The sequence below is a fragment of the Panthera tigris genome, chromosome D1 (assembly GCF_018350195.1).
Source record: "Panthera tigris isolate Pti1 chromosome D1, P.tigris_Pti1_mat1.1, whole genome shotgun sequence".
Taxonomy (NCBI): domain Eukaryota; kingdom Metazoa; phylum Chordata; class Mammalia; order Carnivora; family Felidae; genus Panthera; species Panthera tigris.
In genome coordinates this window covers 18,203,333-18,491,690 of record NC_056669.1, presented here as the reverse complement: position 1 = coordinate 18,491,690, position 288,358 = coordinate 18,203,333, and the positions used below count along the sequence as shown (strand labels likewise).

The 288,358-nt window shown below is 42.9% G+C and overlaps 2 protein-coding genes, 2 long non-coding RNA genes and 2 pseudogenes across 9 annotated transcripts in view; 2 read left to right on the top strand and 4 right to left on the bottom strand.

Annotated features, from left to right (window-relative positions):
* Positions 1-5,029: 5,029 nt before the first annotated feature.
* On the bottom strand, positions 5,030-5,616 carry LOC102956873 (annotated as a pseudogene).
* A 55,134-nt stretch (positions 5,617-60,750) lies between these two features.
* LOC102958854 (tubulin-specific chaperone cofactor E-like protein) lies at positions 60,751-221,793 on the bottom strand. 3 transcript variants are annotated; one of them, XM_042957902.1, is made up of 31 exons: positions 221,591-221,793; positions 205,165-205,272; positions 193,603-193,752; positions 191,767-191,906; positions 185,419-185,600; positions 183,862-184,118; positions 181,134-181,260; positions 178,783-178,899; positions 131,018-131,082; positions 127,472-127,605; positions 124,464-124,751; positions 120,621-120,758; positions 120,111-120,276; positions 115,797-116,209; positions 109,559-110,129; positions 106,742-107,334; positions 104,854-105,427; positions 99,537-100,138; positions 92,242-92,803; positions 83,307-83,506; positions 78,616-78,999; positions 76,395-76,681; positions 74,327-74,607; positions 71,455-71,565; positions 70,052-70,254; positions 68,223-68,386; positions 67,536-67,784; positions 63,772-63,934; positions 62,546-62,633; positions 62,135-62,251; positions 60,751-61,537 (listed from the first exon to the last, which is right to left on the bottom strand). In XM_042957902.1, exons 3-31 carry the CDS (start codon positions 193,733-193,735, stop codon positions 61,437-61,439), a joined length of 7,410 nt encoding a protein of 2,469 aa, XP_042813836.1. In that variant the 5' UTR covers positions 193,736-193,752; positions 205,165-205,272; positions 221,591-221,793; the 3' UTR covers positions 60,751-61,436. The 3 variants fall into 3 exon arrangements, with proteins under 3 accessions (XP_042813836.1, XP_042813837.1, XP_042813838.1); XM_042957903.1 differs by lacking the exons at positions 178,783-178,899; positions 181,134-181,260; positions 183,862-184,118; ... (3 more) ...; positions 205,165-205,272; positions 221,591-221,793 and having other exon boundaries at positions 74,327-74,622; positions 131,018-131,081; XM_042957904.1 differs by lacking the exons at positions 60,751-61,537; positions 62,135-62,251; positions 62,546-62,633; ... (18 more) ...; positions 127,472-127,605; positions 131,018-131,082 and adding an exon at positions 145,124-149,198 and having other exon boundaries at positions 221,591-221,760.
* On the top strand, positions 112,478-145,300 carry LOC122231042. Its single transcript, XR_006208151.1, has 3 exons — positions 112,478-112,588; positions 133,015-133,097; positions 145,225-145,300. It is a non-coding gene; the product is annotated as an uncharacterized LOC122231042 (long non-coding RNA).
* Positions 221,794-221,862: 69 nt separating the features above from the next.
* Positions 221,863-262,431, top strand: LOC122231041. Of its 2 annotated transcripts, XR_006208150.1 has the most exons (4): positions 221,863-222,021; positions 223,092-223,187; positions 260,986-261,074; positions 262,132-262,431. It is a non-coding gene; the product is annotated as an uncharacterized LOC122231041 (long non-coding RNA). The 2 variants fall into 2 exon arrangements; XR_006208149.1 differs by lacking the exons at positions 260,986-261,074; positions 262,132-262,431 and adding an exon at positions 251,722-251,979 and having other exon boundaries at positions 221,867-222,021; positions 223,092-223,235.
* Positions 232,410-233,660, bottom strand: LOC102949342 (annotated as a pseudogene).
* A 1,615-nt stretch (positions 262,432-264,046) lies between the features above and the next one.
* Positions 264,047-288,358, bottom strand: part of GRIK4 (glutamate ionotropic receptor kainate type subunit 4) — a 352,218-nt gene continuing 327,906 nt past the window's right edge. For 2 of the 3 annotated variants that reach the window (XM_042957687.1, XM_007072913.2), the window contains 4 exons: positions 287,231-287,456; positions 283,207-283,335; positions 269,194-269,312; positions 264,419-265,215 (listed from right to left, as the gene is read on the bottom strand). In XM_042957687.1, coding sequence (XP_042813621.1) covers positions 264,859-265,215; positions 269,194-269,312; positions 283,207-283,335; positions 287,231-287,456 — 831 coding nt within the window. In that variant the 3' untranslated portion in view covers positions 264,419-264,858. Of the gene's footprint in view, positions 264,183-264,418; positions 265,216-269,193; positions 269,313-283,206; positions 283,336-287,230; positions 287,457-288,358 lie in introns of those variants that run through there. The other variant, XM_042957686.1, reaches the window with a different exon arrangement.

The window sequence follows — 288,358 nt, the reverse complement described above, 5'->3', positions numbered from 1 at the left end:
CTGTTTCTTGGTTTGTGTCTCTTTTTTTTCTTTGCTCATTTGTTTTGTTTCTTCAATTCCACACGTGAGTGAAATCATATGGTATTTGCCTTTCTCTGACTTATTTCACTTAGCATTAAATTCCCTAGCTCCATCCATGTGGTTGCAGATGGCAAGATTTCATTCTTTTTTATGGCCAAGTAATATTCCATTGTATATATATACCACATCTTCTTTATCCATTCATGCATTGATGGAGAGTTGGCTGCTTCCATAGTTTGGCTATTGTAAATAGTGCTACAACAAACATAAGTGTGCATGTATTCCTTTGAATTAGTGTTTTTGTATTTGTTGGGTAAATACCCACTAGTACAATTCCTGGATCATAGGCTAGTTCTATTGTAAGTTTTTTGAGGAGCTTCCGTAATGTCTTCCACAGTGGCTGCACCAGTTTGCATTTCCACCAACAGTGCCAGAGGGTTCCTTTTTCTCCATATCCTTGCCAACACTTGTTGTTTCCTGTGTTTTTTGTTTTTGTTTTTGATTTTTACCGTTAGCCATTCTTACAGGTATGAGGCGATATCTCATTGTAGTTTTCATTTACGTTTCCCTGATTATGAGTGATGTGGAGCATCCTTTCATGTGTCTTTTGACCATCTGTACGTCGTCTTTGGAGAAATGTCTGTCCGTGCCTTCTGCTCATCCTGCCCATCTTTTAATTGGTTTATTTACTTGGGGGGTATTTAGTTGTATCAGTTATTTATATATTTTGGATACTAACCCTTTGTTGAATGTCATTTGCAAATATCTTCTCCTATTCAGTAGGTTGCCTTCGTGCAGAGCTTTTTAGTTTGATGTATTCCCGTTTACTGGTTTGTTGTTGCTGTTGCTTGTATTTTTGGTGTCCTGTTGAAAAAGTCTTGTCAAGACCAATATCAAGATTTTTCTCTATGTTTTCCTCTAGGATTTTTATAGTTTCAGGATTACATTTCAAAGTTTAGGATTGTTTTTCTATTTCTATAAAAATACCTTTGGGTTTTGCTTTGGAAATTATGAACACTTTAACAATATTAATGTGTCCAATCCATGAATTGAAATGTCTTTTCACTTATTTGTGTCTTCTTCAGTTGCTGTGATCAGTGTTTCCATAGTTTTCACTTCTTTGGTCAAGTTTATTCCTAAGTATTTCATTCTTTTTGATATTATTATAAATGGGATTGTTTTCTTTCTTTTTCAGATAGTTTGTTGTTAGTGTACAGCAATGCATTTGACTTCTGCACTTTGATTTTTTATCCTGCAACTTTATTGAACTAATTTTTTCATTGTAACAGTATTTTTGGTGAGGTTTTTAGGATTTTCTATTTACAAGATCATGTCATCAGCAAACAGAGACCATTTTACTTCTTTTCTGATGACGCCTTTTATTTGTTTTTCTTGCCTAACTACTCTGTTAGGACTTCCGATACTATGTTAAATAGGAGTCTTATCTTGTTCCTGATCTTAGAGGGAAAGCTTTTAGCCTTTCACTGTTTTTTTAAAAATTTTTTTTAACATTTATTCATTTTTGAGAGAGACAGAGTGCGAGTAGGGGAGGGGCAGAGAGAGAGAGAGAGACACAGAATCTGAAGCAGGCTCCAGGCTCTGAGCTGTCAGCACAGGGCCCAACGCGGGGCTCGAACCCATGAACTGTGAGATGATGACCTGAGCCGAAGTCGGACACTTAACCGATTGAGCCACCCTGGCGCCCCAGCTTTTCACTGTTGAGTGTGATATTAGCTGTGGGCTTGTATATATGGCCTTTATTATGTTGAGGTACGTTCCTTCTGTATTCACTTTATTGAGAATTTTTATCATGAATGAATGTTGAATTTTGTCAAATGATTTTTCTGTAGATGATGATCTGCATAATCTGTGCATCATTTTTAAGATGACCTTATGATTTTTATATTCTATTCTATTGTGGTATATCACGTTTATTTATTTATAGGATAAATAAGCCATCCTTGCATCCCAGGGATAAATCCCACCTGACATGATGCATAATCCTTATAATGTGCTGTTGAATTCAGTTTGCTAGTATTTTGTTGAGAATTTTGCATCCGTATTCATTGGGGATTTGGGCCTGTAGTTCTCTTGTCATGTCCTTGTCTGGTCTTGGTATCAAGGTAATGCTGGCCTTCTCAAATGAATTTGGAAGTGTTCCCACCTCATCAAATTTTTGGAAGAGTTTGATAGGGATTGATGTTAATTCTTCTTTAAATGTTTGGTAGAATTTATCCATGAAGGCATCTGGTCATGGGCTTTTCTTTGATGGGAGGTTTCTGATTACTATTTCAACCTCCTTGCTCAGGATTGGTGTATTCAGATGTTCTGTTTCTTCTGATTCAGTCTTGGTGGGTTGTATGTTTCTAGGAATTTATTCATTTCTTTGAGGTTGTCCAGTTTGTTGGCATAATTGTTCCTAATTGTCTCTTATGATCCTTTATCTTTCTGTATATCAGTTGTAATGTCCCTTCTTTCATTTATAGTATTATTTATTTGAGTCTTCTTTTTCCTTGGTAAGTCTAGCTGAAGGTTTATGGATTTTATTTATCGTTTCATAACACCAGCCCCTAATTTTGGTGATCTTTTTTTATTTTTCTATTTTTTATTTCTGCTCAGATATTTGCTATTTCCTTCTTTCTGTTAATTTTGAACTGTGGGCTTAGTTTGTTCTATTTCTGGTTCCTTGAGGGTAAAGTTAGGTTGCTTATTTGAGATCTCTTTTTTTTCTTAATTTAGGCATTTATCAGTAAGCTTTCCTCTTAGAACTGTTTTTGCTACATCCCAGTAAGTTGTGTTGCTTCTGTTTTTGTTTGTTTGAAGATATTTTTTTTATTTCCCTTTTGATTTCTTCTTTGACCCATTGCTTATTTAGAAGCGTGTTGTTTAATTTCCACACTTGTGAATTTCCTAGTTTAACTTTTAAAAAAAATTGGTTTCTAGTTTCATACCACTGAAGTTGGAAAAGCTACTTGGTAGATTTTCAATATTTTTTAAATTGCTAAGACTTGTTTTGTGGTCTAGCGTATGATCTATCCTGGAGAATGTTCCACGTGCACTTGAGAAGAATCTGTATTCTGCTGCTCTTGGATAGGATGTTTTATATATTTCTGTTAGAAACATTTGTTTTGAAATATAGTTCAAGTCCAGTGTTTCCTTATTAATTTTCTGTCTGGATGCTCTGTGCATTGTTGAAAATGGGGTATTGAGTTCCCTACCTTCGCTGTATTTCTGTCTGTTTCTCCCTTTATATCTATTGATATATGATTAATACACTTACGTATATAACTTTATATATCACTATATACATATATATATAACTCTGTGTATGTGTGTATATATATATAATATATATGTATATATATATAATTTATTATGTTCCTTTGGTGGTGGCATGTTTCCCTGATTCTTCACCATCCCTCTAGCCTTATACAGATATCTGCACATTGGAAGGCACAGTCACCTCTTCCAGACTTTACGGACTGTCTTTGGTTAGGAAAGACCTCTACCCCTGTGGGTGGGGACAAGCTAAGCATGTGGAACCTGGCTCTAGCAGCACAGAGCACCACGTGTAGGGCCTTGTCCAGGTCCAGCGGTTGTGATGTCTCATCTCAGCCTGCTGGGGTCCATGACGATAACTACATGATTCTAGACAAGGACTGCAGAGGGATGGCATGGCTACAAGGCCTGTTGGAGTCCTCGGCGGTGCCTTCAGGTCCAGTGGCCAGGGACCAGAGTGGGCCTCGGTGGCGACCAGAGCTGGTGATGCACAGGTACTCAGTTGTGGGGACCAGCTACAAACGCCCTGTAGTGGCAGCGGTTGGATCAGACGTGGTGGTGGTGGCCAGGGCCAGCAGCAAGGTACCGTGGCCAAGTGCGAGTACACTCGCAGCTGCAGGGGCTCTGGCTGTCAGCATGCACTCCGTAGCTGCAGCGTCTCCCTGTGGGCACAGCAGAGCAGTATATAAGCCAGTGATGGGAGTTAGCCTGGAGGCACACACACGCGTCCTTAGAGGGGCTAGCTGCGGGGGAGCCCCCTGGTGCAGGCCAGTGCCGGGCGACGGGGCTGGACCCAGGCCCATCAGCAGCCGTCGGGGCCCTGGCTGTTGGTGTTCACTCTAGTGACCGAAAGATCTCTCCGTGGGTGCCAGCATGTGCTGGCAGAGGCTGGCGGTGGAAATCAGGCCGGCAGCATGGAGGTGCACAGCTGGAGGGGCTAGCTAGCTCCAAATGTGCACACAGCGGCGAGGGGTCAGCCTCCAGCACCTAGGCTGTGTCGTGTACTCGCACAGCCACAGAGGCCAGGGCTGGCTGCCAGCATGGATAGCAGTTCCGGAAGGGAGTGGGACTGGGGACAGAGTTACGGGGGCTTCAGGTAGCTGGCATCCGTGATTAGGAAAACCTTCCGGGGAAACCCTCAGTGGTGCAATCTGTAGGGGTCCGCGGTGGCTGTGTCGGTCATTGGTTTCTTCCGTGGCAAAAGCTACTGCTGTCCTCTGCGGAGCAGGTCACTGGGAACCACAGTCACTCCTGCTGTGTGGCTACTGCAGGCAGCTCTGCTCTTTTTTGTTCCTAGCTACCTCCATTATGTCTCAGCCTTTTCAGTCTCTGGGTGGGATGAGACCAAAGTGGGTTCTTTGTGCAGTGCCCCAAAAGACTGGGGGAGCTGGTCGCTCTCCCTGCTCTCCCTTTGCCTTTGAGGGAACTCTCAGTGCTGTGCAGTATTGGCCTGGGGGATGGGATGATGCAGGCAAAGCAGTCCTATTCTTTCTTTTTTGTGTGGCTGTTCTCAGGTTTTGTTCCACTGTGTAGCTTGCTGAAGTTCAAGTGGACCCTGAACTTGATCAGAGCCATTTTTGTTTGTGGATAGCCAGCTGTTGATCTTTATGGGTGGATGGAGGGTGGGGTCTCCTACTCTGCCGTGGTGGGGATGACACTCAGCTTAGTTTTTTATTTTCTTTTTAAAACAAGCTCTGGCTAGTTTTATTAATGAAAAATTTTGCACGATTTACTTTTCACCAGTCTGTTCTGGCATGTTTCCAGTGCTATCAGAATCACCTGGATCAATGGTAGCCAGTGTGCATATTGACAGTATTTCCCACATGCTGTGCCCAGTCCAGTATGATTGCCACTGTAGTGATGGACACCAGTGTTGGCCAACATGGCAGAGTGTTCTATTTCAGATCTCCTCAAAGCTGGGCAGTTGCTGGTGAGGATGACCAGAGTTTCGCTTTGCCATGTCTGATCATTTTCAGACTCTGCTTGTACCCCAGCATGTACTTTCCACTTTTTTTTTTTTAATTTTTTTTTCACGTTTATTTACTTTTGAGACAGAGAGAGACAGAGCATGAACGGGGGAGGGTCAGAGAGAGAGAGGGAGACACAGAATCTGAAACAGGCTCCAGGCTCTGAGCTGTCAGCCCAGAGCCCGACGCGGGGCTCGAACCCACGGACCGCGAGATCATGACCTGAGCTGAAGTCGGCCGCTTAACCGACTGAGCCACCCAGGCGCCCCTACTTTCCACCTTTCATAATGATCTGGAGCCTAGAATTTATGGACTCCAGTGACATTTTTGTCTTCTTTGTGGCCACCATATTCCTGCCTTAGGTGTGGGGTGGCCCCAATCTAGAACATACAGAGGGCAGGATAGGAAGTTTAGGATTGAAGCTCCAAGTGGCAACTTTCTGGGCTCCCCACGCTGCCTAAACTGCAGCCCCACAGACTCAAGCCCAGATTAATTATTCTTAACAGTAACTTGGCACCTCTTCTAAAAATGAGTCATTTGTTTTCTAGCATGCTTTTAAAAGCATCTCATTATAGAATTAACACAGACTAATTAGAAAAAAAAATGGAATGTATTGAAAAGCAAAAGGAAGAAAATGAAGCTGTCTGCAATCTAACATTTGGGAATAGCTACTGTTAAACATGTGGTACATTTTTCTTTTATTCTTTGTAAGTGCTCCTGTTAAAATATAAATTTTATGTAGCTCATACAGATCTTGTTTCCCAGATGAAACATAATGTGGATTTTTAAAAGGGGCAAAATATCCTTCACAACTCTATTAAAAACATTTTTTAATGTTTATCTATTTTTGGGAGAGAGATGGAGACAGAGCACGAGCAGGGGAAGGGCAGAGAGAGGAGGAGACACAGAATCCAAAGGAGACTCCAGGCTGTGAGCTGTCAGCATAGAGCCCAGCACGGGGCTTGAACCCACAAACTGTGAGATCATAATCTGAGCTGAAGTCAGACGCTCAACTGAGCCACCCAGGCGCCTCCACAAACTCCATTTTAACGACCGTGTGGTTATTTATTTACACAACCATTAAATACTTCTTACACATCTTATGTCAGTTTCTAATTGCTCGCAGGTTTAGGTACAAACTTGGCATGGCTTCCAGGACTATTCTTAAACTTTGCCTTGCCTCACATCATGCTTTTTTTTTTTTTAATTTTTATTTAATTTTTTTTTTAATTTAAATCCAAGTTAGCATATAGTACAACAGTGATTTCAGGAGTAGATTCCTTAATGCCCCTTACCATTTAGCACATCCTCACTCCCACAACCCCTCCAGCAACCTTCTGTTTGTTCTCTTATGTTTTTGTCCCCCTCCTTGTTTTTACATTACTTTTCCTTCCCTTCCCTTCCCTTATGTTAATTCTTTTGTATCTTAATGTCCTCATATGAGTGAAATCATATGATATTTGTCTTTCTTTGACTAATTTCACTTAGCATAATACCCTCTAGTTCTATCCACATAGTTGTGAATGGCAAGATTTCATTCTTTTTGATTGCCAAGTAATACTCCATTGTGTGTGTGTGTGTGTGTGTGTGTGTGTGTGTGTGTGTGCGTGTGTGCGTGCGCACACACACACACCACATCTTCTTTATCCATTCATCCATTGGTGGACATTTGGGCTCTTTCCATACTTTGGCTGTTGTTGATGTGCTGCTATAAACATTGGGGTCCATGTGTCCCTTCGAAACAGCACACCTGTATCCCTTGGATAAATACCTAGTAGTGCAATTGCTGGGTCGTAGGGTAGTTCTATTTTTAATTTTTTGAGGCACCTCCATTCTGTTTTCCAGAGTGGCTGCACCAGTCTGCATTCCCACCAGCAATGCAAAAGAGATCCTCTTTCTCCACATCCTGGCCAATGACTTTTGTTGCCTGAGTTGTTAATGTTAGCCATTCTGACAGGTGTGAGGTGGTATCTCATTGTGGTTTTGATTTGTATTTCCCTGATGATGAGTGATGTGGAGCATTTTTTCATGTGTCGGTTGGCCATCTGGATGTTGTCTTTGGAGAAGTGTCTATTCATGTCTTTCGCCCATTTCTTCACTGGATTATTTGTTTTTTGGGTGTTGAGTTTGATAAGTTCTTTATAGATTTTGGGTACTAACCCTTTATCTGATATGTTTTTTGCAAATATCTTCTCCCATTCCATCGGTTGCCTTTTTGTTTTGCTGATTGTTCCCTTTGCTGTGCAGAAGCTTTTTATTTTGATGAGGTCCCAATAGTTCATTTTTGCTTTTGTTTCCCTTGCCTCTGGAGATGTGTTGCGTAAGAAGTTGCTGTGGCCGTGGTCAAAGAGGCTTTTGCCTGCTTTCTCCTCGAGGATTTTGATGGCTTCCTGTCTTTCATCCATTTTGAGTTTATTTTTGTGTATGGTGTAAGAAGAATGGTCCAGGTTCATTTTTCTGCATGTCACTGTCCAGTTTTCCCAGCACCACTTGCTGAAAAGACTGTCTTTATTCCATTGGATATTCTTTCCTGCTCTTCAAAGATTGTTGGCCATACATGTGTGGGTCCATTTCTGGGTTCTCTATTCTGTTCCATTGATCTGAGTGTCTGTTCTTGTGCCAGAACCATACTGTCTTGATGATTACAGCTTTGTAATACAGCTTGAAGTCCGACCTCATGCTTTTCTCCTTCACATTTTAGACTTCAGCTATACGTACTTTCCATGCATCATATTCTCTCATCTCCTGGGCTCTGCCCCTGCTCATCATTCTAACACATTTTTATTCTTTTTCTTCTCCATTCCCTCTCTCCACTTCTCCTACTCTTTTTTTCTAATTAACACCTATTAATCTTTGATGAAGGGAGGGTGTGTAGATAGAAAAATAGAGGGAGGCCTAGGATGAAGTCCTGGATACCTCATTTATAAAAGCAGAAAACCAGGAGAAGGATGTTTAAAAAAAAAATGAGAACTGGCCAAAGAGGAAACCCAGGAGAATATAGCATCACAGAAAGTAAGCAAGGAAATGTCAAAATTTAGAGACCAACAGAACAGAGTCCATAAATAGACCCATGCATATACTGTCAATTGATTTTGACAAAAGAAATAAGGTAACTGAAGGAAAAAAAAAAAAAAACTCTTTTCAACAAAGGGGGCTGGAACAACCACATATCCATTAGAAAGGAAGAACTTTAACTTTGACCTCACACCACATATAAATATTAAAATAAATCGTGGACCAAAATGTAAGCATTAAACTACAAAACTTCTAGATGAAAACAAGGAATATAATCTTTTGAGATTCTGGAGTGGGCAAATAATTCTTAGGACACAAAAGCATGAATCATAAGAAAACATTTCATAAAATGAGCTTCATCAAAATTAAAACTTCTTGAACTCCATTAAGAAAATGAAAAGACAGTGGGGCACCTGGGTAGCTCAGTCTGTTAAGCATCTGATTTCAGCTCAGATCATGATCTCATGGTTTGTGAGTTCGAGCCCCACATTGGGCTCTGTGCTGCCAGCTTGGAGCCTGGAGCCTGCTTTGGATTCTGTGTCTCCCTTTCTCTCTGCCCCTTCCTCCCTCTCTCTCTCTCTCTCTCTCTCTCTCTCTCTCTGTCTCTCTCTGTCTCTCTCTGTCTCTCTCTCTCAAAAATAAACAAATATTTTAAAAATTAAAAAAAAAAGAAAATGAAAACACAAGCCCACATAAAGTGGGGAAAAAAAACATATGATACATATATGCAACCCAGGATTTATCTGGAATGTAGAGAACACTTGCATCTCAATAAGACAACCAGCCCATAAAAAATAAGCAAAAGATTTGAACACTTTATTAAAAAGATATGCAGTTTGTTAATGAGAACACAAGATATTCAGTATCATTAGTCATCAGGGAAATGCAAGCTATAACCACAAGATGTCAGAAAACATCTATTAGACTAAAATTAAAAAGACTGACAATGACAAGCATGGGTGAGGTGTGGACTAACTAGAACTCTCATCATTGCTACTAAGAATGTAAAATGGTACATCCACTTTGGAAACAGGTTGATATTTCTTATAAATTTAAACATATACTTTATGATCCAGCAGTTCCATTCTAAGCATCGATCTAAGTGAAACGAAAACATATGTCCACACCAAGATGAATGTTTATAGCAGCTTTATTTGTAAAAGCTCCAGACCAGAAACATCCCACATGTCTATCAACAGGTAGATGGATAAACAAATTGTAGCTTGTCTATACAATTTCCATACTACTCACTAATAAAAAGGAATGAATCACTGATAGATGCAATAACAGATAAATCTCAAAAACTGCCAAGCAGAATAAGTCAAAAGAAGAATACATCATATATGATTCCATTAATCTGAAACTCTAAGTAAAATCTAAATATATAGTAACAGCATGTCCGTTGTTGTCTAGGGTCAGGATGATTGTGGGGTTAGATTGGAAGGGGAATAAAGGTACCTTTTGGGGTGATGGAGAGGTTCTAGATGTTGTGGTAGTGATGGGTACAGAGATGTATATCAGATTATACACTTAATATGTGTACATTTTGGAAATTATACATCAGCAAACTTGATTTTCAAAAATTGTTTCAACTGCTACTGAGACTTTAGGTAAGTCAAGAACAGAGAAGGGACTTTGGAAATGGCAATATTAGAAGTCATGGGTGACTGCATTAAGAATACTTTCAATTATGGAGGGGTGAAGACCAAAACCTGATTGAAATGGATTTATTTTAATATTGTTTCTTTTTATTAAGCTTTTAAGTATAGTTAACATACAGTGTTATATTGGTTTCAGGTGTACAATATAGTCATTCAACAACTGTACATTTCTCAGTGCTCCTCATGATAAATGTACTATTTAATCCCATCACCTAGTTCACCCATCCCCCCCCCCCCCCCCCCCCCCAGTAACCATCAGTTCTCTATAGTTAAGTCTGTTTCTTGGTTTGTCTCTTCTTTCTCCTTTGCTTGTTTTTGTTTCTTACATTCCACATATGCATGAAATCATATGGTATTTGTCTTTCCTGATTGACTTATTTCACTTAACATTATACTCTCCAGGTCCATGTTGTTCCAAATGGCAAAATTTCATTCTTTTTTATGACTGAGTAATATTCCATTGTATATATGTACCACATCTTCTTTATCCATTCATCTGTCAATGGACACTTGGACTGCTGCCATAATTCAGCTATTCTAAATAATGCTGCCAAAAACATAGAGGTGCACGTATCCCTTTGAAATAGTTTTTTGGTATTCTTTGGGTAAATATGCAGTAGTGCAATTACTAGATTGTAGGGTAGTTCTGTTTTTAACTTTTTGAGGAAACTCCATACAGTTTTCTAGAGTGGCCGCACCAGTTTGAATTACAACCAACAATGCACAAGAGTTCCTTTTTCTCCACATCCTTACCAGCACTTATTTCTTGTGTTTATATTGCCATTCTGACAGGTGTGAGGTGATATCTCATTGTACTTTCTTTTTTTAATGTTTATTTTGAGAGAGAGCACACGCAAGTGGGGAGGGGCAGAGGTTGGTACAGAGGATCCAAAGCAGGCTCTGTGCTGACAGCAGTGAGCCCAATGTGGGGCTCAAACTCAACAACCGCAAGACCATGACCTGAGCTGAAGTTGTATGCTCAACCAGTTGAGCCACCCAGGTGCCCTGATCTCATTGTACTTTTGATTTTAAATTCCCTGATAGTTGAGCATCTTTTAATGTGTCTGTTGGCCATCTGTAGGTCTTCTTTGGAGAAATGTCTGTTCATGTCTTCTGACCATTTTTAATTGGATTATTTGTTTTTTGAGTGTTGCATAAATTCCCGATATATTTTGGATACTAAGCCTTTATCGGACATGTCATTGGCAAATATCTTCTCCCTTTCGTTAGGTTGCCTTTCAGTTTTGTTTCCTTTGCTGTGCAGAAGCTTTTTACTTTGATGTAGTCCCAATAGTTTGTTTTTGCTTTTATTTTTCTTGCCTCAGAGACATACATAGAAAAATGTTGCTAAAGCTGATGGCAGAGAAATTACTGCTTATGTTCTTTTCCAGGATTTTTGTAGTTTCAGGTTTCACATTAATCCATTTTGAGCTTATTTTGGGGTTTGGTGTAAGAAAGTGGTCCAGTTTCATTCCTTTGCATGTCGCTGTCCAGTTTTCCCAGCACCATTTGCTGAAGAGACTTTTTCACATTGCATATTCTTGCCTCCTTTGTTGTAGATTAATTGACCACATAATTGTGGGTTTATTTCTGGTCTTTCTGTTCTGTTCTATTGATCTAGGTGTCTATTTTTATGCCAGTACCATACTGTTTTGATTACAACAGCTTTGTAATATAATTTGAAGTCTGGGATTGTGATACCTCCAATTTGTTTTTAATTTTTCAAGATTGCTTTGACTATTCAAGGTCTTTTGTGGTTCCATACAAATTTTAGGATTATTTGTTCCAGTTCTGTGAAAAATGCTGTTGGTATTTTGATAGAGATTGCATTAATCCTGTAGATTACTTTGGGTAGTATGGGCATTTTAACAGTGTTTTTTCTCTCAACCATGAGCACGGAATATCTTTCCATTTTTTTGTGTTGTCTCAATTTCTTTCATCTTTATAGTTGTCAGAGTACAGGTCTTTCACCTCTTAAGCTTAGTCCTAAGTATTTTACTGCTTTTGGAACAATTGCAAATGGGATTGTTTTCTTAATTTCACTTTCCCCTGCTTCATTATTAGTTACAGGAAACCAGTAGATTTCTATACATTGATTTTGTATCTTGCAACTTTACTAGAACTGACAAGTAAATTCAATAGTTTTTTGGTGGAGTCTTTAGGGTTTTTTATATATGGTATCGTGTGAAAGTTTTACTTCTTCCTTATCAACTTGGATGCCTTTTCTCTCTTTTTGTTGTCTTATTGTAGTGGCTAGCACTTCCAGCACTATGTTGAATAAAAGCAGGGAGAGTGCACATCCCTGTCTTGTTCCTAACCTTAGAGGAAAAGCTCTCAGTTTTTCCCCATGGTTAGATGTGAGTTTTTCATTTAAGGCCTTTATTATGTTGAGGTATGTTCCCTCTAGACCTACTTTGTTGAGGGTTTTTATCATGAATGGATGTTGTATTTTGTCAGATCCTTTTTCTACAACTACCAAAAGGATCATATGGTTTTTATCCTTTCTCTTATTGATGTGATGTAGGACGTTGATGGATTTGTGAATATTGAACCACCCTTGCATGCTGGAAATAAATCCCACTTGATTGTGGTGAGTGACTTTTTTAAATGTATTGTCGGATTCAGTTTTTTAGTATTTTGTTGAGGGTTTTTGCATCTGTGTCCATCAGAGATATTGGCTTGTAGTTGTCTTTGTGGGTGTGAGTGTGGTGTCTTTATCTGGTTTTGGTAGCAGGGTATTGGCCTCATAGAATGTATTTGGAAGTGTTTTTTTCCTCTTCTACTTTTTGGAATAGTTTGAGAAGAATAGATGTTGATTCTTCTTTAAATATTTGGTAGAATTTGCCTATGAAGCCACCTGGTCCTGGACTTTTGTTTGTTGGGAGTTTTTTGATTACTGATTCCATTTTATTGCTTGTACTTGGTCAGTTCAAATTTTCTATTTCTTCTTGTTTTAGTAGGCTGTGTTCTAGGAGTTTACCCGTTTCTTCTAGGTTGTCCAGTTTGTTGGCATATAGTTTTTTATAATATTCTCTTACGATTGTTTGTATTTCTTTATTAATTATTACTTTTCTCATTTGTGATATTATTTGGGTCTTTTTTATTTTGATGCATCTGGCTAGAGATTTATCCATTTTGTTGATCTTTTCAAAGAACCAGCTCCTGGTTTCATGGATCTGTTGTATTTTTATTTTCTATATCCTTTATTTCAGCTCTAATCTTTTATTATTTCCTTCCTTCTACTGGTTTTGGGCTTTGTTATTTTTCTACCTCCTTTTGGTGTAAGGTTAGGTTATTGGAGATTTTTCTTCTTGAGGTAGACCTATGTTACTATAAAATTCCTATAGAACAGCTTTTTCTACATCCCAGAGATTTTGGACTATTGTCTTTTCATTTGTCTCTCTATATTTTTTGATTCCACTCTGATTTCTCAGTTGGCCCATTCATTGTTTAGTAGCATATTATTTAACATACATGTATTTGTGCTCTTTGCAGATTTTTTCTTGTGGTTGATTTCTAGTTTTATACCATTGTGATCAGAAAAGATGCATGGTATGACTTCAGTCTTTTCAAATTTGTGGAGACTTGTTTTGTGGTCTGACCTGTGAGCTCTTCTGGAGAGTGTGGGTTGGGCTTTTTTTTTTTTAATGTTTATTTTTGAGAGAGCCAGTGCACAGGAGGGGCAGAGAGAGAAGGAGACAGAATCCCAAGCAGGCCCCACGCTGCCAGTGCAGAGCCTGGTGCAAGGCTCAAACCCACAAAGTCATGAGCTCATGACCTGAGCTGAAACCAAGAGTGGGATGCTTACCTGACTGAGCCACACAGGTGCCCCTAAATTTTTATAATGTCTATTTTTGAGAGGGAGAGAGAGTGTGCGTGTGTGTTGTGAAAGGGCAGAGAGAGAGGGAGACAGAGGATCTGAAGTGGACTCTGTGCTAATAGCAGAGAGCCCAACGTGGGGGCCATGAGATCATGGCCTGAGCCAAAGTGGGACCCTTAACCAACTGAGCCACCCAGGTGCCCCCATCCCTTCACTCTCAACCTGCCTGTGTCTTTAGGTCTGAAATTATAGATGGGTCTTGCTTTTTTATCCATCCCATCATCATATGTCTTGATTAGAGCATTTAGTCCATTTACAGAAAAATGGGCATTTTAAATAACATAATGTTGCGATTCTGGAAAGCAGATTCTCTTCACAGGATTTGTTGTTGCTCTTTGTCTAGGGTTTTTCTGAACTCAATGTGTGGTCTGTAGTGTCTTGTGTGGCTGAAGTCTCTGCTTGATTAGCTTAGTGGTGAGCCAATGATTGGACACAGATTTTCTTAGATGTCTAGAATCATTAAGTCTTCCAGTCTTTGCAAAAGGGCCGTGTGTGTGTATTGGCCATGCCTTCAACATTCAGCCAGGCATTTACAACTCTGTTTTCCCTTTAACCTTGAGGCTCTACTCAAACAGAATGTAGCCAGAAGGGAGGACTTAGGACCTTTTTAGCTCTTTCCTGAGCACGTGAATGGCACTGGCCTTGCATACAACCTTATGCATCTGCATGGACTTCTACATTCCCAGGAATAAGTCAAAGCATGTCAAAGCTCCATAGAGATATCTTATTCCTCAGTTTTTTCTTTTAACCCAGAGCTTTTTGGTTATCCTATTGTGTTTTGTTGTTTTTTTTGTTTTTGTTTTTTTTTTTTTAACAACCGGCTCCTTTCTGCTACTTCCAGTGGTTGCCAGGCTACTTGATTGTAGCTATGATTGTGGGCTGTTGGTTTTCATGGCCAGCATAGGTGTTGGATGGGAATAGGGCAAGTTAAAATGTCAAAAGTCTCATTGTTCTTGCCATTTCCTCTTGAAATGTTTCCGAATTGCTTAAATCTTTGATTGTTTTTCAGAGTTGATGACAAGTTTTGCCAGTGTCCTCATTGCTTTTATAGAGAGTTTTCAGAGGTCCTTACTCTGTCATTTTCACTGATATCACCCATATCTTCTTAAACTTAGATTTTTAAACTGAAAATGTATTGTCAAGTGCATTTTAAGAGGCCTATTTATAAACAACATTGATGTAGATCTTCTAATAGCCAAATATTTTATTGTGTAATGAGATGTTGAGAAAAGAAAGGCAATGAGGGAATGATGAATTTAATTTATATCCTAATTCTATAAGTGCTCTGACTAGGAGGTGTGTGTAAATATCAGCTTGGAAGAGGCTAATGTATTAAATAAAGTAGAAATAAATAGCCATATTCTTCACGATTCATTAAGAAAAAATTGGGAATGTTATTAGGAATTAAGGTGGCCTCTGGCTATGTTAAACATAGAAGAATATGTTGCTCTGGAAAATTCAACCTCCCTAGCTTCCTTTTATTTTCCAACAAATCACTTCACAATTTAGAACAAAAGCTCTCATACATTGTCTCTTTAACATTAAATTCCCAAAAGCGTAGTCTTGAAAAAATGTGTACTGGGTCATACCATCATCTGGCTAGTAGACAATGAAACGCAGAACTGCAATGTCTACCCTCTAAAGCAACAATCAGTTCTGAGCCTTTGGCTGCCATGACATGCTTGATAAATGATTCTCTCAGGTGGGAAACACTCTGAAGGGCACATTCATATTTTGACAAACATCTCCCAAATTTGGAAGTCATGCGCTGTGATAATTTGTAATCATCAGAACAGTTTAACTGCCCATCTGTAATGGTGGCTCTTTGTGATACATTGCAGAGATGAACTTGGGCTGTAGGGCAGGACAGTTCTCAGCATTCTGGCTATAATGCCATTCTGTTAATGTCCCAGAATTCATAGCTATGTATATATTTATAATTTCAGCATATTGGGCTCAGAAACTTCAAGAAGACATCTACTGAAAAACACACTCTCACCTAGAAGACAATCTGGAAATATTTGGTAGGTTTTAGCTTATTTAGATATATGAAAGCCACAGCAAATATAGTTTTGTTATTGAGACTAAAATTTGGTTTTGTATTTACTATTCAAGAACTAAGACAAGTTTCTGGTGAAGCATGACCCTTAGTATAAGCAGATGTGGAAGGGGGAATTCTTGTTTTCCATGCTTGAGCAGCAAGAACAGTAATAGAAGTTCCTGTCGATGGTTTTCATTTCTGTTCCTTTTAAAGTGTAATTAGAATGACTGGTATATCATGTAGGTTACAGTATTTGCTAGTAAACAACTTATTCATATGTTCCTTCTGAAATGATAAGAGTGATGAAAATGCATGAGACTTTTCTGGAATGAATCATTCAAGCATCATTTTTGATGATGAGAACTGAATTAGAAAAGTGAATACTTATACAAGTTAAATACATTTAAATGAAAGGACGTATTTCCCTATTGGGGGATGATGTCCTACTATTATCATCCATGGATGAGAATTACTGCTGCAAATGAGTGGTCCCCAAATTCACTGGGGGTGGGCAGAAAATGTTAAACTTGTATTTATATTAATATTTTTAGCTAACAAGGGAAACAAGTTAGACTTTACTAATAAGGAAAATTAGGTAACACTGATACTCCTACTTGATTTGTAAGTCAAACACTTACCTGTGATATATTGAAGCTGAGTATTTTGAGGAAAGAAAATTATATATGCCATAATTGATATGGAACAGCAAATGCCAAAGGATAGCCAAGACATTCTGATAGAAGCTATCAGGGAACAAGAAGTCCTGTCCCCTTGACGGTCCTAGGTGGACTAAGAATCAAACTGACAAAAAAAAAAAAAAAAAAAAGATTAACCAGAGAAAATCTAATTTAATAGCAACACATGGGGAACCTACCCAGACCTGGAAATTCCAGAGACAGGCAAAGTGAGGTATATAGGTCATCCTGAACTAAGGAGAAAAGGGTAGGGGTCTGGGATTTCAGAGGAAAGGATTGCACTTCACAAGATAGAGCAGTTTGGTAATTAGATATTTGCCCTGCCATATAGATGGCTCACTCAGATAAAATTCATCTCTGCTAATCACCCTTGTTCTGGAGAAGACTGCCAATTTAGACTCATGTAGTCAAGGGAGGAGCAAAGATTTCTCTTGAGCCCACAGGGTCTTGATTGGCCTGAAAGGTTATTCTGAGGGAAAGGCAAAGTGGTTCATCTCCGGACAGCCTGCCTCAGGCCTGTTACCTCCTCTGAAACTTCCCTGAAGTTTCACACTTTAAAATTTGAGCTGGTAGCAGATACACCTAGGGAAAAGCCACATCAGTGTAACCAACCCAGAAAATCATAAAGAGGCTACACTGAAAATGGTAGAAAGGGTGGAGGTGCGGGAACCAAACCAGTCTGCGAGACTGACCACAAATGGAAGGGACACCACGAGCATGGGGCAGACCCCACACCAGGCACCGCAGCCACAGGGGTACCTGCACTGGAAAGACAAGTCCTCCCTTGGCTATAAAAACCAGAGGGACTTAACTTCATGAATGTTTAACATAAGTGGGGCTTAATATCAGGAACTTTAAAAAATCAATGGGCTCGACTCAGAGAGCTGGAGAGCAATAGGAAACTGAGTCTCCACCCTTAGAGAGACTGCGTAATAACCCTGCCCAAGTACTGCACAGAAGCAGCAGTTTGAAAGGAGCCTGAGGCATATGAGACGGAGGTATATTCACTGATCTCAGAACTTGTGGTGGAAGTGGGGGGATCTTTAGGAGACTTCTTCAAGAACAAAAGAGCTGACAGGGTCTTTTCTCTCCCCTGCCCCCCAGTCTAGATACATTGACACCTACGGGAACCAGTGCGGAATGCTCAGCACCTACCTTGCTAACAACTTGCCTTGCCCCTGCATTCTGCTGTACTGCCTCCCTCCACAGGAGTTCCTCCAAAGTGGATCCACAAGGGTCTCATTGCACAAACAGCCTCAACAGGGGCCAATACCACTCCAAAGTGACTCTTGCCCTGGGGAAAGGAGAAGATAACCACACACAGCAGTTCAAGGACAGCCCCAGCAGGGTGCTGTGGGCAGACATCCAATCTGACTGCCCCACCAACCAACAGAAACCTCATAGGGGCAGCACAAAGAGCGTCCAGCAGTTCAGGGTCACTGCAGCCCCAGCAGAAGGCTGGAGTAGACATCTCTCACTGCTGACCCTGCCCACCAACGAAATCCTCTTGGGGACAACATAGGGAGAGCCCTGTGGTTCAGCATAACCACGGTTCCAGCAAATGGGCTAAGGCGAGGATCCAGCTGACCCAACTCAAGCCCAGACTGGCTCCTTAACAGCACAGGGACCAAACCCTGATGACCATGGGCAAAGAGGGCCATTGCAGCCAACTGGACTGAAGGCACATGTGGCTCAACCGCAGCAGTGGGGCACAGGCAACACACGTAGGAGACCCCTCTGAAGCACCAGGTTCTAGTGAAGAGAAAACCAAAAACCCAGAGAGAAGAATCTTGAAATTAAAAATACACTAGAGTAAATAAATAGTAGACTGGAGGAAGCAGAAGAACAGAGAAGCAAGCTAGAAGACAGTAATGGAGAGCAACCAACCTGAACAGGAAAAAGAAAGAAAAAATGAGAATAGGCCAAGAGAACTCAGCAACACCATCAAGTGTAACAACATTCACATTTAGGGATCCCAGAAGGAGAAGAGAGAAAAAAGGGGGCAATAACTTTCAATAAGTATCTGAAAACTTCCCTAATCTGGGGAAGGAATTGGAAATCTAGATTCAGGAGGCACAGAGAGCCACCAAATACCAACCCAAGGAGATCCTCCTCAAGACAATTAAAATGGCAAAAAAGTAGTGATAATTTTAAAAGCAGCAAGAGAAAAAACAATTACATACAAGGGAAATATCGGGGTACCTGCGTGGCTCAGTTGGTGGAGCATCCGACTCTTCATCTCAGGGTTGTTAGTTCAAGCCCCTCATTGAGCATGGAGCCAGAGCCTACTTACACACACACACAGGAAACTCCATAAAGCTGTCAGATTTTTCAGCAGAAACTTTGCAGGTCAGAAGGGAGTGGCAGGATATATTCAAAGTGCTGAAAGAAAAAAACCTGCAGCCAAGAATACTCTAGCTAGCAAGACTATCATTCAGAATAGAAGGAGAGATAAAGAGTTTCTCAAGTAAAAGCTAAAAGGAGTTCTTGACTGCTAAATCAGCCCTACAGGAAACACTAAAGGGAATTCTTTGAGTGGAAAGGCAGGCCATAATCCTTTTCTTAGGAAAGGAAAAGATTTCTCAGGTACATGCAAACATAATAGAAGTAGATCAGTCCCTTATAAAACCAGTACAGGGGTTAAAGCACAAAAACAGTAAAATCAATTAGATCTATTTAAAAAGTCAATAAAGGGATTCACAAAGAATGTAAAGTATGACATACATAAAGCATGCAGGGGATAAGGGGAGTAAAAACGTAGTGCTTTTAGAATGGGTTCAAACTTAAACAACCATCAACCTAACAAGCATAGGATGTTATATACAAACCTAATGGTAACCACAGTTCAAAAACCTATAATAGATGTGCTTGGATTCTTTTGTTTTTTTGCAGATCAGAGGCATCAAAGAAAGGCATCAAACCACCGCCAGATAGCAAGAGGAGGAAAGAACAGAGAAGAACTGCAAAACAACCATAAAACAACAAAATGGCAATAAGTACATACCCATCAATGATTACTTTGACTGTAAATGGGCTAATTAATCAAAAGACATAGGGTGACTGAATGGATAAAAAAGGCCCATCTATATGCTGTCTATGAGACTCCTTTCAGATCTAAACACACAGATTAAAAGAGATGGAAAAGAATTTATGATGCAGATGGAAGTGAAAAGAAAACTGGGGTAGCAATACTTAGACAAAATAGACTTTAAAACAAAGACTGTAACAAGAGACAAAGAAGGACACTATATAATAAGAGGAACAATCCAACAAGAAAATGTAACAATTGTAAATATTTATGCACCCAACATGAGAGTACCCAAATACATAAGGCAACTATTAACAAAATAGTAATACAATAATATTAGAGGACTCTAACACCCTACTTACATCAATGGACAGATCATCCAGACAGGAAAATCAACAAGGAATCAGTAGCTCTTAATGATTGGACCAGGTGGATCTAACAGATATATTCAGAACATTCCTAAAACAGTGGAATACACATTCTTTTCAAGCGCACATGGGACATTCTCCAGAATAGATCACATGTTAGGCCATAAGTCTCCCCAAATTTAAGAAGACTAAAGTCATACAGTGCGTCTTTTCCAGCTACAGTGATATCAAACCAGCAATCATCACAAGAGAAAACCTGGAAAGAACACAAATATATGGAGGTTAAATAACATGTTACTAAGAAATCAAAAATGCATGGAGACAAGTGAAAATGAAAACACAACAGTCCAAAATCTTTGGGATGCAGCAGAAAGAGGGAAGATTATAGCAATTCAGGCCTACCCTCAAGAAGCAAGAAAAATCTCAAGCAACCTAACCTCAGACCTAAAAGGAGCTAGAAGAACAAAGTCTAAGGCCAGTGGAAAGAAGGAAATAAAGATTAGAGCAGAAATGAAGTAGACTTAAACAATAGAACAGATCAACAAAACCAGGAACTTTTTCTTTGAAAAGATCAACAAAATTGATAAACCTTTAGACAGTTTCATTAAAAAAAAAAAACCAAAAAGGACTCATATTCAGAAATGAAAGAACTATCAACACCACAGAAATACAAAGGATTTTAGTTATTATGAAAAAGTGTATGCCAAATTGGACAACCTAGAAGAAATGGATAAATTCCTAGAAACATAGCCTCTCAAAACTAAATCAGGCATAGGAAATTTACTAGTTACTGACAATGATCGAATCAGTAAACAAAAAGCTCCCAAAAGTTTGGCACCATATATCTTCTCAGGTGAATTCTACCAAACATTTAAAGAAGAGTTAATACCTATTCTTCTTAAACTATTCCAAAAAATAGAAGAGGAAGGATAACTTCTAAATTCATTCTATAAGGCCAGCATTATTCTGATACCAAAACCAGATAAAGACACCACAAGAAAAGAACTATAGGCCAATATCTCTGATGAACATAGATACAAAAACTCTCAACCAACTATTAGCAAACCAAATCCCACAGCAAAAAACTAAACCACGATCAAGTGGGATTTAAAAAATTCACCACGATCAAGTGGGATTTATTCCAGAGATGGAATGTGGTCCATTATTCACAATTCAATGTGATATATCACATCAACAAGAGAAAAGATAAAAGCCATGTGATTGTTTCAATATATGTAGAAGAAGCATTTGACAAAGTACAACATCCATTAAAAAATTCAAAGGTTTAGGGGCGCCTGGGTGGCGCAGTCGGTTAAGCGTCCGACTTCAGCCAGGTCACGATCTCACGGTCCGTGAGTTCGAGCCCCGCGTCAGGCTCTGGGCTGATGGCTCGGAGCCTGGAGCCTGTTTCCGATTCTGTGTCTCCTCTCTCTCTGACCCTCCCCCGTTCATGCTCTGTCTCTCTCTGTCCCAAAAATAAATAAAAAACGTTGAAAAAAAAAAAAATTAAAAAAAAAAAAAAATTCAAAGGTTTAGAGGGAATATACCTCAACATAATAAAGGCCATCTGTGGAAAACCCAAAGCTAGCATCCTACTCACTAGTGTGAGTTTTCCCCCTAAGAAAGAAGGATGTCCATTCACCACTTTTATTCAACATAGTACTGGAAGTCCTAGCCACAGGAATCAGACAAGAGAATAAAAGGAATCAAAATCAGTATAGAAGTAAAACTTTCACTAGTTGCAGAAGACATTATACTATATATAGAAAATTCTAAAGAATCCAACAACAACCTGCTAGAACTGATAATTCGGTCAGGTCACAGGATACAAAAATCAATATACAGAAATCTGTTGCATTTCTGTACACTAATAAGCAGAAGAAAAATTAAAATGGTCCTATTTACTGTTGCACCAAAAGTAGAATACATAGTAAACTTAACCAAAGAGGTGAAAGACCTGTACTCTGAAAACTATAAAATATTTATGAAACAAATTGAAGACAATACAAACAAAAGGAAATACGTTCAGTGCTCATGAATGAGAATCTTGTTTAAATGTCCATGATACCCATAGCAATGTACAGATTTAATACAATCCCTATCAAAATACCAAAAGCATTTTCCATAGAACTAGAACAAATAATCCTAAAATTTGTACAGAACCACAAAAGACCCTGAATAGCCAAAGCAATCTTGAAAAAGAGAAACAAAACTGGAGGTATCACAATTCCAAATTTCAAGATACACTACAAAGCTACAGTACTCCAAACAGTATGGTACTTACACAAAAATAGATACATAGATCAATGGAACAGAATAGCCCCTAAACCCACAATTATATGGTCAATTAATCTACAACAAAGACAAGAATGTATAATGGGAAAAGTCTCTTCAACAAATGATATTGGGAAAACTGGACAGCTACATATGGAAGAATGGAACTGGACCTCTTTATTATAACCATACACAAAAACCCAAGATGAATTAAGGATCGAAATGTGAGACCTGAAACCATAAATATCCTAGAAGAGAGCATAGGCAGTAATTTTTCTGCTGTAGTCTATAACAACATTTTTCTAGATAGGTCTCCTGAGGCAAGGGAAACCAAAGCAAAAATAAATTATTGGGATTACATTAAAAAAAAAAGAACAAAAAAAACCACTTCTGCACAGCAAAGGAAATAATCAACAAAACTAAAAGGCAACCCATTGAAAGGCAGAAGATACTTGCAAGTGACATATCCCTTAAAGAGTTGGTATCCAAAATATATAAAAGAGCTGATACAACCCAACACCCAAAAAACAACTAATCCAATTCAAAAATGTCAAAAATGGGCAGAAGACATGAAGAGACATTTCTCCAAAGAAGACATCCAGATGCCCACAGACATATGAAAAGATGCTCAAAATCAATCATCAGGGAAATACAAATCAAAACCACAATGAGATATCACCTCCCACCTGTAAAAATGGCTAAAATCAACAATACAAGAAACACCAAGTGTTGGCAAGGATATGGAGAAAAAATAACCCTCTTGTACTATTGGTGGGAATACAACTGGTGCAGCCACTGTGGATAACAGGATGAAGATTATTCAAAACAATTAAAAATAGTAGCAGAATTACTGGATTATATGATAATTCTGAGTACCCACAGAAAACTAAAACACTAAATTGAAAAGATGTATGCCTCCCTATGTTTAATGCAACATTATTTACAAGAGCCAAGATATAGAAGCAATCCAAGGGTCCATCCATAGATGAGTGGATAAAGAAGATGTGGTATATATACAGTGGAATATTACTCTGCCATAAAAAAGAATGAGACCTTGCCATTTGCAACATGGATGGATCTAGAGGGTATAATTCTAAGTGAAGTCAGAGAAAGATCCTATGATTTCACTGATATGTGGAATTTCAGAAACAGAAGGGAAAAAACAAAAAACGAAAAGCATACTCTTAACTGTGGAGAACAAATGGATGGTTACCAGAGGGGAGATGAGGGAGTGAAATAGGTGATAGGGATTAAGAGTACACTTCTCATGACGAGCACTGAGTAATGTATAGAATTTTTGAATCGTATTGTACACTTGAAATATTATGTTAATTACATTTAGATTAAAAAAGATACAACTTAAAAAAATGAGCTGGTAAGTGGTTTCATCTCATTGAGTTAGTCTCTTGGTCCTGACAATAAGCCAAACCCATTTCATGAGGCAGTAAAGCAAGTATATTCTGGTTCAAGTAATTAGGTATTAAATACAAGGCATTTCTATTTTCTATATATGAGGTACTGTGGTGATTTCTCTGAAGTTTGCATCAAGTCCTTTATACTTCATTCACAGGGCTTCAGGACAAAGGGCGGCTTTAGTTCTCAAATGATTTGAAGTCAGGTGGGAGAAAAAAATGGTAACTTGGAGAGTTGTAGCCAGACATTGGAGGATATTAGAATAAATCAGGATCTAGTCCAGTTTACAATGAGTAGCATTAAAATCTAATATCTACAAAGATGTGTTATTGAAGTATTTATTTTCTCTAACTGCCCCCTCCCTTTTCTTTTACACAAAAGATAGCCAAGTTAACACTAGTTTGTTTGCAAAATAAGTTTGGTTTAAAACAAACAAACAAGGGCACTTGGCTCAGTCAGTAGACACAGTGACTTTTTTTTTTCTTTTTTTTTGGTAAGTGTATTTATTTGAGGGGCAGGGAGAGGAAGAGGGAGAATCCCAAGCAGGCTCCATGCTTGGTACAGAGCCTGATGCGGCAGCTGATCTCACTACTGCAAGATCATGACCTGAGCCAGTATCAAGAGTCAGATGCTTAACTGACTGAGCCATCCAGACACCCTGAGCGTATGACTCTTGATCTCAAGGTTATGTGTTTCTATGCCCAATATGGGGCTCAGATTTCTTAAAAATAAAATCTTAACAATAACAACCTTGGTCTGAATGTCAACGTAAACGTAGCAAGAATAGTGGTTGGCCATACAGACTTTTTAAACCTGCTTTGGAAATTTTCATAAGGAATCTCTAGACTGAACTTTTAAAAGCATCTCATTGCTAGAAACCAAGCCAAATACTTCCCATCAGAATTTGCCTACAGTACCTGTGGATTTGGGTGAATTCATGTCTTAGAGGTCCCTCAAATATCTTGAGGTTTTTGCACCTGCCAGGAGGGGACCTTTATTCAACCAGTTAAACTGCTAGAGACTCTGTAACGAAAGGTGCCAGGCTAATATGTCCAAGGGGCCCATTGGCTCCATAAATCTTAGTTTTTTAAAGCTGTCTGGTGATATATAAATCTATGCATGTCTCTCTTAAATATGATATGCCAGTCAAAGCCTTCTTTCCAACAATGTCCTGTCATAAGAAGAATATACTCTTACTGAATTTATGCAGATAAATATATTGCTATAAAAATATAGGAGTACTTACTTGAGAGTCTGAAGTTTTGAGAGTTCAGTTAGGGAGAAAAGATGTTTCTCTTTGAACACTCTTTGAAAAGAGTGTTCAAAGGTGTTTACCAGTTATAAGTCAGCAGATAGCTTAAGAGAAACAGTTCACTTAAATCTGGAGAAAAAGATTGCTGGGAAGATGGCAGAGTAGGAGGACCTGAAGCTCACCTTGTTCCATGGATACAAGTACATAACACCCACATTAGTGTATATAACGCAGAAAATGACATGAATACTAGGAGAACAAACTCCACCACTAAATATAGAGACACCATATTTAAGCAGGAACAAAGGGCAGAGTCATGGTAGAAAGCTAAAAGGACCATGGGCCATCTATGGGAGGGAGGGACTCATGGGTGCAGAGAGTGGAGAGAAACTGTTACACTGGGGGAGCCCACAATGAGAAGACAAGTTGCCATAACATTTGGCTTTTGAAAACCAGAGAGGCTGAATTTCCTCAATTCTTACAACCAACATGACTTAAGACCTGAGATTTTAAAAATAAGCAGGGTGTTCTGGAAGAGCCCAGAGGGTGATAGGAACCTGAGTCCCCACCCTTGAAAAGATAATACAACAAACAAGCTTGGAGATATAGCATAGAAGCAGTTTTGAAAATGCCTGGGATATTCAGGGGGGAGTGCACTCATTTTGGAGCATGTCCCAGAGGAGCAGAGATTCCTGAGAGAATTCACCAGGAACAAAGGAGCTGGTAGACTCTCTCCCTTGACCACCAGCATAAACATGCTGCCAACTATGGGAACCAGAGCAGTGTTGACAGTTACTATACCTAAGTTGCTTACACCAAGGCCTGCACCCTGCAATTTGGCAGATCTGCCCTTTCCAGTCACATTTGCCTCAGTTCCAGCACTGTGGGTCCCCTCCCCCAGGACACTGGTACAATCCTTGCCAACACCCCATGCATTGTGTGGGGCCTCGATCCTGACCTGACAGCAGGCCCTGCAGAAGTTGGAGGTATACCTTGTGAAAATTGCATGCCACACCCATGCACGCTTTGTAGATTTGCCCAGGCTGGCCCTAGCCCTGGCTGTGGTAATAGGCCTCATTTCACAAGCAGGACTGGCACACACCTTGATAAAATTATATACTACACCCTGGCTGGGAACCAACCATAGCCCACAACAGGCAAAGAGCACTTCTGCAAATTAGCAGACTGAAGGGAAAAGGCCAGGACATAACAGCAGGGCACAAACACAAATAGCAGACAACCTCTGAAGTGCCAGATTCTCAGGAACAGGGGCACTGCACTGCAGGGCACTGCAGGACCTCTTCTTCATAAAGCCTTTATTTCAAGAGCAGGAAAAGTAGCAGGCTTTCCTAAGAGAAACAGACACAGAGACAAGAGGAGGAGACAGAGGACTATGTCCCAAATGAAAGAACACGACCAAATCACCAGAGGCAAAATGGACATAAGTAATAGGCCTGATAGGGAATTTAAAGTAATGATCATAACGATACTCACTGGACTTGAGAATTTAAGATATCAGGAACTCTTAAAAGAGATTTAAAAAAAAAAAAAAAAAAAGTACCGGGGAGCCTTGTCGGCTCAGTCACTTAAGTGTCTGACTTCTGCTCGGGTCATGATCTTGCAGTTTATGACTTTGAGCCCTGAGTTGGGCTACGTGCTGACAGAGCCTAGAGTCTGCTTCATATTCGGTGTCTCCCTCTCTCTCTGCCCCTCCCGTTTGTCCTCTCTCTCTCTCAAAAATAAACATTAAAAAAATTTTTTTAAATCAGAGGTGAACACAATAAATTAAAACACAATAGATTGAATAAATAGCAGGGTAGAGGAAGCAGGGGAATGAATTAGCACCCTGGAGGACAGAGTAATGGAAAGTAATAAAGCTGAGCAGGTGAGAGGGGAAAAATTATGCAAATTGAGAACAGACTTAGGGAACTCTGTGACTCCATCAAGTGTAATGACATTCACATCATAGGGATCCCAGAAGGAGGAGAGAGAAAAGGGAAAGGGGTCAGAAAATTTAATTGAAATGATAGCTGAAATCTTCCTTAATCCAGGGAAGCAAACGAGATCCAAGAGGCACAGAGATCGCCCAACAAAATCAACCTAAAGAGGTCTACACCAACACACATAGTAATTAAAATGGCAAAAAGTAGTGATAGAGATAATTAAAACAAATTTTTTTAATGTTTATGTTTGAGAGAAACAGTACAAGTGGGGGAGGGGCAGAGAGAAAGAGACACAGAATATGAAGTAGGCTCCAGGCTCTGAGCTGTCAGCAGCACAGAGCCTGATGCAGGTCTGGAACTCACGAACTGTAAGATCATGACTTGAGCCAAATTTGGACACTTGACTGACTGAGCCACCCCAGCTCCCTGATATAAAGAGAGAATCTTGAAAGCAGCAAGAGAAAAGATGACTGTTACATATAAGGGGAAGCCCCTAAGGCTGTGAGCAGACTTTTCAGCAGAACATTTGCAGGCCAGAAGGGAGTGGCATGATATATTCAAATTGTTGAAATAAAAAACAAAACAAAAAACAAACCTTTAGACAAGAATACCCAATAACGCTATCATTCAGAATGGAGGGAGAAATAAAGAGTTACTCAAATAAAAATAAAGGAGTTCATGATCACTAAACCAGCCCTACAAGAAAGGTTAAAGGGGACTCGTGGAATGGACAGGAAAGACCACAAATGAACACAAGAAAAGTAGGAAACACAAAAGCAGTAAAAATAAGTATATGTATAGAAATCAGTCAAGGGACTCACAAAATAAAAGGATGTAAAGTATGGTACCATATACCTAAAATGTGGGGTTGGCAGTGGAGAGAAAGAATGGATTCAGACTTAAGCAACCAACTAAATATAGACTGCTATATGCAGATGTTACAGACAAGCCTAATGGTGGCCAAAAAAATCAAAAACCAATAATAGATATGTCAAGAATAAAGACAAAGATTTCCAAATACATCACTAAGGACAGCCAACACACCATGAGAGAGGAGAGCAAGAAAAGAAAGGATCGTAGGAAAACTATAGAAACCACAAAACAAGAAAATGGCAATACATACATACATATTATATATGTAATATATGTATGTATGGGCATATATAATTACCGTGAATATAAATCCACTAAATGCATCAAAAGACATCCAGTGATGGAATGGATTAAAAAAACAAGTTCCATATATATTCTGCCACCAAGAGACTCATTTCAGACTGAAGACCCCTGGAGACTGAAAGTGAGGGGATAGAGAAACATTTAGCATGCAAATGAATGTCAAAAGAAAGCTGAGGCAGCAATACTTGTATTGAACAAAATAGACTAACACCAAGACTGTAACAAGAGATAAAGAAGGACACTATGTAATAATAAAGGGGACAATTGAACCAGATCTAACAGTTGTAAATATTTATTCACCCAGACTTGGAAGCACCCAAATACATAAACCAGTAACATAAAGGAACTAATCAATAGTAACATGATAATGGAAGGGAACTTGAACACCCCATGTACAGATATCCAAGCAGAAAAATCAACAAGGAAACAGAGGCTTTGAATGACACACTGGATCAGATGGACTTAATGGGTACATTCAGAATTTTCATACTAAAAGAGTGGCATACACATTCTTCTCAAGAACACACGGAATATTCTCCAGAATTGAACACATGTTAGGCCACAAAACAAGTCTCAACAAATTCAAGAACACTGAAGTCCTGCCATGCAACTTTTCCAACCACAGTGGTATGAAACTAGAAATCAACCACAAGAAAAAATCTGGAAAGAGCACAAATACAGGGAAGTTAAGTAACATGTTGTGAAACAATGAATGGGTCAACCAAGAAATCAAAGAAGAAATAAAAAATTACATGCAAATGAAAATGAAAACGAAACACAATAGTCCAAAATCTTTGGGATGCTGCAAAGGTGGTTCTAAGAAGGACATTTATAGTAATATAGGCCTACCTCAAGTGTTACAGCAAAAACTCGGTGCCCAGGAAAGACAAGCCACAAGCACTCAGGGAATCAGAAAAGACTGTTTATTGTGCGCTGGTGCTGGCCCAGCAGAGTCACCTCCAAAGGCTGAACACCAAACTGTGGCATCAGCTTCCTTTTATGGCTGGGATGGTAGGGAGTTGAGAGACAAAAGAAAAAGGGGAGGGGGCCCTTATCAGTGGCACTCTGGGCAGTTGGTGGATGCAGGAGGCAAACAAGTTTACCGAAGCCAAAAGTATGCAAGGGGAGTATCCAGCCTCAGGGCATCTGGCTGGCCCCTTTTATCTTGTTTCTATTAGCTTTTCTTCTCACAAGAAGCAAGAAAAATCTCAAACCACCTAACCTTACATCTAAAGGAGCTAGAAAAAGAACAAACAAAACCCAAGACCAGCAGAAGGAAGGAAATAATAAAGATTGGAGCAGAAATAAATGATATAGAAGCTAAAAAAAAAACAATAACAACAGATTAATGAAACCAGGATTAACACCACAGAAATAAAAACAATTATTAGAGAATATTATGAAAATTATATGCCAACAAACTGGACAACCTAGAAGAAATGGATAAATTCCTAGAAATATACAACCTACCAAAACTGAATCAGAAATAGAAAATTTGACCAGACTGATTATCAGCAATGAAGCTGAATCTGTAAAAAACAAAAAACAAACAAATAAACAAAAAACAACAACTCTCAACAAACAAAAGTCTAGGACCAGATGGTTTCACAGGCAAATTCAACCCAACATTAAAGAAGAGTTCATACTTATTCTCAAACTATTCCAAAAAAAAAAAAAAAAATAGAAGGGGAAGGAACACTTCCAAATTCATTCTATCAGTCCAGTAACACCCTGATACCAAAACCAGATACCAAAACCAACACCACACCTATACCCACACACTAAGACAGCTACAGGCCAATATCTCTGATGAACATAGATGCAAAAATCCTCAACACAATACTAGCAAACTGAATCCAAGAATACATTAAAAAAAAAAAAAATCACCACAATCACATGGGATTTTATTTCCTGTATGTAAGAGTGGTTCAATATTTACAAGTCAATCAATATATATCACGTCAATAAGAGAAAGGATAAAAACCATACGATCCTTTTAGTAGATGTAGAAAATCATTTGACAAAGAACAGCATTCATTCATGAAAAATACCCTCAACAAAGTAGGCCTAGAAGCAACGTACTTCAACATAATAAAGGCCTTATATGAAAGACCCGTAACAAGCATCATACTCAATGAGGAAAAACTGATAGCTTTTCCTCTAAGGTTAGGAACAAGACAGGGATGTCCACTCTCCCTACTTTTATTCAGCATGGTACTGGAAGTCCTAGCCATAGCAACGACACAACAAAAAACAAAGGCATTCAAATTGGTAAGGAAGGAAGAAGTAAAACTTTCACTACTTGCTGATGATATGATACTATATATATAGAAAACCCTAAGACCCCATAAAAACTATTAGAATTGATAAATGAATTCAATAAAGTTGCAGGATACAAAACTCAATGTATAGAGAAATGTGTTGCATTCCTATACACTAATAATGAAGCAGCCAAAATTAAGAAAACAGTCCCATTTGCAGTTGTTCCCAAAACAATGAAATACCTAGGAATAAACTTAAAGAGGTGAAAGACCTGTACTCTGAAAAATATAAACATTTATGAAACAAATTGAAGACAATACAGACAAATGGAAACAGATCCCATGCTCATGAATTGGGAAAACAAATATTGTTAAGGTGTCTGTACTAGTCAAAGCGATCTACAGACTTGGTGCAATTCCTGTCAAAATACCAACACCATTTTTCACAGACCTGGAACAAATAATCACAGACCTGGAACAAATAATCCTAAAACTTATATGGAGCCAGAAAAGACCTGAATAGTCAAAGTGATCTTGAAAAATTAAAACAAAACTGGAGGTATCACCATTCAAGACTTCAAGCTATATTACAAAGTTGTAGTAATCAAAACAGTATGGTGTTGGCACAAAAATATAGAACAGAATAGAAAGCCCAGAAATAAACTCATTATATAGTCAGTCTTCAACCAAAGAGGTAAGAATATGCAATGGGAAAAAGTCTCTTCAGCATATGGTGTTGGAAAAACTGGACAGCAACATGCAAAGGAATGAAACTGGACCACTTTCTTACACCATACACAAACTAAACAAAATGGATTAAGGACCTCAATGTTAGACCTGAAAAAATGAAAGCCCTAGAAGAGAGTACAGGCAGTAATTTCTCTGATATTGGTCTTAGCAACACTTTCCTAGATATGTTTCCTGAGGCAAAGGAAACAAGAGCAAAAATAAACTATCGGGACTACATCAAAGTAAACACCTTCTGCACAGCAAAGAGAACAAAACTGAAAGGCAACCTACTGAATGGGAGAAGATATTTGCAATAACATATCTGATAAAGGCTTAGTATCCAAAATATATAGGGAATTCATTCATACAACACCCAAAAAACAAATATCCAATTAAAAATGGGCAGAAGACACAGACATTTTTCCAAAGATGACCTACAGATGGCCTACAGACATACGAAAAGATGCTCAATATCACTCATCAACAGGGAAATGCAAATCAGAAGTACAATGATCTATCACCTCACACCTGTAAGAATGGCAAAATAAACACAAGAAACAAGTATTGGTAAGGATGTGGTGAAAAAAGGAACTCTTGTGCATCGTTGGTGGTAATGCAAACTGGTGCAGCCACTGTGGAAAACAGTAGGATGGTGCCTCAAAAAGTTAAAAATAGAGCTACCTTATGATCCAGTACATTGCATTACTGGATATTTACCCAAAGAATACAAAAACACTAATTCCAAGGGATATGTGCACCTTTATGTGTATTGCAACTTTGCAATAGCCCAGTTATGGAAGCAGCCCTGGTGTCCATCAATAGCTGAATGGATAAAGAAGATGTGGAATATATAAACAATGGAATATTATTCAGCCAGAAGAATGAAATCCTGCCACTTGCATGGATGGATCTGGAGAGTATCTAAAGCAAAATAAGCAAATAGGTCAAAATAAGTAAATAACCAAAATAAGCAAATAAGTAAAATAAGTCAGAGAAAGAGAAATACCGTATGATCACTCATATGTGGAATTTGACAAACGAGTGAACAAATGGGAAAAAAACACAAACCAAAAAACCTAAAAAAAAATATATATATATATATTAGGGGCACCTGGGTGTCTCAGTAGGTTAAGTGTCCAACTTTGGCTCAGGTCATGATCTCGCAGTTCGTGAGTTCGAGCCCCACATTGGGCTCTGTGCTGACAGCTCAGAGCCTGGAGCCTGCTTCGGATTCTGTGTCTCCTTTTCTTTCTGCCCCTCCCTGCTTATGCTCTATTTCTCTCTCAATAATAAATAGACATTAAAAAATAACTAAAATATTACATTTTTTTAAAATTTAAATTTATTAACATACAACATAGTATTGTTCTCAGGAGTAGAACCCAATGATTCATCACTTACATAGAACACCCAGTGCTCATCCCAGCAAGTGCCCTCCAATGCCCATTACCCATCTAGCCCATTATCGCACCCACCTCCCCGCTAGCAACCCCCAGTTTGTTTTTTGTATTTATCTCATATGGTTTCCCTCCCTGATTTTATCTTACTTTTCCTTTTCTTCCCCTATGTTCATCTGTTTTGTTTCTTAAATTCCACATGAGTGAAATCATATGATATTGGTCTTTCTCTGACGGACTTATTTTGCTTGGCATAAGACACTCTAGTTCCATCCTTGTTGCAAATAGCAAGATTTCGTTCTTTTTGACTGCCGAATAGTATTCCATTGTATATATATGCCACGTCTTCCGTATCTATTCATCAGTCAATATGGAAAGATTTGGGCTCTTTCTGTAATTTGGCGATTGTTGATAGCGCTGCCCCTTTGAATCAGCATCTTTGTATCTTTGGATAAATACCCACTACTGCAATTGCTGGGTCATAGGGTAGTTCTATTTTTAATTTTTTGAGGAACCTCCATACTGTTTTCCAGAGAAGCTGCACTAGTTTGCATTCCCACCAACAGTGCAAAATGTTTCCTCTTCCTCCAAATCCTCACCAACATCTGTTGTTTCCTGAGTTGTTAATTTTAGCCATTCTGACAGGTGTGAGGTATTTCATTGTAGTTTTAAAAAATTTTTTTAATGTTTATTTTTCAGAGACAGAGTGTGAGCGGGGGAGGAGCGGTGGGGGGACACAGAATCTGAAGCAGGCTCTGGGCTCTAAGCTGTCAGCACAGAGCCCGATGCAGGGCTCGAACCCACAAACTGCAAGATCATGACCTGAGCCCAAGTCGGACACTTAACTGACTGAGCGACCCAGTCATTGTGGTTTTGACTTGCATTTCCCTGATGAGGAGTGATGTCTTTTCATGTGTTTGTTAGCCATCAGGATGTCTTCTTTGGAGAAATGTCTCTTCTAAAATTTTAGATTTTAGATGCTAACCCTTTATCCAATATAAGATAAGTGTATAAGTGTATAAGACACAGGGAGACAGAGAATCTGAAGCAGGCTCAAACCTGTGAACCGTGAGATTATAACCTGAACCAAAGTCTGACGTTCAACCAACTGAGCCAACCAGGGACCCCTAGCTATTTTACTCTTAAGACTCAGTTTTCTTATGTAATCAAAGTTCTGATAAATATAGCAAATTATTATGGCAAACAGAATCATTGTCTTTTAGGCAGATAAAAAGGTAAAGAAAAACTTGTTTATGGTTTCTTAAGAGCAGACAGACAGTAATTCAAGAAAACTTTGTATTTTAACAAAGGGAAAACCAAAACTTTGTGTCAGTGTGCTTTAGATATTAAAATACATTTACTTAAATTTACTCTAATCTTAGCCGATACTGACCACACACAAAATTTCTTCCCAAACATTCATGCTATATAAATCATTTCAATTTTTTTTTAATATTCAGATTTTGTCCTAAATTTTCCCTCTTTCAATAACCAGTCTCCCTTTAGGACAAAATTTTCTTTTCCTAACAAATACATATTTTTATTCTTCAGACTTGCTCTCAAAAAGCAAACAAAGAACATCTTACTTTCCAGAATTGTTTCCCTTATTATTTGTAGTAGTCTCAGTTACATTTTTTAGAATTCATTTTTTTAATGTTTATTTATTAATTTTTGAGAGAGCGAGTACGAGCTGTGGAAGGGCAGAGAGAGAGAGAGGGAAACAGAATTAGAAGCAGGCTCCAGGCTCTGAGCTCTCAGCACAGAGCCCGATGTGGGGCTCGAACTCACAAATGGTGAGATCATGACCTGAGCTGAAGTTGGACACTTGACTAAGCCACCCAGGCACCCCAATTTTTTTAGAATTCTTAATGCTTAGAAACTTTAATCTCTAGTGGAAACTAAATAGTAAGCAATTGTGAATGGTTACACCAGAACTCTTTACACTGGCAAATTTATGAATATATTTCACAGTTTTTTGAAATATTTTTTTCATCTTTCAGTAAAGTGTATGTTTACTAACAGACCCAATTTAGATCCTCTATAGCTTTAGATTCTCTATAGTAAGAGAAAAGTAGATACAATAATGCAACGTTAAGTACTGAACATGATACCTTACTTAGAAAGGACCTCCAATGATCTATGAAATTTACTCATCATTTAACTTAGCAAAACTTTAAAATCTAAGGTTACCAAAGGCTATCTAAAAGTTTATACAAAGCTTTTTATTTGATTTACATCTATTTAATTCTCTTGGTTTTTTAAATTTTTTAAAATTGAAGTTAGTTAACATAGAGTGTTGTCTTGGCTTCAGGAATAAGGGGTCATATGTAAGAAATGAATCACTGGGTTCTACTCCTGAAGTTTTTAGCTTTAATACCAAATATTTTCCCAAATCACATAAAACTGAGAAACATTTGGGTTAGTTTCTATCCTTCGGGGTTTTAGAATGCGCAATCCTTACAAGTGCTTGCCTTTAAACCAACTAAATAAAGCTCGTTTACAAATTTTAGCAATACCATCTGGAGGTAGAGAAAATCTCATCTATAACATCCATGGACACACAAAAATACAAGATGCAAACAAAACCTCAATTTTGTTTTTACTGATATTTATGAAGAGGACATTACAGGTGCAATTTTTAAATACTTCCCTCTTTTTCTTCAGCCTCAGGAGACTGTGGGCTGTGTTTACATTCCAAAGACATAAGATTTATCATTTCAATGGACAAAGAAGGTAAAAAAAAAAAAAAAAAAAAAAAGAATTTCTAGAGTTTCAGGGTAATTGTTATTTGAAATTTACTTTTCAGAAGTAATTTTCAAAAGCCATAGTGTAATGGTTAGCACTTTGGACTCTGAAATTTACTTTTAAGTACAATTTTGTTCCCATATCCTGATGTTTTACAACATTTATAAACATTCTGAGAGGAATATTCAAGGTTTGGAGGTTGGTAGGGATCGATGGGCTCTAACTTGTTTCTAGAGCTGTAGTTCTAGTTTTATAGATATTTGTAAAATAAAGACAGCTGTTCCTAACTCCCCAGTGACTGGCTTATAGCCTGAATATGAAAGGATTGGTCCATCTTTTAAACTAAACTTGCCTCTTTTATTATCGGGAAGAAATTTAAAATAGGAGCCAAGTGATTTATGCCTTTATGAAGTCTGTATAAAGCATTTTAACAAAAGCCTTTTTTTTTCTGGGTACATAACTTAATTTTGGCTTCTATTAGCTGCTGAATATTGGTCTTTTGCACATCATCTATAGGAGGGCTTCAGAGGAATTTTGGTCATTTGTTTCCTCTGCAAAGGGAAGGTTGTAAATATAATCAAATACTTTTTCTAGTTACTCTCTAAATTCGGTAGGATCTTTTGAAAGTAGAGGCTTTATAGAATTTAAAAGCTCTGCTGCTGTCTAGGGATGCAAATTCTTTTGCAGTGTGTGGGGGTGGGATGAGGTGGGTAGGATACATTCCTACCCATTCTTTAAGGAATGTTGTCTAGAAATGCCTAAGGTTGACAGAGCCTGATAACAGAGCCCTGGAAGGTCCAGCACTTTTCTTAACTTCATTTCCTGGCTTTCAGCAGTTAACACGTGCAACCTAGTACTTTGAACCTAGATATTAGGCCAGAGTGACCTCCGTTAATCTAGTAGGGAAAGGGAAGTTAAAACAGGCAGAGGAGACCAGATTTTAAGGGGAATTTACATTGGATGGAGACGTTTCTTTCTGTCTTAGATCTAATTTGTTCTTTTATCTGGCCAAGGGAGTCCCCAAGGCTAGCTGTTACACTAAGACAATGGAGAACTCTTTATTTTATTTAAAAAAAAAAAATTTTGGGGGCCCCTGGGTGGCTCAGTCGGTTAAACATCTGACTTTGGCTCAGGTCATGATCTCGCGGTCCGTGAGTTCGAGCCCCGCGTCGGGCTCTGTGCTGACAGCTCAGAGCCTGGAGCCTGCCTCAGATTCTGTGTGTTTCCCTCTCTCTCTGACCCCCCCCCCCCGTTTTTTTTAAACGTTTATTTATTTTTGAGACAGAGAGAGACAGAGCATGAACGGGGGAGGGTCAGAGAGAGAGGGAGACACAGAATCCGAAACAGGCTCCAGGCTCTGAGCTGTCAGCACAGAGCCCGACGCGGGGCTCGAACTCACGGACCGCGAGATCATGACCTGAGCCAAAGTCAGATGCTTAACCGACTGAGCCACCCAGGGGCCCCATGAGAACTCTTTATTTTAAATATAGCCAGTTTAGGGGTGCCTGGGTGGCTCAGTCAGTTGAGCATCAACTCTTGATTTTAGCTCAGGTCATGATCCCAGGGTCGTGGGATCAAGCCCCATATCCAGCTCCATACTGAACATGGAGCCTGTTTAAGATTCTCTCTCTCTCTCACCCTTTTCGTGCACTCTCACTCTCTAAAATAAAAAATAAAGCCAAATTAAAGGATTCATCATCTGATCATTGATAAGTAGGATCTGTTAATAGCAACTCAAGCCAATAAGCCTTTTAATGGCTTAACCAAAGAAGCAAGAGGCATCCAGACAAGGCATAAATGATGCAGCCCTGTGATCCAAAAGTTTACTCCTGAAATTAGCCTAAGAAAGCCAAGAACTTTGTTGCACCGGCTATAAGGATGACGTAGTAAAAATGAGGTCTCTGGTCTCCCTTGAAAACGTAAGACACCTCCAGTCACAGACTGGAGGGTATTCAGTTTTATTCAGACCCACTAACTTGTGACACAGGCAGATGCTTCTGCAGTGGAAGTTTCCTTGCACTAACAAGCAATGAAGGCTGAGATGACAAAGGTTCCTATAGGCTGACACCTCTCATGGTAAACATCCCTGAGAGTTGGCACAACCAGACAGGGAGACAGACTCTGATCCATAGTCTATATGAGCACCAAGGTGCTCCCCAGTAATTGCAGTGGTGGAGACCAAAGAGAATATTGTCATTGTCAAAAAGCCAAGCTCTCAGGTCATAGATCTTTTGCTTTCATCTTGTTCTAACAGCTTTATTTAAACCGTCGGGCTCTCGGAGCCACAGCAGGGATGTGCAGCAGGGTTGAGGACTGTGTGTTCTTTCACAATGTATCCCATTGCACACATGTTTTTTTCATGTTGGCAGGTGACCTAGAGTCACTCTAACCCCTTTTGTGACCAACCTTCTCCATCACTGGGGTCTTCTTGAGGTGGTGAGCACTCTTACAGTTGTTAAGTGTTTGACCCGTGCCTACCAAGATGTCCCCTTAGCAACAGATGCAAACAACCTGAGACACAGAGGAAACAAGACCATCTCCAGGAAGAAATAAATCGGTAACCAAAGGGCACTCTACCAAATTTAACCAAAGAGTTACTAAGCCCAAGGAACTAGTTCCACAAATATTTTCTCCTGCTAATCTAAATATGGAAAGAGAAAAAGGACTCTCAACACTCGTGCTCTATCAGACTCTGCAGACAGAGATGGTGGGAGGATAACGTGGTAAAAAAAAAAAAAAAAAAAACCTTAGCTTCTGCTGGCTGTGGGTCCAATTTCCCAAGGACCTCTCAGCTGCAACAGTGTTGGGTGAGTGGCATCCAGCAAGTTCAAGTGTTCTGCTGACTATGCCAGCTGTCAGGGGCCAAGAATTCCTGCCTCCCTCAGAGGGCCTTCTAGCTGGACTAAGCAATTGACACGAAACAGATTCACAGGGGAAAGCCAAAGTAAATAGCATACATATGGTGAATTCACACAGACATGAAAATTCCAAAGACAGTCAAGCAAAGTTAGGTCATCCTGAACTAAAGAGGAGGAGGTAGGGGCATGGGACCTCAGGGGAAAGGAATCTAATTCTCAGGGTGTTAAAAAGAGCCACTGCTCTGCCATTCAGATGGGTCACTCAGATAAAATTTATCTCTGCTAATAACACTTATTTAGAGAAAACCTGCCAATTTAGATTCTTCTGTGTGGTTAAAGGCAAAAGTTTCTCTTGAGCCTAGAAGGTCTCAATTGCCTACAGCTCGAAATAACCTTATTGCCAAAGTGGTTCCTCTTGGGGTGGCCTGCCTTCAGCCCCTACAAAATAGAAGAAGCTTTCCTTCTAAGTATCAAGATTATAAAGCCACAGTAATTAAGACTATGTGGTTTTAAGGCAGGGATAAAGAAATAGACCAATAGATCAAATGGAGCTCATAGAAAGCAAACATCACCAAAAAATTGTTTTAGAAGGTGGAGGTGGGTCAGTGAAGTATCCCCCAACCTGAGAAGTCACCTTAAGACTGAAAAACCAAGCAAGCTACTCCATACCACTTACAGAGTTTTATTCAGGGTAAGTTACTGACAGGTGGGTTCAGGCAGATGGACAATCCAGGCGGTACGCAAATATTCTCTGCCCAGCCCAGACCTGAATCCCCAGCATTCATGGAGTGCGGGGCACGGTGGTCTGTGCACCAGTCAGCTCTACCAGTTACCAAAAGTGAAGCCTTCTGTGCGCCACTTTAGGGAAGATCAGAACAAGCCTTCTCCCATTCTGATTACAGCATTCACGAACCTCCACGGGGCCTGGAACACGTAACCCCAAGGGAAATTCTCTCATTGGCATGAACAAGATGGAGGGCCAACGATGGGGTCGGTGTTATCGGCACTCCCACACCCCACTCATGACATCTTTATGGCCATGCAATCTTTTGCGTACCGTCCTTCCATGAGCCAAATACTGGGAGGTCACTCGCATCCTTATGCCACAGCAGCAATAGAAACAGCAACAGATTAACCAGTAGCACCCCTGGGTTTTCACCATTCATCATTCTTGAGAAGTAAGGGCAACGTTCACTCTAGCTACTTCTTGCTAAAAAGGGACGTAGATCAGCATTTGAGGAATGAAACTGCCTTGTATCCCATTACAGATAGTCCCTAGTGCAAAGTTGAGACCCCATCCTTCGTAGACCCATTATTTTGGCACTCCCATGTATAGTCTTAGCGTCTTATTCCACATTTCATCATGAGCTTGATTAGGTCGTTTCAGTTAAACAGTGGCCTCGTTTCAGGAGGTGGTCCTGCCAGTGAGCTGTCAAAGTCAGGCCTATTGTGTGCAAGCAATCAGGTAAAAAGTTAGCTAGCTATGCAAGGAAACCAGAAGAACTCAGGATCCAGCCTGGTTTTATGGGTAAACAATAAACATACAAGGATAATTACTCAGATTTAGAATCTAACTATAAAAGTGTGTTACTGAAATAATTTTTTCACTCTATAATCACCCTCACTTCTAGTTGTAAAACAAGTCCAGTTTTAACTTACTTGGCCTATGTATATAAGGGCAGCAAGAACATTGACTGGTGGTTCAGGTTCTTCTAAATCTCATAAGAAATTTGGGAAATACAAAGCAAAGCCACACCGAGATACCACCTCACGCCGGTCAGAGTGGCTAAAATGAACAAATCAGGAGACTATAGATGCTGGAGAGGATGTGGAGAAACGGGAACCCTCTTGCACTGCTGGTGGGAATGCAAACTGGTGCAGCCACTCTGGAAAACAGTGTGGAGGTTCCTCAAAAAACTAAAAATAGATCTACCCTATGACCCAGCAATAGCACTGCTAGGAATTTACCCAAGGGATACGGGAGTGCTGATGCATAGGGGCACTTGTACCCAATGTTTATAGCAGCACTTTCAACAATAGCCACATTATGGAAAAAGCCTAAATGTCCACCAAGTGATGAATGGATAAAGAAGATGTGGTTTATATATACAATGGAATACTACTTGGCAATGAGACAGAATGAAATCCTGCCATTTGCAGCAAGGCGGATGGAACTGGAGGGTATTATGCTAAATGGAATAAGTCAGAGAAAGACAGTTATCATATGTTTTCACTCATATGTGGATCTTGAGAAACTTAACAGAAGACCATGGGGGAAGGAAAGAGAAAAAAGAAAAGTTACAAACCGAGAGGGAGGGAGGCAAACCATAAGAGACTCTTAAATACAGAGAACAAACTGAGGGTTGATGGGGGGTGGGGGACAGGGGAAAGTGGGTGATGAACATTAAGGAGGGCACTTGTTGGGATGAGCACTGGGTGTTGTATGGAAGCCAATTTGACAATAAATTATATTTAAAAAATTCGTAAGAAATTTCAAATCGAGCCTCTGACAGCCTTTCAAGGCCAAGAGCCAAGCCAAACACCTGCCATCAGACATGCCTTCAATACCTATAGATACGGGTTACTTCCTCTCCCTAAAATATTCTGAGGTCCCTGAGCCTGCCAGGACCTGGCCTTCCTTACTTATCTGGAAAGGCTCCTGGGAACTCTGTAAACAAGGGACTAGGGTGATTTTTTTTTCCCAAGGGGCTTCATTGCCTCCGTAAAAATCAACCTTAGTTCCTTCAAGCCATCTGGTCATATCTGAGCTGATGCATCTCTCTCAAATAGGACATTCCAGTCAAACCTGGGTAATATACCCAATGTTTCCAATGGTGTCCTATTATAAGAACATGTTCTTATTGAACTTATGCAAATAACCAGAATTTATTTCCCATTTAGCCATTGCCACAAACCCCAGCCAAACCCTCCTGGATATGAACTTATATCCAGTTCACAACTCCTATCTGGCATTAATACCCCCAAGGCCTATGCTTGATTTACTACCATTTTGTCTTTAAGAGAGCTTCTTTCTGGCTAGCACCCCAATCCCATTGGCTTCCTTTCTTAACCAAGTTTTTTTTTTTTTTAATGTTTATTCATTTGAGAGAGAAAGAGAATCCGAAGTAGGCTCTGCATCACCAACACAGAGCCTGATGTGGGGCTCGAATTCACAATCTGCAAGATTATAACCTGAGCTGAAACCAAGAGTGGGATGCTTAACTGACTGAGCCACCCAGGCACCCCTCTTAACCAAGATTTATAAAGGTCTTGCCGTCTGTGCTAGGTGGTGAATAAAAGGTCTCCAGTAGCCCAATAAACAAAAGCTTGTAAATCCTTTGCCATTTTAGGGATTGGGAAGGCTTATATTTTATCAGTGACTGCCCCTGGCATCACTTTTATCTTACCCACCCATATGACACCCAGGATCTTTACCTATTGACCCAATCCTTGGACAGTGTTGTATATACCTCCCATCCTCATGGCTAAGCACACCTGTAATGATACAGCTGCTTGAGACAGGGAGGAGAAGTTACAAGTTAACATAACATCACCTATACCATCCTGTGACAAATTGTGGGACTATGGAGATACCATGGGGCAGAGCCTGGAAGGTCCATTTTTTCCCATTCCACATAAAGGTGAATTGGTCTTGGGATTCAAGTCCTAATGGAATGCTGAAAAAGGCATTACATAGATAGATCCAGTACAAAATGACCCAGTCTTAGTGGATGCTGTGGTGTTTTTCTAACAATAAGGCCATATTAGTTGGCTTGGACGGGTGGAGTAAACTTGTGGCATTTCCTATAATCTGTTGTCATTCACGAGGCCCCAGCAGATTTCTTTATAGAATGAACCAGACTACTGAAGAGCTTTCAACAGGCCCGATTACCCCTGCCTTTTCTAATTCTCTCATGGTGGTAATCTTGTTATGCGTGCCAATCTGTAGGTAGAGGCTAGTTGGTCTGACCTTGATAGTTTGTCCCCCTATACCGACAATAGCCTTTGTTTCTCCCTGAAATGTTGAGTGGTCTCCATAGATAAGTGCACGTTCAGCTCTGGGGCCTAATAGAGCCAGTACAGTTCATTTGTTATTGTGAGACCAATAAATGTTTAATTCCACATAGAGCCTCAGGAGGCCCCTTATTGAACACCCTAGAGGGCAAAGTTGGCCTAATCCCTAGCTTCTAGGGGTAGGGGTATCCACCCCCGAAATCCTCTGTTAGAGGAGGGGCACTCAATGACACACCAGGCTTTTTTGAGCCTTCTTTCAATAGAGAAAAAGGTTTTCCTTTGGACAAGGTCTTCCAGTCTTAGCAAGGCTGAACTGGGTTGTTGGTCTAGATTTTCCTTGGGGCCCCAGAGGACATTAAGGCTTGCCACAATGCTTACATGACACCTTGATGGGCCCCCTTTCCACCATTTTATTGTTGGCAGGATTCTTTCTTTTTCCCTGTTCTCCAACCTATTTCCCTTATGATGGATTCTTTCAGTTCCACTTAGGCCAGCCACCATAGGGGCCACTGTACCAACGGGCCAGTTAGCCATGGGGGCAAGGCCAGATACTCAAGTCCTGAACCATGCCCCCAGGGCTGACTGAGATTGGGTCTTTCCTACCAGAGGAAAACAATTCTTTGTCTGGGCTTGTACAATGTTGGGTGTAAATGGCAGGTTTCATCCCCGGTTCATGCACAATATTGTGTAGTTCTTCCACAGACGTCCAGCATAATGGAGGGGAGGGAACATCCCTTCCTTGGGTCAGGTTATCTTCATGCCAGCATTTATCTAATCAATCAAATTAGCTAAGCACCAGTGATTCTCACCCGTGCCTGCATCACACTGTCTCCACCACAAGGCAGGTAGAATAGCGACTGAGGCCATCCCCGACATCCCAAACCTATCCAACACAATCCCATCTCCCCCAGTCTCAACAACCAAGCTGCCACCCCCACCTGGGCCCCCACCCCCACTTAAAGCAGCTGGTTAGCTTCACCAACTCGCGGCAGAACATTCTCTTTGTTGTCTAAAGGCAACGCTTCCCTCGTCTGTCCAAGTGCTCTCCTTACAACTCCCAGGCTGCGGGGACTCACAACACACAGATCAAGGCCAGACTACACCCGGGAGAGCTTGTTCAGTCCCCTTCTCCATTTCCTTTCCCCTACTCTTTAGGAGAAAGTAACAGTCCCCCGGGTGTCCTAGATGTTCCGGGGGCATCCTCTACTTACACCCTGGTTTCAAACACTCCAGGGACCTGGCTGTCTCCCCACGTAGCGGTGGCCAGCCAGCGTGGGACTCAAGCAGACTGTGGCCTCTCCCCCAGTTGGCCCCTCTACCTGTGCTTGTTCCCATTTGACTCTCTTTCCTGACCCACCAACTTCTAGAAGGTGGAAGAGGACCAGGAAAGTATCCTCTAGCTTGAGAAGGCACTTTAAGACCGAAGAACGGAGCAAGCAACTCCATACCACTTCTGCAGTATTATGCAGGGCAACTTACTGTCAGGGGAGTCAGAAGGGCAATGACCCAGATGATAGGCAGCCATCCTCCACAGCTCTCCTCTGCCCTGACCTTCCTTAATCCCAGCTTTACGGCGCAGGCGAATGGTGGTGAGGTCACAGGGTGGTTATCCAAATGGGCACCACCTGTGCACCAGAGGGTCTATGCTCTGTGGGGCCTTCTGTGTGCCACGGCAGGGAAGGTCAGAACAAGCCTTCTCCCATTCCAGTCAGGGCACTCATTCACCTCCTTGGGGCCTGGGACATGTAGTCTCGAGGGGGGGTCATCTCAGGGACGTGAACAAGATGGAGGGCCAAGGATGGAGTGTTGTCAGCCCCCCCTATAGTTGGAGAAAGGATAATTCTATAAATGGTGCTCGGGCTATTTGTCACCAAATGGAAAGAAAAAAGTGAACTTCTCCCAATCTCACACAAAAAATAAACCCTAGTAGATTAAATCCTTAAATATACAACTTGAAATTTTGAAACTTTTAGAAGAGCTTTATGAAATGGAGGTAAGAAAGATTTACTTTAAAGTTTATTTATTTTGAGAGTGGGGGGAGGGGGAGGAGGGGCAGAGAGAGTGAGAGAGAGAACCCCAAGCAGGCTTTGTGCTGTTAGCTGATGCCACCAACTGTGAGATCATGGCCTGAGCCAAAATCAAGAGTAGGGCACTTAACTGCCTGAGCCACTCAGGTGCCCCAAATACAGATTTCTTAAAATACAGATGCCTCTAACCATTGATTGACAAATGAATTATATTAAAATTAACAATGTATATTCCCTGCAAAAATACGTCAAGTAAATATAGGGTAAAAACAGTTCACAAACTGGGAGAAGATACTTTCAACCTATGTAATCATAAAGATTACAGTCCAGAGTATAAAAGAAATGTATGAATTAATAAAATGACAATGTGTCGGAAAAATGAGCAAAAGACACCAACAGATGGCACAGAAGAAGAAACACAACTGAGTCATAAACTTATGTGAAGATACTTAACCTTAACAGTAATCGAGAAAATTTAAATTAAAGACACAAGACATTGTTTCACACTCAACAGATTGGCAAAATTAAAGAAGGCTTTACAAGACCTCCTGGGCGAGGAGTCCAATCAATGGCAACTCCAGCGCGTTGTCATTAAGGGAACAGGCGGATACAATCCCTGTGGGAAACTGTTGGCATCACGTTATAAAGCTGAACATCCCCTATGAGCCGGCATATCCACTCCCGGATACACACCTTGAGAAACAAAAAACTACATGGTAGCACCGTTTGTAGTGGTAGTAATAGTAATCATAACCATAATAGCAATAATAGAAACCTGAATGCCATGAAATTGTCCTTTTATAATAGGTACGTGAGTTGTGGGTTATTCCTCTAATGAACGCTGTGCAGAAGAACGAACAGGAGTGACACCTGTTAGCATGGACTGTTCTCACAATGATGATGTTGAGGGAAAAGGCAAGTCAGTAAACACGTACAGTTTGATCCATTGTATACATACCGTGAACTCAAGAAAAAGGAAGTACTACGCTATTTGGGGATACAAACCACCACTACGTAGTGGTAAAAGTATAAGGATGGGAGAATGAATGATTAAAAAGATAATAGTTAATGCAGAGGAGGGTTAAGTGCATAGGTTTACACTTACTTATTTTTGAGAAACAGAGACAAAGCGTAAGTGGGGGAGGGGCAGAGAGAGAAGGAGACACCGAATCTGAAGTAGCCTCCAGGCTCTGAGCAAGCGGTCAGCACGGAGCCTGATGCGGGGCTCGAACCCACAAACTGAGATCATGACCTGAGCTGAAGTCGGAAGCTCAACCGACTGAGCCACCCAGGAGCCCCTATTATAACTCTTTATCTTTATTCACTCATATATATATATATATATATATATGAATAATCTTTATCTTTATTCACTCATATATATATATATGAATAATCTTTATCTTTATTCACTCATATATATATTTATTCACTCATACATATATATATTATGAATAATCTTTATTCACTCATATATATATATTTATTCACTCATATATATATAATATATATATTATATATATATTCACTCATATATATATTTATTCACTCATATATATATTTTTTTCACTCATATATATATATGATGAGATATATGATATATATCACATATATCATGATATATATCATATATAATAATATATGATTATTATACATATTATATATATATTTCACAACAAATATATATACAATATATTTCACAACAAAAAATTTAAACATTTACAATTCTGCAAAGTGCATATTTGGGCATTATTTACAAACATGCATCTCAAAGCTTTTTCATAAATCAGAAGCCACCTTCAAAAGCAAGAATAACATTAACTGTAGAGAATCTTCTTCATTTGCTGGTATTTGCCTGATGATTCTAGAATTCCTGGATAAGTACCTAAAATTTTCAAAAATAATGAAGATTATTCTATCACTTCGCTTCTAGTCAGATATTACTACGTAATAATTATTTAAAGCCTCATCCTTTAAACATTTATGTGTGCTTTATAGTATGTGTACGCGTAAACTAGCACTGAGATCTCATTTGTCCACCAAAACAATACTAAATTGAGGAGGCATGCCCCCCAAACGCCTCACTGGTTGGGCAATTAAAACATTTAGAGACCACGGCTCAGGAAACAGGCAGTGTTTCTCTCACTGGAGGCAGCTAAGGGTCTCCTGTGCACCTGTTTCAAATGCCACCTCCTGGACATAACCTCCGGGATTCTGATTCAGTTAGTATGAAGAGAGACCCCGGAACATGTAGTTTGAATCCGCACTGCGGGCTTTTCTAATGGAAGCGGCTCGCCCGCCACAATTTTGCTGTACGTTGACACAACAGGCAAGCCACATCTTTAGAGAGCTGTGTCCCCAGACTGTGCAGAACTGCTTTTACCGAACTGAACCTCGGCGTGATGCCACTGACTTGCACGGAGGGGCTCCGTAAGCAAGAAATGGCCCCTTTCACCTCGTGCCAGTACCTGGAATGAAGCTGTAATTGACGGGATAAGGCGTGTAGAGGGAGATCGCGGAGCCTAGTACAGAGTGTGTTTTCAATAAATGGTGGCTGCTGCTTGTTATAATTCTGTTTTATGTATTAATTCTTCTGATGAGAGCACTTAGGGGCAAGTTCTTTTAGTCTAGAAGAATTGCGCTATTCTTTATAGCACAGCAATTTGGCAGTGTGGTTCTTAGTTCAATTTATTTTGATACTCGGTTTAAATGGCTGTCAGAGCTGACAAAATGTACCTCCCGCAGATATGTAGATCTCAACAGAGGAAGTGAATCATTGGTTGGACTTAATGATTATACCTATTTTTTCTGCCTCATTTACCAGTTATTCTAAGCAGTTTGGTTTTTCTTTTTTTAAAATAGACACTCAATTAAGTGACTTTTGCATTGTTTTCTAGGGAGCTTGGAACCAAATTAGTGACTCGTATCACCTAGGTAGACTTTCATCGTGTGCAAAAAAGCATCTCATTTTTCATACTGTTTTATATTCTAACCCTTTTTTTCTCACCCACTTCTTTTTTTAAAGTTTACTTATTTTCAGAGAGAGAGAGCGAGAGAGCGTGTGAGCATGAGCAGGGGAGGGGCAGAGAGAGAGGGAGAAAGAGAGGATCCCAAGCAGGCTCCACACTGTCACCACAGAGCCCAACTCGGGACTTGAACCCATGAGCAGCGAGATTATGACCTGAGCCGAAGCTGGATGCTCGATCTACTGAGCCACCCAGATGCCCCTCACCAACTTCTAAATAATGCTACTTTTGGGTTATTTCGTTGGAAGAGGAAGAGAGGAAAGAGAGCGTGAGGGGGAACGTGGCTGAGAGCAGACATGAGCAGACAGGAGGGACCGAAGTGTCTCAGTCAAACTCCAGCTCGTACATGCCCCTGTTGCGATAATCAGAAATCGGGGTCAGATATCCCATCCCTGTTATAGTCCCCCATGGGTGTTTCACTCTCTGATGGATATTTATCCGCAAATTCTCTATTCATCACATAAATGTTACCAAATTAATAACCACTGTTGTGGAGAATTACCTGTTATTTTTGCTTATAAAGTGGTCTCCATTGCTTCGTAAAAGCTTTCGAGACGCATCTTTTCAATTGGGGAAAGTGTCCAAGTGTTCAAAGAGGAGCAGTCCTTACCCCATTTCTCTTGGGTTCTTCTTGCGAACTTAGAAAAACTAATTTTAATTAATCTTTAAATTTTCACTGCTTGAATTATTGTAGGCTAAACTAATTGTTATCATTCCAACTAGTCTTAGAACTTGGTGGATCACGGTTTTAAAAAGAAGTTTCTATTTTTACTTGCTAGTTCAGAGCACATTGTCATCTTCCATTTCTACCTGCTGGTAACATTTAGCCAAAAATATCCAAGAACAGTAATAATGGGTCTGAAATGACTGTGTTTACCTAATTTTTAATAAATGAAAGCTACCCATTTTCTTTTTATCAATGCTTCACTGTTTTTAATGGCTTTTAATTTCTCACGCTTTTTTGGAAAGCTTGCATGCTTAATCATTTTCCTTTTTAAAAATTTTTTTTTTTTTAATTTTAGAGAGAGCGTGCCTGTGAGTGGAGCAGGGGCACAGGGTGAGAGAATCCCAAGCAGGCTTCATGCTCCCCACAGAACCCATCACGGGGGCTCGATCCCATGACCCTGGGACCATGACCGGAACCAAAATCAAGAGTCAGACCCCCAACTGATTGAGTCACCCAGGCGCCCCAATCATTTTCCTTTTTAAATAGTACTTCAGCATTCAGAAACACCAGCAAGCTTTTTGGGAGAATATTCCCCAAAGAGATATCTGTATGAGTGCTTTTACAGTAAGTGGCCTAGTATTTCTAAGATGTTAACAACTTCACTGATTTGGTCTCCCCTCAGGTTGCAGTTAAAATTAGCCGGGGGAAAAAATGACTCATACACTTTACAGGGCAGACGAGTAGTATTGGAGAATGGTGGACGAGTAAAACGGGTTTTGAGGTAATTAATGGTATGAGCCGTCCCTGACAATGAAAAGGAGTGTTATGCTACAAGAAGAAATGTATTCTTATACCCTCTTAATAATCGGTAAGGTCAGGAAGGAAAGAGAACTAGTAAAAGCCAGTTTTACTGGCGTTCACATAAAGGCAATTCTCTACCAGCTTCTCTCAGGCACGTCCACCATACAAGGTTAATTGATGACCTTGATGGTAAAGATCAGAAAAAACCCTACTGTGTGCTCACTGTATACAAAGCCGCACGTGAAGTGACTCAGACTGGTCACTTCACTAAACACTCTGAACAACCACAGGGGATAATTGTATTATCCCTATTTTCTAGAATCTATAGGTTCTCAGAAAGATTAAATGAGTTGCCTAAGATCTTCTCGTACTCGACACAGCTGGCCACTCGGTCCCACTTCAAATACCCTCTTTCCTGGCTACAGTCATACTTCCTCTTGACTTTTCCTCGGCGTCTTCTGGGCTATTCCTCAGTTTCCTCTGGTAATTTCCTCCCTCCCTTCCTCCCCTCGAAATGTTGATCCTGTAGATTCTCAGGCCCCTTGAGATTGAGGCTCTTTTATTCTCTCTCCATTCTGTCTGAAATTTAAAATGCCATCTAAATGTATATGATTCCTATATCTGTTTCATCACCACCCCAGACTAGTCCGACGAGTTCCTGTCATAGATCTTACTGCCTACTCGACACCTTTACTTGGATCTCTTACAGACAGCTCACGCGCATCATGTACAAAACTCAACACTTGATTTCTCCCTGAGACTATTTCTCACGAGGTTTTTCCGTCTCGGTGAATGACATCATCATCCACCCAGCTGTACACACCAGAAGCCTTTTTTTATTTCTATCTTCCTCCCGCCTTCAAATCCAACAATATGACCTCGTGTCATGGCCTGTGCCTCTAAAATGGAGCTCAACGCCCTCCATTTCTTTTCACATCCTTGGTCCTTAGGCTTTTGCCAACACTCCAGCCCCGCACTAATACTCTTATGTGTCCTGCTCCCTCCTCTCTCCAAATCCATTCTCCATATAGTATTTGGAATTTTTTTTAAGGCAGGGAGGGGCACAGGGAGAGAGAGAGAGAGAGAGAGAGAGAGAATCTCAAGCAGGCTCCACACCCAACGCCAAGACTGATGCAGGCTTACGACTGTGAGACTAAGCCAAAATCAAGAGTCGAACACTCGACCGAGCCACCCAGGCATGGTCTTTGGAATTATTTTTAAAATGTAAAGGGGGGGAAGTGGTGATAAATAGGCAGAGCCCGGAGGATTTTTAGGATTAGAGGATTTTCTATACGATACTCTAGCGGTGGGTACATGCTTCAAATCTGCCCCTTGTCAAAGCCCATCGGATGTACAGCACCAAGATCGAGCCCTAATGTGAACTATGGATTCCGGGTGACGTGTTACCGTAGGGTCATGGATTGTAACAAACGAACCACTCTGGTGGGGGGCACTGATAGTGGGGAGGCTGGGCAAGTGTGTGGGCAGGGGGTATTTGGGAAATCTGTGCACCTGCCACTCAGTTTTGCTGTGAACCTAAAACCGCTCTAAAAATATTATTTAAAGGATAAATTGGATGATACCACTCTCCCTGCTTACAATCTTCTAGTGGCTTACAACTTGCCTCCGAAATAAAATCCAGATGCCTTTTTGTGGCTGCCAAGACCCCTACCTTTCTCTCCAACCCCAGCTATGCCAGCCTCGAACCTTCCACCCACGCTGGCGTCTCCTCTCTGTGAACAAACCCCTCTCGTGTCTTGGAGTTTGCCTTTCCTCCAGCCTCTCTCTGCAATGCCTCTTGGGACATCCCCTCCTTCATCCTTCCTTGTTTCCTCCTTTTTTCTCAAATCTCAACTGAAGATTGATGCTGTCTCAGAGGGCTTTCCTGACCCCTGTATCGAAATGAGAGCTCCGCCCCCATGTTTTCTTGTAACCTCCTATCCGTTTTCTTCACAGGACTTTCTTCCATTGCAAATTCTATCTTCATCCGTTTGCCTGTTTATTATTGCTCTGTCCCACTGAACTGTAAATTCCATTGAGGGCAGGGACTGGATCTGTTTTCAGTTACCACCGTAGACCTGAGGTCTTGTACGAAGTAGGCAAGCGGTAAATGTTTGACGAACGAACGAACGCGTGAATGTACATCTGGCTAGTAAGCGGTGCAGGCAGGATTCAAACCCAGAATCTGACTCTGGAATCTGTGTTGTGACCTCTAATGCTATGAGTAAAAGTAATTCGTCTTTGGTGGAATTGTAGTGTGAAGTTAATTTTAGTATAAAATCTAAAGTTCTTTTAAAATGCAATAATCCATATGCTAACCCTTCCGTGACAAGAGAGTCATGCTTGATTGGCCTGTGCCCTGCAAATAAACAGTGAGGCTGGATAACATCAAGGCCATATTTGGCGTTTTGCTTATTACTGAGATGCCCAGACAAGGTCCCCTGCAATGATTCTATCAACTCTATTAAGTTTTCTGTGAAAGCACATCAAATGACTTTGGGAAATTTACTTAACCGGTTTCGACCGTTAGTTCTTCACCTACAAGATGGGGAAAGAGCTACTTCACGGGATCATTTAGGTGGACTGAAGGAAATCAGAGATGAAAAGTCCTCACGGTGGGGTTAGTCTACGGCGGGCAGGTAGTAAATGTAGGTCTCTCTCTCTTTTTTAAAATCTTAATTCTTCAGTTGACTGAAAAACTCTAATCATTAGGGCTAACTAACCAGGGATCCTTTTTAAAACTATTTCTAAGTTCCGACATGGTTCAGAGTTGCTGGAGTAACATGCCAAGTCCTCAGAAGCTAATGATACAGGGAGAGGTAGGAAGGAGGCTTGCCCACGCAGGGGACCTTTGATATCTGCAGGCAGGTTCCGGGTCCGGACAGACCGCATTCTAAATCCATACTGAGTTCAGAATCTATGTCACCGGCAGCTCCAGCCCCAGTTTGAAGTCCGTACCATTCCAAGAATTTGTGTTTGGTTCCTGAGTTTACATTTCCCCGCCATGTACATTTCCCAAGGCACAGCTTTGAGGAATGTACGAGAAAAATAGGGAAACTTACCTGTTCTTTTCTCAGTTAACTTTTCAAGAGAAGTTTGATTCGGCTCATTGATTCTGCCTTGAACAACACCACCACAAAGTGAGACAAACACTGGTATTTAGGGATGGGAAATTTTCCTTCTTTCTTTTTTTTCTATTGTCTCACAGGACTTTGCTCTCCAGGATTTGCCAAGTCCTCTATTTCATGTGCTTAATGAAAGTCTTGGGTCCCACTTCTCTTGAGATCGATTTGAGAGGATCATAATGCTTTCCTAACAAAAAATGTCAGAATTTCTTTTCTGCCTCTCAGGCTTTGGATGTTATCGTGACAAAACTGGACAAGCTGGCGGAGGAAGCCACAGAATTTTTAGAGAATCTGGAAATGTTAAAAAATGGAATTGAATGGATTTAAAAATTTTTAATTTGTAATTGAAGTATAGTTGACATGTACTATTAAATCAGTTTCGGGTGTAAAACGTAGTGACTCAACAATTCTACATCTCATGAAATGCTCCCTACAGGTAGTGCATTACAGTATCATTGGCTACATTCCCTATGCTGTACTTTTCATCCTCGCAACGTATTTATTTTATAACTGCAAGTTTGTACCTCTTAACCCCCTTCACCTATTTTGCCCATCCCCCCGCCCCCTCCCCCGCCTTGGCAACCACCAGTTTGTTCTCTACACTTATGAGTCTGTTTCTCTGTTGTTGTAGTTGTTGCTGTTTGGTCCTGCGTTTTGCTTTTCAGATTCCACACACCAGGGAGATCGGATGATACCTGTCTTTTTCTGCCTGACTGATTTCACTTAGCATAATATCCTCTAGGTCCATCCAGGTTGTTGCAAATGGCAGGGTCTCGTTCTTTTAATGGCTGAGTAACATTCCACCACATATATATCACTCTTCCTTATCCATTCATCTATGGATGGACACTTGGGCTGCCTCCATATCTTGGCTGTTGTAAATAATGCTGCCATACAGATAGGGGTGCGACATATCTTTCCAAATTGGTGCTTCCGTTTTCCTCAGGGACATACCTAGAACTGAAATGACCTAATCGTATGGTACTTCTATTTGTAGTTTTCTTGAGGACATTTTATACTGCTTTCCACGGTGGCACAATAGATTCCTAGTGCCTTTTGACTCCAGGACAATTAAATAGACCACTTGCTAAATACTCTTTTTGGAGGAGAAAAACTTAGAGCTAAGTACCACAGATTTTAAGATTTATCATAAAGGTATTATTTCCTTACAAGTCACTCTGAGGCTTTAGCCTGCTGGACATACACGCCCACTGTAAAATTAATGAAGCCTCACCTGCCTTTGTTGACTGGAACTTGGTCAAAGGGAATGGCCAGGGAAATAGTTTTATAACATCCTAGGGCAAAATTATTGGTGCTTCTGATGTCTCTTCTGGATTGGCTTTACGATTTGTTTACTTACCGTTCAAGATAATCAGTTCCATTTTTTAATTTCTAAAATCAGGTAAGTTTATTCCAAGGATAATTGTATCGAGACACTTTGTACTTTTCTTCACATCAGTTTAGTGTCCGCGAGGAACATTTTATTACAGTCAAACTCTCTTCTTCAGGGCAATCCTGTCTTTTACATTTCATTTTTTGGTTCTGGGCTCCATTCGATTTTTACTCACAGAATTAAATCTGAGGGAGTCATCGTTCTGCTTTTTATAGTGTTTCTAAGTATCTCAGAAAGACAAGATCATTCTCTCCTACCTTTTAATAAAATCTACTGAGGGGTTTTAGTAAAGGTGAACGTTCCTTTTTTGACATTTTTGGAAAGGGAAGAAATACTTTCGATGCCACCTGCTCAGTCTGGCTCCCAGGAGAAGTCAGGGCCAGCCCCGGCCCCCATGTGCTCACTGCCTCCTTCACTGGTGCTTTGTTAACGCACCAGAAGGAAACGTTTCCTGTCTTGACTTCACAAGGCTGAAAGGTTCTGCTAGTCTCGTTTTTCCAACCTGGGTGCCTGTACATCCTTCTGGTGAGAGGGAAAACCCCAGAATGGGATTGGAATAGACAATGCAGGGACCGGTGAAAATGCATCCATTGACAATTGCACCGATAAAACAGCCCCAGGAGGACTTTGTCAGTGATCAGTGACTCCGGTTCAGGTTTTGGGGTGGCATTTAAAGAACCCACTTCTAAGATTAGCCTCGAAGAGAAGGAATTTTGTTGTTTTTGTTGTTTCTGTAACAGAGCACCGCAGAATGATACTTTTTGGTAGAAGACTTAGAATTTGCACCCACACATCTTGTGACATTTTATTATAAAATTAAAAAAAATCACCATCCAATTTTAAGCTCGATAGTTGCATCCTCCCATCAAAATATAGAAAACTCAAAAGCAGAGGAAATAGAAATAGCACTGATATGGCTGTGACACACTGATGTAGCTGTGAGGTCCTTCGGTTTCTATGAGTCGTGGGTGCCTCTTTGGAGGGCTACCAGGAGAGTTGAGTTTTGATGAATCTGTGTTTCTCGAGTATAATGCCTAGAAATACAACGAGGTCTTCACATGTTATGACTGTTGGAAACTGCTTTTCCTAAAATAAAAAGTATTTAGGCTAAAATTAACCAACTCAGGAAACAAGAGATGTTGGCAGGGATGCAGAGAAAAAGGATCCCTTTTGCACTGCTGGTGGGAATGCAAACTGGTGCAGCTACTCTGGAAAACAGTATGGAGGTTCCTCAAAAAATTAAAAATAGAACTACCCTACGATCCAGCAATTGCACTACTAGGTGTTTATCCAAAAGATACAAGAGTGCTGATTCGAAGGGGCACGTGCACTCCAATGTTTATAGCACTACCAACAATAGCCAAACTATGGAAAGAGCCCAAATCTTTCCATATCAACTGATGAATGGATAAAGAAGATGTGGTGTGTATATACACACACATACACACACACACACACAGTGGAATATTGGCGATCAAAAAGAATGAAAACTTGCCATTTGTAACAATGTGGATGGAACTAGAATGTATTATGCTAAGCGAACTAAGTCAATCAGAGAAAAATAAATATCATGTGATTTCAGTCACATGTGGAATTTAAGAAACAAAACAGATGAACATAGGAGAAAGGAAGGAAAAATAAGACAAAAACAGAGAGGGAGGCAAAACTATAAGAGACTCTTAAATACAGAGAACAAACTGAGGGTTGCCAGCAGGGCGCTGGGTGAGGGGGATGGGCTGAATGGGTGATGGGCATTAAGGAGGGCACTTGTTGGGATGAACACTGGGTGTTCTACGTAAGTGATGAATCACGGAATTCTACTTCTGAAACAATTATTACACTACATGTTAACTAACTTGGATTTAAATAAAGTTAAAAAAATATTAAAAACAAAACAGAAATATTTAGACTTGTATGATGATGTGTTTCCCTATGATTTAGGCAGGCTGGGCTTTCCGGACAATTTGCTTAAATAGCGTGCATTTAAACTGATCACAATCGTTGAGTAAATGGTTCACTGTGGTCCACAGGTAGGATTCCCCTCCCTCTGTCGACTCGGTTCTTGGATTCCACTTAACTACTGAAATTAATTGCTTATGAGGAGGACCCGGATAAAAGTGCGATTTGAAAATGCTAACACGTGGGAGATGTGAACAAATTCCCAGTGGCCGAACATCTCTAGACTCTGCTAATCTTGAATTACTATTCAGAATACTCTTATAGCTCTTCTCTGCTTCATTTTATGCCTTGAATATTCTGATACAACACCTAGGTGCTTTCACATTATGTGTTCAATCATTTGGTCCTTGTCGAATTAGTTTGCCAAATTGCTTTCTGATCGGGACTCTTCAGGAGAGCAGACTCCCTCTTTGGTGTGCACGCAGGTATTCCTTAATAGCATTTTGCTCTCATCAATACGGAGACGCATGGAGAAGATGATTGAATATCCACTTGTAACGCCTTGATTTGAATGGTCCACGTAGATATGAACCAGGTCAGCCAGTTGCAGTAAGCATGTTATGGCAGGTAAGACAAAAATACTGGGAACCATGCATTTTCTGCCTTTGGTTAACATATAATTAATAGCATATTTCTATGTGAGTATAGTCTTTCCATCAAAAACTTCCACAAGTTCTGGACAGATCCAATGGAAAGATTTTTTTTCAAGGCCTTGAGTAAAGAAATATGGTCTCCTTTTTGATAAAAACAGATATCTGCCCAACTGGAATAGGGTACTATCTGTGGAATTTTGTACCCTAAACTATCCCATGAAGAAATTCAAGAGTTAGAGGGGAAATTTCAAGACTTCTGTGTCCAGGTTCTTTGTTTCTAAAGGGCTTCAAAGACATAAAAGGTTGCTATCATTCTAATCGTCTCATTACAAGTTGGAAATGATGAGCTAAACCTACAGGCATGAGAACACATGTGTGGGTGGGTAGGGTTTTTTCTTCAGTTAGTACTTTAGGCTGATAATTTGTGCCATACAACTTCGAGTTAACGCTCTTCCTCCGATTTCTCTGTCAAAACACAGCATGATTTAGGACCGAACGCTATTAAATATACGTAGGAAAGCATCGAAAGGTATGGAAGATGCTGTATGAGCGTAAGGTACTGAGATTTCATCTGATGGGAGAATATCTTAGTTTCAAAACTCTTTCGCAGTCAATGCAATACAACAGTAGATAAAACAGTAGCTAACCCAGAGGCTACACACAAACAGAAACAACAAAATGTACAGTGAACGTTCTTCCTTCATTTGCTTCCTTAGCAAATAGAATTTGATTGCCAAGTTCTTCACAGAACGATGAGTCTTTTGTGTTTTATTTCTATCTATAGACACAGAGATCTGTCCCTCTGCCATGGAGATGTTGTCTTACAGGAGGATCGTATTTCAGCAAACATAATTAAACCATCACAAACAGAGCCTTCCATTAGTCAGACCAGAGTTATTGCTGTTGTGCCTCAGACGCATATGAAAGTATTTCACATTCCGCTGGGGGAAAAGAAAGACCACTAAATATTTCATGGGTTTTTCCTGATCAGATTGTTTATTTCTCAACATTTTAAAGAGATACTTAATTTTTCCCGACAGCTATTTTCGTCAACGCGTTAGAGAAATAGATATTAAGGGCAAAATTTGCATGGGATGACAAAAGCTGGTATTTTCCTGGAATGATGCTTACTGTGTGCATTAAAATAAATCTCACACTGTTCTCCAGAAAATGTCCTTGGCATTTGGTGTGTTCTCTAAAGCTATATTCTGGTAATGTTCTGCATCTAAGGTTCCGGGCAGGGGGAGAAATCATGTTTCGATTGGTGTGGTTCAATATACATTTGGGTTTCATGCAAAAAATAAAAAGACACTAGAGGGCGCTATTTGATTTTCTTTTTCACTGTGTTGTGCCGCACTGCCAGTGCATCGGGGCGCTGAAAAATGCCCTGTTCTCCTAACCAGGGCCAAATTGCAATGAAGTATAGGGTAAAGAAGTAGCTGAGTTCCAGGAGAGAGGCTAGGAGCTTCACAATGGGGTAGAGGCTAAATTCAGAATTGGTAAATAAGTAATTATTACCTCAAACCTACATGATTATCCCCTTTTGATAATTCCTTTGGTCAAAAGAAATTTTATTAGGGGGCACCTGGGTAGCTCAGTCGGTTAAGCGTCCGACTTCGGCTCAGGTCATGATCTCACAGCTCGTGAGTTCGAGCCCCGCGTCGGGCTCTGTGCTGACAGCTCGCAGACCGGAGCCTGCTTCGGGTTCTGTGTCTCCCTCTCTCTCTGCCCCTCCCCTGCTCGCGTGCTCTCTCATAATGAATAAATGTTAAAAAAAATTTTTTTTAAAAAGAAATTTTATTAGATTTCAAGCTCTCACTAAATGTCAAATGGTTCTAAAAATAGAATATTAGACAATGTAAAACAATTAATGCTCTCGAGTTTTGCCACCAGGATTTTGAGTAGTGCACACATCTACTACTGGTTAAGAAACTAATTATAGAATTCCCAATTGTCAGAAATGCCAGACCCCACGATGTTGTTCTTTTTGATATCAGACAAATACCAGGTTAATAAGATTCCCAATTAACTTCCTTTTTAACCTTTGCTAAGCAAGTGCTCTTTTTTCCTCCCCTTCCTTGAGGCAAATCTTTTTGAGTGGCAGGAAAAGGCAATGTTCTGGAGTCAATCTAAATATATACTGCCGTATGATTTACATTTGTATGGTGTCATTTTCTAACACAAGAATATTTGAAAAGAAGCTTCATATTCTCCTTTTACAGAGAGGAAAGTTGAGGCATCACCCTGTCGAATGATTCGTTTCAAGCGGAGAATTAGTAGAAGCATCAGGATCACCGTCCAGTTCTGCCTTCCTGACGGTCTTGGGTTTTAGTTCTGTAAAACTATTTCCCTTTAACACAGACAGGAATGATTGACTCAAAGATAACATGACAGCTGTCACCCTGGATTTCCAGTTCTTCTGTCCTCCAGGCTCACCGGAAGCCCATCCTTCCCTGCTCTCAGTTAGTTTCCAGCCATGCAACACGCTGGACATTTCACCGCGGACGACGAAATGGGAACAGAAGTGATCTGGTGTCCTTTCCAGGGTGTGAGTCTCCACATTCTCCCCCCCACTTGCCTCGGTGAACCCCAAAGCTTTGTGTTGATAATGAAAACAAAAGCATCAACAGATAACGAAATCTCAAGAGACAACAAGTGTTGGCGAGAACGTGGAGAAAAGAAAGCCTTGGTGGGAATGAGATCAGGGCAGCCACCGTGGAAAACAGTATGGCGGTTCCTCAAAAAAGCGAATACTAGAACGAGCATACAATCCAGCAATGCCACTTCTGGGTACTTACGCAGAGGAAACAGCAACACCAGTTGGGAAAGATATCTGCACCCCTATGTTCATCGCAGCATTCCTCACAATAGCCAACATATGGAAAAAACTTGAGTCTATCAGTGGACAGATGGATAAAGAATGAGTGATACACACACACACACACACACACACACACACACACAGTATTTTTTAGCCACAAAATAAAGAGGGAAATCCTGTCATTTGCAACAACATGGATGGACCTGGAGGGCATTATGCTAAGTGAAATAAATCAAAGTCAAATACCGCATAATCTTACTTATACATAGATTCATTATTTTGAGAGAGAGAGAGAGCACGCACATGTGAGTTGGGGAGGGGCAGAGAGAGAGGGAGACAGAGAATCCCAAGCAGGCTCCAGGCTCTGAGCTGTCAGCACAGAGCCGGACACGGGGCTTGAACCCACAAACTGTGAGACCATGACCCGAGCCAAAGTCAAGAGTCAGACAACCAACTGGACCACCTAGAATTTAAAAAAAAAAAAAAAAAAAACAGCAAAGAAAGAAAGAAAAAAGAGCTCACAGATACACAGAATTGCCAGAGGTGGTGGGGGGGGGGGTCAGTGGCAAAATGAGTGAAGGTGGTCAGAATGTACAAATGTCCAGTTATCAAATAAGTCCTGGGCATGTAATGGACAGCATAGTGACCATAGTTCATAATACTGTGTTGTATATTTGAAAGTCAGTAAGAGTTACTTACAAGAACTTAAAAGGTCTCATCACAAGAAAAAATATTGGTAACTGTGGGAGGTAATAGACGTTAACGAGTCTTCCTGTGGTGATCATTTCACAGTATATACAAATAGCAACGCCTACTGTATACCTGAAACTCATATAATGTTATGTGTCAATTATATCCCCCAATTTTTTGAAGTGTGGTTCTGAAGCAGGAACAGAAAAATAAATCAATGGAAGAAAATCAAGAGCTCATAAACAGAACCACAGAGACTGAAACTTGCTATACAGTAAAGGCAGTACCACAGTTCTATGGGGAAAGGATAAATTGTTCAATAGCTTCTGTTGAGGAAAAAAAAAGAAATAGTGAAGTCTCCATCAACCTGTCCCAGGGTGAGAGTGAGGACTAGAGCCCACAGGCACAGGCCAGGCAAGAAAGAAACCTTGGTGTGTAAGCCACTGAGATTCTGGGGTGTTCTGCGATGGTACCACGACCTAACTTATCCTAATGATGAGACAAGCTAAGGACGTCAACCAAGTGAGAAAACCAAAGGCCAGAATAAAAGTGTAGGAAGAACAGGTTTAAAGAACTAAAAAGAAACCTAAACAAACAAACAAAAAAAAACAACCCAAACCCAACAAACTATAGTCTTCAATTTGGACATTTGGAAATTTCTCATGACTCTCATAAGAAAATCAATAAAGGGAAGTTATTAAATATTGAAACACTTCCTCTTTTTTGTGTTTTTTTTTTTTTGGTTAAGATTTACCTCAGGAAATCAAGTAAAAGAATGAATGAGACATTCTTGCGTTCAACTTGGGATCTGATTGTGAACATCCAAACCTTCAACTGTGTAAATGACAAGGTTTTTCATGTGAAGACAGAACACGCATGTAACATCAGTTTCTCTCTTGGTGAGGAAGGGGCATTGTGTCTCACTTACGATAGGCGGCTGGGTCCCTTAACCCACCTCGACGCTCAGCGTCTTCCCGGAAGATCTCAAGACGTCCAAGTCGAAGCAGGTGCACATTTTCCCCCAGCAATACCAGCTGTCCTCTTAGCCACATGGCATGTGTAACTGGCAAGACAAGCTAGAATTTGTGGACCCTCCCAGAGGGCTGGGAGGTCAAAGCACCTCAGCACAGACTGCGTCTACACCCCAGCTTCCTCAGCCCAGGGACAGTTGCCTGTTGCATGCAAGACAACGCTAATCATATCCACACCCATGGTCAAGGACACTAGGATTTATGCTCAGCTTTTCAGAGTTCCCAGAAAAATATAAAAATACCATCAGCTTCAATCCAAAACAACTTCAAAATAAACTTGAAGTGGGTTTTACTTTGTTTTTAACCTTAAAAAAGAGAGGCGGCCCACGGATATATTTAGCAGTCCCCCATTTGGCAGTTAATTACAGCAAATGCGAGTTTGTGTACCACATACAAGAGGACACTACCTGCTTCTCTTCCACGCTGCCCGGTAACGTCCTGCTCTGTAAGTCCACACGAATGGCCACGTAACAAAATCCCATTAAAGCTCTAGCCAGCAGTTATCTACCCGGTCCAATCGCTGCTGATTTTTGAAATCAGAGCGTGCTATTTGGTGTGCAAAGCCTAATATCAGCAAAAATTCCTTCAGTCACTAAGTAATGAGAATACTTGAACACAAAGTTTATTTAAGCATAAAATACATTAAAAATTATTTGGTTGATTTGTAAAAGAGAAGGGTCCGGGTGGGGGATGGAGACAGGGTTCCCCGGGTCTGCAAACAATCTGCCGAGCTGCCATGGCAAGATTGAGGGACACGGGGGGAGGGAAGGAGGAGCTCATCATAAACAGAAGTGAGCAACACGTACGTATCAGAGATCAGACACTTCCAAACATCAGAAAGATTCCTTAGACCCAAACCTTCCAGTCATTGTTTCTCAATATTGTTCCAACAGGCCCTTTCTCTGTGAAAAACTATGATCCAGAAATAGCACTGGCTTGACAGATTTCTCTGGTTAGATTTCTGGTCAGACTTCTCTAACCAGGATTTTTTTTTTTTTCCTTTACTGGTTTTTCACGTGAACCGAAGTTTCTAGTGACAACTGTTTGGAAATTTTAGGCAAGTTACGTGCTCTTTCCACAACTGGCTTTTAGAAGCCCTGTTGTGGGCTTTGCAAGTGGAGCTTGGAATTTCACTCATTTCTGGGACTCACACTGTTCGAGGCAGGTGGTTACACTTTGAGAATTGCTGGACATTTTCAAATAGGTTTTGACTTAAGGGTACACACCTTTTATCCTACAGGGAGTTGAAGTAAATTACAGTACGTTATATAGCGACCTTGAGTTAATTATGAGGTCATGCCTGATTTATAGACAAAATGCCATAGTGAAATCTGGGTCATGATGAGAAGCAGCGTCCAAACTTGAAGTTCAGTGGAAGAATTGGATGCTGTGAACAGAGAGGAACATAGTAAGTCCTGTGAAGGAAAATACCTGTTGGACAGGAATCAGAAACACTTTGTGGTACTCAACCAAATAAATGAGCCCACTTTCTTCATGGCCAAGGACTCACTTTATCCAAATGGTGCTGACTGAGGCAGGAAAGCAGCAGAATTAACTCAACCTTTAGAAGAGTCCTGCTAACCTCAGGGAGACCATGGCCTAAGGTTTGTTGGATCAAACATCCCAGTCCCAACCACAGCCCAGGTACACTTGGTGACCTGATTGAGCACCAATATTTGGTCCTTAAACAGTTGGATGTCTTATTTTTAAAAAAATCACCTTCATCTTTTAGATGAAAGAACAAGGCTCAAAGGTTAAATCAATCTCAATCTCTCTATCTCTATCTCTATCTCTATCTCTATCTCTATCTCTATCTGTCTCCAAGATGCTGCTACAATTCCTTGGTGCTGTCTCCATCTTCCCATCTTAATTTCTGGAATTTAGGTCACTTGCTGGGGGGACCTCACAGATGAATGTCTCCTACTCAGGGGAAAGAGCTCCCCGTGCTCCCAGCCACCTGCCCTGAACGGGAGGCTGCATTTACCTCGGCAGCTCTTGCCGTCCTCCTGAAGGGTTCCCGTCACACAGCTGCACAGAGGCCCGTCTACCCGGCTCGTGCAAATCTGCTCACACCCTCCATTGTCCTCGCACCAGTCCAGCCCTGAAAAAGAGCAGCGGGTTAAGTCAACTTCAGACAGGTCAAGTCTGGAACTCCTATCTCAGGGTGAGACTTTAGACAGAGGAGAGGAAGAAGAAAAGCCCAATGCTGTCGTGGCATTTTAGGAGTCCGTGAGAAGACTTCATTACGGAAGCGGCCCATCTTCTCCACCTGGTGTCCTCAACTTCCTCATTCGCCAGATTCACATTGCAGTTGAAACACACCCCAGAGTTGGGCCGGGCCTTCAAATCCCATTGTTTTAATCATTTATAATGTGTTTTGAGGGGACATACATACTTTTTCTCCTAATAGGTCCCACTGAAATGATCTGCTCTTTACGTTCCTTGGTATAATCTGTGGCAATCCTGGAATTTTGGGGGCAATTCTGAAAGACAGAACACCAGAGGGAAAATTTCACACAATTAAGCTGATAACTTATTCTTCACCATGTTTCCACCTCCGAAAGAGGCAGTGGTCCCAGCCTCGAGCACTATCGCTGCTCAGATTAATTAGAACGAATGCATTCTTGATCATGGAGCCCACTGGGACTCTGGGCTTTATGTTGAGCAGAATTAAATATATTCCTCGCACAAGAATTAGATTCAAAGATGCTCCCTTCCCAGGAACGGGGATTGTTAGATCACATGGGGCAATAAGGTATGCAGCAGCATCTGTAAGTAGCTCTGACCATAATTCATGGTGTGATTCTGCAAACATCGGGGAGAAGCTGGAATATTAAAGGTTAGGGAGCTGATACCAGTGCAATAAAATCTCAGGTGCGGATGTAAGCCTGACATGGGAGAGATGACTGGTCTGTCACCACCTTCCAACAGCCTCTCCAGAAGCCTCTCCAGAGCCACCGGCTGGCGTGGATCTGGATGAATTGCAGGAAAGTCACCGTCTGAAGAACGTCTGGCAGAAAATTCCTGAACCCAGGGGTCTGCCTCTACAGTGTAGTGGAGCTGGGTCCCACTGTTCCTGTCAGATTCAGGTGGCCTGGCTCCTTGAGAGTCTGGTGTGGTGGCTCTTGAACAGGGCCAATTTTGCCCCCTCCTTCCCCCAGGGGATGTTTGGCAGTGTTGGGGGGCATTTTTGGGGTGTGGCAGCTGGGGAGGAGGTGCTATTTGCCTCTAGTGGGCAGAGGCCAGGGGTGCTGCTGAACATCCTACGGTGCACAGAACCGTCCCTACGACCAAGAACAATTTGGTCCAAAAGGTCAATAATGCCGAGGTCTGAGAAACCCTGGTCTTGTGCTCTATGCCCACGACAGAGATTTCAGACACAGAGAAGGAGAGTAAATGGACAGCATTCTACCGCATCCTCTCTCTTACGGTCTCACCAAAGACGAGCCATTGGGGAGGCTTCCCATCTGGGGACGCTTCCAATTCAGCCACTTCCAGGTGCTGTGAGTCCCAAAGAACTCTCAGGAGCCACACAGATCCTGGCGTCCACGATCCCCACGTTGGGAAAAGCGGGGCAGCGAGAAATAGGGCCAGGCAGTTCATTTTCACGCTCTCACTTACTATCTTACAGGAGTACTTTTCTGAATCGCACAGTGACACTGCACAGTGAAGGTGAACTTCATCATAATCCCCGATGAACTTGAAGACGGTGACGTGAAAGCGACAGGTTAGGGAGACACCGTTCTCCTCGATGCCGATGGTGTTATCTTTAATGTTCTGACACCTGTTCAGAGGAAAATGGGATCTTCGCTTCACACGTTTGCTTCTATTTCATATAAAACCATCTTAATAGGTAAAAACGTCTTTGCCTTTGACAGTGACCTCTGGACTGTGTGGGTGTCACATTTACTCCCACTTTATTTTCACGGTTTGCTTTAAAGGCATCAGATAACACCTCAAACTAGTATCCTAAGCGCATAAAAGCAAAATGACTGCAGGAACTGCCCCCGACTTTCCTATACCTCAGTTTCTATTCTGCCCCTCATAGTGTCATGCTTTACTGCCCGACCGACAGAGTGTCGTGATATCAACTCAACACATGCACACGATTAGTCCTTGCTACAGCTGTACTTTCTCTGGTTATCCATCTGGGGAGGGTCCCCTGATCAAAACCCTCTTGGGTCATCTTCCCACATATTCAAATCGGTGGGAGCTGGAGAAGAGGGAAGACCAGTCCAGGATGACCTAAAGCTCCCTTGGCTGCAGGTGCGCCTCTTCTCTCCCTCTGCCTCCACCCCTTGTGGTATTGGGCCACCGGCCTCCCTCAGGCACACAGACCTGCCTCCGCTACCTAAGAGCTCCCCAAATGCATCACAGCCTCTTAGGGCCCACGGTCTTTCCACGTGAAGTCTCCCCAGTCGGGGAGTCTTCCCATGCCTACTCCCGCTCTTTCCCCAACACCAGTCTATAGCTCCCCCCTTCTCTACAAATAACCCCTCGCACTGCCCTGACCGGGCAAGAACAGGTGGCTTTTCCTGGGTTCCTGGAGCGCAAAAAATCAGGTTGTGATCCTCACTGTGTCTCTAACACACTGCAGGGCACGTGGGAAGTATCTAAACATCTCTGTAAAGGAACAAACGAGGGAATGAATGGATTGTGCCTCCATCACTAATGCTGGCCTCTAGGAGCCAAGAAGTTATCTAAAAATGATAAAGATAAAAAGGGTGACTTTTTTTTTAATCGCTCCTTCCCCGAGCCCACAGGATTAAACAGCTTAGTGATAAGGAAAATGAAAAACTGAAGTTATCCTTCAGCACCCCCACACCTATTAGGTTTTATAATTAGTCTTCAAGGCAATAATCTCTTAAATGCTTTGAAATGAAAACTTACTTGCCATACTTTTCCTTGTCACTGTTATTCATTTGAATAATCTAAATTGGTTCAAAGTTTCTAAAATGTTCACAGCACTCCAACCTTCACCCAGGCCTTCCGTCTTAGCCAGACCTGGGACTCGTGAGTCACTGGGGGTGCCATTGCCACCCTCTGCAGAGCCACGGAGGAAGAGCTGACCCCCCAAAATTCTGAAGTGAACCCATTTTGCTGCTCATGCTTTTGCCCAGATGAGTTCACTGGAAAAACAATTAACCACATCCGTCCAAGAAAGGTCAGAAGGACTCATGAGTTAAAATTCCCTCATATGACAAAATCAAACAACAGTTTCATCTGAAGGCCCTTGCTCAGACCCTGGGGCAGGCCCAGTTTTATGAACATGCTCACTCGCTCATTCTCTCTCCTCTCTGGGTCAAGTGTATTAAACACTATCTTAAAACTGCCAAACACTGGGGTGCCTGGGTGGCTCGGTTGGTCAAGTGTTGGATTTTGGCTCAGATCACGATCTCATAGTTCATGAGTTCCAGCTCCTCGTTGAGCCCTGTGCTGATGGTGCAGAGCCTACTTGGGATTCTCTCTCTCCCCCTCTCTCTCTGCCCATCCCCCAACTCATGCTGTCTGAAAATAAATTTTAAAAACTTAAAAAATAAAATAAAATAAAACTGCCAACCACTGTGTCCTTCAAAGGAGGCACAGACCCTACAACCAGGCTTGCAACACTACAGGACTGAGCTCTTTCCCTTAGGGAAACGACTATGACGGGAAGGAGAGAAATCCACGCTGTGAGTTACCCAGTAGTCACCAAGGCCCTCCCTTTGCCTCCAAGGAGGCTAAGAACCAGCTCAGGAAGACAAATCCCTCAGTGACCCCTGCCACAAGCCCCATCTGACCACTTAGGGTGGTGGTGTGTCCTGATACTTGGAAGGATTCTTCTTCTGCCCCTGGTAAGTTGAGTGGCCTTGGGTGAGCTGTGTACCTAACATCTCTGAACCTGTTTGATCTGCAAAAATAGTGGTTATTCATGGTTTGCCCAGAACCACACCTTCTTTTGGGAAAACTATTCCTTTTCAACCCTAAAACTAATTATAGTATCTATAATGCTCCCTGACCACGCCAGGGTAGGTGTAGGCCCAGGCTGGGGATAGGATTCAGGACATGCTACCCCTCAAATCTGGCACCTTGGCATACTTAATATTTTAAGGTGAAGGAGTTTGAGAAAAGCAGAAGCAGAAAGGTCACTCTGACCTTTCCCTGACTCTTTGCCCCTGAAACAGGTCACAGAGCCCTCATGTGAGAGGTGCCCCCCCAACACCTGCAGGAAAGGAACATCCTTATCTCCAAAGACAGAGGGACAGCAAGAAGAATCCTAACAGGCTTTGCTAAGCTCCTCCCGTTTACCACACTGACCTCATACCCTTTGACCTCTCATACTTGTCCGTGACCGTCTACTCTTCACCTAACCTAGCAAAAAATACTCAGGTTCAACCACTTCTTGAGATCCTCATTTCCTCATGAAGGCTTTCAGTATCACAGAAAACTGGTATTAAATACATCTGTATGCTTTTCTCCTGTTAGTCTTTGCCTGATTTTCATACCCAGCTAGAATTACCGTTGCTTGACATAACCCGTATGTGTTTTTAAAAAAGAAAAATTGGGGTGCCTGGGTGGCTCAGTTGGTTAAATGTCCTACTTCGGCTCAGGTCATGATCTCTCAGTTCGTGGGTCGGAGTCCCATGTCAGGCCCTGTGCTGACAGCTCGGAGCCTGGAGCCTGCTTCGGATTCTGTGTCTCCCTCTCTCTCTGCCCCCCCCCCCACCACTGTTTTCACTGTCTTTCTCTTTCCCTCTCAAAAATAAAATATAAAAAAAAATTTTAATGAATAAATAAAAAGGAAAAATAACTATTATTGGTCTGTAGTCTTTTCTTCTTCTTTATTCATTCAATAAATTTTGTTCCATATGTGTCAGGGCACACAGTAGGTGCTGGGCATATAGCAGTGAATAAAACGAAAGTCATCGATTTTATAAACGATTCTAGTGTATTCTGTGCTTCTGTTTCTTCTCTTCTATGGTTCTAGCTCTTTTTATATTCTGATGGATGTCCTGTTCGCCAGACTGTAGTTATGGCATTCCTTCTTTGGCAGGTGATCCCCATTTCTCTCAGACTGCAATTCAAATAGGCAGGACAGGATCCCCTCTCTGATCACCGTGAGAATAAAGCATTCTGTAGTGACTGCCACGGGCCTTGGGGACCCACCACTACGTTGCTGTGTGACTTGAAGCAAGTGGCTTGGTCTCCCGAAGCCTCAGCCTGCTAGGGTAGAAAGTGAGGCTTACGATGTCTACCTCACAGGTTTGTTCAGAGAATTAGAGTTCCTGGATGCACAGCACAAATACCCCTTCCCATTCTCTTCTCTAAAACCTTCTCTACAAACTGGTACTGGCGAATATTACCCTAAAAGCTCTCGGACGGTCCTCTGAGAGGAGGCCACTCACCCCCCTTCAATGATGAAGTAGCGGAGTTTGTCATTGCTGTCTCGGGACGGGGTGGCATAGCACTTGTTCAGCGTCAGGATCAAATGTGTGGCGTCAGCGCCGACCACAAAGACCCCGACGTACAGCACATCTCGAGTTGTCAACACCACTTCACCCTGGCGGTAAGGATGTTTGTAGGAGGCATTTTTGTAGAGCGCCATCTTGGTGGTGAAGCTGCCTTCTTGGGTTGGAACTGTGAGGTTAATGACACTGAAAGGGAAATAAGCATGCAGTGAGGAGGAATGCCAAACAATCATATTTATGCAGTTACTACCAGTTGCAAGCTGAAAATGCAGAGGGAAGGCAAAGCAGACGACAGACAAGTCTAAGTCCAAAATGGTACCCGGAAGCCACGTGTGGCAATTAAAATAAAATTAAATTAAAAATTCAATTCCTCAGCACCCCTAGCCACATTTCAATTGCTCAATTTCCATATACAGCTATTTTATTGGATAGTACAGATACAGTACATTTCCATCACTGTAGAAAGTTCTGTTACACAGTGCTGGTCCAAGGCATTTAGGTGAAGAAAATAGGAGCTATTTCTTCCCCAGTGCTTCAAAGACAAATGCTAGCAATTTTGGTTATGCTAACCTCAACTGTCAAGGAAAAGACAGAGCAATGTGCACAGCCCGTGAGATTCTTTACCTTAGCATAGGCTTTACAACAGAATCTAAAGAGATCTTGATATCCAGCTCGTAAGCACACGAAAATTCCACATTGATCGTCCGGTCCCTAGTGATGATGTTGCCAGTGTTGTTGGCACTTTCGATCCAGATTGTGTTTTTATACATGATATGAGTGCCATTGGACTGCAAAGGAAGGTCAGAAATCATTAAAGAGGGGAGTGAATAAGTGGCTTGCATTTCAAATCCACAGCCCCGAAAGTAGAGAAATGGCTTCATTCCATACATAATCCAGAGGCTGGTATAAGTCAGCATTGAGCTAGCTTCAGCATTTACTAACAACAACAACAACAAAAAAGGTCGCATTAGATGTCAACGGCACCCTTCAGGCTGATAACCTTGAGTGTCCACAGAGGGTGAATTCATGTACCCTGAATTCTAACTACAACCGGCCCCAGTTATCTGTGGGAACCCAAGCTGGGGACAGCATGAAGTATTGCTATCCCAGGGTCATATAAATCTTCTTCAAGTCCTAATTCAAAATCTCTCCTCCACCGGATCTTCTACTGGACCTTCCCACAAGGACCAAGAGGAACAAATGCAAGTTTCACCTGCTCACTCCTTTTGAGTTAATGAATGCAGATATATATATATATATATATATATATATATATATATATATATATTTTTTTTTTTTTTTTTTTAAAGACAGCAGGAAGGAACAGGAGGAAGAGAATCAAGATGGTTTGCCAAATATAAGTAGGACAATCTGACACTGAAAGGTGGGACTTTGCTGTATTTCTGCAGCCAGCTGTTTTTTTTTTAAATATATGAAATTTATTGTCAAATTGGTTTCCATACAACGCCCAGTGCTCATCCCAAAAGATGCCCTCTTCAATACCCATCTCCCACCCCCCATCAGCCCTCAGTTTGTTCTCATTTTTTAAGAGTCTCTTATGCTTTGGCTCTCTCCCACTCTAACCTCTTTTTTTTTTTTCCTTTCCCTCCCCCATGGGTTCCTGTTAAGTTTCTCAGGATCCACATAAGAGTGAAAACATATGGTATTTGTCTTTCTCTGTATGGCTTATTTCACTTAGCATCACACTCTCCAGTTCCGTCCACGTTGCTACAAAGGGCCATATTTCGTTCTTTCTCATTGCCATGTAGTACTCCATTGTGTATATAAACCACAATTTCTTTATCCATTCATCCGTTGATGGACATTTAGGCTCTTTCCGTCATTTGGCTATTGTTGAGAGTGTGCAGCCAATTGTTAAATGATGTCTGGGACACTCTTACCCCCAAAACAGCTGAATCCAGCTGTATTTACCCAGAAGAACAAGAGAAGCAGGAGCGAGGTAACAAAAATTTGTCAATATGCTAGGCAAAGGACAACAGCAGATAGTGTAAATCAAGGACAGGAGTCTGTCACTTATGATCTTTCAGTTCAACGAACTACTTAGCACCAATTATTCTCCTTGATGTCTTTTTTTTTCAATTTTTTAATGTTTATTTATTTATTTTGAGAGAGAGAGAGAGAGAGGGAGGGAGAGAGACTCTCAAGCAGGCTCCCTACTGTGAGCGCAGATCCCGACGTGGGGCTCGAACTCACAAACCACAAGATCACAGCTTGAGCTGAAACCAAGAATCGGTGCTTGACTGACGGAGCCACCCGGGTGCCCCTATTCTCCTTGATGTCTTTCATTTCACATATGCCTTGTGCTGTTTTCCGGGGAGGATCTTCCTAAGCAGACCCCCCCGGGAGGTTGGCTTTGAGGACAACCCACGTGCAAAACACCCAGAGCTGTCCCCACCTCGGCCCGATGTTCTTTCCGGCCCCGGGTTTCTCACCTGTACAATGTTGCCACAGTTCCCTTTGGTGTTGTTGATCTGAAAGGAGATAAAGTCTTCCCCCTCGATGTGGGAGCACCGTCTGTCATTGATCCTCACACCCTCCCTCTCAAAGCCGAGCTGGAAGAGTTTGCACTTAGATATGGACACTTCCATCTGGGCCGCCTTGCAGGTTACCTCTGCATCAATAATGTCATGTGAGTCTGTGGGGACAGTTATCACGAAAGGCCAGTCAGTGGGGGCCGGTGGCGCTGCAGGGTGGGGGCGAGGCGTCCCATCACCGTTTGCTTTGGAAGAGGCTAATATCCTCACGCAAACGCTGGGGCACTTCTAATTAAGCTTTGATCCAACCAAATGCACGTTTGCATGCATTCAAGGCAAAAACCGGGGCGTTGTTAAGCTTTTATTTTATTTTATTTTATTTTATTTTATTTTATTTTTTTAAAGATGGAAACGCTAACAGATTGTGTTTTGTCTTTTCTTCCCAGACCCAGGGCTCCGCCCCACTCTGGCGGGAGCTACTTTCCCCGGGGAGCTCGCTGTGGAGCCCGGCTAACGGGCGCACCCCCAGGTGGGAGCAGCCCTGGGCAGCCCACCCCGAGGCCCCCCGCGGGTTCCCAGGCGAGTGTCAGGAGCTCTTGCTTTCTGACACGATAATGCACCAACTGACATTTTCTCCGAGTACATAAACACGGGCTAATGAGCACTATAGAAACACAGGGACACGTTTGATCTGCTCGGGTGAAGCCCTTGAACGGCACCCTCCGAGGGAGTCTTCTGGTCAATGACGATGTTACGGTCAGCGCGTGCCTCCCGAGTGACCCGGTTCGGGCCGGGGCGGGGAGCCGGGGGTGCAACGCAGCCCCCCTTCAGGCCGACCTCACGGGTGCGCCCGGCGGGGACAAGGCCTTTCCTACCTTCCGGGGGACTGCGGCTCGGAGCAGGGCCTGGGGTCCTGGTTACGTACTGTTGGCATCAGAGACCGCCCTTGTGTCTTCAGAACCAATTAATCTGCCTTTAGGGCCCCTGGCGCTCTCGCTCTGAGGCTCACATGTTTCGCCAAACTACGCTACTTTCCCGCGAGTCTAGAGGATTAATTCGGATCTCTGTGATGTTGAACACGGCCACAGTGGAAGTGGCTGATTCTATTCATGTACACATCTGGGCGTTACCATTTATCGAAGAAAAGGATGTCGCTATGAGGAGATGAACATTAGCCTGCTTTGAAGATGTCAGATGGCTTCCTCGTCCTGCTTCGATCGATGCTCCTTGTGAAACCTCCGCTATGTGGGTCTCTAGCTAGCACGGGACGCGTGGGCTCCACCCCACCTGCCCTGCGGTGCAGCCACCAGGCCTCCTCTGTGGGGGTCTGTCCGCACGGGGAGGGGGCAGGTGTCACTCACTGTTTCCATAGGGGGGCGGCTCGATGCAGCCACACAGCTCTCCTCCGTTTTCCAGCTCACAGGTCCGGTTGGGACAGTCTGCCCCCACACAGGGATCTTCAACCACTCCTGCTAAAAAGGAAAACAAACAGAAACACGCACGACTTGATTTTCACACCCACGCTTGCTAGCATGTGGCTATACTCTGGACTTGCCATTGTCAGGGAATTGGTGGTGGTCAGAGGGCAGCTGGGGATCAACAGACAGAGCCACCTTCCAGAAAACGATGACAACAGCTAGCGGCGGGGCCCCTGCTCTGGGCTCTGCACCGGGCTTCACGCTTTGGTTGCATTATCTCCTCCAACCCTCACACATGCTCTGCGACCTGAGTAGCCCTCGTTTCGCAGCTGAAACTTGCCCAAGGTCCGCACACTGGAAGGTAAGTGGCGAGGATGGAGGGCAGAGACACTGAGAACTGCCAAGATACGGCACGATTAATGTTCTCACCACACTGTTCTACCATTACACGCATTTGTCTCTTTGTACTTAAACAGAGTAGGGTCCAATCATTTATCTCCATATTCCCCGCACCCAGACGCCTCACAGTTGAGTGTTCAATAAATATCTGTCAGGAATGAAAATTTTAGGGGTGCCTGGGTGGCTCAGTTGGGTGAGCGTCCGACTTTGGCTCAGGTCATGGGTTCGAGCCCTGTGTCGGGCTCCGTGCCGACGGCTTGGAGCCTGGAGCCTGCTTCGGATTCTGTCTCCCTCGCTCTCTGCCCCTCCCCCGCTCATGCTCTCTCTCTCTCTCTCTCTCTCTCTCTCTCTGTCTCTCTCTCTCTCTCTGTCAAATATAAATAAACATTTAAAAAAAAAGAAAGAACGAAAATCTTAGGGCCAGTAAAATCCCAGAGAGGTCCTTCAGATAGGACTTCCTGGTCTGTTCTGATTCACGTTCTCCTTTTCCCATAAATGTCTATGTACTTAATTTTATAAAAATAGACAAACCGAAACCTACATACAACTCGCCAGCAATGACTTAGATTAATTCTACTATTTTGCCAACAACAGTAAAACTGTAAGGAAAAAACAAACGTATGTGGAGTGCCATCATCATCATATTGTAAATAATTAGTTCCATAGCCGATGAGTCCACAGACCACCTGTAAGACCGTCAACTCCTCAGTTTGAGAAACACTAATTGAGAGCATCTTCTTTTGGACGCTCATTTCTTTATTTCAAGAAGCTCTCCCCCTGTCAGATATAGAAATCCTCCTATTCGTCATGGCACGGAAAGGTGAGTGCTTCAAGAAACAACTGTTCAATCCCAGCGTGAGCCAAGTTAGCTTCAAGAATTTAAAAGCAAAGCAAAGCCCCCGTGTGTCTCGGATGCCTCCCCTGACCCAGCTGACGTTCACCTCTGCTAATGGCTTAGTATCACCCTGTCTTAATCCCCAGAAGCATAACTAAAGGGGAACCGTCAGCATAATGTAAATACATTTCTTTTTTAATGGCTTCCTTTTATAAAGATCCCTTTATGTGATGAGTGCGTGGACCTAGACAGGGCTAAGTCCACAGCAGCCGGTCAACAAATGTAATTAACACAACTTGAAAACAACCCCAGAGAATAATGGAAAGTGTGGAGGTGATAGCCTACAAATACGGTGGCCCTTATACCAGCTGGCAAATAAGACACGCCCTTACACAGAGGGAAGTTTTTAAAGTTTTAAAACAGTTCATTTCATTTAAAGTGTGGCTTATTAACAGGGCAAAATATTAAAGTCATCAAAAACAACTTATGTTGGTTTCCAACAGAGACTAGTAGTTTGCCTGTTAAGGGTTTCTCAAGTCACCGGATACATATTTGAATCTACCTCATTGTGCTTAGGTTCTGAATTAAGCGCATCCCTACACTGGGTCGGGCGTCGTCTGCAAATTTACTGAAACTCGCGCAGTCTTGCGATGTGCCCGTTTTCACGGTGGTACCGGGTTAATGGTGCGTGTCAAGGAACATGCACACATCCTGTTGGCCACAATATCGTCTTGCATTAATGGGACAGGTGACCATTTATGTATATGGACACATACACGTATATGACACATTTATAGGTATTTATATACAGATTTGCTCCATCTCTTTGATTCACATAGTAAGAAGATGGACAAACAGTATAATGGACGTAAATCTCAAAGTAGTTTTCTTACTACAGAAAAAACACAAGAATCTATAGAATCTTCATTTTGGGGCACCCGGGTGGCTCAGTCGGTGAAGTGTTCGACTTCGGTCTTAGGTCATGATCTCATGGCTGGTGGATTCGAGCCCCACATAGGGCTTGGGATCCTCTGTCTCCTCTCTCTCTTCCCCTCCTGCATATACTCCCTCTCAAAAATAAACATTAAAACAATTGTATAGATCTTCTTTTATCACCTAATTTAATATATGTACAATCCTTTCATAAATCCAACCGCAGCTTCCTTTCAAGCCAGGCACAGTCAACTCGATCCCAACTCAGCTCACCGCTTGCCACAAGCCTTCCCTTTCTGAGCTAGGCTCTGACCCGTGGTAAAGGAGCCGGGGAAGAGCTGAATTTGAGGTCTGACGTCAATCAAGATGCCACCCTGTGTCCCTGTACCTCATAAGTCACTAAACCGGTGCTCCTCCAACCCAGAGAACCTCATCCGCCCAAGCCGGTGTCCCAAATTCCAGAGCTGGACAGGAACCGCAGGCGGGTGAGGCTCCCCCCAAATGCCCCCCATACAATCTCTGCAGTAGCTCTCAACTCCTCGACCCTGGGGGCAGGCCTGTGGCTAAAGGTGGGGCCGGCGGTGTCGGCCAGCAAAGCTGTGCTTTTAACTCAGAAAAGAATCCGCAGGAATAAAATAATTCTCTTACAGCAATTCTCCTTCTCAATCCACTCAGTGCTGAGGATCCCGAAGGAGCGACAGGACTCCCCGTAGGCGGCCAGGGAGCCACACAGCTGGAACTTCTTGTGGTTGTAGCAGCCGTCCAGGTAGCAGGACTCGTAGAAGGGGAGGGGGTCGAGGAGCCCGTAGCACGGCTGGAAGAAGCCCTTCATGTCCGTGAGCTTCAGGCAGTAGCCGTCGCCCTGCATCATCTGGATGTGCACGTTGTCACACATGGCCGCGTACTGCGAGAACTGCAGCTCATTACAGCTGGGGGCGACAAGTCTGGTCAGATAACGGGATGCCAAAACCACCGCCCGAGATCCCCGGTGGAAGGGAGGACCCCATCTGTTACCTCTTCTGCTAACCCAGAAGTGAGGCAAGCGCACGGATTCCAATGCTAATTGGCTATGTAATCTCACCTAAGTCAGGTAGGACTGGTCTCAGTCTCTCCAGCCCAGAAAACGACACAGTAGTTTCTACTGTTTTGGTTTTTTTTTTTTTTTTTTGAGAGAGAGAGAGAAACAGATTATGAATGGGAGAGGGGCAGAGAGAGAGGGAGACACAGAATCTGAAGCAGATTCCAGGCTCTGAGCTGTCAGCACAGAGCCCGACATGAGGCTCGAACTCACGGACTGCGAGAGAATGATCTGAACCGAAGTCGGATGCTTAACCGACTGAGCCACCCGGGTGCCCCAGTAGTTTCTCCTGTTGGTATCACTGGCAGAAGTGAGAGTAAACTAAAATAGTGGGTGGGTGAGCCAGAGTGTCAGTCGAAAGGCAGATACTCATATAACTGTTAACCTTTGATACAACTGATACAATAACTGTGAACAGGCATTGATAAAATAACCACTTATAACTATAATAAGAATGAGAGTTACCATTATTATTAATCAATAATAATAATGATAGTTGGTAGAACAGTTGTCTAGAAGCCTTGGAGACCACTTCCAGTATAGCTAGCAGAGACCAAAAGCAAACCTTCACAAGAAAATTGGTATCCAGCTGAAATACTTTATAAAGGAAGAAGAGAAAGGAAGGGAGGGAGGGAGGGAGGAAGGAAGGAAGGAAGGAAGGAAGGAAGAAAAGGAAGGAAGGAAGGAAGGAAGGAAGGAAGGAAGGAAGGAAGGAAGAAAAGGAAGGAAGGAAGGAAGGGGGTGAGGGAGGGAGGAGCTCAAACAGAATCAGTTCCTCAGGAGGAGATTCTGGACTTCGCCACTTACAGGGCCCCTCACATAACTTATTCTGCTCTAGCTTCCATTTCGCCTAGAAAAGGAGGAGATTGGACTAGGTATCCCTGAGGTTTTCTTCCAGCTCCCGGTCCCATAATTCAGGATAGTCTTATTTATGAGGTAGTATCGAGTTTACATCTGCATCATTTCCCCATCTTGGTATTTAGCTGATGTTCGGTAGGTTGAAGTATAAGACATTGAGCCATTATACAAGGAAAGAAATACCATGAAAAAGAAGCCTATCTATAGATCCAGCAATGTATTAACATGACGCAGCAGCTCAGAGGTGACCTGAATTACGCACCTTTGGAATAGCTTTAGTTCATTCTGTCTCAGCTGGCAAGAGAGGCGTCTCATAAGAACCTTGGCGACTTCTGTTTTTAAAAAGGCTTTCCTGATCCCCACCAACCTCTACCTGCACTACCTCAACCCAGCCTTCCGGTGAGAATCACAGGTACACAATTAGGCCCAGCCCTGGGGAGCAAGGGGTAGGTGGCCCTTCTTCTGGCCCAATTCCCAGCAGGTGGGCGCTGGCCAAGGCCTCAGTGTTCTAATCCTGGGCACTCTCTTCTCTTTGGCCAGGGGCTGGATGCCATGCCAATTCAGAATCAGATCATGCAAGCCCAATTCCTTCCTCTGCTGTTCAAGAAATGACCGAGGCCTCTGATGTACCTATTTGTCTTCTGGAAACTCCAAAGACCTGGGGGGCTCGACCCTTTGCAGGAGGGGAGTGGTGATGCTATGGACAGTGCATTCCTCATCAATACCTGTCACGGGTGCGGGAGGATTTGGGCCACTGAGCCTAGCAACGAGAACTCTCACCTCTTCTGCATGCCATTGGTTTTCCAGCTCTGGGCCAGCACCACGCTGCTCACCACTGGCTTCCCCCTCAAGGTCACATAATCGTCGGTTAAGTCCCCGTTGAAGTTGCCACAGAGGCCACAGACTTTGTTCTGCAGCCTGTCGCTGATGCTGATTTTTATGACATTGAAACCATTGTAGTAGATCCGGATGTCGGGGCTGGTGTCAATCACCAGGAACCCCTCGCTGCTGTAGATTTTGGTTGCCAGTCCAGTTACAAATGGAACATTCACTTGTGTGCCATTCACCTATTGGGGGGGAAAAGAAAGAGATTACCTTTACAGCAGGGGTTGGCAAACTGTTACTATAAAGGGCCACTGCAAAAATGTTTCAGGCTTTGTGGGCTGTAGGATTTCTACTGCTTCTCGACTCTGCCCTCACGGCATGAAAACAGCCACAGATGATATATAATTAAATGAATGAGGCTATGTTCCAGTAACGCTTTATTTAAAAAAACAACAATAGGCAGCAAGTGGATTTGGTCGAATTCTGTAGTTTGCTGACCACTGCCCTAGAGTGTAAGTGCATTTGCTTATCTTACTGTCCACAGTTCCCCCCAAAGAAGCAAAATCCAGAGGCAGAAAGATGAAAAAACATTAGAAGGGTATAGTTCTCTGCAAATGGCTGGATTTTGTATAAAACTTTCCCCGGCATAAACCAATTACTGAAATGAAATCCCAATCCTGTGCTAAGGGGTGTCTAAAATGGTTAAAAATGAATTTGGGGATCACTGCCATGTTTCTTATTTTCTTGTGTATAACGTCCAGACTGGAGGTCCCCCTCCCTCCCCAAAGGTCCTATAGGCAAGATATTTTCTGCATTCATCATTTTCCTACTTTCTAACAGTTTCTTTTCTTAGCCCTTAGGACAGAACATAATATGCTTTTCCTGTACTTACAAAATCAATCGAGTTTTTTTTTCCCCCCAGGTTATTAGTACCTTTCGTTTCTTAAAAAAAAAAAAAAAGTTTCAAAAATATGATTCTTTACTATTTTGGCCAGCTTGGAGTATTTTATTCAGCAATAATGTCAGTTCTGCTCTCTCAGGTGGTCACTTTTACTTTCTAGCTCCCGTATTCCGGAGCAATGCAGTTGTGTCTACGTGGGCCAATTTGCAAGAGGAATTGGGAGTGTCAAAAACAGTAGCAGCTTTCACTGAAGTCAAAACCCACGATTAAAATCCAGACTCTTCCTTTTAAGCTTGCAAAAATACCGCCCGTCTTTTGCCTAATGCTGGACACCAAGCTATTTGATGACTCTTCAAATAAAGACACACTCAATGCACGATTACCAGAGCCAACGGCAGAAAGCAGCATACATACAACAACACTCGATTCTGAAAAATGGTAATGTGCACGTCCTGGCTTTCCACCTGCCCCTCTCTAGCTGGAATCACAGCACTGGGGACTGGTTCCGTCTTTCAGGTCTGCCTGCTGGTAACCAGCCTGGTTTAGCTGAGAGACTGGGGGTCGCTGTCAATCGTTCATCAGAGTAGATTATTTCTGAAATGGAAGGGGCAGGAGGAATCCAGGCCCAGAAGCCATATCAGTTATGGGGGTGGGTGCTTTGTTTATATGCAAGCCTAAGATTCACTCGAAACCGGCCAGCCAGGCTAAGAGAAACCCCCCATACCCAGCCTCCCGTTTTCTTTCACTTTGCTTTGTCACCATGGAGCCCGCTGATAGAGGGGGATGCTCCATCAGGTTTCTAGTGCGACAGGTATTTTTACAGGAAAATGCTCGCCTTCTCCAGTCTTATAGAAAGGATAGCAGAGTTGAAAGAGCTTGTCTTGGTATAGTTGATCAGAGCCAAGAACACTTTTAAAGGCTCTTGAAAACAAACGAGATGCTTTTTTGGGAAATTAATCCAGAGTAAGAGCAGACTTATCTACCATTTTGTCACCTGAGCCTCTATTAGCACCCACGCTGTCATTACTGCCCTGAGACCTTGTCCATTTTCTGCGAGGCCCTCGGAATGGTGAGCAAAGGGCTAAACCAGGCCCGTTCTTAGTGCCTGCAGAATCTTTCTACTTTCATTCCTTAAAATCTGGCCATCTGTGTATGGCACCTAGGGGGCAACAACCCATGATCTCCAAACTTGGTTATCTGGGAAAACCGGCAGGTCCCTTAGCCACGGCCTTGTTCCGGGGCACGTTTCTCAAGAACCAACGTCAGGCTCGTCACCTTGACAGTGTTCCGGTCGTTGATGAGAATCTGCTCTTCGTTGATGTAGAAGTAGACGGGCGAGATGATGGTGAGGTTGGGCGCCGACCACTTGTCGAAGTTGATGATGAGCTGGAAGGAGATGTCGGGCAGCTTCTGGCAGATGGTGGAGAGCACGAAGGCGCAGTTGGCGGGGAAGCGCAGGAAGGCGCCGTCGAAGGTGCGGAAGACGCCGCCTCCGGCCGCCAGGCAGTAGGACGTCTTGGTGCTGAAGCAGCCGCGCACGCCGTTGCGCAGGGCGCACTCCTCGTCCGACTTGCACTGGCGCGGGTCGCACTGGATCAGGTTGCGCCGGAAGCAGCGGCAGCGCCGCGTGCAGTCGCTGTTCCAGAACAGCTGCTTGGGCTGGAAGAGAGGAGCCGCGGGCATTAATCCCGGCCGCGGGCAGGGCTGGGGACCCCAAGGCCTCTCCGTCCGGACCCTTTTTCCGGGCGGGGCTAGCCTACCTCTAACGGGGCTGGCATTCCCAGGAGGGAGCAGGCGGCGGGCTGTTGCCGTGCAAATACGACATCAGTTCCACGGAACTCAGATGCCAGACAATAGGCAATCGGGTTTTTATTGGTTTCGATCAGGAACTCGGGAATCTTTACGGCTGGATTGTAGTGTTAATCACAGCCAACCTGGGAGTGTGCAGTAGGTGAAGAGGAAGGATATTTGGTAGAAAATTATCCCGGCGAGTACCGGCTCCACTTTGAGGATGAAATTTAAAAATTTGCTCAAGAATGATAAAACCGGCCTTTCATATCTTAAATAGGTTAAAAGAAAGTTATAACCAATTCCTAGGATGAATCATTTCAATATTTCGCTGAAGTCACCGCTCCAAACTTTTTCCTGATACTACCTACTTCTAAATTACTTCTGTTTGCAACTACCTCCATTCCTACGTGCCCCCGAAGTGAGAGATGTAGAGAACAGAGGTGTCTGGTTTCCATCCCAGCCCTGCCACCCTACAGGGGCCACCCTGAGGAGCATTACCAACCTCCCAGAGGGTCCCTTTGCTCAGCTTTAAATTGGAGATAATAAAGTCTTGCAGGGCAGCTGTGAAGATTAAATTAAATAAGACGTGTAAAGCACGTTTCCTGGCATAGAGTAGGCACTGTTAATAAATAGTAGCCGCTGTTATTCCTGGAAAAGAGTCACTCATTCTCTTTTGAGAAGGTGAGAAATTATATAGTTATAGCAAATACCTCTAACAAAGTACATCCTCAGTGGTGGTGGCTATTCTTTCCTATTTTTCCCCAAACAAGCAATAATCTGTAGACACAATTCCACTCGGAGCCTGTGCTCTTGAACATGCACTTGCTCTAGATTGAGAACTCCAAGGAGTTCGGTTGGAAATTTGGTCATGATTGTCCAGGTGGGGCGTAGTCTCAACAAGCAGACTGTGTCATCCAGATGGAAGCACCGATTCAATTTACCATAACAGAACAGTGCTTTCCGGAAACGCTGTTTTAATGGCACAAGAAGGCCTCTGCTCCCGTCTGGTCACCGCTTTCCGCTTTATCTATAGACTTATCAAAATCCCGGCTGTCCCATGCAGATATGACTCCGATTCAAAGGCAAACGGAGAACAAGATCTTGCAGGACAAGCTTCCTCAGTGCAGTGCACTTCAAGATGCCATTGCCGATTCTTTCATTCTCAAAGTGAAGTCATTCCCGGAACCAACTCTTTCCTCCTCCCAGACCTGTAAAATATTCTGGGTGCCAGCAGCCTTGCAAATTGGCTTCATTCCTCTTATCAGATTTGCAGAATAATTGAGTGGATGGTCTGGCCTCTCTCTGATAAGAAGTCAGACGTTACATGGGTGGAAAGAGAAAAATAACCTGGCATCTGTGGATATGATAAAGGGTAAATAACTCATCCCACAGGAGAACTTGATCACGAAACTAGCTTCCCGTGAAGTCACTGGGCCCCTCGAGGCTTTCTTTACTTTAATTAGACCTGGCAATGACAGCTGGGTGATTACTCTACATGCTAATGGCTAGATGTGTTATCCCTTTATTTCCAAAGAAATTTGTTGTATACACAAGCCCCCGAGCTTGTCTGAATCGTGGCAAGTAGATGTGGGTTATTTGTTCGGTGAGTTTGCTGCTTCCCAGATATAAGCAGTTGTCAAAACCCACTGACTGTCTGATGAAAATCAGATAATAATGTTTATGGTACTAATAGCTGCTGAGAGCCGTACCTGCCTTTCCTGAGAGTTCCAAGGGCTTTTATATGCATCATTTCATTAACACGCCTGGATTTTTTTATTTACAAAATGCTACTTGAGGGAATAAAAACAACAAAAACAACAGCAGCTACCAATTACTGAACTACTAGGTGCCAGACACTAGGCGAGGCGTGTGGTGTAGATGGTTTATACAACAAGCTAGTGAGCTGGTGTTATTAGCCACGTTTCATAGACAGGGCTCCTGACGCTCAGGGAAATGACGCAGTTTCTCAGGGGTGGCTCGGCGAGGCTCAAACCCAGGTCCCGTTCCATAGTGCCACAGACCCTCGGGATCCCTGCTGAGGAGCACCTGATGCCCCTGGTGGATGGAAACATTTCAGTAAGTCTCTGGATCCGGGAGCAGAGACTGTAAGGGTGCTTTTTCACCTTTGAGCCTGGTTATCGCTCCTCTGAGACTGTCAGGAAAATGAATGTTCTGTTACTTTCGTCTCATGTGTTCTGCCTTTTCCTCTCAAATAATTGGTGTTTCTAAACCCACCTCCCCCGAGAAGTCTTCTTGGATTCGTTCTAATCCTCTACTCCACTTCTGTCTTCCGACTAGAACAGCGAAGCAGACTTCCCACCCAACGCAGAACTGAAGTAACTTCCGCATTCATTCTCTTTTATTGACTCTCAAAATAAAATCAGCTTGGTTGTTCTCGAACAAGCCACTGCATTTTTACAAAAAGGGAGGCTTTCTTTGTTTTTTGCCTAATTTATTTCCAGTCCAGACATTTCAATTAGATTTTTTTCTAATGCTGCGATTCTTTTTCATTTAAAATTGATTAGTTCTGTAGGGTATTATTTTTCACTTGTTGATAGTTATTCTGTAACTGTTCTCGTGTTCTTTTCCTTTTTCTTTTTTAATTATTTTTTTTAACGTTTATTTATTTTTGAGAGACAGAGCGCGAGCGGGGGAGGGTCAGAGAGAGAGGGAGACACAGAATCCGAAGTGGGCTCCAACTCATGGATTATGAGATCGTGACCTGAGCTGAAGTCAGATGCTTAACCGACTGAGCCACCCAGGTGCCCCTAAAAAAATGTATTTTATTCTTAGAAAAAGAGAGAGACAGAGCATGTGGGGGAGAGCAGCAGAGGGGGGAGAGAGAATCTTTTTTTTTTTAATTTTTTTTTTAACGTTTATTTATTTTTGAGACAGAGAGAGAGCATGAATGGGGGAGGGGCAGAGAGAGAGGGAGACACAAAAGCGGAAGCAGGCTCCAGGCTCTGAGCCATCGGCCCAGAGCCCGACGCGGGGCTCGAACTCACGGACTGTGAGATCGTGACCTGAGCTAAAGTCGGACGCTTAACCGACTGAGCCACCCAGGCGCCCCGGGGGGAGAGAGAATCTTAAGCAGGTTCCACGCTCCGTGTGGAGCCTGACGAAGGGCTTGATCCCACGACCCTTCATGACCTGACCTGAAATCAAGTCAGATGCTTCAATGACTGAGCCACCCAAGCGCCTCTTTTTTTTTAAAGCGCATGTTTTTCTCTCCTTAAAAGACTCTTAAGATCCGTAAGGCAGGGAACATGCTTTCTCACCCCCAGCAGCACCTCCAGAACAATGATCTCCAAATAGCAGATACTCGACACTTGCACTTGTCCCCTGTCAACTCACCAATACAAGATGTTCGTGTTGTTTACAGAGACTGGGCTTGAGACTGGGCTGAGGAACCACAGACCAAATACCTTCCCCAGGAAGGGCCTTTTCTAGCTTTGTATCGTGGCACATAAAGAAGCATTGGAAAGCACAAAAAGAAAGCGATTCAGTGATCTATCGTATAATGTTTTACTGAGCGGCCTCTACAAAGGGCATCTTCATCGGCTCTATGCGGAAGCCCCCACGGAGAGGGGCGCAGAGGGCAGCATGTGGGGGGCAGAGCATTAAGCAGTCCAGACAGAACTCTCCGGAGAGGGCACCGACTGACGAGTGGCACACGAGGAGATGGTAGCCTTCGGGCGCTTTCACGGAGCTTCAAGAGCCCGGAGAAGGAAGGCCGTTCCTCTTGGCCTCCAGCGCCATATTTTCCAGTTAAAAATGTCCTCAGCCAAGACAGCTACAAATGTCAGATTCATAGCCACCGTATTTCCAAACCATAGGCGCGTCAGAAGCTCTCAAACCGAGATTTACAGGAGAGGCGATCAGAAGAGCCTCACGACAGGCAAGGTGGGGAGAGAGCCGCCCAGGCTAGCGAAGGGCGTGGGTGAGCAGCGCGGGAGGCCTTGCCGATGCCAAGGACGGAGGCCGGAAGGGGGTGAGGCCCAGATGGGCGTTTCCTCATCAGGTTCTCAGCCTCGCCTGACCCCTCCTCGACCCCTCTGCCCTGCCCCGCCTCCCCCTCCCCGTAACGAAGTGGGGACGCTGGGCAACCGGGCGTCGCCGGGCGGCCTGACAGCGGGGCCCGGGGCCCCAGGCCCGCGCAGGGCGGGGCCGCCTACCTCGTAGTACTTGCCGTCCGCGTAGCAGCCGCAGCTGTGGGGCAGGATGCAGCTCTTGCCGTTGAGGACGTAGCCGGCGTCGCACTGGCAGCCCTCCACGCAGTAGTGGTTGCAGTCGCTCTTGAGGCGGATGGCGGCGCAGCGCGGCTGGCAGACGCTCACGCAGCTCTCGTAATGGCTGTTGGGGGGGCAGGTGACGGCTGGAACGGAAGACGCGCGTCAGGCCTCGCACGCCCACGGGGACGGTGCTCCGGGAAGTTTCCTTCCGGCCCGCCCTTTAGGCCCTCAGGGAGGCGGAGGCCTGGCCCGGAGGGAGCCCTGCCGCGAACCCCCCTCTGCTTCTGGAAAGCCCCCCTCTGACTCCTCGCGGCTTCCTTCCGTCATGGACCGCAGGGCAGGTGAGGCTACTGGGGTTTCCTCACATCTTTGTCCCCTGCTCGGCCTGGCTTCTTGAGGGCCGCCGTAACCCTGCCACCTTAACCCCGCCTCCCATCGTGCACCTCGACTTCAGTCGGGCACCCCTGCCGGCCCCCCGGGGCACCTGGCACTCATGCCTGCTTTTAGACCTCGCTCCTGTTGGGCTGCCGTATTCGTGCCCTCCTCCTCAGCCTCTTGGCCTACCCCAACCCCCCACTCTTCCAGCCCTCCGTGGAGCCCCCTCTTACTGGTAAAGCCAATGGCAACCCGCCTGCACCCCAGAACTTCCACAGAATCTTTTCTAAGCCTGGAGTGCGTAAACGGCGGCCCTCCCCGGACCCCCCCCCCCCCCGGATTTCTGAGGAGGCAAGTGTGTGCACATGCGTGGGTGTGTCAACTCCCCCCGGATTTCTGAGGAGGCAAGTGTGTGCACATGCGTGGGTGTGTCAACTATGTTCTACCATTTTCAAATGCATATGGCTGCTCTTATGGAAGACGGTCAGGGTCCTGGTGACCAGTGGGACTCCGGAGCCAGCCGTAGGAGACCGGAGCCAGTCACATAGCCTCTCTGGGCCCCAGCTCCTTACCTGTAAAATGCAGGTACCTACAGCACCTACTTCATGGCTGGGTGGGAGCAATTATGTGGGTCTGTGTGCCTGGAACAGTGCTGAGCACGGACGTGTTCGATGTTAGCCGATCAATCAAGATAGGTTCGCTTAAAAGTTTTGTAGAGGCTATTGTTTTAATCAATGCATATGAAAAGCACAAGGACTATTATGTCAGAACTTCTTCTCTATACCATATACAGTATATCTTTAGGGCACATTTTGTTTTTTAAATTGTCTGACGGTAAAGGGGCACCTGGGTGGCTCAGTCGGTTGAGCATCCGACTCTGGATTTCGGCCCACGTCATGATCCCAGGATTGTGGGATTGAGGCCCGCGCTGGGCTCCATGCTGAGCATGGAGTCTGCTTAAGATTCTTTCTTTCTCTCTCTGCCCTTCTCTCTCCCTCTCTCTCAAAAATAAAAAAAAAAAACAATTTTAAATTATCAAATGGTAAAAATAGACTTTTTGGTGCACGGTTCTATGGATTTTAACAGATGTATACTTCATGTGTCCAAAACCACTATCTACTGTGGTTTTAAAAACATTAAATTTAGGGGCGTCTGGGTGGCTCAGTTGGTTAAGTGTCCGACTTCGGCTCAGGTCTTGATCTCACAGCTCGTGGGTTCAAGCCCCGCATCAGGCTCTGTGCTGATGCCTCGGAGTCTGCAGCCTGCTTCAGATTCTGTGTCTCCTTCTCTCTCTCTGCCCCCCCACCCCCCGCTCATGCTCTGTCTCTCTCAAAAATAAATATTAAAAACAATTTTTTAAATAAAAACATTAAATTTAAAAGATAGTACCTACATGTGGTAGACAATGCAAGCCATACATGTAAAAGTGCAACAGAAAAGCAACCTCTGGTAACAAATTGCAGCTGAATCTTCCAGAAATCTTCTAAGCATGTACAAACACACGTGTGTGCGTGTGTGTGTGTGCACGCACGTGCATGCGTGTATTCCATCTCCACTGTCTTCACACGAATGGGAGCATAGTATCCATATTTTCCTGCTCATTGCTTTTTCATGGCGACTTTCCTTCCATTACCCTTGAATTATTGGTTTTGCCCTGCTACATGGTGTGTATTTTCCGTTTATGATGATGCTGCAGTGAACATCCTTGGACATTTATCTTTGACCTCCTGAGTAAATGAATCTGTACAGTAAATTCCTGGAAGCGGAATTACTGGGTCAAAGGGTATGTACATTTAAATTTTTGATAGATGCATTCGAATTGCCCTCTAAAGAGCCTGTGCCGATTTGCCCTGCTACCGAGGCTATACGAGGGGGTTTATTTTCTCACAACCTCACTGATTGTTTAGCACCAAGCCTTCTGATCCTTGGAAATACCAAAGGTTAAATGTCATATATAAATATGATATATACATATTTCCATCCCATGTATAAATGGAATTACTGACCGGAATATGTGGAGAACTCTTAAAACTCAACACAACAACAACAAAAACCCAATTCAAAAATGGACGAAGGGCTTGAATAGACATTTTTCCAAAGAGGATGACATATGAGTGGCCAATATACGCTCAACATCACTAATCACCAGGGAAATAAATACTAAAACTACAGTGAAAGGTATACCTACCATCTCACACCCATTAGGGATGACTACTATTTTAAAAACCCCAGAAAACCCATTGTTGGCAAAGATGTGAAAAGATAACACGTGCAATTTGGCAGGAATGTAAAATGGTACAGCTGCCGTGGGAAACAATATGCCGTGGGAAACAAAAAGAATTATCATATGACCCAGCAATGCCACTTCTAGACACATGCTCACAAATTATGAAAGAAGATTCTCCAAGAGCTCTTTATACACGTATGTTCCCAGCGGCATTTTTCACAATAGCTAAAACACGCCAGTAATCCCAGAGTACCTGGTTGGATTAATGGATAAGCAAAATGTGGTGTATGCACGCAATGGGATATTATTCACCCTTGAAAAGGAAGGAAACTCTGCAGTATACCACAACATGAATGAGTCCTGAGGACATTATGCTAAGGGAAAGAAGCCGCCCACAAGAAGGCAGATGCTGTATGATTCCACTTACAGGAGCTATCCAAGGTCTTCAAGTTCATAGTGACAGAAAACAGAACAGTTGGTTGCCAGGGGCTGGGGTGGGTGGGGAACTGGAGAGTTAGTGTTTCATGGGTATAAAGGTTCAGTTTTGCGAGATAAAAAGAGTTCTGGAGAGGGATGGTGGTGGTGGTTTCACAGTAATGTGAATACAACAATGTGAGTACTTAATGCCATTGAACTGTATGCTTAAAGATGGTTAGCATAGTAAATTTTATGTTCTGTGTATTCTATAGCAGTAAAAACTTGAAAAAAAATGACTATGCCCTTACTTAGTTTGCATTCTTTATGAGGCTGATTATCTTTACATTTGCTTATAATCCTTTCGTATGTCTTCTTCTGTGAACTGCCTTTTCGTGTCTTCTGCACATTTTGTGTTGTTGAACTTTTTTTTCTTATTAAATTGTAAAAGCTTTTTAAAAATTAAAAATATGGGCATGCAAGCTGGTGCAGCCACTCTGGAAAACAGTATGAGGCTCCTCAAAAAACTAAAAATTGAACTACCCTATGACCCAGCAATTGCACTACTAGGCATTTCTTCACGGGATACAGGTGTGCTGTTTCGAAGGGACACGTGCACCCCCATGTTTATAGCAGCACTATCGACAACAGCCAAAGTATGGAAAGAGCCCAAATGTCCATCGATGGATGAATGGATAAAGAAGATGTGGGATATATACACAATGGAGTATTACTCGGCAATCCAAAAGAATGAACTCTTGCCATTTGCAACTACGTGGATGGAACTGGAGGGTATTATGCGAAGTGAAATTAGTCAGAGAAAGACAAAAATCCTATGACTTCACTCATATGAGGACTTTACGAGACAAAACAGATGAACATAAGGAAAGGGAAACAAAAATAATATAAAAACAGGGAGGGGGACAAAACAGAAGAGGCTCATAAATATGGAGAACAAACTGAGGGTTACCAGAGGGGTTGTGGGAGGGGAGATGGGCTAAATGGGTTAAGGGCAGTAAGGAATCTACTCCTGAAATCACTGTTGCACTATATGCTATCTAATTTGGATATAAATTTTAAAAAATAAAAAAATGAAATGAAAATGAAATAAATAGCTAAAAACCAAGAGGGAGACAAGAGGTTGTAACATATCCTGAGGTCACTATGCCTACATACGTAATGCCCTTAAAGTCTAAGGCAATGAACACAATCAAAAATAAAATCTGAAAAAAAAAATTAAAAATAGACTTTTGTCTGTCATGTGTTACAAAATGTTTACCGTTTGTCTTTTAAATTGCTTCTTCTTCTTCTTTTTCTTTTTTTCTTTTTGGACCTGTATTTGATTATGCTCTTTGCCATAGAGAAATTTAAAATTTTAAAGTTGTCAAATCTACGAGGTTTTTCTTACGGCTTTGAGTGTTTTGCTGAGGAAGGCCCTCTCTACTGCAAGATTAACAAAAACAAAAACGAAAACGCCTTTGTCTTCTCCGAGTACGTTTATAACTTACGTTTTTATGTTTGATCTTGGTTCTGTCTGGATCTTATTTTGGAGTGAGGAGTGAAAGGAGGCTTTCGCTATTTCCCCTCTTCTATTTTGTCCTTTGTCCTTTTCCTGTCTATTGAAGAATAAATACATTCCCCCCTCCCCCCCCCCGCCCAGTAATTTGAAATGCCAGTTTTACTGAACGTTAATTTCTCTTTAGAGTTTGAGCCTATTTCTGGATTTTCTCATCTTCCCACTGGTTGATCTGGCTGTTCATGCGCCAGTGTTAACTTGGTTTTGTTACCGAAGCTCTACAATACATTTTAATATCCGAGAAGATCCACTACTGATTTAGCCTACTGTTGTTCCAAGGATGCTGATCCTATTTTCCCGACTAGACTCTGAACTATTTTGTCCTTCTGAGTCTTCCATGAGGTCCAAAACAGTGCTGAGATCAGGGTAGGTGGTTAATAAAACATTTGATTCTTGAAAGCAACCTTTAAAAGTTCCTCATGTGGATCGTCTCCACCCAAACGACGTACCGAGAGCTGTGGGGGATGATGTCTCTGCCCCTGGATTTCTACTGTGGTCATGAACGTGACTCTTGTTGTGGGCAGGGCACTGATTTATTTAGCCTTTGTGTCCCAGGTGGGCAGGATATATGGATCCCCCGTAAAAGCAATGTAGTAGAATACAGTGGACAAGGGCGGGGGGATTAGACTGACTGGTTTGAGCCCCGGTTCTGGCACTAACTAGCAGGGTCACCTGGGCAGGTTACCTACGCTCTCTAAACCTCTGTTTCCTCCTCTGTAAAAATGCAGATAGCATTCCCTCATCAACTAGTTGTTAAGATAAAACGCGTAATTTACAAAGCTCCTAGTTCAGTGCCTGGTACATCGGTGACAGCTTCTGCTATTAATTGAATAACAGTTGAATAAATTCAACAAGAATTTATTGGATCTGCAGAAAAATGTGGGAGAGAACCCTTCATTACCAGACTTTGGACCCAGGACTCTGAATAAAAGGGAAAATGAAAATGACACTCAGCTTGACTGAGCGTTCACCAGGTGTCAAGCAGGGGGTGGCACACGGATCACAAGACATCATCACACTTAATTCTCAGCGGCCCCCGCAGACCTGATCCTGTACAGAGGTCCTCCTGTACACCTGCTGCAGCACCAGGGGGGGCTCCAGTCCCTGGGGCCCCTGGCCTGCCCAGGGTTGGAGGGGCGGCACTGCCCAGAGGAAAGACCACTACCTGCAACCACTTTCCTTGGGAAAGTTCCTGCGTTTCTCTGAGCTTCACTTTCCTCCTCCAGAAAATGGGACTATTAATAGCACCTGCTTTACAGGGTTGCTGGGAGGAGAATATGAGTGAGGACTCATATGGCACCTAGAATAGTGCCTGGCACCCAGTCAGAGACAAGTCACTGTTATGCATATAATTTTCTTCTCCTCCTGCTTACTGTAGACTCACCAACTACACAGCTAATTTAAGTCTCCCATTAAGGGGCTGAAGGAATGATGGACTCAGCTGAGTGAATGTTAAGGAGGGGTTAGTAATTAAGACAACTGACCTCCCTCTCCCCCCTCTAAACCTATTTGTTCAACTTGCGTGAAGTTTTCCACTTCATTTACAGATGTGGTAATTGAGTAATAAATTATCCCATTGATAGGGATAGCCAAAATCATTGAAAAACAACAGCATTCTACCTTGTCACCAACAAGGGGTAAGTTTAACAGACAACTCCGGTTTAACCCTTTTTCCCCCGAAAACACGAGTTCTCATATCTCAACATGCGGGTGTTGAATTGGATTAATTCTTGGGGGTGGGGGACAGGGGACTGTGAACCCTGCCCTCACTGCTCAGAGGTTAACATCAAGTCAGATATGGTTACTAACAACCCTATTCACGACAGGCTTTCTGTGTTCACCAATCTCAGATTGAATGGCTGAGTTAAGACTCTGTCTCCTGCAGCTTTTCTCTGCTTCTGAAATTCAAAATGGAAAACTCAGCTGCCTCCAACTGTGCCCGCCCCCCCATCCCCACCCACATACCTCCTTTAAAGCATGATTTTTTTCTCTTATTTTAGCATTTCTTTTTCCTAGTCGCTACCACCATCCATCTTAACAGAAGCTGTCTTTCGGATCTTTGCCCCTGTCCTGAAGTGCCAAGGTAGGGGAAAGTCAAACCCTCTTAATGAGGGTTGGCCATAATGTATCCAGCCTAAGCCCTGCTGGCAGGCAACTGGTCTGGGCAGGGATGGGGCCCAAGGACAGGGGTGAAGCAGGACAGACTCTGCTCTGAGTGCCTTGGATAGAGCTCCCCATTATTATATATGAAGGAGGCAATCAAAGTCTATGCAGAACTTTGAGGAGGGGAGAGGAAAGGGTTGCTGGTGGAGAGGGAGAAGAACAAGAAGAAATGGTCTTTATATCCTAAAGAGGCTACCTTTTCAAAACCATTTCCCCATCCTACATCCTGCACATTTTTAGCCCTATGGGTTCAAGCTTGATAGACATGGGGTCACAGGTGGGGGGCGGGGGGAGGGTACTTTCTTCCTCATGGATAAGGAAAGGGCTTACTAACTCAATTCCTTTTCCTTCCCATGGAGGAAATCGAGACCCGTAATTTAAGGTGAGAGTCCCTGACATTAGCCTCCTCCAAAAACAGTTCTTGCCTATGATTTCCCTGCATATTGCAGCCAGAAGCAATGCTTTGTGGCAAATACTATGCCCTGGACGCCCGTCCCAGCCACCCTAGTGAGTGGTACGGTCACCATGGCATGGCCACAGGAAAAGGGGAAACTCCCTATAGCAGGTCTCAAGAGGAAGCAGGCAGTCTCTTTCCCAAAGGAGTTTCCTGATCCTACACCATTTCTAGGCCCCTGAGGCCAAAGCCTGGTTTTCTGATTTAGGTGAGGGCAAGCTCTCGAGCTCCCCCATGCTGACCCCAATGAATCCAGGGCAGCTCTGGGGACTTATCCAGACCCTGACTTTTTTATAGGCGCATTTATTTCACTGAAGTCACCAGAGGCCAATTAGCCTGGACAGTCACTCCTGCTGACATCCTCCCCACAATCTCTCTCTCAGGGACTGAGCCTGGATGAAATGGTACTGGCATCTTTTCCCTCCCTCTCCCTACTTCCTCCCTTCCTTCCCCCAAGTTCAACATCCAATCCTGGGGAATATAAACTAGCCATGTGAGCATCACACTACAGCACTGCTTCTGGGTTTTCATCCAACTCTCCCCTTTTTCAGGATGGAAAGGGGGTTTATTCTCTGGGACCCCCACTGGATCACTTATTTAGAGAGCTGAGCGTTCGGTATCCATTTGTAGCCTTTTCATACGGTCAGGCCTAAAAGAAATTTGCTAGAGCTAATGGGATAGAGATGGGAAAATGAACCAAGGCAGACTAGCCAACCCCCTAGCGGTCTCTCCTCCCAATCTTTTCCTATTATGATGTGCTAAATGCGGGCAAATTATTCCGGTACATAGCACACCAGCCTCGTGGATATGAGTTGAGAGCAAGAGCTTTGGTGTTAGAAGGTCGAATCCTGACTTTGCCACGCAGACCATATGACCTGAGGCAAGTTATCTAACTCCTCTGAGTCTCTGTTTCTCCCTGACTAATTGGGTTATTGAGGAGAATAAACGAGATAATGTTGATAAAGTGTTTAGCACTGGGCTTGGCTCAGAGCAAGCCATTAGTGTAACACCACCACCACTTGGCATGCATGAAGTGTGTTATGCTTACAATTACCTAATTTGATCCTCTGGATATTTCTGTAGCATAAAGGGTATAGGCAGCAGGCGTTATCACAGCATTATCAGGGGGACACTAAGAACCGGGGAGGAAAAGCAACTTGCTCCAAGGTCACACCAACCCTTGAGGAAAGAGCAAGGGGCTCTAATTCTTTTTCTCGCGCTTTTAACCTTCTGCTGTTTCATGAACGCAAAGACTGATAGGTGACATATATGAGCCAAACTGAATGGCACAGAGAAAGCATGTAAATTACCAGCACAGGGAGGGGCCTCTGAGGTCCTAGGACAAACTTACCTACTAACTCTTCCCCCACGGTCCTTTCTTAAAATTTCACTGTGCCCTCGCTGAGCCCAAAGGCCATACGTGGTGCTCTGCGCTCTACGTACGTGATCTTAGTCCAACCTCAGAGCCACGCATGAAATAGGTGGTATTGTCCCCATTTTATGGATAAGGAAATGGAGGCTCTGGGAGGTTACATATCTCGTTTCAGATGTCAAACTCAGTTCCACGTGCCTCTCCTTAGACTGCTCAGTGGATTTCTACGGGGGCTGGGATCCCGGCCTGCCCACATGCCACCGAGACGCAAGGGGAGAGGGAGAGGGAAGGACTCACAGCAGGACGTGTAATTCCGCCAGCCGGTCACGGCGATCCCCTGCGTCTGGCAGGTGCTGGCGTAGTTCTGCAGCCAGCTGCAGGCCGTCTGTACCGCGCCGCCATCGATGCAGGAGTCAAACAGGCAGTTCTTATAGAAGAAGGTGGGGTTGACTTTGCTGTGACACTTGGTGAAGCCGGCGTTCTGGTTGGGGATCAGGCTGCAGAGCTGTTGCACCTTGGAGAACGCTTCCACTTTGGCACACGAAGGGCAGCGGTCCCCGCAGCCAACCTGGCAGAAAGTGTCCCGCTTCACCCAGCTCTGCCCAAACTCGTTGACACTGGAAGCAAGCAGACCCATGGGCATCTCCAGATCGTCGTCGGGGTTGCTGTTATAGCGGCCGCACAGGCCGTACGTGGCGTTCTGCATGGTCCGGGGGACCGTGACGGACAGGAAGGTCTTCCAGTCATATACCACCTTCAGGCCAAACTCGGTTTCCACCACCACGTGGAAGCCAAAGGAAAAGATATTTATTTTCCCTTGTCCCAGCTTCAGGGGCAGATATAAGCGTTCATTGTTGACCTACAGGAGAGAGAGGGTGGCAGTGGAGAAATACAGTCGGCCCCGGGAACACCCACCTCTCCTAACGATCAGTCTTTAGAGCGGCAGCCCCAGAGGGGGGTCTGAGCCGGGTGAATGCAATCTTGGCGTGCAGTGTCGTTTGTATCAGTCAACTATTATTATTAGGATTTGAACAGACTTAAATGACTATCCTTTGTACACTAATACACCTATTTATTTCGGTGCCTTCTGTTTACATAGCATTATTTCCCCCAGGAGTTCAAACTGTTTTCTCAAGGTAATGAGAGGGTAATAAGAATTCAATTAAAGTTTAGACGAAAACACCAAAATCTAGAACGCCAGTGTCTCTATTTCCAGCTCTGCTGTGAATTTGTTTTAGGTAAGCCCCAGTTTATTAATCCCTTTGAGATTTTTTTTTTTCCCCTGAAGAATGACTTGACTTTGCTGGTCTCTCTACCTAGGATGCCATTCTTCACCCGTCAGCCTCCCTCTCTCCTCCCAGACCCTGCTCAGATGTCGCCTGTTCTATAAAGCAAGGCTGTCTGAGCCTGTGGCGAGAATTAATCACTCTCTCATCTGGGCAACCAGAAGGTTATTTATATTCGTATTCTTCTTCACCTTTGGCCAGGATCAAGCACATGTATGCTGCTGTTGGGGCAGCACACATCACAGTCGGCCTTATATTCTGGTTAGTTGTCTACGTTCCCGTCTCGCCTACAAGATCATGAGCAACTTGAGGGCAGGAACCACACTTTATTGATCTTTATATCCATCTTCCCCTCGTTACCTGCCGGGTGCCCCGCGCAATGCCTCATGCTGAGAGGGCCCTTGACACATGTTTCCTCCCTTATATTTTTAATTCGCAAAAGGAAATCCCTTAACATACACTGCACTGCCTTTGCACTGCCCCTTTCTGGATTCAGATGAGCTGAATCCTGTAGCCCTTGGCTGGCTGGGTGCGTGATGAAAAATAGAGATTACTGTGAGGGCCGAGAGGAGAGCTGGTCTTCTTCTTGAGAGACGCAGGTGGCCATTCCTCTGGGAGTGTTTTAAGATGGCTCTCTGACCAGATTCTGACCTTAATCTCTCCCCTATCTGACACTCCCCCATTCCCATTGCTACTGCTTTGGTTCAGACCCTCACCACCTTCACCTTGACTACTGAATACTCCCCTTACTGGTCCCCCTGCTCTGGTATTGCCCCTTTCCTCCATTCACTCATTACTGCCACACTCCACCATTTTTTTTAATGGCGTCAAAAGCCATTAATCCAACACTTCAAACCCTTTCCATGGCTTGAGTAAAATGTCGAATACACTCAACACGTCCACCTCAGACCACGTCCTTGCTGAGCTCTCTTCCCCTGGTGCTTACCTCACTTTCCTAAGAATCCCCATGTCAGACTCTGCCTCTAAGGAACCTGACCCAGCCCAGAAATGACATCCTTCCTCTTGTCCTCCCTCTCTGTGGGGCAGTGTTCACCCTTCACCTTGTAACCCAACTGTCTCCTCTTCTACGAATATTTGTCCAGGCAGAATTCATTCATTCATTTGTCACTGCTGTGTTTCAGGCACTGTGCTAGATGCTGGAATAAAGCCCAGGGCCCTTCCCCTGGTTGCTCACAGGCACGTGGCAGAGATAAGTACCTAAACAGATACTAATAACATCATCCAATAAAAGCAATGATAAAGATAAATAGATGCACAGGCACCAGACTCAGCCTGGGGACAGAATCGGGCATGCCTGCGGAAGACGATGATGTGCACACCCGGTCCTAAAGGAGGACAGTCAGGGAGGAATGAGATGAATACCAGGTGTGGTGGGAAATGAAGACAGGGAGGTGGGGGTGCTGGGCCTGGATCATGGAAGGCCTTGGGTGCAATGTCACACATGGCAGAGGCCATGAGATCACGCCTGACAAAGACCCATTCATTTTGCAGGAGAGAAGTCATTCTGTCTTCTCTTCCCATTCAGTGACCCTAATAAGAGACCTTCAGCAGAACGAGGAGGCCAGAAGTCAGAAGGCACAGTTCAACAGCAAATGGGAGATCTGGAAGCAGAGGTGGCTCTCTCCAGGAAACTGGAGAGGGAGGGAGGAGAGAGACTGAGTAGAAGCTGGGGGTGATCCGGGTCAAGGTTTGCTCTAGAATGAACATGTTTATGGGTTGAAGAGAAGGACCTAGCGCAGGAGGGGGAGGTGATGACAGACAGGTAGACCCCTGAGAGGGCAAGACAGAGAGGGACAGGGGGAGGGGGAGGGGAGAGGATGCCTCCTTCTCTGAACCTGGAAGAGAGGGGGTGAATAGCATGGCACGACAGGTCATTTCAGAGGCCGAGTGCAGGAGGGAGTGGTGCCTGGGGAACACAACTGTCTGAAACAGGAGGCCCAGAGGTGGTGATGTGGGCTCGGTGTAAACACAGAACACAGGTGTGGAAGGTCACTGAGGGAAGCGGAGGCCAATGGGACTCCCACGTGCCTTGAAGACCCACACTGGTAAACAAAGCTGTGCCCCCCCCAAAGGCTCACCTGTGCCCACTTGCTTTCCCTCCTGAGTTTCCTTGCGTTCTGTATTCTTGGCCACAGGGTGCCAAGCAGGAGGCGATACTTTGGGGGAGGCAATGTAATCGGATTCAAACCATAGGGCTTGCAAATTCCGTCACTGCCCAGGAGCACCCAGAGAAAGGAACCCCCTTCAACTCAGCCGGGCAGGCACGGATTCTGTCTGCCTCCGAAGCCCCATGAATGCCACCCCCATTGCCAACTTCACTGTCCCCTCTCTCTCTCTGGGTGACTAATGGAGGGAGAGAGGAAGCAGACGGAGAGGAGAGAGACACAGGAAGGGAGAGGTTGGGATGGAAGCAGAGCCTGATGGGTGGGCAGGGAGCCGCAGAGGAAAAAGAGAACAGGGCTTGGGGGTGAGGTCAGGACATGTGTTTCAAACAGTCAAGCATCAGGAATAAGACCACATACCAGATCTTTGGCAGAGAACTTTCTTTTACACAACTGGCCCCAATTTGTTTCTATGGCCTCTTCGGCTGTCCTGAGGTCCCCTCCTACTGCGCACTTTGCTACCCCTCGGATCTTCACTGATGTTTTCCTTTCCTAGAATACTTCTATCTCATTCTCAGCCTGGTTAACATACTCCTTCAAGGCTCAGCTCTGGGTTACCTCTTCCAGAAAGCCTTCCCTGAAGCCTCCCAGGCTGGCGTAGGCAACCCGTGTGCTCACGACTCTCCACACAACACATTTTTGGAGCACTTCACCTTACCTCGACATAACCTGCTAGTGCATCTTTCTTTGCTACTAGACTCTGAGTTCTCTTGGGACAGAACTCAGAATTTGATTCATTCTCTACCCCTAGAGTTTGGCACAGAATAGGCATCGATAAAAGTCCACCAAACTAAACTGAGCCAGGGGGATGCTCAAAACCTCACCCTTCACTGGTGGCCACAGGATTGCCAGTAAGAGATAAAGACACTGGCTGTGAGGGTCCTTGTCCTGGACCATGAAGAACCTGGCTGTGCTGAAGCCTGGGGGCACACGGCAGGGGAGAGGCCGTCTCTGTTGAGCTCTAGCTGTGGATGGCTGAGACGTGGGCTGCTGTATTGTCCCCAGGAGTGGCTCACCTTCTGTTGCCCACCCCCATAACCCCAGCTGGGATACAGATAGCATATTTATTTCTAGCGTCTCTTATCTTAGTGGATTTCCCTGCATCCTTTGATACCGTTTTTTGCAAGGAAATGTCAGAGTCATAGAGGGACCCTGTGTCCCAAGGAATCACTTCCATGTCACCTCCATCTCTGAGAGCACCAGCAGTGACCCGGGGCTCTATGCTGTGTTTTGCCCAACACTTCACTGCACACTGTCATTGTGATGGCCATTATTCTTTTCTCAGGGAGAGATGGTGACTAATAATAACATCATGGGAAAAACAAATGCAAATCATTGAACAAGCAGATCCCGTAATGCATATTAATAATTCAAAGTAAATACTAAATCTATCCCTCAGGCCCCCAAAGAAAAGAACCTTCAAGCATCCTGAACTTGATCTTCATGTCAGAGATGTGAAAGCTACATACTCTGAGTTCATAGCTTGGACATTCGGGGTATCTGGGTGACTTAGAAAGACGGGCCCTGCTGGGCTCCTCCTACCCTGCCCCTCCACCCCTTTAATCGATTCCTCCTTGATGCCCATTACTAATTACCCCTGGTTGTGGGCTGAATTGTGTCCCCCCTCCCCCCCACCTCCCCCTTCAAAAGATAGGCTGAAGTCTTAATCCCCGGTACCTGTGAATGTGACCTTATTTGGAAATAGGGTCTTTGCAGATGTAATCATGTCAAGATGCGGTTGTACTAGATCAGGGTGGGATCTAAACCCAATGAGTGGTGTCCTCAAAGGGGGAGAGAGACTTGGCACAAAGAAACAAGGTGCAGAGAGAGAAGGCCACGTGAAGACGAGGCAGAGAGGGTAGTTATGGTGCCACAGGCCAAGGATCGCCTATAACTGCCAGTAGCTAGGAGCTGATTTTGGATTCTTAGCCTCCAAAACTGTGAGAGGATAACTTTCTGTTGCTTAGAGCCACCTAGTCTGTGATACTTTGTGATGGCAGCCCCAGGAAATGAATATTCCCTTCCCTCTCTATCTCTTTATGGGGGAAGAAACGAGCTGTGTGGTTCCCATGGCTCTTGCCTTTAGCCATGACCATATCCCATGAGACCAGAGCAGGACATGGGCCTGGAAGGTGAGCTGCCCCATTAGGGCCTTGGTTCTAGAGCAGGAAGCAAGGGAGAGAGACTCCCAGTGAGAGCAAGGAATCAGCTACCATGAACAAGAGAAGGGGCGGCACACACACAAAAAAAGAGTAAGTGTTCATGAGGCTCCAATGGTGTACGTGTGAAAATAACTGGGTCAGAAAACAGCATGCAAGTCTCAGGAGTCCATATACCTAAATGCTGAAGAGCATGTGACACAAGGCAGAAAAATGCAATTTCATAATACACTGGTTGGGACAACCTACGAGCAAGTTCTATTTTAAAAGAAGAAAATAACCCTACGAGGTAGAACGGTAGAAGAATGTCGAACGTCAAGGAGATAAGGAACCGCCTGAAAATGTTCAAATCTAAGGGTAGAAGTTGATCAGATGAGGAGAAAAGGACAACTAGGATGCAAACCGCATGGACAGAATGACTGATAGGCTTGTTTTGACACATAGGATGACGACACGGAGGAGAGGGCTATTACTGCACCGGATGGCTTCATCTACCCGGACCTCCGCTGGAAACCTCACGTGGCTAAAGGTGAGGCATCTGATGTATTCCTACCTCACTTCCGTGGCCATTTAATCTCACAGATTGATGAAGAAGTGACCGGCAGCAAAATAAAAGTCCTAGGATCCTTAGAAGAGAAGGGTGACGCCATCTCGTTCATCCACTTGACGAACGTGTGGAGTCGTGACTGGGTGCTGTGTGCTCATTTAACATAAAGACGGATTCGGCAGGGCTCCTGCCCTCCGAGAAGGGCCCACGACTAGTACTGAGCGAGTTAGACATGAACATCCCCCCAAATCACAATATGATTCATGCCATCATGGATACAGGAGCCAACTGTTCTGGGAAGCACAGAGGAAAGCAATCGGGGGTTTGGGTATAATATCCAAGGAAGGCAAGAAACATGGGCGCAGTGAGACCCCTGCCTTAGAGGCTAAGAAGGCACATTTTCAGATAAATGTGAAAGGGCAGGCAATTAGGAAGCTCAGAAGCCTCTCTTCGTCAGAGAAGGAGGTTAGGGCGATTCTAAGGAAGGAACGAGATCTGGAACGTTGCTCAGGGAACTCTCCAGTAACAGCTCAGAATTTTAGAAGAGAATGTATACAAGATGGAAAGGAGTCCCCTTAGAGATAAATGATGCCACAGATCAGCGAGGATGATGGTAAAAGGTGCACACCCCATACCAGCTCCTCCGAAACGCTGAAGTGACGCTGCCGCTGGCTTGTTAGTGCTCCCAGTTGTGCCCAGAGCAGGAGCTGGGAGGAGGAGTGGCTGGGTGTGTCGCCGGGTGGTGTCCTCAGGCTGGGTGATGAGCACTCGGAGCTCCTCAACCCCCACCTGCCCCGTCCTCATCAAGGGAGTGGAGGGCAGAGAGAGGGAACGGACACCCAAGTGAACAGGGAGATTGTAGGAGAGCCCCTGATGGGCTCCGACCGTGTGCAAGACTCCTGAATTCCCGGATCCTATGGGGGTCGGGGGGGGGGGGCAGGCAACAGGGAGACTGGAAGAGGTGGAAGGAGGCCAGAGCAGGGAAATATCATCCTGATCTCAACAAAGGGGAGGAGGTGGATTGGGCAGGCGTAGCACTTACAGACGCCTAACCTGTGCTAGGCATGTGTCCTCCTTTGCAGATGGAGTGACTGCCCAAGGACACACAGCCCTAGCCAAGCTGGGATTCGAATCGAGGTCTGTGCTGTCTCCAGTACACTGTGCTACATTATGAAGGATACCATTTCTGTTCCTAACTTGGTGCCCGTGACTTGGGCAGAATATTTTTCGCTCTGAGGCTCAGTGCCCTCATCTGCAAGATAAAACGACAGAAAATCTCCAGGGCCCCTCTCTGCTCGGACATCCTATGCTTCTCGGATTCTAGGCCAGCCTGATTTCAGCCGCGCGGCCTGGCCCACGGACCCAGGATCCCCATTCTCACATCCCCTTTCCTGGTGTCCGGCCTGTGACTACTCACCAGCACAGTGTGCTTGTAGGCCCTGTGAATCACAATGCTGTAGCCAAACACAGTCACGTCCACCTGCTTGACCCACAGGGCCAGCGACGGGTCCCGGTCCTCGTTCTTGGCTGTGACGACGAACGTGGGGAAGGCGTCTGAGCTCGGCCTGTTTCCCGTGGTGCACAGGATGAGTGGGCAGCTGGTCTGGAAGTCAAAGGGGTAGCCGTCGAAGGTCAAGTAGTGGCCGTAGCCCGAGACGATGCAGGAGGCGTCGGTGCGGGGCTGGCAGTAGTACAGGCCACCCTCCTCCATGCAGAACTCATCATCCCTGCATGGGACGCTCTCACAGTGGACGCTGTTGTCCGAGCCGTTGCAATAGCAGAAGATCTGGCAGTCCAGGTCCACCCAGAAGGTCTCGTTGGTGGCAAGCTGGTGCCCCTCAAAGTTGCAGCCGCACTCGCTCCGGGTGACGCACCGGCTGCCTCGCAGGGCGTAGCCCTCGTCACACTGACACGCCTCAGAGCAGGTGTCCACACAGATGGGGCCCAGCGCCAGGGTCTCACACGTCTCTGTACATGTCACGCACTCCTCGAAATGGCTGTTCTCCGGGCATTCCAGAGCTGAGGGTGGCCAAGGAGGAGACAGGAAAGGGACAGAGGTCAGGGAGAGTGTGTGCGCGCTCACTGGATGCATGTGAGTGTGTGCACGCTGCACGTGCACTCTTACTTGCACGGCACAGTGAGCTCGATGAGTGCCGTGTGCTCTGGACTACTGTCATCCTCATCTGGGGTGACCAAAGGCTCAGTGAACGCCTCGTGCTCCTGTGCTCCCGGTGCGCTCAGCGCTCCACGTAGAAGATTCTGAGACGTTGAGCCTCAGCGAGCAGTCACTACATGCCAGGCACCGTTGTCGACTGTCTGGTGTGACTTTGCTCGACAACCTGGGAGGGTAAGCAAAGCCTCATCATCCCTATCTTACAGACAACAAACTCAAGTTCAGTGACTTAACTTAATCCAGCCCGTAAGTACCAGAGAGATTCGAATCCAGATCTCCCAATGCCACGTCCCCTGACTCAAGGACTCTGGAGACTCAGAGACGGCGTCCTGGAAAGAATCAGCACTTTGGGGACCATAGAGACCTGTGGATACCATCTCTGAGGACAATACTTACCTAGTACAGTCATTCTGAGGATTAATGACCTAATATATGAAGTCTATAGTACAGTCTCATTAAATAGTATGCCCTTCCCCTCTTCACCCTTCCTTCTATTAGGATACACTTTATGTAGGCATTTTTACTCTACAGATTGACTCTGTCTTTGTCGTTTCTCTGCTCCTCATGCCCTCTGGCCTCTTCTACCTCCTCTGCCCTTGGTCACCCCGTCTTTTGCTCACATTCTCTCCCCTGCCTGGATGGACCTCACAAAGCCAAATCCTACCCATCTGTCAAGATTCGTTTCAAACCGCACCTCTGTCCGGAAGCCTTCCCTGATAGATCAAGTCTCTGAGTCACAAAGTACAGCACACAAAATGCTAACTGCACATGCTGCTTACCATCATGGAGTTCTGGGCAACCTTTCCATGTCTTTTTATTATTTTAGTCTGTCAGAATTCGACCTGGCCCGGGCATGGATGAATCCAGAGCCAGAAGAAATCTACCTACACGTCTGTGTAGTCTAAAGGTCTGTGGAGGTCCCCATCACCACCTGGAAGAATAGGATCTTGCCTTTTTAAAACGTTCTTTAGCTTTTATGCATGCTATCCCTCCTTAATCGTGTTTTACAATCCAAGGACAGAGGGGACACGACAGAGAAATAAATTGCACGGCAATGAAATCTCTGCCGACAAGTACCAACTCCACAGTTCTGCACTATGTACTGAAAGCCAATCCTTTTCCTCTGGGCTAAAGGACCATCTCCACTCCCGTTGACTACAATACCATACGGTTTTGGAGTTGAAGGCTAGTTCAGCACCGATTAAATATGTCTATACGGAGGGATTTTCACATTTGTCTCTAAATTATGAATGTTATAACATTGACTGCAGGTTTATGGTGATAGCAAATAACATGACTTATTTAAATGGCTCTCACTTTATGACTTATTGTGTTGTCTGAATTTGTCTGAAAGTCTGGAACATACAGACGTGAAGTAATAAAACTTCCCCTGGCCCCTGAAATGCCTCTGTGAAATTATTTAATTGGGCAGCCTGGCTCCGCCGACAAGAAGGCTGGTTAAAAATATCTGAACACAGAAGCGGTGGTTGTCTCTTCCTAGGTCCAAAGAAGATCGTGTTCCTGATTTGCAGCTGTTGCCTGGTCCGATCCCCAGGATTAATGACCCTACGAGATCCTGACCAGATTAACCCCTTAGTACCCAAGTCTTCGTTAATCAAACGTGCATACTCCCATCCTTCTTGCCAGACCCACGTACGCAAGGTCTGGCTGAGGCACGCTGGGGGATGTCTCAAGCATGAGCCCTGACCCTCCACCCGAGGAAAGCATGTTCTCCTGGGCTGCTTCTGTCCACATGTCTCTCTCTAAAAAAGGCATTTAAAAGAACTTCCTCCAGCTCGGCAGAAAGTAAGAACGTGACAGAGGCGTGCCAAAAGGACATAGGAGGCAACTCGAAGGGCTCCCACAGCCCAAACCTGGAATAATTTTAACACCAAGATCATTAACGAGTGTAATAGGAAATATAAATAATTGAAAAAATAGGAATCTATGTGTCCATACTGATAAGATAGATAATTGACATTTAGGCTGCTATGTGTCCATCCATAGCTGAATGGATAAAGAAGTGGTGTGTATATATCTATATCAGTATCTACATCTATATCTATATCTACATCTCTTTCGATATATATCTGTATATATATAAGGATAGATAGATAGATAGATACACACAATGGAATATTATTCAACCATAAAAAATAATGAAATCTTGCCATTTGCAATGACATGGATGGGTTTACAGGGTGTAATACTGAGTGAAATAAGTCAGTCAGAGAAAAGCAAATACCATATGATCTCACTCATTTGTAGAGTTTAAGAAACAAAACAAATACGGGCACCTGGGTAGTTCAGTTGGCTAAGTGTCTGACTCTTGCTTTTGGCTCAGGTCATGATCTTACAGTTCATGAGTTCGAGCCCTGCATCAAGCTCCAGGCTAACAGTGTGGAGCCTTCTTGGGATTCTCTCTTTCTCCCTCTGTCTGCCTTTCCCCCATTTGCTCTCTCTCTCTCTCTCTCTCTCTCTCTCAAAATAAATAAATAAAAACTTAAAAAAAGAAACAAAACAAATGAACAAAGAAAAAAAGACAAACCAAAAAGAAACAGACTATTGAATATAGAGAACAACTTGGTGGTTGCCAAAGGATGGGTGGAGGGAGGGGTGAAATAGATCAAGGGAATTAGAAGTATTCTTATAGTGATGAGCACTGAGAATTGTATAGAGTTGTTGAATCGTACTGTACACCTGAAACTAGTATAAGAGTGAATGTTAGTTATACTTTGATTAAAAAAAAGGTGACTGAGATAGATAAGTGAATGGATGGATGGATGGATATAAATAGATGGCAGGCAGACACACAGAAGAGACGGAAGACTGTTACTTATAGTAGACTGACATCTATTGTTTGGTCAAAGTGGACAGAGTGCTGGAGCTGGAAACCATCAGCTTGTAATCGTCATGCTAAAGACTGATACAAGCAAAGGTCATCAATGGGCACTAAATGGAGGAAGGGGATTTTGATATCAGTCTACAGTTAGCATTTTGCCCCATTTGCTTTATCAATCTCTCACGCTCATTCTCTCTCTCTCTCTCTCTCTCTCTCTCTGCAGGATGTTTGCACCGTCTTATTAAAGTATCTTCCCATGGGTTGCTCATTATTTGCAAGAGAAAAAAACACTGTGCCTGCAGAGTGGAGACATTTGACACCTGACCAGGGGACCAATGTGCCCATCGCCACTGAGAGGAGGCTGGATGGACACGGCCCCTACATGTGATGTGATACCGTGAGAAAAACACACATCACCTCTGCCAGAGTGTGAGAGGGGACGCACAGCAGAACCTAATCATGAGGAAACATCAGACCCAAACGGAGAGCCATTCTATTTTCAAAGGTGGGAGGTTGTCGTCTTTAAAAATGACAATAAAAGAGAAAAAGTCAAGGAACTGTTCCAGATTGAGGGTAACCAAAGAGACGTGACAGCTCTAAACACAACATGTATCCTAGCCTAGATCCATATTGGGGGGAGGGGGATGCCATAAAGGACATTATGAGTCAATTGACAAAATTGAAATATAGATATTAAATGATTATATCAGTGTTGAATGTCCTAAGGGCAGTGAGTATACTGTGGTTCTGTAAATGACAGTCATTATTCTAAGGAAACACACACTGAAGTATTTAGGGGGGCCAAGGGGTATGATGTATGTAACTTACTTGCAAATGCAGAGAGAGCGTGTGAGAGAGAATGATAAGGCAATGGGGCAAAATGCTAACTGTAGGTTAATCTGGGTAATGGGCACACAGATATTCTTGTAACTTTCCTGCAACTGTGAAATTATTTCAAAACAAAAAGTTTTGAGAAATAAACAAACTTAGAAAGAGATATAGTGGAAATGGGAGAAACAGATGTAGACGATGGAATCTTAATGGTGGCATCGGTTTGGGTTTAGGGCTGATCTTTTTGGTGGGAAAGGCATGGATGCTGAAGTCTAGGTGGGGTTAGTTGTTGGTCCAGGCATGGGTCCTGCCCTCTCAGCCACTCCTTCTCCTGCCTTTCTACATCACTGTTCCCACCGGCCTCCCCCATCGCCTAAGGGGCTATACGTCAGGTCTTCTCAGCAATTATTCTAATTACTGCTAATACTGGCACTGCCCTGCTGAGAGGGGTCAGATATTCTGGGCACAAAGTGAAAAAACCAACGTGGGACTCTTCATGGCCATTGTCAGGCTTGCCCCAGGGAGCGGTGCTTAATCTCTGCTCCGCGAAAGGCACCCTGACCGATCACTTTCTGTTGAAAGAACGGAGCCCTCCTTTGCCAAGAAAGAAGACACCGATGGAGCCATCACAAAGACTCCCAGTCTTTGATATGACGTGTATCCTCCACTAGATAAAACCAGGAGTCAACGGGATGGCTAATACTTCTACAGTGAAGAGATATTATGTGATTAGAAACAGAAATAAAGGTGAGGAACAGTTTGGTTGGGGGTGATGGGCCTTCCAAAGGACACATCAGATGAGGAGGCTACACACCAGAGTCAGACTGCCCCGGAGCTCAATTCCCCCACCTCCCCGGGGGCCTCCCGCATCAGGTGGCCCCGACTTACGGCAGAAGTCATAGGTCCGCCAGGGGCCCACTTCCACGTCAGCGTTCTTGCACGCGCTTGCGTACCGGGCCACGGAGTCACAGAGCTCCGACTCATTGCCTCCGCTCTGGCACAGACGGAAGAGGCAGGTGCGGTAGTAGGCGGTGACGTTGACCACTCCATGGCACTCGAGGAAGGAGCTGTTGGAGGGGTCATTGATAATGCCACACCTGGAGCGGCTCCGATAAAATTTGAGCAGCTCCGAATCATTGTTGCAGGCCTTCAGCAGGTCCCCACACTCCCCGTTGCAGATCTCCTCGAAGGTCGTCCAGCTTTCCAGGAACACCGCCAGGTTGTCCGTGCACTTGCCGTTGGGGAGACAGAACTCATCGCTGGCGTTTGCGTTGAAGAAGCCACACAACCCGCCGGTGCAATTGAAGTAGGTGGTGGAGAGCCGGATGTACAGCAGTCCGATGTCTGTGTATTGGACCGTCACAACACCCCTCGACTCTACTGTCGTGCTGTTTTTGTTGCGATAAATTTCCAGCTTCCCCGAAGGATGGAAAAATGGTAATTCTACCTCCTGGCCATTCAGCTGAAAAAAAAATCAAATCACTCTCATCACTTCCAGATGCGCTCAGAGTACCCACTGTTTCCTAGGCTATGAAATAGAGACACGGTTCTGCCCGGCGACTCACCCTTTGAGAAAATGTCAAGAAGCTGACAGTCTATGGGCACCACACAGACAGACGCAAACTGTTTTCTCATGGGCACCTCTGTTTCTTTCTTTCTACTCCTCCGATTCAACACATTTGCTGTTTCTCTGCGTATACATGCGACCCTAGGCTAGCCCCAAACAACAGTGAAATGTGAGTAGACGTGGTCTTGATATACATGTGGCTTTCTCCTTCTGCGTGATGGCTCCTTTTCACTGGTGGCGCCCCTTCTTCCCCACCGTTCTGGCCCCTTCCTTTCCTTCAGATTTGTTCCTGTGCCCTAGCCCCTCGGAGGCATATAGTTATCTAGCTGTCCATCCACCTTATCTACCTTTTACTATTCTTTTAATAAATTAATCTCTGCCAGTGTGTCAATGGGAATGAAAACAGCTTTTTCGGTCTGCGGAGGTGTGTTTCCTCTTCTTGCACAGCACAGCACCACGCTGACTTCTGTCTTCCAAATTAGACTTCATGTTGGGCTAGGAGCAGGGAGGCCTGCCCTCCCGTCATGCCAGCTCTGCCACCACTCAGCTGTGAGCTCCCCATCCCTCGCTTAGCCCCTGGGGTCTTCATGTGCAAACAAACAGTTGTACTAGATGATTCCTAACGGTCTTTCTTCAACTAATGATGTGGATGCCTAACGACGAATATTTTAGACCGGGTCAGAGGGGCAGGAGGTGCGATGGCAGGTACCCTTTGCCTGACCTCAATGGGTTCCCATCTACAGGGAGGAGAGTCGGTATAGTACAAGGTAAAAAGCACAGACTTTGAAGCCAGCCTGCCTGGGCTCACATATCACTCTATGGCTGTGTGTCCCTGAGGAAGTTACTTAACCTCTCTGCGCCTCGTTTTTCTCATATGTAAAAGGTAAATGAGGATGAAAACATATCCCCCATAGGTTAGGTGTGACAACTGCTTAGACTAGCGCTTGGCACACGGTAAGCGTCCGGTAAGCATCGGCTGTTACGGAGACCTAGTCCTGCTTTAGCTGTATCTAATTTGAGAGACTCCAGCCTCACTCCATTTCACCCCCGGGGAGGCTGATTCGGTGCCGAACGTTAGGCAGCGCTCCCACTTCGGAGCCGTTGCCTTCCTGGAATCCACTCATGGTCAGAGCCAGAAAGGCATACCCGAAGAGTTCCTTCGCTTGGTGAGACGCATCAGAAAAGCCCCAAGGGCAGCCGGAGTCTTACCTTGACTTCCGAAGCCCCAACTCCTCCGATCTTGACCTCCTGGTCAGCCACCAGGATGCGAACGCCTCGCAGCCAAGCAGGCCCCGCATCGGGCTTCTTCTTGTTGATGTCAATTTCCAGATACTCGGGCCGCTCGGGGCAGGTCTTGAGGAGGGTGTAGGAGAATTCGGTGGGGAAGGCGTAGGCCGCGCCGTCGAAGGTGTGCAGCACCTGGCTCTGGCCGAGCAGGCACACGGTCTCGCGCTTGGGGAAGCAGCCCTGGTAGCCGTCCTCCACGGCGCACACCTCCTCGCTGCGGCACGTCTTGTTGAAGCAGTAGACGTCCCCGCCCTCCTCGCACAGGCACTGCACCGTGCAGTTGGCCGTGGCCCAGAAGAACTCCCCCATGGTGTAGTAGTGACCGTCGAAGTCGCAGCCGCACTTGTGCAGCGGGACGCACTGGCTGGTGCTGAGGACAAAGCCTTCGTTGCACTCGCAGCCCTCGGTGCAGGGCGTGGCGCAGTTCTGGGAGGCCGTCAGGTCAGAGCAGGTGTCCGGGCAGCTGCTGGTGCACACGGAGTAGTGGCTGAAGCTCGGGCACCGCACCGTGGACACTGACGTAGGGGAGAGGAGAGAGCGTGACAACAGATGAAGGCCCCGGGATGGTGACCGTGGGGAGCCACCACACACGGGAGCCCCACGGGGAAGGGCGCTCATCGGGCGAGAGACTTTGCGACTGCACCCGCAGAAATCAGCTTGCTGCTTTGTGACAGCTACGGGGCAACGTGATCGGATCGTGAACTTTCGACTTTTCGAATCGCGATCATCTTGACTGAATTACACTTCAAGTGGCGATCCTAACTGGACTACACTGATTACTCAACATCGATTTATTTTTTTTATTTATTTTTTTTATTTTTTTAGTTTTTATTTTTTCAACGTTTTTTATTTATTTTTGGGACAGAGAGAGACAGAGCATGAACGGGGGAGGGTCAGAGAGAGAGGGAGACACAGAATCGGAAACAGGCTCCAGGCTCCGAGCCATCAGCCCAGAGCCTGATGCGGGGCTCGAACTCACGGACCGCGAGATCGTGACCTGGCTGAAGTCAGACGCTTAACCGACTGCGCCACCCAGGCGCCCCTCAACAGCGATTTATTACTGGATGATCTACAACCACTCAGATGCTCTAAGATCTTCGGCTGATGGACACAGAAGTCAATCTGACCTTAAACAGCATAGCCTATTCTTAAGAGGAAATAAATCCAACTTGCAGGAGAAAAGAAAAGATGAAAAGGCGGGAGGGGCCATTTGAAAACATGACATTTCTTACAGGGAGGCACTCAAAATACCTAAGTGAAGGCTATAAAAGACGATGAGCGAAAACTATGAAAATGAGTACTCTAGGATCTTAAAAATAAGAAAGAACCTTGGTTATGGGAAAGAATTTGTGTGTCTGCACTGCCAGGAGACTGGGTTGGAGCTAGAGGTCTCCTCAAGGCCCTTCTTGCCTCAGAAGCCTCTGGTTCTCATTTTAAGAACGTGGGAGTCTACATAAATGCTTGAGTCGGGTCGAATCCAAGAGGCAGGGGCTCAAGGGACTGCTAAACTAGCTGTCTGAATTAACTGGAATTCATAGCGTTAACATGAGAGAGAGGGGGTGGGCAATGTGGAAGATGGGACCACTAGGGGAAAAAGTAGCCATTACAGGCAATTTGCTTAGGTAATTTGGATGTTCTTAGATTATACAAGGATCAAAAAAAAAAATCCATAATCAATCTCAACTTGAGTATGCTCCTGGCATACTTAGAGGCTGGTCAGTCACACAACAAGCAATAAGAAAACACTGTCTCTTCGTAGTTGGATCAATTCTCTGAGAATTGAACCTGATACACGATTTTGTGAATCCCAACATGTACTGAGGGGGAAGAAAAATCTCCCTTTGGTCTCGGAACTGAAAGAAACTTTGAAACCTTCTCATCTGCGTGGGAATCTAACATGCACGGACATAACGTTCTGTATACCCATGTGGAGAAACCAAGGGCCAGGAGAGAAACGGAATTCCAAGAAGCTGAGTTGTTTTTACTTGTTTGCTTGCTTGCTTGTTTTAAAAGTTTATATAATTACGAAAAGAGAGGTTTAAGTGGGATAGAAGGAGAAAAACGAGACGACAAAGTCGTACAAAATGCTTCATGCGAAAAGGTAATTCAAAAGAAGCTGAATTTCCCCACGCTGTTAGGGCTTTCTCCTAACCACCTAGCGCTTCTGAAAAAGGGCCTTCTTTCCTGATGTTCTGTGCTCCCTGGCTGCAGCCCTTTTCCCACTGGCACCAGTGGGTCAGCAAAAACATGGCAGAGCAAGAGACACAGAACCTAGAGGGACGGAAGGCGGAGAAGAGTCAAAGAACCGATGCTGTTGGTTCCACTTGGAAGGTGAATTTCCCCCAAAGCTGGTTATGATTACTCAGACCAGTGTCTGTGTTTGCTCAATGGCCACAAACACAGCCACCTTCCCTCTGAACACCCACCTCCCTTCTTAACTCAGGGATAGCCATCCCTGGGACAGGGCCTTCCTCCCGTCAAGCATTTCCTGCCACTCACTCCCTGTTTCTGGACCATTTGTGCTCAAATGGTTTTCTTGTTTTCTGGCTATGGTATTGGGTGGGCAGGAAAAGTAAAGACCCTTTTTGCTGTTCATTCTTCATAACGTGTGGCTATGTTAACCTCACCCTCACTCTTGGGCAATTTGTCTTAACAAGGAGAGTTTTGAGGAGCCCAGAAACCCTCTCCCCGGCCCCCTGCGCGAGCACGCCCTTCCATTTGGATGGGATGCCAGCTTACCACACCCAGTCTGGACCCGCCAGTCTCCGATTGGAATGCCGAGGGCCTGGCACACGAGCGCGTAGGCCTGGATGGCTTGACAGAGGAGTGTCCCATTGTCCCTCACGCTGCACAGGTCATACACACAGCTGTGCACAAAGGCTGTGGGGTCCACGACGGTGCCACACTCCCACAGGGGGCCGTCCGTCTTGTTGAGGAAGCCGCAGTAGTCCGAACCAAAGAAGAGGGCTTCCGTGGCTGTGTCACACAGAGTGCAGTTGTCCACGCAGCCCGAGTCGCACTTCCAGTCGGCATGGTAGACCCGCCAGCTCTCTCCGAGATCCAGGACAGACATGGCCGGTCTGCCGTCAGGGCGGAGGAAGTCGTCCAGCGGGTTTTTATTGTAGTTCCCACAGAGCCCACACGTGGAGTTTATGTAGGAGCCTGGGATGGAAATGGAGGCGTAGTGCTGGCCATCAAACGTCACCAAGAGCCCAAAATCCGTTTCCACGGCAGTTGACATGCCACTCTGGTAGATTTTCACCGCCCCCAAGTCTAAGGTGACCGGCAAGGAAGTCACTAGGTCATTAACCTGCCAACAACAGTAACAATAAAAGGCAGGTGAGCAGGTGCCAGGGCAATGGGTCCCACAGAGGTCGGGAAAAGGAGGCCAAAGCACTCTCCAGAGAGAATGATTCCCCCCCACCCCCCCCGATGGCCTAGGCTCCGGTAAGCTTGACTTCTGTTAAGACAGAGGCCTGGGGGAAGCCACAAAAGCAGGGTGGCGTGGGCCAGCCAAGCACTGTGCATTTGAGACATGACAGGCATTACCACTACTGCCCTAGACTCCTCTGGGGACCAGGTGGTTGTCAACCCTTCCTGGCTGGCTCTAGGGCTGGCTTCAAGTCTCTTGGTGAAAGACTAGTGATGCTGTTTTCCTTTTCACTCATCTAAATTCATTCTTTAAGTCTCCACTGAAGTCACATCTTTTCCATGACCTCGTCACTGCCTATAGCACTCCCTGATCCCTCCTCCCAGCTGAAATGTGTGCCATGCTGCCCTGGTATTATTCTCTGAGTGCATCACCCTGTCACGTCCTGATACCAGGACTATGTCATGTAATCATTCAGCAACACGAGCAAACGTGAACGCCTACTGTGTACCAAGCACTGTGTTAGGTGCTAAGGAATAAAGAATAAAGAAAATAATTGTCCCCACCCCTCATGGAGGTCCCGGTCTACTGAGGAAGAGAGACACAAATAGATATTTATAATACCCTGTTTTAAATACGCATTAATGGATCATACAATGGGAGGATAGCAAGTGACCACTATATCCAGCCTAGGGGGGGGTCACACAAGACTTTTTGCAGGCAGTAAGTCTGCCCTGGGTCTTTGAAGATGAACAGAAGTAGACAAAGGAAGACTGGGCTCAGGGAATTCTAGGACAAGAGAGTAAAGGCGGGTGGTTAGGAACAGCTACGTGAATACGGGGTGGCCCATCTGGCGGGGCGGCCAGAAACGAAGCTGGAGACACAAGCAAGGTCCACGGTCCATTTAGTCAACACATGGCAATTTAGGCCTCTCTGTGTGTCATGCACTGTTCTAAGAGCTGGGGATTCGCTTTGAGTGAAATGGACACAAATCTCTGCTCCACGGAACTTATATTTTAGTTGAGGAGACCGAAACCAAACAAAATAAACAAGTAAGATATATAGGTATGCCAGGTTGAGCAATTATGCAGAAAAATAGAGCAGGGAATGGGGATCACAAGTGCCGGGGAAGAGGGTTTTTAACTTGAAATAGGATGGTCAGGGAAGGGGATATTTGAGATGAGGAAGCAAGCCAGGAGCTTATCTGGGGTGACAGTGGATCACGCAGAGGTGACAGCCAGGCCCAAAGGTGGCGTGTGCCTGGGTGCTCCCGTCACAACTGGAGCAGAGACAGCAAGGAGAGGGCAGTGGCAGATGATGCCAGAGAGATAAGGGCAGCCAGAACAGGTAGACCTTTGTTGGCTATTGTAAAGCCTTTGGCCTTGACTCCGAGCAAGATGGAGAGCCAAGAGTGTGTCTAGGGCAAAGGATGGACGTGATCTGACTTCCATCTTAAAAGAATTCCTCTGGCTTTCGTGTTGGGTGCAGACCCTGGAGGGCCTTATAAGCCATGTTTTAAACAAAACAAATTCCATAAAAGCAAAAACAACTTGGATTTCTATGCTGCAGAGAAAGCCCCAAAAGGTTTTAAGTAAGGGAATGACATAGTCAGATTTGCATTTCAGAAAGCCCACTCTGGCCAGCAGGTCAAGATTAGAAGCAGAGAAACCAGACAGGAAACTGATGCAAAAATCCAGGGGCGATGGAGCATGAGGGCCTAAACTATATACAGACGTGAGAGAGTGGGACAAGCTCATGGAGTCTGCTCGGTAGGACCTCGTGGGTTTTTTTGCAGCGGGAGCAAGAAATGGGGAACAGTCAAGGGCGAGTCTCAAGCATCTGGCTCACGTGAGTGGGTGGCTTGAGAAGCCTCCAACAAAGAGAGCTCATTTTCTTCTTTTTCACATTTAACATGCCCAGCACCTGTAGACATCACGTTTATAGTCTGGGATCGGAAGGTTATCCTAGGTCAGTCCTAGGTGGTACACACTGTGAGTGCACAGTCAATACATTGGAACTATATCGATTTCGGGCACACGGGAAGGAAAAGGGTCTTTACGGCCACCATTGTAGCTACTTCCTCAGTCTTCTAGGAAGTGAGGCAGTAGCCTATCTAAGCATCTCTCCAAGATTTACCATCGCAGATGTCTTGTGCCATGGCCTGCCTCTAATGGGAGGGGGGGGACCAAAAAAATAGGCTTGAGAAATAAGCTATCCTACAGAGAGCTACAAGTAGAGAGAAAAACCTAGGAATTGATCGATCTATCCTTATCTCCTAGGTAGCAGTTTAGCCGACAAGGGTGAGAAAAGCCATGTTATAAGGAAGGTCAGCTAGCAAGAGCCCTGGATGACCATTATGTACTGTCCATGCTGAGACGGAGAATGAACTCTTCCCCAAGGTTAGTATAACTGTAAGTTCCAGGTATGCCCTGGACCAATGCTGGCAATGGCCAATGTCACCTGCCAGCCATATAAGCTCTGAGCCTCAATTTCCTCAACGGCCTCCTCCACTCTCTCTCAAGCTCCTGCTAACAAAGGGCAGTCTTCTGTGTCTCGAAGCAAAAGCCATGGGGTGAACCGTCTCTAGATATTACAACAGTCCCCCCCAACCCAGTTCCTCTGCATCAGATCTTGTTCCACTTAGACTGACATAAGCCCTAGGCTGACCACGGGCACCACCATTTCCCAGTTTCTACCCTTCTTCCTGGTGTAAGTGTTCATTGCAACCCCATTCATTCCCAAGAGAAAACATGTCTCCATTTAAACCACCGATTAGAGAGATACTGCGTTTGTCCCCCACAGTGCTCTGAGAAGGAGCTCTTGGGTGATTTCTTCTTTCATCCCGCCGGCCTCAACTCTTGACTAGCCAAGGGTAACTGGACCTCTTCTCATCACTTCCCTTCTTCTCCCTGTCTTCTAGCCACTTTCCTCTCCGATACTGTCTCTCCTAGGATGTGGGTACTGGGTGGGAGGGAGGGGTGAGGAGAGAGAACTAGAATCGTAGAAGCGTAGGTCTTAGAACTAAAAGGGATTTGGGTGGCAGTGGAAATGTGGGAAACAGCATGTATTAGGTGCCCACTGTGTGCCAGGCTGTGTACTAGATGTCACACACGGCTGTTCTATTTCATCCCCAGGACAAACTCAGAAGGACCTTATCATCTTCCCCTTTTGCAGATGAGGAAATTGAGGTTCAGAGCTTGCACGGCTGGGAGGTGACAGGGCCTGACTCTCATGAGCTGGGCTGCAAAGCCACTGCTTTCTGCTGCTTTTATCCCAGTGCTAATACTGGGTAGCCATACTGCGGCCATAGAGCCCTGCCTCCTAGACACTATCACCCCATTTTACAGATGGAAAAAAAGAAGCCCAAAGCACACTCAGCCGGCAGTGGTCACACAGGGATTGTGCAGATCTGACCCCAGAGTCTGAGTTCTTCCTCCCCATATGCTATTTGGCCTTGAAGCCCTTTTCAGTGGGGCACCCTAAACTACCTGAGTTTATTTGGGGGAGAAATATGAAAACGGAGAAGTATTAGCTAGAAGGAGACATTTATTATATTATGGATGTTAGTTGGCTGTCTTTAGCCCCCATTAGCATATGCAATCCTAAATTGTTTGCTTTGTTATTTGAAAACAATCCAAAGGGGGGAAATCCATATACAGGAACCAGTCCCCAGCATATGGAGAAAAGGGATCTATATGTTGCAAGAACAGATCTTGCTGGCCATTCCGGCCAGGCCGAGTGTGTCTGGAGAAGTCAGCTGCCTCACAGGCATTTCAAAGCCTCCTTCTCACTTCCTATCCCTCTCCCTGCCTGTCCCCATTTGACCCTGGGTGGGGGCTCCACTGTCCATGGAGTCACCCCCTCCTCCCCCCCACCCAGCAGAGCAGGTGTATCCAGAGACACTGGGAAGCCGTTTGGCCAAAGGAAAAGGAAGCCAATGTTAGCTCACAGTTGGAGTCACATAACCTTTTCTTTCTGAAACATTTACATTCACGTCCACATCTCCCTGTCGCTACAGAAAATTGAGGAATCTGTGCCCTATGCCTGGACGATGGAAAAGAGCCACACAAAATTAGCAGAGCTGCTGGGCCTGAAAGAAATGGCAATGCTCCTTTCCTTCTGAAAAAAAAAAAAAAAAAGTCTGACTGTGAGTGAAAAAGATTTTTAATCAAAATGGAAAATAGAAATAAGGCATAAAGCTTTCTTCCTCAAGTACAGATATCATACACATCCATCCCCACAATACAGGCAAGCAGGAGAAAGCTGGGGAACATTTTTCTGGCTTGAAATAGTAGCATCTATCTACAAGAGTAAGTATTGTGCTCAACAGCACAATAGAAATTTAAAAGGGAGAAACGTCAAACTTCCATACCCCCAACTCTGACCTTGATTTCATATGCAGAACTGTCCCTAGAGAGACTGGCCAAATAACAGGCAAATTGACATTTCGGCCACAGTAAAACCTCACTTTTCTAATTACGACCATGATAAGCTGCACAGACCTAGGCCAGGCAGAGCCAGAAAAAGTGGAATTAGTTCCTCGGTCCTGCCTTTTGTTGGACATGCTGTGCCAATTAAAACTACAACACATATTAAAAAAAAAAAAAAAAGAAAGAAAGAAAGAAATCCCCGCATTGGCATCAGTGCTGGTTTGTAATCTCCGTAATGACCTCCATGCATGGGGATTAAGGATCGCACGGGGTTGCCCAATCAACCCCTCGTGGTCTTGGTTATTATTGCTTGAATAAATACACGGTTGCAACAAGGTTTTCATTAACATTATGAAAATTGGGGCCTCCACAAATTGAGTAATTGCCAGTGGCTTCTTGCTCTCCCTCCTTTGCGGATGTGCCTGCCTGAAATCCAGGTGGGCAGTGACAGGAATCATTTGCATACGCTAAACGCACCGGCAGATATCCACTTTCCCCTCTCTTATTCCAGGCAGGAGTAGGGACCTGTTGGAGGGTGTTTGGGCAAAGCCTTCTCAGAACCTTCCCACCGGCTCAGCAAGCCTGCTCCCAGGGGGGCCCTCACCAGCGGTGCCTCTGGAAACACCAATCAATTTGGAGCTTTTTCCAACAATGCAGCAGTAGATTTTGGGCAAACAGGAGGGGGGGGGAGGGTTGTTAATGAAAGGCCGTACTGAGTTATGGATGTATACTCTGTGTTGGCACACCATCTCCAGGGCATGACCATGCGGCTGCTGCTATTACAAGCCAGGTCCCTGAGAAACTCAGCCTACCTCTCTTCCCAGTTACTTCTGAGCTTGGACATGTGGGCATGTATGCACGTATGTGACAGCATGTGTGTGTGTGTGTGTGTGTGTGTGTGTGTGTGTACCGTGTTTAGGAGGTAACTAGGAATTTCAGTGTACTTTAAGTTATATAGTAGAAAGAAATATCAAGGAGAGAGCTGAGGTTGGCTCTTGTACAAATAAAATTTAGCCTAGTTAAAAAAATGTTACAAGCTATTTGCAAGGAAAGCAGAGCCCTGAATCTCTTCCGTACAAACATCACACAGCAGAACCAGCAGATCTGAGGAAGTCTTCCCCCGGCTCAAGATTCTCCAGCTTCTCCAGCTTCCCAGGAGGGCTGGAGAGGGTCTCACCTTGACTTTTCCATAGCTGCCTTTGGGGATGAGAATCTTGTAGCCATTCACCTCCACAGAGAGCTCCTTCACCCAGGAGACGGCTGAGCCCCCGCGGTGTTCGTTTTTGGCCTCCACGCTGAAGAAGGGGAGGCTGGAAGTCTGCAAACACTGTCGGGCCAACAGGTAGGCACAGGAGCCTTGGAAGTGGAAGAGGAAGCCATCAAAAGTGTGGTAGTGTGGCTCCCCAAACACCACACACGTGCTGGTCTCCACGGGGCTGCAGTAGAAGAATTTGCCTTTGGGTTCGCACACTTCGTAGGGGCTACAGGAGGCCTCCTGGCAGTAGATCTCATTGTTGAAATCTAGACAGCGGCATTTGATGGTACAGTTCAGGTCATCCCAAAACACCTCCCCTCGCCGAAGGAACTGTCCTGGGGAAGAATGACATTAGAGCCAACATTTATTGAGCATTTACCCTCCTGGCCAGGCGCTGGGCTGAATGCTTTTCCTGCATTATACCATGGAATCCACACAAGAGCCCTATTTGGCAGGTATTATCGACCTCACTCGATGAAAGAGGAAACTGAGGCTAAGGGGAGGTTGAGTCACCAATTCAGCCCAGAGCGCTCAGCCCCTCAGGAGCGAAGCCAGGGTTCTAAGCCGAGGCTGTGGGAATCCAGTCTACCTCTTGGCATCATCGTCTCCACGGCTAGAGAGCACACTCTCATTCAAGGGAAGACACGTCATCTTAATCCACGGCAAAGGCTGTGACGCACGGGAGTCATACCCTTCCTTCCAAGAAGAAGAAGAAGGGTACTCCAGAAAAAGGCCCAGCTTTCCCTGGAAACTCAGCAACACAGATTCCTCCCGTGCTAACTTGTTCGCTCATCCGTTCATTCAGCAAACATTTGCTGAGGGCCCAGTATGTGCCGGAAGGGATCAATAAGCATGAATCAGGAGGCAGACACACAAGTTTAAATCCCAGGCTCCCTGGGAGGGTTCTGGAAAGGGCTGAACTCTAGCTTCAAGGGCTCATAAATCGTGCAAACACTGCTTAGGCAGAACGTACATGATACAAGTTGCTTTCTCTCTCACCCTAGGTAGGCCCTGTCCTTATCCACCGGCAGAACTTCTAGACAGAATCCAGGTTAGGAGGAGAGTGAGGTTGGGGGAGGGATGTCCTTTATGGGATGTACTAATTTTAATATGTGCTACTGTTTATTTGGCAGACAATCAGGCTTTGAAACAATTCCCAGGGGCGCCCGGGGGGCTCAGTCGGTTAAGCGCCCGACTTCGGTCATGATCTCACGGTTTGTGGGTTTGAGTCCCGCGTCGGGCTCTGTGCTGACAGCTTGGAGCCTGGAGCCTGCTTCGGATTCTTTGTCTCCCTCTCTCTCTGCCCCTCCCCTGCCCACGCTCTGTGTCTCTCTCTCAAAAATAAATAAACATTTAAAAAATCAAAAAAATAATAAAAAATAAAACCAGTTTCCTAAATCAAAGATCTCCCCCCACCAAAAACTCAAACTTTGCCAGTAATTAATATCAACCCTCAACTGAAAAGGAAGCGTCTCTGGGCTGGGGCCTGCGATCTTGTCCTCGGCTGGGTCAGAGCCAAGAGACCGAGAAAATGGTCACAAACCCCGCAACCAACTTCCAAGACCACTGGCTTACTTCTATCTGCCTCAGTGTTCTAACCTGCAAAGGGCGGGGGGCAGTGCTATTTTCTCATCCCTGTCCCATGGGGAACAGCGATGCCACAACAAGTCCACATACACAAGTTGATAGAGGTGGAAGCATTTGTAAATTGAAACATGTCTGAAAAGGAAAGCATCAGAGACACAACATGAAGAAATGTAAATGATGTCCTACATCAGGAGTTGACTGTTTGAAACTGTAGTTTGGAAAGATTGGTCAGGTTCGTCTCTAGAACTGAGTGCTCAGTGAACAGCATAGGCTGCAAGACGACCCCAAGCAGAGAGCATGGGCGCATCCAGAACAGTCTTTTCTGTATCCGTGCAGCAGGAACGACGATGTCTCCACAGGCAATTATGTTTCATACCTGCTGAGCATAGAGCCCAAATGTGGGATAATAGATTTATTCACATTCCCAGCAGGTCATATGCATCAGCCCCGAAGACAGGCCCTGAACCTCAATGCTCTTTGGCACCGGTCCAGGCTGCATATATTTTAACAGCCTCTGCTAAGTATGATTTCCAGTCTCTGCTTTCAGGCTTCCAATAAATGAGAGGAAAATGCCTTTGAATAGAGGAGGATTGGACCAAAAGGTAGACTCTCTGAGATAATTCTGTTTGCAAAGCGATGATATAATAAACCAGCTCTATGCAAATCTCCCCCTGCTATCACCCAGGCCAAACCCGATTCTCATTAGATTGATATATGTCTAGTGGCACATTAAAAATGCACAGCAGTCTGTATAAGGATATTGAATTTGCCCTGTATGTGAAACCCAAACCCATAACTCAGGAGGAAAAGAATGAAGTCAAAGTGGAGACTTTGTACACGGCTGGCATCCGACCAACTCCACAGCTCTGCAAGCCAATGTTTTCCATTATCACGGCATTTCATTCCCAGGGCTCAGGCGAGAGGCTGTCACTGGGCACTCAGGTTGCACGGCCACAGCCAGTCGGCTCTGTGATGCTTGGACACAGGGGCAGAGGCACTGGGTGCGTCTAGTCCGGGCCGTCAAGGGGAGATAGAGAACATGGCATTGGTCTTGTATCTCTCACAAGACCTTAAGTGGAGCTGTATTTACACTCTGTATGGGAGCAGGGCACGATCTCTGCAAGACTGGTGAGCTCAAGAGCTAGATTCTTTCCCAGCCGGTTTCATACCGGCTTAGCTCCAAATCATTTATTTGCTAATTTTGGAATGTGGAGGACTTCATAGAGTCTACAGAGACAAGGATGCCCAGGCATGTAAATGCCCATCTTTACAAATGACCTTTCGTTCGAGCCAAGTCAGGAGGTTTGATAAGCCTGGCCGCAGTGCAGGGAATGGGGAAGGAGGCGTGGGCATCTCAGGCCAGGTGGATATGGTTTTTCTGTCTATCACACAAATGGAAGCTGAGTCAAGAGAGAACTCGGAGGCCTCCCAGGGCTGCTGAGACATGTAGGTCCCCAGACCATGCTTCCTATCGGAGGAGGACAAGAGACCTCCTGAAACCTTCATCCCAAGCCAAAACTTTCTTAAACATCTGCATTTCCCCCCAGTGTCTTCCTCTGCGCTTCCACAGCCCCCCTACCCTCTCGTCCATTACAATGTGGCCTAGACTGTGTCATCACTGTCCCCCTGGCTGTCTCCTCTATCACAGCAGTGTCATGAAAGCCAGAGTTCCTTCATGCCCAGCACCTGATGGAGTGGAGCCCCCCTGTTGGGGCTTTCTAATGTTCTTTGGAAAGAAGCAATGAACGGCTGGCTGGCTGGCTGGCTAAACGGATAGATGGGCAGATGGTTGGGTGGACGGACAGATAGACAGGTGGATGATGTCCTGATCCTAGTTGCAGGAGTCTCCACTCCAGAAGCAGAAATACGAACAGAAATACGGCTTTCTGACTACTTTCACACACATAAGAAGCAGGAATCTATAAGCCAGGATGTTCTTGTGAGACTCCCAGGCTGTTGTGCACATCCAAAGAGGTTTTGGATAGTTCAGAAAAGGCCCCAAACTTTGGATGCCACCGTAAAGGAAGAGAGGCTCAGCTACAGCTTGTTCAACACAGACCTAAAGCCAGCTTTGATTCTCCCCAAACTCCTGTATGTTTTGCCGCTGCAGACACGAGTTTAGGAGACGCTACCCTGAAGACGATGACACTTCCCCCCCTTTCTTTCTAATCACACTAGGGAGTGCTGATTTACTCCCGTGGAGACGTGGCAACGCTCTGATCTCTCCCACTCCTGCAGATCTACAGGGTGCAGATGGCAAAGCAGGAGTGAAGAGGAGAAGAAAAATGGAAAGGGGGGGATGGCAGCAACAACAACAAGAATAATGTTAAGCAGGAGGGCTCCCTTCTGTCCCTCTGGCTGAGCAATCGCTCAAGAGCCACGTCCACTTCTGCGGAGTTATTTCGAAGGGGAAGCTGTGTTCACACCCCAGGCAAGGACTTCGAAAACCGCTGTGGAGCAAATGCAGGGTTTCAGCTCCCGGTGTGATGAATGTGCATGCTAAAATTACCTTGATCTCCATTACCCAGCTGAGAGATGTCAAGAGTAAGGCATCGGGAACGAGCCCGCCCCCGTGGCTTAAAAGCCTGCCTGTCAATCCACACCAAGCAAACCCTGCTTTGCCATATGGAGAAGAGGAAAAGCCTTTACCTCTGGAGGTGCAGCCATTGGCTGGGTCAATTTCCTTCCCGTCAACTTTGAATGCCCAGCGGCCTGGAACATTGACGTTCGTGGTCTCTTGGATATTCACAATATCAGGGGTTCTTGACCCCGGGAGGCTGAAGAAATTGGTGAGGTTTCCACCATTAAATCCTGCCTAGAGCACAAAAGGAAGGCGAGACTTGAACACAAACACCACCCTTGTGGGTTAACTGGCCCTCGTACCTTATCTTCAGATTCCAGCACATCGAAATCAGGAGACCCCTTTTCCTGGAGTTCCCGGGGCCACCACTGCAGGTGAGAAAGGCCTGCCTAGCTCATGCCACACCCACGTCAAGGTACCACAGATGGGCAAGATTAGCCTCTCGGTCCACCTGCAAAATCAGACACGCTTCTCTAGCTCAAAACGGTTGGCAGGGTTCCCTCCAGCATGCTGAGCAGACTAAGCAAGGAGAAGAGTACTTCGGAAACAGGGTGGACATGAAATGGAGAGCCACATACCTGTGCCATCACTCCCCCAAGGCCGGTCAGGGGGTCACCGCCGCTCGCTGTCCCAGTGGTCCAATTGATTTCATAATAATTGAAGAGCGTGAATGTATAGGATCCATCAGACACCAGGACAGCCTGGAAGGTGTTCACCTACAGGATGGCAGTGGGTGGTCTCATGACTTCCCTTCCCAGAAGCTCCTCTCCCCAGCCCCCTCTACCCTGCACCTTCCCTGCCCCCCGGCAGCTCAGAGCTGCTCCAGTGCCAGCCCTCACGCGCTGCCTCCTCTCTGACTTTGTTCTCGCCCCCAGTCGGGAAAGCGAGACATGTGGGAGCATGCACCTGAAAAGAGAAATTGCCTGAGGAGAACCTAGGGGCTGACTCAGCACCCCCTTTTACAGCTCTGATTCAAGCCAGAGAAGTCAGAGGCCCCGCGCGGCTTGTGATAATGCGTGAGCACCTATAGATGGCAGCATGAGAATAAACTATAGGAAGTGGTCCAGGCAGGGGAAGGGCCACAGGCACCTGTTCCCTGAGCAGGTTGGATGGGGCGTCGGCAGGCGGGGAGGAGGGCCATCAAATGCCCGTCAGTGTTGACTAAGGGCCAACGTCTGCGCTGTGCTCTCTTGCGTCCTGGAAAACACCCGCTAATCTTGGTGAGCTGTCTCCCCTCTTTAAAATGGAAGTGGGAATGTGGTTTTTAAAAAGCACTTTCTGGGGAGAAATTGCTCTTCTAATTGAGCGTGCATGTATCACTTTATATCTGCAGAAATCTCAGCACCCGCCTGTACCTCAGACCAATGCTAAGGGGGGCAATTTTTTGGCCCTTTCTCATCTGAGAGCTTAAAAACCGAGGGCTGAGGGAGATGAATTGCTGGACATTTTGCAAGGATCTAGCGACAGAAGATGGGATTCGAGCCGGAGCCCCCAGTCTCTCTCTCAGTGCACTGTCATTACACGCGGTCTTCATTTTCACCTTTTTAGGATAGAGATGTTATATAAATTCAAACAAGCCTCGCGAACAGTTTCCAGAAACAAGCCGTAGCCAACTCTGTCCTTTACTGTCTCCCTTGGTTAATCCCTACCCCTCGACACGGGTTTTCAGGAAATGCAAATAAAAGGAGGGCTAAAAGAGAGGAGGCTGACCTTTTCCATTCAAGCCTCACACTTTCCCCAGCTGCCTGATACCATCCCGGCTAACGTTCCGTCAGACACAGAGGAAGACCCAAATTCTTATCCTGTGTAATCAGACTGGGGTGGAGGATCTTGGAAGCCCCAAATCTCCCATCCTAGACAGTCTCGGGGAGGGAGACAAGGTGCAAGTAAAGAAAAGCCCTTTTTGTAAATGCGGATTCTCTCCTCCAGCTCGGTGCCTGCCATAGCCGATGGCGCTCATGATAGGGTCGGGCAGGTGTATGCCTCTACTCTTTGGCCCCGCTCAACAAAAGAGGTAAGTGGGGCACCGAGATGCCCGAGGAGTCAGCTCGAGATTTTGCTCTAAGATCACTGCAGGGTCGGGTTCTGGAGACAGGCATCAAGTCAAGGTCACAGGAGGTCTGAAGAGCAACCCTCCTCCAGACTGGGATTCTCCTTCAAGGAGGGTATCCCTTCTCCTGAAATAAAGTTGGAAATATCTCTGGTGCAAGCAGGTCTTGAGAACAACCCAGAAGTCACCCCAAAGCCAACCAAGCACCCTAACCACCCCACAAGGGCTGGCTCGCCCTCGCGCACGTTCTGCCTCGCTCTCACACACCCTACGCGTACGTATCTCCTCAACATTTGCTCTTAGGCTCCTCCCGATCTGTTTTTGGCGGAACCGTGTTTTTTTCCATTCTTGGAAAGCCCTTTTATTTTGCAGAGGACTTTCAGTGATGCCTGGAGGAGGAGGCAGCTGGAGGGGAGAGTCCAGGAATTGGAGTGAGGGCATGTTAACTTGAACCTTGCTTGGCCTCCCGTGAGGTTCAAATCTCCTCGCTTGTCACTAGGGCAGCTCACTTAACTTCCTGGGCCTATGGCCCCACCTTTCAGGTGGAATGAGTTTTGCTTACTACACAACATCCCTGCGGGGGCTAAATGAAATGCACAACTAGCCTATCACAGCACTGGGCTCACAGTAAGCTCTTAATAACCATTAGTTTTCCCTCCTGAAAGTAGAGATGTCCTCTTCTCTCTCCCTTGCTATCAGGCTTCCAATGAACGGCAACTTCCACCTCTAAGGACTTCTCACGCCATTTGCTTATTTGGCCCAGTGATGTGTGTTCCTACAGAGGAGGGGAAACCTGGGGTGACGACAGATGGAAGACGAGTCAGTTTAAAAGATAGAGATGGATGGACACATCAGCAGCTTGGAAGGCTTGAACCGTCTTTTCTCCAAGGAGCCCAAAGCACTTAGCTGTTGCCTCATTCATCCTCATCGAAAGAGTTCTTACCTAGCCCCCAAATTTCCTCCAAAGTACGAACCAGAAAGTATCTAAATTATCTTGCCATTTTTGTGGCCAACGGAAGTTTTTTTGGAAAAAATGGTGGTCAGCATTTGATGGGCATTTCTTCTCTTTTCCCCCCCCCCACTGCCGCTAAAATTTATCGATCACTAGCATCCTGCATTTTAACGTTGTAAGGTATGAGGCTTGAAGGACATAAAACATCACTCCAGGAGTTGTTAGCAATCCATAACATGACAGAGGGAAATGTATGCTGCTTGAGAGGTGATTTCTAGCCAACGCATCCACCGTTTAAACTTGCGTCTTTCTGTTCTCCAGAACCTCTTAGCGGTAAAGTGCATTCTCATGCTCTGGGGTCAGAAGGTTCTAAAACACAATGTGCTCAATGCAGGCAGCCGTGAATGGCTGGCCCAGCACTTTTCCACCTCTGCCTCTAACTCAGTAGTTTCTATTCCATCCCTAAACAACCGACTCATTGCCAAGGAAATTGGAAAACAGATGGAATTGGAAATAATGCTAAGAAAGCAGAGGGCAGAGTTTTGAATGTCTTTGCTTACTGGAAATTATACAGTTGGAGATACGTCTGCTACTTCAAAAATCTCCACTGCCAAAGTCACCCAAATGAGCTGCAGACTTTTGTGAAAACCGTGTTCTGTCCCTTTATATAGAAAGTTGATTATCTCTACGATAATTCCAGTGATAATCTTCTTTATTTGACTTTTATTTGACTGCTCATTTGGGATTTCAGAGCAGATGTTGAAACTTTATTCATGAAACGCTTTAACTGCCCACTTCAATTAGCATCAAATATGAATAATTCCAGACCTGGTCACAATAAAAAAAAAAAGGTCATAACATAATAAAATGAACCAGGTAGGTCATTTGTACCCAAATCCAGCCCCCTATTTTCCACTTCCTACCAGGCTTTGTAAAAAAAAAAAAAAAAAAAGGCAATAAATAAATAAATAAATAAATAAAATAAAATAAAATAAAAAAGGAGGGGGAAGGAAATCAGCTGATAGAGAGAGGCATTTGTGCCCCTGGCAAGAAAAAAAGACCTTTGGGTTCCTGACGGGCCCCTAAGCATGTGGCCTGGATAGGGTCACAGGACCTCAATCACTCTCCTGCAAAATAGGAATGCTACCTTCTGCCAGAAAATTATGGAGAGGCTCTTTTTAGATATTCGTAATGATAAGTGATGGAGATGACACATGCGAGATATCATTACAGCTGACTGGACTGCTCAGGTATGATATCTCCCTCTGTTTCCTGGAAAGCGGGTGGCAAGACTCATTAGTTTAACTCAGGAAACTGACACTCCTCAGCTCTAACAATTAGACTCCGTCATAGCAGTGAAGACGGACAAGAATTAGATGTCAGGATAGGAAGTGGAAAACAGAAAATTTGAATTATTACAGGTGTGGTACTGCTCCCTCCATAAAACGTGACTTCCTCCCATGTCACAATGAAAACCCAAGTGGCAGAGAAGGTTGCCATGTCTTTGAAGTACTTCCTGATGTCCTTGGTGGCTCTTTTCAAGATGACAGGGTCCATGGTCTCTCTGTAATAGATCTCGCCCCGGATTCCATTGTGCACATCTGCCCAAAAGGGAGCAATGAAGGCCCTCCCATCCGTCAGGGGAAAGGATTCTGGCGTGAACTGGCTCACTAGCACATTGAAGGAAACTACTCCGTTGTTATTGACCTGAAAAAATAAGACAGGTTGGCCAGAATGGATCTGCAAATGTGACGTCAGAGTCACAAACCAGTAGAGACATTGGCCTAATCATATGAATGAAAACAACTTTTAAACCACTGAGTTGGAACCCCCAAACACCAGCTTCCAGCACTCAACGAGGAGGTTCATTTACTCCCAGACAAACTCATTGGTTTTCTTTCACTTCCAATTTGTGGTCAGCTTCATTTCTTATTAATAATCAGTCTTGTTTTCATGTTTTTTATCCTATCTCTGTTTACACTTATAAAATGCTACCGGTGTGTGTGTGTGTGTGTGCGCGCGCGTGTGTGTGTGTGCGCGCGCACGCACGTGCATTGGGCCAGGCAAGAGGTAATGTGGACCATAAAGAAGATCCAGCATGACAGATGCAAAATAGTTAGAAAAACAACAACAACAACGACAAAACCATGGAAGCAACAAGTTAAATTAAAAAATTGTTGAGCTGTATATTACACCTTGATTCCTAGTAGAAGAGAGTCAGTAAAAGCTAAATCAAATACTCCATTATTGAACTCAGATCTCAGGATCAACCATACCCTGTTCTGAATGAGGCATTTAAAGGACTGCTATTGATTCAATTGACTTCACAACCACTCTGTACCCACATCAAGGACGAGGTTACAACCTACAGATGCCCAATTCCATGATAGCTCTTGCAGTCTGATGGCGTCTTTGTATAATCGCTGCATAAAAATGGAGATGTGAAATCTATACGTTGTATATGTAAATGACTATCTTATGGTGATTTCTTCATGACTTGCAAGAGGCTTAGTAAGCTTATTAAATTACCGAGCCTACTGCAAATCAGAGCCAATATGCACACTCCACTGATGCAGGACCTGTACACAATTCAGCCTCTGCCTGTGCCTGCAGCTCCGTGAGATTGATTTAACCTGTGGCTTGTACAACGGCTTCGACAGCAGAAATGTCTGCGATGGGAACACTTGCAACACCTCCAGAAAACCTGGAGATCACTTGCCTATACATTTAATTGTTGGTTGCATCCTCTTAATCAGTAATATTATGGACATTAACAGTGACCCAGATCCCAGCGGTAAGTTATCAGTGCCTGGGCCAAGGGTGCATCAATCTGTTTGGGGAGCCACAGTGTATGGTTTGGAAGGGAAGCGGAGATCCAGCTACAAGGATGTTAAGAGCCTCTTGGGTGCGCGAGAGAGCCAACAACCCAGAGGAGAAGCTCGAAAAAGATTGCACGACTCAAAGTACTGGAAACCCAGGGAACATTTTACCCCCAAATAAGTCTACCCCAAATTAAGGACCCTCCTTTTGCAAGGGCAAGAATTGTTCGGACTCCATGATACAATAGAGGAGAAAGAGGAGCTCGATGAAACCCATGTTTTCTAGAGGTCGTTGAGACTAAGGCTTCCAGAATGGAAGTCCTGTACACGCCTCTCATCTCCAAAACCAGCTCAACACATTCTGAAATTTACAATCGGCTGTTACAGACTAAGGAGGCGCTGCTGTAAGTGGACCCCAAAAGGCATCTCAGGATGCCAGAGCAAGGTATTGGCTAGGAAATAACAGCTGTCATTAAGACTCACAGACTAGCGGAGGGAGGTGGTATTGACTCACATGTGTTTCGCTTATACTCTGTAGTGAAGATCAGAGGTTCTCAGACTTTGGTGGGCCTCGGAATCACCTGGAGGGCTCATTAAAACTCAGATTACCAGGCTCCCTTCCCAGCTTCTGATTCAGCAGTTTGGGGGGGGTGGCGTGCCCTGAGATGTGGCATTTCTAACAAGCGCCAAAGTGATGTGGATGCTGCAGGTTCAAGGACCACTGGTTCGACAGTGGAGGAGGGAGCCACTTTCTGATAGGTGTCAGTCCTTAGAGATACATCAAAGTGTGGGCAATACAGAGGTCCCAGGTGCAGAGATGGCCAGAGACAGAGGCATTGGAGTTTCAGTTCTTCCTTCAGGGCAAGACACAGAATAGAATAGAATAGAATAGAATAGAATAGAATAGAATGTGATAGAATCTACATACGCCTCACCCCATGCTTGAAGGCCAAAGATAGAGACAGGTTCAGTTTCTCTGAACCTTCTCAGTGTGCCACCATTCACTAGCAAGAAACTCAAAGACCTAAAAAAAAAAATAATAACCTGAGAACACAGGTGCCCAGGAGAACTCTGACACAAACGGTACCATTTCTTCATGCAGGTTTGAAAATGGGACCCCATGGCATATCTCAGACCCAACAAAGACGGCCAGTTCTGCAAACAACTTACACATAATAGTTGATTATCCCTCTACGATGCTCTGGCTCTGTTCCAAATTGGTAGGAAGCTAAAGAACAGCAGATGCCTAAACTTTTCACACCCCCAGAAGGGAAAGAAAAATGATATTGCTCCTATTGTGCTTCATTGTATCTTTTTATCTTGTCGCGTAGCAGAAATAATGTTCATGGCATCGGGGCCTCTGCTTCACTTCTGTGTTTAATCACCCACAAAAGCAATTTATTGCCCTGTATACTCCTCTACTATGAACATTAGCCATTAAATATACCTTTGACTTTCTTAATCATAAAACCTATCAGCTCATGAAATCTCAGAACTTGTCATTCCAGCTGGCAATAAATCTTCCATTCCTGGAACCCTGGACGAAGGTGTTTAAAATGTTTTCCTTAATGATAAACAAAGAGCAGAGCCCGGCTCTCCTCCACTTACATAGACGGTGCGGTAAGGAACGCCAAAGAAGAAAACGGGGATGGCCAGCTTAATCTCGGATGAGCTTCCGTCGTCTACTTTCGGGGTTTTTGTGTCATTCTGCCAGAATGGATACATGAGCTCCCTGGGCTGAGCTGTCGAGAGAGACGGTGGTAAGCTAGATGGCAGGGCCCTCTTCGCTTGGCAAACTGCTTCCCTCCCACCCACTAAAGCCAGCTTCTTTCAGTGAGCCTTACAAACTAAATGCAAGTCAGACTGCCTTTTCGTTTATCCTGAACCTAAGCTGTACACAATGCATTATCTTCTGCCTCTGGAAAGGAAAGTATGGGAGCAATGCCATTTCTCCTTAGGAGAAATCACTTCATGCTTTGTTTCTGTGCTTCCATACGTTCTGGAGAGAGCAACGGTTAAAACTGTCTGGAGGGCTGTGAAATCACCCCTGCCTGGAGCTCTCAGAGCACTGAGACGGGGTTTCTCCGTCTGGCAGGGCGTAGGATAGCTTCATCCTTGATTGGAAGGCAAGCGGAGAGACGGTGGCCTGTGGCTATGAACCTCCCTCCTGGCTTAAGAATTCCACTATCATGTCTTTTCCTGAAAGGAGTCCCCTCCTCCTCCTGCACAGTAGAAGATACCAGATCCCAGAAGGAAATAAGCAACAGTTGGAGCCAGGACAAAAGTGGGAGGAGACGGTTTGTAGTAACTGGCCCGCAAATGAACTCCATTGAGCCCAGGCCCTGCAAGAGGGCTCTCTGCCCAGTTCCTATTGACGAAAGACAGACATGGGAGCCTCTGGGACGAGGGAGGCGGGGCCCCGAGAACTCTTTGGAGAGGAGGCACAGGGCTCTTACTCATCAGCCCCGTCAAAGGTGAGGGTCATCGCACGAACACACACAGCTCGCCTCTGGTAAACCACATCACCACCCATCCTGGCAACCTGGCTTGTGTCTCAGAAGTGTCTCTTCCAAACTCTTGCAAAGGTGGCCTGGTTCAGCATGAGAAATTAGACCATTTCCCCAAGGTCTGTGTTACCGATGATCAGGTCCAATGGCATCTATGAAATAATCTACGTTTGGGGGTGTATCTTTTCTCTGCCTCCATCCTTTCTTGTCTTGAATGAAAATAGAACCATAGAGTATCACCTTTTCTTCCTTTTTTTAATTGTTAATTTTCACGGCCAGTGGCAAATCCATTTGGGGCTTCCGGCCATGGATCTTGAGCTACCTGCTTGCAACACCCCAATCTCAGGTGAGGCCCTCTCCTTGAGAAAGTCCCTGCTCTGTGCTGATGGTGCTGATAGGCTGGCGAGCAGCTGGCCAAGGACCGTCCTGCTCCTTCGGGAGCTTTTTAGTGAGGATACGACAGCTCATGTAAGGGAGAATGCACAGTGACCAGAAAGGACTACAGCAGGGCCTGGCCAAGTGCCAGCTTCTCTCTTCCTGGAGCAGGGAATGAGAGATCTGTCTGGTCAGAGAGCTAATCTGTTTCCAATGGCTAACATCAGAGGAGAACGGGGAAACTAGCCCAGTCATTAGTGCACGAGCATTGTTCCCCGAGCCCCGGAAGTCTCCAAGAAGCCAACCAAATCGGACCGTTAAGGAGGGCTGTAGCTGGTGTAATCAGAAGCACAGCCGACGTTCTTTATTTAGTGCCACAGTCAGCAGGCAAACAAGGGCTCTTTAAAATTCGTCTTCACACACACCTAACAAATTCCAAATTCCTAGAAGGTAGGGCCTTTTTTAAAAAAAAGTCTCTTTATAATCCCTATCATAGCGTTAGACATAGACACTTATTAAATTTGAAGGGTGATGCACTTTCTCAAATTAATAATAACAAATCAAACCATGTCATGGATTTATCTTGCATAGGGAACATTTTAGGAGTCGTGCCCGAGTATGAGTAAGGGCTGAAATTCATGCTGAATTGTAATCATTTTAATGAAAGGATTAATTCAGATTCTGGGAAGCCTTGGCCAGTCTGTCTAGGAAAAGGAAAGTCCATATCTCTCAGGGAGGACACAGGAAAGTGTGGTCGTGGAAGCTATCTCTAACTTCTTTCCTTGCTCTAAAGGTGAGGCAAATTTGCAAGATTCTTCTCTTCATGAGTGAACCTAACCAGTTCAAGATTTTAAACAGGAGAGAATGAATCATTCACATTTTTCCATTTTAAGAATACAAATAAGGGGCGCCTGGGTGGCTCAGTCGGTTAAGCGTCCGACTTTAGCTCAGGTCACGATCTTGCGGTCCGTGAGTTCGAGCCCCGCGTCGGGCTCTGGGCTGATGGCTCGGAGCCTGGAGCCTGCTTCCGATTCTGTGTCTCCCTCTCTCTCTGCCCCTCCCCCATTCATGCTCTGTCTCTCTCTGTCTCAAAAATAAATAAAAACATTAAAAAAATTAAGAAAAAAAAGAATACAAATAATAAAGATACCAAATATTGTCAGTACTTGATAAATACTTGTTGAATGAGAAAGGTGCTTAATAAAGGGAAGTAGGTTGAAACTATAGTAGTTTCCACCTTCAAAGCCATCACTATTCTAAAAAAATACAACTTGTGAACAGCACGGCCTATCATTAACAACAGAATTAACAAAAGAAAAGATGCCTACCCATGCCGGCTTTAGGCTGAGAATTTCACAAGAAATATATAACTATGCTCCCAGAACTTTTTTTTTTTCTCACCAAATAAAACACAACTTTCTTAGAGCAGGTGTAGGAGGCTAGGGTCCATAGGACTCTCATTACTGTGGGGTTTCACACTATAGTTTGCATATTATCACTGTTTAAAGTTACCCAACCGTAGCAAAAAAATGTTAGGGTTATACACACAGTATAGATCTGTTCACTCAGACTTGTAAGCATGTGTCAGCTGAACCCAACAAACAAAACCAAGAAAGATGCTTTAGAATTTTAGTCATAAAAGTTTCAAATCTGTATAGATTTCCCCATCTTTCTTCTCTAAAATACAAAAACAGTAGAAAGAAATGTATGTAGCCTCTCACCTACCCAGGGCGATGCTACCCAGGGAAGATGAAATTACTGAGGAGAATAATTTTCACATTTCACTGCAAGTTTTAGGTTTTCTTGCCATTGTACAAGGCCACGAATATACAAGTCAAAGACATAAATGCCATTGGGAATTCCTGATTTGGGCTAAAACAAGTATATTTTTAAAATACCCTTTAAAACCTGAGCCACTGGTTAAATGCCCTCATTGGAATCAATCATCAGGCATGGGGTGCACATGAACTTATACCATATACTTTTAATGAAAATTATTTGCATTATTTTAAAGATCGACTCCATTAACATGGGGCAACCTGGCATATATAAATTGTGTTTGAAGTTAAATAAGAAAAAGTAAGAATCGAAGTGAACATCATTCAAAGTTAATGAAGTTTGCCCTTGACCACGGAGTGTGATTTACATTTTTCTTGCTGTATCTGTAGACACATGTACACCTGCCCTGACGATTACAGTTCCAACAAAAGTATCTCTTTATAAATTCAAGAGCATGCTAATCAAGAGCTTTATGGAATTCTGGAGTACTCACCTTGCTGCTGTACAAGTGCGAAGATGAAAGAGACCCAAATTCTAAGTAATGATGAATAATTCATCCTGGAATTTTAAAAAGAAAAAGAAAAAAAAAATCCCCAGCTTGCCAGAGTAAATAGAACACCAGGTGTGTTTGGTAGCAAATCCCAAGCCACATCACAACCATCATAGAACAAATTCACATAACAACATCAACAGTTCTGCATCAGGTTGAAATTCCCTGAATGCTGGCAGGTCCTCCCAAGTTCAATGCTTCACGAACAAATTAGACTCCCCCATGAGATGCCGGTTTGTAAGTACAATAAGATCATTCAAATTGCAGGAAATTCTATGGAATCAATGAAGGTGGCAACGAGTAAAGGAAAGGCGTCTATGCTGTAGCTACCAAGGACGAGAAATAGGACCAGGCTCTAAAGAGGCAGGTCCTGCGTTGTGTCTCTAGAACAAGCATTTGTCCTCTGTGAGACCTGGCTCTCCTCATTTTTAAAATAGCTTTTGATCAGGAGCAAATAAAAAGTTGATTAAAGCACAATGTGTTTCTGCAGGTAGGAGAGGAGGATTTAGAGTTTTGCCATCGCCTTCCCTCTAGGACAGAGCCAATCCATCATTTTGAAGTACGGACCAGATTCACAGGCAATAGAAGACTCTGTCCACTGACTTTCCTTAGTGAAAGGAACGATAGACACGTTGGTAATAGAGAGGAACCACGCCAGGATTGCTCCTTGGCATTACAATAAAAATAGAATCCAGTACGTAGCAAGCAAGTCATTAGTTCCAGCAAATTAATGAAAGCAGGAACATCATAAAAGTGAACTTGTTTGCATCTTAGTTACAATCATTGAACTGGCGGCTTTGTCCTCCGTGAGGAACTGGTGGATGGTCTGTGCCGCTCCACAAAGCTGAGATGCGCACACATAACGCAAAGATCCAAGTTACGCATATACCTGCTTGAGAACCAAGTACACAGGTAGACCCTGCAGTCTGCTCCGATAGAATTCTCAAAAACTGAAAAAAACCCTCCTCTTATTATTGGAAACGACTGCAACTTTTCAGCCACATTTTCATGGAAAATCAGTGGATTTACCCTGGGAGAGTTTTATGGTAAATCTTCAATGTCAGGTATATACATTGAAGTCTCAAGCACACAATAAATATTAGTCCGTTTGCTGAAAATGGTAGTAAGACTAACAGAGATCACACGAGGCTTTAGCAGAGGGAGCTGCCATGCGAGTTTAAGACTTGAGCCTTTAGGGAAACAGTTCAGAGAGCAGTAAGGAGGATTCATTTTTAAGTATTTGTATTTATGAAAAATGTCACTAACCTGTTCTGTAGAGACTGGAGGAACTGTCAGAAATATTAAGCCAAATCTCGGGAAACCAGGCAAAAATTAGGTAAGACAAGAATTCATGTCAGTTCTCCCCTACTTGCTGCCGATTATTTCTGATTCCTGAAATGATGTCTGAATCCCCTCCTCGTAAAACCAAAAATTCAGTTAGTCCTGTGTTAGAGTCAGATAAGTGTTGAGTTGCAATCAAAGGTTTTTTCTATTGATTAAGGAAAAGCAAATCTAAAGATCAGTTTCAGGATTGCGCAGAGAGGTTCTTTTCCTGAAAAACTAGACCTTTCTTTCCCCCTCTTAAAAAAAAAAAAAGTAGATTCAGATGGAAATGTCAGGTAGGAGCTGAAACCTTGGTCCTTTCTGATCAGAATCACTTTGCACTGAAAAACACAAAAGAAAACCCCCCTTCCACCTTTGTACCCAAAAAAAAAGGCAACTGTATAATGTTACAGAATTAGCATCCACCAGCATGGGATTAAAACTCCAAACAAAGCTGCTGCCTCTAACGTTTAAATGAAGTTGGTTTTCTACTAAAGTCTTCCCCCCCACCCCAGTTGCCACAGATAGGCTCTACTCTGTTTTTCTACCCCTCTCCCCCCGCCCCCCCCCGCAGGTATGCATGAAGTATTTAAAGGAACTTTCTCAAACTTTTCTAGGTTTTTATTCCTTCCCTTTTCTCCCTGATATGCCGCTGCACAGCTTGATGGGCCAGGGCGCTTTCCTCACAAAACCAAAGGAGGTAAGCAGTGCAAACCATCCCTTTTCACCAGGGCAAAACCACGCCAAGTCCTGAAAACCTCCCCTGAGGCCTGCTGAGGGTCCTCGGAGGAAGAGAGGGGAGGGACCGATTCCTCCTGACAAAAATGTGCAGTAAAGCAAATAATTTAAAAGGCGTTGTGAGCAAAGTAAAAACACACTACATTTGATGCAGAATAGGAAAAGTTGCCTGAGGCATAAAGTCGGTCAAAATATTTCAAAATTCCTCCCAATTTCTCTCTGACCAGACATTTAAATGCCCCACTGTACAGAAAAACATAATTCCAGTTGAGCAAGTTGTCCTAAAATGAATGGGAGCTCTTGGGGAATGTTTTAGTCTACTTTATTCAGTATTTTCCCCGAAAGCTGGGACATAATTTAGTACATTTTGCACGTTAAACCAACTCTCTCACCACTATTATGAGTCTTCCACATCGATTTACTTACAGGTGTCAAAGGATTATTTGCGTCTGAGAGGCACACGTCTATATAACAGAAAATCTAACTCTTGGGGGTGTCGATTTAAAATAAGATTAAACACAAATCTAAGACCTCCTAGAAAAGCTTTCTCCTTGCCCAGTCTTTATTAAGTCTTCACTCCTATGCTCAACCTAAACGTCTTAAAGCAAAATGGTTGGCTCTATTTGAAAAACTGCCAGCGGCATCATAATTGCTTTGGTTTTCTTTCTTCACGCACTCAAGGATATTTATATCTCAGCCCTTTTGACCCCTATTAAATGCATCCTTCTTGAGGCAGGACCAGGGCAATGTGCCATCTGGGCATAACCGGATATACAAGACGGTGGCGTAAATGAGTCGGGATGACTTTGGGAATCTGGGTGCCAGCTAGTGCCATTGCTCGAGGAGAGGCTGGCCCTGGCTTATCACCGGTTGGGCCGGGAAGCCGGTCCGCGTGTGTGCGCGTACTCTGGGCGTCCGCTCCGTGGTCACAGATGGGGCAAGGACAAAAAATCCCTTTTTATGCCGTGTCGGCAGGAGGGCTTATTTTGTTGAAGGCGTGAAGTGAGCAAAGATTTTTGACAAGATGTAGACCAAAGGTGGCGTGGGGGCGGCTTGGAGCTAGTAACTCCAGACGCGTGCGCTTTGTGAAGGTGCTGCGCTTCAGGCAGGAGGCGAGACGCCCCCAACACACCCAGAAAATGCAATTCCCTGACAACAAGCGGAAGGGGCTTTACGTGCTGTTTTTGGTCCGCTTGCTTGTCTCAGGTTGCCTGGACCGTTTCTGTGACAGAGATGGTCAGATTGGAACCAGTGGGGTTGGATGCAGTGAGAAGTGTGCTTGGCCATCAGCCTCCAGCTGGTACCTCCTGCAGGCTCAGCCTCAGCGTAGGAGCCAAGGGCAGGCTCTTCCCGGGGCGGCCCCCAGCCAGCGACTGGGCAGGTGGTGGGACAAGAGTCCAGCACTTTCCACCGAAAGCAAGCCTTCTAGAATGGGCAGTTTTGCTCTGGAGAGCCTAGTTGAGCTGACAAAGACTATGTCATGTGCTCAGCCGACAGCTCTATTATGCCAAAATCAGGGCCTAATTGGAAAAAGCTTATATGTATATTTAACGTCATATATACATACATACACATCTATATCCATATAGACACCATATATATAGATATATATCCATATATCCATCTATATCCATGCATACAGATAGGTACATTCATATATACGTGTGTGTGTATGCATGTGTGATGGCATTATCTGGTAGAAACCCCCAAAGATTTTGACTCTCCGGATTTCTCAAAGTTTTTGAGCCCTCAGACACATCCCACTCCACCTCATTAAGAGCTAACATTTCTCCCAGCACAGGAAGACAGTAGAGAGGATTCCCTCCCCTTCAGAAGCTGTTCCCATCTCCTGACTGCTAGGCCTATAATCAAGGTCAAGTGGCAGCTCACCGGGCCTCGTGAAGGAGGAAAGGGACCACCCCCAAAGGAGCTGCAGGGCATCCTGGCGTATCCTGGCATGGGATTGGATTGTGAGAGCGCTCAGTCAAGGAGACTGGGCCATGACACGGAATAAGAGAAGGTTCATGCACTTGGGGGCACTCTCTAAGGATACAGGCCTTAACATGCAAGGACCCCAAGGAGTGGTGCAAACTCACTGCTAGGGCAGCTCCTGGAAGCTTGGAAAAGAGTGAGAGCCCACACTGAGTGATGCTGAAATGCCTGAATTACTGTGGCAGATGGTAGAAGGGATTAAAGGCTCAGGGAAGTGAATATGCGGGATCAGATATATTACGAGAGTCTGGAAGACCCACTAAATGGCCATGTTCCATGGGAAGACCCAGAGGACAGACACATCCTCCACCAAAGCCAGCAGGAATCTGCTGGTGAGGAAAGCACCAGCGTCACTAAGAGACTCGGTCGGTGGTGGTTTCCCTCTGCAGGCCAGAGAGCAGGAGAGGGGGTCATAGAACTTGGTTACCTGATACCAGTGGAGAAGATGGGCCCCTGAAACGATAGAGACCGGGTAGCAGCACTCTGCTGCCTGAAGCCGAGGGAGCCACAATCTTCATAATGACCAAACAGATCAGAGTGGCAGCCAAGGGGGCCTGATCCATAGAGAATTAAGGAGATGATTAACAGAGCATGGCATTACAGGGCAAAGTAGATGAGCAGCTGACAAGGGGGATTGCTTACTATGTATAATTTTATAAGGGCAAAATTGGTGGATCAAGAGGCTGAAGGCAGTTGCCCCCCCCCCCCCCCCCCGCCAAATTATTGATCACTTGCTCAGTTTGTGGCTCGGAGTCAGTTTTCAAATTTGGATGCTGTAGACTAAAAAAGGTAACCAGGTCCCCAAAGAGAAGGACCCTGAAACACCATGACATGGTAATGATTCTCCCACTCCTTCTCCCAAAGACCTACTTCATTACTTCGATAACATCAAACTGACTGGGCATGATGAGCAAGAGGTGACTAGAAGCCTCCAGGCCTTAGGAAGACACATGTGCTCCAAAAGATGGGAGATACATCCTTCAAAGATTCACGGCTAACACCTCAGTAAAATTTTTAGAAATCCAGTAGTCAGGGGCATGCCGGGACCTCCCCTCCAAAGGAAAAGACAAATTCTGCATTTTGCGACGTCTCTACAAAGGAATTCTTCCTTCTTTGTTGTTTTCTTTCGGTTCTGGAGGCCACACATTCCATACCTAGGAAAACAGCTCCCCTATTCCAAGTGATATGGAATTCAACCATCTTTGACTTGGGCAAAAGAACAAAGAGCAAAAGAACTTTGTAACAGCTCTAGGCTGAAATGCAAGGAACCTTGACACTTGGGTCATATACTCAGTAGACCCTTTGTTGGAGGTGTCAGTGGTGGAAAAAAGATAAAATGTGGAGTTTGTTGCAAACCCTAGTGGGAGAATCACAACACAGGTCCCTGGAGTTTTAGAGCAAGGTCATACCACCTGCAGTAGAGAATAACCACACCTCCTGAAAACCAGCTCCTGGCATGTTACTGGGCCCTGTGATGGCACATTTGACCAAGATCCAAGTGACCATGTGTCCACAACTCCCATCATGACCTGGGAGTCAGAAAGTCAGGTGGACCCAGTAACAATGTATCATAAGTTGGAAACAGTGTATCTAAGACTGGCAATGGCAAGCTGCCTGGCCAGGTAGCTCAGACTCCCTGTCACGTGCTATGGTTGCACCAGCACCCCCTTAACCCAAATTACACATATGGCTACATGTGGGTGCCTACAATAAGCTGAAAGAAGACAAAAAAGCCTAAGCTCGAGGTGTGGGTGATTCAGCTTGGTGTGTGTATGCAAGCCTAAAGCAGATAGTAGCTATTATTGCCTCACTCAGGGGTAGATTTGGAAATACAATCATAAAGGGACATCTTTCCAACATGCGGAACTTTAGGCAATATATTTTGTCATGTACCTTGTGTCAAAGGAAAAGTGTCCTGAAGTTAGAACATGTACAAACTTGTAGGCAGTAGTGAATCACATAGCCAGCTAGACAACGACCTGGAAGCAAAAAAGCTTGGAAAATCAGCGCCAAGGAGGCCTGGAGTAGAGACATGTGGATAGACAGATGGGAATGTACACCAAGTATGAAGATCTTCGTATCATATGTTAACATCCACAAAAAAAGCATCCACTACAGAAGAGGGACTAAACAACCAAGTAGACAAAAAGACTTTGCCAATTGACGTGAGAGAGATTTTGTCAGTGTTGGGACAATGCGTACATGTATGAAGTGGCCACAACAGCAGGGATGAAAGTAATGAATAGACCCAGTAGCATGAACTCCCCTTTAGCAAGGCTGACCGGGCCTCCATTGCCTGTGAACATTCAATCTGCTACTAACAGAGACTAAAGCTAAGCCCCCAGTGTGTCCCTGCTCCTTGGAGAGACCAACTGGCCACTTGGAGTCAAGATGACTCTGTTGGAGGGGCCAGTGGTTCCTTCTCACAGGAGTAGACCTCTACTGGGGGTACTCAGTCAGTACCGTTAATGACAGGCTTACAGAATGCCTGAGCCAGAGGCCTAGAATCGCATGCAAAAATAACACGTGACTAGGGAAGCCACTTCATAAAAAGGAGATGTGGGAGTGGGCCATGACTATAGGATCCACTGGCTGGAGCACAAATGCCATGACACAAAAGATGCCAGCCTGATCAAGCACCGAATGAATTGCTGAAAGAGCAGGGTAGGCACCACCTTGGAGATAATACCGAGAGGAAGGGGTATGGGTGCTACCCTCAAGGATACTGCACAGGCATTGGGTCAGAGACCTGTGTGTGAGCCAGTAGGAAGTAGTCCCCAGTAGGGGACGGCATGAGGCAGTCAGTCCCCAGTAGGAAGAATACACGGATCCGGGAACCAACGTGTGGAAGCAGAGGTGGCCCCACATGCCATTACTCCCAATGATTACTGAGAGATTTTGGGCTTCCCAGCCCCTCATCTCTGGGTCGTGCAGTTTGACATCCTGGTCCCCAAGAGGGTACACTCTCACCAGGGGGAACACAGCGAGAGTCCCACTGAACCATAAACTATGGCTGTGGCATTGCCTGGGCACTCGGGCTCTGTGTTCAGAGAGCAGAAGGAAAAGAAGATGAGGTACCATCCTGTTAGGAGTCATTGACCCTGATGAGCGGGACGAGGTGGGGCTGCTGTTACACGATGGAGTCAAGGGATAATGTGCGTGGAACTCAGGTGACCCATTTTGGTGGCTCTTGGTGCTCCCTTGCCCAACTGTGACTGCGACGGGCAAGTGTAGCAACCCAGGTCTGAGCAACATATGGTTACGAGGGTCTCAGACTGTTTGGGAATCAGGGCTTGGGAGAAACCAGTAGATAAACGCTGAGACCACCAGACGTGATAGCTAAGGTGGTAAGATGGACGGTGGAAGAGGGAGACAGTGTCTACCAGTTGTGACCCTGAAATCAACTGCCATGACAGGGGCTCCAGTTCATTCCCTAACCTCCCTATTCTCAGCTTCCCCCCCCCCCAGGAAGAGGGGGCCACTGGAGCCTGAGAGGAGCTGACCCTCATTATAGAAAACTGGATCTACAAATCGCACAGGATGCTCCGTGGTAGATACGAAGGTGCCCCGCTCGGATCCACCTTCACGCAAGGAATACTTTCCCGCTACGAGGAGTGTGGTTAGCTGACATCTTCCAGTTGTTGGCTCCTTCAGTATTCACATCAGGGTTCAAGCTGAGGTTATGTCCTTATTGTGTTCCTCGCTCGTTGGCCGAGAAAAGCATCGGTCAAAGGGCCCCGGGCGGGACTCCTCTTGGCTCCAGGGCATCTTACTGGGCTGGCAGACTGTTAGGTCTACAGCCTGGTCTGTGGCCCCTCCTGTCCAATCCTCCTTCTCCCCCTTTGCTTTCACAGGGGTTATTCCCCAGTAAGCCTTTTGAACTTCTATGAGTGTCTGCTTCCCAGATAACTGAATCTGGGACACTGAGGTCTTGAATACCTTTACGAGCCCTTTACAACTGAATGTTCTGCCTTGTTGGATAATCTGCCATGGAGGTTCCGGATGTATCTGTAGTGCACTTGTTTCTACCACTTAGCCACGGATTTAGTGATGTTCGACCTCCTAGATCCAGTTCGATGAGGTGATTGCATCTAAGGCCATACTTACGGTCTCCCTGAAAAATGGTGGTTATCCAGAGCAGAATCCTTGAAATGGATGATGTAGAAGAAGCAGTTATGCTCCTGAAGACTTCTCCTAAACAGTAAAGACATTCAGAATGAAGTGATTCTGAAGAGCATTACATCTGGATGTTTCCTTCTCTCACTGCCTCACGATCCTCATTCTTGGACGTCTAGATTAACTTTTATAAGATGGGATACTCATGTGGTCTGTTGGTTTTCATTTATTTATTTATTTATTTATTTTTAACGTTTATTTATTTTTGAGACAGAGAGAGACAGAGCATGAACGGGGGAGGGGCAGAGAGAGGGAGACACAGAATCCGAAACAGGCTCCAGGCTCTGAGCGGTCAGCACAGAGCCCGACGTGGGGCTCGAACTCACGGACCGCGAGATCATGACCTGAGCCGAAGTCGGCCGCCCAACCGACTGAGCCACCCAGGCGCCCCTCATTTTTTTTTAATTAAAAAATTTTTAACTTAATTGAAGTATAGTTAACATACAATAATATTAAATTAGTTTCAGGTGCACAGCACTGTGATTCAACTCATATACATTACAAAACGCTCACCATAAGTGCATTACAATATTCTTGATTATATTCCCTAGGCTGTACTTTTAATCTCTGTGACTTATTTATTTTATAACTGAAAGTGGGGGGAGGGGCGCCTGGGTGGCTCAGTTGGTTGAGTGTCTCTTGATCTCGGCTCAGGTCATGAGCTCACAGCTTGTGAGATCGAGCCCCACATCAGGCTCTGTGCGGTCAGCATGTAAGTCTGCTTGGGATTCTCTCTCCCTCTCTCCTCTCTCTCTGCTCCTCCCCCTGCTCATGCATACTCTCTCTCTCTCTCTCTCAAAATCAATAAACATTTAAAAAAATAATAATTGAAAGTATGTACCTCTTAGTCACTTTCACCCATTTCACCCACCCCCCTCCCCTTTGGCAACCAACCACCAGTTTGTTCTCTGTGTTTATGAGTCTCTCTGTTGTTGCTGGTTTGTTTAGATTCCATTTAATATAAGGGAAATCCTATCATATTTGTCACTTCCCTGCCTTATTTCACTTAGCATAACACCCTCTAAGTCAGGCCATGTTGTCACAAATGGCAAGTGTCCCCTTTTTGGGGTTCAGTAATATTCCACTGGTGTACACATACCACATGTTCTTTATTCATTCATCTATCAGTGGGCATTTAGGTTGCTGCCATATCTTGGCTATTGTAAATAACGCTTCGATAAACATAGGGGTACATATATCTTTTCGAATTAGTGTTTTGGTTTTCTTTGGGTAAATAGCCAGAAGTGGAATGACTGGGTCCTAGGGTACTTTTATGTTTAGTTTTCTGAGGAACTTCCATAATATTTTCCACAGTAGCTGGATCAAGTTACATTCCCACCAACGGTGCACAGGAGGGTTCCCTTTTCTCCACATCCTCATCATTACTTGTTATTTCTTGTCTTTTTGATACAAGCTTTCCGGTAGTTTTATTTCTTAAATGCAAAATTTTTAAAAACCTGATATAAAACTTACTTCTAAATTTGTTCATATGTATTAGTGTCATGGCAAACTGAAACCATCAGTTCAAATTGTAGCACAAATGATCTGGAACCTGTTTTTTTAAAGAATTGATATTAGTTGCCTTTAAGTTACATTTCTTTTTTATGCAGGCCTTACTCACTCTAGACACTGAGCTTGAACTAAGCTAATAAATATGGCTTAATTACGAGACAAATGGCATTGGCTCTTCGAAAACCACATTGAATGACACTTATTAATGTTTATTAACCAATCAGGAAGACTTTCTAGACCTAAGATCTAAAAAGATGTTCATCTCTGAAATTTAAATAAGGACTCAAAGATATTTTCTGAAAGCAACTTTAGCATCTGTACCTAGCCAAGGAGTTTGGAACAGCTAATTCTAAGGAGACCAATAGAACCCAAAAAAAGCTCACAACTGGCCTTATTCTAACATCCTTGCCAGCACCTTAGCATAAAGCTGGAAAAAGGGTAGGGGGCGGACACACTATATTCCCTATTCGCCACATAGTACCAAGTAGTTCCTCTAGAAGAATTTCTCAGGTAAGAAGCAGTTCCAATCAAAGCTTCCTGTAGACAATAAGCAAAGGGTTTTAGGGCTATTAATCCATCACTTTTCAAGAGCACTCAGATGAAACAAATACTCATACGTTGTTAAGGATAAGTAATACATATACCTTCTCCTGCAGAGGTGAAATCTCACCAAAGATTAAACATTAGATTCCAGAGGAAAGATAGCTCAGAAAATAGGCGAGGTGCATGGCAAATTGAAGTCTGTAATGTGTTGAATTCAAGTGCCTAGCTTTGCACGCCTAATTGGGAAGAACCCTATCTTAGTTGCACAAACCAGCAATCATATATCAAGAACAAGGTCAGTAAAGTCTTTGACTTTGCAGGGCTGGGACACACAATAAAACCGGTGGGGGGGGGGGGAGTTATTTTTATGTATCTCTAATGCAGAACAATTTAGCAATATCTACCAAAAGTACAAACACTTTGACCTTTTGATCCAGCAATCCCTCTTCTAAAAATGTATTCTATGGATTTCAAATATGTGAAAGAACATATGCTGTTTACTGCAGCAAATTGAAAATAGTAAATAAAAGAGAGATTGGGATGGAGAGACAGAGAGACAGAGACAGAGAGAGAGAGGAAAAAATGTCTATCAATAAGGTATGAGTCAAACAAGGATAAAGTGTGTCCATATAAATATTATTAAACTGAAAACAAAGGAGAAGGTGATTCCCTATGCACTGCTATAGAGATCCGAGATCTCCAAGATACATTTTAAGTGAAAAAAAGCAAGGTGCATGATAGTGTGTAATATGCTAACTTGCTGTATAAGAGGGGAACAAAAAAGTATCTTCTTTTTGGCTATTATTTATGTAAACTCTGGAAAGATGCATAAGAAACTGATAAATGATGAAATACAGGGGGTTATAGAGTGGGGTTTTTCCAATGTATACCATCTACATTGCTTGATTTTTAAACCATGTGAATGTTTTCTATTTAGAAAATAAATCTAAATGGTTTTTGAAAAGACTTTTTTTGTAAACAAATTGAAATTTGAACCAAACAAAAGTTGAACACAACCAAAGCAATTCGTAATGTCCTATTTATATTCTTTAATAGTGGAGTAAGGCTTACATGTACCTTCAAATATGTCAGGTATCTCGGAAAACATTTTTTTTTCTCTTTAATATGTATTTTTTTTAAATGTCTGCCTCATTATATTCTCACTTAACACCTTAATTGTATTACTTACAGTGACTAAGAACCATTCAAGGATGGAGAGTCTGGGTAAGAAAGACTTGACAAACTGAAATTGCAGTTTATAACTTTTTGGTACATCTAGATCTTGCAGACCGTAATAGATGAACTTTCTCTTCTATTTTGCCAGCAATATTTATATTCTTCACAAGGCTCTCACTTAAATTTTAAAGAGGAACAACAGCCGTGACAGCCTCATCCTTTCCTGCAACGAAACCCTTGAAACAGGCTGCATTCACTTGTAAAACTTTTTTTCCTCTATAAATATCCATTTTAAGTTCACTTAAACACTGGTGACTCTGAAAAAAGTCTGAGATTGAACGGAGTGACCTCTCTCACCTTTGACTGTTTACAGAAAGAAAGTTCTGAGGCTCTAGAATGTTCTCAGGTTAAAAGCCAGAATATCTGTTTTCTTGCATCATGTTATTTGGTTCATTTGGTCTTGTCAACAGCACCCATCACAAGCGTCCAAGTGGCATTTCAGAGGAGCAGGGAGGACAATAGATACATATCAACTGCAGTCTCATGATTCTGGAAATGGCATGAGGACAAATACCAATTTGGATTTAGAGCCATCGGCCACGTCAGTGATTTTGTTATAGAGCAAATCAATTTAGCAAATGGATGTTGAGGAACATACCGTTTTAATGACACATAAAGAACAACAGTGAAGAGGTGTGTGTGTGTGTGTGTCATGGTGGGGAGTGGGGGGAGGGTTATGGAGAACTTTAACGGCAAGTACCACATAACAGCTGTCAAATGCCTGGATCCCACAGCCAAATTCCCCGGGTTTGCATCCTGGCTTTGCTGCCATTTGCCAACGGTGTGACCTTTGGCAAGTTACTCAACCTATCTGTGCCTCCACCTCTTCACTAGTACGAGAAGATAGAGACAGCAACAGGGCTAACCTCACAGGGATGCCATGAAGACCAAATGGGCTTGATACGGTAGTGCACCTAGAATGGGTTCTGGTTGATAATCATGGCTCATTTACAGTGTTTAGAAGAGACGTGAGAAACAAACATTCTAAGCCTGGACCCCCGGCAATGATTCATACAACCCGCAACTCTATCCAGGTATGGCTCTCCTTCCTCCTGGGTTACGAGTTTGTTACTCCCCTCGTGATATCCGTGCCTTCAAATAGAGTGCAAGCAAATTATGCAGGTGTCTAAACCACATTGAAGAAAAGGGTAAGACAAAACATTCAATTAGTGGCAATTCTTGTTTGACCTATTTAAAAAATGGGTTTCCTTTCTTTAGTTGGCTCTGTTAGGACCAAGTATCGTTTAGGTCACTGTTTCAGTGACCTAATAAAGAAATAAAAAGTTGTAAAAATGCCACTGACTCAGAAAAATGCTAAATTGTATCAGTAAGAAAAACCTCAGTTGTGTTGCTGTCTTTAGTTCAGAGTAAGGTGGGAGGCTAGCACAGGAATCCCCAAAGTGTATTATATTCACACATATAGGCAAATACATGTATTTGAGCATTTTAATAGACGTCTGTTAAACAAAAAATGCTAAAGATTTCCAGTGTTATTCTCCAATTTTTGAAGGAAAGGAATCAGAAATTCATGGTATCTTAAGGAGATACAATCTGATATGTTCATGGATTAGCTCAGATCCTAAATCTTGGTTACATTAAAAGGTTAAAAGTAGATGAAATGATATATAGGTTTCAAAAGTTATGTGGACGAATTTGGGCTCTGAACTTCTAAGTTGGAGACCACAGACAACGAACGTCCTTTCCAGAGGAGGGTTGGAAAGAGAAACGTTGACTTCAAAGGTTAACCTTCTTGTTTTACGTGCATCTAACTGGGAACTGGTGGGGGTCACACTGTCTTTCAGTCCAATGGGTATTGGATGCCTTGAAATATGTCTCCTTTGCCAGTATACTCAGAGAAGCTCACAATAAATACTGCCTTAAAAAGCATTTAGCAAAGAAGGTAAAATTATATTCTTTGAAATCTGAAAAAGAGGTAGAAATATTTAAACAGATCACGGTACTCACGTGCTTCTGGGGCACTGAGAGAGAAGCAAATGGACCCCGTCTTCTCAATACAGAAATATAGCACACTTCTTGGGCCTTCATTCTTTGATATAAGGTTAACTCATTACAGCTCACCCAGAAATTAGTGGTAAGTGGGTAGGGTTCAAGGGTCCAAAACCCTGATTCTTACAGAAAATTATTTTCTAAAGGCAAAGAGCGTCACTTGAAAAAATGCCGTAAATTTTTCGTGCGCCAAAATGAGGTTTTCATTCTTAGAGGATGCCAAATATCTCCAAGGGAGGTCTTTATCCTTAAAAGGATAAAGAGGGAGTGTCAAGAACATGCTAGAAGTATAAACACACTTCCTATGAATCTCTCTTTTGCGGTTTCCATTTACAACTGGCAAAATCCCAATGAAATCTGTTAAAATGGTCAAATTCTTCCCGGCTTCCACCAGTTCCCCAGAGGACTCGACCACAGCAGTGATGTCAATTTTGGGTTGTATAAAAATGAACACGTATCTTGACCCCAAACTCCAGAAAAAAAATCAGAACACAAAGAGAAAGTAGACTTGGATTTTTAATTTTTTTAAAGATTATCTCTCTATATATGTATTAATAAAAAGTGCAAAGAATAGACCTTCATGTTTAAATTATATTCTAAAATAAAATATATATTTCCATTAGCTGCAGGAGACAACTGGCAAGTGAGGAAGGAGCCTGGGAGAGCCCCGTCCCTCTCCGTCACTACAATGGACATGTTATATTATGGAAGCACCTATGAGAAACAGAGTGCTCACAACACATCTGGTAACACAGACAGCTTCTGGGTGTACTTGAACGCAGGTTGTTTGTGTCTTCAAGCTAACATGAAACGGAGGGAAAAATCAAATTCATAAACAGCAGTGGCATCGCTGAGAACAATCTATTATTTTGTACTCCTGTTTTATGTGCCCTAGAGCCTAGCACTTCGCAGAGGTCAAGTCACACACACACACACACACACACACACACACACACACACACACACACACACACACGTGCACTGGTAAAAGCTATCACCAGCGAGCCCTGAGTGGGGGTCAGATCCCTGTGCAACAAAGGTCCTCTGGCTGGCGCACTACTTACTCGGCAACACAGCTGAAACATCTGGTGACGTTTCATTTTGTTAAGCGAACAAAATTTTAAAACATAGCATCATGACACGCGGCTCTGTCACACGTAGCTCATGTTTCGGGCTTATTTCCACCAAAAGCTCTTAAAAGAAACAAGGTGTGGGATTTCCGTTGCTTTCTTATGTGTTTACGGATATGGTGGCAGAAACAATAGAAAATGTTATAATAATGAAAGACACTGGGCTCAGCTTTTTTTCTCCTTTAAAGCAGTCTGGGATATTTCAACAATTCGATTAAAAAGAAAACTGATCTCTGTTGTGGCCTCAGCAGCTACGTGTGAGCACGGAGGACCCCTTGGTTTTGATCTGGCTTCCTTTCCCTTTTCGTAACTGAAAAGAATTTCTAGTTGAGGACAGGTATGTCCTATACACTGCGCCTGCAGCAACATATCTGTAACACTGGCTCTGACAGCATTTTGCCTCATAAATGCCAATAATATGCTCTCACTGCATGTGGATGGAGGAAGTCAATATTAAAATACATAAGCTGCAGCAATCAATTATGCATAACATTTAGGCTCAAAGGTCCACGGTCTCTTGTCTCCTTTCCGGCCTGTTACAAAAATAATTTTGGTTACAAGTGTCTACACAGCACCAATTTTATTTCAAAAGCAGCATCTTTGCTCAGCCCCCCAAATAAATCTACAGGTACACATGCTCAAATAGCTTCTCTCTTTTACTTCTGTTCTGTAGCTCTAAAAGACCAGGAATTGTGATAGATTTCATCTCAATCCAAAAGTATTCAGCAATTATTAAAACCATCAATTACAATGCCCTAAAAATACCCACATCCACTGCATTAGATGAGAAGTTCCCCTGACATGCAACTGTATAATAGGGGAATTATGCCTGCAGTTGACGGACGCTGTGTTCTGTCGTAACAGAAGGAACAGGTCTCTAATAGTAAAAAAGCGTTTCATAAAACTTTGTCATATATAAAATAGCTCATTAGTTGTGACCATTCCACTTATGATTAAAGCATAACAGAAGTGTTTGCTCTGCCTTCTGCTGCGGGACAGTCAGGGGTCATAGAACCTGAAAAAATAAGAGTGCATCTGTCTCCCAGGCTGACGAAAGCAATGGGCTCCATTACACGGTTTCTCTTTCAAACTCGTCGGCACTCATGCACACATACACAAAGCACCCACAGTTTTTGTCTTCATGACACTGTTGCCACGCTTTTTTCCCCACTTCCAAAAATCTGTCAGGAAAATGTGACTGCAAAATAATTATTCTTGTTTATACCCAGCCCCGATCTCCATTGCTCATCCTTCTGATTTTGAAAGATAGAGTCTTGCAGCAGGAGGATGGGCTTCATTCATCTTTCTCAAACCCTTTGGTTTCCACCTTTAATGTTACAGTGAACGTAGATTTGACTCAGTAGGCCTGGGTCAGAGGCTTTACAGACACTGAACCTGAAGTGCATTAAGAGAATAAACATCTGCTGTTATGGCATAGGAAAAAAATTTAAAGTAGCAATAAGAGTCACAACTCTGCAGATGTGAAGGATTTTATAAGAGTCATCTAAAAATTTCTTACGAAATTAAAGAATTTGTAGGAGCGGTGGAATCCTATAACAAAGGTCAAAAAGTCAAATGCAATCAGATAATGATTACATTCTTCGAAAAAGAACATACCTTCTTTTTTATGTGCGCATCTCCTGCCCTTAGTTATGCTAAGCCTTCCTCAAGTCTCCCAAGTGTAAACATGGTGGACCAAGAAAGACATACATTAAAGAAAGGGAGTACACTGATTAACAAAGGACTACAAGAACAAACACGAAGATTTCAGAGCAGGCGAGGAACCAGCTTTTCAAGAAAAGTGCTTTAAATATGCTTCTGCAAAAAATATGACTTGGAGGCAATTCTGGAGTTTTGACACTTAGACTTTACTCATAGATTAGGCAGAGTTGTTCTTCAGTAGGGGCTAGTCGGACTAAGTTGAAACGTGAAACAAAAAGAACCGTTCAATTACGACGTCACAAAATCCCAGGGAAGAACTGGGAATCAAAACTCCCTTTGATTAAAATTCCCCACTTTTGACGCAAAGTGCAAGAGCAAGGACTTCACATGACGACACAGGCAGGAAAGCCACGACACTCTCTTTCTCCTGTACGACCTGACTTTTCTCCTGCGATGCTCCCTCACACACGCCACAGATCGTCTGTTAGCTAATTCTCACCTCTCCTGGCACGTACAGCCATTACTTTTTTGGGTCCTTCCTAAAGTCAGGCCTCTGGTCCCAGTAGTTTAAGGTCAGGAAAAAGATAGCTACATATGAGGAAATACATTCGAACTGGGGAATGCTCGGGAATGCGACATATTTCATACTATGGACGTGAGGGTTGATACAGCGTGTGCGAACACGCGAACACCCGAACACCCACGTGGACACCGCTACACACAGAGACCAGGCTGCTCTGCCTGTGCTGCCGAACAGGAAGTTTTCCTGGAGTTTTAACTCTCCGTCTGCTCCTCTTCCAGATCCTAACAGAGTTATAGGTGCTAACCGAGTACCTGAGATCAGGGTCAGGTTGAAAAATGCTTAAAACACGAAACTGTTTCAAAAGGGAGAAATGAAGAAAAAACCCCGCCCACACTGAGAAATGAGAAGTTACTTATAGACAGAATGAAGCTACTAGGTAAACAGGGGCTGACGCTAGTCAAAGTGAAAAACTGAACCACAACAGGAAAGGAGGGAGAACGAGGGAACGCGGAAGAACGGGGGGAGAGAAATGCTGGCCCTTCCTGGAAAGATCCCTGCTCCGGATTTAAATAGTCAAGTTACCCTCCTGCGGGGGACACACTGTTCGTGCTCTTTCCACAAGTACCCCGAAGCGGTCGGGACGACCACGCGGCAGACACGTCCCAGTGAACACGGTACGGACACGGCGGCTTCCTGGTCATCTTTCGTGAGGGAGGGAGGGAGGGCGGGCGGACTGGAGATGTGGCCAATTCTGCTGGCTGAGCTGAAGAAATCTGTGGTAGAAAATACCAAAAACAGTCCCCTACCCATCCTAGGGGGAAAAATATACAAAACCCCCCTGAAACTGAAACAAAACAAAACAAAACGAAACGAAAACAACCTTCTCCCTCCTAAAGAAAACCATTGGGAACAAATGCCCTGCAAGAAGTCCTTACGTATGTGTTTTTACAAGGCTGGTAGAGGTTATTTTGTTTTGGATTCCACATAAATTTTATCTCCATCCCTAATGCCAAAAGAATGCAATGCGCGAGAGCTGTACTTCATTTCCTCTGGGCCAAAGGGTGCTTCGTGGTCAAAATAGTAGAGAAGCATGTTGCTCGTGGGTAACTGCACTAGAGTTTTTAATTGTTTCTTTAGTTCTGCAACTGTTTGGTCCAGACGAATGCTCATTTCTTCCACCTGATCGTTGAAGTGGACTTCTACTTTCGCGCTGCTCTGGGGTCTTAGGTCCACTTCTGCCAAAGGCTCCAACTTCCCATATTTTGTAATCAGTTCATGATACCTAGAAGGATAAAAAGACAGTGTCAGCTCAAGCCGCTAGCACATGGACCACGGACTTTTTCAGAACTACGGGTAAACTGCACTGCCAACACCCTATTCTAACATGATCTCCATGGAGCTACCTGACAAATTATTTGCGTCATCTGTGATCTGATACGGTTGCCCTCTTGAGGCTACAGTAAAACCACATGGTCGTGGATAGAAGAGTCTGTCCTAAAGATGGTCAGCATGCCTGCTGTTAATCATTATTTATGGAGAGACTTACAGAGGAAAGGAGAACCGAGAAAAGTAGTCACTCCCGGAATTTCAGAGCGATGTCTAACCACTCTGTAAAACTTGCTTACTTGGACGCATCATCAAAAAGGGCAGACATCTAAGCACATGTTCCTTGGTAACAGATGGGAAGGTGGAAGCAGGCTGGCTTCTCGCCACCAGAGAAGATGACTTACAAACAACAACAACAACAACAACAACAACAACAACAGTCGAGTTGTATGTGAGCTATTAATCTAGCTTTTTCAGTGATGCCTTGTTTGAATGTTCCAGCCTGGTCTCGTTGGCTGCAGTACAAGGAACTTGTGGAAGACTCCAGAATACATTCTCGTGAAAAAGTGGCAAGTGGCAAATGGCAAATGAGGAATAGAAGTTCCTTGATCAAGGTGGGAAGAAATGGCAAAAGATGCTACGAGGAAGGTGAGTTACAGAGGTGAGAGCAGGGCCCACAAAGTCAAGTTTCCTATGTGGAAGATCCTGTCTCTACTGCCAGCCTTAGAGAATCTGGGTCTGATTTGACTGAGGAAGCTGAGCAGTTCCTACAAATCAGGGAAGGAAAAAATGATGAAAAAACCTGATATCGGCTTTATTATAACCAAGACACTGACGTTAATTCGCGATCAAAGTACAATGGTCACGTAAGATTATTCCCCCACCTCCCCGTTCCTCCTCCTGGCTTTAACTCAGTTACATCAATGTTATAGGTTGGTAGGAACATTAAAGACAGAGGCAGACGCCTGTGATTAGGGATGGAGGTAATCATTTTCATCAAAGGGAGTAACAGGTTATGGTAAAATAGTACTGGCTTTGCAGTCAGAAGATCTAACTTCAGAATCCTGACTCCATCTTATAATTAGCTATGTGACTTACCGACTCAATCCCTTTGGATCTCAGTTTCCGTATTAGTAAAACTGGGATAAAAAGTCTGCCCTTCCTACCTTATAAAAGTCAAGAGAATTATATAAAATAATAGATGAGTGAGTACTTTGTGAATTCTAAGTTTATATACAAATAAAAAATGTCAACATTACATTCCTATTCTGGAATTTACAGTGTCAAACCATACACACCCTTTAGAAAATAAATACTTGAAATCTAGGTAGAACTTCTTGGAAAAGATGGTGGTATGATGAGACAGTTTACAGAATCTTCTCTCCTAGAACTTGTGTCAAAAATGGTATTTTTTTTTAAAAAGGGTAAGAATATCACCAGCAACAACTAACAGAAGAAGAGAGGGAGTAACCTTACCGGGATAGCCCTTCAGAAAGGAACCGCAGCCGTGGACTATGTGGTTCTGCTAGCAAAGATTCTAACCCAACCCTCAGAGTCCATTACGGAGAAAGAAAGTAAAGAGGAAAATCCTGAGCTAACACTCCCCAATTTACAGAAAATTGGGCTGAAGGGATGAGGAGCCAGCCAGGAGAAAGACTGAGGAAACACCGCGGGGACCAGAAGCCTCTACACCCCACTGCCAGCATGTCAAGATCTTAGCAAAGGGAAACAGGACAGAACAGAACAAAACAAGCTCAAACAAACAAAAAGCGAAACTACCAGGCCCTGAAATTTTCCCAGGCTCCAAACTGAAAAAGTGAAATGATTCAAACTCCAAGGTTATCTTTCCCGACCCCCATCTCTTCATATATGACTTCAAACAAGTGAAACAAGGCTATGATAATTGAGCAAAATCTCAGAAAAGATAGCAGAACCCAAGAGGCCAAATAAAAGCTAAACCCAACTCCAGAGATGTTTTCCCTTCAGACTACAGAAAAGTAGAATCGTAATACCTCACTCTCACTCCCAAACTCTGCCTAGGAGGGATGGAACAATGGTGAAGGGGTCAAGGAGAGTTTACTTAGACTATGTTTCAGTAAAGAGATGGTCTGGAGAGAGGTGCCCACTTTTAAGCCTAAGTGAGAAGACACAAAATGGCAACTAAATGCATCCCATAGCAAAAGGTAGAAAAGAAAGAAACACAAAGTAAGTAAAAGGCAGAGGCAGGACTCAACCCGAAAGAAAACATAATCAAAGGAAAGTGGCCTGGAACTTAATAAATGCATGAATATGATAAAACACGAGCTCAAAGACAAATGATGGACAGCAGAATGAGCTGAAAAGAAAAACTGCGGAGCAAATGACACAAATGGAGGAGCAAAACAATGCCAAAGCTCACCAAGTAAATGTATTAGAAAGCATGACCCAGGGATAATATACCTTGCCAAGTTTTGTTCAGAAATACACTTAAAAGGCAATTATTCTGGGGGCGCCTGGGTGGCTCGGTCAGTTAAGCATCTGACTCTTGATTTCGGTTCAGGTCATGATCTCACAGTTTGCGAGTTCAAGCCTCGTGTTGGGCTCTGCGCTGACAGCACAGAGCCTGCTTGGGATTGTCTCTCTGCCCCTCCCCTGTTCTCTCTTTCTCTCCCTCTCTCAAAAATAAATAAATAACATTAAAAAAAAAAAAAAAAAGGAGGCAATTATTCTACAACAAGAAGAACTCAGGGAATAGGGCACCCGTGAGTTCTTCTGAAAAACACTGCTCAACAATGAAATTAAATAGCTAGCAGTAAGCTCTAAACATATTTAAATATTAAAACTAAAACTTAAAATAATAATTATATAATCTTAGAGTTATTTATACCTGACACTAGAGCCAACTGAGTTAATCTCACCCATAAACATATTTGTACACAAAAGTATGACCCACAGGCAGAAACTAGCCTACTTGCCACAACAGGCCAAGTCTATCTACCAATTAAATGACCTATAAATTAGGACATTCTAAGGTCCTACAGTTTTCTCAAAATCCAGAAATAATCCATTGTCACTGCTAACCATCTTTCTTTCGGTCTTTCTTATGTCAGTAAATGGCACCAGAAACTACCTACTCATCCTAGCCAGTAACTGGACAGTCATCCTGATTCCTTCCTATCCCTCCCCGCCTCCCCCCAACCCCCATTCCATCAATTGCCATGATCTATCAATCCTACTCCTAAACGTTTCACGAATCTATCTGCATCTCTCTTGCCCACTTGCCTTGTAAATTCAAGCCATTATCATTAATAACCTGGATTGCTAGAGCTTTCTGTGGACGAGCTTTCTCAGCATGTGCTTCAACCTCCTCTGGAATGCCTTCCTCCTGGATTGCCAAGACTGGAAAGCTAAAAACTACATTTCCCACATATCTTTGCAGGTGAGCTTCAGTTTCTATCAGTTACACTCAACAGTCCTGGAGACACAGATCATGGATCTAGCAGATGCTATGAGAACAGTTTGGGCACAGGCTCCCTATTACCAAATGGCAGTTCCCTGCATTCCCTGCATTCCCAGGGTCAACATCCCCGGCAGCAGTTTGCTGATCCCCAGATCAGCTAAGGTGCTGTGATCCACCACCAGGGACAGCAGTTTTGTGAGCTTCTCCTCGTCTGACTCCACCAGAGGCAGCAGTGCCATTGGGGGGCCAGTCTGTGGCAACATTCTAAAGGTAATCCTAGGGACGCAGCCATCTCCAAAATGTTTGTAAGCACTTTATTCCCTGTTTTAAGTCCTTTCTTCTGAACATAGCTAGCATGATTTCTGTTACCTATAACTGAATCTCAAACGACACTCCTTCAAATGGTTTCCCATAACTTCACGGTGGCCCCAAACTGACTCTTGTCTACGTTACAGCCAAAGCGATTGTTATAAAACACAAACGTGACCACATCACTCCTCTACTGAAAATCACATAAAGCCCTTAAGAAAAAAGCCTGAACTCTTTATTGTGATTGTGGAAGGCACAATTTTGGCCCCCACAATCTTCATCCCCTTGAGTGCTATTCTCAAGATTATATTATGTCATATGGTACTGTTGACCGTAAGGCAGAGAGATTCACTCACTGGACCTAAACTAATCATATGAGCTGTTAAAAGCAGCAAACTTTCTCCAGGCAGCAGCAGAAGAGGAAATCAAGAGAGATTCCAAGCATGAGAGAACCTGATATACCACGGCTGGCTTGAAGATGAAGGTGGCCACGTGTAAAGGATGAGAAGGAACATAATTCCGCCACCATCCTGAATGAGCCTGAAAGGGGATTCTTCTCCAGAGCTCCCAACAACAAACACAGCCCTGCTAACCCCTTGATTTTGGCCTGTGAGATGCTAAGCAGAGAAGCCGGTTAGGCCACACCATGCCCACACCTCTGACGCACAGATACTGTGACATAACAAACAGATGTTGTTTTAAGCCACTAAGTTTAGGGTAAATTGTTACAGCAGCAATAGAAAACTGAGTGACTATAAAAGGCCCTTCATCATCTGGTTGCTTTATAACCTTCCAAACTTATTTTTTGCCATCAACATTACCACTTCTGCACCTGCCTTCCCACTTGTTTAACTCTTAAAATTTAGACTTTTGCACATGGATGGAAGTTTTGATATGGGCTCTAACACGTTCACTCTTTATTCTATAAAAATGAAGGAAAAGTATCAGAGTTGTGACTCAGTACACATCCTAAATATGCTCCCCTAAAGGTTACATATGTAACAAGTATGATTTTAAGAGAATATGTTTAATCCCCATTTTCTTATTTTGGATTCTCTTTAAGCAGGGAAAAAAAATCAGTAAATATAAAAAAAATTGTGATCTTACAAAATGCCCAGTAAATTTCAGATCCCAGTTTCTTCCTAGTCTTCCAGTTCAGGTATTTTATTCACTATTCAACAGTCCATCCAAACTGACCTACAGCTGCGAACTTGGTATTATCTGAGCTTTTCTCAGCACTGGCCCCACAGCTATAGTCTTAAGAGGTAAATGGTTTCTGATGACTAAGTATTCTTCAAAACAAATAATCTCAATTTATATTAATATTCTCAATCAATCAGTACATTATAAGTCTCACTTCTGAAGTGGGCAAAATGCCATAAACCCACCTTGAAAGATATTATTGACAAGGGTGTACTGTAATAATCAAATGCTAAAATGTAATATATACTATACTTCTGTTCAGGAGTTCTTTTTAAAAAATGTTTATTTATTTTGAGAGAGAGAGAGAGAGAGAGGAAGAGAGACGTTGGGGAAGGGCAGAGAGAGAGAATCCCAAGCAGGCCCCAGGCCATCAGTGGAGAGCCCAAAGCGGGGCTTGATCCTACAAACGTGTGAGATCATAACCTGAACCGAAATCACGAGTCAGACGCTTAACTGACTGAGCCGCCCAGGTGCCCCTGGAATCTTTATTTTCAATAAAGCTATCTTACTCTAAAATAAATCCCTAATCCTCTCTTTAAGGAAATGTGACATATAATACATGAAAAATCTCTGATGGTTTGCTTGGTTTAGCCAAATCACTTAATAACTAGAAGAAATACATTAATTTAGTTTACTCTGTTTCCTAAGGCATTATGGACTCAAAGTAAATTCCAAACATCTGATTGCTGGCATTTAATCTCTCTTGCTATACTATGCTATCTCTCATTTTGATATGGTATCACATCATGGCATATGTAGAAATCTCAATTCTACAACTGAGCTTTCACACACCACTAAAACAGTCTTGTCAAGGCCACTGATATTCTATTTATTAAACACACAAACATCGCATGTTAGACACAAAAAGGATCTTAGAGATCTTCTAGTATGCATTTTACAGATACAGTAATTGGGGCAGTTTGTGAACCCAAGGTCTAATAGCTCTGACGGAAGGGTGGAAGATAGCGCTCAGGTCTTGTTCTCAGACTGTCATTCTGTCTTAATTCTCACCACTTTTATGGTTTGCTAGAAAAATACTGTTCTGGAAATTCTCTTCTCCTTTCCGTATATCAAATGCCGCTTTTCAATCTCTTTTTAGGGGTTCTCGTTCCTTTCGACCATCTACACTCAGGTAGTTCTCAAGATTCCTTCCTGGAAGCTCTTCCCTTTTCTCTTTACGATCTTCCATGTCAGATCTCATTCTCTTACTTAGTGTAAGCCACAGAGGTTTTCTCACTGGTCTTCTTCAAGCTTCTGTATTCTACCTACCTCTAGGATTATTTACCCTCACCTCTCACACATGGCAAAGTACTTGAGCTGAACTTAGTATTTTTCATACTAAGTACATTTCATCAAGGCTTAAGTCATAGAATTTGTTTCAACTCACTATTAAACTCAAGTGCTGTCAAATAACTTAGTGATTGGATAAACAGAGTGTGGCCTATCCATACAATAGAATATGATACAGCAGTTAAAAGAATTATTTTGATCTACATTTATCAACATGATTAGGACTTTGATCAAAATGACTCCATAAATTCACATTTTAATATACTTCTGCCCCAAACATAGAGATTTAAAATGGATAAAATATGAAAGGTTGAATTCCAAGAAGGCAGCCTAGCCTCAGAAATAATAGACATTTCTATGGACCAGACACAGAAAAGAAATGCAAAGCACACAAGTAAACCACAGAACCACTGGATCCCAAACCCAAAGCAGGTGGTGGCGGTCAGGAGCTAAAGTCCTGTTAGTCAAAGGAGAGTAAAAGTACTCTATGGGAGAGAGAGGAACTCAAGCCAGGTTCACTGCATGAAGCAGGGGTAGAGTTGGAGGGATGTAAGGCTGAACAGAAAATAAGAATGCAAAAAACTGCTACAGATCCAATGCTCTTTAGAGCAAAGGGTCTAGATAAAAGAATGAAAAAGACAGCTCTGGCACCAGGAATTGAATCAAATCACCTGCTGCCTAGGTGACTAAACAGGTACTAACTACAATTACCGTGGGACCGGAGGCTGGGAAGCTAGTTAGAGACAACTGCAAAACCATTAGATAGGGAGAGGTAAACTCAAACAGGGAGACATAACAATCTTCAGTGTGTATGTACCTAACAATGCAGCTTCAAGATAATGAAGCAAAAACGGATAGAAGTGAAGGTACAAAAAAACAAATCCACAATTACAGTTGGAGACTACAACACTCCTTTCTCAATAATTGATAGAATAAGCAGACAGAATATCATTAAAAACATAAAAGACATGAATACTACTAAAAACTTGACCTGACATTTATAAAACATACTTCCCAACAACATTAGAACACACATTTTTTTCTAGTACATGTGGAGTACTGACCAAAACAGACCATATTCTATGCCAAAAATATATCTCAATTAATTAAAAAGAATCAGAATAATACAAAGTATGTTATCTTACTGCAGTGAAATTAAACTAGAAATCATTAACAGAAAGATAGCTGAAAAATCCCCAAGTATTTGGAAGATACACAACACACCTGTAAATAACCTATGTGTAAGAAAAGGAAAGTCACAAGAGAAATTAAAAAATATCTGACTTCAATGAAAATGAAAATACAATATATGAAAATGTAAAGAATGTAGTTAACACAGTGCTTAGAAGAAAATTTATATAATTAAATTTTTATAAGAGAAAAAAAGAAAGGTCTCAAATCAATGACATAAGCTTTTACCTTACGAAGCCAGAAAAAGATGATCAAATTAAGCCCAAAGCTAGAAGAAAGGAATTATTATAAAGATATTAGCAGAAATCAGTGAAATAGAATGCAGGGGGAAAAAAGAAAACCAATAAAACTCAAATCTGGATCTTAAGGGGAGCAAATTTGAGAAACCTCTAGCCAAATTGATCAAGAAAAGAAGATATCAGTATCAGGATTGAACAAAGGAACATCACTACAGACACTACAGACCTTAAAGGTTTATAATAAGTGAGTATTATGAACAGCTTTATGCCCATAAATTCAATAACTAAGATGAAACAGGTTAATTTCTTCAAAGACACAAACTACCAAAGCTCATTCAAGAAGGATATAACTTGAATCAAGTTATAGCTCTTAAATAAATTAAATCATAGTTAAAGCTTCCAGCAAAGAACACTAGGCACAGATGGCTTCACTGACAAAATTCTACAAAATATTTAAGAAAGAAATAATACTAATGCCACACAAACTCTTTTAGAGAAGAGGAGATATAACTCACAAATTCATTTTATGAGGCAAGTGCTATCCCAATATTAAATGAGACAAAGACATTATAAGAAAAGACAATTAAAAATCAATATCCCTCGTGAACAGATGCAAAAAATCATCAACAAAATATTAGCAAATGAAATCCATCAACATAAAAAGGAGATAATCATTATAACCAAGTGAGATTTATCCTGGGAATTTAAGGCTAGTTAAACATTTTAAAAAATCAGCCAATATAAGTCACTATATGGACAGACTGAGAAAAACTGTATAAATTTTTCAGCAGATGCAGAAAAAGAATAATAGAAAAAGAAAATTTTAAAAAGTTATATAGATTGGAAAAGAAAATACACACTGTACTTCATAGATAACATGATTGTCTACAATAAATCTACTACAATAATTCTAAATAAAAGAACTACTAGAACTAATAAGTTTAGCAAGGTTGTAGAATACAAAGTCAATATACAAAAATCACACGTATTTCTACATCTAGCAATGAACAATTGAAAATTGAACATAAAAAATACTATTTTTAACAGGACTAAAACACGTGAAATCCTTATGTATAAATGTAACAAAATATGAGCAGGATCTATATGTGGAAAAATACAAAACACCAATTTCTGAAAGAAATCAAGTAAGACTTACATACACGGAGAAATATACTGGTTCATGAACAGGAAGACTCAATATTATTAAGATGTCAGTCCTATTCAAATTGTCCTGCAAGGTTCCACACAACCACAGTCAAAATCCCAGAAGATTTTTTTTTCCCTAGAATTCAACAAGCTTATCCTAATATTTATATGAAAAAGCAAAGGAACTAACATAGCCACAATACTTTGAAAAGAAGATCAAAGTTGGAGGACCAACATGACCTGAATTTCAAGACTATAAAGTGACAGGAATCAAGACAATGTGATACTACCAAAAAGGACAGACACATAGATTAATAGAAAAGAACAGAGAATCCAGGAGTAGAGTCTACCTATATGGTTGACTGATTTTCAACACAAGTATAAAATCAATTCAATAGAGAAGGGATAGTCTTGTCAATAACCACTGCTAGAACAATTGACACTCATATGCCAAAGTTTCAACAAAACAAAAAAATTCATATTCTACACCATATACAAAAATTAGCTCAAATCAATCAAAAGCTTAAATGTAAAACTTAAAACTGTAACATGTCTAGAAAACACACATGATAATCTCTGTGATCTTGGGTTAGTCAAAAATTTCTTAGATATCACACCAAAAGCATGATCAATAAAAGGAAAAAAGAACAGTGAGTTGAATGTCTTCAAAATTTTCTTTACTGCTTTTGAAAAAAAGTATTTGAGGAATGCAATGAGAAGCCAGACTGAGAGAAAAAAATGTACCAAACACACATCTGGCAAGGGATGTATATCTGGTGTATATAAAGAACTCTCAAAATCCAATAATAAGAAAACAAAAAACCTACTACGAAAAGGGGCAAAAGATTTTAACAGACATTTCACCAAAGAAGGTATCTGGATGGCAAAGAAGCTCCTAAGAATATGCTCAACATCATTGGTCATTAGGGAAATGCAAATTAAAACTACAATGAGATACCACTATACATCTATTAGAATGGCTAAAATTAAATAAAACAAAAAACAGAACAAAAACAAAACAGAAATAAGAAATTGAAAATACTGAGTGATGATAAGGATGTGGAACAATAGGAACTCTCACATGTAGTTAGTGGGAAAGCAAAATGGTGTACCACTTTAGAAAACAGCTTAGCAAGTTAAACATATACTTTCCATGTGACTCAGCAATTCCACTTCTGGGTATTTATGCAAGAGAAAGAAGAAGTGTATTCACACAGAAACCTGTAGCTATTTACCACAGCTTTCTTAATAAATTGCTAAAAAAAAAAAAAAAAAAAAGGAAACACTCCAAATGTACTTCAGTTGACGAATCACTAAACTGTTACATCTATATAAAAGAATACTACTGGGCAGTAAAAAGGATCTCATTAGTGATATACACAAGATAGATGAATATCAAATGCATCATGTTTAGTAAAAGAAAGGAGACTCAAAGGGGTGCCTACATCTCTTTTCAGGAAATGATAGAACTACTAGGCAGAAAATGAGCAAGAACAGAGATTTGCACAAAACAATCAATCATCAGTATCCAATTGACATATATAGAATTTTATGCCCAACAATAGCAGAATACACATTTTTTGAAGTACATGAAATAATCACCAAGATAGGACATAAAATTAACTTTAACAAATTTAAAAGAATTAGTATTACCTAGTGTATGTTCTCTGACCATAAGAGAACCAAAGTAGAAATCGGTAACAGAAGTCCTAAATACTTGGAAATTCAACTTTTAAATAATCTAGAGATCAAAGAGAAAGGCTCAAATAATTTTTTAAAAACAAAGAGCTGAATGAAAATTAAAATATAACACATCAAAACATGGGATGCCAACAGTGCTGTGAGTGTAATTTCAAGCACTAAATGTTTATTAGGAAAGACCTCAAATCAATAATCTACATTCCTACCTACCTCAAAAGCTAGAAAAAGAAGAGCAAATCAAGCAAAAGGAAGGAAATAATAAAGGTAGTAGAAATCAAAATGGCACTTTATAAAACATGTTTATTATTTATTTTTGAGAGAGACAGAGTATGAGCAGGGGAGGGGCAGAGAGAGAGGGAGACACAGAATCCAAAGCAGGCTCCAGGCTCTGAGCTGTCAGCACAGAGCCCAACACGGGGCTCGAACCCATGAACCATGAGATCATGACCCGAGCTGAAGTCAGACACTTAACCAACTGAGCCACCAGGCACCCCCAAATGGCATTTTTTAAAAAGGAAAACAACAAGGGTACCTGGGTGGCTCAGTCGGTTGAGCATCTGACTTCGGCTCAGGTCACGATCTCATGGTTCGTGAGTTCAAGCCCTACATCAGGCTCTCTGCTGTCAGCGCGGAGCCTGCTTCAGATCCTCTGTCCCCCCTTCTCTTTCTGTCCCTCCCCCACTTATGCTCTCTAAAAAATCAATAAACATTAAAAAAAGAGAAAAATATTTAAAGGAAAAAAAAGGAAAATAACACTGAAAACTACAAAACATTGCTGAAATAAATACAAATAAATGGGGAAAATTCCATGTTCACAGATTAAAATATTTAATATTATTAAGATGTTATACTAATCAAGGTAATATACAGATTCAATGCAATCTCCATCAAAATTCCAATAGCATTTTTTTTTTTTGCAGAAAAAGAAAAAAATCATCCTCAAATTCATATGGAATATCAAAGGACCCTGAATAGCCAAAATAATTTTGAAAAGGAAGAATGAACTTGGAGGACTCACACTTCCTTACTTCAAAATATTACAAAGCTACAGTAATCAAAACAGTTTGTTACTGGCATAAAGACAGACATATAGACCAATGCAAGAGAATAAACAGGCCAGAAATAAAACAACATGTATGTGGTCAAATGATCTCCAATAAAGCTGTCAAGACCACTCAATACATAAAGGACAAACAGTGCTGGGAAAATCGAATACCCACATGCAAAAAAGTTAGAGTGGATCCTCATCTTAACTACAAACAAAAATTAAGTCAAAATGTATCAAAGACCTAAATGTACAACCCAAAACTATAAAACTGCTAGAAGAAAACATAGGGGAAAAGTCTCACTGACATTGGATTTGGCAATGATTTCTTGGATATTATACCAAAAGTACAGGCAACAAAAGCAAAAATAGACAAATGGGATTACTTCAAACTTAAAAACTTGTGTGCATCAAGGGATACAATGAGCAGAGAAAAAGCTAACTTACATAATTGGAGAAGATATTTGCAAATCATATATCTGACAAGGGGTTAATATCCAAAATATATAAAGAATTCCTTCAGCTCAATAACAAAAAATAAGAAAGAAAACTGATTTAAAAATAGGCAAAGGACTTGAATAGACATTTTTCCAAAGATGGCATACAAATGGCCAACGAGCATATGAAAAGATGTTCAACATCACTAGTAATTAAAGAAATGCAAATCAAAACAACAGTGAAACACCACCTCACACCCATGAGGATGGCTATTTCCAAAAAAAAACCCAAAAAAACAAAAAAACAAACCTACACACATATACACAAAATAATCAGTGTTGGTCAGTGGAGAAATTGGAACTGATGTGTACTGTTGGTGTCACTGTAAAATGATACAATCACTATGAAAATAAACAGTATGGTGGTTCTTCAAAAATTTAAAAAGAGGTTTACCATAGGATCCAGCAATCCAATTTCTGGGATTCAAAGAATGATAAAGCTGGGTGTTAAAGAGAAATCTGCACATCCATATTCACAGCAGCATGATTCATAATAGCCATGAGGTAGAAGCAACTCAAATGTCTATTGATGGATGAAAGGTTAAACAAAATGTGTATATACATACAATAAAATATTATACAGCCTTAAAAAAAAAAAGGAAATCCTGTCACATGCTACAACATGGATGAACCTTGAGGACATTAGGCTAAGTGAAATAAGTCAGTCACAAAAAACATACTGTATGATTTCATTTATAGAAGGTATCTAGAATAGTCAAATTCATAGGGACAGAAAGAATAGTAATTGACAGGTGACTGCAAGGGGTTAGAAGGAGTGGGTAATGAGAAGATGATGTTTAATGGGTATAGAGTTTCAGTTTTACAAGTTGAAAAATGTTCTGGAGATTTGCTGTACAACAATAGAAATGTATTTAACACAACCAAACTGCACTTTAAAGTGGTTAAGGTAGTAAATTTTACGTTATGTACATTTTACCACAATTAAAAAAATAGTTAAGATGGCAAATTTTGTTATATGTATTTTACTACAGTGAAAATTTAAAAAAATTTTTAAATGACAAAAAACGTTAACACCAATTGTACACAACTTTTCCAGAAAACAGAAGAGAAGGGAACACTTACCAACTCATTTTATGAAGCCAGTGTTACCCTGATACCAAAAGCACATAAAATACATTTTTTTAAAAGAAGCATACTACATACTAATATCTCTTATGACCTTAAACACAAAAATCCTCAACAAAGTATTAGCAAACCGAATCCAAAAATGTAAAAAAAGAAACATACACTATGATAAAGAGGAATTTATTCTAGATATCTAGTGCCAGTTCAACATTTGAAAATCAATCAATATAGCTCTCATATCAATAAGCTGACCAAGAGAAATCAGATTGACACAGAAACAGCATTTGAAAAGAACTGATATCCATTTATGATAAAAACTTTCAGCATGTTAGAAATAGAGGGAAACTACTTCAACTTGATAAAGAGCATCTATGAAAAATCCCATAGCTAACATTGTACTTAGTGGTAAAAGACTGAATGCTTTTCCCTAAGATTGGGATCAAAGCAAGGATGTCCACTCTTACCACTCGTATGCAACACAGTACTGGAAGTTCTAGCCACTGCAATAAGGCAAGAAAAAGAAAAAGGTCATACAGATTGGAAAGGCATAAATAAAATTTTTATATTTGCAAATGACATGAAATACTCAGGTGTAAATCTAACAAAAGATTTGTAAGTCTTGTATGTTGAAAATTATAAAATGCCAATGGAAGAAATTAAAAAGCCCTAAATAAATGAAGAGACATACTGTGTTCATGCATTGGAAGATCCGATATAGTAAACGTGTCAATCTTCCCCAAACTGATCTACAGGTTTAATAAAATTCCCATCAAAATCTCAGCAAGATTTTTTGTAGACAGAGACAAACTTAGTCTAAAATTTATACAGAAAGGCAAAGGTCCTAGAATAACTAAAATACTCTTGAAGAATAAAGTGGGAAGAATCATTCTATATGATATGAAAGCTAATTATACAGCTACAAGACAGTGTGGTACCTGTGGAATAATAAGAGACATAAATCAGTGGAACAGAACAGAAAACCCAGATATATACCCACACAAACACACTCTCACGATTTTTTTTAAAAACCTGCAAAACAATGCAGTGGGTCAAGCAGCCTTTTCAACAAATAGTGCTAGAAAACTGGACAACTAGAGGTAAAAAAAAAAAAAAAAAAAAAAAGAGCCTCAGCTTAAACTTCCCACCTTGCACTGAAATTAACTCGAAATGGATGACAGATTCGAATGTACAATGTAAAACGATAAAACTTTTAGGAAAAAACAAGAAAAACTTCAATATCTATGCCTAGGCAGAGTTATTAACACTAACAGCACAATTCATAAAAGGAAAAACTGGTAAATTGGGTCTCATCAAAATTAAAAATTTTTGTGCTATGAAAGCTCACAGGAAAAAAACAAAAAGACAAAGCTACATACTAATAGAAAAAATTTGCAAACCACATATCTAACAAAGTAGTATCTCAAGCATATAAATAGCTCTCAAACTCAACAGTAAGGAAAGAAACAATCCAATCAAAAATTGGGCAAAAACCACAGAGATATGTCACTGGAGGCTTTACAGATGGCAAATAAGCACATGAAAAGTATTCAAGATCTTTAGCCATCAGCGAATTCCAGGGGATTAAGTCATCAGCCATCAGGAGATATTATGCACTGACCAGAATGGCTAAAATATGAAAAAAGTGACAACATCAAATGCCAGCAAGAAAATGCTGCAGAGAAATTTGATCACCCATTTATTGCTGGTGGGAATGTAAAATGATACAGTTATTCTAGAAAACAGTATGGTAGCTCCTTATAAAACTATGGATGTAAATTTAAAAAAATAAAGAATAAAACAAGTTAAAAAAAAACAAAACAACTATATATGCAACTACCGTGCTGTTCGGCAATTGCACTCCTTGGCATTTATCCGAAGGAATGAATACTTATGTTCATAAAAAAACCTATACAAGAATATTCATATATTATTTGTAATAACCCCAAACTGGAATCAATCCAGATGTTCTTCAATAAATGAAGGGTTAAATAAACTTTAGTACATATATAGCATAGACTACTACAAAGCAGGGGCCCCTGGGTGGCTCAGTTGGTTAAGTGTCTGACTCTTAGTTTTGGCTCAGGTCACCATCTCACAGTTTGCGAGATAGAGCTCTGAGACAGGGTCTGCGCTGACAGTGCAGAGCCTGCTTGGGATTCTCGATCTCCCCTTCTCTCTGCCCCTCCCCAACTCGCACACACACTCTCTCTCTCAAAATAAATAAACTTAAAAAAAAAAAAGAGGTTAGTAAAAATAGACGGATCGGTGACGCTTTGAGTAGGTATTAATTAAAAAGAATAAAAGAGTACTACGTAGCAATAAAAAGGGCACAAAGTACTGATACGTGTAACAATTTAGATGACTCTCCAGGGAATTAAGCTAAGTGAAAAAAAAAAAAATCCCAAAAGGTTATATACTGTATGGTTCTATTTTTCTAACATTTTTGAGATGGCAAAATTTTATAAATGAAGATAAGATTAGTGGTTGCTAAGGGACAGAGATGGGAATAGGGGAGCTGGCAGGGAGTAGAGTGTGGTTATAAAAAGGCAATGTGAAAGGTCATTGGTGATGGAACTGTTCATCTTGACAGTGGCAGTGGATACATAAACTTACACATGCAATAAAACGTAGAGAACTAAAATACACACAGACACACAGACACATGTACAAGTAAAACTGGAGAAACCTGAATAAAATCAGTGAACTGTATCAACGCTAAAATCCTGGTTGTGATACTGTACTACAATTCTGCAAAATTTTACTATTGGGAGTAAATAGATAAAGGGTACATGGGACCTGGCTGTATATATTTTTTTAATTTTTTCTTAATGTTTATTCATTTTTGACAGAGAGAGAGAGCACAAGCTGGGGAGGGGCAGAGAGCGAGGTAGACACAGAATCTGAAGCAGGCTCCAGGCTCTGAGCTGTCAGCACAAAGCCCACCACTGGGCTCGAACTCCCGGGCTGTGAGATCATGACCTGAGCTGATGTCAGATGCTTAATTGGCTGAGCCACCCAGGCGCCCCTGTACTATTTTTTACAACTACATGTAAATCTACAATTATCTCAATAAAAATTTCAGTTGAAAGAAAAGGTCACATACTATGTGATTCTATTTATGTGACATTCTGGAAAAGTGAAAACTATAGGGTCAGAAAACAGATCAGTGGACGCCAGAGGATGAGGTCAGGGAAAGACTTTTTTGGGCGATAGAACAGTTGTATGTTCTGACTGTGTTGGTAGTTACATAACTGTAGTTTTGTCAAAACTCAGAAATGTACACTTAAAAATAGAACTTACTCTGTCAATTATACCTCAATAAACCTAACTTTAAACAAAGGATACTACTAAAAATATAATCATTCAGTAGGACCAATTAAAAAAAGAGAGAGAAAGGCAGAAATAAACATTCAGAATGAAAAGGAGATGACTATTAATGCAGCACTTTTCTTCGATCACAAAAGATCAACTATATAGAGGGTGTGTGTGTGTGTATGTGTGTGTGTACAAATATGTAATAAGGGCATTATAGAATGTTGTTGAAGATCTGTTAAGTAAGAAAAAGCAAGGCTATGTACAAAAATTATGCACTAAACAGCAATGTAACTGTAACAAGAAAACAGTGTTAGTAGTCACCTGGGGACCACATATCTGAATAGCTGCTGCTAAGGATAAAAGTGGGAAGAGGGGTACCTCAGTCGGTTAAGCATGTGACTCTTGATTTTGCCTCAGGTCATGATCTCACAATTTGTGGAATTGAGCCCCGCATCAGGCTCTGTGTCAACAGCACGGAGCCCGCTTGGGATTCTCTCTTTCCCTCCCCTGCTCATGTGCGTGCGCTCTCTCTCTCGCTCTCTCTCCCTCTCTCTCTCTCTCTCTCAAAATAAATAAATAAATAAACATTTTTTAAAAAAAGTGGGAAGACTTGGTTTATGGTCTATATGGTTTCAGAAATTTTCAGTTGGGTTCCATGTGGAAGCATCACCCAGTCCAAGTGAGAATTAAATAGAATAAAATAATTTAAAAACATAAACACCTATTCCCAAATCCTAAGAATATTATGAATGACTATAAAAAGTTAAAACTAAATGAAAAAGTTACTTTAATAGAAAAATATAAAATTACCAATCCAATTCATTTTATGAAGCTAATAATATAACCTTCAATAACAAAACCAGAAAAGAACAGTAGAAAAGAACATTACAAACCAATACCAAATATTTAAATATGAAAATGGATGGAAACATCCTAAATAAAATCATAAAATTAGATTCTGCAGTGTTGTAAAAGAACACTTAATATTTTACAACCAGGTTGAATATTCCAGGAATGCAAAGATGGTTCACTATCTGAAAAATGCATCACTAAAATTCAGATTATCAAAACATGTTCACCTCACTACAGAAAGAACATTCTGTAAAAAAACAATAGTTGTTCATATTAAAAGAAGCTCTTAGAAAAACAGAGGCAGTAAGTACCTCGACCTGATGTGAAAAACAACTATGAAAAACCGACAGCAAAAGTCATTATTTCATATCAAAATACTTCACACCGAAACTTTGGAAGCAAAGTGAGAAACAGTGAGAAACAAGATGACGATGCCCTCTTTTACTGATAATACTATACTGCAGGACTGTCTACCCAGAAACCCAGAAGAAAGTAGAGATTAACTATCTTATACGACAGCGAGACCGATGGCTACATGACCAGCACACACAAATACACAGCATTCTTCTACACCAACAATAGGCAATTAGAAAGCAGTAACAGAAAAAATGATTTCATTTAAAATAGCAACAAAATGCATAAGACGCCTAGAAACAGAACTGAACAAATATGCACGAGGCCTTTGAGAGAGAATTAGAAACAATGCTGAAGGACATAAAAGATGCTCTGAATTAAATGGGAAGATCTCCTATGTTCACAGATGAGAAGACAAAATAGTATCAAGCTGTCAATTCTCCCAAATTAGTCAGTGAATTCACTACAATCAGAATCCAAACTGCAGCAGGATTTTTGTGGTTCTTGGTAAGTCAACCCTAAAATTTACTAGGGAAATGAGGCTACAATCTCAAAGGTAATCTGAGAAACAATTAGGTGTAGAGACCTGCCCTTAATGGGAATTCAGACTTTGCAATGTGATTTCATGATTTTGTAACGGTATAGGAAAGGACACATACACCAGTGGAAAAGACCAGGGTGGAGGCAGAACCACGCATGCATATAAAAAATGAGATATATGACAGTGGCGGCATTAAAGATCAGTGGTGAACACCAATTATCCATATGGGGAAAAAAGCAAACCCTCACATCTCTATTTGACACCATCTGCAAAAACAGATTCCGGGTGGATCAAAGACACAAATGTGAAAACACATTTCGAAAAAAAGCCAGGAGATTATCTTAAGTGATCTCTGGAAAAGAAAAGATTCTGTTAGAAAAGATGGAGTAAGAATAAACCACAGAGTGAAAGACTGACACATTTAATGGTAAACTTTTGAAACTTCTTTTCAACAAAATACAAAGTGAAAAGAGGAGACTGAAAAGTTATAGACGGAGAGAAGAAACTGCAGTGCATATTAACACAGTTATAAAATCCCATTTTATATTTTTGTGGATATATACAATATAGTAAGTAGACAGAAGGGATACACATCAAATTCTTGCCAGGGATTACTTCTTGGCATAAACAGGACTGAGAGCAGGGGCAAAAACCTCCTCTAATTTCACCTGTGATACTGTTACTTTCAATTTAAAAAATAAACTGGCAGTGAATAGTAAAATATTAGTAATCACCAGTTCTGAATAACGTGAACATGAGTATTTTATTTTATTGTTCTCAGTATTTTTTTTTTAATCCTAAAAAGCAAACAGAAGCAAAACAAAGATCAAAACTGGCCCCTGCCCTGGCCAAAACAAAAGTCGAGACGCCAAAGATCATTTCCCCCAAGACCATGATGTGGGCGGGCCGATTCTCATTCTCTCTTTCCTTTGCAGGTATATGCAAATTCTCATATATAACTCCAATCAAGATGGGGAAGGTAGCCTATCTTCTGCTGGGCTGGGAAAGTGGCAAGAAGTCAAAATCAAGCCCAAGGTAATTGGAATGACAAAGGCTGTGAGCGACAGGGAAAGCTACCATTTCAGGGGCTCTCCGTGGTGCGCCAAGGAGAAAGCCCCTTTTGTTTCTCATCAGACTGGAAGCTGAATGGGAGGAGTGCTGTGTCACGGCCCTTGTCAGAGGATGATGGAGCCTGGCAATATGGAGAAGCCCAAGAGACTCCTGTCCAATGTAGGAATGTTCCTTCACAACAGCAGGTCCTCTGTCTGGAAGGAATATGAGGTAACAGATGCAGCACACTAGGATTTCTCCAGCATCCAAGACAAAGCAAGCCTTCACTGAGGTGGCGTCTGAATACAAGCTGCTGCCCTGCTCTCACGATAACGTGAAGATACAATCAGCTGTATTTAGAAAAGCCATTAGTCTTAAGGAGGAAAAAAACATACTCTCCATATTTTAAAAAGCATGCCACTAATGACAAGCCAATAAGCATTTGAGGAATGCCTAATATAATCCTTGACATAATTAAGGACTTCCCGGGGCATAGTTTAGGGACCCCTTAGGACAAACAGAAAGTGAGGTATCGAAGGAGAGTAAAACTGAAGCAAAGCCTTTAAGAAAACCTATTTCTGGCTTTGCTGTTCTCTCTGACAACAGTGTCTCTTCCCAGCAAATAATTGTTCACTGGAGCTATGCCTCTTCTAACTCTTCATGAAGAACAAAATTCAAAGCCTGAAAAAAAGAGATCCCCCAAATCAGTGAATGTACTTCCTCCCCGCTATCATCAAAAACAAAAAGAAACATCTTCAACAAATGACGTTGAGAAAACTGGACAGCAACATGCAAAAGAATGAAACTGGACCACTTTCTTACACCAGACACAAAAATAAATTCAAAATGGATGAAAGACCTCAATGTGAGACCTGAAACCATAAAAATCCTTGAAGAGAGCACAGGCAGTATGTCTGTGACATCAGCAGTAGATAGGTCCCCTGAGGCAAGGGAAACAAAAGCAAAAATAAACTACTGGGACTACATTAAAATAAAAAGCTTCTGTACAGTGAAGGAAACAGTCAACAAAACTAAAAGACAACCTACTGAGTAGGAGAAGATATTTGCAAATGACATATCCGACAAAGGATTAGTTCCAAAATATATAAAGAACTTCTAAAATGCATCACCCAAAGAGCAAATAATCCAGTTAAAAATGGGCAGAAGGCACGAACAGACATTTCTCCAAAGAAGACATCCAGATGCCCAACAGACACATGAAAAGGTGCTCATCATCACTTATTGTCAGAAAAATACAAATCAAAACTACAATGAGACAACACCTCACACCTGTCAGAATGGCTAAACTCCAAACCAGAAGAAACAACAGGTTTGGGCAAGGATCTGGAGAAAAAGGAACCTTGGGTATACTGCCGGTGGGAATGCAAACTAGTGCAGATACTCTGGAAAACATAGGGAGGTTCCTCAGAAAGTGAAAAACAGAAGTGCCCTACGATCCAGCAATCACACTACTGGTATCTACCCAAAGAATACAAAAATACTAATCAAAAATACTGTAGCAAAGGGACACATACACTCCTATGTTCACAGCAGCATTATTTACAATAGCCAAGATACAGAAGCAGCCCAAATGTCCAGTGACTGATGAAGGGTAAAAAAGATGTGGTATATACATACAAAAGAATATTATTCAGCCACAAAAAAGAATGAAATTTTGCTAATTGCAATGACATGCATGGAGCTAGACAGTATAATGCTAAGTGAAATAAGTCAGAGAAAGACAAATACTGTATGATTTCATTCAAATGTGGAATTTAAGAAACAAAACAAAGGAGCAAAGGGGAAAAAAGAGAGACACAAACCAATAAACAGACTCTTACCTAAAGAGAACAAAACTGATCGTTACCAGATGGAAGGGGTGGGGAGGAGTGAAATAGGTGACAGGGATTAAGGAGGGCGCACATGTGTGATGAGCACCAGGTGATTAAAATAAAAACGTAAAAAACAACAAAAAACAAAAAACCACCAACCGCCTCCCCCAAAGAAACAGTTGAACCGTAAAAGACACATGATATGTTGATGTTTTATTATTATTATTATTTACATCCAAGTTAGTTAGCACATAGTTCAATAATGATTTCAGGAGTAGATTCCAGTGACTCATCCCCTACGTAGAACACCCAGTGCTCATCCCAACAAGTTGTCTTCCTTAATGCCTCTTACCCATTTAGCCCATCCGCCCACCCACAATCCCTCCAGCACCCCTCAGTTTGTTCTCTGTATTTAATAAGAGTCTCTTATGTTTTGTCCCCCTCCTTGTTTTTATATTATTTTTGCTTCCTTTCCTTTATGTTCACATGATATGTTGATTTCTCAAAGAAAAGTTACATGGGTTTTCTTTTTGTTTCTCTTTAAAACTTAACAGAGGAAGACCGGTATTAGTTCAGTACTAAATAAGCAATTTAAATTCACGCAGAGGAAATGGAGATAAAGCAAACAACATAAAGGAAAAACTGATAAATATAGGCAATGCAGACAGACATTTGATAAATGGCGAGGCAAAAACGATAGTACGCTTTAACTTGCACAGATTCACAAACGTGTAGGTTTCTTTTTCTCTAAAAATGATACTCTTATACCCCTAGATAAATCAGGGCTATACATATCAGAAAACAAGTAGAACTTCCCCGTGCGTTTTCTAAGGACTATTTCAAATTCCACAATGGAATTCAGTCCTCACGTGCCCCTCTGCATAAGGACATAAGCCACCCCCAGTGCACATTTGCTTTACCAAAGTTTCAGTTATTAACTAGTTCTCTCTAAGCTTCTCCCTCGAAATAGAAACCACAATCTGCCTGAGGACTTCCCCACTTGAAATGTCTCAATGATTTTCCACTGCATGCAAAAAAAAGTCCTAGTGTCCTGGCATGGCATACCAAGGTCTTCAAGGCCCTGCCCTGGCTCCTACCTTCCCGCCCAGGACTACTGTGGCTACTTTCCACGAAGCATTTCAAACCACTGCAGATCACTACACATCAGGAGTTATTTCCTTTTTTGCCCTTCTGTCTGGAACATTCTCCCCTCCCCTTCACCAGGTTGACTCCTTCATTGTCTAGGAAGTACCACCTTTTCCAGCAGAGCAGAGTAACCCTGCTTCGTGCTCCCTGAGCATATGCGGAGATTCAGTCATTTTACTGAACTATTTTGGCTGTTTTGTCAGGCACCACCCTAGGCGTTGAGGTTAGGACCAGGTACAAAACAGAAGTCCCTGCCTTTACAGAACTTACAGTAGAGTGTGGGGAGGCCAGGAGCGTATAAAAAATGCAAGTCAGGTGTTGCTAAATAAGAAAAATAAAAGTAGGTTAAGAGAATTGCAGGAGACAGAGTCGCACTGTTTGAGATCAGCTGGTCAGGGAGGAGTCTCTGATAAGGTATCCCAAAGAGAGAAAGCCATGCAGTTAACCTTGTGCATTCCACAGAGGGAAAAAGTACAAAGGCCTGAGGTGGGAGTGTGCTTGATGGGTTTCAGGAACAGCACGGGAAGGCTTTTTCGTTTTTTGTTTTTTAAATAAACTTGAGTTCTGATAAACTGGCTCCCATGTGGACAATAAGCCACAGGGGCAAGGTGAATTGAGGGAGACCATACAGGAGGGTGCTAGAATAATACAGGTAAGACACGATGGAAGCTTGAACTAAAACGAATGGTAAGAAATAGACAGATTGCCTATATATTTTTGGAAGTGGTACTGAAAGAAAAAAACCTAATCGACTAGATGTGGAGTATGGGAGAAGGAAATCAGGGACAACTCTGAGGTTTTGTCCCTGGCAACTGGAAAAACGAGCGATGGAAAACTTGCAGAGGAGCAGACGTGGCAGTAGAGGCAGGGGCCAGAGAAAGGTAAGGGAGGGTATCAGAAGTTTGGTTTGGGACACAACAGGTTTAAACATTCAGGTGGAGATGTCAGGTAGGCCTTTGGAAATACTAGGCTGAAACTCAGGGGCAGATCAGAGCTGGAGAATGAATTTGGCAGTTATTAGAATAGAGGAGGCACGTAAAGACGCAGGACTGGATAAAAGTACCTAAGGATGAGTACAAAAGAGGAGAAGTCCGAGGACCAAATCCTATGGTATCTTTATTTTTAGAGGTGGAGAACATGAACAGGAGCCAGCAAAGGAGATACGTCTTTAGCTTAGCCCAGATGGCAAGCTTCTTGAGAGCAGACAGTACTTTTTTGTCTCTTTGCCTCCCACTTCTGGCCCACAGCCTCTTGGTTCACAGCAAGTGTTCGGTAAATAAGTTAAACTAACTGCCCTTTGAAACCCAGCTAGAATCCAGAGTTACTTCCTAGAAGTTCCTCTGGTAAAATCTGAGAGTCCAATAAATGAAATACAACCAGCCCAGTGAGGACATCTTTTCAGCCACCTGCAGCACACACGGAACTTATTTTGAAATAGCACACCACTGTTACACAAGCCACGAAAAGACAAGGCACAGATGAAGGCTTCAAAAGACAGTGTCCATTGATTGGAAAAGCAAACACTATGATGTTTAAAGGTCAAGAATCAGGAGCAGAAATTTTTTGCCTTCCATTATCTCACAAAGTAAATCCACATGAAACATATAAGCAACTGCTCGTTCTTCTGTGTTAGTCCATTATTACCATGAACATCTACAGTAAACGACAGACTTCCAGCTCCACCTATCAACAGAAAACAATAAAAAGGATAACTGAGCATCTGTAAGAAATTACAAAACTCTTAATTAAGTGTATCTCCCTTTTGTCCTCTAAACATTTTATTCTGTTCATCATAAAAAAATTGAAATCGTTCAGGTAACTGGAGCTAGTGTTGTAGTCTGAGGGAGAAAAACAGAATATGTAAATTTATGGATCATCTTTATAAAGTCTTCTGTTGCTAAAACGACTAATCACATGGAAACAGATGTGTGTGAGTAATACAACTGACTCACAAAATCACTTTGCTACCATAAAGGACATTCAACTGATCATAATGGCTTTTTATTCATGCCCTTGAAAGACATACTGGCTACCTTTTCTTACGTCTAAGTTGAATACAAGTATTACCTGTTTAATGGAAGGAGAAGGAAAAGCTCAGGGAACCTAACAATTGGAAAAAGATGTTGGTAGAAGTCAGAATTTATAGGAAAATCAAGTTAAGCACTGGTTTTTAAAAAATCCATGGTCAAATGGATTTTATTTCTCCAAAACCCATCCTACCTGGAAACTAAAGTTCAAATGTGGTTCTGTATGAATTATTGAATTATCCAGAGTCAAATTTTCACCTTTTACTACCTAGACACTGTGTTATTCACTGTTCATTGGTATTTTAAGGAGAGATTATGCATATAATTTGGAAGACAATTAAAAAAATGATAGCCACAGTAAACACCTTTATAGATCAGTATTCTTAATTCATAATAAATGCATTATAATACAAATTCCTCCATGCTTATCCATCATTCCATCTTGACATCAGGATGAATGGTATTACAGTTCTTTTTTAATTGCCTAACACAGTTCCTAGCGCATTACAATGGCTCAAAAAATATTTGCTCTACCGGAGCAGATCATTCTACTGGAGGATTTATGAAAACAAACAAACAAACACACAAACAAAAAAACTATTAGGGAACAGGTACTATAGTGGATATATGTCAACTTTAGCTGTCCAGCATCGGATTTGAGGGAAACCCCAGAGAGATCAGAAGTAGGAACTATTTTCCACTACAAAACTAACGAGGAGTAAATACTCTTTCTTCTTTCCCTGAAAGCCAAAACACAGGAAGGTAACAAACTTACCTAACTGTAACTGGAAATGCAAAGACACAAGGTCTAACAGCGATTATTCATAGCAGATACAGAAAAATCAAGAATTCAAAGGCATGACTGTAAATGTGTGGGGGCAATGAAGTCTAGCAGCATGTTGATGACTGACCAGTGACCAGAGTCTGTAGAGAGAGATCTAGAAATCTTGGCTGTGCCTGGCTTTCCAACAATCCTGCCTACGCCTTATTTTCTAATCTTCCTGTCAATTCTGTGAGCTACATAGTATTCATTATTCTTTTACTAAATTCATACCCTACTGAAGTTGGCCAGAGTTGATTTCTGTTGTGTGCACTCAGAAACTGGCACCAGGGAGATTACCAGCAAGAGCCCTGCAGGTAATTATAGGCAATTTGATATTGGTTTTTGGCCTAGCAGGCCCAGCGAACGTCATCTTAGTGTTCATGGAAGGGATTGTGCAAAGGCCTTGACATGGTGTAGTGAAGTAACTCATGACCACTTGTGGCCCCATGGAGAGCTCTAGGTGATTCACAGAGTGCTGCCAAGAATAAAACAATGTGAACGGTAGGAAGAATTCAAGACTATGAGGCAGAGCATCTGCTACTCTAAGGGCATAAGACAACCTGAATCAAGAGAATATTAAGGTCAAATCCCTAGGAACTAGGCTCAAAGCAGACTGAAACCCAGGTACTTTAAAGTGTCTTTTCTCTTACAACAATAAAGCTGAGGTAGCTATTAAAAACAAATGCACACAGTTTGATGCCCCAGGTTGCTGAATTACAGGCCAGTTAAATCTGTATCCATATCGGGACTGTTCTACGAAAGCTGAAGCACGGACCGGAAAGAGTGGGGATGGGGAGGAGAATGACCCGGAGAAGAGGTACATAGGAAGACTCTGAGGGCTCGGGAACATCCTGAATCCCTAATCCTCACTCAGGCCCCTGGCTAGCAGGCTTAAACAGACTGTTCCTCTCTTGCTTGAGAAGGCGGGAGAAACCCCTGCCTAAGGGAATTACCTTGCAAGAGTGAACGAATCCCTATTTGCCTCATCCTTCCACACACACACACACACACACACACACACACTCTGCTCCACTACCATCAGATCACAGCATGCTCTGTGGGGTTGATTACAAAAACATCAAAGGAATTGCAAGAATTCGGTCATTTACGTGGACAAAATGCAGGAAATAAGTACAGGAATAGATTCCGAGTGTGCTGACCCAGGAAGGAGAAGCAATGTTAGATCTAGCTGATTCTGTTGATGTAAGTACAGTACCAGAGGTTCTGAGTTCAAAAAGGTAGCTTTAGTGGCTGGAAGTGGTTCTAAAATTTCGTCTAGTTGGATGATTAGAAATTGGACTCATGGTGGTCTATGCTAAACGAAGTTGAGACGCCACCAATTTGGGGGATGATGTGGAAGGAGAAAATAAAACACTTCAGGACACAGGAATGATGGAAATTATTGCCACCCATGTTATTCCTTCACTCATTCTCCATCTATGAACCAAAGGACCTAGAAGACACTTCCTTTTTCAAGGCCTTGAAAAATACATTCGTGAGTAGAACACTCACACCTGTGAAAAATATTTAACAGACCAGTAAGGCACTGACATCAGTTTGCTCATTTCAATTTCAAGAAAAGTGGAAGACACTAAGCAGTGACATTTAACCACTAGTGAGTGGGAAAGGAGGCATAATTCCATAAACAGGCAGCAAGGCCAGAGTGGTAATTAAAATAGCTTGAATCTTTTACAGTAGCTAATTGGTCACAGTCTTTAGGATTAGAATAAACAGGTTATCTCATTTCAGGGAGAAAGAAATGTGTTTTCATTTGTACAAGGACTACATTAGGACAGGTAAGAATAATTTTTTATATGTAGAACTATGCGGAAAAGGTATCCTCATAGATGTTGGACAGTCAAAATGGCAGACTATCATAGAGGTTCTTTTTGCTGAATTGCTCCTGTTTGGGGAAAAGTCCCAAGATCAGGCAAAGCAGGGTTCTACCTCTCACTGCAGAAGCCAAAGTGGAACAGGTAATCCCTCTCCCTATCTCTCTGAAGACAAAATGTGAGCACGTACCCTAAACACAGCCAATCCATTGGTCAGACACAGAGGCAAAGGTCAGCGAGAGATTATTTCCAGCACAGCCCGTTGCACAACCGCAAGCGTCCGGCGGTGAAGTCCAGCACTGTGGTGACTGGGGAGGACGCTGCCAGCAGAGACACGTGAGGCCAAACACCAGGCGACACCTTGGCTGCTCTTGCTGCCCCTGGCTCCTGTCTACGCCTGGTTCTGCAGCTTGCCTAACAATTCGCGCAGTTTCTCAATATCCTTCCAATAAATTCCTCCTGTGGTTGAAGATGGTGGCCGTGACCCGAATTCAAGAACGCGGACTAGTGCCGAGGTATATACGCACTTTAGGAAAATTATGCCATCGAGACAGAAAACAACGTACTGCCTATATGTGCGCTACTTCCTGCAGCGGGCTGGAAATTAAATAAACTATATGATGGGCTTATGCTCAAAGCCCAAATATTTACTTCTCCCGTTAATAAGTTAGAGTGAATCAAGTAAAACTATAGATGTTAGGTCATGTTTTACAAAAAAAAAAAAGTCATGCTGCTTAACCTATTATTTCTAGGTTGTATTAAAAGGCACGGTAATATTTATTTCTCCCTATTTGGCTGTCCTTAGCTAATTTTAAAAGGCAATCTTCAAAAATCTTGATTTGTCTCATATTTTTAAAATGTTTATGCTTTAAAATACTACTAACAAAACCACAGAATCTTTTTATACAGTACTAGTTGAGCCTTATAGAATGTTAACCCCCTCAAAGCTGTAAGTAATAGAAAACTCTGGGGAAAATTAGATATATTTAGTAAGGATGAATTGGAATCACAGAAATTTATAACCAGAAGATCAACTGACTAGACTCCCATTCAGTCCTAACTTGCATCCTGCTTGTCTAATGTGATTCGTGTTATTTGTTAAGGTCATTAAGGAAAGCATAGAACATTTTTGCTTAGTGGTTCTAGTTGCCAACACCTAAAAACCAGTTTTGGGGATATTTTTTCCTTGTATGTTTACCTCTATCATACCTGTTACATTTCCTTTTACATTTACAGGGTATTAAATGTAGCTCCTTCCCAACCTTCATGCATTATGGTGGGAACATAAATTGGTGTAGCCATTGTGGAAAACAGTATGGAGGTCCCTCAGAGAGTTAAGACTCGAAATACCATATGATACAGCTATTCCACTTTTGGGTACTTATCCAAAGAATTAAAAATACATTAATTTGAAAAGATATGTGCACCTCTATGTTCACTGCAGCATTATTTACAATAGCCAAGATACGGAAGCAACTCAAGTGTCCATCGATAGATGAGTGGATAAAGATGTGGCACGTGCACACGCACACACACACGCACACACACGCGCACACACACACACGCACACACACACGCTGAAATATTACTCAGCCATAAAAAAGAATGACATTTTTTTTGCCATTTGTGACAACATGGATGTACCTAGAGGATATTAAACTAAGTGAAATAAATAAGATAAAGACAAATGCCATGTGATTTCACTTGCATGTGGAATCTAAAAACCAAAACAAACAAAGCAAAAAGCAGAATCTGACCTGTAAACACAGAGAACAACCTGGTGGCTGCCGGAGGAAGGGGGAAGGGGAATGGGCAAAACGGGCAAAGGGGACAGGAGGACACAGGCTCCCAATGATGCCATGAGTGAAAGGTACAGAACGCAGAATATAATGAATGGTATTGCGATCGTGTTGTGTGGTCCCAGACGGTGGCCACACTGGTGGTGAGTGCAGCACAACATACACACTTGTTGAATCTCTCTGTTGCACACTTGTAACTAATGTGACATTGTGTGCCAACTATACTCAAAGTTTCATTTATTTTTATTTAATAAGCAAACATAAAAAAAAGGTAGTTGCTCCTCAAACTATGTACAGTAACTCTTCGTATGCTTAAAGGTAATCACTAATTCAGCCCTCCGCATTTCTCTTCATACTCAACCATCCTAATTCCTTTAGTATTTCCTTAAGAGTCTGTTTTCTAGTCCTTTCCCCGTATTCTCGAAACCTAATGCCTATTTGCCAAATCTTCCAAACTGCAGAACCTAGTATATCCTGAAAGCAGGTCAATGTGAAAGAAGAGACCAGTTTTTGGGGAGGTGAAGATGTGTCCCTGGAGAAGAGAATCAAACAGGGATCAATGACATGGAGCATGGGGGTGGAAGTGGTCAAATACTTACCCGACCATTCTTAATACAAGTGCAAGGTTAGAAGAAACACACTGTGGAAAACGAGATAAAATGGGTTTGCTTTGTGTTTCTTCCTTTTTTTTTTTTTTTTTAACCTATCACCAAAGTCCTCTAAAAGGGTCACGTAACAAATTATTAGATTTGCTCTAAAGCAACAGTTCTTAAATTGCCTCAATACTTGCTAAAATGTAGCTAAACTGATGAGTAGTTTTTACCTGAATGGCACTTCTTCCTGTGGAACATCCACATAGTAACGGATAAAAAATCTCTCCGAATCTTCTCGCTCACCATCAGTAACAACACTGCCATTAAGTTTGGAGACGGATGGCAATCTGTACGTAAAAACCAAAATAAAGACATGTTAAGATACTAAGAATATTCAGCTTTCGAAATAAAATCATTGGTTTGAGGCCCAGTCTTATTCTCTTGAAAGGACACGTTTGATGTAACTCTGCTTATGTACAACTACCTACATGAACTAAAGTGGTATAGAATAAAAGGACCCAAAATGCCTAAAGTCTCGTTAAAAATGTATTTATTTATTTATTTATTTATTTATTTTGAGAGAGAGACAGAGAGAGTGAGCAGGGAAGGGGCAGAGAGGGAGAGAAAATCCCAAGCAGGCTATGCACTGTCAGCACAGAGACTGACACGGGGCTCCAACTGAGAACTGTGAGATCACGACCTGAGCTGAAACCAAGAGTTGGATGCTTAACCAACTGAGCCACCCAGGTTCCCCTAAAGTTTCATTTTTAGATGTGACACTGACCTTTTATAATTATACCTTACCTTTCAAAATAAGATTCTAGCCAGCACTGTCCAACTTAAATATAATCCAAGCCATGTAATTTTAAATTTTCTAGTAGCCTTATTTATTTAAAAATATTCATTTATTTTCTGGGAGAAACAGAGAGAGCAAGAAAGAGAGAAGAGAGAAAAGAGACAGAGAAGAGAGAGAGAGAGAGAACACGAGGAGGGGAGGGTCAGAGTGTGAGAGAGAGAGAGAATCCCAAGTAGGCTCTATGCTGTCAGCACAGAGCCCGACATGGGGCTTGATCCCATGAACTGTGAGATCATGACCTGAGCCAAAATCAAGAGTCGAACACTTAACTGACTGAGCCACTGGGCGCCCCTCTAGTAGCCATATTTAAAAAAATAAAAATACAACAGGTGAAATTAATTTTAAGGATATATTTTTATTTAACCCACTATATCCAGGATTTAATCATTTCAACCTGCGATCAATACTAACAAATAACTAATAGGATACTTAATGTTCTCTTTTTCATACAAAGTATTTGAAATCCCGTGTATATTTTTACACTTACAGCACATCTCGATTCAGACTAGCCATAATTCAAGTGTTCAAAAGTCACACATAGCTAATGGTACCATACTGGACAGCAGAGGTCTACAGAGTAGACAGTACAGGAATCAATTTACTATATTTACAACAGAATTACGTGAAGGAAGTAAAGTATAAGGCCTACTACAGGACTTACTCTTTCTAGAAGGAAACTACGCTGAAATGTATTTCTTCAGTGAGATATTAACGTGTATGTTACAAAGCAGTAAGGATCTGTTAGGTGTTAGCTGGGTAGAAAGAGCAACATCCTGTTTAAAGAATACTCCGCTTTTTAAAATTTTTTCGTTTTTCAAGTTTTTATTTAAATTCCAGTTAGTTAGCATGGATGTAATATTAGCTGCACGAGAATCTGGTGATTCCCCACTTATATACAATACCTGGTGCTCACCACAAGTGCCCTCCTTAATACCCATCACCTTCACCTCCAGCAAACCTCAGTGTGTTCTCTACAGTTAAGAGTGCTTTCTGGTTGGCCCCTCTCTTCTCTTTTTTTTCCCTATGTTCATGCGTTTTGAAGAACCACTCTTCTTTAGGGAACTTAAAGCCCCTTTCAAAACCACTATGTGTGGCACGCAAAGAGAACAAATGAAAGCTTCACGGCCCTTCACATCTCAGCCAAAATCTTACTGCTGCTAAAGGCTTATACAAAAATAAACACTCATGTCAGCAGTCTGGGAGAGGCAGAGATGGAGACACGAGAGGCAGGGGAGCCAGAGGAAGAACACAGCCGTGTGGTAGTCATGTTTAAGTCAATCTATATTCAAGGAGAAAACACAGATGCTGCTCTCTTAAGTTTCATAGAACTGAAACCGTCCAATTTTTAGGTATTTACGCTTTAAATGACACTATGTTAACAGAGAAAATAAATACAACTAAAATAGAACTCATTCCCTGTTATACCTACTTTTTCTCCATAATCCAAAACAGGGCTTCAAATATTGTTAAGTATTAAAAAGTGTAAAAATAGAATAGATTTGTGAGGGAACGTTTCAGTGCTCTTGGCAGGCCAATTACTTTTCACATTTTTCTCATCACACCGTGTTCTCTTTCTTCTGGGATTTGGAGCTACAGACGCAGCCCCTTCAAGTGCTGTCTGTTCAAGAGACAGGGAAACGTATGGTGCACTCCCCCTCATTAGTGCACCATCCCTTTAATGAAACAAGGCCCGAGAGAAGCAAGGAGAGTCATCAGACAACAGACCTGGCTATTACCAATTTCCTCCGCTCCTCGGTGGTATAGGGCTGCAGAAGAGGAATTCCTAATAATCTCACTTCTTCAAGTTTGGGGAATGAATTTAGTTTGTCAATGTCTTCCCAGGACTGCAAACCTGATTTGAGAAATATATCATTTAAGTAAATCCAGAAAAGCACACAAAAAAGATTAACATAGAAAAAACTGCTTCAATTAATTTCTGAAATGTTAAAAATGATCGTAAACTAGTTAGAGATCCTGAAAATCTTCTTACATGCAATGACAGAACAGAATACAGTCGAACACCATAAAAACTTCCCTAGAGCCGCTCCTCTCCCTATGATCCCAGTGGTCAAGGAGAAGAGAGCTTCATTCTCCAACATCCTACTAAGGTACTGATTGTCCACCCAAATGGCCTTGTAAAGAGGGTCACCGCCGGTTTCTATAAGCACGATGTATGCCATGATTACATTAAAAGGGGGACGTGGTCAACGTTTTCACCAGATACAGACTCACAGAACATAACTACTGATCAGAGTTAATACTGTCAAACTCACATTTTTACCTAACAAATTCTAAAATGGGGCAAGTTCAATAGAGCCAGAAAATAAATAATATCTTTCTTACATACTGCCCTCATTTTGGGGACAGGGAAAACAGATTTTAAAAGCAAAACAAACAAAAGCAAAAACAGACAACTTGAACCATTGGGTCATGAGAACATGCAATAAATTAAGATTACTTAGTGCTAAAAGAAAAGTCTTCCTATGGCCCGTGAGCAAATATATCATCCAAGTCAATAGTTGGCACTTCCAGGAAAAATATGCCTGTAATAATGAACGTGGTCAATTTTATAACAGGCTCAGTCTATTTCAGAGAACAACATAGCCCCTTCCTCTCTCCATCAACCTGAAGCAAGGGTAAGCAGAGGAGTGATATATGAGGGCTCTGGTGTATACTGTCCCAAGCCACCACTGTTCTCTTCCCTTCAGTTGTGTCATAAGCAGCTTCCTTATGCAAAACACTGGTTTTTAAAACCTCATTCCCACTTCCATGGCATGACTTCCATGGCAAATTAAGCTGTGTGTTTTTTCAATTGTAGATTAGAGTTGTTTTTAGCTACATAGGTTTTAAGAAATGGGCCGAAAGACAATGTCAAGAGAATGAGAAGAAAAGTCACCGACTGGAAGAAGAGATTGGTTAAAAACACATCTGATAAAGGATTGTTGTCCAAAATACACAAAGAACTCTTAAAACTCAACAGTAAGGAAATAAACAACCTGAACTAAAAAATGAGCAAATGACCCAGACAGACACCTCCCCAAGATGGCAAATAAGCATAGGAAAAGATGCTCGACATCATAGGTCATTACAGAATTGCAAATTAAAACAAGATTCCACCACACACACCTAGAATGGCCGAAATCCAACACATCCACAGCACATAATGCTGACAAAGATGAGGAGCGACAGCAAGTCTCATTCGTGGCCAGTGGCACGCCAAGTGGGGCGGCCACTTTGGAAGGCAGCAGGCAGTGTCTCATAAAACTACACATATTCTCACTGTATGATCCAGCAACCGCGCGCCTTGGCATTTACCCAGATGAAATGAAAACTTACTGTCCACACAAAACCCCGCACACATAGGTTTACAGCGGCTTTATTAATAAGTGCCAAAACTTCGAGGCAACCAAGATGTCCTTCAGCTTGTGAATGGATAAACAAACTGTGGCAGAGCCACACAAAAAGTTACTCAGCGCTGAAAAGAAATGAGCTATCAAGCCATGAGAAGATATAGAGGACACTTAAAGCGTATTATGAAGTGAAAGAAGCTTATCTGAAAAGGCCACATACTGTATGAGTCCAACTATATGACATTCTGGAAAAGGCAAAACTACGGAGACAGTAAAAAGGTCTCTGCTGTTTGCCAGGGATTGGGCGTATGGAGAGACGAACAGGCAGAACCCAGTGGATTGTTAGGGCAGTGAAACTTTTATGTATGATACTATAGTGACAGATACATGTCATTCCACGTTTGTCCCAAGCACAGAACACCAAGAGTGAGCCCTCATGTGAGATAGGGACTTTGGGTGATGATGTGAAAATGTACGCTCGATTAACAGATGTATCACTTTGGTGCTGGAATGTTGAGAGTGGGGAGGTTGTGCGGGGGGGGGGGGGGGGGTGCAGAGTATGTGGGAACTCAGTACTTCTGCTCAATTCTGCTATGAATTTAAAACTGCTCTAAAACATAAAATTTATTAGTTAAAAAAAAATAGGCTAAAAATACTCATTTCTGGGAGACACAGAATCAAATGGCAGCAAACTGGCTATCAATCCTATCTAATACTATGTAACTACCATACCATACTAGAAGAGAAAAGTAAGCACTTACAGGGTACGGTAGGTTGAAATTCCTTAACCTGAATCCAGGCAAAATGGGCTAGTTTGTCATTCCTTGTACTCTGACCCTGCCTTTTACTGTCCAACTCATCAATCTGTCTCACTCCTTTCATGGTATGACCTCTTCAGCATATAAAACATAAACAGCTAATAAGATGCTATGCCACTTGGTATTTATCATTTACGAACACGGACGCCCTAAATTTAGCTAATCAACCGGCACCTGCATGTCACTCTTGAAAACGCATCCTACAAGGAGGCAGAGCCGTGACTGAAAGAAATACACGATCATTGATCTCATGTGTAAGCTCAGATCAATTTGCATGTACCTCACCTGATTTATGGAGGCTGATGGATCGTAGATTAGGAAACAACCGGGCCAGTGAATCATCAGGCTCCTCAATAGCATTCAAATGATTGTTCGCCAGGACGAGAGTATCCAGTGAAGGAAACATAACTCCTAACTTTCGTATTTCAGTCCAGTCTTGGAGGTTATTGTCTGTTATATGTAGTAGCTTAAGAGAATGACAGCAAATAGAAGGACAAGACACTGTTTCATAGTCGTTAAGGCACAGGAAGAGCTCCTCCAAACTGCAGAGAAAAAAGGAAAAATTTCATTGTTGAAAGCAGATATGTTTCTACTTTGCACCTACTTTCATCTATTCGATAAATAAATAAGTGCCTACTGTGTGTGAGGCTCTGGTAGGTATTGCGGGGAAGACATAAAGATGTCTTTCTAAAGCTTAAAATATAGCTGGAGACACAGAACCCAAAACACATAAAACAGCAGAGAATGATATAACCCAGGATGATAACCCACTAAATTAATTTTGTGCTTAAATAACTAAATGCTAAATAAGGCAGTACTCACTCTAAGATAGCAGTTCACATAGGAGTGGAATTGAAATTGTAGTTAGAATAGTCAGGGAAGACTGCATGGCCTTGAAGGAAGGGCAGACTTGCAAAAGTTGAGAGGAGATAAGAGGAAAATCCCAGAAACAATGTGAACGCAATGTGTGGAAACAGAAATATTAACTATCATTTACTAAGTTCCTACCCTGAGCCAGGCCCTGTTCCAAGTGCTTTATTTCTGCCAGGTAGATACAGTTACACCCATTTTACAGACAAGGAAATGGAGTTCATTCGCTTCTCAACGGTCATATGGCCAGTAGGGGGAAGCAGGCTCTCCAAGCTCACTCTCTGCCACGCCAGGGGCTGTGTGAAGTGAGTGGCAACCAGTCTCATTAGAGGGATGGTGAGAAACTCAGATGGAATAAATGGGGTGAGACCAGACTCAAAAGGCTTTGATAAGTTCCATATTTAGACAAAGAAACTACAGTTTCACATATTTCTTTAAGCTGCTTCCTTTGAATACTCGTGTGTTTATTCAAAGCTACATACAAACAAATGTAAGAAAGCATTTCTAAACTGACAAACAAAAGCATAATTTCTTGTTTAAATGATCGAAAAGAGTTCCATTTTCCCATCGGGCCAGCGAGGCACTTAATCATCTGAGTGTTAATATATTTTATAGATCGTATGATTTTTTTTTTCGTCCCAAAGAAAAGCGCTGACGCAAAATTCTGAAATCAGGTAATCAGAAGATTAAAATGGAGAAAGGGTGGGTTGATCTAGAAATGATAAGTGCTTCTCAGGGATATTTTCTCGCCAAAGGATGACATATCTTATGTCTCGGTGCTACTCAACACTAAACAAGTATTCCAAAGAAAATGCTACTAAATTACCCTCCTTCTAAGTACTTCATTTTTCTGACTTCGTTCTCCATCCAATCTGCTGTTCTAGTGTTTCTGAGATGGGAGATCAGCAGTGATTCTGTGTACTAAGAAAGATGGCAACACAGCCCCCTCTCCATCATGCTCTCTGAGCTTACTCGGGTAACTCCTGCAGTATCGTGTGGACCGTCTCCCAAGAAGCTTTGCTGTTGTTGAGGACAAGTTTGCGAACCCCAGAGAAGGACCCAGCACATGTTCTTTCTAAAACCGACAAATTCAGAGGGTTGGAACTCAGGTTTAGAAACTCCAACTGGGGAACATTTGACACAATTTTACTGACCTGGGGAGAAAAAAAGAAATGCGTATCAGGCAGCAATCAGAGTTTTTAAATCGCAATCATGCTCATAAAGCTTAAGTGAGTGGGGCTCCAGGCAAAAGGCCATTCACATTAGGGAGTCCTGTTAGTGACGATACCTACAGAGGGGCGTAAGTAATTTCAACAAATCTTGGCAAAGAATTTAATCTTTCTATGAAAGAGTGACATAATTGGAAATTAATGGTACAAAAGAAAGACTTTACACGTTGCCTTTGGCAAGGTTTTTGATTCTGTTCTGTATGATATTCTCTTTGATAAATGGAGAAAAGATAATTTTGATGACGTTTTAGGCTGCAAGTTTCTAGAGACCTGAGACTGGGTCACGTAATTCTCTTTGACTTTCTCCTTCCTTTTGTCCTCAGTACAATATTAAGGCTAATTAAAGATTTACTGAAGAACACACGGTAACAGCTCAGGTGTTCAAAACTGACATAACCACAGTCACTTAGAAACAGTTTCAACTTGGGGTGCCTGGGCAGCTCAGTCAGTTGGGCGTCTGACTTCCGCTGAGGTCATGATCTTGTGGTTCATGAGATCAAGCCCCGAGCCAGGCTCTGTGCTAACAGCTCAGAGCCTGGAGCCGGCTTTGGATTCTGTGTCTCACTCTCTCTCTGCCCCTCCTCCACTCATGCTCTATGTCTCAAAAATAAATAAAACATTAAAAAAAAAATTTTTTTTAAAGAAACAGTTTCAATTTGGCTCAAAGATGACCAAATTGGGGGCACCTGGGTGGCTCAGTCGGTTGAGTGTCTGACTTCAGCTCAGGTCATGATCCTGTGGTTTCACGATCTCGCGGTTTGTGAGTTCAAGCCCCACATGGGGCTGTCTGCTGTCAGGGCAGAGCCCACTTCAGCTCCTCTGTCCCTCTCTCTCTGCCCCTCCCCCACTTGGCTCTCTCTCAAAAGAATAAGATAAAAGAAGATGACCAAACTTTATATACACTCAAAAACAAAAAGCATCCATAACAAAAGAGGAAACATGATCATCAATTTAACGATTTAGCTAGAAACTTGGTAGGAAAGAAGATTTTTTTTAAAAAAGGAAATCAGCATTACTCACCTTAACTATTACCTCTACATGGTACTAGTCTCTTTTCATAAAGCTTATTTCACTGAATTCTCAAAACAACTTGCAAGATAAACTATTTTCATTTTAACAAATGAAGAAAGTCAGGCTCAGGAATGTTAAATAATTTGACTAAGGTCTCAGCATCACAAGAACCCAATCTAGGATTTAAAAATCAGAGCCATGGTTCTTCCAACATACCACAACTAGATTATAAATACAACCAGAAAAAAAGAACGAGCTTAAACAAGTATGAAGTAAATGTTCAAAGCCCAGTAAATGTAGTAAGCATCAAATAGGAAATGTGGTGATTAAACGTTATGAGAAATAGGACTGTTTTCAGAGTCAAAAAAAGCTAGGTTCAAACCAGGTTCCAACACTTCCTAGCTGTGTGGTCTGACAAGTTACTTTCCCTCCCCAACTCTCCACTTCCTCATTTGTAACTTAGAGACAATAGGACCCACCTGTTTCACAGGACTGTTGGTGGGAATAAATGAGATCCAGTGTAAAGCACTGAACCCAGTGTAGAAACTTACTTCCTTACCTATTCCCCAATAGGATGTAAATTCCATGAAAGCAGGGGATAGTTCACTACTGCACAGTGGGCACTTAATGTTTGCTGAATAAATTAATGGCACAACATCATTCAATAAATGTAACTATTCCTAACATAGTAAGTATAGTATGAACCAATCTGTCAACCCTGGCTGTATGTTATATCGTATGGAATATCCTAGAAAGATAAAATTGGACTATAATAATTCAAGCAGGAAAAAATAATATATGTTACAAATAATAATATTCTTTAAAAGGTTAAGGCTAAAAAGGATTTGGGGTAACCTTACACTAATGATAAGATTTTTGAAAATATATTAATTACACAGGCAAATGTACTTCTAAAAATGTCCTACAAACAAACATTCAGCGAGTTTCTAGGGCAGTATACTGACTTACCTTTTTTAAACTCTAAAAAAAAAAAAAAAAGACTCCTTTAGTTAGAGTGATACAGCTGACCTTTGAACAACGCAGAGGTTAGGGGCACCAACATCCCACAAAGTTGAAAATCTGCCTACAAGTTTTGACTCCCCTGAAACTTTATTGATAGCCTACTGTTGACAGGAAGCCTTAATGATAATGTAAACAGTCAATTAACTTACCTGTATGTTGTATTATGGACTGTATTCTTACAATAAAGTGAGCTAGAGAAAATATGTTTTTGTTTCATTTTGTTGTTTTAGTAATATGTGTTTTGTTTTCATATAGAGAAATATAAAGAAAACTAAAAAAGGCCCCAATTCAACAGCCCGGTAATCCTTAATGAAGTCAAAACAGAACAGTAACAAAATGTTCACAGTTATGAAATTTGAACAGAACAAATTCTTGCGATTCTTCCCAGAAAAAAAAAAATGCATGCATATTCCAACATATACACTTACATCTGTAGATATTTTAAGAATTTTTACAAAAGAGATCCTCTCTTTTACACCTGACCTTTTTTTCTTCTCTTTTTCTTTTTTCTATATGTTTCAAGTTTTTATTTAAATCCTAGTTAGTTAACATATAGTGTAATATTAGTTTCGGGAGAAGAATTTAGTGATTCGTCACTTTCAGACGCCAGCCAGTGCTCATCACAAGTGCCCTCCTTAGTACCCATCATTCATTTAGCCCATCCTCCACCCACCCAGAGAAAATGTTATTAAGAAAACCGTAAGGAAGAGAAAATATATTTACAGTACTGTCCTGCAAGAAGCCTGCATGTAAGTGGACCCACACAGTTCAAACCTGCGTTGTTCGTGTGCCGAAACATGGAGTGAACTTACACGACCTTCTAGGTCTCTACAGTTCTATGATTTAATAGAGGAGCCTCTACTCTGCTTGTAAAAATGAAGAAACGAAACTTTTGAGAAAAATGGGGAAAGGGTTGTAAGATAACAATCTGTAACTTATACCCAAGCTATTCTCTGCCTCACCTGAGGGGCTAATTCCTCCCTCCTCTCAACTACTTGGGTTAATTTCTCCTATAAAATGGTTTTGATAAGAAAGGGAGGAAAAAGGAGATGCCTTGGGAAATTCAAGTCAAAAGCTAAAAAATGCATCTTTTTTCACACACAGATGCCCAATTTTCAAAGGATGGAGACAAATCTTTGCCTCCCCTCACAGTATTACACTTCTCACTCATATTTATCTTTGTCCCTGAATATACATACAGTAGCCAGTAGTTTAAACTACAAAAGAAGTTACTTATAACATTAGTCACCATTCAAAACACGAAAAGAACAAACTATCTTATTTGGTCCCACATTGCTATATCAAAAACTGGCCAAAATAAACTCACTTAATGGCCAGGGATGAATTTATCGTTTTGGTGATCAGGTACACAGGTTGTAAGGAGGTCGAAATGTAATGTCTTAAAACTGTGACCTATGAGGCATTTGTAGCCTGGCAGAGTTTAATCTATCCTAAAAATCAATATTCTTCTGCTGTCAGTGTTTCTCCCATCTCTGTGCTCTCTGATAGATATTCTAGAAGATTGGCATCAACTACAGTTAAAGCAAAGGACAAAATATAAAGGAATGATGAAAACAAAAATAAATTGGAAAACGGAAACCCAAACGGTAGCAGCAACAAAAGACTTATTTGAAAACTGCCTGGATATAGACTTATAGAGGACACGTAAGAATATGCATACAGAGCACAAATGAACATATGACCCTCTGGCCATACATGTTAATGGATGGAAAATATTTAGTGTAGACCTTTCTCTAAGCAGAGAAAAGGCTGAACTGCCTAGTGTAAACTCTGTGTTCTGATCCACACTGACATAGATTGTTCTTCCGAGGCACCAGCTCGATCACTGTTAAACTGTTCTCACCACTTGGCAAAAGCTTAGCTTATGTACGTGGTCAAAGCACAAAACCTTTGTGAAATTTTACACTCCCAAAGAAACACATTTAAGGGAATCAGCCTGCGAACATAGGATGTGAAATGATTCAGAGGAAAATGTGGTCTAACTTGTCACCCGTGCAGGTTAAAAACTCTCCCTGGAGGTTCAGCAGCAGACCACTGTGGGAATCCGGGAGATGGAGAGGGGTGAAGCAGGCAGTTCTTGTTGCCTCTGTGCAGCGTGGACACAGCATGCATGTCAACTAAGCATCTCAAAGGACCAAGAAGACAAAGACTGTAATTTGTTGAACAGTGAACTATACTAGTTGTTTAGATAAATGAATTAGTAAATAAATCCATGTACAAATAGAGATTATTTCTTGGAACACAAATCTGCATATATATTAACAAGTCACTTAAAAATCAAAGGACATGCATCTCAAAGAATTTGGTAAACATCTTAATAAAAATAGGAAATGTAACCAGAAGCACAGTTATCAGAGTAAACAAGACAATGAAACAGACAAATAATAAGAAAAGCTGAAGACAACTAGGTCACCGACAGGTTTTTCTTAAACAAAAAAGCTGTCTTGGAATCTGTATGGCATTTAATACCCACAAAGCACCTCAATGATCAGTTTTATCGGCAGCCCGGTCTTAGAGGTGAGCAAAGCAAAACACCAAAGGATTAAGTGAGCTTCTTAAGATCGCAGGAAAAGTTGGAGCAAGAGGTCTTGATCAATCCTTAAGATACAATCATTTGTTCATTAATGCATTCAACGAACATTTGAATACCTAGTATGACACTCTGGGTGCTGATGATAATAGAGACAAAAATCTCGACTTTTAATAAGCTCAGGGTCCAGCAGGAAAACTATCAAGTATACAAGTGACTGTACTACATCGTGATAAATAATCACATGTAACAACATAGCAGCATGATACAGGTGCTGGGATAATCTACTTCTGCCTGAATGAGAGCCGGGGAAAGTTTCATAGAGGAATAGTGACTTGGGCCAAGATACATGGGAAGGAAGACGCCAGGGAGACAAGGAAAAACAGCAGTGGACTGAGAATGAATAAAAGCAAGGAAGCTTTTCATGTCAAGAGTTTATCATGAGCTGCAAGAAAAAGCATATGGCTAAAGATGGAGATAAAGCTCTAAAAGTAGCCAAGGGCCATATGGTGGAAGGCTACATTTAGAGAGTTCAGATCTTAGCAACTAAAGGACTTTAAGCAGGAGAGTGTCATAATCTTATTCCATTTATTAAAAGGAGTCTGGTTGCACTATAGAAGACAGCTTACGGGAAGCCGGAAAATCCATCAGGAAACTTTCTCCACAGTTTAAGCAAGAAAGAAGATCCTAAATTAAGGCAGGAGAATGAATGAAGTAGGAAGAACTATTTTTCCCTAATTCTTTTTTATTTTTTTGTTGGAGAGGGAGAGAGAGAGAGACAGAGAGAGAGAGGGAACCTTAAGCAGACTCCACGCTCAGCACTAAGCCTGACATAGGGCTCAATCCCATCACCCTGGGACCGTGACCTGAGCCGAAATCAAGAGTCAGATGCTCAACTGAGCCACCCAGGCACCCCTTCTTCCCTAATTCTTAACAGTAGCTTCCACGAGTTAATTTTATCATCAGGTAGGCAATGTTATGTTGTTAATACTTTTATTTGTGTAGTTGGTTTGACTTACTCTGAGGTCAAAAGACATCGGGTCTGTCAAATCACCTATGAGACTTAATAGAATAAGGAAAAGTTTTAAAATATTCGTTTTAGAAAAGTTCTTAAAATTTGGAGTAAATTTCAGTAGTAAAAATTAATATTTTTACAATCTTAGTTTTGAGCTCAAGCAATTTTTATGTGAATTTATAGTAATAAATGGTGAACGAGTGGTACAATGAACACAGGATGTGTAAACTAGTGAAACAGTAGAAATGCCAATGCATTGTTGGCAGTCTACACCTCTGCAGCCTTATTAACCTCTAGATGCCTGGAAGAAAGTTCCCTGGTGCTTTTCACATTAATGAAAAATTAGCAGTAACAATGTTAATTGAAAAGAAAAAAACCAACAGAACAGCTGAAGTAGTCAGTTATTTATCTTGAGACACAGAGACAAGAATCTCCAGTGAGAACCAGAATTCAGTAGAATTCACCAAAATGCAGCAATATAAAAACTTTACCTCATGCCAGTCTTCGAGTTTGTTGTCAGAAAGATCTAGTTCCGACACATGAGCACAGAAGGCAGCAATTTCTTTTTCATCTCCTGCACATGTTATTCCACAGCTGTTCAACACCAGTACACTTGGGAGGTTGAGGCGATCTGAATCGGGGCCGGGGGGGGGGGGGTGGGGAACACAACACGTTCTAAATCAGCCTGATTCTTGTCTACATACATTCAGCCCCCAGGAATCAAAACCAAACAGCACAAAATTACACGAGGACCTGGAAAATACGGAATATGATGGGATCAAAGGGTACTGAATTTAATGGGAAACAGTCAAATATGGACCAGGAGGAGAATAAAAGTACTGGACTAGTACAACCCACAGAGTCTTGCAGGCTTCCCCCCATGGCAGGATTGCTGATCTCAACCACAAACAACACGGCTATCATCCTTGCTATGATCTTATCATCTGAACACTAGAAACTGTGATTCATCTGGACTACCACTGCCTTCTAACTGGCCTCAATTCTTTCTTTTTAAAAATTTAGTTCAAAAGTATCATTCTGGATAGCTCTTTTCTCTCTGTCTGATGTGTATTTCCACCAATTGCTGCCCTCGAAAATTATTTCAAACCATTAGTTAGTCTACTGTGAAATCACTCCTATTTTCAAATTCCTATCATTGAGGAAATCCTCCTCACTTAAGTGGATTCATTAAAAATCTACGTCTCTTTCTCTCATACTTCTCTGTCAATCATTTCTGTTTCATATCCATGTAGAATGTGTCCTTTATGAAAATTAGACATTTAAAAATACATCATTGTAATGGGAGAAAGTATTGCAGGGTCTTAAACTATTTAATGAATTTGGTCCAACTACTGCCTGGTTCAAAAATACGTGTCAATAAAACCATGCTTCTTGCCCTAGGAAAAAGGACAGACATGAGAATTCAGCCACTCTTTCCCTATCTGGTATGAAATAAGGACTCACAAAGGAAATATTTGATTCATGGAGGCCTCAAATCATATAATTTTTCAACTCAGCACTTTCCAGTATCAAATTTTTCAGCATGGAAATGAAGCTTGAAAAAAAATGACTAAGTAAGAAAGCCACCTCTTTCTGCCATTCCAATTTATATGGAGTGATAAGACAGTTGTATTGAGGAACACAGGAACTAAAACACTGTCAATATTGATCTCCCACACTCACCAAGAACTACATCCAAGAGCTGTTCAATACGCATGAGCCTAACATGTAAGCGAGAGACACATCTTGCACATTTCTAAATGCTGTAGATCTCTGCTCACACCATACCCCCTCTCCTAGATCTATGTCTTTATCTCCTCCCTAACCGAATTCTACATTCTTAAAGAGTCCGTTCAAGTCTCATAGCTTTGAACCCTTTCCTGATCATATTTATTAACTCTCTCCTAAATTTCTTTCCCAATCACTGTGCCAATCATTTGGCTCAACGTGAACTGCACATAACTGTGTTAGATGCTTGTAAATGTGAGTATCTTGTAATCCAATTAGGTTGTAAGGTCACTGAGGGCACAGGCCAGTCTTGGACTATCTCACATCCTCTGAAGTTCCTCGTCAGAACACATATTTGAAACATCACCACTCAGATATTGTTTGCGCCTTATGAGCGCAAGTAAGCCAGCTTCCGGCCAGTCTGTAGGAAAAGAGATCCTTCTGGGTTTTTCAAAAAACTGAAGTCCTAACAAGAAAGAAAGACTATGCAACTCGAATTCCAAAATAAAGGAAATAACTTACAAACAAGGCAATATCTGGTTTGATGTCCTAAGTACTAAGCTCCAGTAAATAAATGTTTTAGGTCACGTCTATCTTACCTTTCATAGGAGAGCCCTGAGGTGTGGCTGGGACGTGGACTCCCATCCCAGGACCACGACGGTAAGGAAAGTTTTCAGGACTATATTTTTCACATAATACTTGCATAAAACTCCTTCCACTAGGTTGATCCATCTTCCTTTCCTAAAATTCTACAAGAAACCAAGAAATCATCCAAGTTACTCATTTAGCATATAAGAAATTTGTATCGCAAACCAATTATTTAGAATGCACCAGCCCAGGCAGTACAGACATATGAGACACGGTCAACGCTCCCAGGAATATACACTGTGGTGAGACCTTACGATATAGGGAGGCTACATATGTAGACAAATGACAGCAATGCAGTCCAGTATATGATAACTGCAATCCAGAATAACAGTGCCACAAGATGTTGATGAGGAGACAGTCATTTCCAGCCAACGGTAATAGAAAGACTTTGGGCTGGAACATGGGGTTTATGTGGTAAGTTAGAGGAAAAAGGACTAAAAAGAAAGGTATAGACTCAACATCAGATTAAAGACTTTAGATGAATCCGTTGATATTTATCCCTCAAAATCCATTCTCCTCTTCTTCTACCCTAAAAGAATTTTTAACTGTATACATCGGACTTAGGGATGAGTATAGGACTAGGTTCTAGTTGACGGGATAGAAATGGTCTATGGCAGATAGCCAGAGTAATGCCTTTGCCTCCTTCCTGGTCTCTGGCTCAATTCTATTGCCTAGAAAACAAATAGCACCTTGCACTATGGGCCCCAAAAACACACCCTGAGGAAGGAAAGTCCCTGAGGACTTCATGGAACTGGGCTGCCATAATGGTGCTGGATTGCATACCTCTGGAAATTTCTGTGAAAGATATATAACTTCTGTTTTATTTAAGCCAGTGTTCAGTTTTTCAATTACTTACAGATGGACCTAATCCTAACTAATACAGAATGTCGTTTCTTTTGGTTTTGAGTTTGGGTAGTGTCTTCAGTGTCTAACCTCAGCTTAGGGCCCAAATTACAGTAACTCTAGCATCCTCTCAGTACTCACGCAGAGCTTAAAACAGGTAATGTTAAAAATATGCTAGGGGCCCCTAGGTGGCTCATTCAGTTGAGTGTTTGACTCTTGATTTTGGCTCTGGTCATGAACCCAGGGTCATGGCATTGAGCCCTGAGTTGGGCTCCGTGCTGAACATGGAGCCTGCTTGAGAGTCTCTTTCTCTCTCCCTCTGCCCCTCCCATGCTCGTGCCCTCTCTCTAAAATAAATAAATAAACAACCAAACAAAACAAAGTAAAATGCTAACTTCTGACAGCCTGCTAACCCATTATCTTGAGGGGCTGGCCTATGAGCTATATTGAATATAAATCAAAATGTAGGCAACTAATTGACCTCCATAGTTCCAACTATCAGATGCTAAGCTTTTTACTAAAATAATCATAAAAAGGAAGGTGAGTTAAGAGTACTCTAAGAAGGGATAACATGTAAAAAGGTATAGCAATCAGAATGCACAACGGCCTAACAGAAAATAGCATAAGGAGTAACTAATCAGGAACCTCAGAGGAGATCGTATGTACTACATTAAGAAGCTGGACTTTATCCTGTAGAAAACAAGAAGAAACTAACAGGTTTTAAGAACGGGAATACAACAATTAAAATTTGTAGGAAGCTCTTTTTGGCAATCAAGTAGCTGATGAATAAGAGGAAATACATATCAAAGGCAGGGAGAAGAGCTAGAAGGATACCACAAAAATATAGGAGAGACCTCAGGCAAGGAAAATAAAAGCAAAAATAGATTATTGGGACTACATCAAAATAAAAAGCTTTTGCACAGCAAAGGAAACCATCCACAGAACAAGAGGCAACCTACTAGACAGGAAAAGATATTTATAAATGATGTATCTGATAAGGGATTAATATTCAAAACGTATAAAGAACTTATCCAACTCAACACTAAAAAAAAAAACCAATTAAGATACGGGCAGAGGACCTGAATAGACACTTTTCCAAAGAAGATGTACAGATCGCCGATTGGCCCATGAAAAGCTCAAGCATCACTAATCATCAGGAAAATGCAAATCAGAACCACAATGAGGTAACACCTCACATCAGTCAGAATGGCTGCTATCAGAAAGACAAGAAACGAGTGTTGGAAGAGGATGTGGAGTAAAGGGAACCCTCATGCACTACCGGTGGGAATGTAAATTGGTGCAACCACTGTGAAAAACAGTATTGAGGTTCCCCCCAAAGTTCAAAATAGAGATACCATATAATCAGTTTTTCCACTACTGAGTATTTATCCAAAGAAAGTGAAAACACTAACTCGAAAAGGTATATGCACCCCTATGTTCACCGCAGCATTACTTACAATAGCTAAGATATGGAAGCAATCCAAGTGCCCACAGACAGATGAATAGATAAAGATGTGGTATGTGTGTATGTATGTATACAGACATACATACATACAATGGAATATTACTCAGCCTTAAAAAAGAACGAGATCTTGCCATCTGGGACAACATGGATGAACCTAGAGGGCATTATGCTAAATGAAATGAGCCAGAGAGAGAAAAACAAATACCATATGATTTCACTTATATATGGAATTTAAAAAACAAAACAAACAAAAAGACAGACCTTTAAATACAAAGAAAAACTGATGGTTGACAGAGGGGAGACAGGTTGGGAGATGGGCAAAATAGATAAAAAGGGGGATGCGCCTGGACGGCTCAGTCAGTTAAGCGTCTGACTTTGGCTCAGGTCATGATCTCGCAGCTTGTGAGTTCGAGGCCCACGTGGGATTCTGTGCTGACAGCTCAGATCCTGGAGCCTGCTTCGGATTCTGTGTCTCCCTCTCTCTCTGCCCCTCCCCAGCTCACATTCTCTCTCTCAAAAATAAACATTAAAAAAAATATATATATAAAGGATTAAGAAATACAAACTTTCAGTTATTAAAAAAAAGTCATGGATAGGGAATACACTCAACAATATTATAATAATGTTGTATGGTGACAATGCTGACTACATTTATTGTGGCAAGTATTGAGTGATGTACAGGACTGTTGCATCAATATGCTGCACACCTGGAACTAATATAACACTGTGTGCTAGTTACACCTCAATAAAAAATAAAGTGCGATGTTCTTAAAATGTTAAAAACAAAACAAAACAAACAAAAAAACAAAACCAGGAGAGAGATGACAAGGGCCTGACCTAATACAGTGTTAGTATAAAGAGAAAGCTGGGGCAGATTCAAGGTCAATTTAGAAAAGCAAGCTTTTCAGTCCAGTCTCCAAGTTAAAAAAAAAAATATATATATATATACACATATATATGTACGTATATATATGTATATATATATATATATATATATGTACGTATATATATATATGTATGTATACGTATATATGTTAAAGCAAGCTTTTCAGGAATTATAGGGGCTGAGAAGAAGATAGAGTCAAGACTGATCCCCAGGTTTCTAGCACAGGTAACCAGGTGACTGATGATACCATTAAGTAAAAAGAAAATATGAAGAGATTTCGTTCTGCAGAAGAAAATGATGAAATCCACTTTATCCACTTCCAGTCTGAGGCATCTGTGGGCTATCCAAGGAAACAGTCTGCAGTTGGGTGAGAAATGTGAGCTAGAGATGAAGATTTCTACATCATCAGGATACAGGCAATATTTCTAAGAACAGCAGGACAATCGAACTCTCAGGGACGCTGCTGTTTAAAGGACAGGCAGAGGGAGCAGAGTCATGAAGGAATGGAACAACCACAGAGTAGAGCGTACAGTCAACATTTTGAGGAGTTTTTAAAAAAAAATTTTTTTTAATGTTTATTTATTTTTGGCAGAGAGAGAGACAGAGCGTGAGCAGGGGAGGGGCAGACAAAGAGGGAGACACAGAATCCGAAGCAGGCTCCAGGCTCCGAGCTGTCAGCAAAGAGCCCGACGCAGGGCTCAAACCCACAGACTGTGAGATCATGACCTGAGCCGAAGTCAGATGCTCAACCGACTGAGCCACCCAGGCGCCCCAACATTTTGAGAAGTTTTAATTAGAAGGGCAGAAGGGCAGTTGACAAGAAGGGGAGGATGAAATGGGCTGATAAATTAGGCAGGAACAGGACAGAGTAGAGAATTGGGGGCAACTGTCAAGATTTTTCCTCTTAAAATAGAAGAGGGATGAACATATGATTATAGATTACAGAGAAGCAGCAAGTAAAGCTGAAGAGGCTGGAAATGACTACTTGTATATGGTCCTAAAAGAAACCAGCAGGTATGAGCATTAAAAAACTTCTCAGAAGGCTGTGTGATATGTGCCAGATAATGCTCCAAACTATTTGTCATTGGAAGTGACATATTTACTTCACTATGTTACACTGGTTTACTTTTGCTTATATGGTTTAATTATGCTGAGTGGTAGGTATTTTCCCATGTGACTATACTAACTCCACCATTACAGTATAAAGGGGAACACCACAGGGTCATTTTATTTCTCCAATATTAATTCCCAGCATCTGGCACAGTGCCCTATACAGAACTCAATAAATGTTGTGGAGTCCAAAAACCACTAGCCTCCGGTGTGCCAAGCAGGAGGAGCAGAGAATTCAGGATGGGGAGTAGATGTAAGCCCCACTCAGTACTACCACTTAATAGTTTTGTGTCATCCGGCAAGACATTATTTCTCTAGGACTCAAATGTGTTTGTCTGTAAGATACAATAGGAACATCTAGACTAATGGGCTTCAGGGCTGCTATAGAGCTCTAAAATATACAAATGCATTATTGGGACTACAGGGCTGTTGTAAAGCTCTAAAATATACACACGTTATTAATTACATATTACAGGAAGTTGTAGTATGGTAGAAAGCACATGAACATAGAAAACTCAGGCTTGATCATTTACTAGCTGGGTAGAACATAAACTAGCTATGTAACCTCTCTCTACTTTAATTTTCTCACCTATAGATGGGCTAAAATGTTCCTCTCAGGTTTGTAATAAGAATTTGAAAAAAAAAAAAAACATGAATATAAAAGTGGTCTTTCAAGTTGGCCCATTCCCTAAATTACTACCAGGGCCAAGTCTACTGTACTTTGTAAAATCAACTCACAAATGCCTAGAACACAGAGTAGATACTCACTAAGCACATGGCCATCTACTGAACAAAAGTTTCATTTATCAAGGTCTAGACTATGAAGTACATTTCACAATGAGGATATCACACGACATCTTGAAAATTCAGGACTGCCCTCTGTCAGGATCCTCATTCGTGAGCTTAAAGACAGAACCTGTTAGTACAAGGCAGTTTGTTCTTTCCATCCACACGGAGTGATAAATGCTGCTGTCCTCCATCTCAGTGCTGATGGTTGTCACAAAACTGAAGTGTATGTGTTCATCAAAGACTTCAGGAATCTTCAGGTGGAAGGTTCTTTTACAGTGTAAACTTATCACCAACAGCAGACAACACAGGGCAGGTGCTATGCCACTAGGGACAGACACCACGGTTCTTATCAAAGACTGGTCTCAAGCAGAATGCCAACAGAATTTTTGGAAGTGTTTAACAAAAGTCAAAGAGGTTACATTGTTATCTTCTATATACTTAGCAGTTCAATGGGGCGTCAGGATGATTCAGTTGGGTGTCTGACTCTTAATTTCAGCTCAGGTCTTGATCTTATCTCACTGTCAGTGAGTTACTTAGTGAGTTCAAGCCCCACATCAGGCTCTGTGCTGACAGCATGGAGCCTGCTTGGGATTCTCTCTCTCCGTCTTTCTCTCTGCCCCTCCCCTGCTCACACACACTCTCTCTCTCAAAAATAAATAAACATTTTTTTTTAAAAAGAATAAAAAGTGTGTAGGGAGGGTGCTCAACTCACTGTGTCAAAATAATGTTCACCAAGTTTAAACAGCATCTTTAAACTGGAAGCTTTAGAACCACTTAAACTCAAGCCAATTCAGGGGCAATAATCTAATACACAACTTAAATACAGGCAAACTGAGGGATGGCAACACTAGAGGCATACTCACATTGAAATAAGTCCTAGTGAGCCAGCAATCACGGGAACTTAACAAGTTATTCCTCATGGCCCCATGCTGTAAAAACTCTTCCAAATAGTCTAGAGGTTTGTTTCATATTCTTTTTTCCCTAAAGACTTAAAAGCAATGCCAGGCGCCTTCATTGGTCATTTTCCAGGATACTCTATTGGAACAGCCTTCCAGGAACGTAGATAGCGTACACATGGATACATGGGCTTTGAATTAGAACATTAAGATTGCAAAATGGATCAGTAACATAAATCTACTCAAAATCTGTTGGGGCAGTTTTAGGAGGAACAGTAGGTGGGAAAGGAAAACTGAAAACCAAACAGTCTGAAAAATGAGGAAATACAGGATGGAAAAAGATCTTTAACTGGAGCCTTTTAAAAGGTTTTGGTGGGGGGGGGGGCTGGAGGGGGTAATCTATGACTTTCTGGAAAGAACAGGTGTCAAATTACATCTCACTACCTCTGTAGTTGGCAGAGTTCTAATGCATTTGTAAAAGTATTCTGAATTGGTTCTGAAAGCCAGGGAGCCAGGAATCTTGGGTGATGTTGGTTCCATTACCAAGTTGTGGAGTGTGCCTGTGAAAATCTCAACTGCTTTGTGCCTCAAATCTGAACCATAATGTGCTCTTGTAAAAGTGCTTGGAGAAAGTCAGGATGAAGTGCAAATTGGAGGATAAAGTGCTCAGTACATTTTTGCCAAATAGATTAGTATAAGAAAAGAATGTCCAGTCACCTAAAACTCCTCATCACTGTCAAACCATTCACACTTTATGTTCCCAGCAAAGGGTCAGGTCAAAGTCGGTATGAAACTCAACACAACTGAAAACAGAACACTTCTGACCACTAACACTGGAAGATACACAAGACAAATCTTTACACCGGTACGCAAGATCAATATGTACTTCACAAAAATACTTTATGGTGGAGTACCATACTTCATAAAGTGTGAATGCCAATACCACTAGCCTCACTCACAACTTCAAAAAAAAAAAAAAAAAAATCCAGAGGGAGGAAATGAAGAATAAGGGTGGAAAGGAGATTCGCTTTTTCACTGCACCCATTTGAACCACCTGAGCTCACTGCATGCATACATCATCTTTTCCTTTCATATACTGTGTTATCTTTTTGAAACATAAACATTTTTAAGTGACCTATCTGGGAATGAGCTAATAATCTGCCAAATGGCTTTTTAATTCCTCATTGTTATCAACTGCCTGTGAAAAAAGTTCCAAACTGGAATTTGGAATTCCATGTGAAATATAGAATATTAATAATAATTTTTAAAGGAATTAGGGAAGGAGGAAGAAAAGAGAAATAGAATGGTGGCCAAAAGGAAATAAATACTTTTGTAAAACAGCAACTGGCAAAGAAAAAGAAAGAATGAAACCCACCTGAGCCGCAGAACGAGGCTAAACGAGGGGAGGGTAAGACGGAGCCAGAGTACACAGGCTCCCCAGGGCCTTAACAAAGGTGAAGCAAAAGTCCACCGTGACATGTACAGAGGGGTTGGAAGAATAGGCCTGCAGGGTCACTTCCTTTGCTAGCCAAGTTAAATGGGTTAATAAAAGTTAACTAAATATTTTATACAAATTACCCAAGCTGTATCAAAACTACTGTGACTTTGGAACCACAAGGGCTCCAGGAGGCAGAGCTTACAAAGCCGTAAGCCCAGGGATGCTCTGGGAGCTCTGGGCTTCCCAGGCACCTGTCCCTGTGGAGACGACCAAAAAGAGAGGTGCTTCCTGAAGCAGGAAGGTGCTTCGTGTGCAGGATGCACATTACTGCAAGGGTAAATGGTTGGGAACAGATTCACAGTTGTTGTTTTTAATGTTTACTTATTTTTGAGAGAGAGAGAGAGAGAGAGAGAGAGAGAGAGAGAGAGAGAGACAGAGTGTGAGCAGGGAAGGGGCAGAGAGAGAGGGAGACACAGAATCCGAAGCCGGCTCCAGGCTCTGAGCTGTCAGCACAGAGACCGACGTGGGGCTCAAACTCAGGAACCGTGAGATCATGATCTGAGGCGAAATCGGATGCTTAACGACTGAGCCACCCAGGTGCCCCCAGATTCACAGTTCTAAAAAATAAATCATAATAATTCAAAATATGCATTAATTTAGGATGAGCCTAAATATCAAGGAAGATTTTTCATAGCATTAAACTAATGGAGAAGAGGGAAACACTCCTAGGTAGTTTTAAATTATTTTCAGCCATCTGACATGGGACCGACTTAGGTACAGCTAACCCAACTTATCTATTCATCGGAGAAGGGCAGCAAAACCACACTCTAAAAGCTACCTGCTGGTATTTTGTTACCAAATACTTGAAAACAAAACTTAAACTAAACATTTTGGGAGAGGCTCTACCAATTCACTTTTAGTTTCCTTTGGTCAGATGACACTTTGTTCCCTTCATCTTTCTGCACTTAGGTGCCTATTTCCCTTACAAGACAATCTGAGAATAAGAATCTCTTTATCACTTGTTTAATAAAATTGGGGACAACAAATATACTTAGTTTTCTCTGCTCTTTTTTTGCACTTTATCAAGTGGTTCCCATTAGGCTTATTTGCCCATTCGTTCGTTCATGAAATGTGTGCCCTCACAAAGCTTACAGCCTCATTTAGTTTCATTCAACAAAGATGAACAAAAAACAAAAAATAAAAAAATCCTGAAAACAGAAACAAAGATGAACCAGACACCAGATCTATGTCAAATGCTGGACTAAACGCTGAAAGAAAGTGAGAATGAGTAAAATCCAAACTCTGCCCTCAGAGCATCCACAATCTAGAAGGAAATTCACAGAGATAACACAAACGTGAAATAAGCCACACAGAAATAGTGAATTCAAACAGAAGTGATTCACTTTCGGAAGCATGATCAAGGAGGCTGAAGGTAAATCGTGAGCCATTTTGAAAGACAATGAAGACTAGGTTAACAGGATGGAGAAGAGTATTCCAGGCACAGGAAACAGAATGTGAACAGGCACAAAAGACATGAAACATGGCTATGAAGTGATACTGCTAAAACAGAAAAGACATGTGGGGAGAGCAGGTGAGGCAGGAGGCTTGACTGCAGGCGGGGGACAATGGTTAGCTCATGACTGACCTTGCTCAGGTCAGCCTCCTCTTATATGGATAAAAGAAAACTTGATAGATCACTGCGAATACAAGAGGTGAAAAATGATGAGAATTTTTTAATCCTTAAAGGACTGGGCAATTAGGAGTTTGTTACCTTAAGGGAAGCAGTTTCAGTACAGGGAGGGCATAGAAACCATAGCACAGGGAATGAAGGAAATAAGTGAAGACTGAGTATAGACCATGCCTTTGAGAAGCTCAAATGAAAGCAGAAAAGATAGGACAGTTGATGAAGAAACACCAAGTGTTCAGAAAGAAAAGTTTTAGATCTTGGTCTTTCTTAAAAAGGACAAAAGAGAAATGTGTAGGCTGAATTTGGGGGTGAGGCAGGTGGAGGAGGTTAACAACATACCAACAAAACAAGTCTAAAGAGGAAAAGCTCTTGAATAGCTTCAAAGAACCTCTTAGGATTACTAGCTTTCTCAATTTTTACAAGTTTATTTTTTATTGTTTGTTTGTTTGTTTTTAAAAAGAGCAGGGGAGGGGCAGAGAGAGAGCAAGAAGGAGCAGAGGAGGAGAGAGACAGACAGAGAGAGAGAGACAGACAGAAAATCTTAAGCAGGCTCCACGCCCAGCTCAGAGATTGATGCAGGGCTGGATCTTACAACCGTGAGGTTATGACCTGAGCCGAAATCAAGAGTCGGACGCTTAACTAAGCCACGCAGACACCAGTGTTTATTTGTTTATTAAAGCCCATTTAACTTCTGCTTTGTGGATTCCTAACACCATCACCAGAAAGCTTCCTTTTTAGAAAAACCCCCACTATACCCAAATCTTGCCAGATTCTCAGACATTTCAGGTACCTGGGACTTTACTTTGTTTTCTAAATCTCTCTCATCTTCAGCATAAATGTACCCCAATAAAACATAATTACTCTGTGGGATATATTTTTCCCTCTAGGAATGATTAAATTAATGAATGGATGAAGGTCTATTAATAAGCTTCTTTCTAAATAATTGTTTTTTAAAAATGTAAGTGATAGATATTCCAAATTTTTAAAAATTTCCAGTTGAAAATCAGTGAGAGACCTGTAATCCCATGTAGTTTCCATGTAGATGTAGTTTCTTGTTTTATTACGTAAGCTAGCATGTAAATAGGTGTTATCAAAAGCTATTGATATCGGAAGCACATCATATCATATTAGAGCCACAGCCAGAGCAGGAAGCTGTGGTCAACAGATGTAGCAAGTAGGTTAAGCCTGAGGATGCACCTAACAGTGTGTATTTTTTCTGGGCCATTTTCCCATGCTATGGAGATACATAACTTTTTAACGAAATTAAATTACTTTTAGGTAGTTGCGCAACCTGCCTTTTTGCTAAATAGCTCATGAAAAACTTTCTATACCAATAAATACATATCTACATAATAATCATTTTTCAGGTTTGTAAAGTATTCCATTAAACAATCTTTTGCCACTGAAGTCATGAATGACAGCTATCTTGCCCGTAAAAACACTTCAGGGACATTGTCCAAGGCAATACAATTAAGCTAGACAGTCTCATCCTGTATGGCAGATCTAATTTCATTTATCATAAAGTATGCATACCTGTAATTTTATCTCACTTAACCTCCTCTGACCATTATGTACTATACCTTAGTGGATGCCTTCTTGGGATGAAAAGTAAGGAAAATAAGCTAATTAAAGTTTCAGAATGAGTCTGTAGAATTATAGTTCACCAATTCATAAATTTACTCTAAGCATTCCAAGTGCAAAACTTGACCGCGGCTGATAAATCCATTATCATAATACACCATGCCACAGTTTCACAGCCTACTAAGAACCACCCTGTTTCTCAGTCTCTCAACTGCACACTAAACTACACCCAAGTGTAATAATGTGGCATATCAACTTTTTGGTAGAAGATTAAAAAAAAAAAAAAAATCCAACACTGCCAAATGAAATGTGAATTCAGACTCCTGGTCAGTCCTTGGGTTATGCTTTTAGTGGGGCACTGCTTCCCCTTCACGTACCACATCACTTTGCTTCACCTTAAGAACATGACAGACCTTAAAATATCTAACCCAAATTCTTTACTTCACTATAGTCGTGACGCCAAAGATGTCTAAAACTGTGACTCCGTGTTACCAGTGAGTACAGCTTCAGAGCTGTCTATGTTGTCTATGAAAGAAATATATTGTATATGAGGCATGTTTAATGTTGGACAAAAAGTCCGTTTTCTCATCTACAGCCACACAGTAGCAAACAGGACTGCCCCTCCTGGGCATGGTCTACTGGACATAAACACAGCACTTGACAGGTCTTATCTAAATGCTCTAGCCCAAGAATTTTACGATTTTGATGAAAAAGTAGTTAAAAAAAATTAAGAACATACCGCTATTAAAAAAAAATAAAATGCAAACATACATACACACATACATAAAAAGAAAACACTGCTATTTAGACTTAAGTACCTCTTTATGTGAAAATATTTCTAAGCACTTCTTCCTTGATTTGCAGTTTCTTACTGTCCAGAAATGTTGGCTTAAGCCAGTTGTCTATATCCTATGAAATCATGCATTCTGAAATTTACCAAAAAAAAAAAAAAAATCACTTTCCGCAATTACAATAACAGTGAAAAAAGCTCAACATTCACTATATCCTTTACTTCAATGGCTTCCAAGGAGAGTTCCACTCTTACTCCCCATCTCAACCCCTTCACAAACAAATTTGCATCCAACCCTACCTTTCCATATGGCAAGATTCCATTTGGGAAAATCTCAAAGCTTTAATGTCTCACTCACTCAAAATTCAGGAGGTAGATACATTTGCTCTTGAGTCAATGTTCTCCAAAAGCCAAGTCTCCCCACACCGAGATTAACAATCTTTTAAAGGCTAGTAATTTCCATAACCACCCTCTGAAATAGACAAACTGACACTTATCTCTGTTTACAGGACACGAAACTGAGCTGACTTGCTTGAGTTTCCACGGCCCAACCAGCATGCTAAGTCATACTTTCGGTACCCCACCCCTAATCTGTTGAGTCATGCTATCTTTACTCAAAAAAAAAAAAAAAAAAAAAAAAAAAAAAAAGGTATATTTCACGTCAACAGTATATGACACCATGCACAAATCATAGAAACACAACTTATTAAAATAATCGAAAACGATCATAGCCAAAACATGCCTTGTAACCACATCAGGGGAACTGAACCACAAAACTAAGCAGCAGGGCTAGTCTCGTCACCAAAGGGGCAAAAATTATTTTTAACTTCTCCTTCCCACCAAAAAGCAATGGATATTAGTCTCTTGAACAGAGTAGTTTTCATCAGAAGAAAATCACATATGCATGCTATCTTTCAACTGTGAATACACAAGTTTAAGGTCATTACTCAACTGAATACAGAAGAGATTACCCCCATTATCTCTCCTCCTGAACACTTACAAAAGCTATTAACTTAAAGCAAGGCCTCACTAGGAACAAACTACTAGTACATCACTCTGCAAGCAGCCTTACAGCAGAATTTACACACCATTCCAGCACATAACCAGGGATTGCCAGGATGTTAAACAGCAGCTACACAGAAAAGTTGCAAAGTTTCCAGATCACTAGCCTCTTCCACATTTAGTGCTATGGTGGTTTGCCCAGTGGTAGGTAACATGTGCTGTTTCTAAAAACCAAACTGCCTGGAGGTAAATCAGAACTGACTCTACTGCTCTGTGTGACTGTGGGCAAGTTACTTTGGTTCTCGAGTCTCCATTGCCTCATCCATAAAAAAGAGTAACAGAGAGCCCCCAGCTCCCAGCTCATACGGTTGCTAAAGAATGGAGACAATATGGGTAATAAGTGTTTCGCACAGTGCCTGGCACCTAGAAAGCACTTAATAAATATCCATTTACTATAGTTTCTACTGCCACCGCTATTACTACTCCCATCACCACCCAGGGAGCATGGTAGCATTAATGTACAGCTGGGGGGACTTACTTGTAACTTTGTTAAATAGATTTGATCTAACTGTTTTTGGTCCCAGGACCATGCCAATTAATGCCAATTAGTGACTCAGGCAATAAAAATGTCTGACACTTCTAATGTCATTCCTCCTTAACTGGAAGGTCTTTCCCCTTCTTCTCGGTCTAAATTTTATGTATTCTTCAATATCTTGCTCAGAATAAACTTCACAGATACCTCCTGCCATAATGGTCCTTTTCCTTTGAGCTGAGCTCAGGGTATCTTCTGCCTAAAATTTTCAGCGGGCGATTAATCAGTCACATGTTAGCATGGTATCATTTTTGTCCTACATGCCATTATTATTTAACTTTGGCCCAGTAATGTGATTTTCATGTGTTTATGTCTCATGGCCTTCGATTGTATAGCTCTTGAGGGTAAGGACCATATCATAATGTTTCTTTGTATCTATCAAGGACTGGACCTTTACACATAATCGGCACTCTATAAATGTGCTAATCAATGAGTTTTCTAATCACTTTTGATTGTGGATATCAAATGTATTTTACAAAACAAAAAAAAAGCAGTTTTATTAATAAACTCTGAGACCAGAGTCCTTGTGAACAAAAATGTTTCATAGCTACTGAAACGCATAATTATGTCTACCTCTCCATGGAGATTCCAAAAATAAGAGATGAAATGATACAGCAATGAATCAGGAGCAGTCAGAAATATTTGCTACCTAGCACAAGTTAAATTCTCCTGCAAAAACTATAGTCACAACAAATTTAATACTGATTTTAGTATCCATATTAATACTTCACATTTTATATGCAAAAGCTAGTGATTTATGCCATACTTGAGAACAGGCACTGTTTAGTAACGAAAGATGAATATATGTGCCTTTCTGGTGAGAATGTAAAATGGTATAGCTGCTGCGGAAAACAGTATGGCAGTTCCTCAAAACATTAAACTTATAATTTACCATATGACCCAGCAATCCTACTTGTGGATACATAAAAAAAGGACTGGAAGCTTGGACTTGAAAAGATATTTGTGTATCAGTGTTCATAGCAGCATTATTCACAATAGCCGAAAGATGGAAATGACCCCAATATCCGTGGATGGATGAATGGATAAGCAAGATGTGGTGTGTATACAGATAATGAAATATTACTCAGCTTTGAAAAGCTTTGAAATTCTGACACGTGCTACAACATGGGTGAACTCTGAAGACATAATGTGAAGTGAAAGAAACCAGATATAAAAGGACACATACCATATGATTACACTTACATGAGGGATCTATAGTAGCCAAATTCACAGAGAAAGAAAGTAGAATGATGGTCACCAGGGACTGGGGAGAGCGAAGCATGAGGATTCCTGATTCATGGGGACAGAGTTTCAGTTTAGGAACGTGAAAAAGTCCTGGAGATGGATGGTGTTGATAGTTGTAGAATAATGTGAATATACTTAATGCCACTGAACCATATACTTTAAAATGGTTAACGGGGTGCCCGGGTGGCTCAGTGGGTTGAGCATCCGACTTTGGCTCAGATCATGATCTCACGGTCCGTGGGTTCGAGCCCTGCGTCAGGCTCTGTGCTGTCAGATCACAGCCTGGAGCCTGCTTTGGATTCTGTGTACCCACCTCTCTCTGCCCCTCCCCCACTCATGTTCTGTCTTGCTCTGTCTCTCAAAGATAAATGTTACCAACAAAACTAAAAGGCAACCAACGGAATGGGAAAAGATATTTGCAAATGACACATCAGACAAAGGGCTAGTATCCAAAATCTATAAAGAGCTCACCAAACTCCACACCCGAAAAACAAATAACCCAGTGAAGAAATGGGCAGAAAACATGAATAGACACTTTTCTAAAGAAGACATCCGGATGGCCAACAGGCACATGAAAAGATGTTCAACGTCGCTCCTCATCAGGGAAATACAAATCAAAACCACATTCAGATATCACCTCACGCCAGTCAGAGTGGCCAAAATGAAGAAATCAGGAGACTATAGATGCTGGAGAGGATGTGGAGAAACGGGAACCCTCTTGCACTGTTGGTGGGAATGCAAATTGGTGCGGCCGCTCTGGAAAGCAGTGTGGAGGTTCCTCAGAAAATTAAAAATAGATCTACCCTATGACCCAGCAATAGCACTGCTAGGAATTTACCCAAGGGATATAGGAGTACTGATGCATAGGGGCACTTGTACCCCAATGTTTATAGCAGCACTCTCAACAACAGCCAAATTGTGGAAAGAGCCTAAATGTCCATCAACTGATGAATGGATAAAGAAATTGTGGTTTATATACACAATGGAATACTACGTGGCAATGAGAAAGAATGAAATATGGCCTTTTGTAGCAACGTGGATGGAACTGGAGAGTGTGATGCTAAGTGAAATAAGCCATACAGAGAAAGACAGATACCATATGGTTTCACTCTTATGTGGATCCTGAGAGACTTAACAGAAACCCATGGGGGAAGGGAAGGGAAAAAAAAAAAAAAAAAAGAGGTTAGAGGGGGAGAGAGCCAAAGCATAAGAGACTGTTAAAAACTGAGAACAAACTGAGGGTTGATGGGGGGTGGGAGGGAGGGGAGGGTGGGTGATGGGCATTGAGGAGGGCACCTTTTGGGATGAGCACTGGGTGTTGTATGGAAACCAATTTGACAATAAACTTCATATATTGAAAAAAAATAAATAAATGTTTAAAAAAATTTTTTAAATGGTTAAAACTGCATTTTATCTTATATTTTACCACGATATAAAATATTTCAAGAAATTATGGAACATATGCCATACACACACACACAGTGTGTATATATATATATTTTTATATATTTATATTTTTATATATTTACATATTACATATTATTTATATATGTATTATATAAGTATATGTATTATATATTTATAATACGTATAAATATATTTATATATATTTATATATTATAAATTTATATTTATAATATGTATAAATATACTTATATGTATTTATATATTATAAATTTATATTTACATATTATAAATTTATATTTATATATGTATATTTATATATATATATATAAATAAGATGAACATAGAGCAAGTCCCAAATTTCTGGTTATTACTCCTCCAGCACACTTACCAAATTAGTGCCAACATTTCACTTAAGAATGTGAAACAGTGAGTAAAGGATAAACTAGCCAAGTCTCAATAAATCCATTTTGCGAGAGGTTTGATTTATAAAGTATACAATCTTCATTAATCGCTTTCTTGGACTCCTTTACTAACAATGTTCATGTGGACAAACAGCACTAACGGATAAGGGGCTAACAGAGTCAGCATTTTTAAAACTTCCAGAAGAAAAGGAAAAAGAAGAAAAGAAAAGAAAAGAAAAGAAAAGAAAAGAAAAGAAAAGAAAAGAAAAGAAAAACTTCCAAAGGGCACTTGACTTTATAAAACTCATGCCTTAAATTACTAATAGTACCTATGAGAAACTGTGTTCATCACACAAGAGTCACAAGAATAAGGATTTAATAATTTACATTTGTTTTCAACATTTGAAGAGTTATAATTCTTTCCTAAAATTCTTTGCCCATTTAACTATGAACTAAATAACAATACTGTGATAATAAGTAAAAACCTTCTCAAATAAGAAGTGTTTTTACTGAGATGATGGCATCTGACAATCAGAACTGAGCATCTGAGACATCCTTGGTATTATTCTCTTAAAATGTTATGAAGACATGTGCAAGCATGGGAGAAAAGAAAAAGGACTGAAGACAAGGGTTTCCTGAAACACTGCGTCTCTCACAAGACTTCATAGCGTAGTCGAGTGTCATTATTATAGAATTCATTATTTGCAAATTCACCTATTCAATAAAGTTTGTTTGTGGCCCCCAAATCCATACTTGCAGCTCACAGGCACGTGCAGATATTAAGTTGAATCGCCCACCGTGCACGTATCCAGCTGAGATAGAACAAGGTAGCACTCTGCCATCCTGCTTCAGCTCTCACACTGTAAGCAAGCACCCTTTTTGCGATTTAGCACCATGTTTTTCATATTCTTCTGTTTTCATTATTACGATGGCTCTGAAGTGTCCTGCAGAAGTGCTGTCTAGTGTTCTTACACACAAGAAGCCTGTGATGTGCCTTATGGAGAAAAGACTGTTAGATACGATTTACTCAAACACGAACTGTACTGCTATGCACTCTGAACTCAAAGTTAAGAGATCAACAATATACGTTGAATAAAATGTCTTTAAACAGACACACATATAAAACAAGGTTATGTATTGATCAGTTGACAAAAATGTGACCAGAACTGGCAGGAACCTAACCTTGTATCTCCCACAGGAGCAATGGTTCCACATTGACTCATTCAGTGTTCACGGCAACTCTATATAAGTACCGTAAGTACAAAGTGTACTTTGTTAAAGAAAACAACTCGGGGGGTTGGGAGCGGCTGGGAAGAGAGGGGTGGAGATCAATGGAATCGAAAAGACGGCCCAGAAACAGGCCCATGTAAATATGGCAGGAAATGGCAAAGAGATAGTAGGAAAACATGAAACTTGAGTAACTGATCCTGGGACAAGTGATTATCAATATGAGAAAGGGAAAAGTGAATACTTCCCTCACAACATAGAAAAACTCAACTCAAGCCTTATCCTTATGAAAAGAAAACAGTTATTTTTTTCTAATAGGAGAAGAACTTTAAAATCTTGATTTAGGGAAATATTTCATAAACATAAAGAACCATAAAGGAAAGGTTGGCCAGTAAAATAAAAAAAAACTTTTGATCAAAAGACATTAAACATGAAAACACATAAGACAGAAACTGGAAAAAGATGCTTCCAACACACGTAACTAATACGGAGAATTCCTAAAAATAGTGAGAAAGAGAAAAACAATCCAATAGAAAATGACAAAAGATATGAACACATTATTTAACAGAAGATAAAATTCCAATGACTAATACATATATGTAAAAGATGTTCAAGCTTAATAATATTCAGAAACAAAAATTAAAGTATCAATGGAATATTATTTTATGTAAATTAGCAAAACTTAAAAACTCTGACACTACCAAAGTACTGGAGAAAATGTGGAAGAACACAAACTCTTCCATTGATACTGGGAGTACAAATACCTCAATAAAAACTGGTAAAAATACCTTGGAAAACACTTTATCACTGTCTAGTTAAGTTGAAGATGCACATATCCTGTGATATGGCAATTCTACTTCTCAGTGTAAACTCTATAGTAACTTGTACAAGTGTACAAGGAGACAAGCGTAAGAATGTTCACAACAACAATACTGTGTTAAATTATGAAAATCCTGACCAAATAAAGGCCTTTACATCCAAGAACAGGCTTGAATAAATTATGCTATATTCATAAAATGCAATGTTACACAGCAATGGAAACTAATAGTTCTCTGGTTTTCTCATCAACATAAATGACTTTTAAAATCAAGAAATCTAAGACACAAATAAATGGAAACATATTCCATGCTCATGGATTAAAAGAATTAATAGTTAAATGTTCATGCTACTCAAAGTAATACAGATTCAATGCACTACCTATCAAATTCCAAAGGCATGCTTCACAGAACTAGAACAAATAATTCTAAAATTTGTATAGAACTATAAAAGACCTGGAATAGCCAAAGCAATCTTGAGAAAGAAGAAGAAAGCTGGAAATATCATGCTACCTGATTTCAAACTAGACTATAAAGCTACAACAATCAAAACAGTATGGTACAGACAAAGGGGATTAAGAGTACACATATCCTAATGAGCACTGAAAAATGTACAGAATTGTAGAATCGTTATATCGTACATCTGAAACTATCATAACACTGCATGTTAATTATACTTCAATTTTTAAACAATTGATTTGAATTTGGTATAAAAACAGATACACAGATCAGTGGGACAGAACTGAGAGCCCAGAAATAAACTCACACATATATGGACAATTAATCTCTGACAAAGAAGTATACAATGAGGACAGTCTTCAATAAATAGTGCTGGGAAAACTGGACAGCTACATGCAGAAGCATGAAACTATATCACTATTTTACAACTCAAATGGATTAAAGGCTTGAATGTAAGACCTGAAACCACAAAATTCCTGGAAGAAAACATAGATGGTAAGCTCCTTGACTCAGTCTTAGCAATGTCTTTGTGGATCTGACTCCAAAGGCAAGGGAAACAAAAGCAAAAATAAACAAATGGGACTATGTCAAACTAAGAAGCTTATGCACAGTCAAGGATATCATCATCAAAACGAAAAGGCAGCCTACTGAATGGGCGAAGAGATTTGCAAACATGTATGTGACGAGGGGTTAATACCCAAAATATACAAAGAACTCACACAATTCAACAACAACAAAAAATCCAAACAAGCCAATTAAAAAATGGACAGAGGATCTAAATAAACATTTCTCCAAAGAAGACACACCATATGGCCAATAGGCACATGAATGCTCATCATTACTATTAGACAAATGTAAACAAATCAAAACCACAATGAGGTATCATTTAACACCTGTTACAATGACTATTATCAAAACGAAAAGAAACAGCATGTGTTAGAGAGGATATGGAGAAGAGGGAACCCTCATAACGCTGTTGGTGGGATTGTAAATTAGGGCAGCCACATGGAAAACAATATGGAGATTCCTCAAAATATTAAGAAAAGAACCACCATATGATCCAGCGATCCTACTTGTGGATATTTATCCAAAGAATACAAATATACTAATTTAAAAATATATGCACCCTTATGTTCACTGCAGCATTATTTACAATAGCCAATATATGGGAACAACCTAAGTGTCCACTGATAGATAAATGGATAAATAAGATGTAGTATATTTATACAATGGAATACTATTTAGCATAAAAAAGAATGAAATCTTGCCATTTGGGACAACATGGATAGACTTCAGGGTATTACACTAAGTGAAATAAATCAAACACTGCATGAGGTCACTCAAATGTGGAATCTAAAAAACAAAACAAATGCCCAAACAAAACAAAAATAAACTCATAGAGAGGATTGTGGTTACGGGGGTGGGAAATGGGTGAAGGGGGTCAACTGATTGGTGATGGATGGTAACTAGACCTGTGGTAGTAACCACTCTGTAGCGTATGCAGATGTGAATTACAAAGCTGTATACCAGAAATTTATATTAAAAAAAAAAAAAAAAACCACTGTATTTCAAGCTGTATTACAAAGCTGTAATCATCAAGACAGTATGGTTCTGGCACAAAAACAGACACTCAGATCAATGGAACAGAATAGAGAACCCAGAAATGGACCCACAAACATATGGCCAGCTAATCTTTGACAAAGCAGGAAAGAACATCCAATGGAATCAAGACAGTCTCTTCAGCAAATGGTGCTGGGAAAACTGGACAGCGACATGCAGAGAAATGAGCCTGGACCAGTTTCTTACACCATACACAAAAAGAAACTCAAAATGGATGAAAAACCTAAATGTAAGACAGGAAGCCATCAAAATCCTCAAAGAGAAAGCAGGCAAAAACCTCTTTGACCTTGGTCACAGCAACTTCTTACTCAACACACCTCCAGAGGCAAGGGAAACAAAAGCAAAAATGAACTATTGGGACCTCATCAAAATTGCACAGCAAAGGAAACCATCAGCAAAACTAAAAGGCAACTGACAGAATGGGAGAAGATATTTACAAACCACATATCAGATACAGAGTTAGTATCCAAAATCTATAAAGAACTATCAAACTCAACACCCAAAAAACAAATAATCCAATGAAGAGATGGGCAAAAGACACGAATAGACACTTCTCCAAGGAAGACATCCAGATGGCCAACCGACACATGGTAACAAGCTCAACATCATTCATCATCAGGGAAATACAAATCAAAACCACAATGAGATACCACCTTACACCTGTCAGAATGGCTAACATTAACAATCCAGGCAACAACAGATATTGGTAAGGATGTGGAGAAAGAGGATCTCTTTTGTACTGCTGGTGGGAATGCAAACTGGTGCAGCCACTCTGGAAAACAGTATGGAGGTTCCTCAAAAAATTAAAAATAGAACTGCCCTACGACCCAGCAATTGCACTACTAGGTATTTATCCAAGGGATACAGGTGTGCTATTTCGAAGGGACACATGCACCCCCATGTTTATAGCAATATTATCAACAATAGCCAAAGTATGGAAAGAGCCCAAATGTCCATCAACAGATGAATGGATAAAGAAGATGTGGTATATATACACAATGCAGTATTACTTGGCAATCAAAAAGAATGAAATCTTGCCATTTGCAACTACGTGGATGGAACTAGACAGTATTATGCTAAGCAAAATTAGTCAGAGAAAGATAAATATCATATGACTTCACTCATATGAGGACTTTAAGACACAGAACAGATGAACCTAAGGGAAGGGAAGCAAAAATAATATAAAAACAGGGAGGGGGACAAAACATATGAGAGTCTTAAATATGGAGAACAGAGGGTTATGGGAGGGGTTGTAGGAGGGGAGATAGGCCAAATGGGTAAGTGGCATTAAGGAATCTACCCCTGAAATCACTGTTGCACTATATGCTAACTAACTTGGATGTAAATTAAAAAAAAAAAAAAATTAAAAGATATTCAATAAAAAAACACTGTTGAAAGGATAAAATAATTGTAAAAATATTTACAGTAAATTCCACTTCTACAAAATTCAAAAACAGAATTAATCATATTGTTTACGGTCACATATATATGTAATAAAAACTGTAAAGAAATTAAAGAATAATAAACACAAAATTCAGGGTTGTGGCATCCTTGGAGGGTGGGGATGTATCATCAGCGAGGGGCACAATGGGGGCAAAAACAGAACTCTCAGGTCTCTCTTTCAAACCTTCTCTTCCTCTACCAGTCCCATATTTCCTTTTCCTTTCACAGTCCCATGTAATTAATCAGCAAGGTCTATCAACAGTCCAAACACCCTGACTCCACTCAATTCTTTCTGTCCGCATTACTTTACTCTGGTTTAAGCCTTCATCAACTGCTCACTGGGACTGCTCCAATAGCTTCCTTCATGATCTTTCATGACTATACAATCCCTTCTCCACAACAGCCAAGTGATCTTTTCAAAATTTAAGTCAAATCATGTCCCTTAAATTCACCAAAGGCTTCCCTTCACACTTAGAATGAAATCCAATCTCTTTATCATGGTCTTCAGGGCTACCTTGAATCTGTTCTCTGCTCACCTTGCTCACCGAACCTCCTCCCACCCACTAGATTTCAGCCAGCCTGGCTTTCTACTTCTCAGAACTGCCAAGCTGATTCCCTCTTAAGGCATTCCCAGGAATGCCTTTTACCTGGCTCATGGTTTTGCTGGCTTCATCTCAGCATCCAAGCCTCAAACAAATTCAAACACAAATGTTACCTTCTCGATGAGCTGCCTCTGGCCAGCCCATCAAAAAGAGCCCCATTACTGCCATTAATCACCATTACCTCAGCCACTTGCGTTCTTTACACCACTTACTACTACATGTTTAGTGCTTGAGTCCCTCTCCTAAGTCCCACAAAAGCTGAGATTTGTCAGTCCGGCTCAGTGTTATGGAGAGGAGCATCTGGCAAAGGGCAACAAATATTTGTTGAATGAATAAAAAAGTGAATTTTACTTTGATTAAACATGATGTAATATCTTCTAGCAATGAGATGAAAATCAAGTATACCAGTGATGAGTATGACAGAATCAAAAGAGAAATTTTGAAAATCACTAGAAAAGCATTAACCTCAGATGACCTTTACTTTAAATAATCTTTTCTTAACAGTGCTAGTAATAGATCACATTCCTAAGGACCATGAATGAGTTATTAGTAAAAATTTCACATAGCCAGTTTTGGAAATGTGTCATCTTGTTTACCTCTGTTTCTAGAAGAGCCCTGTGATTAAGAGCTCGGGGCTTCAGTTCAGCCTGAGTTCAATTACGAATCTGCACTGGACTTCGAGCAAGTTACTTACCTCTTTACGCCTGCTTTCTCATTTGTAAAATGGAACTATTAATAGCTATTCCGTAGTCATTAGAGTCACCGTGAAGATTAAATGGAAGTTTTTAAAGCATTTGGTTGTGTCTGGCATGCAGTAAGTGGTCAACAGATCATGCTGGGGAAAGTCCAGACAAATGGGACATCTTAGAAGAGTCAACCACCAGACATCCTCTGCCTCTAGCAGAGGTGGACTAACTACCTACCATGTACCTAGAACACATGCCAGGACCAAATCCGTTCCCTGCCAAAAAGAAGTCCAATGTACACACAGGTAGTATGTAAGGATGGGAAAAGCACTCTGAGAACACCAAAGGAATGACTCCCTTCACCGAGCTTGGCCACACACGAAACTGAGTCTTAAAAGAGTCACAGGAATCCCCTAGATGAAAAAGGGGGAAAGCACGTGCAAAGGCCCAAGTAAGTCAAAGTGAGAAACTGGCTGGCGTGGTGTGTGTAAGCAGGGCTAGAAGATGATGCTGGGCGGGCAGGACCAGATGGAATGAGGCGAAGGCCCTCTGTTTAAAAGTCTGCAGTTTTCTTTAGGCAAAGGGGAGGTTAAAGGGGGCAATTTTAACATGCTAATTGAATTTAAACACCATACAGGTCCAGTGTTAGTCTAAAATGGAAAATAAATGTTAAGCCTGAATCCTTGAAACCATGAGCAATTAACAATGACTGACGTGAAACCTATTCTCACCACTTTTCGTTACTTCCATAACCACTGCTATCATGCTGATCATTATGACCACAGCAGATAAAATTTATTGAGCTTACTACGTGCTTTGCACTCTGTTGTTTTACACATATTACCTCATTCAACTGTCACTTTCCCTTATGAATGATACTATTATTACTGCCACTTTATATATCAGAAAAGCAAAGTTAATGTCAGATGGCTAATGAGTAAAGGTAACAGAATTCAAATCTAGGCTGCCTGACTGCTAAGCCCTAAAATTAAACCAATCTGCTGAACTGGTATTACTCAGCTCATTTACATCATTTGCACCAAAATTACGTGTGTACCTACTGTAATTTAAAGCATCATGCTAGGTAAGTGATTCTCAAATTTTACCATACAGAAGACTCGCCTAGGCAAATTCTAAGATTCTGATTCAGTAAGTCTAAGGTGGAATTTTTGGAGACCTGCAATTTTAACCATAAATTCAGTCAATTCTGATTCACTTGGTCCATGAACTCTGATAAACCCTGTGCTAGGTGTCCTAGAGGTTCGAGGACATTTGGGCCTCCTGTCCTCTATGAATTTATAATCCAAAAGGGGTAAAAAAAAAAAAAAAAAAAAAGAAAGAAAGAAAGAAAGAAAACACACAAATATCACAAAGCAATGTAGGAAAAGTAGTATTGGCAAAACAGGCAAGAAAGACTTCAAGGAAGAAGATGATAAAATGATGTAATAAAATGATGAGTAGGAATTCATGAAGAACACATTTCCCAGATTTTTAGGAATCAAGTTAAAAAAGAAAGTACAATGAGTACACAGCTTGGCGGGAACAGAGGATCTGCATTTAGGAATGGAAAAACAGGGTCAGGATAAAAGTAGACGCTCCAGAATACCGTCAATGTCAACTTAAACAGTGTAGACTTTATCCAGTGCTGGCACTAGGAAGTTAATGGTTTTGGAGAAGAGAAATGATAAATTAGGGCATTGTTCTTGGGAAGAGTACTCTGATGAAGCTGTGTGAGATCAAGTAGAATGAGAGTAACAGACAATGGGAACAGTGAGGCTGTTAGCATTCTAATTGCAAAGAAATCCAAGTCAAGAGAGGGTAACGAAAAAGATTAAAAAGGGAGGAATAGCTACTCTTAATGACTCATTGCATGTAGGGCAAAGGCAACAATCACAGCTGATCGCTTCACTCCTTAGGTCCTTTTATCACTGTCAGTTTCCGGTTTCTTTTTAGAAATTCTTCTTATATGCCTAACTAGACTAAATATATAAAGAGTTCACTTACTTTAAAGATAGCCCACAATTAAGAGGTCAATAAATAGGCCTCTGACTAGCCAAAATACATGTCACATAGTTCATACGCTAAAAAAAAGTATTAGTATACATATAATATACATACATATATAATTGAAAGAACATTATTCAGAGCTGCACAATCTTATTTTACACAAAGTTCTAACAAATATAAGCATCTAATTTCCAAACCCAGAGAAGTTTGGAAGCAAAAAGGGGAAGGGGAAAAGAGCCTACTATAGGTAGACAGACCTAAGAGTCTGAGGTTCAAGAGAAAAAAATGAAAACTATAAAAAAAGCACACACAATCACTCAGGGTAAATTCTCCACAACTGTTTATTGACAGGTACACATGATTCCCAGGAAAACGAAATTAATGAGACTCTTCCTTCATGTTTCAAGCAACTACCACAAAAAGAAAGCTTTTAAACATTCTTTAAAGCCAAGGATTTCAAAAACAAATATTTACCTGATTAAAAAAAAAATCATTTTTAAAGGATGACTGATACATGCCAACACAGACCCTCTCACCAGTACCCAGGATATAATCAATCAATCAATCAATCAATAAAGATATAATTTACAACACACGAAGTTTGAAGATGATTAAGAATGCTTTCATAAGGCTTCTCATCAAGAATATGGCTCCAGTGATGAAGTTTAATGTGGGCAATTCTTTTCTGATGGCTATGGCTTGGAATTCCAAGTTCCAAATAATATGAAGGCATCCTCAACAAAAATTAACACCAATAAACTGGTCTTAAATACAAACCCTATACATTTACCTCCCGAAATCAGGCAACATTATTTGACACTCAACATCACGTAACAACAGGCTGGGTGACAACCTTTAAAAAGACTTAAACATAGCAACACATGAAGGTCTCTCTGTTCACCAATACTCACCAATATTCATTATAATACTGTTCATATGAAGACCTCATCTATTTTACAAACAGATAAAAACATTTTCGTGGGGGGAATTAAGATGTTAACTCAAAGTTATACTCAGACTTATGATTTAAGTTTAAAGTATATACTAAAACCATGTACCTGTATCTTTAATTATGTATAACTCTTATACCATGTATTATTGGATAAGAAAGAAGAGTTTAGGTTTCAGCTTGAGATTTTTTTCTAAATATGGCAGAAAAGCAAACCAATGTATATTTACAACACTATAACATTAACATTACCTTAAGTATGTTGTAGGGACAAATCAACTCAACAGGATTAGGCCTCTCATTTTCTTTGACACAGCAAAGGATGGAGAAAATTAAAGCATGCACGTACTTCAGAAGTTTTATAAAATGATCAGGCCACATTAAGATACCAAAGGTTAAGATTATGATCCAAACACCAAATATGCTACATGTTATAAATATGTAAACAAATGAAGCGGTCAGTTGCACCTGGCTGGCTTGACCCACCCCCCCCCCCATCTACTTATAATCTCATCTCCTTATAATCATCGTAGCTCTGTAGAACCATACAACACCATTGTAACTTGTCAGTTAGGACACTAACTAAAGCCAAAGAACTGTGCCTTGGGACAGTGTTTTTCAAGCAGCAGCTTGTGACCCACAAATCAATTTGGTGGATTTCAGTCAGCATTTTTTAATAAAAGTGAATGGAACAGAATAGAACTTATCAGAATGTAACACATGTCCTAAGGGTAAACAGTGCTCTGCGAAACTTTTCACTCATTATATAGGTATGTACTAGATCATAATGTAAAAAGTGCTTCTTCATATGGGGCATGATGTGTAAAAAAAAAAAAAAAAAAAAAAAAGTTTGCAAGCTCTTACCCTAGAGATCTAGCTCTAATGCCTCAGGACCCAAAGGCTGAGTGTTTTCATTAGTCCTCAGCACCTACATATAATCTCTTCGCTCCGAAGGGACTCTTGGAAACCAATTTCAGAGCTCCAGGGAAGCATACACAGAACGGGGACAGCCCCAGCTAAGCCAGTATCTGGACCTGAAAGGACCGCTAACTTGCCCGAACGACAACCCCTAGGCGGTTGCCTACAAACTCCCAGTAACTTAGCAACCTTCAGACGACAGCTCCTCCTTCTTCCACTAGCTGTCAACCGTTCAACTCTTCCAACCAACTTTCCTCAACTGCAACTTCTAGGATCACTGTGCCAAGAGAAGACGGGATGAAATCTTCTCGTTTCACCAATTCCCAGAATGTCCTCCTAGGCGAGGATCTAGAACTCAATGCTCCCCATCCCCAACAAAGAATGAAGCTCCACGGAGATCCTTACATTGGCCCCCCTCCCAGATCCCAGGGCCGGGTACCCTCCTCTCAGGCCCCATCTTACTCCAATTCCCTCCTTCTCAAAGTCTCCCAATGTGAGGGCAAAACGATTCTCCCCAGGGCCCTTGTTAAACTACCGCGTCCTTTCATCAGCCCCTGGAAGGAGCAGGCCTAGCGTCCCAGCGGCCTGGAAATGCCCGCCCGCCCCGTTCCCCACCAAACCTCCCGGGGGACACGTCCTCTACTCCCCCCCCCAACCCCCACCCCATACACTGGTTCGAAGACAAAGTTTCCTATTTCCCCCGCAGCCCCAGACCCGTCTCCATCTCCTACCAGCCAGAGGGCATCTTTCCAACCCCCACGCCCCTAGGGCACGGCAAGAAGCCCGGAGCCTCCCAGGAACTCGGGCTCCCCCCCAACCCAGCCCTCCGCCTCCTCCCAGCCCAGGGCCCTCCCCGCGCCTCCCCAGCCAGGCCTGGCCCCGTCCTCCCTCCAGCCGCGGGCAGGTGGCCCAGCCCTCCCCTCCTCCCAGGCAGGCCTCGTCCGGCTCCGAGTTCTTCCCGGCGTCCCCCCCCCGCCCATACTGCGCCCCAGCAGGAACGGCCCTCCGCGCCTCGGCTCCGGAGGGGAGTTCCCGGGGCCTCGAGAAGCCGGCACTGCCGGCGGGCCCGGGCTCCACTCACCCCTCAGCCCGGGAGGCGGGGGAGCTGCTGCGGCGGCTCCTCGGGCTGCGCCTCTCCTCCCCCCTCCCGGCCACCGCCGTCGCCGCCGCCGCTCGGCCTCCGGCCTGGTCCCGGCCGGCCCCGGCCCGGCTCCGCTTCACCTCGTCCCCCACTCTGGCCGCCGGAGCCCAGTGTCCTGCATTGACCCGGAAGCAGCTTTCGCGGCCCAACAACAACACGTGACCCCGCCGCACGTGTCACGTCCGCTGCGTGAAGGGGAGGGGGCGCCGGCGGAGCGGGTCCTCGGCAACCGAGCTCGGTTGCCATGGCGACGGGGAGGTCTTTAAGGGCCTGGTAGTCTCTACAAACACACTGCACCTGCTCTTTCTCTTGGCCCTCGTGAGGAGACACCTCAGGTGCCAAGGAAGAGTGAATTGTCACATCAGAGTGAGGTAGGGGCGGGTCAGAGCAGAACCTGGGCAGCTGGGAGGCTGCTGCCTTGCAGAAAGGAGCCTTGGGCTGAACCTTTCCGGACTGACCTGGAATTTTGTCCCGGCCTTGGCACCGGTTTGCTGCGTGACCCTGATTAACTCACTTCCTGCCTCTGGCTTCAGTTTCCTCACTAGGCGAGTTCACGGCTGTAATCTGATAAAGTCCCAGGATGCTTTTGCATCGGGATGTGGTCGCACTCACTCTGGCCTTGATTCTGCGTCCCCTTTGCAAGGGCCTCTGGCATCCTGAGTTTTCAAATGCTCCCAGCACCGATGGAGAGACCCCCGCTTTCCATTCATTGGGCACCTTCTAGGCACACTGTACATGGGCTGTTTCTAATGTTCACAACTCGCAAACGTAGACATTTTGTAGAACCGAGAACTGAAGTTCACAGAGGTTAAGCGATCTGCCCAAGACCGCCCAGTTAGGAAAAGTGATCCGGCTGAGATTTGAATCCAGGTCAGTCTGGTGCCAGAGTAAAAGTCCATGCACCTCACATTATGACATGCTATTGCTTCAGCCCCATACACCTTATCTGTGGCTGTTGGGCTGTGATTGCTTATGTACTTTTTTGTCCCTTTCTTTTGCGAGGGCGTATATGGAATAGGGATGGTGTTGGCTGATCTTGAAGAGAATTCAGCCTTGTATGGATGTGTCAGCTGACGTGCTAGGAGTTGCAAAGTTCTATGTGCTACACACATAAGATGTGTGTGCTTTTATGTGGCGTGTGTCAGGGAGCTGGGGAGGAGTTGTGATATGTATATATGTATGTATGTGTATATATATATGTATATTGGTTCCTAGAGTGGGGGGTAAGGACCCAATGGCGGCTTATTACCATCAGCAATTAGGTACTTCTCTCGTTTTGTTTTGTTTTGTTTTGTCTTACCCCATATGTAGAGCTTAGAGAAGTTGAGGCAGGGAGCCCAAAAGAGCTGGTTAAAGAAAATACTTTGAGGATCAAGGGGAGGGTGAGCCAAGCAGTGTGGCTTAGGTTGCTGAGATGGGGACATTCCTCCTCCTTCTGCAGAGAACAGAGCAGTGCCCTCAGAGTACCTCAAAGTACCGTCAGTGGCAAGGACCAGAGAAGAACAAAGTGATAAATGCACAGAGGAGGAAGAACACGGTGAATGCTGCGTGGATATTTTGTTAATAGACTTCCTTGTGAGCTCAGGTACCACTGGGGACACACAGAAATACTTGGGAGGGTAGATGTCCTGTGAGCAACTAGAAAAAGGCAAGAAATGTGGATCATGAGTGCACAATGTATATAAACATATACATGAGTGATGCCTTTGACTGGGTGTGATTCGTTATATATGTCTTTGTCTCTTTGAGATATCTTTGAGTCATTTTGTCTTTGTTCCCATCTCTCCCCTTAATGAGCCAACTCCTAAAGACAAGATCCATTTCTCTACCCTTCTCCTGTCTATCTCCATAAGGCAGCCAATCCTATGTTTCTAAAACTCCTATCTCATCATGTTATACCCTGGAATGTAAAATCCTTCTGAGGTGAAAATCATAGTTATTAACATGCTCCTCAAGGCTTTTCATGGTCTGGAACCCTGCTGACTTCTCCAGTCTCATCTTTTTGTCCTTTTATCCTCTTCCTTTATACTCTCTGTTCTGCCTGGTAGCCGCTAGCCACAGATGGCTATTTAAATTTAAATTAATTAAAATTAAGTTAAATTAAAATTGCATTTCCTGAGTGACATGACACTAGCCACATTTCAAGTGCTCAGTAGCCCTAGGTGACTGGTGGCTATCATAAGGGACTGTGCCGATACATTTTTATCATCACAGAAAAGTCTTCCGGCAGTGCTGCTCTACACCCTCAATTCCTCATGTGTGATACATTCCGCGGGAATTCGCTCAGTTAAGCCCTTTGCTTGCAAAGTTATTCTTCCAGCTCCTTGAATCTGAAAATGATACACAATTGCTTATTTTGTTGTCTCCTTAATAAGCATGTAAACCTCAGTGAAGGCAGGAGCTAGGTCTGTCTTGTTCCCCATTGACTCTCCATTGTCTCTAAAGGATTGTCCTGTAGAAGGAGAGAAACGATGTCAAAGCAAGAGGCAAGGATAGAAAGACAAATTTCTGGTCTTTTTAAATACATTGTTGATAATTTAATTGTTTTGACCCAGAAATAGCAATTTCATATGACTCAACCTAATAGTAAGGAAGAACTTTGGAAGAATTGGAGCTGCTTCAGTTGGTTCTAATGAGTTCCCTGTTGCTGGAATGTCTTAAGCAAAAGCAGAATCTGTTAGAACCATCTGTGAATAATTCCAGGATTGGGTAGACTGGTTGACCAGTATAATTCTAAGAATCTAAATCTGTTGTGCTCCAACTGAGTCTTTAATTCAAGGGTTGAGTATGTCATAACAACAATCACAGCTAACTAAAATCTAGGTACCAGATACTGCTCAAGAGATTTCACGTAGATTATCTCCTTAATCCTCACAATGATCGTACAAATTCAGTTTGGTACCATCGGATTTACCAAGTGAGACCCAGGTTAAGTAATACACCCAAAACATAGAGCTAGTAAATAGCAGAGGCTGAATTCATATTTAGGTCAGTCTGACACCAGAATCTAAGCTCCTAATAACACTGTAATTACAGGATATCATTCTATCATGAAGTTTCAGTCACATATTTGCATGTCCTTTTAATGCAACACATGTTGGTTTTATAATGGATATATTTCTTGTACTTAGCTAGGTGGTTTGGGGAAAACAAAGACAGATAAGGCATGGTTCCTACAGTGTGGTCCGGAAGACAATGCATAGCCTCAAATACAGTGATACAGAACAATTTATAGGATATTATTTTAAAAAGGGCAGGGGCACCTGAGTGGCTCAGTTGGTTAAATGTCCGACTTTGGCTTGGGTCATGATCTCACGGTTCGTGGGTTCGAGCCCCGCGTCGGGCTCTGTGCTGATGGCTCAGAGCCTGGAGCCTGCTTGGGATTCTGTGTCTCCCTCTCTCTCTGCCCTCGCCTGTTTGCTCTCTCTCTCTCTATCCCTCAAAGATAAATAAACATTTTAAAAAAATAAATAAATAAAAAGGGGAGTCATCTTAGGTGAAAGCATCTCTCAAGTAAGCAAAAGGATAAGGACAGAATTACATGAGAATTCAATCATATATGAGAATTATATGAGAACAACAACATATATATATATTACATATATATTACATATAATACATATATATCTATTACATGCAACATTATATACAACATATATATATATATATATATATATATATATTACATATAATACATATATGGGTACACAGGAGAAGGAAACTGCTTTACTTGAAAGAATAATGACTCGTTTGGAAATTAAGAGTCTGCAATATTGGAACTGGTTTTTCCACTAACCAGCCATGTCACTTGATCTCTTTCTGCTTTAGAGCTTTATCTACCAAATAACCTGGACTGGACAAACTACCATGGTGAGCCAACTGAAATTATGTGTAAAATATTATATATATACCTGTATTGTACACATATGCATTTTCAAGAGGAAGTGCCCTCGATTCCATCGATTTCACAAAGAAATCACAACTCAGAAAAAAAGGTTAGGCTTCAGTGTCCCCTTAAATTCTGCAGTTCTGAGATTCTTTATTTTATTTTTGTCAACACTATTGACATATCTGTCAGGAAATGGACTGTCATGCCAAGCTTCCTGACCAAGCAAAGGGCAGAGATATTTTTATTTTAAACTAGAGAGTCATACCTAGAACGATTTATTTAGAAAGTATCCAGATTTCCTTACTGGGCAAAATATGGTCTTCAAAAAACAACTCTTAATTTGCTTTTCTGCAATTTACATAAATGGATCAGTCATGAAGACCTTTATTTTCAAAGAGGCCTTGCATTTATTAAAAATATTTGCAACAAATTGATATAAGCCTCACTAACCCCTCTTAGTTTTTTTTTTATTATGAAGGGATAACAACATACAGATTACTGCACATACGAATGTACATAAATGTACAGCCCAATGAATTATCACAAAGCAAAAACCCACATAACACCACCCTACCAAGTCACAGAACTTTGCCAGTTTCCCAAAGCCTCCTCCCAGTCACTACAGCTAGTATTCTCCCCAAACTAGTATCCCGACTTCTAATACGGTAGCTTAATTTCCCATTTAAACTTTATATATGGAATCAAATGAGATGATTTAACACTGTGAGAGTCATCCAGGTGGTTGAATACAGTTATAGTTTACTGATTTTTGTTGCTAAATAGTATTTCATTATTGTAATTACCCCTTATTTATTTATCCATTCCACTGTTGAAGGGCATTTGGGTTATTTCCGGTTTTTAGTTATTGCGCATAATGCTGCTATAAACATCCTTGTGCTTAACTTTTACTGCGTGTATATACACATCTCTGTTGGGAATATACCCAGAAATAAAAAGTGAATGAATCTTAGCTTTAGATCAGCACCATCCTAGAAATATAGTACAAGTCAAGTCATATATGTAATTTAGAATTTTCTAGTAGCCACATCAAAAAGGTTTTTTAAAAGTTAAATTAATATTAAGTGTGCATTTTATTAATCCAGCACATCCAAAATAGTATTTCAGCATGTCCTCAGTATGAAAATTATTAATCAGATATTTTTACATTGTTTTTTACATATTAAATCTTCAAAGTTCAATGTGTGTTTTACATTTATAGCAATTGGACCAGCCACATTTCAAGTGTCCAATAGCTAATGTGGTTATGAGCTGCTACACTGGCCAGTGCAGCTCTAGGTAATACTAACAAACATATTCCAAAGTGGTTGTGCCAGGTTACCTTCCTGACAAACAGTGTTATGAAAGTTAGACAATTGTTGGAGTGCCTGGGTGGCTCAGTCAGTTGAGCGTCTGACTTTGGCTCAGCTCATGATCTCACAGCTCCCGGGTTCGAGCCCCACATCAGGCTCTGTGCTGACAGCTCAGAGCCTGGAGCTTGCATGGGATTCTGTGTCTCCCTCTCTCTCTGTTCCTGCCCTGCTCACACTGTGTGTGTGTGTGTGTCTCTCTCTCTCTCTCAAAAATAAACATTTAAAAAAAGGGGGGGGGGGTGCCTGGGTGGCTCAGTCGGTAGAGTGTCCGACTTTGGCTCAGGTCGTGATCTCACGGTTTGTGAGTTCCAGCCCCGTGTCAGGCTCTGTGCTGACACCTCAGAGCCTGGAGCCTGCTTCGGATTCTGTGTCTCTCTCTCTGCTCCTCCCCTGCTCATGCTCTGTCTCTCTGTCTCTCTCTCAAAAATAAATAAACGTTAAAAAAAATAAAAAAGAAAAGAAAAGAAAGCTACAATTGTTCCACATCTTCATCAAAGTTGGTACTGGAAGCCTTTTTAATTTTAGCCGTTCTGATGATTCTTTAATGGTATCTTATTTTGGATTAATTTGTGGTTCCTTAATGACAAAGAGGTTGAGTCTCTTTTTCTCTGTTTATTGGCAAATTGATATTCTCTTTCATGAAGAGTCTGGGTCCTTTTTTCTATTGAATTGGTCTTTTTCTTATTGGTCTCATAAGATTAATTGAAAGTCACTTTTTTTTTTATTCTCTGGAAAATCTTGTGTAATATTAGCATTATTAACTCCTTAGCTGATTGTTAAAGTTCTCCAACAAAGCTGTTTGACCTAGATGTTTTCTATATGGAACGTGTTAAATTATGGATTCAATTTCTTTCTCTTTTTTGTCAATTTATTTTTTAATTATAGCACTATTCAGATTTTCCTATTTCTTCTTGTATCAGTTTCAGTAAGTTGTATTTTTCTAGGAATTTGTCCACTCCATATAAATTTTCAAATGTATTAGTATAGAGATGTGTATAATATATCCTATTATATTTATCAGAGCTTCAGTGTCTGCAGTGATAACTCATTTTTATTTAATTTATTTTTTTTTATTTACATACAAGTTAGTTAGCATATAGTGCAACAATGATTTCAGGAGTAGATTCCCTAATGCCCCCTACCGATTTAGCCCACCCCTGCTCCCACAACCCCTCCAGTAACCCTCTGTTTGTTCTCTATATTTAAAGAGTCTCTTGTGTTTTGTCCCCTCCCTGTTTTTATATTATTTTTGCTTCCCTGCCCTTGTGTTCATCTGCTTTGTCTCTTAAAGTCCTCATATGAGTGAAGTCATATGATATTTGTCTTTCTCTGACTAATTTCACTTAGCATCATACCTTCAGTTCCATCCATGTAGTTGCAAATGTCAGGATTTCATTCTTTTTGATTGCTGAGTAATACTCTGTTGTGTGTGTATATATATACATACATACCACATCTTCTTTATCCATTCATCTGTTGATGGACATTTGGGCTCTTTCCATACTTTGGCTATTGTTGATAGTATTGCTATAAACATGGGGGTGCATGTGTCCCTTCGAAATAGCACACCTGTATCCCTTGGATAAATACCTAGTAGTGTAATTGCTGGGGCGTAGGGTAGTTCTATTTTTAATTTTTTGAGGAACCTCCATACTGTTTTCCAGAGTGGCTGCACCAGTTTGCATTCCCACCAGGAGTACAAAAGAGATCCTCTTTCTCCACATCCTGGCCAATGACTTTTGTTGCCTGAGTTGTTAATGTGAGTCATTCTGACAGGTGTGAGGTGGTATCTCATTGTGGTTTTGATTTGTATTTCCCTGATGCTGAGTGATGTTGAGCATTTTTTCATGTGTCGTTTGGCCATCTGGATGTCTTTGGAGAAATGTCTATTCATGTCTTTTGCCCATTTCTTCACTGGATTATTTGTTTTTCGGGTGTTGAGTTTGACAAGTACTTTATAGATTTTGCATACTAACCCTTTATCTGACATGTCATTTGCAAATATCTTCTGCCATTCTGTCAGTTGCCTTTTAGTTTTGCTGATTATTTCCTTCGCTGTGCAGAAGATTTTTATGTTGATGAGGTCCGAATAGTTCATTTTTCATTTTTATTTTAGATACTGGTTAATTACTCCATGTTTTTTTCCTTTATTAGTCTCCAAATTTTGTTGGTCTTCTGAAAGAATCAATGATCAGTTCTGTGAAATCTATTTTATTTTTTCTTGTTTCATTATTTTCTACTTATTGCTTCCTTCCTTCTGCTCTTTCTTATTAAATATAATTTACAATACTTTTTCTAACTTTCTTTTTTTTAATTTTTTTTAACGTGTATTCATTCTTGATAGAGTGAGAGAGAGAGAGAGAGAGCGCGAGCATGACTGAGGGAGGGGCAGAGCAAGAGAGGGACACAGAATCCGAAGCAGGCTCCAGGCTCTGAGCTGTCAGCACAGAGCCCAATGCGGGGCTCGAACCCATGAGCTGTGAGATCATGACCTGAGCCAAAGTCAGATGCTTAACCGATTGAGCCACCCAGGCACCCCAAACTTTCTTCTTTTCTAAAATATACATTTAGAACTACATTTCTGCCTCTAAGTAGAGCTTTAGTTGTGTCTCCTAGTTCTGATATATAGCATTTTTGTTATCATTCAGTTTTAAATATTTCCTCATTTCTTTGGTCTTTTGGTAGCGTGCATTACCTTAATTGATTTTTGAATAGTGAGCCAGCCCTGCCTACTTGGAATAAACCCCTAGTGGTCATGGTGTAGAATTATTTTTATACATTGCTGGATTCAATTTATTGTGATTTTTTTTTTGAGGATTTTTGCATCTATGTTCATGAGAGATACTGGTCTTTAGTTTGCTTGTTTTGTAATCTCATTGTTCAGTTTTGGTATTAGGGTAATCCTGGCCTCATAGACTAGGAAGTACTCTTGCTTCTATCTTCTGGAAAAGATTATAGAGAATTTATATAATTTCTTCCTTAAATGTTTGGTAGAATTAACTAGTGAATTCTGGGCCTGGTGTTTTCTGTTTTGAAAGTTTATTAATTCTTTTTTTTTAATGTTTATTTATTTTTGAGGGAGAGAGAGACAGAGTGTGAGCAGGGGAGGAGCAGAGAGAAAGGGAGGCACAGAATCCAAAGCGGGCTCCAGGCTCTGAGCTGTCAACACAGAGCCACGTGGGGCCCAGACTCTCAAACCGGGAGATCATGACCTGAGCCAAAGTCGGACGCTCATCCAACTGAGCCACACAGGTGCCCCGAAAGTTTATGAATTCTTGAATCAGTTTCTTTTTTAGACATAGGGCTATTCAGATTCTTTCTTCCTATAAGAGTTTTGACAAATTGTGTCTCACTGAATTGGTCCATTTCATCTGGGTCATCACATTTCTGGGTGTAGGGTTGTTCATTGCATTCTCTTATTATCCTTTTCATGCCATGGGGTCCATAGTGATGCCCTCTCTTTCATTTTTGATCACTGTAATTTGTTTTGCCTTTCTTTTCTATTTAGATAGACTGGCTAAGGGCTTATCAGTTATATTGATCTTTTAAAAGAAACATCTTTTGATTTTATTGATTTTCTCTATTAATTCCCTGTTTTCAATTGCATTGATTTCTGTTTTAATTTGTTTTTTCTTTTGCTTAGTTTGGATTTGATTTGTACTTCTTTTTTCTAGTTTCCTATGGTGGAAGCTTGGATGACTGATTTTACATCTTACTTCTTTGTCTAATACAGGCATTCAATGCTATAAATTTCCCACTAAGCACTATTTTACTGCATCCCATAAAATTTGATACGTTGTATTTTTTTTCCCACCTAGTTCACATTTCACTTGTGGTCTCAGTCACTTCAAGCTGCTGTAACAAAAATACCATGGACTGAGTGGCCTAAACAACAAACATTTATCTCTCGCAGCTCTGGAGGCTAAGAAGTCAAGAGATCAAGGCACTAGTAGATTGGTGTTTGGTAAGGACTCACATCCTGGCTTATAGATATCTTCCTTCCCTGTATCCTCATGACAGAGAGCAAACGATAGTCTCTTTATCTTTTGTTAATTTACACTCTTTTTCAATTTTTTACTCTTTTGTACACTCACACTCTTTTGTTAATTTAAATCAGTTTTATATAAGAATTTCCAACGTTGACAACTCTTATAAAAAGCATCCAAGCACAGGACACAGAACTGCATCAAACAGCATTCTTATGGGTAGCTGACAGACATTAGAACTTCCACCCTTCTTGGCGACACCCCGAGCTCACTGGTGAACTCTGCTTCCCAGTACTCCTGCAAAGCACACCACAAGCTCAGTCCATCTTCTCAACCCACCAGCTTCAGTTCACAGGACCACACTTACAGATCAGGAACAGAAGAGAACACACACCATACAGCATTCACAGCAGTTGACAAAAGGGGAGGGGAAATACAAGTATCGTTTCACTCAACACATCCAACTAACGGGGCTATCTAAGAACAAAACTCACTTAAAGTCTTCCAACAGATGTGGAGGTCCTTTGAATGCGAAACACATTCATACATTATCTGCTATTACTGCTCTCTGCACACTCTCACACCAAAGCCACAGGATTGAGAGTCACATCTCGCCAAGTTAAAAAATATCCATTATGCACCACCAAGTCTCTGCACGCGCTCTCTCCTTTTCTCGCTCACGCTAGCCTTTCATGCCTCGGCACCACCATCAATCCCACACAAAGTTTCAAAAGTTCAAACAGCCTTCTGGTTCCATATCACAGCCTTGTGTTCATAGCGTTGATACGACTCCATGAAATAAAGAGTAGTGGGTAAAAATGGGACACCCACCATCAAAAACGCAGCCTGTGCAGCGTGATGACGAAGTCTTGAACGAGAGAGCCTGTAGACGGAAGTATTCGTATGGCAGAATATTTACAGCACTACTTTCAGTGAAGTGCTTCTTCCATAAACATTTGAAATGAGCTGAACTACAGAGATTAAATGAAGCCTTCGTATTGTACTTTTGCACACGAAGGGAGACAAATGTAAACAAAAAACAAAAATGAAAACAAAAGAACCAAACACTGTGACACCATGATCTCCAAAAGAGGAGATTTTCCTATGGAAAAAATTCATATGGTGGGGTTCAAATTAAAACAAGGAGAAAACAGTGTAGTTCTAATCAATGGTTTCTATTTTGAATGTGCAAAGAATTCACTTGACAAGTCCAGGGATAAAATATTCCAGGAGAAAACTTTTGATATCAATTGTAGTGTGTTGGGTTTTTACCAATCAGGCAAACAGCAGTTCACTTTCAAACACTCAATATTTCAACCCTTTATGTAACAAAACTTACAAAATTCCTTTAGCTTGTCCTCTTTTTCTAAAGAAAAATGTCAAAAATACTGCTGAATATACTCCACACTGAACAGACCAATTCTGAAAATTCTCGGTACATATGTATTTTACAACATACTTACCATGTGTTTAGAAAAATCTGAATTCCCACCAGTCTATACCAACCCCACCGTCTACATTCCCCAGCCAGAAGATTTAGAATCCGTGCTGGAGCCAAAGCCTCCATTAAAACCGCTGCCTGACCCTGCATCTGATGCGGATCCCCAACCAGTCGCTGCACCTGAATCAGAACCAGTATAGGAGTTATTTCCAGAACCAAAGGCCCGATTTGGCTCCCTCTGCATGTTGCCTTGGCTTTGGTTATCACCCGATGGGCCTGACTGGTTCTGCTGACTGGCTAACATGCCCACCATGCCCCAGCTGCTCTGCAGTGCCCCCTGGGCAGCTGCCTTCATTGCCGATTAATGCTAAAAGTGCCAAAGTTCATCCCCCCACTCGTATTACCACCTTGATTGTTTCCCACACCAGCTCCACCCCCTCTGCTGTTACCAAATCCACCCCGATTCCCAAAGCCACCTGGATTACCACCAATTCTTCCACTTCTTTCTGTCTATTGCTATTGTGCTTAGGTTGAGCATTGGCTGTATGGACGCTGATTCCTTTAATGATCAAGTCCTCTCCACAAAGAGACTGGGCCACCTGATCATCTGCAAATGTAACAAAGGCAAACGCCCTGAACGGTCTGGGAATGAAGACGTCTGCCACTTCTCCGTACTGGCAAAAAAACCTGCCGCCACTCATCGGCGGTCATGTCCTCTGTACAGCGCCCAACAGACACCTTCCTGCTTCTCAAAGGCTCATCTGGGCTTTGCTTAGAATTAGGAAGTTTACGGTCACACCGTGGTGCCTCTATCATATGTCGCCGCGACATTACCTTCACCTGGGTTTCGTATTCCGTAAAACGAACAAAACCAAACCCCTCTGAATGACCAGTTTTAAGATCTGTCTTGACCTGAACCATAAGAACCTCTCCAAAGGTACTAAAATATTCTCTTAGATCCTGTTCAGTCGTTTTCCACGGGAGACCCAACACTATTAAATCCGATGTTTTCTGGACAGCTCTTTTCGCTTTCACTGGTGAAGAAGCATCCGTCTCATCCATTTTTCTTTTGTTGACAAAAAGATAGTTTGTGATCGTTGACAACATATACCAGATTTCCCCAGCCAGCTTCGGGGGCATGCAGAATTCCTTCTACCAGCCAGATACCTCTCATACACTGAGACACTGGACTCCTGGAGCTCAATCCACAGGCCCCCAGAAACTGGGCTGCAATTGTGGACGGCAGCACTGTCCCATCGTCTTCTGATGGTATTTCAATGGGCTTGTCATTCTCGTCTTTGGTTCCCCGAATACATTCAGACATCTTTTCTTAGTTTTCCGTTAGGCCACTGCTAGGAAGCCTGACAGAGAACCCAAAGCAGCGACAGTTCCAGGAGCAGCCCAGCTACCACTTTGCTCCCACAAAAGGTAGTCTCTTTATCTTCTTGTTAGTAAATTAATCCTATCATGTGGTCTCCAGCCTCAAGACCTCATTTAAACTTTACCTCCCAAACCTCCCAAAGGCCCACCTAATACCATTCTTTTGGCGGTTAGGATTTCAACATATGAATTTTGGTGGGACACAAATAGGCAGTCCGTTACCCTTGTGATTTCTTCTTTTGACCTCTGTGTTATTTAGAAGTATATTTCTTAACTTCTAAACGTATGGAGATTTTTAAGGGATATTTAAATCAATTTCTAGTCCAATGAAACTGTGGTCAGAGAACACATGCCATAGGATTTCAATCTTTTGGAAATTATCAAGCTTTGCTTTGTGGCTAAGCATGTGATAAACTTGAGAGAAACTTTTTTGAGGGCCTGAAAATATGTTATACAACAGTTGTGGAGTTCGGTGTTCTACATAAGCAATTAGATCAAGCTTGTTAATTGTGTTAGTCAAACTTCTTGTATTCTTATTGACTTTTTGTTAGAAATTGATTTTTGTAACAATTGTTAAAGCAGATTCATTCCTTGTTTTATTAGTTGCCACAGAGGTATGTTAAATTTCTGACTATGACTGTGGATGAATTTGTTTTTCCTTGTAGTTCTGAACATTTTTGATCTGGGTCTTTCGACAACATGTTGTAGGATAAATAACCAGTTTAAAATTGATTCTCTTGCTGGTAAGTTAAACTTCCTCACTGTGAAATATCCCACTTATTTCTAGTAATGCTTATTACCTTAAAGACTATTTTGTCTGGACTTTTCTTTGCTGTCAGGTTTTTGATTGCTGATTCCATCCCTTGCTAGTTAGAAGCCTATACAGATCTTCTATTTCTTTAATGAAGGTTTAGTCTTCGTAGGCTGTTGTTTCTATGAGTTTGTTCATTCTATCCAGGCTATCCACTGTTGCCATACCATAGTTTCTCATACTCTTTTATAATCCTTCTTAGTTCTGTAAAATCAGTATAAATATCCCCGCTTTCATTTCTGAATTTAGTTTTTTGAGCCTTCACTCATTTTTTTCTTAACCAAACTAGCTAAAGGTTTGTCAAAGTTGTCAATCTCTTCCAAGAAACAACTCTTGGTTTCACTTCATTTTCTCTATTATTTTTTGATACTCTCTTTTATTTACCTTTGCTCTAATCTTTATCATTTCCTTCCATCTAATAGATGTAGGTATAGTTTATTCTTCTTTCTCTTGTTCTCTAAGGTATAAAGTTAGGTTGGTGATTTGGAATCTTTTTAATGGAAGCATCTACAGCTATATGTTTCCTTCTTGGCACTACTTTGACTATACTTCAATTTTTTGTCTGTTGTATTTTCATTTTAATTTATCTCAACATATTTTCTGATTTACCTTGTCACTTCTTCCTTGACCCATTTGCTTGTGTCAGTGTGTTGTTTAATTTCTACATATTTGTAAATTTTTCTTCTGTCATTGGTTTCATTTCATTCCGTTATGCTAAGGAAAGATACTTTGTACAATTTCAGTCTTTTAAAATTTATTAAAAATTGTTTTATGGCCTAACAATTGATCTAACCTGGAGAAGGTTCCATATGTGCTTGAGAGAATTGTGTATTCTGATATTGTTGGGTGGAATATTCTTTATATGTCAATTAGGTCCACAGTGTTAAGTTCTCTGTTTCTGCAACAGAATATTTATGACCCCCTCAAATTCATATATTGAAGTCCTAATCCCAATGTGATGGTATTAGGAGGTGGGGCCTTAGGGATGTGATTAGGTCATGAGGTTGGAGTCCTCAAAAATGGGATTAGTATCCTTATAAAAGAAACCCCAGAGAGCTCCCTTTCTCTTTCTACCTTGGATGTTGTGAGAAGATGGCCATCTACCAATCAAGAAGCATGCTCCCCAGACACTAAATCTGTCAGTACCTTGATCTTGAACTTTCAGCCTTTAGAACTGTGAGAAATAAATTTCTATTGTTTATAAGCCATCCAGTCTATGGTACTCTGTTATACCAGCCCAAATGGATGGAGTTTCCTTACTGCTTTTCTGTTTGTTCAGTCTTGACACTAGGGTATTAAGGTCTCCTAGTATTCTTGTAGAGCTGTTTCTCCCTTCAATGCTGTCAATATTTGATTCATGTGTTTTGGAACTCTGTTGTCTTGTGCTTATTTATAATTGTTATATCTTCTTGGTAAATTGACCCTTTTCTCAATATATAATGCCCTTGTCCCTTATAACAGTTTTTGACTTAAAGTCTACTTTGATATTAGTCTAGCCACCCCTGCTCTCTTTTTGACTATTTGCTCAGAATACCTTTTTCCATCATTTCACTTTCAACCTAAGTGTGTCTTTAGATATAAAGGGAGTCTCTTTAGAGACTGTCCTTGAATTCTGCTTTGTTTTTTTTTTATCCATTCTTCCAAACTATGTCCTTTTCTTGGGGAGTTTAGTCCACTTATATTTAAAGTACTTACTGACAAGAAAGGACTTAAGTTCGCCATGATATTATTTGTTTTCTATATGCCTTTAGAATTTTTGTCCGTCATTTCCTCCATTACTGCTTTCTTTTGTGTTTAGTTGATTTTTTTTTTTTTTGTAGCAACATGTTTTGATTCCCTTATCGTGTCCTTTTGTGTATATTCTATAGATATTTTCTTTGTGGTTACTGTGGGCTTACATATAACATCTTAAAGTTATAACGATCTATTTTAAACTGATACTCAACTTTAATTGCATATAAAGGCTGTATTCTTTTATAGCTCTTCCTCCCCATTTGATGTTATCAGTGTCACAAATGACATCTCTATATACTGTGTATTAACATAGACTTATAATTATTTTATGCATTTGTCTTTCAAATCTTGTACAAAATGAAAATTGAAGTTACAAACTAAGATAACAATAATACTAACTTTTATATCTGCCCATGAATTTATATATTCATACAGCTTCAAGTTACAGTATTTCATTTCATACTGAAGAACTCCCCTTAGCATTTCTTTTAGGCCAGATCTGGTAGTAATGAACTCTCTCAGCTTTTGTTTATCTGGGAATGTGTTACTTCCTCCCTCATTTTCTTAAATTGTTTATTTATTTTAGAGAGAGTGAGCACAAGTGGGGGCGGGGGAAGAGAGAGAGGGAGACAGAGGATCCGAAGCAGGCTTTGTGCTGACAGCAGCTAGCCTGACATGGGGCTTGAACTCTTGAACCATGAGCTGGATCATGACCTGAGCCTAAGTCAGACACTCAACCACCCTACTTCCTCCCTCATTTTTGAAGGACGGTTTTGCAGATATAGAATTCTTGGCTGCCATGTTTTTTTTTTTCCTTTCAGCACATACCCTTAATATATTCCTACCACCTTCTGGCCTTCAAGGTTTCTGATGAAAAATTGGTTGATAATCTTACTGAGTATTCCTTATATGTGATGTGTTGCTTCTCTCTGCTTTCAAGATTCTCTCTTTGTCTTTGACCTCAAAAGTTTGATTATAATGTGTTTCAGGGTGGCATATTTGTGTTTCTCTTACTTGGAGTTTGTTGAGATTGTTGGATTTGTAAGTTCATATCTTTTATCATATTAGGGGAGTTTTGTCCCAAGGTTTTTCTTCAAAAAATCTTTCTTCTCCTTCCTTTCTTCTTTTTTTGGGACTCTCATCATGCATACGTTGGTACACTGATGTTGCCTCACAAGTCCCTTAAGCCCTGTTCATTTTTCTTCATTCTTTTTTTCTTTCTGCTCATCATAAGAATCTCAGTTGTCCTAAATTCAAGTTTTCTGTTTTCTTCTATTGATTCGTATCCGCTGTTGAATCCTGTAGTGATTTTTTTTTTAATATCAGTTATTGTACTATTCAGCTCTAGATTTCTGTTTGGTTCCTTTTTATGTTTTCTATCTCTTTGTTGATATTCTCATTTTGTTCATATATTGTTTTCCTGATTTCCTTTAGTTCTTTGTCCATTTTTTCCCCTGGGCCTTTGAGCATATTTAAAACAGATGTTTTAAAGTCTTTGTTTGGGAAGCCTGATGTCTGGGCTTCCATGGGGATGGTTTCTGTCAATTTTTTTTATTCCTTTGAATGAGTCATATTTCTCTGTTTCTTTGCGTGCCTCGTGAATTTTTGTTGTTGAAAATTGGATATTTGATTATTATAATCTGGTAACTCTGGAAATGGTGTTTCAGATTCCCTTCCCCAGGATTCACTGTTTACTTCCCCAGGATTCACATTCTATTTTGTTGTTTTGTAATTGTTGAAAGCTATAATAGCTTATTTGTTTTGAGACTTTTGCAGACTATTTTTGGAAGGATGAGCTCATTTAAGTCTCTGTTTTTAAAATTCATGTTCGGCTAATGTTTTGATGGAGGTTCCCTTGAAAGCCAGGAACAAACAAATAAACAACACACACATATACACACACAAATACACACACACTCAGAGAGAGAAAGAAGAAGAGAAGAGACAGAGACGGAGATAGAGAGATCGACAGGGAGACAACAGCCATGTTTCCCAGTCTTTGAAGACTGGATCTGTACTGAGGCAGTTTTTACAGATTAGCTATACTTGCTCTGAGCCGAGGGATCAGCCTATGGTGAAAATTTAAAGTCTTGTCAAGACTTTTCTGAGAACGGATTTTTCTGGGCATGCAGGTGACTTCTAAATTCCTCCGTATATATGGTTGCTTTTGAATGTCCTCATTTCCCAGGGTCTCACCTCAGTTTGTTCTCAGGGCTTTCGATGCTGTATTGTATGTCTCCACCTAGAATCTCTTGCCCAGGCTGGGGGTAGGGGGGTGGGGTGGGGAGGGGTGTCTGTGGGCTTAAAGTCCCTTTATAACCTTTACTAGCAGGGCTCACCGGTTTCTCCAACCACAGTCCAAAGTATATAAGACAGAAAGGAGAGTGTCAGTCATATCAGAACTGAATACATAATAATTTTCAGGTAAGGTCTGTTCTGCTCCCTTCGGTTCAAGATGGTGAACTAGGTTTCCGAGTGCTGAAAACCCAGACTGTCATCACTGCATCAGGGAGGTGGTGGGACAAGGATACCACAAAAGTACCACAGTGCTTTCCTATAGTTTTGAAGATTTTTTTCTTGATTAGGCATGCTTGGTTTAATTGTTTTCAAAGCTCCTACGAAGTTTATTCAAATAGCTTTTTTTTTTTTTTTTTATGGTTTGTGGACAAACAAAATGACGGAGCTTCCGAGTCTTCTGTTTTTCTGACATAACTCCAATTTTATTGGTTTTTATTCCTCCTGTGATCTACAACCTTCTTTCTGGAATCATTTTGTGTCTGTGTGTGTGACAAATGCCTTTTAGTATTTCTTACTGCAATGGACCAGAGGTTATTAATTCTCTCACCTTTGTCTTTTTTTTACATGTTTTATTTTTGAGAGAGAGACAGAGACTGAAACAGAGTGTGAGTGGGGGAGGAGCAGAGAGAGAGGGAGACACAGAATCCAAAGCAGGCTCCAGGCTCTGAGCTGTCAGCACAGAGCCTGACGCGGGGCTTGAACTCACGAACCGCGAGATCATGACCTGAGCCTAAGTCAGATGCTTAACCAACTGATCCACTCAGGTGCCCCTCTCACTTTTGTCTTAAGTAAAGGTCTTCATTTAACATTTGTATTCCAAAAAGATATTTTGTTAGTTTTGACTTGAGGATTGGCAGATATTTTCAACCAGCATTTGAAAATATCATTCCGTTTTCTTCTAGCTTCCATTGTTTCTTTTGAAAGGTCGTCTGTTTTGGAAAAACTTTACCAACGGTGTTTTCAGATACTCCACCTGACACATTTGTTCTTTCCATCTGAGACCCTGGTTACATGTATGTTGTACTTTCTTGGTCTATCTTCTATGTCTTTTATGCTCACTTAGGAATTTTCTGTTTATTTATCTCTCTACAATCTAAGATGGATATTTTCTTCTAACCTATCTTCTAGTTCATTAACTCTCTCTTCAGTTTTCTGCAATCAGATATATCATCTGTCTATTGAGTTCTTAATTTTTTAGCTTTATAGTTTATAAGTTCTCTGCACAAATTCTCAATCTTTTATCTCTTTTGAATATATCACAGCTATTTTAAAGTCTGTGTCTCACAGCTTATTATTTGAAGCCCTTGTGGGTGTGATTCACCTGCACATTGGTTTTCTTTCATGTTTTTTTTTTTTTTGTCTCCTCACATGCCTGATTAATTTGAATTACAGGATATATATGTAGGTTAAACATTGTAGCAATAATTTAGGGCCTCAGAAAATGACCGTGTTTCTCCAGAAAGAATTTAGACTAGCTGTGGGCGGGAAACCAGGGTCCCAGTAATCTCTGAACACTCTAATCCAATTTCAGACATTACTTGAATTTAGGCTTCAAAATATCTGTAAGCCAGTCTACTTCCAGTTCATCCTTTCTTCTGAGAAGTAGTCCTTTGGAGACCTAATCAAAACATGGTGGATTATCAAGACCTTCCTTATCAGGTCTTGGAAAAATTGTTGTCTTCGGTTTTGTATTCCTGGTCTTGTGAGGCTGTCAAAAACACTGCTCAGCTTATAAGCCTCTCAGGTGTCTCTTCCTGAATCAGCAGACACTACCAGGAGAAAACAGCCCCTGTGCCTCTCCGGTTTTTGTCTTCCCTTGAATCTTGACCTCTTTCCTTGCCTCTTTCCTAGCTATCTGATGCCTCCAAACAAACAAACAAACAAAAATTTGTGTCCAGTTTTTCTAGTTGTCTTCAAAAGGAGACTTACTTTCAAAGGGAGACTAGTTTCTAGTTCATGCTAGAAATGGAAGTTGCCAATTCATTTCTACCACAACATTTTTTTTTTTTTTTTGCAATTGTTGCTAATCTCTGACCTTATTCAAGAAGTATAGTGAGAATGGATATGGGAACTGGAGAGAATTTTAGTGCGCATTTAAGGCTTAATAATAATAGCAGTTAAACATGCATTGAGCTCTTGCTAGAACCAGATATTATTCTTAGTTTTTCATGCACTTATGCCTTTAGCTTCTAGAGAGAAATTTTATGCAAAGCCAAGGTATTTTCTCCAGTAAAGAGTAATCATTGAAGTGGGAATCTCTCTAAAAATGGCACAGTTCTTGATCTATAGTTTGTTGATCGCATTCAGTGACTAGCTCAAGACTTGGTCATGGTAGTTAGGCCACAAAATTTGTGGAATAAATGAATTAATAAAGAACGTTGGGATGTAATTGAACTATTGAACTATTATTGAGTTACACTTTAAAGAAGCATTTGTAGGCACAATTGAAGATGCATAGAAGCATCTAATCAGGGGTGTTCTTAGGCATGATTTAAATGCTGGCTCACAATAATGCAGCTGTTTATTCTCTATTCTCTGTAACCATTTAGCTCAGCAAAGTTGTGTCACAGTAAGCATTGCTTCTAAGCCAGGAACTTGTCACACATAAACCTGGCTTGCAATTAAGATTAAATATTGCTCATAAGTATCCATCTGTCTTGGAAGGGTTAGCTGTTCACCTACCTCAGGAGGTTCCAGGGAGCAATGTGAATATGTCATTTGAAAAACTGTCCCAATTTTGAAATAACACTGTGTGCAATGAAAAATATTGTACATAAGTTTAGCCCAAAAGATTCAGCCAACTGCTGAGGTATTGGGAAGACAATCCTCTCCAACATAAAATTCTCCTGTTACATGTTATTTCATTATTTTTTTGTTAGAATTTTATAGCTATTTTTCTTTAAAAATCTTCAAGGTACTCCCCTAGGACTCTTTTAAATGTGTCTCTTCTCATGTAAAGTTGTAAATGAGGGAAGTATGGCAGAAAGGGGAAAGGAGAAAAAAAGGAAATGAGAAAAAGGAAGGTTCAGGAGGGACTTTGGAAGAACAGTGTGCACTCTTCCATACATTATACACAAAGAAAGTTATATAGCAATAGACATCACCTTGGTGGTAGCAGGCTAGCTTTTCATAAGATCAAAGATCTCTATTTAATGACCTCATTTACTGACTCTGGTAATTTTAAAGCATGTCACAAATTCTTGGACACTCCTTCCACTGAGTGGTGCCGTCTGTGTCTTCTCTCCTTGAACCTGGGTGGGCCTTTGGACCGACTCCATCAGTGGAACAAAACGCCATGTACTACTGCTCTCGTTCTCTTGGGCCAATTGTGCTTAGAACTCAGCCACCATGTTGTGAGGAAGCCAATGTAGCCACATGGAGAGGTCATGGAAGGTGTTGCAACGACCCCAGCCAACAACCTTGGTTAAGCTCTCAGCCCACAGCTAACGTCAACAACCAGACATGTGAGTAAGTGAGCCTTCCTATATTTCCAGCCCTCAGCATTGAGTATTCCTAGCAGAGGCCCCAGACGTTATGGAGCAGACACAAGCCATCCCGCTGTGTTCTCTCTGGATTCCGGACCTGCCAAATCTGTGACTATAATAAAATGATTGTTTTATGCCACTAAGTTTGGGGAAGTAGGCTGTACAGCAATAGATAAGTAGAACTCACTCATAGTCGAGGACTAGAAACTGGGCACCGCCCACTTTTGCTGGCTCATCTTCCATTGTTCTTCCTATCCTCACGTGTGCCATAGTCCTTTATTCTCTCCTCACTCTGCCCCTGCCCGGTCTGCTCTTCTTTACAAGGCCATCTCACGCGCTTTCACCTTCCCCAGGGTGTTTTGCTAATGCTGTTTCCCCTTCCTGGGCTTCAGCACTACTAAGACCTGGTTCAAGTCCCATTTGGGCTTCTCAGTAGCAGAGTAATCAATCCCTCTAACCTTTATCAGAAAAATAGGAATCAAAATAGAACCTATTTATAGATGAAATGGCTAAAGTATATAAGGTGCTTAGTTCCTGATACATAGTAAACACTCAGTAAGCGTTAGCTCTTATTATACGTTCTTCCTATTCTTGTTGAGTTTTCTATTGAACAGTTAAGACTTAAATGAAACTTTTGTCTTTTAAATCTGAGCTCGTATGTCAATTCCTCTGTAAAGACATCCCCATTTACCAGAAAAAACTAAATTGCTCCTTCCATTATGCTTCCCAGTACTCTTCACATTCTTCTCTTTTGACTTTGACAAGTAACTTATTGTATATGTGAACCCCCCCCCCCGACCTTAGACTCCACATTCCTCAAGGGAAATGTTTAAGGCAAAGACCTCACAAAAATAAAGAATATCCTTGTCTCTTGTGTAAGTATATGTGTGTGTGTGTGTGTGTGTGTGTGTGTGTATTTGATATATATGTACATCAAATACCATAATGAGGAAAGGAAAGTGAAGAATAAATACATGACTATAGGACAAGACTCAAGAATTTCTAGAATTTGGGTCCCTGCCAGGGAACTCTCTCCACTCACAAGACTTAAATTTTCCCACTTTGTTGAGGATATATAAATGAATTGTGAAAGCCATGTAAGGGGAAATGTACATTCTTCATTAGTTCATAATTGCCCACTGTGTACCAGCCACGGTAGTGGGTGCTATACTGCTTAGACTCCATGGTCCATCAAAATACGTACCCCCTTGCAAATACCCACAACTGCAGTGCCCAAGGATGAACCTAACTGTGCCAGGACTAGAGGAGTTGAGTGCTGCTAGAGAATATCACGCAACTGAGCTGACCGGATGCACTTTAATTTCATCTCTAACTGCAAGTGGGCATTCACTACCGCTCACCTATCTCACTTTTTCTAGCTTCCCACTCCTTAAAGTGACTTTCTCTTTCCTCAGACCTCCTATATCCCTGGCCTTCCTTCCTGCTAAGCAGATGACCTCACTTCAAATTTCATTAGTAAATATAAATAACAGCAGTGGGGATTTACTTGTCTTTCTACACCTCTCCCCAAAGACCAGCACCTGCCCCTGTTGCCTCCTCTGTTAACATGCAAGGTGTATCCTTCCATCTATCAAAAGCCAGTTCTTCCCACTGTGTTCTGGATCCACCTGGAGTCTTCTACCTTCTGGTTTCCCCTTTCTTTTCGTGCTTCCCCAATCTCTTTGTCCATTGGATCATTCCCATGACAACATAACCATGCTCCAGTATTTCCCATCTTCTTGACTTCACATTCTATACCCTTTCTTCTACTGCCTTATTTTTCGGCTCCCTTCTCAGGAAAGTGTCTTCAAAATAGTTGCTATATTTGTTGTCTCTGCTGCTTCTCTCACCACTCCCTCCTGGGTTGACTCCAATCTGGATTCTCTTTGCATGCTCTTCACTGACCGTTCTTGTGAGGTTGACCAATGGATGCTTCTGTTTTCATTTAAAATTCACAATGGCATTTGGTTCCCTCAAGATCTTCCTTCTTTTTGGCTTCTGGGACATTACTTGTTCCTGGTTTTCCTCTGTCACGCTGACTGCTCCTCTTCAGTGTCCGTGGCTAGCCTAACTTCCCTGCCCTACCTCCAAGTATTAGACTTTCCTAAGGTTCCATAGACCTCTTCTTTACTTGTCCTTTCTCATTTCTCCCTAGGTCATGTCATCTATTGTCCTGGGTTTAAAGAACATCTTTATACTAATGAATTCTAAATCACCAGCCCAGACATCTCTGAGTCCCCAGACTTGCATCTCCCAACTGCCTTTCTAATATTTCCATGTGGATAGTCCTTAGACATCTCAAGTTTAACAAGCGCCAAAGGAATCTCAGCCCCCTCCCTGCTTCCCCTCCCAATCTCATCTTCCCCATCTTAGTAAACAGCACCACTTTCCACACCAGCTGCCAAAGCCAATAACATGAAATTCATTCTTGACTCTACCAAATGCCGTCTCCTTCCAAAATATACTTATGTCTATCTCCACAGATGCCTGACTCAGATAGGCACTCTATAAATATTTGTTTAATGAACAAATGAAGAGGAAAGAGGTTTATGTTTGCCCACCAGAGAAACATGGAACAGGTTCCTGGGAGTCTTATGGGATGAGAAGTCAGTGTTCCTGTTGTCAACAGGATAAGAACACACTGGAGTTAAAGCACACTGGAAAGAAGTGGGAAAAATATTTCTCCAGCTTCTGGGAGAGAAAGGAAACTTGCCTGGGGGTAGATAAGAGTCCAGGTGGCTAGACCATTTTGAGTCCCTATGCTGTGGTGTGCAGGAAGGAACACTCACACAGAATAGGCAAGAAACTCTTGAACGGCACTCCTTGAGAACTTTTCCCAACTTTCCTCATGGAAGACTTTGTAAACCCAGAGAGCAAAGCAACCCTTTGGGGGTACTACTTAAAGGGCTATAGCATCTTAAGAAGAGAGGTGCTCTGAAGTAGGTAGCATGGAAGTCAACAGCAGAGTCAGTGGCAGTAACAAAGCAGCAGGGGAGATTTGGAAGCTACTGAGCATTCCTGCCAGGGAAAGGAGGTGAAGGTGACCACGTTCTCAAGTTGCAATAGGTGCTCTTACACACACACACACACACACACGGCTTTTGTCAAAAATGGGAAAAGCAGCATCTTCTATCACCCTTTTGGCGAGTCATTACACATATTTGTATTATAAATACTCCAAGATGTCCTGCAGTAGAGAAAATGGTGCAACTTTATTTCATGCAGCATGTTCCAAACATGTTTGGTCTCAGAGCCCTTTGTCATGGAATACCTAATGTCACTGCCCCCTACTGTTCCACGAACAGAGGATTGATGGCAGGGAGGACATGTTTCCTTGGCTGTGGACTTAGACTCAGGGAGTCCCAGAGAGTTATCTACAAGGGGTCTGCAAATCCCTGTGTGCACCAAACCCTGAATCAATAACAGTACCTAAACACACATGGCTACTTAAAGAAAATTAAGTCAATATCTGTAATTTTAAAAATACTAATTCCTAATCACTCAATGCTAAACCTATAACTGTGATCCTATATGTGGGAGTATGAAGAATAATTTCTCATTAAAAAGGGATCTTTAGGGGTGCCTGGGTGGCTCAGTCGGTTAAGCGTCCGACTTTGGCTCAGGTCATGATCTCACGGTTTGTGAGTTTGAGCCCTGTGCCAGGCTCTGTGCTGATGGCTCAGAGCCTGGAGCCTGCTTCAGATTCTGTGTCTCCCTTTCTCTCTGCCCCTCCCCAGCTTGCACTCTGTCTCTCTCTCTCTCTCTCTCTCTCAAAAATAAACATTAAAAAAAAAATTTTAAGGGATCTTTATAAGTAAAAATTTGTGGGTCAACCATCCTTAAAATGACTGTGATCCTATAAATAATAATGGCTAACATATTTTGGTGCTTAATATGCTCAGGGACTATACTAAGTACTTTCTCGAGATCGTCTCATTTAATCCTTACCGCAATCCTATGAAGCAGGTACTGTTATTACCATCCTCATGGAGAAAAGTGAGGTTTAGTGACATTAAGTGCCACAATCTGTTGAAGGCCACACAATATAAAGTGGTGGAGTTGGGATTTGAACCCAGGAGCCTGACTCCAGAGCCTATAGCTTAACTGTTAGGCTATGTGGCCCTCATCAGGGCAACCTGTCCTGAAGGGAATGGAGCACAAGCCCTGTGTCTGAGCTTTTTCAGGTAAGAATGGAGGTTTTTGTGTCCTGTTTCACGGCAGCCATTCTGTTCCTACATGTTCCTGAGGAACGTCTCTGTGCCCCTCTCCTCCACAAGACCACACTCTCCCTTTTTCTCCATTAATTTCAATATTTAAAAAGAGAATGCAGTCCAGCATTTTGAGGAAAATGAAGATGTGAAAGAAGGGACCTTTCCTCACACGTTTCCCCCGTGAAATCCCATCCATCTCCCCAGTAGTTCACCGGGATTTGGCTCAAAAAGAATTGGGGAAGAAAGGAAGGACAGAGTTATGACGCAAGATAGTCTGGCAGGAGGGAAGTGTCACTGTAGCTCTCCTAAAAGAGGGGAGTGTGCCTGGTTCAGAACTGAGACCTATCACTGCACCGTTGGTCATCATGCTGAATTATGAGCCCTCTTCTCAGTCAGGGACAAGGCATCTGATTTGAATGGGTTAAGATATACCTTTGAACCTATGGCAAATGTTAATCTATATAATTTTTTTAAGCAGAAACACCAGAGAGCAAAAGTCAGAAAGTGTAATGACGGTCCTTCATGCATAACAATGACAATGATTGCGGAAGTGCTTGAGTCCTTGACTCTCTGCCCCATAAATTATCTGCTGAGAGCTGCTTCTTAATGTCTCATGTTGGCACTGCTCTGCCCGCTCTTTCAGCATATGGAAGAGACTGTTGCTCACACATAAACAATGGCAACCCATCCCAGAGAGTATCCCACCAGGAAAATGCAACATAAAATTGCTTTCCTGAACTGCTTTTCTTTTAGCAAGTTATTTTCCAGAGTTTTCCCAGCATGTCTCAAGCACACTTCAATACCTCATCCCCTGAGGTGCAGTACTATATTATAAATGATATACTGGGAAAACACTTACTTAGGGTCTAGTTGGGAGTTAACAATTTAACTGCCTTTTTAAGAGCTGCATTTTGACATGCATGTAGGGAGGGTCTATGGGAGAAGCAAAACTTAAGACTAGTCTGCTTTATGCTAATCTAGCCTTAGACAATCCTACATAATTTCTCTTATAGATTAGTAGGGAACACTATATTGTATACATGTATATATCTAGGTGTATTCTCCCAGCTAAAAGCAGGGTGAAAGAGGACGAAAAAACAAAGGGCAGGAACAAAGATGACTCCAAGTTGAGGCTTAAAACAAGTGTACAGTGACAACAGCTTGCAGACCTCACGCTGAGCTTTCCAGATATGGGTTCAGAGAAGGGAAGGAAACTCATCTGTTTATAGTATCCACAGGATAAAACCAATTGCTCAAGGGATTTTTAGCTATTTTTGGCACCAAAATCAGGTAGGGGGGTTTTCCTAGAGGCCTGGTAAAATGGGACACCATATGATGAGTGAACATCATACCCAAACATTCTTTTACAGTGGAGTCAGTGAGGTTCATCAGGCTGTTTCTCATAAAGATCCTCCAGCTCAACCAGAAGCATCCTCACCAAAGGGTAATTCCGTGAGAATAATTCTACAGAGGCCCGGTCTAGTCCATATAACCAGCCCTCTGCTGATCAATGATGTGCAAACAATAAAGCAAAGTGAAACCAGAAAACACTCTATTAATAAAGTGGACTGGCTGGTTATCATCTGAGAACAAAAAAGTAACATTTTGCTAGTAGATGCTTTACTGACTCACATTTTGATCAGTTTGTCAATTTCCTATGTCTTTCTCAGCAGCAGCAAAACTATCAGGAGGGTTCAGTTGATAGCACTGAGTAGTCACAGATTGAACGAGGATAATCATCATCATCACAAGCTCTACCATTTCTTGGGCCCTTCTTATTTCCGAAGCCCTGTACACATGCGCTTTACATGCATTACCTCTGTAATCCTCCCAGGGATGCTGCAAGAGGTCCTATTTTACAAAATAAGACATTGGAGGTTACAGGCACACCTCACTTTACCGAGCCTCGCTTTATTGTGCTTTGCAGAGATCCCATTTTTCTTTCCTCACACTGAAGGTTTGTGGCAAATCCTGCACTGAGCAAGACTATCATGGCATTTCCCAACAGCCTCTGCTCACTTCGTGTCTCAGTGTCACGTTTTGATAATTCCTGCGATATTTCACACTGCTTCTTTATGATATTTCTTTATGACGACCTGTGATCAGTGGTCTTTGATGTTACCACTGTAATTATTTTAGGGCGTTCACATAAGATGGCAAATTTAATCTGTAAGTGTTGTGCGCGTTCTGACCGCTCCACCGATCAGCCACACCTCCATCTCTCTCGCTGTCGTCAGGACCCCCTATTCCCTGAGACACAATATCGAAGTTAGACCAATTAGTGACCCCACGATGGCCTCGTAAGTGTTCACCTGAAAGGAAGGGTCACACATCCCTCACTTCAAATCAAAAGCTAGACATGATTAAGTTTCGTGAGGAAGGCACATTGAAAGCGAGATAGGCAGAAAACTAGGCCTCTTGAGCCACACAGTTAGACGAGTTGTGAATGCCAAGGCAAAGCTCTTAAAGGAAATTAAAAGCGGTACTCCAGTGAACGCATGAATGGCAAGAAAGCAAAACAGCCGTACTGCTCATGTGGAGAGGGTTTGAGTGGTCTGGATAGAAGACCAAACCAGCCCCAACATTCCCTTAAGCCAAAGCCTAATCCAGAGCAAGGTTCTGACTCTCCTCCATTCTGTGAAGGCTGAGACAAGAAAAGTTTAAAGCTTGAAGAGGCTGGTTCCTAAGGTTTAAGGAAAGAAGCCATCTCCATAACAGAAAAGTGCAAGTTGAAGCAGCAAGTGCTGGTGTAGAAGAAGCTGCAGAGAAGATCGAGCTGAGATAGTCAATGAAGGTGGCTATAGTACACAACAGATTTTTTTTTTTATTTTTTTTTTTTTATTTTTTTTTTCAACGTTTTTTATTTATTTTTGGGACAGAGAGAGACAGAGCATGAACGGGGGAGGGGCGGAGAGAGAGGGAGACACAGAATCGGAAACAGGCTCCAGGCTCCGAGCCATCAGCCCAGAGCCTGATGCGGGGCTCGAACTCACGGACCGCAAGATCGTGACCTGGCTGAAGTCGGACGCTTAACCGACTGCGCCACCCAGGCGCCCCCAGATTTTTTTTTTTTAATGCTTATTTATTTTTGAGAGAGAGAGAGACAGAGCACGAGCGGGGGAGGAGCAGAGAGAGAGGGAGACACAGAATCCGAAACAGGTTCCAGGCTCTGAGCTGTCAGCACAGAGCCCGACGCGGGGCTCGAACTCAGAAACCGTGAGATCATGACCTGAGCCGAAGCCGGACGTTCAACCGACTGAGCCACTCAGGTGCCCCAACAGGTTTTCAATATAGACGAAACAGCTTATTGGAAGAAGATGTCATCGAGGACTTTTATAGCTAGAGAGAAGTCAATGTCTGCTTTCAAAGCTTCAAAGTTCAGGCTGACTCTCTTGTGAGAAGCTAATACCGCTGGTGACTTTAAGTTGAAGCCAATACTCATTTACCACTCCAAAAATCCTAGGGCGCTTAAGAAATATACTAAATCGACTCTGCCGGAGCTGTATAAATGGAGCAACAAAGCCTGAACGACAGCACAGCTGTTTATAACACGGTTTACTGAATATTTTAAGCCCACTGTTGAGACCTACTTTAAGAAAAAAATATTTCTTTCAAAATATTACTGCTCATGCAATATACCTGGTCAACCAAGGGCTCTGCCAGAAATGTACGAGGTTAATGTTGTTTTCACGCCTGCTAACACAGCATCCATTCCGCAGCCCATGGATCAAGGAGTCATTTTGACTTTCCGGTCTTATTATTCAAGAAAGACATTTCATGAGGCTCTAGCTGCCATCCCTCTATGAATCTGAGCAAAGTTCACTGAAAACCTCTGGAAAGGATTCACCGTTCTAGAAGCCGTTAAGGACATTCGTGATTCACAGGAAGAGAATATCAACATTAACAGGAGTCTGGAAGAAGTTGACTGCAACCCTCATGTCGACTTTGAGGGGTTCCAGGCCTCAGGGGAGGAAGTGCCTGCAGGTGTGGTGGAAATAAGACGGGAACTAGAATCAGAAGCGGAGCCTGAAGATGAGACTGCACGGCTGCCGTCTCAGGATCAAACCCGAACGGATGAGGAGTTGCTTCTCAGGGAGGAGCAAAGGAAGTGGTTTCTTGAGATGGAATCTACTCCTGGGGGAGATGCTGTGAAGGCCGTTGAAGTGGCAACCAAGGATTTAGAACATGACATGAACTTAGCAGATAGAGCGGTGGGAGGGTTTCGGAGAATGGACTCCAATTCGGAAAGAAGTTCTACTGTGGGTAAATGCCGTCAAACAGCATCGCCTGCTACAGAGAAATCGTTCGGGAGAGGAGGACTCCATCGAGGCAGCAGACTTCATTGCTGTCCTATCTTAAGAAATTGCCACAGCCACCCTAACCTTCAGCAGCCACCACGCCTGTCAGTCGGCAGCCATGAAATCGAGGCAGGACCCTCCACCAGCAGAGGGTTGCTGAGAGCTTAGATGATGGTTGGCATTTTTTTTTTTTTTTTTTAGCAATAAAGTATTCTTTTTTTTTTTTTTTTTTTTTTTTTTTCAACATTTTTTATTTATTTTTTTGGGACAGAGAGAGACAGAGCATGAACGGGGGAGGGGCAGAGAGAGAGGGAGACACAGAATCGGAAACAGGCTCCAGGCTCCGAGCCATCAGCCCAGAGCCTGACGCGGGGCTCGAACTCAGCCCAGAGCCTGACGCGGGGCTCGAACTCACGGACCGCGAGATCGTGACCTGGCTGAAGTCGGACGCTCAACCGACTGCGCCACCCAGGCGCCCCTAGCAATAAAGTATTCTTAAATTAAGGTATGTACCGGGTTATTTTTAGGTATAATGCTATTATGCAATTGATAGACTGCAGTAAAGTATAAACATAACTTTGACATGCACTGAGAAACCAAAGCATTCATTTGACATGCTTGGTTGGGGTGGTCTGGAACTGAACCCACAATATCTGCAAGGTATGCCTGTGGGGCCATGAAATGAATTGCCCAGAGGGCCACCAGCTCAGAAGCGGTGGAGCAGATTGTGACCCCAGTCTGACTACCCATCATACCATGCCACCTCCAAATTCCTACCATTTAATTAGGAGGTTCTCCCCTCCCCTGGTGTCTCGCAATCCCTTTCCATTTTGTGTGACTTTCTCCCCAGTGGTACATAGGACTAAACATCATTTGAAAGACGAAGTCACTCTGTTGATCTTTTGAGTAGAGTTAATACCCTTAGAGAGAGAGAAAGCACTTCTTTATTCTTTTACTCCATTGGTAGCAACCGTGCAACCTGAGTTCTCGAATAGTCTAGTCCAGATTCCTGTTGGCTAACACAGTCTCATTAAAAACCACTTATCTGCATTCCTTTACTGGGGTTGCTGCCCTTTCTGTGCCTCTGTGATGGGGAGTTGCTCTGGGGGTCTACGTCCTGGCATCAGGTCCTTTCTAGCGCTGCACAATGACCCTTCGTGTATTACAGATATACGCCAACCATGAGCAGTTTCCTTAAGGAAAACCTTCTTTGTCGGCATGAGATCAATTGTTCAACCTCCCCCAACACCTAGCTGCGGCCACGTCCCGAACGAAGAGTTGAGCAAGCATTCTTCTTGGTCACTGATGAAACTTGAGAGACTGCCTAGTTCACTCGAGATGTAGGGTTTCCGCTTGATATTATAGCGTCAAGGCTTATCCATAAGGAAATACGTAGAACCGGTTCATTCACTTTTACAACTGTGAATTGTTGCAGCATGTCGATTAAATCACAATTAAAAAAAAAAATCTATCCCTTGACTTGTTCTTAAAAAAACAAGTCTGTTTGTTTTGACGTGACAAACCGCTGTGGCGAATACTCTTGCCCATGTCTACTTGTTGCACGTTTGCAAGAATTTTTCTAGAGTGCCTGATAAGCTATGGAACTGATGATTCGCTGGGTGTTCCTCATCTTTACCTTTATTAGCCATTGCCAAATTATTCTCTATTTTACATTCCTCTCAGCGGTAGACGTATGAGACTTTCTTTGACCACACGTCTTCATCAGCCCTTGGTTTTATCAGATTTTTATTTCTTTCTTTCTGCCTACCTGATGGGGGTGAAATATTTCATTGCTGTTTTGAAGGTCTTCAAGTGTTTGAAAAATAGCCGACTCGGTAGCTCTGTGAAAATGCAGCTTGTTCCAACTGAAATCGATAATGCATGAGAAGAATTTATTCCACGAGGTCCAGTGACTGTGGTCAAGGAAACAAGTTGCCGCCAGGGCTTCGAGCGGTTGTGTTAAGAAATAAAAATGTCACTGGTATTCATCTTGTAACAAGCTGGAAAAAGTTCTTCCCCTTTTCCTATGCCGCTTCCCTTTTTCTGTTCAGATTGGGTTATGAATTTGGTGCTAGCAATAAACGAACAAGTCAAGATTGGCATCCGTCTGCGTGAGGAAAGCAGGTGCTTAGACATGTGAAGCCTGGCTTTAAACAGTGTGCTGCACTTCCTTGGATGGGCTTGAAGATGCTCTCAGATGCTTAGGGTGCAGCAGGGTCGGGTGGAGGAGTTGGCCTCGGCCCTGCAGAGCGGGCAGGTGCCTGTGACGGTGCCCTGTGAGTCTGGGCCACGCTCTGGAGAGCGGCCGCAACTCCTTGGCCTCATTAGTTAGTTACCTGATAATCCATGCCTATTTTCCCTTTGTTATCTCGGAGCCTTTAATTAAGTCTTATGTCATCATTTTAGTCTTATTGAGACCTGCTACAGGAAATGCAGGAAAGAGTCTTAAGTCCACTTGAGTCCGATTTATGAAAGAGCAGAAGTGGCCCTGGAGACAAAGGCAGCAGCAACAGTGATGGGGGACAAGACTCCAAGGCAAAGGTGAATCTTGAGGGGACCGAGATCTGATGATCCATCCAGGAGATTCTACCTCTGTTCCGATCTCAGAAGGGTTGTTAAAGGAGACAGTTTCCCTCACGCGCCGCTAGGCAGGTGAATCCTGGCTGACTCCTTTGTGAAATCAGCCCCCCTGTTCCTTAATTTCCAGGGAGTCGGCGTGATGTGGCAGAAAGAACATGCCCTTTGAAGCTGGCAAACTTGAGTTCGCATCCATGCTGGGAAAGGTTTGTGAACTTGGGCAAATCACTTTAACATCCTGAGCCTCCAGTTCCTCAGCTCTACAGTGAGGGTAAGAGTGACCGCCTGAGAGTTACTTTGAGGATTAAATATGATTGATGTGGAAAACAAAGGCAGAAGGAAATGGCAGACAAAATGAAATTTCCTTATAACCTGCAGCCCACTGACAAACACTTGAGGCTGGCAGAGTGAAATGTTTCTCCAGGACTCCCTACTGTCTTAACGCTAATGTTTTGCTAGAGGGAAAAACAACCTTGGCCTGACAATAGCTAGGCCTCCAGTATCCTGGGAGTCTTCTTTTTTTTTTTAATGTTTATTTATTTTTGAGACAGAGAGAGACAGAACACGAGTGAGGGAGGGGCAGAGAGAGAGGGAGACACAGAATCTGAAACAGGCCCCGGGCTCTGAGCTGTCAGCGCAGAGCCCGATGTGGGGCTCGAACTCGCGGACCGTGAGATCATGACCTGAGCCCAAGTCGGAAGCTTAACCGACTGAGTCACCCAGGCGCCCCGGAGTCTTCTTTAGCATATGCAAATCTCAGTGGAAACTTCCCTGGACTTTACCTCCCCCAAACCCAGAGTGTATAACCAGTCTCTCCTCATGGTCCTGGGGCAGCTTTTCCTGCCCATGGGTCCTGTCCCTACGCTTTAATAAAATCATCTTTTCGCACCAAAGACGTCTTCAAGAATTCTTTCCTGGTCATCGGCTCCGGACCCCACGAACCCCACTATCACTCCCCAAACCTCATCGATGATCACTTAGGTAAAAGCACCTAGTGTAACGTCTGGAACACCACAGACATGGAAGAAACATTAATTCCCTTCCTTCCCCACCCCACCCCTCTGTTTCTGGGACCAGCCTTCCCACACATCCATTCCCCCTTTGCCCCCCCCCCCCCCCACAGCTCCCAGCCCCCAGGATCCTCGGAGGCAGGTGTGCTGGCCCAGGACCTTGCGCGAGCTTCTGTACCCTCATAGAAGTTGACCTCTCCCAGACCTTGTCTCTGCTATTGGGCAACAACTGACTTACAATGATTATCTCCATGCCATATACTCTGTGGACAATTTCAGTTACCACAGATTCATGGGGGAGTTGCAGTATCTGGGGACAGCAGGAATCTGGCAATAATTAACACTAACCTCCAGATCATACTACTTACCTTCAGGCCAAGTCTTAGCTCTTCAGTTTTGAAGTAAATGGATTTTTCTCTGAATGCCCCGAGGGAACCATTATTGTCCTCACTGCCCTTAGGGTAACTGCCTCTCCTCACTGCGGGAGAGATTTAGGACCAACAGATGAGATTATGATGGTCCGTGACACTCTTTGGTCTTAAATTAAAATGCTTTCAATGGTTGGTGGCTGGCTCAGGTGACTGCCTCTGGAACCTTCCATCTCTCAGTTAGCCTTTCAGATTTGCCCCTGCAGTTAGTTGCATTCTCCTCTGGGAAGAAGGCAGCCGCTGATAAGGAATCCGAATGGGGCCCCAGCCCCTCGCTAACCCGTGGACACTCAGCTGGCTGGAAACGTCTTTCCCTCTGGCACCACAGCCCCTTTACGGACACTCTCAGTGGAGAAACTGAAGAACAAGTTTAATCTCTGACCCCCACACTGGCCACCTAGCAGGATTGTGTCTTCAGAGCAAGGGGGATCTGAAATAATTCATGTTGCCCTCATACAGTGTTCTTTCTCTGCAGGAGGCTGTCGGCGGCTTAGGGCTATCAATCTGACATACTTCTCTCGTTCTACACGGAGACTAAAATACCATTTAAGTCTTATTCCAACATTTCTCGAATCATGTGGGTATTACCAAGCATGAAATCATCATCTAAAAACTCAATTTTAAAGAGCTGGTACTTTGGGAAAAATAAGAAAGAACGTTTCCCCCTGTTTACTCTGAGATTTGCTTTTTTTTTTTTTTTTTTTTGGTCTCCAATAGTGTGTTATTGTGTTTTTCTTAATCTTTGGAGATTAAGCTTCAATTTTTCACCTAGACTCCCAATTTGCCCATAAATCTCTTCATTTTGCTTAATTTAAATGTGTTGGCCAACTTCATGGTTTAATAATGAGACATAAAATTGGAGCCTTAATGACTACTAAGGAGGGAATTTTCATTTCATCTGGAATTCAAAGAGCTGTTCAAGAGGCGGGTGCCCTGGCAGACAAGATGCCACAACCTTCGGTGGAGCGTGCCCAATGTGGCTTGATATCCTACCGTTCTTTATACCCAGGGCAATCCTCCAATATGATTACTTGGAAATCCTTCAGTCTCAAGTGAGACTGAGCTCCAGTCTCACTTACATCCACCTGATTGCTATGCCCCTATTGATTAAACTGCGAACTAGTCATTGAATTCAGGCGCGTCCCTGGGCTGTCCCCTCACGTGCTACCCATCAGAGCTAAGCCAGGTTACCCAGCTCCAGCCTGCTTTGGTACAAGTCGTATAACGGGGGGGCCCCGAGACCAGGCCCCAGAGGGATCTGAGAGCCAGGGGGGAGAAAATAGGGTTTCAGCATTTCCATCCGAGCTGACAAACTTAAGAGAAGAACTATAAAAAGTTTGAAAACTCCCTTTCTCGTAGGTTTACCAGTGGAGAAAGGCATCCACCGCATGGCTGTGTAGCCTAGAATTCCCTCCTTGTCCCGGAGCTGAGAGGGAACACCAGCTGGGTGGTTCCCCTTGTGCGGAGAGGGGAGTTTCCTCTGCGGTAGAGAATACAGCAGCCGGTCGTCTGAGACAGTGGATGGAAAGGCTGCCTGCTGCCTGGCACTGGGTAGAAGAATGGGCACCAGCTGGAGACACATCGACCTGTCTCTATGGGGGGCTTATTGGAAAAAAATAACCTCAGATTCTTCCCTGTTAGTTACCCCCTGCGGCTATGCCCCAGGCCACTTTCCTTACCACAAATCACCTCTAAGAAGTCTCCTACGAGTGTCCTGTCCTTCATTTAACCCTTAATCATATATTGTTTTAGGTTAGAGTGCTTCGTGTACTTGCCTTTTAACACAGATTGTAAATGCCTCAAGGGCAAAAACCTTGGTTTATAATTTTTATTCATTCATTGATGAACAAATCAGTGATTAAGCCACTCATTTTGCCAGCACCCACGATGGCTGAGAGCACTGAGCAACGCTAATTTTTTGCTACTGCAGAGACCCTAGAGATTTCTGCCTCCAGGCAGCTCACAATGTTGTTGGCTAAACTCACTGTGTATGGAGAGAAAGATACTAATGGAGTCACATACAGTGAGATCACAATGGTTCAAAAACATAAAAATCGCTACAAGACAAAACTTTAATACCGAGTTTCTTTAGTTACTACCATTTGGGTTCTTTTTTTTCCCTTCTACTTTTTGGATTTTCCAGATTTTCTATAATGCATAGGCATTACTTTATTAATCATAAAAATGAAACCTTAAAGAATCCGTTAAGGAAAAGGACATTTTCCCAAACTCATCAAAACTAGCCAGACTTGTCAGTATGGTGATCAGTCTACCCGCTAGAGTTGTAATTTGTTGACCTTCAAACTGTTACGATGTTTTCACATTTTAAAAGCAAACCACCAAGGGGGAAATATTTGGTTTTCCTGGCAAGTATGAGGAAACTAAAGCTGATTTCAATTATTTTGGTAAAGCAGATCAATCCCATTTGTTCTGAGAAAATACCACCTTGGTGGACTTACACTGAAATGGATAACCCATGAACCAAGTTTTGGTAATATAATTTTGGACGGAAATCACTTTTTGAGGATAATGAGGAGAGAAGGGAGAAGGCTGATTGATTTCTCCAAAGCTGGTGTGGGAGTTGGGAGGCTGAATCCCTCTAACCTGTAGAGAAAGCTTGTAGACTGCTGGAAGAGATCATTCCCTGGTACCTACTAACTGGACCAACTCTCCACCAGCCTCTGAATATTATCAAGCTGCTCTCCCCACTGGGTTCATGCCCAGTAAAATAAATGAAGTCATACTTTTGTCTGGCATAAATTATTAAGTTGTTCTATGCACGATTGCTTTAAATCAAGGGTGTATTAGCATATTCCTGCCTCTCAATGTCCTACCTGCAGCATTTTCATGTACATTTGGTCTCGGGTGAATTTGCCTCATTCATTCATGCATTCATTCATGGGAACTCAGGATGTGCAAGGAATCCTACACCCTGTGAAAGAATAAAAAATGAAAAAGGCATTTGCTCTGCTCTTTAAGTACCTTCCTCTGGTGGGTGGGGGTAAGAACAACATATGCGTCAAGCACAGATACTTCAATGATGGAAGCGCTAAGGGCCGCGGAAAAAGTTTGAGAATGTTCAGGAGAGGGAGAGGTTATTTCCTCTGTCCTTGGGGGATGGGGATCATTGAGGACTTCACAGTGGAGAAGGTCCATAAGCTAGCTCTTCAACAGGTAGGCGTTGGCAATATAGACATGCCTGGGGGAGGGCTTTCCAGGAGGTGAGAATGGCCAAAGCAAAGACCTAGAAGGAAAGCCTGGAAGAAATGGGATAAATACAGACTGGGAACTGGTATGGTTTTATTGCAGGGTAGAGATGGAAGGCAGGTGACAAAAGTGTCAGGAGAAGTTTGAAAGATCAGCCTGGGCCAGATCAGGGAGGCCCTTAAATCCTCTGGAAGTAATGGCAGCCTCAGCAAATCTGCTGCTTTATTTGAAACAAAAGATGTGCTAGCTGAATAAAGATATTACTTCTGAACTCTGTACTTTACTGGCCAACCTACCCACTCAAATGTTAACAATTTCATTGTCTGACCTTTCTGAACATTGTTTTCTGCCTAACATGGACAAGGCTATTGATGGAAGTATGGAGTGTATAATGGAAGTTGACCTGCATTGCTCTACTTTGTTCTGGTTGTGTTCAGTAACAACAGTGGCTTTGCCTTTTGTCTGGTCACTTCTTTTTTTTTTTTTTTTTTTAATTTTTTTTAAGGTTTTATTTATTTTTGAGACAGAGAGAGACAGAGCATGAACGGGGGAGGAGCAGAGAGAGAGAGGGAGACACAGAATCGGAAGCAGGCTCCGGGCTCCGAGCCGTCAGCCCAGAGCCCGACGCGGGGCTCGAACTCACGGACCGCGAGATCGTCACCCGAGCCGAAGTCGGACGCTTAACCGACTGAGCCACCCAGGTGCCCCTTGTCTGGTCACTTCTTAACGCTAGAGGAACTTTGCTTTGTAGCTGACAGGGGTGGAGGGAAGAGATTTTAAGAAGTCAGCTCAGGCGTCTTCACACTCAACTGGGGAATTGGGGGAAAAACAACTTTTTACTTCATGCATCTACATATACGGTTGGCTTAGAAATAAATTACATCAAAGAGCACTCGGTGAGAACTAAGCCAGAGGATCAAACCCAGCAATATTATCTAGTGGCATGCTGAGGTGGTCACGTAGAGCATCCTCTCTCTTTTGAAATGGGCATAAGGAGCACGGAGACAAGGTCTGGGCTAAACCGCTGCATGCGCATGTGCGCGCATGCGCACGCACGCTCGGTTTACCTTGCGTTAAGGAGAGAGGGGAGCCGCAAAGAAAAAAAATAACTGAAATCTCTCTGTGTTGAACTGTTTTTCATCTGGTCCTCTTTAAACTGGTTCCTCAAGTCCTGTCACTACATCTGAGCTAGGGGGCATGCCCCATCCCGTGGTAATGCCGCCTGAGGCTGTTTACCTACTTGTGACTTCTTGACCTTCACATTTGACCAAGCTTTGGTGATTCGAAATGCTTGCCTATGCTCACTTGGTGCTACAGGATTACAGATGATGTGGAAATGGAAGTCACATATCTGTTATTCTTAATGGAAAAGCTACCAAGAATCTAATCAGAACAATCCAAGTAGAATAACTTTCCAGGCGGACTCCGTGTGCTATGGATAACAGGACGGTTTAATGGGCTGAAAAGGAAAATTGTTCTAAAATGTTCCTGTACATCACAAATTGGGGGGTTTGGTTCTGTATTGATTTTTGACATTGGTTCCACACCTTCGGTTCTGTATTCACACTCCCTTCCCCCCCACCCCTGCAATTTAAAAATATTTTACACACACACACACACACACACACACACACACATTTAAAGAGCTCATCATCCACTTCAGACCATTTCACTGCTTATTTCAGTTAGTCTTTCTGTATTCTATAGGGCTAGGCTGTTTGTTTCTGCAGCTAATCCCATTAATATAATTTAAAGAAGCCCTGGAATGAGATAGAAGTAAAAGATCTCTAAACAGTGTCACAGTGTCGGCAGCAAACATGAAGAAACATAATAGGAGAGCTGGAATCTCACCAAAAGGAACACCGTGGGTGACAAACAAAACAATAGCAACGACAAGCTATCTCTTATCAGAAGAGCGCCCCATTCGTCAACAGGAATTAACCATATTGCACTCCAAGCGAGATGAAGCACAGTCTCGTTTTGCTAGCCATCAGAAAGGTTTTCAACACCCCCAAGTCACAAACACCCCTGTTTCCTCCACTAAGCCCATCTCAACTACCCAGAGTCCTTCGCCCTTCTGAATTTCTACATGGTTTATAGTCCAGATCACTTTGGTATTTCATGCTTTATTCCCTAGGTGAGTTTTGTCTATCCAGGCAGAGTACAGATAATTTCTTCCACTTCTTCACTACTTGGCCACAGAATCGAAAGTGGCACTGTGTGTTAAAGAAATACCCTCTCAAGATCACTCCCCAACCTGAAAAAGGGCCAGCAGGGTGAGAGGTCCTTTGGTCCCTCTGACTTCTCTGGCATAGTCCAAAGAGAACATCAGATTAGGCGCAAGAATATGAAAGCTGGCAGGATCTTTCCGCTAATTCTCTAGCAGATCATTGTGCTTACGTGTTTGATCTCCATCCTCCATGACATGAGCTCTGCACACGCTAACCCACTACTAGGGTCAAATCCCCAGACACAACCGCAGTCACAATGCATTGACTCCCTCAACACGCTTCAGTACGTTCCAGCCAGGGAAATATTTATATGCATGCTCTTAGCTAATATCAGGACAGCTTATATGCTCAATTGCTTTACGCCCCTTCCTTCTTAGGGCCTCAAGTCTGCCATTTCCAACCGGAGAGGTGGTTTTCTACTTTATTGCCTTTGTAGACTTCTTTCTCTCTCGACACCAATGCTATTTGTGTCACGGTAAAATTAGGATTTTTTCACTCATTAAAAAAATTTTTAATGTTTATTTATTTTTGAGAGAGAGAGAGCGTGAGTGGGGGAAGGCCAGAGACAGAGGGAGACACAGATTCCAAACCAGGCTCCAGGCTCTGAGCTGTCAGCACAGTGCCCAACACAGGGCTTGAACTGGCAAACTGTGAGATCATGACCTGAGCCGTAGTTAGACGCTTAACTGACTGAGCCACCCAGGTGCCCCTCATTCATTTTTGATTGAGGAGTAAGACATTAATAAAAATTTGAACAATTACGTTCTATCCAGAGTGACAACTTCTCGTGCCTGGTTGTCCTTAATATATAACAGGTTTGTTGACCCCTTTAGTTCTAAAACTTGGGAGCCTTTTATTCCTCTGGAAGCCGCACCAAGTTGTGAAATATACCTATATCTTTTTATATAGAGACACATATAAATGTACATTCATCTTTATAGAAAAAGATATTTTAATAAAATATTTATTTTTTCTCTAGGAGAAGAGCTTTTTGAAGGTATGACATCACCAATCTTTGAGGGGCACTGTTGGATGACCAGATTAACAGACCCCGGGGACACTCTTTGGGTAATGGTGGGGACTTGCCTGTGGGGAGAAAGTCCCCTTTCGTAGAAAGGCTGGGAATAACTCATAGCTCAAGGCAACTAAAGGTTTAAGTTCTGTCTTCAGAAGGCCCCATAGGAAGCACCAGCTTTAAGCAAAATCTTTATGAAAGGATTCCTTCTCTGAATTTTCCAAACAGGCCTCTTTGTTACTCCCCCAAGAGAGCGAACAACCAGTCAGGGAATTAAATCTCCCTTATCGTTTCCAGACTATTTTACCTTGCTGCTCACACCCCATTGGCGGGAAAGGCACAAACGGTTCTCTCAAGCTTCACTCCAACCACCAATCTGCCGTGTCTGAAATGCCCCAGCCCTTTCTGGCCTCATGTACTTGACTCCTACACCATGGGGAAGTCCCCCTTGGATTCCAAAAGAAAATTCAACTCCTTGGAATCCAAAACTAATAAACTTTCACAGAGTGGCCCCAGGTGGATTGGTTATCATGATATGTCAGTCTCACCTAACCAATAAGACGGCCGGCTGGCAAGTTCCCAGGATGAATATTCTCGTATGAGCATTGGATTAGAGGAAGCCAAAAGATTTTCGGCCATCTACACGCTCAATTTACACCCCACCTGGGTTCTGGGGTAGAGATCTTGTGACGGTTGGGGCCCTGCAAGGCAATTAAAAGAAATAAAGCAAAGTATTATATTTTAATTGATGTAATCTTCAAGCTCCCAGTGGAATCTGGGGTGATATCTGACTAGAGTTACCCTAGGTAGCAATAGATGGCTATTCTGTGAAAGTGCATTTAGGAAGACAAAACCCTATGAATCCTGAACTTCATTAACATGTGTATCCGTTTGGGGGGGGGGGGGGGCGGGCAGTGGTTGGCTCAGACTCCCAGGACTACAAATTGAAAGAAGCCACCTAGACTTTCCTGGGATCTGAACAAAGAGCTCAAGGGGGTGGGGGAGTGGAGAGGGGAGAAGGGGAGGAAGAGAGAGAGATAGAAAGAGAGAGAGAGAAGGGCAGGTGGAGGGGAAGACACCAAGTGGGTTTATATTTTTATTTGCTTTTAGGGTACCTGGATGTCAGACACACCAAACTATTCTCCCCAAACCCAAACAGCTTTCATCCATCACTAGCACTTCAGGGTTTGTTTCTGTTTTATTGTAAATATTCCAGTTGAAGAAAGATAAACAGACAAGAAAAAACTGCTTTGTACAGTATACAGAGTCAGATAGAAAATACAGAATGGAAAAGAAAGCCAACGACGAACAGATAAAAAGCGGAGACATACCAAGGAAGACAACTAGTTGGGGGCAGGTTCACTCACCAGCTGGAGTGAGGTGCAGCGATAGTCCAGCAGCTAATAGAAACTGTCTAGCGCTGTCGGTCTTATCTTTATTCCACGCAGTGAAAGAAACAGACTTTATAAATGATTCATGGGGACATTTATTTCCCTAATCCATTAAAAAAAGGTTTGCTATTGATCAAGATATCCTGCTCATAAAAATGAGGTTGGTTTTTTTGTTGTTGTTTAAAAAAAAAAAAAATAGCCAACGCTTCCTGCCCCAAATGTGATCTAACAGTAGGGACCACATTGTGAGAAGCAAGCGAGGAAGCTGCGGGTTGGAGCAGTGTGGCACCATTGGGGTCTGCGGTCAGGGGGCCTGCGGTGTCCTCCCCACCAAATCCGTGGGACTTGAGGCAAGGTGGAAAAAAATACTCGTGTCCTCTTGTAGCTTGTCCTTATTTGATGGTCAAAGAGGAAAAGGAAAAAAAAAAATTGAGATTCATGACAGAGAAGGTCAGCCTAGGACAACACTGGCATCCCTTACAGGAATAACCAGGAGACCATTTGCGCCCCCCCCCCTTCCTCCCCCCAAGGTTGGGTGGATGTCAACCTACCCAAATGGTAAAAAAAACAAAAAACAAACAAACAAACAAAAAAACCATGGAATTAAGCTCATCATCTTCCAAAGATGTCTTTATTTTAGTACATTCGGAACAGAAATGTGAGGACAGTTTGATTCAAGGTGGTGGCGGTGATGGGGGGGTGGGGCTGGGAGCGGCTGATTACTTCTCTCTCCCTCTGGATTTTCGAAGTTGACAATCAGAAATTGCATAGAATTTGTTTTCCATCAGAAAGTGAAGACTCTCTGCGTGAAACTCCCAACTGGTGAAGCCAAGCAAAGGTCAAGGTCAAGGTCAAGGTGAAGCAGCGGCTGGGGAGCCTCACCCCGCCCATCAGATGAGCGCTCCCTACGGACCCTGCGAACATCTCACAAGTACAGCAGTAACTAGCAGCCATCTGCTAGCCTGGAAAGCATCAGTAACTCAGATCTTGCAGATGAAAGAGAAGTTAAATGCTTTACTTAAAGTCACGCAAGGGGACTTTTGCCCAAGCTGAGGGTAGGACTCAAGAGTTCCCAGGCCGGTGTATGAGCTGTGACACCCCACCTGTCTCCGAAGAAGCTGGCAAATTCTTGATTACTTAAGGTCTTTCCATTTAATACACACAGCGCGCGCGCACACACACACACACACACACACACACACACTTGCACCCAGGTCTCACATCTAAGAAATCACCCGATCCGTGACAGCCTAGGGGATCTGGCTTCACAGGCAGCTACTGGGTTTGGTTAAAGAGATAGCGTTGACAGAGTGTGCACCATACTGACAGGGCAGCCCCATCCTTCCTTCCCTGTGAACAGCACGCTCCGGGGGGAAGCCAAGGCCAGGGTGTGGGAAAAGTGTATCACCTGCCCCTGCTCCTTAAGCAAGGTCCCAGGGCACCTTGTACATTCTGCTCTCCTCCCCTGTCTCTCTTCTTTAGAGATCACATTGACAAAAGACCAAATCGAACCGGTCATAGTGAAAGTCAGAAAGAGAAAGAGAAAGAGAAGACATATTAACCCCTGAAATCCCAGGCATTTCAAGGTCTCTCTGAGTAAACTATGAGTGGGTTGGATTTTGGCATTTAAAAAATTACTTTAATGGACTTTTGAGACTCTCCACCTCCTTCTTCCCAAGACTCTTCTCCTATACTCCCCATTATCCCCAATCCCCATTCGGAAGAGAGAGGTCAGCACCTGAAATCAGACGCACTTGGCCGCTCGAAATCCTAAAATTTAGGAAAAAGAAACAGGGATTATTTAGAATTCCATTCCCTAACCCAGCCTCCCCCTCCAAAAACAAAAACAAAAAAACAAACAAAAAAAAAAATCCCAAACAAATGAATAGAACGGAGAAGACAACAAAGAAGAAAAGGCGGGGGCGGGGGGGGGGGCGCGGTGCAAGGGAGGGGAAAGAAAAGGAAAATAAGAGAGCATTAACAAAAATATACAAATCCAGAAAAGAAAAACTTCCCTGTTTAGTTTAATTTGTTTGTTTTCCTGTAAGAACTAGACCCAAGGTACAATGGCCCCTTCCTAGGGGAGAATTCCACTGATGGTTCCACCAATTCATTGGACAGGTCTGGGCAAGGCCCCCCACCCCAGACTCTGTAATTTTGGCGGGAGGGAAAGGCCCACTGGGAGAAGGTGGGTCCTTGCGGTCGGGAGGGCGGGCGTCCCCTCGCCAGTCGGGGTGCAACGTCTCTGGGTGGACCCAGCTCCCGGACCAGGGCGCTGGCTCTGGCTGGGGCGTCAGGCTCTCCGAGCTGTGTGTCAAGTTCCTGGATCCAGGCTCCGGAGAGAAGCGTGGACGCTGTACAAGTCCGGGCTCCCTGCGGAGCGCAGCATCTGCCCCCCGGCCCTCCCGCCTCCCCACCTGGCCTCCGCGTCCGGCGGCCCCCGAGGCTACTCGGGCTCGCTGCTGTTGGTGGTCTTTTCCCACTCCAGGCTCTCCTCGCTGCGGGCAGGCGACGGACGCGCCCGCAGGCCCTGGAACCTGCGGCACTCGGGGCAGACGCGGATGTGTGTGCAGCCGCGGGCCACCAGGGCGGCCTCCTGGGCCAGTCTCTGCGCCAGCTGGTCCGGCTCCCCGGCCCCGCACAGCTTGCCGTTGCTGAGCGTGGCGGTGCCCCGCGGCCGGCGCTCCTCGGGGACGGGGGGCCGGGGCGGAGGCACCCCAGCGCGCCGCCGGCGGGGGTGGACACTGTCCTGACACAGGATGATGCTGCGGAGCTCGGTCACCATCTCCTGGCAGACGGACACCTGGAGGGAAGGAGGAGGTCACAGCCTAACCTCTCAGAAAGAGCCCCTGTGGGTCTCTTGAGCGTCCCCTGCGTGTCTCTGCAGGAGGGGGACTGGGGGGCCCGTGTCTCAGAATCACATGATCGTAGGGATGAAGATAACATGAAGGCCTTGCAACCCACCCCCTCCTTCCACCTGCCACTAAACATTCCAACGCCCTCCATACCCTAGAGGTCAACAGCCCTGCCAGCTGGTTGTCCTGTCTTTGTTCGGAGGCCTCCAAAGATAACGTCCTCACCATGTTGGGAGATAGCCCCTGAAATGGTGCTTCCTTCTACTGAGCTCACAATCCCTCTGCGTGAAATTGTCGTCCATCGATCCCAATTAAATTTGTAACTTGAAGCCTAATAAATGAATATCCCCTCTTCTGCAGGTCTGTCAAGTATTTGAAAAAAGCCATGTCTCCAGGAACGCTCTGTTCTCAAGCTAAAGACTCATTCTTTTGATCAACTGGGTATAGCTGGAGACGATAATCACTGTAACAAAAGCAACAACAATCACCACCTCTCCAGGTTCATAGTCTCCTGATAGGAAACCCTTGGTCCATCTATGTTTCGGAACGTTTTAGATTTTAGGGGCTGGGTGGCTCAGTGGGTTAAGCGACTGACGCTTGATTTCGGCTCAGGTCATGATCTGACAATTGGTGGGACTGAGCCCCACGTTGCATTCTACTTGGGATTCTCTCTCTCCTTTCTCTCTGCCCATCCCCCGCTGAAAACAAATAAATAAACATTAAAAAAAAAAAGAGAATGATTTAGATTTTAGAGAGGTAATAAAGCATACATAGAATATATTGCACGTCATACCCCGTGGGGTCTAGGGCAGACTCTATATATTCAAGCACATTAAAAGTTGTTAAGAGTGGGGCGCCTGGGTGGCTCAGTCGGTTGAACGTCTGACTTGGGCTCGGGTCATGATCTCGCTGTTTGTGGGTTCCAGCCCCGGGTCCAGCTCTGTGCTGACAGCTCAGAGCCTGGAGCCTGCTTCGGATTCTGTGTCTCCTCCTCTCTCTGCGCCCACCGCCACCCCCACCCCATGCTCATGCTTTGTCTCTCTCTGTCTCTCAATAATAAACAAACGTCAAGAAAAAAAAATTTTTTTTAAGTTGTTAAGAGAGTAAAGTCTGAGAGTTCTCATCATAAGGAGAAAACTGGTTTTCCTTTTTTCCTTCTTTTCTTCTTATTGTATCTGTGTGAGATGACACATGTTAGCTGAACCCATTGTGGTAATCATTTCACAATAGGTGGAAATCAAATCATTATCCCGTATGCCTGAAACTTACACAATGATGTATGTCAATTATTTGGCAATAAAACTGGAAAAAGCACATTAGTTATTTATGCAGCAAAGCCTATGTACCTTACACCGAGTGAGATAAAGACCATAAATACTAACATTAGCCTCGCACCGGTTCGAATGTTGTCGCCAAATGCGTTTTGCATCAAATTTATGAACAGAACTCGGCACTTTCTAAGCTTTTTAGGCTTCAGAATTGTGGGTGAAGAATCACAAGCCCGTGTTACTGCTGCTACCACTTCTACGTCTACTACTCCCGCTGCTACGTCTATGATACCCATTTCACAGATGTGGAAACAGAGGCTCCGAGAAGTTATTTACCTTGTGAAAAATTACTTGACGCATCGATGGCTGACCCGGATTTTGAACCTAAACCCACCTACTCCAAAGCACATGTATGCTCAGTTTAGTTCTCTACTCTGTGCTGGAAGGGATGCTTTCCTGGACTCTGATGGAAGAAGAAACCCGCTCTTTCATGGTCTTTCTTCCAATCTTCCGGTTCTGTCAACAGGACAGTTGTTCTACCATGGCCAGATAGCTAACGGAGACTTTACTCTTCATTTTGGTTCTCGGAAGTCCTCGCTGAATTTTTTAAGGTACATCCAGACCATGGGTGAACTCTTGGGAGAACCAAATGTGCACAGATCCTCTACTTAAAGCAGCTACAGAGAAGTAGTATCACCTGATGGGATACGGCCAGCATCAAGAATGAGGACCTGGGTTCTGGACCTCCTACTGTTACCAAATATCAGAGGTTCTGGGCAAGCCCCTTAACATCTCTGTGCTTCTAATAATGACTGTAACAGCTAAAACAATACCACCTGCCTACTCTATTTTATGTGGTGAGACACTCATTTGTTGGATGCCAATTAGGTATCAAGCACCGTGCTTTGGGGGGAAATATAGAGACAGAGGACACGGTGCTTTCTTTCAGGCAGTGTTTAGTAGGAAGGCAGATCCAAAAATAATTGCAACACAGTGTAGGAGTGCTCCGTGCACAGGTTATAGTGGTGACGGAAAGGAGGAGAAATGATCAACTCCTCTCATCCAGGGCAGAAGGCACGAGATAAAGCTTCACAGGGAGAAGAACACTTAGGTTGAACTAAGTCTTACCAAGTAAGTAGCACCACCATTTTAGCAGTGGACAAAGAGAGAAAGCCAGGAAAGCTGGAGGGAGAGATAGGAGGGGAACCAACAAAGCTTGGTGCCGGGAAAGGCAAGGGAGGAGAGAGCTCCTGGAAGGAACTGTCCACTTCATCAAGGGGCACACTGAGGTCCAATAAGGCCCAATGGGTTCTCTGGTTTTGCCCACTGGGAGGGGTTAGACCTCTTAGCAATGACCTTTCAGTGCAGGGATGGGGAGGAGCCAGACTGCCTTGCATTAAGGACTGGCTGGGAGGTCCGGAAATGGAGACTGAGATAGTCGGATCACCTTGGTCGGCCAGAGGGAAAAGACAGCGCAAGACCAACAGTCATCCTGTTATTATTTTAAAACAGAGGATAAACTTGCGCATAATTTTAGATTTTGGGGAGTCAGCAGGCAGCAAAAATAAAGGGGAGAACGAGGAGGACCCTAGAATAGCCAAGGAAAGATGGGATCAAGGGGGAGAGAGAGGGATGCCCGGGAGCATCTGCGGTGGGCCGCAGGGGTGGTTTTAGCTGTGGGTAGAGTTTTAAGCGGGAGTTGTAACTTGGGGCTGCCCACTCCTGATTTCCTGGGGAGATGGGAGATAAAATCAACCTCTGTGCACGGAGGGGCCAAGAGATGTGAAGAGTGGGTGACGGTCTGGAAGTATTAGCGGGTATGGGGAAGAGGCTGAGCACAGAAAAGTAAAAGGACGGGCAGGCAGTGCTGTACTGACGGCCCTCCCCCCACCCCCACCCCCACCCCCGCCTGAGGCTGGACTCCACTGATGGACGGGCACACGTACACTCCTGTCCTGCTAGGAGCTGTTTCTCCAGCATCAGTGAAGCCAGGAGGCTCAGGGAGATCCAGGGTTGAGAAACCGAGAGAGAAGCGACTGTACTTTAAAAGCCGAATGATGCGATCAGCACATAAGGATTTGTGCCCCTTCTCTGAGGCAGAAAAGGACACAGTCTTCTTCCTTCTAACCAGACCCTTCAGTCTGTGGGAAATCTACATTAACCCAGTTGCGAAGCCACAGGTTCGGGAATTAAAGTTACTCAAAATCCCCGGGGGAAAAAAGACGTAATTCTTGGGCTCACGTAAATTGGGGTATCTCTAAACACCTTTGCCGGGAAGTGAAAAACATCCTAAAGATCCAAGAACTAACATCAACGGTTTCCACTGGCAGCCTGGTACGTTTGCCTGTTTTTCTCTGCCATACCACATCTTAAATTGTAGTTGTAGAAGGCTTCGTTGCGCATAAAACATTCATCCCATATGTATTTTGGCCGTTTCGGAAAAGAATCTGCAGCTCAGAGGTTAAGTGCGCTTTCTGTGGCTGCATCATTAGTAAGTGATAAAGCATGAACCCAGATCTCTTGCCCTCAGGATTGAGATTCTTTCCCCTGCACTGTCTCGTGGGCGCTCCACCCTTTTATGGGGTCTCAAAAAATGATTTTTGTACATGCCCGAGCCCGTCTGCCAACACTACAGGTCGTACCCCTTTGAAGGTTTACCTCAGTAGCTTCCGAGTGTCGGAGGGTCCATAAAAACTCCAACATAGCCATAAAAATGGCCACGATTAAGCCACAAATAAGAACCACAAAGATTCCACCAATATTCTCCATTCCCAGTCCTGTAAGAAAGTGAGAACAAACGAAAGGTAACGTAAGAGGGCTGGAAGACATTATTATTCCACCAAAGATGCTGAAGGTCATTTACATAGCCAGAACTTGAGTCGTGTAAATACTTTACACACATATTCCTTGATAGAGTTATTCTTTTGAAACAAACAAACAAACAAACAAACAAAGGAGCGGCATTGATGGAGTAAAAGAGGGGAGAAGGGATCTGGTTGCAAAAAGAGGAGACTAGAGAGAAGCCTTCAAAAAGCCATCTGGGGGTGGGAGGGGAAGGTCATTTTAAGAAAAGGGTCATTGAGGGGCACCTAGGTGGTTCAGTCGGTTAAGCGACTGACTTCAGCTCAGGTCATGATCTCATGGTCTTTGAGTTCGAGCCCCGTGTCAGGCTCTGTGCTGACAGCTCTGAGCCTGGAGCCTGCTTCAGATTCTCAGTCTCCCTCTCTCTCTCTGCCCCTCCTCCACCCACACTCTGTCTCCCAAAAATAAACATTTAAAAAAAAAATTAAAAAAAAACATTAAAAAGTTTTTTTTTTTTATGAAAAGAAAACAAAACGGATTAGTGAAAATTTGACTTAGCCTACAGAGACATGATAGTAAAATACCTATAAAGTCTAGACGTTTCATAAAAAATTTAGTGAATCTCTGTAACACTGGGTTTATCGGATATAAAGCAGTTGTTTTAACTGAACTGTCGGTAGAAAAAATTCCGTTTACATTATCTGCGTCAACATGTTAGTTAGACAGTAAAACTTTTTATCCCTCCAGACCAGTGTTTGTCAAACTGGGCTACCCAACAGAACCACCTGGGAAGCTTGTTCAAAATATAGATTTCTAGTCCTTACACCAGACCTATGGAATCCATGTCTCTGAAGATGGGGCCTAGGAATCTGCATTTTAAATGTTTTAAATGTTTTTACTCATTTTTGAGAGAGAGAGCGAGTGAGCGAGCGAGCATGAGTGGGGGAGGGGCAGAGCGAAAGGGAGCTGCAGAATCCAAAGCAGGTTCCAGGCTCTGAGCTGTTAGCACAGAGCCCAACGTGGGGCTTGAACCCACAAACCGCAAGATCATGACCTGAGCGGAAGCCAGACACTCAACCGACTGAGCCACCCAGGAGCCCCGGAATCTGCATTTTAAAATACATTTCACCAGTGACTCTTTTCTAGCCAGGCCTAAAACGAGTGTGCAGATTGGTATTTTCAGAAGCAAGGTACATGACTAAGTTCCTTGAAGTCAGGCAGTTCCCAGTCGCCTCCTCGCTGCCTAGCATGATATACAGCACGTACTCAGTAAATATTTGTAGGTTGTTTCATTTCCACAGTGTCAAACACTGTGTTTAGCTACGTAACTGGATGCTCTGTTTGGTCTCAGAGAAACCCAAACTTTAGGGGCAGTGTCATAAGCACAGGAGACCCTGATTCCCCAGGGGCCACATTCATAAATCAAAAAGCATCTTTTATCCAGGAAAATGCCAGGAGGGTAGCTTACACCCTGGGCTGGTCTAGAACGCTTGCATGTTTGAGTGTTTGTTTAATCGGTGAGGGGATAGGGAGCTATGTCAGTGTCAGGGAAAGCCAGCCTCAGGCAACACTAAGAAATGAGCCTAGTTCAGGAGCAGAAATCCGACACTACTTTCTGCACCTTGGAAAGCTGGAAAAATAGCCCCACCTAGTCATTTCAAGACTCCCTGGCTTTCCTCTCACGAAGCCTCAAGTGTTGCTTTTTTTGTTTTGTTTTTACAACAGCCCGGCTGGGTGCAGTGCCCGCCCACACTGATAATTTGCTACCACGGCTTACACCATGAATGCATCGCAAGGACTCTATACTTTGGTCTGCAGGTCTATGCAGTTGACTTTTGGAAACCAGTGCAGATATGAATCCTCTATTTCGAATAATCAAAAACAGCGGGGTAGTTAAAAACTCAATTATAAGGGAAGGCATAGAGGGTTTGGAGTAGATTTCTACTTTCCAGGAGGAAGATGCTTGGGGTTCCTTTGAACACCAGCCCCAGGTTACTGGGACCATTTGGGCAGAAAGTTGTTGACCATGGGAACAAGAGGATCCAGGTGAACGGGGCAGACACAGGGGGACACTTGAAAAAGAGGGCACAGAGGGGCCTGGCTGGGGCGTTCTGGCACATGCTCCAGCAGCAGGTTAAGGGGTGGCGAGAGCCGGGTGTTCAGATGTGCATCTGAGCCTCATGGATGAACCAGAGCCTCCAGCTGGCCCCTGTGGAGAAGGCCGGATGACGGCCTCAGTGAAGGGGAAGGTGACCACAGTGATCCCAAGGATATCCACCTGTTCAGGTAAACGGAGTCCCCAAGCGACCATTGAGGTATAGAAGACTCTCTGATCACTTTGCGATAGTTCTGCCTGATACAGGAAAAATCCCCAAAGAAAAATAAGGAGCCTTTCTTCCCCTTCCGACTCCGTCTAGTGAACACCCATTCTCTCTCCTTCCTTCCCTGGCCAAGCTTTCTGAAACAGTTGTCTATATCAGAACTGTTTTAAGACATTTTCAAGCCCTTAAAACCGCGTACCTTTGGAGGCCCCGTCTCACATAAAAGCGAGAAGAAGAAAATGCACCCACATCTCCTGTTAAATGCGTTTTAAAAATTTTGCTCGTGACGTGGCTGAGTAGCAGGCAACAGTTAATTTCTAATGGGCTGTGATTTCTCAGCAATCATCGCGCATACCAGGGAATGTTTGCACAACGAGAAAAAAAAAATCTAAGCAAAAAAACTGTCTCTAAATGTAATGAAGTTTTTATGAATATTAAATTTAAAAATTAATGAAGTCGAAACAATGTTACATTTTGGGGATATTTAATTAAACATGTCTTAATTTAATTTTGCCGTTTCTTTTTGCGTGTTAGAGCTAATACATTTTTTCAGACCTCAAACATAATTTTGGATTCTTGAAAAGCTTTTAGGCCCTGGGTATCTGAAGAAGAAAGCGGTTCTGTTCTGAATTCACTTTTTGTTTTTCCTGTTCACTCATCACCCCATGTGATTTTGTCTCGCATCACCAAAACCAACCCCCTACCAAGGTCACCAACGAACAGTGTGTTTCGAACCTACTGGAAGTTTTCCAGTCCTGATCTTAAGTGACCTCTTGGGGCACCTGGGATTGCCAAGCACTCTCCCTTCTTGGCTTTTTATAAAGACATCGCTGTCTTGCAACCTCCTCGGTGCCTCCGCTTGCTCTGAGGCACATTCTCCCATTTTCCTGAATTTGGTCTCTTGTCTCTCCTTCCCGCACTGGCTCGTACCAAGTCCTGGTGATTTTACCTCCTACATGCTTTTCAACTTCTTACCCTGCTAGTACTTCCCTAGCTCAGGCTCCCACTGTTTCTTGCTGGGACTGTTGCATGAGGCCTCCAAAATGATTCCCTGCTTGTAGTCATATAACTCAACTCTACCCTCCACTAAGTTTGCCTGAGTGATCTTTCCAAGATGCTAAAATCCAACCGCAATAACATCTCTAGTAACTGTTCCCAGTTCCCAGAGCACAGCATTCTGTTCCCAGCACCCTACCTTCTGTACCTTTACTCCCACTGGCACCTCTCCCTGGAGCCTACCCGCCCCCCCCAGCCCCCAGACACGCACCAGGCTAACCTTACCCTTTCCTTCAAGACTTAGCTCATCTTACCTGGCTCTGTGAGTTATACCGCTTTGGTGTTTCATTGACAATGCACCGTGAATCATTCTAACGTTGCATAAACTAGTACCCTAGTTTAACCTGATAAATCTGGATTTCCCGCTAGGCTGTGAGTTCCATAAGGGGACGATCCAGGTCTGGATCAACTCTGTAACTCCACCATCACGGGGCCTGGCCCCATAATAAGAGCCCAGTAAATGTCTGCAGACAGAACGAACAGAAAGCAAGAGGATAAAGACATCTCATGTGTGGAATCCTGCGTTATCAAAAGCTTTGGATCCATACTGTGAAGTGTATTCATTCCTAATTCATTTTAGTTTGAAATAATAGTAAAGTGCGACAGCCCTCGTCGCGTGCTCGCAGCCCGATCACAGAGGCGGAAGGCCCAGACTGCACAGAGCGGCTGGCCGAGGTGGGACTGAACACTGACGGTGAACCTACCACGCGGACCAATGGTACCGGGTCCCAGGCAGGTGCAAGGGAACTGGGGAGGGTTATAAACAGAAAGGTGATCTGTGCTGGGAGAAGTCTGATCAGATTAGGGGAAGCCTCTTGGAGGAGCTGAGGTTTTAACAGGATGCGGGTAGAAAGCATGAGTCACCAAAACACCCCACGGTCCTTCTTTCTCAGCTCCTCGTGTCTCAGGGCCAGCGTGTCAATCACGGCTGTTGGCTCAAGAGTGCCGATTCCTGGCTGAGCGGCCTCCCCACCCGGGAGCGAGGCTTGTGTGCCACCGGTGCCTTTAGGAACTTACTGGAAAGTGGAAGCAAGAATAGATTGCTGGCAGAGCCTGAGTTGAGAAACAGATGGAGCGGGAGCAGGCAGCGAGCTCTAGGAGAACACAGTGGTCCCACTTAACACCGTCATCAGTCACTCTGCTAAAGTCAAATGCCTTCCGCAGCACACAGCCTCTACGCTGGCATGGGCACCCTCCAGTCCGACCACAGGCCCTCGTTGTGCTCACAGGCGCCCCGGCCCTTGCGAGGGGACGGCCCGCCAATCACCCCTCCCTTCCCTTCTTCAGACGGCCCACACAGACGCCCCCTAGACAGATGGCTTTCAGACAGAGCCTCTCTTGACACGTAAGTCTCGGAGCCTCAGCTATGCCCCAGCCACGAGACTGCATTCACTGACATAGAATCGAACTCCCCCTGCAAAGTCTTGGTTGATTCAATCCTCACGCCGGCGTCACTCATAGCTTGTCCACAAATACAAATTACAGTTGACAAATGCCAACAGACAGCATTCCGTGTCTCTAGAACCAACAGAGGGAAATGGCAACCTGGAAGGGAGTGCCGGTGATAAGACTGGAATCTCCACCCAACTGCTCTGCCATCAGCTCTGACCCGGAAATAATCACCTCTTGGATTCAGCGGCACATGCGTCTCAGGCCTTAACACCCTCTAATACCTCCAGATGGCACCGGGGAAATTTGCGACGGAGACGCAGGGAAGTTCCTTTTGAACGAGGAAGGGGCAGGGCTAGCCTGGGAGGCAAGAAGGCAGAGGCCACAAGAGCCACGGAGGGAGGTACCAAGAGAGACTAGCATCAGCATCCCAGCAAGGGAGAGTATAATTACTCTTGAACAACAGTCAACATACCTTTCTTGAGAAACCTCCCTGACCTGAGCCCTCCGCTGTGTGCTGAAGTGCTGTGCAAAGTTCCACACTGAAAACGCTTGACGAGACCATGAATTCCTTGACCAATAGGACTTTCCAGCACTTTCTATTTCAGAATCACCTTCACCTACATCCATGCAAATAGCTTCCGTGGTCTCATCTCCACGGACTTATTGATTGTAAATAGCAACTTCGCGAGTCCGTGTGGGAGCTGACCTCTGTGACCTTCCCAGAGAACACAGAACAATTCGTCAGGTTTGCACGACTGAGGACTGTGAGACAGTAGGCATCCCACTTACTCTTACTGTGACATTCATTGACTAGAACTGGCTGAGTCTGGAGACAGTGATGGAAGGAGAGCAGGCGAATGGACACGAGATAGAAGAGGGATGGCAGAGGCATCTGATAAATTTTGCAATTTATCAAAACATAAGCCTGGGGGAGGCACTTTACAATTTATCAAAATATGAGCGCGAGCGCCTCGGTTTTAAAAACATGTGCTATCTCATTCAATTATCATTAAAAACGCTGTGAAGAAGGCTCACTGTCGGCATTTTCCAGTTAAAGAAACAGGAATTCAAGGAACTTAAGCTAAGTTGCCCACGTTTTCAGGGCAGAGGTGTGAAATCTACATAAATCTGACTACCCAGATAGTGTTCTTTATAAAAATAGGGCCGACCTTCATGACTGTTTACTATGAGCAAGGTTACCGGGCTAAACCTTCTAATTTCATCCTAACAGTTGCCCTGTGAAATTGGCACTGTGTTTACGTCCATTTTTCCGACAAGGCAAGTGAGGTACTGGAGTCAGCTAACTTGTCCGTGGTCCTGTGGCCAGTAGGAAGTGTCAGATCCAAACTGAAGCCAGAGCCTGAGTCCTTACCCCCAGCCCCCACTGCCTCTCCCTGGAACGAGCGTTCCTGATGCTACAGGGAGAGGGGATACAGAACTCACCCTGACACTTTGATGACTGAATTCATTCCTGGGACCCCTCCCCCAACCTCGCGTGACCAGAAAGAGGGTCCTATTAGTTCCGCTTATAAAATTCCCTGCTCTCCTTGACAATGTTACATCGAATGTTTGAATCGATGCTTTATCGACTTAACCTTGGCTCAGTATCCAAAGTTGGGCTGCAGCCTTCGGAGTGGCTGACCTCCTCTGATGCAGACACACTGGACCACCGTCTACCTCTGTTCCTGATCGTGCTTTCTGGCACCCCCCCGGGAGTTTCTCCGTCTCTCAGCAATCAATCTGATTGGATGAGGGAGAGGCTTCCTCTGCAAGCATCTCTCTGAGACCCTATCTAAACTCCCATATTCAGATTTCCCGTCTTGGCTCTCTCCAGAGAAACCAGAGAACCGGGATAATCAGGCTGGGCCCCCTGAGAAGAGAGAGAGAGGATAACAGCCCCAGGTTCCATCCCCCATCCACCCCTTACCCTCCTCTTGCTGAGATGTCTCACACTTTCATTCCCACTGTGCCAGACAGCAAACTTCCTGCTCTCTAAGGATTTTGTGAGTCAATACCACTGGCCTCTTTTCCATCCTTGAAAGGGGACCCTGATTTTCACAGCCTGGTGGTGTATTTATGTTCCTTTGAAGCCCGATTGTGAGCCTGTGTTTTTCAAGATAAAGGTATTTAATTTCCTTGGAATTTACCGACTACCTTTTTGTCTGACAATTGTTCTGCAAAGCCTTCAGTAACCCAATCCCCTTGAATTGGGGTGCCGGCATTCTGTGAGTGGCTAACGGGATTTCTTTTTATAGGGGCGGAGTGAGAGAATAAACAAGTGTTGCTGAAAAGAAAAGGCAGAAGAAAATGCAAGAGCTTGGAATGAAGCCTGCTGCTTTTTGTAAATTCCCACGTAGCCTTCCACACGCTCCACCATTTCACTTTTCAGCTGCAGACGAAGGCAGATGGTCACTGAGCCATAGGCAGGGAAAGAAATTGGGGAGATAAAGCGAAGGGGTAATGTTGTGGTTGCCACCAGAGCCAAGGGAGGCCTGGCAAAAAGACTCAGGAGCAGTGGCTCCATCCCAATGTTAGGGTTCTTCTCCGAAATTTGGCAGCGATGTTTGAACTGTAATATTGGATTAGAAGCAGGGTAGCACCAGATCCTTTTCTTTGAAATTGCTCGCATTTTAATAGGATGATGAAGTAAAGACGGATTACATTAGCTACTGCACACTGCCTGCTACCTTCGGCAGATCGTCCTCGACTTACGACGGCGTCACGTCCCCGGTAAAAACCCATTGTAAGTTGAAAGTATCGTTAAGTGGAAAGTGCATTTAATACACCTAACCTACCCAACGGGATGGCTTAGCCTAGCCTACCTGAGACGGGCTCAGGACGTTAGCCTATGGTTGGGCAACATCATCTCACACAAAGCCTGTTCTGTAACAAAGCGCTGACCAAAGCGAAAACTAGAACGACTGAACGGGCACCGGCGGGTGGTCGGTGTATCGACTGCTGACCGGGGTGATCTCGGGGTGACGGGGAGCTGCTGTCCAACGTCACAGGAGAAGAATCACCCTGTATACCGCTAGCCTGGGAAAAGATCCAAATTCAAACTTCCAAGCACGCGGTACATTAAAACGTGTATAGCTTAGGCACCATCGTAAAATCGAAACATTGCCAAACCATTGTTAAGTCAGGGACCGTCTGTACTTGAAAGCAAAGTGCCTACAGCCACTGTCAGCTTCAGAAGTCTCTGCAAAAAGGACCTTCTTCACAGTTCACTTCATTGCCGTCCCTGTCTGCGTGCTCCACGTTCTCCCCCTTCCCTTAGGCACACGTGAGAGCCCACTGACTCACATCACGAAAAGAAAGATCACCTACGAGCTACTCTGGAAAGCAAATTAAAGCGACTGCCCTTTGTTCAGTCTGAGACACAAGGGGAAAAAAAAAAAATGTTCCCGTGGCTCCACTCCGGGCAACCACTTAAAGACTTAAAGGAAGAGATCCTTCGGGTTACACGGGTCCTGTTCTTCTGCCGCAGGAGGGGCTCCGTTGAGCAGTAGCTTATATTCCATAAGTCTGATGGCTAATTTGCCAGAGAGAGGCCAAGCAATGCAATGGTGCCTTCCGTTCCAGGCTGGTGCTTCTTGCTTGGCTTAGAGGAGGTCACACGGACTTTCGCTTGGCTTAGGAAGCCTTTGTCGCCTCACTGAGTAACGTTTGTCTGGGCTTCAGCCATGGCAGAAATGGGGCCGCTGCATTAAACGGGCACTAGCTGCCGTGGCTGGGAAGGGAGCCGAAGCCCCAGCTCTTATGATGATTTGCACCGCGTCTCCCAGACAGCACCCTTTGGACAAGACTGTGTATTAATACAGCTCACATCCTTTTCTTCCAAAGGACGGCGGCACAGAAGCAAGTTAACCCCGGCCAGTTGATAGAACCCTAGCATCTTCTGGGGCATTTGGGACCCGGGCAGGAGGACTTGTGCTATTTATTTTTCCTTTTCATCTGTTCCATTCTCTTCTCTGTGCCAGAGAACATTTGGTCCCCAAGTGCAGCTGGGAGCCTCCTGTCACTATGTCCTACCTTCCCTGGGAGCCCGATCTCCCTGTCTGCCTCCCTTCTCCAACCCTCCTGAACTCTGCTGTCAGATCGGTCCTCCTCAACCTCTGTGGCCCGGGGAAGGATTTCCAAAGCTAGTCCCTCGGCAAAAATTCTAACGTAAGTTTCCTCTAAGTTACCGAATGTCTACCTCAAGCCCCCATTTCCACCTGATTGCCACAAATGTAGATTTCTCAGTCATTTCAGGTTTAAATTTAGCTAAAGGCAGTGTTGTTTCTGTTCCTGCTTCACCCCAGATATATTTCAGGTCCGAGGATAAGAAGGAGGTGATGTGCCATGGGGGTGGGTTAGGTATCTGGTCTTAACGCAGGATTCCACTTAGATTTCTAGTATCTTTGGAGCCTAGGAAAATGCAACCCTGCCACAGGACCCTCCCTGCCCTAGGTCCCCATGTCCCATCCCTCATGTCCCTTCCTCACCGTGGCACGACACATATTTCTGGGGCTTTCCAAACTCCAGAAGTAAGCAAAAGTCTCTTTACCTCTTAGAATCCCCAACTAGTTCCATCTACTACTGTCTTGTGTCCCAGCAGGGCACAAGGCTCCTTCTCAGGGACCCTCCCGATTCTAAAATATCCTTTTCCTGCTCAGAAGCTCCCTGTCCCGGCCAGGGTGTTTTCTGTCTGGTATGCAGACTGGGTGGCCTGGGTTTTCTATTATTTTTCCACTCTCTAACTTCATGCCAAGCTTCCTTTAGTTATTAGCCTTCTGTATGGCAAAATATTCTTCTGGCAAGTCAAAAACCTTGACTTCCAAGAACAGTGTCTCTGCCGAGTTGCAAGAACTGTTGAAACTTAAAGTCAGTAAGTTGATTCTTTCTTCCTCCCGAGGCAATGACTGTCCCCTGAGACCATGTATGCCACCGAGAGCTCAGAATTCCACCCGACAGCACCTGCCTTCATCATGCCACATCTTACCCCAGCACCTCTGAGATCTGTAACTAACACTCTCAAACCCAGTCCAGTGTGCTATCATAAGCAATGCTCAGGATGTTGATGGGGCATCGTCCTGGAACACTAATTTCACTCAGAGTTGAGGTACAAAAAGCATTTTTACATTAAATAAACGTGCCTATGTTTTGCTGTAAGTTGCAGAATTCCTGTATGTTTTTAGGATAAAACACAGGACTCAGGATATTCCAAGCATGGTGAGCCGTTTTAGACTATGGCCCCAGCCCCCCGGAGTATTATGTTCAGTCTCTGCTGCTACCAGTTCCTTCCATGGAAAATCCTGGGACATGCTGGTTTGCAGTCCAAATGCCTTTATCTAGTTTTCAATGCTCTCTTAACTCCAACCCCATCTTACTTATCGAAACCAACTTCTGAGTGTGGTGACTGTGCTCTACAACATTCCGAAAGCAGTGACTCCTGATAGAGGCTGCAAGGTTCAGGCCAAATGTCCCTAAAGCCTTCCCTGACCATTGCTCAGAATTAATCACTTCCTCCCCTGGGCTTCATAAACACTTTTTTTTTTTTTTTTTATAGTTCTCATAAAGCATTCCTACAGTGCAACCATTAGAGTGATCATCTGTGCCTCTCTCTAGGTTTCAAGCCTCTTGAGGACAGGGCCATGTCTTACTCCTTTTCATAATCTCAGAGCCTAGCACAGTGCCTGATGTGCTGTGGTTTACGATGTGTGCTGGATGCAGTGGGGGCTATGTGAACACTTTCTACGCCGACACCTGGGGTGTCAAGGTTCCTGTTTGGGAGCCAACAGACATAGGAAGTGGTACCAGTCTGGAGGTCCATGAGATGATTGCCCACCCATTCATTCATTCATTCATTCACTCATATTCACTCATATTCATTTATTTATATTCATTCATATTTATTCATTCATTCATTGCTCATCCTTTCATCAAACACTGATGTCAGATGATCATGCTGGTCACTGAGATACAAAAATAAATAAGACACAGTCCCTGCCTTTGAGTTTTTCATACTCCATGGGGGACAAATGTCAATGGAAACAAAATAGATGTCACAAGTGTTGATTTTAGAAGAGCTATCTAGCCTCGAGGAGCACAGCCATACTTGTGGCTGTGGACACTGTTCAGACCTCTCACTGTGCCTTAATTGCTCCCTTAGGCCTAGATTCTGGGATAAAATTAGTTCTCATTTCCTTCGTGACAGTCGGTTTTGTGGAGGGTTTAACACGATTTGTGTCACTCACTCTTCACAATAGCCCCGGGAAGTGACATTATTATTATCATCCCTATTTTCTAGAGAAGGAAACTGAGGCTCAAAGATGTTTCATAGTGATTATAATGAGGCCTTTTATGGAGTGGAGTCCATTTGACCCAATGTCCATGATCCTGAACCCTTATGAAAACTGCCTGAGGGAAGAGACCTAGCCTCGTGCAGACAGTAGAACCAACAGGTAAGCAGGAGAGTAAAAGTCTGATGAGCTTTTACTCATCAGAAGGAGGGTTGGGGAAAGTCCACTAGACTTTAGGTAATACCTAGAGAGGGAGAGAGATGATCCAGACTGGGGACTGTGAGTGACAACTCTAAGGCACCCAGATCCTGTGTCATCATTCCTATACTCGCCAATTTTGCTGCCTTCCAACTGTTCCTCTGTAGGATTAGCAGGATGCATAAATAAACACAAACAAAGAAATATGTGCACAAAAGGGAAGGACCGGTGGCTGAGTTCAGGGGTCAGGGATGAAAAGGGAAACTGGAGACATGGGGCCAGCTCAGCAGTGAGCCTCAAGGGGACATGTAGATCAAATGGGGGTCATGTTTAAAAAGGCAGGGGAGCTGGGGAAGACTGCAACTAACTAGTGGGAAGCAGGAGGGGAGGGAGATCTGGAGTTGGAAGAGCCAGTGCAGGCCTGGGTGGCAGGGGAGCGGGGGGTGCGGGGGCATGCAGGATTCTGTGGGGGTCCCTGCACTGCTCTGAGCCCTTGCTCCTGGCCACCTCCCATTGAGTTCTAGCCTCCCTCATCGAGAGTGTCTCTGCGTTAACCCGTAAGTTTGGTTGGCTGCTCAGAGGCAGGAAGGACTGGACCTAGGGGACAGCTCTGGGTCTGAAGGTTGCTCAGGGAAGTCACTGAGGCACCATTTCATTGGTTGCTTTACTAACGTGACCAAGGAGAACACGGCCACTGGTAGCTTTGGACAACTAGCAGCCGGTAGCTTTAATCACACATCTCACAAATATGTATTGGGTACCTACTATGTGCCAGGCTCTGTAGGGGGTGCTAGGGACACAGAAACAAACAAGACTGGGTCCACATCTAAGGTGCCGTCTACCAAGCAGAGGAGATTGAGAGCTGCAATGCAGAGTGTTGAGTTCTCTGTCCAAAGTCACAGAAGCGCCCAAGTCCCTGTGGGAGACCAAAAGCCACGACTGTTTCCCTCCATCTGCTTGGTAAGACAGGGCCCTTCGCTACCACTCTCAAGTTCACTGTTACCACAGAACAACATTGGCGTAAGTTAGCTTATCAAGGATCGCCTCTTATTTTGACTATTCCAAGCCCAGACCGCTTTAGATTATTTTCAGTCTGTGTGTCTTTGGATGGGGAGGGGGTGGTGCAGGAGCATTTTGCTACCCTGTCTTCCCTAAGGACCGACCCGCTGTCCACCTCAGAGCTACTCGTGGGACTCTGGCTCTGTTCCACGTGAAGCACACAGAGCCCTCGCCCACAGCACAAATGTCAGCTGCTGCGTCTCTCCTCAGGGTGCTTATTGCCTGCAATACCCCCTCCGCCCCTCCCTCCCTGGTCAGGTCCTGAGTATCTTCAACACCTACTTCATTCTATCAAATCCACAAAAGTTTCCGGAAACTTCTCTCTGTACCACCCTCATTTCTTTCTTCCTGTTTTTTCTTCTGAACAGAGTTATAGCCTCCTCCCCACTTGATCTTTGGGGAGTGGAGAGCCAAGACATGTGTGGTCTCAGTGGGTTCCTGTGAGGGGAGGGGCAGAGTGTCTAAATTACAAAGGGCCTGCCCCCCCCAGGTCTGTATTCCTGAGCTCCTTCCTTGCAGGAGAGAGATCCACAGACAGACACTTGGAAACACAAAGTCACTCATTCACTGTCTCATCACGGATAATCATTCACGCTGAGCAGAGATGGAAACACATGGTATTATTCATTTTATTCCTGAGCTGCCTTCCTGGGGGGACAGCGTGTAGAGGTAAATTTGTTGTGGATTTTAGCAAGGCTGCAGGAGATTGCGAGGGTGACCACAGGATTTATTGCCCCAACCAGGACATTGTGAGACTTAAAGGGAGTTCTAAAGATAACTAATAGGCATTAAGTGATCTATAACAGATGTAGCATGGGACTATCCTTCGCAACCCCCCTACAAAATATCCCGGATGCTCAGGGACCCTCAAACTCCTCAACCACACATATCAGTCAGCGACTGCTTTCTATCCAGCGTGATTTAAACTTCATTCATTCATTCATTCAAATATCCACCTGCCAGGCCCTGTGGACCACCCTATGAAGAAGACAGTCCTTGTCCTCATGAAATTTGCATTCGAGTAGAAGAGGTGGACAGTAAACAAAGAAATGCATAGAGAACAGAACATGAGGGAGTGATGAGGTCTGAAAAGAAAACCACAGCAGAGCTCACGTGATGGGAGGGATGTGTGGGGAGGGGAGGGAAGACCTCTCTCGGGGACCCTCCCCAGGGAGGCCAGGAGGAGGCCACGGAAGGCTTGTGTTTTATTCTGAGAAGGGAAGGTTTGTGCAGGGGAATGCTGGGATTTCCTCGCATCATGAAAAGATTCACTCTGATTACTGATGGAGAAGATGCTGTCGAGGGGCAAGAATGGGAAAGGGAGACCAGCAGTCGATCGGCTCTGGGACTAGCGAGCCGATGGGCACTGGATGCCTCCAACCAGCCCAGACTCTGGGCCAGGACTGGCCCTCAGCCCAGCCCAGCCCAGCCCAGCCCTCCGTAGCTTGCAAGGCTTGCTGTCCGTGTGTTCCAGCAATCATCACCTGGACTTCGGACGCCAGAAACAAGGGACAAGCGCGCCTCTAGAACGGGAGGGGGAAGCCGCTGAACGCACTCACCTTTGGCTCTGTGATCTTCCTCCTTGGGGCACTTGCCGCCTTCCCACCATTTACGCTTCAGAATTTCGAGGCGGTTGTTCTCCTGCAGCTGGAGAATGGCCAGGTCGAACTCATCCCGGAAAACCGAACCTGTGGGGTCACAGGAGAGCCCAGAACACAGGGCGTGAGTGCCCTCTCAGGCATCACTCTGCTCCTTTCCCCAGTAGACCTCCTCACCAGTTTCCCCACCTAACATCAGGAGAAGAGAAACAGAGGTGGCGGGGGTCCCTGCAGGAGCATGGCTCTCCCCTCTGCTTGTTCTGAGGAGCCTCCGTGCAGAGGAGGGAGTTCTGGCTTCATGCAGGGCACTTGGGCCTTCCTACTTTCCTTCTCTCTATGCTGACTGGTCTGTTCAGCCCATGGCCAAGAGCCCAGTGTGGGTCAAGTTGAAGCTTTTCAGACAGCATTGTGGCCCTACTCACCCACCACTTTCTACTAAGGTTACCCAGCCTGCCCACTGACACTCAGGAAGCTGGCTGCAAGGCATCCCGTCTGCCTCCTCCAGGTGGAAAATCTGTGCCATAAACCTCTCCCTTGGTCAGTTGTCTTCTATTTTATCTAAATTAATTTCTCAGGCACTTGCAACTCTTGCCACATTACCCCTGACAACTGTTTACCCAGAGCAGCCTCCAGTGAGAGAAGCATCACCCCAGAGTGTGACGGAAGCCACCTCTCATCTGTGTGCAGAATCCGGTCACCAGCCACCCCAAACTTCCCACCTGCCTGCTGAGGGGCCGACAACCCTCCGTCCCCATCCATCACTCTGTGCACACCGCTCCTCCCTCTGTCCTCAAACAGAAGGCTTCTGTTCAGTGCAATTCCTTTTTAATTTTTCTAATGGAATATGGTCAAGGAGCTTTGGTTCTGGAATTTGGCTTTAATCACAAAAATAGGCTTAAATGAGACCGTGGAAAGCTCAATGTCCCAGCACAAGCTGAGGCCGGAGATCATAGAGAAAAGGCTGCCAAGAGGCTGGAAACCAACTAAGCTGCTCAGTTTTCTTGCTCAAGCTCTGTGAAGGCCTGATGTGGACAGAGGCCTCGGGGCGGGGGGTGGTGGGGGAGGCTATGATGAAGGATGGAGGCAAAAGCTCAGAACAAGTAGATTTGTGCTCTCAAACCGTCACAGGCACGGGAATGACCTGGGGATCTGACTGACCCGCCGACTCTCATTCTGTGGGCCTGGGGTGGGGCCTGAGATTGCGCATTTCTAACAAGCTCCAAGGGGATGCCCCGCTGCTGGGCCACAGACCGCGCTTTGACAGGCAAGGAACTAGATCAGCTCCCAGATCTCTTTGGACTCTGACAGCCCATGACACCACAGATGGAACCTTCCCTACTGGAGATACAACCACGCTTGGGCGGGTGAACCCCAAGCCCGCAGCACAGAACATGTCTATGCAACTTATGTGGGCCCATGTATAGTAGGTACTTAATACACTCGTGCAGTGGATGGCTACTCGAACTAACAGATGGTGCTAGGTGGTGAGACTAATGAACATTCCAGGTTTACAGACGACTGTCCAGCCCAGCCAGGCATTTCTAGCATTTCCAACCCAACCTCAGTGGCACACCAGGGGCCTTGAGAAAGGATTATTCTGTTTATTCCACATTTGCCTACTTTGCTCCTAAACCACTTGACTAACTGTCCATCTCATTCCTTGTACTGTTTCTCTTCATTTCCCTCGGTCCCACCACATTGCTTATTCTCTGGTTATGCCCTTACCTCCCGCATAAGAATGACACACATGCTTTCTTGGACGTGACCTCAACTCAGATAAATTCTGGCTCATCAGTGGGTGGTGCGGTGCCCTTCTCAGCCTGATCTGAGAACCCGGACAAGCCCGTACCTCACTTCCCCACCTATCCTGTCTTGTCGAGCTGGTGGGACCCCTCTGGCAACATGGTCCAGTAAGTGAAGCACTGAATTTGCAGACAGGCTCAAACCCAGCTCCTCTACTGACTGTGTGACCTTGGACAAGAAACTTGCCAGCTCTGAATCTCAGTCCTCTCCTCTAGAGTGGGAAGGACCACATCTAACTCACAGGTGGGATGACATGTGAAAATAGCATCACGGTAGGGGCGCTTGGGTGGCTCAGTCGGTTAAGCATCCGACTTCGGCTCAGGTCATGATTTCAAGGTTTGTGAGTTCAAGTCCCGCATCGGGCTCTGTGCTGACAACTCAAGAGCCTGGAGCCTGCTTTAGATTCTGTGTCTCCCTCAATCTCTGCCCCTGTCCTGCTCACACTCTGTCTCTGTCTCTCAAGAAGTCAATAAACATTAAAAAAAATAATAAAAATAAATAAAAAGAAAAAAAAGAAAATAGCATCACGTCAGACATAGAATAAATGCGTTTCCTTCCCTTTTTCCTTCGTCATTGATAAAAATTTCTAGAGTTGGTCCGCTTTAGGTCAACTCTCTAATAGGTGTGTTCCATGAAAACTTTGGAAGCATTTGACATTACAGTTAAATTTCTTAAATTGCTGGAGTATCATCAAGGTGCATCTCACATTTGTTTTGCGGTTTACTCCACCATCTTGAAATAAAATGTAAGCCAATACATTTCTCAAAGGGGCCCATAATTTGCATATTAATGAACATCAATGAAATATGATGGTAAGAAGGGAATACGTGGGTTTTCAAGCGCCCCGAGTGAGGCGTCTAGTTTATAGAATTCGTAGCATCAGAATTCACAGAGTTCGAAGATGAACCGTATCATTGCCTACGGTCACTGGTGTGGTTTCTGATCGGTGTTTAAGGAGTCATCTGCTTTTATCAAATAACACAAGGGACTATGGAAAAAATGGGGAGGGCACCAGTGTTCCTCCTGAACAGGCTAAGTATGAGACACTGTAGTAAGGCACCTGACTGGATTATTAGGCTTATCCTTCAGTTGCCCCAATTTACAGAATAACTGAGATTCAGAGAGCTTAAATAACCTATCTTGAGGTCCCACAGGCCGGAGCCAGGTGCATTCCCAGGTCTGCCTGACTCCAAAACCATGCTTTTCACACTCCACAGGTATATAGTGAAGCCTACAGAGTTCTGAGTTAGGTAAAGATCAAGAGAAGGCATGTGTAAGGTAACAGCAAAGTTGTGTATACTGTATATTGATCTCCCCACATTGGTCTGATGGCCTCAGTTCCTGCCTTTCCCCCTGCTGCCTTGTACAGGACAACCTCCTATAAGAAGAGTGTTGGGCGAGGACAGCCCTATACGGCATGGCTCTCAGTGGTTGGGTGGGGGAAGGGTCCATGTCCCAAGCATCTGGGGAACATTTTCAGATTCCCTCTTCAATCCAAAAAGCCGGTCAACGTGTTCCCTCTCATCTTCCGGTTGAGGTACTATCAAGGCATGAATATCCTTTAGAAAGCACAGCTGGGATACCTTTCTGGAAGCCAAACATCCCTACCTTGGTATAAAACACCGGAAGGTACACAGCTAAATACAGAGTTCCACTACCTATTCTCAATTACCTACGCTGATTTGGAGTAGATGGGTCCACGAGACCCACAAATGAATTGAAAGCTACCCCATCAATCATGTCAGTCTCCTTCTGTAATAAGCCTTTCACCAGGGACACTAGCAACAAAATTCATGGAGCTTTGCCATTTCTTCCTTCTCCTTCCCACTGCTAGTAGAGAGACCCTCAAAAGGGATATGGCCAAAGGGCGGGAAGCAGGAGGAGGGAGAACAAAAGCCCTAAAGAGTCCACCGAGGGCATCAACCTGCCCTTTAGTAATTAATCAACTACTAACAAACCGATGGCTAGCCCTTCGATAACTAAAGATTGAGAACTGATCACTGATTAGTGGAAGTATGGGGGTTTGCTTATTATTTTTTTAACCTGGAAAATGCCCACCTAAAGTCCCTGTTAAGTGGTTCTAGAACGGGGTTGTCAAATTCAATGTTGCATTCAGTGGTCCTAGCTACTCTGACCCTGCCTGGATGGAGCCACCCAAAGAGGCTGGTCCTCTCCCGCATACCGACTGGCATGCCAATCCCATAGCCCTTGGTGTCCAGCAGGCCCCCAATCTGAGTGAGGTTGCAGTTTCGCTGCCGGTAGTACTCATTCATGGTAGATTCCAGAAGGAAGGCGTAGTTGGAATTCAACACCCTGGCGATCCCCTCCTCTGTGCTCTTCACAAACACGCTTGGCTGCTTAGAATACATGTAATTCCACATGCGCTGGTAGGTCTGATAGCGGGAATTCTGGGAAAAGAACACACGGAAGCAGGCTTAGGAAAAGAGGAAGGAAATGTTTTCCTAATGGGCACGTTGTCAGCGTGGAGCCTGATGTGGGGCTCGCGCTCACAGACTGTGAGATCATGACCTGAGCCAAAATCCAGAGTTGGACGCTTGACCACCTGAGCCACCCAGTCACCCCAGGAAATGGTGGTTTTAAAAGGGAGGGAATCAAAGTAGACCTTAAAATCCTGGCCCCTCTATTACTCAACCCCCTCATTATATTCAATAATCTTTTCCCTTTTCATCTCTCAACTGCCACCGCATCACGGCAGGAGGCGGGGATTGTGCCTACGATAAACTTTTACAGAAAAGCAAGGAAAGAACAGGGTCCTAAGGCACTATAAACTCTGTCTACTGGTTTGATCATTGGTTTTGCCCCATCTACCCTTGAGAGGTCTACCACTGCCAACCTCCATGTTCTGACAGAATTAAGAACGGAAATTCTGGAACTATCCTTTGCTGTCCTTCAGGCTGGAGGTGGTGGATTCAGGTTCATCAGGACGTCTAAAGACACCATCTGAAGGAAGAGTGCCGGCTATTTTCTGTTGATCCTAAACCAACTTGTCGATCACATATCCAGCACCGGCTTCTCTCTTACAAATAAGAACAAGGCCGAGAGAATTCTGGGGGTCTATCCACACCTGGGTTTGCACGATGCCTTCAGTGGTTATGGGGCCAAGAGACACTGAGACTGTCTAGGAAACAGAAAACTGAAGGCCTTGGATCTGTGTCCTGTGACAATGGACTTCTTGGGCGGTAGGTTGGTTAGACACCTATTAACTGCAGGGTAAGTCTGCTTTCTTAGAGATCCCGAAGCATATGAAAACTGCCCCTCTTGTCTGGCCCAGATCTGCCAGTCTTGGTGA

Bases quoted from the DNA above. Each gene is read 5' to 3' on its own strand.
- LOC102958854 (XM_042957902.1), bottom strand. From the start codon at position 193,735: ATGGATCAACCTAGTGGAAGGAGTTTTATGCAAGTATTATGTGAAAAA. The intron at 185,601-191,766 runs GTAAAGTTTTTA...TTTTCTCCCCAG, and splicing joins AACTCGAAGACTGGCATGAG to GTCAGTAAAATTGTGTCAAA. The intron at 74,608-76,394 runs GTGAGAGTTCTC...TGTCGCCCCCAG, and splicing joins ACCAATGGCATGCAGAAGAG to CTGTAATGAGCTGCAGTTCT.